The 249,206-nt window shown below is 38.6% G+C and overlaps 2 protein-coding genes across 2 annotated transcripts; one reads left to right on the top strand and one right to left on the bottom strand.

Moving 5' to 3' along the window:
• Positions 1-5,913: 5,913 nt before the first annotated feature.
• On the top strand, positions 5,914-131,024 carry CPE (carboxypeptidase E). The gene is made up of 9 exons (XM_047799024.1): positions 5,914-6,417; positions 96,526-96,722; positions 98,607-98,774; positions 111,225-111,342; positions 112,409-112,591; positions 119,167-119,306; positions 125,002-125,101; positions 128,602-128,720; positions 130,241-131,024. The coding sequence occupies exons 1-9, from the start codon at positions 6,111-6,113 to the stop codon at positions 130,337-130,339; spliced, it is 1,431 nt and encodes a 476-aa protein (XP_047654980.1). The 5' UTR covers positions 5,914-6,110; the 3' UTR covers positions 130,340-131,024.
• Positions 85,430-85,858, bottom strand: LOC125137900 (histone H3.3-like). The gene has a single exon (XM_047799025.1). It carries the CDS (start codon positions 85,856-85,858, stop codon positions 85,430-85,432), a length of 429 nt encoding a protein of 142 aa, XP_047654981.1.
• Positions 131,025-249,206: the final 118,182 nt, after the last annotated feature.

Raw genomic sequence — 249,206 nt, 5'->3', positions numbered from 1 at the left:
CAAAACCCTAGTACAAGTCTCTTGAACCAGCATTCCTCCAACCTTACTGTTTATTAAAATCCTTACTGTGCATCAGAATTGCCCTGAGAAGGTGAGGGGGTGGGAAGAGCCTATTCAAATGCAGATTTCCAAACCCCAGCCCCAGAAAACTGGACTCAACCGGTTTGTTGTGTGACCACTCTCACCTGGTGATTCTGATGCAAAATGTTCATGAACAAAGAAGGATACGACATTGCTTCTACGGGGAACCAAAGAGGAGCGCCAGCCAGAAAGAGGGGCTGCCAAGTGAGGAACGGGACCTGGAGAGGAAAAGTGGTTGGCTGGAGCCAGCTCATACCAGCTTGTGTGGAAGAAAAATCAAATGCAGTTGGGATTGCTGAGAGAGATAAAAATGGAGCCCACTGAGAAAGCGATTCTGGATGGTATCTGACCTTTGACCACTTATTGTCTTAATGAGGGCATCCAGAATGTTTGCCCAATGGCTCAGAAACTCAAATGCTTGTTGGACCCTTGCCCTAAATAACTCTGACAGCCTATTCCTTATGGATAGGAACCTCCTTCTTGCACGAGGGTCACTCATGATTCTTGCCAGCTTGTGGCTTTTGCCTTTATAAGCCCCTGACTCTTTCTCTTCCCTGGAACACTTCCAGTTTTACCTGAATCCGTGTCTCTAGAATTGCAATTTCTAATATCCGCCCCCCACTTCTTATTTGCAGGCTTCTGAATTTCTTGGTTGACACTTGCAAGAGTCACTTGTTAAAGGCAAAAGAATTTTATCTTTATTATTTATTTATTTAGTCTTTTGTCTTTATAAGGCCACACCCGCAGCATGTGGAAGTTCCCAGACTAGGGGTCAAATTGGAGCTGTAGCTGCCAGCCTATGCCACAGCCACAGCAGTGTGGGATCCAAGCCGCATCTGTGACCTCCACCATATTCACAGCAACACTGGATCCTTAACCCACTGAGCGAGGCCAGGGATCGAACCCACAACCTCATGGTTCCTAGTCAGATTCGTTTCCGCTGTGCCACGATGGGAACTTCCCAAAGCAAAAGAATTTTAGAGTTCCCACTGTGGCACAGTGGGTTAAGGGTCATTGCAGAGGTGGGGGGTCGATCTCTGGCCCACCACAGTAGGTTAAAGTACCCGACATTTCTGGAGTTCCCATTGTGGCTCAGTGGTAATGAACCTGACTACTATCCATGAGGATTCAGGTTTGATCCCTGGCCTTGCTCAGTGGATTAAAGATCCCGAGTTGCTGTGAGCTATGGTATAGGTTGCAGACAGGGCTTGAATCCTGAGTGGCTGTGGCTGTGGTGTAGGCCAGCAACTAGGTCTGATTCGATCCCTAGCCTGGAAACCTCCATATGCTGTGGGTGAGGATCCAGGGTTTCGGCTTAGGTTGAAGCTGTGGCTCAGATTCAGTCCCTGGCCCTGGAACTTCCATATGCTGAAGGAGTAGCTATTAAAAAAAAAAAAAAGTGAAAGTGAGTCACTTGTTAAACACAGCCATTATTTATAAAAAAAGATATAAGCTTGCAATTAAATAAATGACATGAAGAACAAAAGCAATAATACTCAAGATCTGTCACTTTTTCTTCTCTTTTTATTTTTTTGTCTTTTTAGGGCTGCACTTGCAGCACAGGGAAGTTCCCAGGCTAGGGGTGGAATTGGAACTTCAGCTGCCCGCCTACACTACAGCCGCAGTAACTCTGGATCTGAGCCACATCTGCCACCTACACTACAGCTCACAGCAATGCTGAATCCTTAACCTACTGAGCAAGGTCAGGGATCAAACTGGTGTCCTCATGGATACTAATTGGGTTCGCTATCATTGAGGCACGACAGGAACTCCTATCCATCACTCTTTCATTATACTGCTACATTTTATTATTCTCTGTGATCTGGAGGTTGTCTGCATCTATTGCATCTGTGTGGGGAAGATGCCATATATATTAGTTATCCCAACCTCTGCAGCTTGACACAACACATTTATTCCCTAACAGTTATTGCAGGTTGGGAACCTGATGCTGCCTGACTTGGTGGTTCTGGCTTAGGGTCTCTAAGGAAGCTGAAGGCAAACCATCAGCAGAGGAGCCCTCCCAGGCCCGCCTGGGACTGAAGACTCTCTTCCCATGGCTGTAGACAGGCCCCAGGAGCTCAGAGAAGGAGGTTGGGGGCATCAGCCCCTCTCAGGCTATTCTGCAAAGACCTCCCTCAGTCCTCGCTGCCTGAGTATCTCCACAACACAGCAGACAACCTGCCCAGGACAAATGATACAGCAAAGTGGGGGAGACCGTCTTGTTATAACGTACTTTGGTAGCTCATCCCATCACTTCCGCCTATTGCCTTCATTAGGAGTGAGTCACTGAGTCCTGCCTATACTCAAATAGCAGGGAATTAAGCTCCCTCTCTGGAAAGGGAGGTGTATAAAGGATTTGAATTAAGGTGTGCTGCTGCATACCTCTTCTTAATGCCCTGATGTCACATTGGCATTTTTTTTTTTTCTTTTTATGCCTGCACCTGTGGAATATGGAAGTTCTCAGGCTAGGGGTTGAATTGAAACTGCAGCTGCTGGTCTATACCGCAGCCACAGCGACGCTAGGTCCAAGCTGCATCTGTGACCTATGCCACAACTTGCAGCAATGCTGGATCCTTAACCAGCTGAACCAGGCCATAGATGTAGATTGCATCTTCATGGACACTGTATCGGGTTCTTAATCCACTAAGCCACAACGGGAGCTCTGACATCTGCAGTTAAAATCAGCTATGGTAGGAATATTTACCCTATGGAAACCAGCAAACATTCTAAATCAGGTTTTATCCCCTACTGAGAGCTGAGTGTCAAACATTTATGAGAATGCGGGTTTGGTCCCCGGCCTTGCTCAGTGGGTTAAGGATCCCACATTGCCATTAGCTGTGGTGTAGGTTTTAGACTGGACTCGAATCGCGAGATGCTGTGGCTGTGGTGTAGGCTGGCAGCTATAGCTCCAATTAGACCCCTAGCCTGGGAACTTCAGAATGCTGTAGGTGCGTGCCCCCCACCCCCCAACAAAAATAAAGGCTTGGGATCTAGGAACTATCTAGGATAGTTTCTGGATCTGAAAATAGTAGAAGTGAAGCAGAAAGTGGAGGTCTGGGTCATTTAAACATGCCCATACAGATGTGCAGAAGTGACATGAAAAACAGATCTCTTTCTCTCTTTCTTGCATGATTTAAAATGTGTGTGCGCACTGAATTTAACTCTGGGGACACAGAGTCAGACACATCAGACACTTAGCATGCAAGACTTTCTATCTAGCGATCAGGATAGGTATATTAACTTTTACATAATTCCCTAGGAAGCAACAACAAGTAAGTACACTCCAGTGAAGCTGACCTATATCTAAACTCAACCAGAAACTGGGCATTCATGCTGTGGTGTGGGATAATGGTCGGGCTTGTCTCTGTGGAGGCACTGGTTCCATCCCTGGCCTGACAGAGTGGGTTAAGGATACAGCAATGCTGTAGATGTGGCATAGGTTGCAGCTCTGGCTTGGAGTTGACCCCTGACCTAGGAATTTCCATATGCCATGGTGGGGGCCAAAAAGTAATAAACAAACAAACAAAATCATCCAGAAATTCAAAGACGAAGTTTTAAGTCCTTTGAACTGACTCCTTGGTGTATGTGGTGTGCCCAGGAGTAAGGGATAGGCTCAACCTATCAGGTGAGTGGAAGCTTTTCTCAAAAAGAAAACTTCCAGATTCATAGCATTGGAGATTTGGCTTTAGGAAACCATGGGACAGTAGTTCTTAAAGTATCTTTGTCCATCCAACATCAAAATCAGAAACACATGGTGTTCTTGTTAAACCCTGGAACCGTTTTAATACCTGAAGCCTATCTCAGGCCTACTGCATTAATGGGGGCTTGGGAATCTGCACATTTTACAAATTCTCTAGATGATGGTGCTGCACTCCGATGAATCCAGATCTTTCATTTTATAAATAAAGAAAACAAACATCCAAGATGCAAAAAGATCCCCCTTAAGAGCTAGCAGCAGATTAAGGATCCACTGTTGTCCAGTGGCTGTAGCATGGTTTTGATCCCTGGTCCAGGAACATCTGCATGTCACAGGCGTGGCCAGAAAGGAAAAAAAAATACTTGATTGAATTCCACCCATTTACAAGAAAATTAAAAACAAAACAATACAAAACCAAAAAAAAAACAACATAAAAATAGAGGTTTGGGAGAAAATAGAAAACACACCCTTTGTTTGAACAGAAGCTTAAGGGCTACACAGGACTTCTCTGAATCATATATTGTCTCTGTGTGTCCTTACCAATAATCCACCTAGCCACAAGTGATTGTGGTTATCTTAAATTGCTAACATGGAAAGCTTAACCTCCCACTTCTGAATTTATTGGTTTTAGCCACTCTGTTTTCTTTTTCTAGGTTTCCAAGTTTGCTCTTTTGGGCATGACTTTAGAAGTCTAATTATAACTCTGGTTTTAAACTTCTGGACCATGTAATCAGAGTCCGACTGGTCATAGAGGAAAACAGACAGTTCTTAGCTCTTCTTACATTCACAAGGAACATGGCTGGGTCCAAATTCAACTGGGAGGCATGACTTTATAATGGAGGCTTCCCCCCTTCCTCATCCCCCCAAAAAAATCCAAAAAAGAAGATCCACACTGCTGTAGAAAAGGTAGACAGCCAGAGGGGTTTAAAATCAGCCTCTCCAGCAGCATTTTTTTAAACCCAATAAAACCACTGAAATATCTGGCTCCTTTTTCAGAAGAAAATTTTTATTCAGTGCACTGACAGGTGGAGAAAGAGTAAGTTAAGAAAAAAAAATGTCTAACATTAAAAATTACCTGCATGATATCCAGTTTTCCTTCTTAGTTGAAATAGTCAATGGATTACTTATTTAGATTTGTGCTATTTTTGAATCCTAATGGCAACCTCTTCAAAATAACATCTGCTCCTGAGATGTTCCAGGACTGTAAATCCTGTGTAAACACTGGGTATTTAAAGCTATAAATGATTTTACATTTTTGCAATAATTACAGGAGGACAATAGAGATACTATCTCTCATGACCAGAGTTTTCCTCTGTAACATGATTTGATCTTCTTTACTTTCTTTCTTGGAAGAAGATTCCCCAGCCCCAGTCAAGCCTTCAGATGTCTGCAGTCCTGACCAACATCTTAGTTACAACCAGGTAAGAGACCATGAGCAAGAACTAACCAGATAAGCTGCTCTGGAAAGATTTAAGCTTAATGCCAAACTAAATCCCTTGTCCAGCACTCCCCAGCTGCACACTGTTTTCCCCACAGGAATTACAGAAGGGCCTTGGTGTTGGCACTGGCAGATGACATTTTCTTACTTTTTTTTTTTTCTTTCCTGGAAAAATCTAGGTAAGTGCGTAAATATCTGCAAGTTGATAGAACGCTTTTCGAGTCTCTTAAACCTCTAAATCACAGTGCACAGTGTTCTGTTTTCCAGCCAGACCTTGCAATCAATAAACATCCAACCCGTGGGTTTGTGTTTGGACTAGCAATACAGTTATTAAAGACACGTCACGGGGGGACAGCAAGTCGCTGTCCTTATTTCTTTTGTGTTCCCCCCCTTTTTTTCCCCCAGAATATTGTCTAGCTTTTTTTGAGCATCAAAAGGAAAACCTGGTCGGCTTGGAATAGATGGTACTTTAAAAGGCTGCACCAATAATCCAGAGTGTTTTTTCCACAGGCGGTATCACCGGTTTCTCAATGACAGCAACGCGCCCATACCCGACCTTAGCTGTCATCCCACCTGGGTCGTCCCGGCGCCATTTGGCTCTGACGTGTCTCCGAGCCCACAAATCGTGCAGCAGCCCCCGGTTATCCGCGAATCCGGCGGGCGGCACCGCCCTCCCCGCCCCGCCCGCCAGCCCCGCCCGCGCCGCGCCGCCTCCCCTGAATCCCGCGCTTGGCGGCCGCGCGTCCAGTGCTCCGCTCCGGCTTTGCATTCCCCGCTCGGGTCTCCGATCCGCTCCCCACTCCAGGCCTCTTCGAGACGAGGAGAGGGGACCCGCGGGCGGTGCGCATCGAGGCGCCTGGCACACAGGAGGCCGCTCAGGAGACACTGGGCGCGATGGCCGGGCGAAGGGGCCGTGTGTTGCTGGCGCTGTGCGGGGCGCTGGCCGCTTGCGCGTGGCTGCTGGGCGCCGAGGCCGGGGGAGTCGGGGGCACCACCGCAGCCGGCGCGAGACGGCGCCGGCGGCCGCAGGAAGACGGCATCCCCTTCGAGTACCACCGCTATCCCGAGCTGCGCGAGGCTCTGGTGTCCGTGTGGCTGCAGTGCGCCGCGGTCAGCAGGATATACACAGTGGGGCGCAGCTTCGAGGGCCGCGAGCTGCTGGTGCTTGAGCTGTCCGACAGCCCCGGCGTCCACGAGCCGGGTAAGGGCGCCGCGCGCGGTGGGCAGACGGGAGGGGAAGGGGGGGAAAGTGCGACGTGGAGGGAGGAGGGATAGGGATGGGGGCGGTGGGGTCCTGGTCCCTGCCGGCCGTCCTCCCCAGCCCTGGTGCCACCCTTGAGTGAGGACAGGCCCGAGAAGCTGCAGCTGGTGGAGGTTGGAGCGCAGCAAGCAAATCTGCGCGCCTGCAAACCGGCTGTCACCCCCACTTGGCTGGACTGAAGACCGCAGAGAATAACGCTAGGCCTGCGGAAGGAGGGCGCCCTTTCTTGCAGATAGGCGTAGAATCATTAAGGCGCAGAAGGCAGGGGTTGAGAGGAAATGAGAAGCCCTCCGTCATTGATCCTAATTTCCAGAGGACGAGTTTATTGGTTCCTGGAGGCTCCGCATACCTCTCTCTATCTCTGTGTTCACATTAGGTACACGCGCTCCTGGGATGATCAGGGAATGTTAAAGATCTTGGCAACATTGGATGGTGGAGGGTGAGAAAGTGGCCTCTCGCAGGCATTCCGATCTTGAAACTGCACACAGTCTTTCTAAGGAAAAAAGAATTTTCCGTTTTCTCTGCTTTAGTTCTTTGAGATGAGTAGTTTGTGACCAGGTTTTTATTCCAACAGATGTTCCTGTATGGCGTCTCCCCCCGAGTGTGTTAGGACACATTTTAATTTGTGTTAAATGTTAACGCATTTGGAATTAATAAAAAGGTATTTTAAAAATGTTTTGGGTGCCTCTTTCCCATTGGTCTTTGGAAATGATGAAACTCTTAAGGCCTCATCTTACGATCTTAAAGGTACTGTTTAAGTAATCTGGACTAATAACATCAACCTGGGATGCATTTTTTTTTTTTTTTAAGCCTTCTTGTTTTCTTTTTTTCTGGCTGCACCTGAGGCATATGGAAGTTCCCGGGCTAGGGAACCAACCTGTACCATGGCAGCAGCCTGGGCCACTGTAATGACACTTAAACTGCTGAACCACAAGAGAGCTCTTTTTTTTTTTTTTTTTTTTTTTAATGACAAAGCAAGAAAACAGTTGCGGATTTTCAATGTAGGGCAAGAATAGATTTCTAATAATATTTAAGAACCAAACTGAGAAGGGATTAAAATAGGTGATCTGTGGTAACACTTGAAGATCATGGTGATCTTCTGATGGAAAGTGTATGCGTTGATCAATAATAAATCTTTAGAGGGAAACATTTCTTACCTTCAAATAATATGAATGACGGTTTGTATAATTTTGTAGTCAATACCCTAAAATCAGATCCTAGAAAACATTTTCTATAATGCACTCTAGCAGATTCAGCATGTAGAACTGGAAATTTTGAAAATTAGTTTCATAGTTGTATCTGAAGATAAAGAAAAATTTTAAATGTGACTACTAATTTTCAGATAACCAAAGTCAAGACAACCTAAGCCAAGACAGAATATCTAAATATTTGTGATTCTCCTGCCTACTTAATTAGAACCTTTGGTTATTCTGTGGTAGACTGCTCCTCAGATTTTGTTAATTGTTTCTTCAAAGAAATTCTATGAAAGTGAATGTTAACTTTTTGTTGTCTTGCTTCAAGTTTAGAAATAAAATTATAAAGTGATTTAGTTAGAATGCAGTATGCTTGAAATGAAAACTGTAATTGTTTTGCTTGAATATCTGGAATGTATGATGTGTCAAGATCTGCAGGTCCCTCTGTAAAACCACAGGCAGAGCTGTGTCTCCAGCAGCCAGGTTGGGTCTGGCACCCAGCAGGCATTCAGTACACATTGGGGAAAAAATTAAAAAGTCATTTGCTGAATAACACAATGCCTTCAATATTTTATTCCTTTTAAACACAAAATACACCGATTTAATTCATTTTAAGAAGGCAAACATGTTTACATAATGTGCTTTATAGATTCTTGTTAATGAAGGAAACTTTAAGTTCACGGTATTACTTAACTAGAATCTAAAATGTCTACCCATTGTACTTTAAAAGGTAGAAATAAACCAGTATGAACTAACATTAAAAAAAAACAAAAAAAAACCACAGGATGATTTCCTGGTCTGCCATCTTTTAGGAGGAGATAAATAGATTGGAAATCTTCAGGGAACTAGTGTTAAAAGCAATTTAACTGAGTAAATTTTAAAGATCTTGTTGACTTTATTCAATGATTCATGAACAGAATGTCATTCAGTATAGCACACAGGAAGGTATTCCTAGGAGCTGTTCAAAATGGAAGATTTTTATAGGCAGAAGGAAGTAGGGACACAGAGGTTATGCTAGGAACAAAACGGGTTGGTTATTGCAAGGTTACTTTCTTTTAGGGGACAACAGGGGCCATGATTACCTCCCTTGTGCTAATCACAGGATTCCTGATTGACTGGTTTAAGATTTCATTTCTGGAAGAGCTGAAACTGTAATTAAGTCTTGGTTTGGTGATGTGGGGCTTAGTATAAGTGACTCCATTTGGAAGTCTCCTGTTGTCTTATTTTTAACACTGGCAAGTGCAGAGATTCTTGTCAGTATCTGAGTTCGATAGTACTTGTATGAATTAACTTTTTAGGACGTTTTGAATAAAAAAGTAGTCACCATTCTTATATGACCTTCAGATTCCTTTTAGATTAAAAATATTTTAAGGAATGAGAAAGGAATATCCATATTTATTTTGAGATAGAAATGGATGCATTTAGTGTCTTTTGAAGACCCACACACTCCAGGTGAGCCAGGTTGTATGGGCTCTACAGGACCAGAGGGTGGTCCTTGCCCTATGGGGGACTGAGAATTGGGAGGTCGGAGTGTGAAGGTGGTCAGGCTGTGAGAAGGGAGTGGGAGGGCAGGAGAAAGGGCGTTGTGGACATTAGGTCAGGACATTTGGTTACTGAAGAGTGGATGATGAAAAGGCAGGAATGTATAGTACAGATAACCGAAACTTACTAATTCCAGGTTAGCTCATATGTTTGTAGATTTTAACAGAGCCCCTGCTTTTGAAAGAGGATGACTATCTTAACTATTTTCACATTATAAGTGTTTTTGGGGAATGAAATAGTGTTTCTTCTGAAGCTATTTGGAAATAATATTTAGCTTAAATTCATTTATTCGACTAAAACTTTGATGAAGTTGCCCATATTCATTTTATTTTCCAGCAAGAGAGAGGTGTCAAGCTGGTTAGTTTTCTTAATCTAAATTCTTTTTCTGAACTTTAAAAACAAGGTAGCTAATGTCTTAAGTATTTAGTTATCATAACAGAAAAACTCTCCTGGAACAAAACAGCATATGTACATCAGGCCTCTCTCTCTGATGGGCATTGACAAGGTTAGATTTGCAGATTGTGGACAGGTGTTCCTTGATCCCACCAGCTCCCTTCCTGAGCAGAAAGAAGTGATCATCATACTTGTTTTTTGGTACCAGGCCATAGGCTGAATTTGAGCGGATCTCTTGAAAGTGATTAATTCTCTGATATTCTATATTTGAATTCATCAAAAGGGAAGGAAAATTCCAGTTGGAATTGGTCAGGGCGGCAAAGCCACACAGACTCGTCAGCTTGATTCCTGACCAGCTGGAGGTTAGGTATCTGTCATTACCAGGATCCCTTTGGAGGCCTGTGACAACCTACTGCAGCAGGGTGGTGGGTCTTAGCCCTTCTCAGAACTGCTGCACGTGGTCTTGGCCTTGGTCTCATCTCACACGTCATGAATCTGGATCCCAGACACAGGGCTGGGATAGAGTCTGGGCTAAGATGGATTCTCTGTGTTCAAATGTGCTCCCATGAGATATGATACCTGCCAAGCCCGGCCATATTTCCCATTTTTCTTTCTATTTGCTTTTGTTTTATACATTTAAAATATTCCTACACATAGGGGCTGATGTGCTCAAACCCAAACATATGCTCGCCCAGGCATGCATATCCATCATTGCATTACAAAGAAACCTTTATTAATTTATATCTGAGCCATGGAATCTGTCCTCCCAGAGTTAAACATGAGTTAAGATTAGTTTGTTTAAAACACTAATTCTTCTACATGTGGTTCAGGATTGCTCTTGGGGAGTAAATCTGATTTATAGCTAAAATGTTATCTTAGAAACATTCTTTGGGGCATAGATTTTTCTCTCTCAAAGGTTGGAATGATTATTTTGGACCTATTCCTCTGCAAATCTGTTCAAATTTAAAGTGTATGAATGCCAGTATGCGTTTGCCAAATATTGTGATGGAACATTAAATGCTGGCAAAATTTCTATACAACTCAAAAAAAAAAAGAAGTGGAAATTTTGGTTATTTTGTATGGCTTCTTTTGGTTATTTTGTATGACTTTTCATATCAGATTAGTGTGTGTTAGTGGGAAATAACTGCAGCTGGGTAACACTTTATAGCTGGTGAGTGTTGGAGTTATATTCTGAAGAAAGATCTATTTGTACCACATGTGGTTAAGAGTTGTTTTTAGACCCAAGTTGCGTCAGTGTAGCTCTTGCCAGAAATAATGTACTTGATTGACTGATGATTGGCTAAAGGAAGAAAGGAAATTGGGCTGGCCCTTAACATTATATCCTATGCCCAGACAAAGTGTCTTTCTGTGGAAACTGACCTGGGGAGGCAGCAAAGGAATCACCTGCCAGCATCTCCCTCTTGCAGAGCGGGTGTGGACTAGTTACCTTTACAGTTCTTTGGGAAAGATTATTATTATTTTTTTACATATGAAAGTTCCCTTGCTAGAAGTTGAATCAGAGCTGCAGGTGCTGGCCTACGCCACAGCCACAGCAACATGGGATCCAAGCTGCGTCTGTGACCTACCCCAACCTCACAGCAATGCCAGATCCTTAACCCACTGAGCAGGGCCAGGGATTGAACCCTCATGGATACTAGTTGGTTTCGTTACCACTGAGCCACAGTGGGAACTCCTCTGAGAAAGATATCTTTGACAAATGAAATAATAGCCCCAGTAAGAAGATGACACATAACACAGTTTTTCTCAAAGTATATTCAGCAGAACATGAGTTCATCTTGGTTTGAGAAGTATTAGGTAACCAAAGATAAACAGCTTTGTGTTTCAAGACTTATCAGAGCCCTTAACATGCTGATATATGTGTCAGATCTCCAACTTAGATGCACACTATACAGTGTTTTTCAATCCTTTTTCACCATGGAACTCCTTTTGTCCCAAGGAGCTTAACTTGTTCCTGGTATTACACTAGTTTGAGAAGCACAGCATTATTATGATCATATTTTAAAGGATTTATTTTGTAATTCTCTAGTAGAGACACTCAAACAGGGAGTTCCTTAGGGATAGGAGCACATGTTCTCTATTTTTTTTTTTTTGCTCATAAACAGTTATCATAGTGATTGATGTATAGTAAACTCTTAACAGTTATCATAGTGATTGATGTATAGTAAACTCTTAAGTTTTGCTTATTGAGTTGAGAACATGATTTTGAGGGCACGAGGCATAGGATATATAACTTCGATTGAAAAAAATTAAAGCAACAAATGCATTCCGGTTCTTTCATTGTTAAGTAGCTTCATGCTTTAACTTCTGTTGACCTCTTGTCAGTAAAACAGGAATTCTTTAAAATCTCATACCTCACAGGGCTGCTGTGAGGCCAAAGGAGTATAGAAATATAGTAATTAGAAGTATAGTAATTAATGAAGTTGCTTTCATCTGGTTATTAAGAACATGGGCTAATTTGTTAAAATGTGCCTTCATTGAGGTTGGTCTGGTGTGTGTTCTACCTCCTCTCCTCACTGGGATGTGGCCTCCTAGGTGGTGTCAAAGCAGGGCACCTAGATGCTCATCTGTTAGGTTGTAAGCCCACCTGTACAAGACCAGAATTCAGCTCTGAGGGGCTTCTTCTCCATGTTTTCTTGATCGCAAATGTTTGTTTTCTAACATTTTTTTTTTTTTTCTTTTGACGGCTGGACCTTCAGCATGTGGAAGTTCTAGCACTAGGCGTCAAATCGGAGATGCAGCTGCTCATCAGAGCCATAGCAATGCCAGATCTATGCTGCGTCTGTGACTTAGGCCACAGCTTGCAGCAACACTGGATCCTTAACCCGCTGAGCGAGGTCAGGGATCAAACCTGCATCCTCTTGGAGACCATGTTGTGTTCTTAACCCCCTGAGCCATAGCGGGAACTCCTGTTTTCTGTCAGTTTTCAAAATATGGGACGTTCCTGCTTTGCTTCAGTTTGACCTCTTATTTTGCTTCTTCAATGGAAACAGTGAAAGTGTTCATCATTATTTGTGAATGTCTTTATGATTATTTCTTCGGATAGCCAAATCAACATAGGGCAATTTCAGTGTTTACTTCAGCAAACTAACTTCCTTTTTAAAATAATTTTTAATGAAACTGTCCAGGTCTTTACCACTTTATTCTTTTACTGACCTAGTGTAAGTGAAGGACCTACGAAGCCTCCTTTCTCATCTCCCCCCAACCGATTTTCTTATGCCCACTTGGGTCTTTGTGTTTCCATAGTTCTTTGAAGCATTGTAGCATAAAGGTTTACAGTATATTCTTCAGTGGCAGGGGACCTGAGTTCAGATTCTGTCTCACTGTTTTTAACTAAATCTTCTCAGGCAAGTCATTTAACTTCTCTCAAATTAATCACCTACAAAATGACAATAATGTGATGATAAAATGAAGTAGTAGATATAAAGCTCTTTTTTTTTTTTCTTTTTGGTCTTTTTTAAGGCTGAACTGGGGACATAATGAGGTTCCCAGGCTAGGGGTCGAATGGGAGCTGTAGCTGCTGGCCTACACTACAGCCACAGCAACTCGGGATCCGAGCCACGTCTGTGACCTACACCACAACTCATGGCAACACGGATCCTTAACCCCATGAGCGAGGCCAGGGATCGAATCTGCATCCTCATGAATGCTAGTCAGGTTCGTTTTTGCCAAGCCACGATGGGAACTCCTAAAGTTCTTACTTCTAAATGTGTCAACAATTGTTGTTATCTCTGTTATGGCATTTTCTGTTTGTTGTTGTCCGTGTTCTCCCAGTAAGCTGTGGGGTCTTTGCGGTCAGGGGTTGTATTTTGTCCATTTCTCTATCCCAAATGTCTAGTTAAATGTTTAGGACATAGTGGCCACTCAGTGACTATAGAAGAAATGAGATTTCTCAGATAGGCAAGAATGGGCATCACAAAACTAAGTTGTGTTAAAGGTCAGTGCTGAGTTGGTACATGTGAGACTGTCAGAAAGCATGATAACAAGAAAGGATAGAAATGGCCTTTTCCTTATGCGAACGCATATTTTGTTGTGATGCACCTCCAGTTTTGTATAATGGAGAAATTCACCTACTGTGTGTCTTTGGAGTGTGTGGTCTGTTGTAGCGGAACTGTGAGGTTCTTTTCCTCTTGGTCTCTTTCCTCTTGAGACATTTTAGAAAGTTAAGCTGCTTTGCAAGTGTGAAATAGAAATTCTAAAGATAATTAGTAAACATTTACTTCGTCAAAGTTTTGAATTTTTAAAATCTGCTGGAGCCCTTATGTTGCTGTTTTACACATAGGAGTCATAGCTTGAAAATGCCACAGAAGAGGAGGTTTATCTGAAAGTGAGCCGAATGGTCAGATGAGTTCAAATTTGAGACGTTTAAATTTGCTCTTTCCTTCCCATCTTGTTAATTACTGGAATTGTTGCCAGTCCACTGCTCTGCCAATGTTCTCTTTCTTTTGAAATTCAGGATATGGTGTTTGTAGGCCTTCTAGCTGTCAGCCCTTTCTTTTTCTTTTCTTTTCCTTTTTTTGGTAAGGTTTTTTGTTTTTTCTATTATAGTTGATTTACAATATTCTGTCAATTTCTGCTGTACAACAGAGTGACCCAGTCATTCACACACACACACACACACACACACACACACACACACGTTCTTTTTCTCTCATTATCCTCCATCGTGTTCCATCACAAGTGATTAAATATAGTTCCCTGTGTTATACAGCAGGATTTCATTGCTTATCCACTCCAAGTACAGTAGTTTGCATCTACTAGCCCCAAACTCCCAGTCTATCCCAATCCCTCCCTGTCTCTAGGCAGCAAGTCTGTTCTCCATGTCCATGAGTTTCTTTTCTGTAGATAGATTCATCTGTACCATTTCTTAGATTCCAGATATAAGTGATATATGGTATTTGTCTTTCTCTTTCTTACAGTGTGGCCTCAGAGAAGAGACCGTGTTGCCAGTACCTCTTATTATGTTCAAATAATTTACCTACAACTTTGTACCCCATTAGTAACTTTTTTTTTGAAATTTTATTTTATTTTTTTTTTTACAGAATAAAATACATACATTTAAACACAATTACATTCACACAGGTTATTATATCATGGATCTTAAGCAACAGAATGACTCCCTCTGGAGAAGTGGGATGGAAAATATGCTGAGACAAATAGGAAATTTATTCTCATTAGTAACTTTTGAAGGTGTCTCATGTAGGGGATTATGTAGCTGATTCTTAAACAAAAAGAAATGAGTTCTGACAATTTCTCCTGTACAGTGAAGTGACTCAGTCATGCAGAACATTGTAAATCAACTATAATAAAAAAATTAAAGCAACTTCCTATGGTATCAAAAAAACAAACAAAAAAAACCCTGAGTTACTTACAGTAATAACCCCTGAAACAACTTTCCAGTACCAGTACATTTTTTTAAATAGAAATCTGTTTACTGTTAAATCACTGCTGAGCATCATGGTTCAATAATAATAATGCCTCTCACTTTAAAGACATTTGATTTCAAGCAGAAATTGTTTATTTAAAAAGTGGATACAGATGACTTGTTTTTTACATGGGACTTTAAACTTAAATCCAGGTTCTAAAAAAATCCCTTGTTGTGGTTATTCATGTCAAGGTAATTGGGAAAAATAACAATTATCTTATGTATTTGTATATGCAGGCAGCTGCTGGGATGTTCAGATCCCAAATGATACCGTCAAAATGCACCTACTCCATTTCCTTTCCTGCATAGCCTCAAGTATTAGAAATCAGAAAACCTTCTTTTTACTATGAGGCTTCTAGTCACTGCCATTGTGTAACTTTTTCCCCCCCAAGAAATATCTTGTTTCTAGAGTGCACTTCAACAACTTGTACAAATCATACATTTTCGTCATGAGTTCAGGGCAGGAAAATGAATATATTGGTTGGACTGTCACCTCCTTGACCAATGCCCTATTTTTCTTTTCCTAGCTAAGAGGAAAATTTTAAACTACCTTTTTCTCATAGCCATTATAAGAATTGTTGTGAACATTCTAAGCTGAAATCAACTTTCTAAGATGAAAAGAAACGGTAGGCTTTTGTCATTGTAGCTAATTCTGTCAATATAATTTAGGGAATAGTTAACAAAAACCCACGGTGTATATGCTATTTTACTTTATATACCAGTTACCATTTTAGGCAGCTCCTTTGCATATTAAAATGTATTTAGGTTCTGGCCTTGGAGTCACTCTTTCATGCATGTTGAGCTTAACTGATAGGTTGTATAACCTGTGGACACATCCCTTGGTTCTGCAAACTGTATACTGTGTATAGATGCAAGGGTTGAACAGTTCCCTATTCTATTCTTAATGTAGTGGACATAAGGACAATTATCTGTAGATGAAACTACTGGAAATGTTAGACATTTGCAAAATAAAATGGTTTTTGCCCTTCTTGTGTTTTAGGTGCAATGTCTGACATCTGATTTTAAAGTACAACAGTTCTATTGAAATAGTTCTGTTTGTCTCAAGTTGTGACAGTGTTCAGTAGAGATTTTCTTTTTAAGTTTATTGGAGGAAACCAGTATTATTCATTGTGGGAACTCAGTAAATGTTAGGCCAGATTTTCCGCATAATCAGCGTCATGGGAACTAAGTTAACATAACTTTTGGAAATGGCAGTAACTTAGCAAAACAGGGGGACGTATATAGTGAGATATGTGGAGAGAAATCTGCTCTTTAAATGCATTTCTCAAGAGTCAAATTCAGTTTTTGGAAGATGCTAAAGCAGTACAAAATATAGATAGATAGTTCTCAGTAAATATTGTAGATGCATAATGAATTTTACTGTATGTATAGACAACTAGACTAAAATACTATAGAGACAAAAAGGTTTTGTATAAGTCTTAATGGCGGCAGACTTATGACTGGAGCAGTCATGTTACCTTATTTTGAATTTCACTTGCGTGTATAAAATAGCCTTCATTTGAATTGTATCTGTTTCCTACTCTTTAGCTTTTATCAGGAATTAAAAAAATTTCTCTTTTATCTAAATGACTTATATTTTAAAAAAATCATTTCTCAAAAGTTTTTTCCTTTTCTTTTTGCCTCTTTTTGGATCGCTGCCGAGGCATATGGAGGTTCCCAGGCTAGGGGTCAAATTGGAGCTGTAGCTGCCGGCCTACACCACAGCCAGAGTAACGCCAGATCTGAGCCGCATCTGCGGTCTACGCCACAGCTTATGGCAACGCCGGATCCTTAACCCACTGAGCAAGGCCAGGGATCGAACCCACAACCTCATGATTCTTAGTCGGATTCGTTAACCACTGAGCCATGACGGGAACTCTGTCAAAAGTTTTTTTCTTTTCAAGGAGTTTTCTTGAGGTATTGTTGCCCTCTTTAAGTATTATAAGATATTCCCCTGGGATTTTATTTTTATTTTTTAAAAATTTTTTATTTATTTATTTTGTCTTTTGTCTTTTTAGGGCTGCACCTGCGGCACGTGGAGGTTCCCAGGCTGGGGGGCCAATCAGAGCTATAGCTGCTGGCCTATGCCAGGCAACGCTGGATCCTTATCCCACTAAGTGAGGCCAGGGATCAAACCCGCAACCTCATAGTTCCTAGTTGGATTCATTTCTGCTGCACCACGATGGGAACTCCAGATATTCCCTTGGGATTTTAAATATTTGGCCACATTTGCCTTTAATTTCAGGAGGATTCTGACAAGGTACCTTCTGAGGTGGGTTTGGAGACCCTAAGGGATGGATATGGCCTTGCATGTTCTTCTTGGCTCCCTTTTGTTCCTGTGGGTATTGGAATAAGAAAGAGTAGTCGTCTGGATAGTAGCTGGGAGGCTTTCATCTGATAAACATGGGTCATAACCCCACTGGGGCAAGTACTTGCTTATTTGTCAGCCATTTACTCCCCATAAGCAACCTCCAGCTTGGCCGTAAATGAACACTTTTCCTTACCTATCATAGGTGAAGAATTAGATAATATTTATATTTATGGGGACTTAAAGATGCAGGAAGAGTCTGCCTGTTGTTGAAAAGAAGTATCTAAAAGAAAAATTAGAAATTTGGAGTTTCTTATTTTTTAAAGATCTTGTCACAATGATCTTATTTCCCATGAAAATTCACATAAATTGCTGTTATCGATGCTGTCATTATGCCATTATTTATGTTTTGGAAAATTTATGACTATATTGAGGAAAAACTATAAAAAAGACAGGTAACTTGAGGTGTTTATTTTTTTAAGGGGGCTACTTTTAACAGGTTTCACGGAGCTGTAGAAGGAAAAATCTGAGTCTTAAAATGTGCACATTTTGGTTAAGTCTGTGCAGTTGTCTCTCAGGATTCATGGGGGATTGGTCCATATGTGTGTTATACACAGTTTTACTACCTCCCCCCCATGTCAGGTCCTAATTTGCACTTCACTGGTAACTGAACTACCCTGGAGAAGCTTCATTGAAAGAGTGTATTGATTTCACTCAGGTGTCTACACAGGGGGTAGGGGGCTGTGTGTTCAGGACAGCTGTAGGCTTGCACTAGTGGTAAAAGCCATTAAATAGGTGATAAGTGTTTTTAATATTTTTTGAGGACTCTTTTCCATTATTTCTAGACCTTTGGGTGTGCTTTTCTTAATTCACATTGCTGGACAGATGGGAGTTGGAGCCACCTTGTATTGTTCAAATAAACATTTCTCCTTTTCTCTGGACTCTATGTCAGTTTGCACAAATTGTATTTTAAAAAAATGACATAACTTTTGGGCATGTCAAGCATTTTTCCTGAATAATTTAAATACTCTTATTGTTGCCATCATTACTCTAATATTGAAGCCGAATCATTGGTTGCAGTTATTCTACAAACTGTGTTTCCAGGGAGATGGAATGAATGAGAATGTGTTTCTGAAATGAATGTACAAAGGGCGAGACTGGCTGGTAATTTCCCCAGAACTTAAAGAAAAAGGGTAATGGAGTTTATAGCCTCTGTAAAGACAGTAGCATAAGCAAAACACTCATACCCTTGCCAACATTTCCAAGAGGCCAAGAAGGCTCTCATTTGTAGATCGTATTACACTTTCCATGATGTTCTCAGTTCCCAGACCAAGTTAGGAATACTTCGTTATTTTTTAGACCCTACTAACAACTTGAAGGTATAAATTACCTTAATTGCAAATTACCAAGAAAACTAAAGACATTCATTCACTGGGTGTTTGGAAGTACCAGGTAGAAAAGCTTTTAAACCAGTTCACATTTGGAAATCAAACTCATGAGAGGTTCGGTGCAGAATGCAGTACATCTTTCATTCCTGCATGTGTTATTATCTTTGTGGCTCTAATGTACTTTACTTCCCAAGAGTAGCCACGTGCCTGCTATATTAGTGACCTTCTGCAAATTGAAAAGATTCTTAACAAAAGGAACAACAATGTTTTACATTAAGTACTTAATATGAGGTTATTAACTTAAATTTTATAGAAAGCCCAGAGAGATCATCAAAGGGGGGCTTTCGGAGGAGGGAGGGTTTGAGCTGGTCTTACAGGATGAGTCCCACCTGGACAGTAGAAGACAGGGCTTCAGCCTAAGCTGGTATAAGATTTTTAATGCTTCTTGTGTTGTTTTCTTCACTGTCCCCAATAGTGGTGACATAGCAGTATTCACTAAATATCATGACAATTAATTACATTCCATTAACATGTGAAATTTCCAACCTTGTTAGAGAGAATATAGTTTTTAGAGTGTTGTCCTTTGGGTTGATTTCCCTCATCATGAGGATAAAACTATTTGGGGTGGAGATTATTATATATATATATGTATATGTGTGTGTATATATATATATAAAATATGGCTAGAAAGCATTTAAAATGATATGGTTATATTATATAACATATAATTATAAGTATAATTATATTAAGCATATAATATATATTATAATAGGTAATAATTGATTACCAATTATTATTCTTTTTCCCCTCTAAGTAGCTATTATTGAACACTCTCTAGTAAAAAGATGTCAAGTAATTTTGATTTTTTTAGGCCAATTTCCAGCAGTTATATACAGCTAAATTAGTGTTCTGTTTTGATTATGTATTTCATAAATGGTGTTGAACAACAAAATAAGAACCACAGCAAGAAAGTGCTGTAGTCTGAAGTATTGAAGGAGAATGTAGCCCTTAACTCTTCTCCACGTACCACAGCCACTCCAGAACATTCATCCAGTGGGTCTTGTGTAACACTTGGATATGATCATGTAGTTTGTTGAATGCTTTTGGGAGAAAAATTCACTATGCAGAAATATTTAGTATTTAATTTTTCCAACTATATGGTTTTTATTTCACTGTCCAATATTGTATTTATAGATTTAAGTATATGTGGCAGCTGGTTTTGATTTAAATCAAGTTCATTTTAACTGCTGGTCAGGAAGAACCAATGCGAACAATTTTCTTCCTCAGAAAAGTACATTTGTGTTGTTTGACATGGCCTTAATACATACCCTTCACAACTCAGCTGGGATGTAAAAGTCATTATTGGATGTTGAGAGTATACATTTAAAAGTGGTGATTTGGAATTCCTGTTGTGGCTCAGCAGTTAGTGAACCCGACTAGCATTCATGAGGACGTGGGTTTGATCCCTCGCCTTGCTCAGTGGGTTAAGGATCTGACATTGCCCTGAGCTGTGGTGTAGGTCGAAGACACAGCTCAGATCCTGCGCTGCTATGGCTGTATGGGCTGGCAGATGTAGCTCCAATTTGACCCCTGGCCTGGATACCTTCATATGCTGTGAGTGCAGCCTTAAAATACAAAAAGACCAAAAAGAAAAAAAAAAAAACCAACAAAAAAACCCCAACAATAAAAGTAGTGATTTGATAGTTTTTTGAAGTATCATCAAAAAAGTTGAATGATTTTAATTTTTTTTACTTATCAGATATTTATTGCCAAGACCATTGGAGGAGATACTTCAAATTCAACTGGTTAATTAATAATATTTGCTAATATTACCAGGAAGCAAAGGCTTTTACTTGTATCGACCAAATAGATGAGGAGGCACATGCAGACTGGCTATCATTCTTAAGTTACAAAAATATGATATAATGATAATATTTTAAAAAATCAACTTATATTTTGATACCATTTTCCTGTAAAATTCATGTATATTAGCATCTGCATTTTATATACAAAAATCTCATAATATGCTGTTTGTAGTATTATATCTATTAATTCTTCCTGCAATGGAAAATGGGAAATTTTAAAAATTGTAATGGCTACTTCAGTGAAAGCAATATAGAATATTGGAATTATTGATTTGTGCTTCTAACTCAGCCTTTTCCTTGTTATTTTGTAGACTGGAAAAGAGGGCAAGGCTTCCTTTGCATTTCTTTCTTTTTTTTTTTTGAAACCTCAATGATGCATTTTTCATTAGGGTAAATTTATTTTGAATTACTCCTCATGGCAAACCCAATCTTCATTAGTGTTCCATAGAACTGTGAAACATTGAGTTATAGTTTTTCCTTCCTAGCTAGAAGGAACATTCTTATTTTATAGATGAGTAAATTTGGCTTCAGAGAGATTTTAAACAATCTGCTTGGGTTTGTGTAGCTGTGAAGGCTAGAATCCATTTCCTGTACAGGATGTTGGGCTTTTTTTTTTTTTTTTAAATATTCCCCATATTCCCCAGAGTAATGTATTCAGATGGGGGATAAACATAACTATTTCTTCTGTGGCTATTGAAGGTCGTGAATTATTTACATGGACTGACATCTGCGAGGGAGTGGACACGAAGGTAATGTTATCAGTGCGTTTTCAGTTCTTCAGAGCAGAGTTTCCTAAATCGTGGGCTGTAAGTGGATGTGGGTGTTCCCAGGTAGAAAGACAGGGTGTGGTGGTAGAAGATTATGTTGAGTGGCCAAAAATTCTGAAAGGATGGAAGTAAATCACTTCAGCATATAGTGAGTACATACAGAAAATATTATTTTTCTTGGCAGTAGAATCCTCTCTCAAGGAAGAAACAAGCTTTCGTCGAAAGATTGTTCTGATGAACTCTTTGGAAGTCTGGGCCTTCAGGGCTCAGGAATGGGCTAAATTGAATAAAAAGAAGAGGACTCTCTTCAGAGGCTGGGTGAAGAGTCAGAAAGGGAGAGAAGGTGGCTGGTGGTTCAAGAGGACTTTGAGGGTAACAGACACATTGAGTGGAAACGTCACAGAATCTTCTGTGCCCTGTGATGCTTGGTGGTCAGTTTGGAAGGTGGAATGGGATACTTCATCTTGCCTAAAGATTGGCAAAACCAGAGGTCATCCAAGGAAGGACAGTTCCATATAAGTCACAGAACAAGAACTTATTGAGAAAGATCAGACACACTCTATACCGTAGTGCTTCTTAGAATACATAAAGGCAATTCTTTTGGAATGTCAGCCAGATATCTCCCAACTCACTGGTCATTTACACTGAAATCCTAAATTCCTGAGTTGTTTTTCCAAGTTGGAATCCTGGTCCTAGGAGGACATAAATACTGGGCGAGGGCCTTTGGATTATGGTTTGTAACACCAATTCGAGGTTTGCATGTGCCAAGCAGAAAGAATCACATGTTGTGTTACTGGAGATTAGGGGCATGGAATACAAATAACTAAAACTGGGTAAAGTTTCCTTTCAGAAAATTATTTTTGTGTTGACCTGTTGATGTGTCTACATTAACTTCTTTTTTTTGGTCTTTTCTAGGGCCACGCCCGAGGCATATGGAGGTTCCCCGGCTAGGGGTCTAATCAGAGCTGTAGCTGCTGGCCTACACCACAGACATGGCAATGCCAGATCCGTGCCGCTTCTGAGACCTACACCACAGATCATGGCAACGCTGGATCCTTAACCCACCGAGCGAGGCCAGGGATTGAACCCTCAACCTCGTGGTTCCTAGTTGGATTCATTAACCACTGAGCCACAATGGGAACTCCTACATTAACTTTTAATGTGAAAAGTTTATTTGTGCTAAAGTGGATTCCATATTTGTTGAGAATTTTTCCAGAGCAACCATGAGCAAATAGCTTTTTTTTTTTTTTTTTTTTGCTTTTTAGGGCCACACCCACGGCATGTGGAGATTCCCAGGCTAGGGGTCTAACTGGAGCTACAGCTGCTGGCCTACACCACAGCCACAACAACACCAGATGCCAGCTGTGTCTATGACCTATACCACAGTACATGGCAACACTGGATCCTTGACCCAGTGAGTGAGGCAGGGATTGAATCAGTAACCTCATGGTTCCTAGTTGGATTTGTTTCCACTGCGCCATCATGGGAACGCCAGTGTATAGTTTCTTAAAGGACTTTATTTCTATATTTGTGAATGTTTTATAAAACATAACAATGGTATAGGAATTATGGAGTTCACACTGTGGTGCAGTGGGTTAAGGATCCAGCATTGCTGCAGCTGTGGTGTACATGAAAGCTGTGGCTAGGATTTGACCCCTGGCCCAGGAACTTCCATATGCTGTGGGTGCAGCCAAAAAGGAAAAAAAGAATCATTAATATTCTGTTGTGTACCTGACAACTATCCCATATTAAAAGAATAAATATGTATGGAAATTATACCTGGAATAAAATTCCTCCTTAAATTATTGTGCAGAAAATAGTGGAATGCATTACTGTAGGAATTTCAGAATATATATAAAATATAAGCGAAATTTTTTGTTTTGTTTTTTCCACTGGGACTCCCCCAAGATGATGATTAGATGATAAATTCCCTTGGTAATTTATAGTCAGGATATGGGCAAGCGAAAAAATTGCCAGATCTTCAGGCGGATGTTTCTGTGAGATGTTCATGGGCAGGAAGTGGGCTAATAACACAGTGAAATCACAGAGTAATTCTGGGTAAGTAACTTGCCTTTTGATGCCCATATTATTTCATGTGAAAGTGTTTGATCTGAATTATTTAATTCCCCATTTTGTCTGTGCACAGTCATAACCTTGGGTATTAAGGAGAGTCCAGAGCCTGATCAGGTACAAGGTTGTGGGGGGCAAGAGGTCTGTGTGCATCAGCGAATAATACTGGGGATCATTTGATTGGGCAGTGTATTAGCAGCCATTTCTTTGCCAAGCTAGTAAAAAGGGACATTTTAGCATCATTTTCCAAGTTTTCTTATATAAATGGATTAGAAGAAAAGAAAGTGAATCAAGTTTCATCTGTTTATTGCTTGCTGTTAAGTATATAGTTAGCTCAGAGGCTAAATAGATAGTTCAGGACAAAACTTGTAATCATCAATGCTATGCATTCTTTGTAGTTCAAATATATTAGCTGTTCTTTCACATGTAAAGAATTGTTCTGTACACGAAGTGTTAATCCTAGAGTGCTAGTCCAGTACGTGCAGGCTCCTGGATGCCTGGAGTACATCAGAAGCAGATGTAAGCCATCCTCACCTGTGTGGGCCAGAGGACCAGGCTAATTCTGAAAAAAATTAGATTGACTTTTATCCAATCAGTTATTCTAGGACCACTTCAACTCTTTTCTCCCCACAAAAAGCAGATACCCCAAAGATGTTCCATTTAGCTTGCCTTCTCTTTTCTCCTCCATCCAAAGGAAAAGTGTGTGTGTGTGCATGTGTGCACATGCATATACTGAAATTCCAAGTGTATCAGAATTTTCATGAAAAAACTCTTCTTAGATCATCAATGGTGTTTTGTGCAGTTGAATTTTTTTTTTTGGTTCAAAACTTTGATTTTTTTCTTTGTTATTATTACTATTAAAGTGTAGTTGATTTACAATGTTTCTTCAAGTTCTGCTGTATAGCCAAGTGATCCAATCACACACATTTCCTTGTGCTGTGTAGTAGCAGTGGGGCCCTACTGTGCAGTTGAGGTTTTTGACATCCCATCCCTGAACAAGTTTGTAAGGGTTAACTGGGCTGAGCTGATGTGGGTGATGCTGGAACTGCTGGTTTCACATGGTCTGTGGTGGATCTGACTGTCATAACACCTACAACCTGGCCTTGAGGTAGCTCTTAGAAAGTGAGCCATGACATATAGGAAATCTCAGATAAGGAGTTAAAATAATAAAGACGGTTTAAAAGACTGACGGATTGAAACATAGCATTTAGAATAAAAGAAGGAAGTGAAGTAAACTTGAAAACAAAAAGTATTAAATGGTACAAGAAAGGTAGAAGATAAGGTTTAAAGATGAAATAGAAAGGCTAAATAAAATTATTTAATTGTGGAACTAATGTGAATATACTCCCTTCCTCGACACTTAATAATGCTTAGTATATGTCAAGTACTCATTAAAGGTTTAATTCATCTAGTCCTTAACCCTTATGAGTTGGTACTAATATTATCCCTATTCTATAAATTAGAAAACTGAGACACAATGATTTGTTCACCTATCTATGAGATCACAGGCTTGTAAGTGGCAAAACCAAGATATGAATATATATATGTATATATAGCTACATTGTTAATTAAATACAAAAAAAAAATTCAGTACGTTAGACACCATTTGCTTCATCACCTTCCCGTCTTCTGAACTAACTCCTTCCTTTTTTATTTCTGGCAGAGCCTGTGGCATGTAGAAGTTCCTAGGCCAGGGATGGAACCCAAGTCACAGCAGTGACCCTTGCCACATCAGTGACAATGCTGGATCTTTAATATGCCACCAGGGAACTCTTGAACTGTCTGATTTCTTCTTGCCTTTCTCTCCTTTTTGGAGAATTCTCCTTCTTATTGTGTGATTTGAGTCAAGCTTGTCATGTTCTAAGATATCCTCTCTCCTTGTTTCCAAAGTTAGCCTTCTCTCCTCCCAACCATTATATCTTGATTCTATGATATATTTCCAACATTATTTCAGAGTCTCTGCCTTTTTATCAGGTAAAACAAAATCATCTTCCTTAGGGAAAAATTATCATTTCAACCTAAAAATGGAACTGTTTGAAAATGAGACATAATTGTAATCTTGAACATTCAAATTAAATACTTTAGTTAACAATAAGGATGTCATTCTGGTCTTTCCACATTTTTTATTTCATTGATTATTCTCTTTAATCAGATATAGTGTTAATAACAGACTAATGAGAATATGTACCAGTGAAAAAATTTTTAAGACAGTAACATTTGTCATTATATTTAGAACTATTAGCCAGCAAATGTATGCACATACATGTATACACACACCTTTAAATGGAATGTTTATCTGGGAAATCAACAAAGTTAGAAACTAAGTGTAAGTAATTTTTTAAATGGAAAGTCTTCGCACAGGTAGACCTGATTTGAGATGAGTGAGAAGATCTAGGCCATTCCTTTAGCTGAAGTATCTGATAATTATAAGCTTGGAGGATGCTGGAGCTTTAAGATGGGTAGCCAGTTTATCTTGAAAATACAATGTTTTTCTGAACGAGGTGTTGCCATGGTGACAGAACGGTTTAGTAGCTGAAGACTAATTTCATTGGTTGAGTGTCTACAGACTTGCTTGTTGAGTAGCATTAATATGTGGCCTCCTGCTGTTTTTTTAATTGAGGAGACCATCTGGCATTAGCTGTATTTAAAGGGACAGCTCTGTTAGACAAAGAATACTGGGTGACCTTCACTGAGATGTTAAAAATAGGTTTTGCTGGCTTTAGTTGTTTTAACTCTGAGAAGTTCTACTTCAAATTGCTGCCTATTATAGCCAATCAGTAAGTCATAATTCTGGGCTATGACACTAGGAATCAAAGGGCTTTTTTTGAACTTGGTTATACAATTTTAATTACTTGAATATACACTTTTATATAATCACATTAATTTTGATGTACCTAAAAATGAACCCCTTCGATAAAATTTTATCTCATGTCACATGTCCATAAACTATATGTGAGAGACATATTTTAATAATAATGATTACTGAGGACGTTTAATATGTTAGAGCATTAAAAGTCAATTTTTCTTTTGCATTTGAGGGTAATAGAGTGGAGAAATAAAATAACAAACAGAAGAAGTGAAAAGATGTCAAATGCATCTATTACACAAATGAAAACTATCCATTCTAAGAAATAAATACCTGTTGTGTATCTATGAAAGGACATACCCTATTTGTAAGGAGCTTCCACTGTAGTAGGGAGAGTAACGTCCATGTTTTATACATGTTATGATGATTAAGATAGAATATGTGTTAAGGACTTGCAGTGCCTTAGAAATACAAAATTGAGTTTGAGATTAAAGAATGGAGGAGGATGCATGCAATAAGCAAGTCCTTGTGGAAGAAATGGTGCCTGATTGGCTGGAATCTTAGCCAGAGTAAGATGAAGAGAGACTTCCAGATGAAGCAGGAGCATTCATTAGAGTTATAACCCTGTGTCTCTAAGAGTGGGTTCCTGCGAATTTTGGCAGCACACCTTATGTCTAGAGCTTACTGCAGTGTAGAGGGAACAAAATCATGTGTGTGTGTGTTTTAGGGCTGCACCCATGGCATATGGAGGTTCCCAGGCTCGGGGTCAAATTGGAGCTAGATCACAGCCACTGCAATGCAGGATCCGAGCTGCATCTGCGACCTGCACCACAGCTCACAGCAATGCCAGATCCTTAACCCACTGAGCAAGGCCAGGGATGGAACCTGCATCCTCATGGATACTAGTGGGATTTGTTACCACTGAGCCACAATGGGAATTCCAAGGAACAAAATCTTAACAGGCAAGCTTTAGCCATATTACAATGTCCTTGAATGCCAGGTTGAGGATTTAGATGTCATCTGTTTGGCAATTTGTAGAAAAGAAAACGTACAGCCCGCTGGTTTATGAAGAAGGTAATATATATTTTTGACAGGTTTGGTGATGTTTCGTAGGCCAGCCACCCAGAGACAGCTGTATGGCCCTTAGCTTGATATAAGGATCTTCATTTTAGGAGACAGTTTTGAGGACAGAGAAAGAGACTTCAGATTCTTTTGCATGACTGGTGAAGGCAAAAGTGGTGGTGGATGAGACTAGAAAATAAATAGAGGAAAGAAGGTTTCTTAGGATATATTGGTGTTTTTCAGATTAGGGGAGATAGTTGAGAGCTGAAAGTAGTCAGAGAAATGGGGACAGTTGATAAAATTCAGTGCCTTGGAGATGCTGGGAAGAGAATGTTTCAAGGGCTGGTGGCATAGGACGATGCAGATGCTGGGAAGAGAATGTTTCAAGGGCTGGTGGCATAGGACGGTGCAGATGCTGGCACAGGACGATGCAGAGGACTCAGAAAAGGTTATTCCATGCCCCGGCTGCTTGGAATCACTGGTGCTGTCTGGGGAAGCAGTTTCAGTAGAGTTGCGAGGAAGGAGCCAGACAAAGAAAGAAGGAGGAGGTACAGGGTGGATTCTGCTCCTGCAATGCTAACCTTTTTTTCCCATCAATCAAGCCAAGATTCTTGAAAGACTAGTCTCTCTTTACCTCTTCACTGCACATTCATTCTGAACGCACATTAATGTGCCCTGCACTGCATCTCTCTATTGAGATTGTTGGGACGAAGGGCATCAGGGACCTCTTGCCAGGGTGTCCCTATGTCCTGGCATGCAGTGTGACAATATTCTATGGTCCTCTTTCACTCTCAAAACTGGTCAGGTTTGGATGATAAGTTCTGAGTTACCCTAGCTCTTAACCAACCATCCCAGTGAGCAGTTTTCAATCTTTATCTTACTTGGCCTTATTTCAGTTTTTTTGCTTTATGCCTTTTCTTTGTGCTGGGTAACTCTCTTAGTTCTCCCCTTATCCTTTCAGTCTTTTTTGAGATCCCCTTTTCTTCTTTCCATCCTTGAAATGGTGGTGTTGCTCAGAGTCCTGTTCTTTTTTTTTTTTCTTTTATTATACACCTTCTCTCTGGACAAGCTCGTTCTTAGAGATAGATATAACTAACCAGAAGCCAATGACTGCAAAATATAGCTCTAGTTTCTACCCTTGAACTTCAGATTTGCATATTCATCTGCCTACTGGATACTTTCACTGTAAGTGAAACTTAACTTGTGGGCAAGTTGAGTAAGACAAATATAGGTTACCAGCTGTGCCATTTAAGAGCTTAGAGACCCAAAAGAAGGGATTTAATCTTGAGGTGGCTCTATGTTCCTTCTATAAAATCAGGAAACCTATCACACAAGTTTGATGTAGGGAGAGAATGAGATAGCACATGTAACATGTTTATGTAGTTCATAGGACACAATAGTCTTATAAATCATGGGGATTGTTGTTATTCATGTTTGGGGAACACAAAATATTTTTGAAAGGTCTGAGTGGTACCCTCAGTGGTTCCATGATGTGAGACCCTGAAAACTGATTAGATATGATGGTGGGTTACAGGAGCTTCTGCAGGCTTTTAAGTGTAAGGGTGACTATGAAAAGTGGTGTTTTAGTACAATTAATTATTTTATTATTAAGCTAGATGTATTAAAAGAGGGGCCAGGGAGCATGGCCAGGAAACTGTTGAAATAATAGTGGAATATTTGATGAGGACTTAGAAGAAGGCAGTGACAATGGGATGAAGAGGAAAAGATAGGGAAAAGATGATAAATATATAGATTATCTCATTTTTTATATCAGTTCTTCTGAAGACTGTAACTTTATTTTTACCAATGAGATATATCAAGGATTTAGTAAATCTTCTTTATAGATCAAGCTGTTACAGTTGTTTTGAGCCATCTAATTGTGAGAGAGAAGGAGAATGTGTAATAATAACGAGGCAAACATTTTCAGCCTGATTCACCTACTGGTACTTAGATGTTAATTTCCATCTTTAAATTTTACATGGCTTTTGAAAATGACTGGTCCTATGTGTGATAACTGTTCTCATAGTTACAGAGGCTTCTCCTGATACATAATTCACTTTTGGCAGATGTTTGTACATCAAGTGATTTTGACTTGTTACATGATACCATGTGAATGAAGGAATAAACTTTGAAATATATCACAGAAAAATTTATGTCCATTGAAGTGGAAAGATTCAATATGGAAACCTAAGAAATTTGGCAAGTTGAAACATGGAAAAGAGAAAACTCCTATGTCTTTTAAAATACTTGTAAACTTTTTCTTTGAAATATTTATTGTTTTAAAATATGGAATGTAAATTACTGGACTTCCTCCTCTTTTCAAGATTGAAAACAATCAAACATTGGGAAATATTTGGTCCTGAATTGAAGTGCAGACACACTAAATGTGAGTTCAGATTTTAAAAGTCTAGCACTGATAAAGAACTAAAAATGAATGGTGGTTATGAAGGGTATTTATATTTCTACTTGATTCTTTTATAGTTCAGTACAACTATCTAGACAAGGTGCTAAAAGGAACAAACTGAAGACTGAATGGTTCATGATTTGTGTGTATCACAAATGAATCCGTCACCACCTACCGTTTACAACAAAGGTTCAAATAAACTAAGCTTGAAAAGAAGACAATGTGAGAAATTTAAGTAAAGAAAATCTGCATACCTGAGGCCAGGAAACCCATATTCCAGAAGACAAGTTACTAGAATTGCAAACTTATGGTGAAGCATTGTGGAATGATATGAAAAATGTTAAAGAAGTTTATTTTTGTAAAACCCAGGAGTTGAAATAGTTAATCACTAGAGCCCCAGCTCCAAAATCTGGCCATTACTGTTATTGTGACAATGATTTAATTTTTGAACAAAATTTATATTAGAATATATGCCATGGAGGGGGGTATGTATTTTCTGGTTTTCTAATAATAAAAAATGAAGTCAATAGCTCCTTATAATTTACATTTTTAATCTCATTTTCATATTTAAATTTTTTTTCTTTTGATACACTCTAAGAATATAATTGAACTGACTTCACAGTTTGTAAAGAAAATTTATTGAAGTATAGTTGACTTACAATGTTGTGTTAATTTCTTCTATATTGCAAAGTGATTGTTATACATACACACATATAGGTTATCACAGAATATTGAGTAGATTTCCTTGTGCTATAAAGGAAATCTCTGTTGACCATCCATTCCATATACCATAGTGTGCATATGCCAGTCCCCAAATCCCAATCCTTCCCTCCCCCAACATTTCCCCTTTGGTAACTATAGGTTTGTTGTTTTTGAAATCTGTGAGTCTGTTTCTGCTTTGTAAGTAAGTTCATTTGCATCATTTAAAAAAAATTCTACATATAAGTGATATCATATGATATTTGTCTTTGTCTGGCTTACTTCACTTAGTATGATATCTCTAGGTCCATCCATGTTGCTGCAAATGACATTATTTCATTCTTCTTTAAGGCTGAGTAATATTTCATTGTGTATATGAACCATATCTTCTTAATCCTTTCATATAATGGACATTTAGGTTGCTTCCATTTCTTGGCTGTTATAAATAGTGCTACCTTGAATACTGGGGTGCGTGCAGTCCTACTCTTGGGCATATATCTGGACAAAACTTTCATTGAAAAAGATACATGCACCCGTATGTTCACTGCAGCACTATTCACAATAGCCAAGCTGTAGAAACAACCTAAATGTCCTTTGACAGATGAACGGATTAAGGTGAGTATATATACACAATGGAATACTATTCAGCTATAAAAAATAACAAAATAATACCATTTGCAGCAACATGGATGGAACTAGAGATTCATACTAAGTGAAGTAAGTTAGAATGAGACAGACAAATACCATATATCACTTATATCTGGAATCTAATATATGGCACAAATGAACCTTTCCACAGAAAAGAAACTCATGGACTTGGAGAATAGACTTGTGGTTGCCAAGGGGGAGAGGGAGAGAATAGGATGGACTGGGAGTCTGGGGTTAATAGATGTCAACTATTGCATTTGAGGTGGATAAGCAATGAGATACTGCTGCATAGCACAGGGAACTATATCCAGTCACTTGCGATGGAATACGATGGAGGATAATGTGAGTCATATATATATATATATGACTGGGTCACTTTGCTCTATAGTAGAAATTGACCAAACACTGTAAATCAACTATAATGGAAAAAAAATCATAAAAAACATTGGGGTGCATGTATCTTTTTGAATTATGATTTTCTCCAGATTTATGCCCAAGAGTGGGCTTGCTGGATCATATGGTAGTTCTCTATTTAGTTTTTTATATATATATATATATAATGATTTTAATTTTTTTCTCATTATAGCTGGTTTGCAGTATGTCAATTTTCTACTGTACGGCATGGTGACTCAGTTACACACATGTATACATTCTTTTTCTCACATTATCATGCTCCATCATAAGTGACTAACATAGTTTGAGGAACCTCCATACTGTTCTCCATAGTGGTTGTACCAGTTTACATTTCCGCTAACAGTGTAGGATGGTTCCCTTTTCTCTGCACCCTCTCCAGCATTTATTGTTTGTAGACTTTTTGATGATGGCCATTCTGACTGGTGTGAGGTAGTTTTGATTTGTGATTTTCTAATAATTAGCAATGTTGAACATCTTTTCATGTGCTTTTTAGCCATGTACATGTCTTCTTTGGAGAAGTGTCTGTTTAGAGCTTCTGCCCATTTTTTGATTTGGTCACTTGTGTTTTTGATATTGAGTTTCATGAGTTGTTTGTGTATTTTGGAGATTAATTCCATGTAAGCAGCTTTTTTTGCAAATATTTTCTCTCATTCTGTGGGGTGTCTTTTCATTTTGTTTATGGTTTTCGTTGTCTTTGTTGTTGTGTAAAAGCTTTTAAGTTTAATTAGTTTCCATTTGTTTATTTTTGTTTCTATTTTCATCACTCTAGAATATGGATCCAAAAAGATACTGCTGCAATTTATGTCAAAGAGTGTTCTGCCCATGTTTTCCTCTAAGAGTTTTATAGAATCTGGTCTTATATTTAGGATTTTAATCCATTTTGAGTTTATTTTTGTGTACGATGTTCAAGAGTATTATAATTTCATTCTTTTATATGTGGCTCTCAAGGATTTCAGTTTTCCCCGAGATTTCAGTCATACTATCCTCAAGCTTTATCCTAAAACTTGCGTCTTTTATTTTAATGGCTGAAACCCCTTGCTGTTTTTAGTATCTTTATTACAGTATATTTATTACAATACATTTTATTTATTGAGCTAGATATCACACACCAAATAATTCACACATTAAAGGATAAACTTCATTCCTTTTTAGTGTTTGTAATGCTGTGCAGCCATCACCACAGTCAAGTTTAGAGCATTTTTATTGCCCCATCGAGGAACCCTGTACCCATTAGCAGTCATTCCCTGTTTCCCTGTTTCCTCCTTCCTGCTGAGTCACATCGCTGAATCACTGATCTACTTTCTGTCTCTATAGATTTGCCTGTTCTAGTTATTTTATATTCGTGGAATCATGTATTATGTGGTCTTTTATTACTGGCCTCTCTCATACAACATGTTTTCAAGATTCATCCATGTTGTAGTAGTATTAGTACTTAATTCATTTTTATTGCCAAATGATATGTCTTTATATGGGTGTTCCACAATTTATTTACCCTTTCACCAGTTGGTAGACATTTGAATTGTTTTCCATGTTTTGATGGTTATGAACTATACTGCTGTGAACAGTCATGTACAAGTTTTTGTGTGGACATATGTTTTCATTTTTTAAAAGTATATTCCTAGCAGTAAAATTGCTGGGTCATATTTGTAGCTCTTTGCTTAATATGTTTAGGAACTGACAGACTGTTTTGCAAAGTGGCTGCCCCATTTTACATTCCTATCATCAGTATATGAAGGTTCCAATTTTTTTCTTTTCTTTCTGCTTTTTAGGGCCACACCTGTGGCACATGGAAGCTCCCAGGCTAGGGGTCGAATTAGAGCTGGAGCTACCAGCCTATGCTACAGCCACAGCAACTTGGGATCCGAGCCATGTCTGCGACCTACACCACAGCCTATGGCAGTGCCAGATCCCTAACCCACTGGATGAATCCAAGGATCAAACCCGCATCCTCATGGGGATGTTTCATTATCACTGATCCATTATGGGAACCCATTATCCATTGGGTTCATTATCACTGATCCATTATGGGAACTCTCGATGGGTCCATTTTTTTCACATCCTCCTAAACTTGTTATTTTCTGTCATCTGATATGGCTATTCTACTGGGTATGAAGTAGTATCTCACGGTTATTTGATTTGCACTTCTCTAATGGCTAATGGTTTGAGCATCTTTTCATATATTTATTGGTCATAGATATGTATATCTTCTTTGGAGAAATGTTTTTCTCAAACCTTTTGCCTATTTTTGATTTGGTTGTTTGTCTTTTTATTGTTGAGTTGTAGGAGTTCTTAATGTATTCTGGTATTAAGTCCATGGCATATGGAAGTTCCCAGGCTAGGGGTTGAATCGGAGTTGTAGCCACCAGCCTACACCACAGCCATAGCAACATGAGATCTGAGCTGCATTGGCAATCTATGCTGCAGCTTGCAGCAGATACTTAACCTACTGTGTATATATACACAATGGAATACTACTCAGCCATAAAAAAGAATGACATAATGCCATTTGCAGCAACATGGATGGAACTAGAGAATCTCATACTGAGTGAAATGAGCCAGAAAGACAAAGACAAATGCCATATGATATCACTTATAACTGGAATCTAATATCCAGCACAAATGAACATCTCCTCAGAAAAGAAAATCATGGACTTGGAGAAGAGACTTGTGGCTGCTGATGGGAGGGGGAGGGAGTGGGAGGGATCGGGAGGTTGGGCTTATCAGACACAACTTAGAATAGATTTACAAGGAGATACTGCTGAATAGCATTGAGAACTTTGTCTAGATACTCATGTTGCAACAGAAGAAAGGGTGGGGGAAAAAATGTAATTGTAATGTATACATGTAAGGATAACCTGACCCCCTTGCTGTACAGTGGGAAAATAAAAAAATTATAAAGAAAAACAAACAAACAAAAAAAAGAAGAACATTTTAGTTTATAAAGGATCAAAACATAATCACCGGGGCCTAGGACTATGAACTAATCCCTTTTTGATGCAACCTGGTTGTTAATGGTCTTATTCATAGTTGTGCCCAAATTAGACTCACGTCTTCACTGGGTGAGTAAACAAAAGAGATCAGTAACTCTCTCAGCTGCCAAAGACACAGCTGTTAATGGAGATTTATTTTTATTATACGTTTGGAATCTTGTCATCCAAGAAGGTGCTGAAATAGAATCTCGGTACTATTTGATTTAAGAGGCAGAGGTTTTATAACTTTGCAGCTACTTAAAAAAAAAAAAAAGATAACTAAGGAGAATGGACCAAATTTGTCTTCACATTTGTTCCTTTCCTAAAGTGGGAGGTGGAATAATTTATTAAAGATTTTTTAAAAGCTCAACTGAAATTCTGAGATAGTTTAGAGAATGAGAAAATCTTGCTGTAAATTTCTTTTCATTTATGGTGCTACCATGCCTCTTAGGTACATGGTGTGTATGTGTGTATGTGTGTGTGTTGGGGTTCTTTTTCTGTGGATTCTACAAGATCTGAGATTAAAGGACAGGAAGGCTGGTTTTGGGGAGTCAAAGGTGATTTCCTTCCTGCACAGGCAGATGAATTCAAGACTAGAAAGAGTGATGAATGGAGGACATTACACAGTTGTTCAAACCTGAAGGAAACAGGGGAGGGATCATTTCCTTTAGGGAATCTTGACCACAATATTACTTAAGATAAAAACCAAACTTGTTGTTTCTGACAGTTGGCCTTTTTTCTCTCTGGAGGGAGTATTTTACCCTCTTTTTTTCTCCTCTGTGAAAAGAAATTGTTAAAACAAAAAGGTGTTGTTAGGAAGGGAGTTTGTTTTAATCACATGAGAGAGGCACTATCAGGTATGAGGAGAGCAGACATGATGGCAGAGTAGAAGCTTACTTCTTTTCAGGAATATACCAAAATTGCAACTATGTGTAGAATAATCATCAACAAAGTGACTGGAACTGATTTTAAAAAAAGATATTATACATCCAAAGACAAAGAAGAAGCCACAATTTGATAGTAGGAGGGCAATTTTCATGATAAAATCAAATCCCATACCTGCCAGGTGGGTGACCCACAAATTGGAAATAATTTTATGGCAGAGGGTCCCCTACAGGAGTGAGTTCTGAGCTGCAAGTCAAGCTTGCCAGCCTGGGGAGCTGGCATTGGAGGGATGAGCCCCCATATCATTTATATTTGAAGGCCAGTGGGGCTTGAGTACAGGAGCTACATTGGACTGGGAGAAAAAGAGACTACTTTTGGAGGGGGCATATAAGGTTTCTCGTGCATTGCGACCCACAGCAAAGCAGTTACTCCATTGGAGCATGGGACAGAACTACCTGTGGGTCTTGGAGGGTCTCCTGGGAAGCATGGGTCAGCTGTGCTTACTGTGAGGAAAGACACTGGTTGTGGAGGTGCCATGGAATAATCATGAGCATGAACTCTCTCAGAGGTCGCCATTTGGGCACCAAGACTTGGACCCACACAACAGCCTGCAGGCTCCTGTGTTGGGAAACCTCAGACCAAAGAACCAACAGGGTGGGAACACAGCTTCACCCAGAAGCAGACTACCTGCCTAAAGTGAGAGACAAGACCCAGCTCCACCTACCAGTGGGCATACACCAGTCTCTCCCATCAAGAGGCTTGAAAAAAACCCTGGACTAACCTTGTGCATCAGGGAGCAGACAGACACAGAAGAAAGAGGATCTATAATTACGCAGCTTGCAGAATGGAGACTACAAACACAGAAAGTTAGACAAAATTAGATGGCAGAGAAACTATGTTCAGAAGAAGGAACAATACAAAATCCTAGAATAATTAAGTGAAGTGGAGATAGGCAAAAAAAAAGAATTCAGAGTAAAGATAGTAGAGAAAATCTTGGAAAAAAATGGAGACATAAACTGAGAAGATACAAAAAATGTTTAACAAAGAGCTAGGACACTCAAGGAACAAATAGAATTAAACCATACAATACAAAGTTCACTGGAAGGGATCAATAGCAGAATAAATGAGGCAGAATGAACAAGTGAGTTGAAAGACAGATTGGTGGAAATCACTGACATGGAACAGAATAAAGAGAAAAGAATGAAAAGAAATGAGGACAGTCTAAGAGACCTCTGGGAAAACATTAAATGTACCAACATTCACATTATAGGGATTCCAGAAGGAGAAGAGAGAGAGAAAGGTCTGGAGAAAATATCTGAAGAGATTATAGCTGAAAACTTCCCTAACATGGGAAAGGAGCCATTCATTCAAATCTGGGAAGCACAGAGTTCCATACAGAATAAACACAAAGAGGAACATGCTAAGACACATATTAATTAAGTTGACCAAAAAGTAACTAGGGAAAAGCAACAACAACAACAACAACAACAACAACAAAACCAAGGGGATCCCCATAAGGTTATCAGCTGATTTTTCAGCAGAAACTCTGCAACCCAGAAGGGAATGGCATAATGTATTTAAAGTGATGAAAGGGAAAAAGCTATAACCAAGACTATACTACCCAGCAAGTCTCAGTTCAGAGTTGATGGAGAGATCAAAAGCTTTCCATATAAGCAAAAGCTAAGAGAATTCAGCCATCACCAAACCAGCTTTGCAGCAAATGATAAAGGAACTTCTCTAGGTGGAAAAGAAAAGGCCACAATTAGAAACAAGAAAATTATGAATGGGAAAGCTCATTGGTAAAAGCAAATGTACAGTAAAGGTAGGGAAGTCTCCAAACATAAATATGCTATCAATCTCAGAATCATGAGGAAAAAATAAATGCAGGATATTGAAAACACATTGGAAATTAAGAGACCAGCAACCTAAAACAATCTTTGTGTGTGTGTGTGCGTGTGTGTGTTTGTATTTGTATTACTATATCAAAACCTTGTGGTAACTGGAAACCAAAATCTACAATAGACACACACACACAAAAGAAAATGCAGTCCAAATACAATACTAAAGATAGTCATCATTCACAAGAGCAGAGAACAAAAGAAGAGGGGATGAAAAACAAGGCTAACAAAGAAGTCCACAACCATTAAAATGACAATAAGAACATATATATCTATAATTACCTTAAATGTAAATAGACATAGACTGGCTGAAAGAATACAAAAACTGGACCTGTATGTAGTTTTCTACAAGTGACCCATTTTATATCTAGGGACACATACACACTGAAAGTGAGAGGGTGGAAAAAAGTATTCCATGAAAATGGAAATAAGAAGAAAGCTGGAGTAGAAATACTCATATCAGAGGAAATAGACTTAAAAATAAAAGTCATTACAAGAGACAAAGAAAAACACAGCAAAATGACCAAGGGATCAATCTAAGAAGAAGATATAACAACTTTAAACATGTATGCACCCAATATAGGAACATTTCAATATATAGGGAAACTGCTAATGGTCTTAAAGAGAGAAATCAACAATAACACAATAATAGCAGGGGACTTTAACACCCCCCTTACATCAATGGACAGATCATCCGGACAGATCATCGAGACAGAAAATCAACAAGGAAACACAGGCCTTCAATGACACATTAGACCAGGTAGATTTAATTCGTATTTATAGAACATTCTATCCCAAAGCAGCAGGATATACATTCTTCCCAAGTGCACATGGAACATTATTTAGGATAGATAACATGCTGGGCCACAACTCATGCCTCAGTAAATTTAGGAAAATTGAAATCACATTTAGCAGCTTTTCTGACCACAAAGCTATGAGAATCAGAAATCAACTAAAGGAAAAAATTAAAAAACACAAACATGTGGAGGCTGAACAGTATGTTCCTAAGAAACCAGTGGAACACTGAAGAAATCAAAGAGTAAATTAAAAAATACCTAGAAAGGAGTTCCCGTCGTGGCTCAGTGGTTAATGAATCTGACTAGGAACCATGAGGTTGGAGGTTTGATCCCTGGCCTTGCTCAGTGGGTAAGGATCCGGCGTCGCAGTGAGCTGTGGTGTAGGTGGCAGATGAGGCTTGGATCTGGTGTTGCTGTGGCTCTGGCATAGGCCGGCGGCTACAGCTCTGATTCGACCCCTAGCCTGGGAACTTCCATATGCTGTGGGAGTGGCCCAAGAAATGGCAAAAAGACAAAACAAAAACAAAAACAAAAGCCTAGAGATAAATGAAAATGAAAACATGACGATCCAAAACCTGTGGGATATGGCAAAAGCATTTCTAAGAGGCAAGTTTATAATAATACAATCTCAGCTCAAGAAGCAAGAAAAATCTCAAACAACCTAACCTTAAACCTAAAGCAAATAGAGAAGGAGCAAACAAAACCCAAAGTTAGAAGAATGAAAGAAATCATAAATAAATAAAATAGAAATAATAATGTTTCTGTAAGTAAGTAAATAAAATAGAAATGAAGCAATCAATAAAATAGAAGTGAATAAATCAATAGAAAATATCAATGAAATTTAAACCTGGTCCTTTGAAAAGATCAAAAAAATTGATAAATCTTTAGCCAGACTCATCAAGGAAAAGGAGAGGGCTCAAATCAATAAAATTAGAAATGAAAAAGGATAAGTTACAACTGATACCACAGAAAAACAAATATCATGAGGCTACAATAAGCACTATATGCCAATACAGTGGACAACCTAGAAGAATGGACAAATTTTTAGAAAGGTGTAATCTTCCAATGCTGTACTAGAAAGAAATAGAAAATATAAATAGACCAATCACAAGTACTAAAATGGAAACTGTGATTTAAAAACTTTGAAAAAACCAAAGTCAACTATCCGATGGCTTCACAGGCACATTCTATCAAACATTTAGAAAAAAAAAATGAATGAAAAAGTAAAAAAAAAGGAGTTTCTGTCGTGGTGCAGCAGAAACAAATCCGACTAGGAATCATGAGGTTGCCGGTTCGATCCCTGGCCTCGCTCAGTGGGTTAAGGATCAGGCGTTGCCATGAGCTGTGGTGTAGGTCACAGACACAGCTCAGATCTGGCATTCCTGTGGCTGTGGCCTAGGCAGGCAGCAACATCTCCAATTCGACCCCTAGCCAGGGAACTTCCATATGCCGCAAATGTGGCCCTAAAAAGAACAACAACAACAAAAATTTAGGGAAGATTTAACAGCTATGCTTTTGAAACTCTACCAAAAAATTACAGAGGAGGATCCCAAACTGATTCGATGAGGCCACCTTCACTCTGATACCAAAACCAGATAAAGATACCACAAAAAAAGAAAATTACAGGCCAATATCACTGACAAATATAGATACAAAAATCCTCAAAAAACAAAACAAAACAACAGGTAGGAAACTGAATCCAATAATAGAACAATACATTAAAAGGATCATACAATGCGATCAAGTGGGATATATCCCACGGATGCAAGGATTTATCAATATTTGCAAGGTAATCAGTGTGATACACCACATTAACAAGTTGAAGAATAAAAATTATATGATCATATCAATAGGTGCAGAAAAAGCTTTTGACAAAATTCAATACCTATTTATGATAAAAACTCTCCAGAATGTGGGCATTGAGGGAACTCAACATAATCAAGGCCATATATGACAAAACTCACAGCTGACATCATACTCAGTGGAGAAAAGCTAAATGAATTTCCTTAAGATCAGGAAAAGTCAAAGATGTCTAATCTTGCCTGTTTTTTTTCAACATATTTTGGAAATACTAGCCATGACAATCAGAGAAGAAGAAGAAAAGTAATCCAATTTGGAAAAGAAGAAGTGAAACTGTCACTGTTTCAGATGACATGATACTATTCATAGAAAACCCCTAAAGACACTACCAGAAAATTACCTGAGCTCGCCAGTAAATTTGGTAAAGTTGCAGGATAAAAATTAATACACAGAAATCAACTGCATTTCTACACACTAACAATAAGAGATCAGAGAGAGAAATTGAGGAAACAGTCCCATTTACTATCACATTAAAAAGAACAAAATACCTACAAATAATCCTGCCTAAGGAGGCAAAAGACCTGTCCTCCAAAAGATGTGTTGAAAGAAATCGAAGATGACACAAACAGAAAAGATATGTTCTTGGATTGGAAGAATCACTATTATAAAAAGTGACTATCCTACCCAAGGCAATCTACAGATTCAATGCAATCCCTATCAAATTACCAATGGCATTTTTCACAGAACTAGAATAAAAACTTTTAAAATCTGTATGGAAACATGAAAGACCCAGAAGAGCCAACACAATCCTGAGGAAGAAAAATGGAGTTGGAAGAAACAGGCTCCCTGACTTCAGACTTCACTACAAAGCTACAGTTTAACAACCCCATTAAAAAATGGGCAGATCTAAATCTTCCAAAGAATATATGCACATTGCCAAAAAGCACATGAAAAGATAATCAACATAATTATTACAGAAATGCAAATCAAAACTACAATGAGGTATCAATTATCTCACACTGGTCAGTCAGAATGGCCACCATCAAAAAAGTCTACAAACAGTAAATGCTGAGAGGGTATGGAAAAAAGGGAACCATCCTACCCTGTTGGTGGGAATGTGACTTGGTACAACCACTATGGAAAATGGTATGGAGTTTCCTTTAAAAACTAAAAATGAAACTACCATATAATGTAGCAATCCCACTTCTGGGCATATATCCAGAAAAAAAAATCATAATTCAAAAAGATATATGCACCCCAGTGTCCACCGCAGCATTATTTACAATAGCCAAGATATGGAAGCAATCTAAATGTCTATCGACAGAGGAATGGGTAAAGAAGATGTGGTACATATAAACAATGGAATATTAGCCACAAAAAAGAATGAAATAATGCCATTTACAGCAACATAGATGAACCTAGAGGTTATCATACTTAGTGAAGTAAGTCAGGCAGAGAAAGCAAATATCATGTGATTATCAGTTAATGTGAAGTCTAAAAATGATACAAATGAATTTTTCTAAAAAACAGAAATAGAATCATAGACTTTGAAAACAGGCTTATGGTTACCAGAGGGGAAAGGTTAAAGGAAGGGATAAATTAGGAGGTTGAGATTAACATATACACATTACTATATATAAAATTAATAACCAACAAGTACCTACTGTATAGCATAATGAACACTACTCAGTATTCTCTAATAACCTGTATGAGAAAAGAATCTGAAAAATAATGGACACATATATATGTATAACTGAATCACTTTGCTGTACACCTGAAAGTAACACAATACTGTAAATCAACTATACTCCAATACAAAATAAAAATTAACAGGGGTTCCCATTGTGGCTCAGAGGAAATGATTCTGACTAGTATCCATGAGGATGTGAGTTTGATCCCTGGCTCTGCTCAGCGGGTTAGGGATCTGACATTCCTGTGACTTATGGTGTAGGTCGAAGATGCAGCTCAGATCTGGCATTGCTGTGGCTGTGGTATAGGCTGGCAGCTATAGCTGCAATTCGATGCCTGGCCTGGGAACTTTCATATGCCACAGGTGTGGCCCTAAAAAAAAAAAAAATTAACAAAGAGGTTTTGTTAGTACTTCATTTATTTTTGTTTGTTTTTTGTTTTGTTTTGGTTTGGTTTTTTAATGAATTTTACATTTACAGGTGTACAACAATGATCACAACCAAATCCTACAGTACGTCCATTCCAAACCCTCAGTACATCCCCCCACCCCCCAACCTGTCTCATTTGGAAACCCTAAGTTTTTCAGTCTGTGAGTCAGTATCTATTCTGCAAAGAAGTTCATTATGTCCATTTTTCAGATTTCACATGTAAGTGATAGTATTTGATATTGGTGTCTCATTGTCTGACTGACTTCACTTAGCATGATAATTTCTAGGTCCATCCATGTTGCTAAAAAATGCCATTATTTCTTTCCTTTTAATGGCTGAATAGTATTACATTGGGTATATGTTACCACATCTTCTTTATCTCCTCCTCTGTCGATGGACATTTAGGGTTTCCATGTCTTGGCTATTGAAAATAATGCTGCAGTGAACATTGGAGTACATGTGTCTTTTCGAGTCATAGTTTCTCTGGCTAGAGGCTCAGGAGTGGGATTGCTGGGTCAAATGGTCATTCTATTTTTAGTTTTCTGAGGAATCTCCATACTGTTTTCCACAGTGATTGCACCAATTTACATTCCCACCAACAGTGTAACAGGGTTCCTTTTTCTCCATACCCTCTCCAGCACAGACTTTTTGATGATGGCCATTCTGGCTGGTATAAGGTGGTACCTCCTAGTGGTTATCATTTGCATTTCTCTAATAATGAGTGATGTTGAACATCTTTTCATGTGTTTTTGGCCATCTGTATGTCTTCTTTGGAGAACTGTCTGTTTAGATCTTCTGCCCATTTTTGGATGGAGTTGTTTGTTTTTTTGGTATGGAGCTGCAGAAGGTGTTTATAAATTTTGAAGATTAATCCCTTGTTAGTCGATTCATTTGCAAAGATTTTCTCCCATTCTGTGGTTGTCTTTTCATTTTGTTTAGGGTTTCCTTTGCTGTGCAGAAATTTTGAAGTTTAATTAGGTCCCATTTGTTTATTTTTGTTTTTACTGTCATTACTTTAATGGGTGGTTCTGAGAAGATGTTGCTGTGGTTTATGTCAGAGAGTGTTTGGCCTATGTTTTCCTCTAAGAGTTTTCTAGTGTCTGGTCTTATATCTAGGTCTTTAATCCATTTGAAGTTTATTTTTGTGTATGGTGTTAGGGAGTGTTCTAATTTCATTCTTTTCCATGTGGCTGTCCAGTTTTCCCAGAACCGCTTATTCAACAGGCTGTCTTTTCTCCATTGTATATTCTTGCCTCCTTTGTCATAGATTAGTTGGCTGTAGGTGTGTGGGTTTAATTCTGGGCTTTCTATCCTGTTCCACTGATCTCTATTTCTGTCTTTGTGCCAGTACCATATGGTTTTGATGACTGTTGCTTTGTAGTAGAGTCTGAAGTCCAGGTGCCTGATTCCTCTAGCTCCATTTTTCTTTTTCAGGATGTCTTTGGCTATTCTGGTTTTTTTGTGCTTCTAAACCAGCTTTAAAATATTTTGTTTGAGTTCTGTGAAAAATGTCCTTGGTAATTTGATAGGGATTGCATTGACTCTGTAGATTGCCTTAGGTAGTGTAGTCATTTTGATAATATTGACTCTTCCAATCCAAGAATATGGTATGTCTTTCCATCTATTTGTATCATCTTTGATTTCTTTCATCAGTGTCTTAGAGTTTTCAGAGTATAGGTCTTTTGTCTCTTTAGGTAGGTTTACTCCTAGGTATTTTATTCTTTTGGATGCAATGGTAAACAGATTGCTTCCCTAATTTCTCTTTCTGATCTTTCATTGTTAGTATATAGAAATGCAGTCGATTGCTGTGTGTTAATTTTGTATCCTGTGACTTTGCCAAATTCATGGATGAGCTTGACCAGTTTTCTGGTGGAGTCTTTAGGATTCTTTAGGTATAGTATCATGTCATCTGCAAAGAGTGATAGTTTTACTTCTTCCTTTCCAATCTGGATTGATTTTATTTCTTTTGTTTCTCTGATTGCTGTGGCTAAGATTTCTAAAACTATGTTGAACAGTAGTGGTGAGAGCAGACATCCTTGTCTTATTCCTGCTCTCGGTGGGAATTCTTTTAGCTTTTCACCATTGAGAATGATGTTCCCTGTGGGTTTGTCATATATGGCCTTTATTATGTTGAGGTAGGTTCCCTCTATGCCCACTTTCTGAAGGATTTTTTTTTAATCAGAAATGGGTGTTGGATTTTGTCAGAGGCTTTTTCTGCGTCTATTGAGAGGATTATATGGTTTTTATTCTTCAATTTGTTAATGTGGTGGATCACAGTGATTGATTTGCAGATTTTGAAGAATCCTTGCACCCCTGGGATAAAAAAAAAATTAACGAAGAGGTTTTGTTAGTACTTCTTTATTTAAAAACGAATTTTTTCATCAACTTTTTTCTTCATCTTTCCTATCTTCCCTTCTTTCTCCTTCCTCGCTCCATTCCTACTTCCCTCAGCTTCCCATGATCCCTTGTTTTATTGAGTTTAATCTCATTCTGGATCTCACATCCCATCATCTGATAGAATCCACTTGACATTCTACACTGTTGGTCAATCAGTGCCATAGAAATTGCTAAATGATTGGCCAGCAACAGCCTCGATCAATGAATGTACCTTCTGATTCTCCATTGAAGGAAGATGGAAACCAGCTTTCCCCTCTTTTTTTAAGGATCGACCAATTGAATTCTAATTCCTTATAGTATGCAGTGGAAACCTTGTGATATGCTTGAAGCCACTTTCTCATGAGTATCTAGAATGGCTGTCAGGGTGTAGGGTACATGGCAGACATTTGGTTTTCGATCAAATGATTAATGCACTAATTTTATTCAGAGTGGAGAGTTTGCTCTTTTTACAGGACATGACCATTTGCCCAGTGGGTTCTGGTTCTGCTGGATAAAGCACTACATCTGTGGTTGATAATTTGAGGAGAAAACCTTTCTTTACTGGACTAGTGGGAGGAAGAGCCATGTGAGGAAGAGTGGACCCCGAGTGTCTCTAAATTTCTCCACAAGAATGAATCCTTCTCTTTAAATATTAAAGCAATTTCTGTCCACAACAGAACCATCTTTTTTGGTAATCATTCATAACTTTTGATACAGCAGCAAGTGGCTGCTTAGGCAGCTGCCATTGGCTGAGCTAGTATGCCTCTTAAAGGTGTTGAACACACACCCAAGGAACAACTTTTCTAATGAAACATTATCTGTTCACGTGCGGAGCAGTTTTAGGTGGATTTAGAGAGCAGCAGCCAGCCTGAAACTTAAGATTTACCAGTGCGTTCAGCAGGAGTTTTGTTTGAAAGAGTAAAGCACATTATGGAAAATTTAAGAAAGGAACAAAGAAAGATGTAAACTTACTTTTAGGTTTAAAAGAAGAGATGTGCTGTTAACAGAGATTGCTGACTTTTTTTTTTAGTATAGTTTGTTGGTGGGGAAAATTGTAGATGTTATATTTTATAGTTATGGAGATTCCTTACAATTACAAAGTCCTCTGTAGTTTCAAATTAACACTGACATTAATATTCACTTACTATGTTCCAGGCATAATTCTAGATGCTGGAGATAAGGCAATAAATAAAACAGGCATTATTCCATTAAATCCTCTCAACAAGCTCTGTGAATCTGGTGCCAGTGTTTATCTCTATTCACATATTAGGAACCTGAAATGCAGAGAGGGGGTGCAGTTTTCCCCCTTTCCTGCAGGAAGCAGGGGAAACAGGATTGGAATGCAGACTACCCTCACCCCCCCACCCCTGCACCACCCCCACCCCCTGCCCCACTTTGTGATCCTAAGCACTGAATGGCCCATTAGGCATCAGCACTGTCATCGTGAGCTTGCTGTCTTAGCCTCAGTGACAGCCCATGAGGCAGGCAGGGTGGGTATTTTTCTTTAAACTTAAAAAATATGAAAAAATTAAGAAATTTAGAAAGTGCCCTGTTAAAAATCATATATCCAGGAGAAGTTCTGGAGTCCTCCATCCATAGACTTGGTTACTGCCTCAGGCTCCTCATTGGCTTCCCACCTTTCAATTGACCCTACCTCTGTCCCTTCTTTTCCCAAACACAAATGTCTACTGCGCCTCTGCTCAAAGCTCTCCAGGGATCTGCTGGTACTCTTAGGTCAAACCCGAACACCTCAGCATGCTCTCTCTCTCTGAACATTGAGATTTAATTGATATACAACATATAATGGAGAATCTGAGGAACTTTGGAATTGGATAGCTCTTAATTGCATTCTGGCTTGATCACTTACAATTTTTGAGACTTTAAGCCAGTGGCTTAACCTTTCTGAGCTTGTTTTCTCTAAAACAGTAAGGATCACTAAAATGGCTAGAAAGCTTTTGTGTGGGAACTGACTTGGAAATAATTACTGTACTTGCAGCATATCATGTGATGGTGGTGTGGGAATGCAGAGGAGGAGCAACTATGTGGTCGAGGGGTCCAGGAAGCTGTACCTGAAGCCTTGGCTTTGTCTTCCTAGAGCTTCTGGCATAGCCATGCCTGGAGATAATGAACATTTGCCAGCTGTTTATCTTTTGGGAAAGTGTAGTTCAAGGTCTCTCAGAGCATAGGGATAGGGCAAGTGATCTTCCATTCATGCATATTTATGATTCTATTCCAAGTTGAATTATTAATAGCACTTGGAGAAATATTGTTTTTAGTATGGACAAGAAGAATGTTCAGTTCTTGAGCTTGCTTATAGCTTACTGGGAAAAAAATGTCTTAGCTTCATTATTTTCTCAAAAGATTTGTTTATTTTTCCTGGAATAGAATAGCAAAATAAAATCCAAGAAGGATTTAGAGTTTTCAAAGCTATATAGTTCACATTTAAAGCTTTTACTCATTCATCAGTTTTCCTAAAATAACTTGAGAGATTATTTCTTAAAAGGACTATATATATCAAATTGGCGAGATGAACATATCGTGAAAATAGGAATAAATAAAATTTATTTTATTCCAAAGAAACTTTTTAAAAAATTTTGTTTAATTTTTTTTTTTTTTTAATTTTAGGGCTGCACCCATGGCATATGGAGGTTCACAGGCCGGGGGTCTAATTGGAGCTACAGCTGCCAGCCTATGCCACAGCCCATAGCCACAGCAATGCTAATTTGAGCTGCGTCTTCGACCTGCACCACAGCTCACGGCAACACCAGATCCTTAACCCACTGAGCAAGGGCAGGGATCCAACCTTCGACCTCATGGTTCCAAGTCGGATTTGTTTCCCCTGTACCACAACAGGAACTCCGAAAGCTTTTTTTTTTTTTTTTTTTAATTGGCAAATGTAAGTTTTAAAGAATCTTGTAATGAATGGGATGACCTGCTTTAAAGAAGGGTGAATTTAAATGAGTGTATTTGTATACAGCTTAAATCCAGATGTTTTTATTTGAAAAAAAAATTTGTTATGCTTCTAAGAATAGTTTTTATGTAAGAAAAGTGAAAACAGTGATGCAATTAGGATGCTAAGAACATTTTTCCTGAATAAATTGTGTGTGTGAACAGGCCGAACAGCCCGAACAGCCCTCGAAGGCGTCCTGGCTCCATCTTTATAGTCATTTGGTGAAAATCAACAGGTTTATATTATTTGTCCAAAGAAACATTCAATAAAAATAACCCAGATCATGTTCATATATATATGAAATAAAGTAATTCAGGAAAATGCATCCAGAAATAAAATTGAGTTGAAAATACCACCTTACGTGACTGCAGGGTCAGCCGGTTATTTGCTTAGGATAATATTTGCATTTTTGAAGTGAACTTTAGTGACTGTACAAAGTGCCAGATTGGGAGGGCAGGAAGCCGACATTTTTTGTGTGTAGAAAAATTAATACTATGACAATTTTCTGGTCATTACCTCATTTTTATAAATTAATTCCAAATGAATATGTCTGAAAGAGACACTGGTCTAGCATCTTTATTTAATCCTTAGCCTTGCTTATCACAAATCATAAACAGGTTGAATAAGTGCAAAAGTTAATAGTGCCAAACCTGAAATTTTCTCTGCATCATCGACCTTCCGATTGGGAAAATCTACACAGGAAGGTTTTTACAGGCTTCTGGGGTATGAGCTAATTTCCTGGTATGAGAGCAGCAGACAGGGGTGCGTTTCTTCTGGTATCACTTGTAGAATCCACTGTTCTCTAGGGACAACAGTGTTAGTGACTTGAGTTCTCTTTTAAAGCTACTGTGACCTGGAAGGTAATTTTAATAAATTATTTTCTCATTTGGATTAAATTCAGCAAAATGAAAGCATCATTATTCAGGGTAGCTGTCACCACAATCTTTAATATTTTCTCAGAATTATTTCCCCTGAAGGTATGTTTTGGGACAATTAATAATGACTATTTGTGTTGGTGGAATAATGGTGAGCATAGCTGCCTTCCAGAATTTATTCAAGTATATTTAGCTGGTGACATGCTACACATTATCTTTGTTACATATTGTCCTTTTTCTGATTTGCAAATAATAAAGGAGAACTGAACTAAACTTCATTATGCTGTTTATAGTCTTCAAAGCTGTTATATATAGTTCTCAAAGTTGTTATATATAGTCCTCAAGCTTTTTGGTTGTTTGTTTAGTTTTGTTCTGTTTTAGATGTAGATCTACCAGAGGTAAACACTAAATGTAAAACAGAGAATTTATACTTGACTTGGGTTCTACAGTTCTAAGCATGGCATTCATGCTATTTCTGAGGTATGGTCATGTTCCTATTTCTACTACCTGCCAGCTTAGCCACCATCCACACTCTTGTGCCAATTTAGCCATGACTTTAATTGCGACCAAACCAAACCAAATCAGTGCCTTCCAGTTCAGTGCAAGGAAACTCTGGCCTCTTTAGTAGAAGTCAGCCTGGTCTTCCATGCTGAGTGGTGGAGAAAGAAGTTGTGACCCCAGAGAGTGGAACCAAGCCCGGCCCTGACCCTGCCCACTCTTCTCCACTCACTTGCCTCTCTCCGGGCTCTCAGCAATTACACTGCTGCACTGGGCTGGTTTGGGGCGGGGGGGTGTGGGGGGGGAGCCTGCTCTCCTAATGTTCTTCCCCAAGTGGGGACGCAAATACCGTGTCAAATTTCCAGTGGCAACAGATCCTGTTGTGGCGTGGCAGAAACGAATCTGACTGGGAACCATGAGATTGTGGGTTCAATCCCTGGCCTTGCTCAGTGGATCTAGCGTTGCCATGAGCTGTGGTGTAGGTCACAGACACGGCTTGGATCTGATGTTGCTGTGGCTGTGGCATAGGCTGGCGGCTGCAGCCCTGATTGGACCTCTAGCCTGGGAACATCCATATGGAGTGGGTGTGGCCCTAGAAAGACAAAAAAAAAAAAAAAAAAGAGAGAGACAAAAAAAGATTATAAGAAAAAAAATTCCAGTAGCAGAGCTCATGCCAGGGTGAAGCACGTACTTACACAAGTGGGAGGGAGGGGGAGGCTTTAGGGTGACAGATGGGGGCCAGCAAAGGAAGGAAATGTAGGAGACAATTTGACCCCTTCTTCGTACCTCACTTGATCTCCACACTCCTAAGTGTTCTTGCATCCCAGGCTTTGCACATGCTGTTGCCTCACTCAGACGACTCTTCACCATCATTGTCTGGCTAGCTTCTTCTCACTCTTCAGATTTCAGAGAAAGTGTGATGCCCCAGATTCCCAAAGCCTGGCTTAGGCTGGCCCCATATGCGCTAGTAAACCCATAGCTGCCTGCTCATCACTTTTTCTGTAGGCATACATCCCATTAGGCCTTATTCTTGGACAGGAGGGAACTTTGTTTTTTTGCAGCACTGTATCCTCAGTGCCCAGGACAGTGCCTGATGCACAGTGATCGCTCAATAAATCTTTCTGAATGAGCGAATGAGTCAGAGTGAAAGGGAGTTCAGAGAAAAAGAGTCAGAACTCTGCCCTCCTGCTGCCCTTCACCATTGGGGTTGGATTTTATTTAGAAACCTGGCAGGTTTCCTTACAAAAGCTGTAGATCAGCCACTGGATTTAAGAGGCAGAGGGAAGGGCATTTGCTCAGACTAGGAGATAATATGGAATGAAGTAACCAGTCCTGGGTCAGTGGGAGGTGTGGTGCTGATGGTTATGGAAAATGGGAAACTATCCTTTCTGTTTCATTTGAACTTTTTATTTTAATGAGTGAATTTCCTGAAAGTCAGATGTAGCCATATGAATATATTTGGACTAAGTTAAATATGATTATCTTGATATTAAAGAATGACATTTGATTTAGAGACAGCTGTTTGTTATTGAGCACTACCAATGGGTTGAGCCATCAGATGGATTTTCTTCTTTAATACAACAATCTATTAAACAGGGAATTTTACTTTTATTTACAGGTAAAGAAACAAGCTCAGAGTGCTTAATTAGTTTTAGGGTTGCAAAAATAACGGCAGAGTTGAGAACTATGCACTTATTCATTAACAAAAAATATTTGTTGGCAATAAAAGTTTTTCATCATTGGCTTTGTCTTTTTTGATGGTAACGATTACATTTCACTTAGAAGCACATAGCTTTATTCTAGAGAAAGCTATGTAGAAAAGAGCACTAAATTAAGTAATTTATGTTTGTATAAGTGTGAAATCTCCCTGTTTTACTCATCTGAAAACGTCTAGGACTGTAAGTTTGGTAACTTTTGTTATAACTTTAATATTGTCTGTCTTTTTTTTTTTAAACCATTGACTCCCCAGCCTCTGGAATAGTGCCTAGAACATGACGGGTGCTTAATACATAATTTATGGTGAATAGGAAAAGTCGGAACCATAAATTATTCTCTGTTTAGTATTAACAAACTCTGACTTTTTCCCATGGTTTTGTGTAAGGGGAATTTGAAAGTAAATTATGAAGGACTTCAAGGATCAAATTCATGTGGTGCTGTTATTCTCACTGTTGGTATCAAATTCTAAGGGGAACTAAGAGTTTTTTGTCACCTATGCCTTTACTCTAAGACAAAAGATACCAATGCAATAGTTGTTTCAAATAATAGATAGAGGAATTTAATAAATATGTTGGCTTCAAACACACATATCATCCACCAGCAGCGAGGCAGACACATTTTGCATGAATGAGAACTTAGCTCATTGATTGACATTCAAGACCCATTGGAAAAACCAGGAATACATGAGTGGGAAGAGCTGAGACTTGATCAGATTCTAGCAGCTGTTCCAAAAATACAGAAGGCCAGGAGGTGGTGAGAAAAATGCCAGACAACAGACTGTGCCGAAAAATAAGCAAGCCAAAAAATGTTCTGTTTGGCCTCAAAAGAGGCAGATGGTGACGGGAAGTATTCAGTGAGGAGTGACTGTGCAAAAAATCACAAACTGTAGAAGTATTCATCTGTAGTTTGAGGTTTTGGGGAAAAAAATTAAAACTCTTGACTAGTATTTATTACAAGAAAAGGTGATGGTAGAGAAACAGAATATTAAGTATGTATTTGTGTCAGGATAATAGGGATGTGAGAGGCATTATTCAACTAGAAGTTTTAGTTAGATATTGTGACCAAAATTATTTTAGAACTTTTATTTTTCATGAAAGGAGTCGAATTGTATTATATCTATCCCTTTCACATTTTTGATCTAAGAAAACAATTCTCCTAAGTATGGTGATAGGTTGCTAAGGTGGCAATAATAATTTCCTAGCTGAAAGAATGTACAAAATTTTTTTAAAAAGTTTTTCCCTTAGAAAGATGTTTGGTATGGGTATAGAAAAGGAAAACTAAAAATGTTGAGGCTTAAGGTACAGAATTTTAAAATTAGAAAGTTGAGGAAAAACGTAGCAGGTAGAAGTGATCATTTGCAATTGTATTGGGAGACTTTGAAAAAAATTCATTGTTAATGTTTTAAGATAGACTCGGTCAAACATTTAAAATTGGAAATTCTTTTAAAGCAAAGGACCTAATTGTCCATGCTTGAATATTTTGAATTGAGAGGTAGTTTATGCACAATATTATGTTAGTTTGGGGTGTACTGTATAATGATTTGACCTTTGAGTATGTTATGAAATGATCACCATGATAAGTTCACTAACCATCTGTCTCCATACGAAGTTATTACAGTATTGTTGACCATATTCCTATGCTGTATATTAAATCCTAGGATTTATTTATTGTATAAGTGGAGGTTTATACTCTTAAACCCCTTTACCAATTTCTCCCACTCCCTCCTACCACCCTCCCTTCTGGCAGTGTTTGTTCTCTGTATCTATGAGTCTGTTCTCCTTTTGTTTTTTAGATTTCACATGTAAGTGAGATAATGCAGTATTTGTCTTTCTCTGTTAGACATTTCACTTAGCATGATATCCTCTATCCATCCATATTTCCACAAATAGCAATATTTCATTATTTATGGCTCTTTAATATTCCAATGTATATATACACCATATATTCTTGATCAGTTCATCTATTGATGGACACTTAGGTTGCTTCCATATCTTGGCTAATGTAAATAATGCTTCAGTGTACATAGGGGTGCACGTATCTTTTCAAATTAATGTTCTTGTTTTCTTCAGATAAATACACAGAAATGCAATTGCTGGATTGTGGGGTAATTCTATTTTTTGAGGAACCGTCAAACAATTTTCCATACTGGCTGCACTAGTTTACATGCCCACCAACAGTGCACACAGGTTCCCTTTTCTTCACATCCTCACCAGAATTTTTTATTTGTTGTCTTTGATGATAGGTGTCAGACAGATGTGAGGTGGTATCTTGTGGTTTTGATTTGCATTTACTTGTTGATTAGTCATGTTGAGCATATTTTCACATGCCTGTTGGCCACCTGTATGCCTTCTTTGTAAAATGTCTATTCGGGTCCTCTACCCACTTTTTAATCAGTTTTTCGTTTTTTTTATGTTGAGTTGTATGAGTCCTTTGTATATTTCAGATATTAACCTCTTACAGGTGTATTGTTTGCAAATTTCTTCTTCTATTCACTAGTCTGCCTTTTCATTTTGTTGGTATGTTCATTTCTTTTGCTATGCAGAAGATTTTTAGTTTGTTATAATCCTATTTGTTTATTTTTGCTTTTATTTCCCTTGCCTGAGGAGAAAAATCCAGAAATTACTGGTAAGATATCAAAGAGTGTACCATCTGTGTTTTCTTCTGGGAGTTTTATGGTTTCAGGTCATATATTTAAGTCTTTAATCCATACCGAGTTTGTTTTTGTATATGTTATGAGGAAGTAGTCCAGTTTGATTTTTTTTTCCCATATAGCTGTCCAGTTTTCCTAATACCATTTATTGAAGAAGGTATTTCTTCCTCACTGTATATTCTTGCTTGCTTTGTTGTAGATTAACTGACCATGCACGTGCAGATTTTTTACATTTTTTATTTATTTATATATTTTTGCTTTATAAGGCTGCACTTGCAGCATATGGAGGTTCACAGGCTAGGAGTCCATCAGAGCTACAGCTGCTGGCCTACCACAGCCACAGCAAGGTGGGATCTGAGCCGCATCTGTGACCTACACCACAGCTCATAGAAACGCAGGGTCCTTAATCCACTGAGTGAGGCCAGGGATCGAACCTGCAACCTCATGGTTCCCAGTTGTATTCGTTTCCGCTGCACCATGACGGGAACTCCCTGCGGCATAATTTTGGGGCTATTCCACTGATATATGGGTCTGTTTTTTTTTTTTTCCTTTTTTCTTTTCTTTCTCTTTTTTTTGAGGGGGGGCAGAATGATACTGGTTTGATTACAGTACCATTGTGGTATAGTTTGAAATCAAGGAATTTGATAACTTCAGCCTATTTTCCTCTCTCAAGGTCGGTTTGGTTATTCAGGGTCTTTGGTATTTCCATACAAATTTTAGAATTATCTGTTCTAGTTCTGTGCAAAATGGCTTTAGTAGGTAGAGATTGCATTGAATCTGAAAATTGTGTTGGTTAGTGTGGTCATTTTAATTGTATTAATTCTTCCAATCCAAGAGCATGGTATGTCATTCCATTTGTTTGTGTTATATTTAGTTTCTTTCATCAATATCTTGAAATAGTTTTCTTTTTTTTGATCTAGTTTTCTGAGTACAGATCTTTTACCTGCTTGGTTAGATTTATCCCTAGATATTTTATTCTTTTTGATGCAACTGTAAATGGAATTGTTTTCTTAATTTTTCTTTCTGATAGTTTGTTGTTAGTGTGTAAAAACACAATAAATTTCTGTAAACTAACTTTGTATCCTGAAACTTTGATGAATTCATTGATGAGATCTAATTGTTTATTTGGTGACATTTTTAGGACTTTCTATATATAGTATCATGCCATATGAAAACAGTGACAGTTTTACTTTTCAACTTGGATTGCTTTTATTTCTTCCTGTTGTTTGATTGCTGTGGCTAGGACTTCCAGTAATACATAAATAGAAGTGGCAAGAGTAGGCATCCAATTCTTGTCCTGATCTTAGAGGAGATGCTTCCAGCTTTTCATCATTTTCACTATGATATTGGCTGTAAGTTTGTCACATATGGCCTTTATTTTGTTGAAATACATTCCCTGTATCCCCTCTTTGTTGAGAGTTTTTAATCATAAATGAATCATGATTTTTATTCCTTAGCTTGTTAATATAGTGCCTCACATTGCTTGATTTGTGGATATTGAACCATCCTTGCCTCCCTGGGATAAATATTGCTTGATCATGGTGTATGATCCTTTTAATGTATGTGTTGAATTACATTTGCTAAGTTTTTTGGAATAGCTTGATAAGGATAAGTATTAACCCTTCTATAAATGTTTGGTAATGGTTTCTCTTCTTTTTACATTTTTATTTTATTTTATTTGTTTGTTTGTTTATTTATTTATTTATTTTGTCTTTTTTGCTATTTCTTGGGCTTCTCCCACGGCATATGGAGGTTCCCAGGCTAGGGGTCTAATCAGAGCTGTAGCTGCCAGCCTATGCCAGAGCCACAGCAACTCGGGATCCGAGCCGCGTCTCCAACCTACACCACAGCTCACGGCAACGGTAACGCCGGATCGTTAACCCATTGAGCAAGCGCAGGGACCAAACCTGCAACCACATGGTTCTTAGTCGGATTCGCCAACCACTGCGCCACGACGGGAACTCCTCTTCTTTTTACATTTTTTTTTTTTTTCACTCTTATGGCTTATGTGAGTGGACATCTTATAATATCTCTCAGGATTAGTGCTCGCCTCATCCTTTCTAGATCTCATCTCTCTCTCTGTCTTTCTTTCTTTTTGGGTACACCTGCAGCATATGGAAGTTCCTGGGCCAGGGATCTCACCTATGCCTCAGCAATGACCCAAACCACTGCAGTGACAGTGCTGGGCCCTTAACCCACTGCACCACACGAGAAGTCCATGATTTTCTTTTTTTCATTATTGCCACAATTTCTGTTCCCTAGAAGACCTTCAGAATCATTTTATCATGTAATACAAATGTCAGGTCCCTCTGTTATTTCTCTCAATTCATGCCCACATGCAACAAAGATTTGGAGGTGCAGGCAGTCTGGCTGGGGTTGTTCCGGCTGGGAAGTGTGGCACTGGCACCGGGATAGAACTAGCAGTCCTGATGCACAGGCAGCAATATGTTCAGGATGGGGCCAGCTCTGGTTCAGAGGGAATTCCCTTTGTCAGAACAGTGCCTCAAGTTGAAAGTTATAGCTTGATAGGGCCATCTTAATGGGCCATTGTGGTGCATCTCCCTTAGCAAAAATGTTCCCACCAGTTGCCTCAGAGATTGCAGTCTTGATTGTAGTCAAGAATTAAGGTCATAGCAGTGTACAGCAAATTTTATTTACACCCTCAGAGGGAGCAGGCCATCCTGGGGTAGGTACTAGCTTTGGCTGCACCTGGGTCCTTCTTTATATCTCAATACAGCAGACATGTTTGGGGATCCCAATTCTCTGGCCCACTAATTTTTCCCCTCCCAGCCCCCCTGTGTCATGCGTTAGAGCTGAGTGTTGTTTGATCTCTGTATTGGGGGACATTTTTGTCCTACAATTGGTTTTGGACAGGATGCCTTATCTGCATGGGGAATAGGTTATAAGGAAGGGTTCAGACAAGCATGCTTCCTTAGTATAGGAAAGTGCTAGAAAGAGCATGCCTCTGGTATATATGTGTGTTCTCATTGTTTGATCACAGCCCTCCTATTTTTGGTAATGATAAATGGCCTGTTTTGAATCACTTAGTCTGAGTACCTATCCTATCCAACCTAACACAAATATCCTCTTTAATACTGACTGAAAATGCATCAAAGAATTAATTTAGGAAAAAGAAAATATTTTATTCTTTGTTTCTCAGAAAATTCTAGAAGTTTATTAATATTGGTAAAATGTTTTTTATTATAGTCATTCCTGTACAAACAATGTTTTTATTACTATAGTGGATGAATCATCTTTCAATTGTATTTTTAAGTTTTTATTGCTGGAGTGTAAAAATTGTTGATTTTTCATATATATATCTTCTTTCTGGCCATTTTGCTGAACTCTCCAGTCTAATAGTAGTGCAGTTGATTCCTTTCAGTTTTTCTGAGTATACTGTATAATTTGTATACAGTGTTTGCATTTTACTTGTCAAAGTTCATATATTTTAATTTATTCACATGCATATATTAAATATTAAGAATTTCTAGTGTACTGTTACTTAATATCATTAGATATCACTTTCCTCTGACTTTCTAGGGAATGGCTCTTTGTCACTTAATGATGACCTGCATGCCTATTTGAGCATATAAATGACTGCACTTCTGTATTTGCAGATTCAGTGTGTTAAGCCTTTATAATAGTTATTTTTATCAAATGTTGTTTTGACTTGAACTTTTATTTATTTATTTATTTTTGCTTTTTTAGGGCTGTACTCACAGCATATGGAGGTTCCCAGGCTAGGGGGTCCAATCAGAGCTGTAGTTGCTGACCTACAGACCAGCCACAGCAATGGAGGATCTGAGCTGCATCTGCAACCTACACCACAGCTCATGGCCATGCCGGATCCTTAACCCACTGAGTAAGGCCAGGGATCAAACCCACGTCCTCATGTGTATTAGTCAGGCTCATTAACTGCTGAGCCATGACAGGAACTCCTGAACATTTATTTGAAGATTACTAAAAATAAACTCCTCTAATGTATTTTGTTTTCTGGTATTTTATTTCAATTTTTATGTCTGTTTTCATTAAGGGGATTGACCAATACTTTTTTATTTATATAATTTTTGTTAGATTTGGAATTAGAGTTTTAATTTATTTTAAGAAAATCATTTTGTGGAGACCTACATATTTATTAATATAGTGGGAAATGTTATTCAGGCCTGCGTCATATAGGAAAATTACAGTTCTTAACACCCTGCCTGATTATCAGCTCTTTTATTTTAATTGCCTAAAACTGGTCAAGTTAAGTATGATCTTTTTTTGGGGTTTTTTTTTTGGGGGGGGGTTGTCTCTTTTGCCTTTTCTAGGGCCACTCCCGTGGCATATGGAGGTTCCCAGGCCAGGGGTTTATAAGCTGTAGCCACCGGCCTACACCAGAGCCACAGAAGCGCCAGATCCAAGCTGTGTCTGCAACCTACACCACAGCTCACAGCAATGCCGGATCCTTAACCCACTGATCAAGGTCAGGGATCGAACCCGCAACCTCATAGTTCCTAGTCGGATTCATTAACTACTGCGCCACAACGGGAACTCCAAATTAAGCATGATCTTAAGGTGGACACTTATTAGATATGCAGTAGTAAAGTAAACAATATTTTAAGTACTAAATCTGTTTTTCCTACTCTCCATGTTCTAAGATTTAGAGACATTTCATTGCTATGCTCTGTAAGCTAATGGTTTCTTCAGGGCAGAAAACAATAGTCGTATTGAAAGGTGTACTTTCAGGACCTGCGTGCCTGGCTCCTTGTCCTCCAGTGGGCAGAGAAGGGACTGAATCTTAATTTTTATGTCCCTTGTGTGGTTGGTCAGCAAATAACCTCTGCCCTATTCCATTTCCTGGACTTGGCAGTTCACAGCTCCTGTCCCGGATTCTCACTGTCAGAGGTAGAGCTCATTCCCAGTGGGTGAATTCCCTTTTCTTCTCCAAATTTGCCCAGAGAACCCCTGATATTTGCCTAACACATCTGCTATTCTTACTGTTTTTACAATAGGAATGCTTGAAATTTCGTCTCCCTTCAAATATCTGTCCCTTCAAAAACCTGTCTTTTCACCCAGAAAAGGACAATTTGAGTTGTAGTTATAGAATGCTCACTTAAAGTTTGATTTAGGCTAAATATTTTTTGTGCTCACATTTTTATCCATTTTATAATCCTGATTAATATCACATCCTGATTTAAAACAAAAGTTATATAAATGAGAAGGCAGTACTTTCTTACATTGTGTTTTCCCATTTTAATTAATGTGAGTGTGCATAGCATTCCGTTTTCCCTACATATTATTTCCATTTTATTGCTTCTAATCTAATTATTTCTGCTTTTTTCATTAATAGTTTTTCTAAAGTTTTGTCTAGTTCAGCATTTTGTAATCTGTTCCCCTTGGCATATAAGCTTGGGAAATTGTAGTAAATACCCCTCTTGAGGATTCAAAGTACATATTAACATAAGAAAGGGTCTGAGAAGTTTTAAAGTAAAAGGGGAAACTTGTGAAGTCTATTTAATGTTTTAAAGAACTTAAAAATAAAGAACTTATTGTGTACAGGAAGACTTTTTCTTGGCACAGTTACTGACTTTTTTCTTAACACCAATTTAGAAAGTGTTAGTCTATTTCATCATCATCATTATTACTTCAAATAAGGAGCTTTGGAATTCAATTCATTATTTTTTCTTCATATTATTTTTAAAATTTTAATTTTAAAGGAATTTGTCTATCTTTTTATAATTTAAAAATGGTTCCATCCATTTATTTATTTATTTATTTATTTATTTATTTATTTATTTTTTGTCTTTTTGCTATTTCTTTGGGCCGCTCCCGTGGCATATGGAGGTTCCCAGACTAGGGGTCTAATCGGAGCTGTAGCCACTGGCCTATGCCAGAGCCACAGCAACGCGGGGCCAGAGCCACAGCAACGCGGGATCCGAGCCGCGTCTGCAACCTACACCACAGCTCACGGCAACGCCAGATCCTTAACCCACTGGGCAAGGGCAGGAACGGAACCCACAACCTCATGGTTCCTAGTCGAATTCGTTAATCACTGCGCCACGACGGGAACTCCCCATCCATTTATTTTAATGTTTAAACATGGAGAAAAAAGTATTGACAATGTCTCTGACACCTTTGACCAACCCTAAAAGTTTTGATAAAGCAAACTCATTATTGCTATTTTATTTTATTTTATTTTATTTTATTTTATTTTATTTTATTCCTTTTTAGGGCTGCATGTGCAGCATATGGAAGTTGCTAGGCTAGGGGTCCAATCAGAGTTGCAGCTGCTGACCTATATCACAGCCACAGCTGAGTTGCGCCTGTGACTTACAATGTAGCTCAGGGCAACTTGGGATCCTCAATCCACTGAGTTGAGGTCAGGGATGGAGCCCATGTTCTCACAGATACTAGTTGGGTTCATTACTGCTGAACCACAATGGGAACTCTGCTATTTTATATTTAATTTTTTCTTTCATCTCATTTTTTAGGAAAAAGTTTGAAAATTTCTAATTGTATTTCTCTTTCAAAATTTTATTAATTTTTAGTTTCATTATATGTTTGTTAGAAAATGTGATCTATAGTCTTTCTTATTTATAAAATTTTGCCTTTAAAAGTTGGAGTTAATACATGCAAACTATTGCTTTTGGAATGGATTAGCAATGAGATCTTGCTGTGTAGCACTGAGAACTATGTCTAGTCACTTATGATAAAGTATGATAATGGGAGAAAAGAATGTATACATGTATGTGTAAGTGGGTCACCATGCTGTACAGTAGAAAAAATTGTATTGGGGAAATAACAACAACAACAACAAAATTTCTAAAAATTTTCTCCATTACCAGCAATATAATTAATCATTATGTTTCTTTTGTATGTTACGTGAATTTCCCATTTCTAGATTATCAAGTTAGATGTATTTTGCCTAATTTTTATCTTTCTTTTAAGAAATCTCCATTAGCCCTCTTTTTGTCCTCTTGACCTACTATAAACTAGTGAAGGCCAATTGGTCTCTTATGTAATTGTGCTTTGACTATTTTTCACTTATATCTCCGAAGGTTTTTGTGTATATACTTTTCCTGATGCATTATTCAGTATTATATACTCAGTAGATATTGTTTTTTTTAATGATTTTTATTTTTTTCCATTATGGCTGGTATACAGTATTTTGTCAATTTTCTACTGTACAGCATGGTGACCCAGTTATACATACATGTATACATTCTTTTTTCTCACAGTAACATGCTCCACCATAAGTGATTAGACATAGTTCCCAGTACTACATAGCAGAAACATTATAACTTCAAAGTATTTCTTACTTCTTCTTAAAAAAAGTTAAAGTCAACTTGGCATAATTAGTGTACTTTTTTATTTTTGTGTTTGCTTTATATGCATATATACCTTTTTTTAAAAAAATCTTTCCATGTCATTTTATTTTAGTTTCATTTATCAGAAAAATTGTAGAATCAGTTATTTTCTCATCATGTCTTAGGCTTTTTTCCTTTTGATAGTAAAGATTTATATTGACTGCCGTATTTATTATGTTTGGTCTTTTTATTCTTATGCTTTTATTTTTTATTACTATTTGCTTTCTATTCTGCCTTTTGCAGCAAAGGCCATCATCTTTATTTTCATTTTCTATAATGTTTTAAAAAGGAGAAACCTCTTTTTAATTCCAATGTTGCTTACCATAGAAGTAATTTAGATTTATAATCTCTTTATTATTATGAAAATATAAATCTTTCAACATTTGTTGGTTCTTTGTATTTAACTTAGGAGCTTCTATATTTTTATCTTGTTAAAAAAAACTATTACAGATCTTTTTTGACTGCATCTTTATGTTCTTGAATTAATCTCTTGAGTCTAAGGAATTTATAGAGCTCTACTCAAGCAATATTTTGGATTAATATTCCTTTTAGAAGGTAGGGTGAGGAGTTCCCATCATGGCTCAGCAGTAACGAACCTGACTAGTATCCATGAGGATGTGGGTTTGATCCCTGGCCTTGCTCATTGGGTTAAGGATCAGGTGTTGCTGTGAGCTGTGGCGTAGGTTGAAGATAGGGCTTGGATTCTGTGTTGCTGTGGCCGTGGTGTAGGCTGGCAGCTGCAGCTCTGATTAGACCCCTAGCCTGGGAACTTCCATATGCTTATGGGTGCGGCCCTAAAAACACATACACCAAAAAGAAGAGTGAAAGCTTTGCTTGATTCTTGTTAGGAAAACAGAAGAGTCAACCTTCCTGTTTCTTAGTTGGATAAAAATGAGCCAGAAATGAGAGATAGCCTATCGGATTTGCTAAGATATTGACAATGTAGTCAAAGTCACGCAAAGCTTGCTTAAGGTTGGATATGTTTAAAATCAAAATAGTCCTCTAAAAGCTACTTAATACCAAAAGTCCCAGTAGATGTTTTAAATTAGTGGTTTTCAAGGGGAGTTTTGCTCCCCAAGGAACATTTGACAATGTCTGGAGACATTTTTGGTGTTACTGGCATCTGTTGGGTAGAGGCCATATGTGCTTCTAAACATCTTGCAGTGCAAAGGACAGCCCCAACAATGAATAATCTGATTCTAGAGGGTGGTAGTACCACAGCTGTACCTCCTTTAATTTAGGCAATGCCTTAGATTAAGTAGTTTATACCATAGTAAATGTAGATTTTTATAATGTTGATTGGCATTGTATAACTTTTCTAAGGTAGAAACAGAAATCTGAACATCAGTGCCTGAGTGAATTGCTTGAAGACTTCAGCAATAAACTTTTCTTATTGTTCTCTGTTTCTTGGATTTCAGGGCTCTTACTAGCTATGATCTAGAGTTTTCAGCCAAGCCAAAATAACTGATAATTTTCCCATGCTGAAAAAGTTCTCCTGGGGAGTGAACACTAGGAATTTAAGCTCTATTTTAGTGGCTCAGCCAAAGCCTATGTAAATCTATAACTACTATTCCTACAAGAAGAATGTAAACAGACTTCTGTATTTTTAAAAAGTAAAATTGAAGGCTAGGTCATTGGAAAAATTCTTTTTACTGAATTACAGTTTCCAAGATTAGCCTTTGTTACATTTGGCGATTCATTCTGTTTGAACAGGATTTATTGCTAAATCCAGCATTTAGTTATAGCAATTAAGTGATCTCAGGTGTTCCAGCCATCTGTTCCCCTGTTTCTTTCCTTGCTACCTGAAGTGCGGTGCCCACTCCGCCCCCTTTACCAGCAGCACTGGCAACACCTGCTTTGGAAGTGCAGGCTCTGGGGGACCCAGACACATGTGTTAACGAGCTCCCAGGTGATTTCTGTGCACAGTAAGCTTTGAGACTCTCCTCTTTATTGGCCTTGGTTTTCAATTTTAGTGGTCTAGTTTATGTGATGTGAAATTGTGTAATCTGCCTTAAATTCTTTTAGAAGTAGGAAGAAGTAAAAATGTCTTGTATCTACCTGAGGTGGACCATTTCTGGTTTATAAAACAAAGACCAGGAATTCTCACTGTGGAACAGTGGGTTAAGGATCTTGCATTGTGGCAGCTGTGGTGTATGTCCCAGTTGTAGCTCGGATTCGATCCTGGGCACTTCCATATGTCATGGGTGTGGTAAACAAAACAAAACAAATCAGAAAGACACACATTTGGGAAAATTAAACGTATAAAGTATTTTTGATACAAATGCTTTGAAAAGGCAAGACAAAAGTATAGTATTGTCCTCTTTGCATGCATATGTGTATGTCAATACCATACTTTTGTCTTGCCTTTTTAAAGCATTGTATCAAAAATATCTCCTTGGCTATTTTTTACAGTGATTATTGGTTGCATAATATTCCATTTTATGGACATAGCATACTTTGCCTACTTGTTTTATGGAGAATGATTTCTAAATTAGAAAGAAAAAATTATTTGAGCATTGGATAAGACCCTACAAAAATTTTCAGTTATTTCTTTATGAATATTAGATCCTCTAAAGGGGACCCTATCTTCTACAATATGGACAGAACTCTCTGTGGATGGTGCTTTATTCCTCTAAGACCCTATCAGAAGTATCCACTGTCCCAGTCACATGAAATACAAGTGGATTTAACTTATGTTCCTATTTTCCATGGAATTTCCTCTAGGAATAGAGAATAGTGATTTAGAATCTCCAGCAATCTCAGAGTGTACTCCTGCGTACCCACACCTTATACATTTGATATTTATTTTAGGAGTAATTTTCTTCCTGAAAAATCATATGAATTTGTATTGCATTCTATAATATAAAAGTAATATTTTTTTACATGCTAGTGAAATGGACACTTTCTTTAAGATTATACACTTTATGCTGCACTTTCCTACTCCTTGCCAGGATTTAAGTATGACAGTGTACACGCACTCAAAATAATGACCTGTTGTTCAAAGAGGAAGTTTTATCTGTAATAGGAGATCAGTTTTCCTTTGACATCACAGCATAAAGACTGCGTGGTCTCCCACACACATTCATTACCCATTGTGGTAGTTTCCTGTGGGTTCTATAACAAATTACTTGGTGGTTTAAAACAGCAGAAATTTATCCTTCACTGTTGGAGGGAATGTAAATTGGTACAACCAATATGGAAAACAGTATGGAGATACCTCAGAAAAATAAATATAGAATTACCGTATGACCCAGCAGTCCCACTCCTGGGCACATATCTGGACAAAACTTTCATTGAAAAGGATACTTGCACCTGTATATTAATCGCAGCGCTCTTCACATTAGCCTAGACATGGAAACAACCCAAATGTCCATTGACAGATGAATGGATTAGGAAGATGTTGTATATATACACAATGGAATACTACTCAGCCATAAATATGGACAAAATGCCATTTGCAACAACATGGATGGAACTAGAGACTCATACTAAGTGAAATAAGTCAGAAAGAGAAAGACAGACACTTATATGCAGAGTCTAGAATATGGCACAAATGACCTATCTACAAAACAAAAGATCATGGACATGGAGGACAGACTTGTGTTTGCTGGGGGTGGCGGCGGGGGGTGGGGGAGTAGGATGGACTGGGAGTCAGGTTAGTAGATGAAAACTATTTTATTTGGAGTGGATGGGTAATGGGATCCTGCTATATAGCACAGGGAACTATATCTAATCACTTGTGATGGAAAATGATGGAGGATGTGAGAAAAAGAGTGTATATATGTGTATGACTGGCTCACTTTGCTGTACAGCAGAAATTGACAAAACATTATAAATCAACTATAATTAAAAAAAAACAACAACAAATTTATTCTTTACAGATTTGGAGGCCAGAGTTTCAAAATTAGTATCACTGGGCTAAAATAAAGGTGGTGGCAGGGATGAGAACCACTTCTTTCCTGTCCCAGCTTGTGATTGTGGTGGGCATTCCTTGGCTTGTGGCCACCTCACTCCAGTCTCCCCTCTGTAGTCACATTGCCTTCTCTTCTTCTGTGTGTGAAATCTCCCCTTTGTAAGTTATGGAGTGGCTTATGCTGGGTCCACATCACCAAAACACCTTAATTACAGTTTAAGTTTTCCCAGAAATGGAATATTACCCAGCCAATCAGGAATGGCCTGATCAGCACTAGCAGGTTGTCTGCCTGGTTGACAGCCTGCCCCACAATTCACTGAAGGAAAGTAACTTTATAATAAGCAACCTGCTTTTTTGCCTAGTATAACTTCCTTGTTCTTGCTTTCTTCTGCCTATAAAAGTTTTCAACTGATGCAGCCTCTTTGAGCTCCTTTCTATATGTTGGATTGGATGCTGCCCTGTTCAAATCTATTTTTGCTCAGAAAAACTCTTTAAAAAAAGGTTTTCATTTGGAGTTCCCTTTGTGGTTCAGTGGAAACAAATCCGACTAATATCCACGAGGATTAGGGTTTGATGCCTGGTCTTGTTCAGTGGGTCCGGGATCCGGTGTTGCTGTGAGCTGTGGTGTAGGTCACAGACACGGCTTGGATCCCATGTTGCTGTGGTTGCAGTGTAGGCTGGTAGCCACAACTCCGATTCAACCTCTAGCCTAGGAACTTCCATGTGCTGTGGGTATGGCCCTAAAAAAATTAAATAAAATAAAAAATAAAGCAAACAAAACAAGAGGTTTTCATTTTATGTTTTAACAACATGTCTTCACTCTTTCTCTTAACGCGTCCTGTCGCTTTTCTTTCCTGTATCAGTTTTCTATTGCTACATAACAAAGTATCCTCCAAACTCAGTGGCTTAAAAGCAGTCATTTGGTTTCTTAATCAATCTGTGGGTTAGCAGTTTGGACAATTTTTCTGATGGTTTGCTTGAGTTCACATAGAAGCTGGTGGGTTCATGGCTGCACTTATATCTGCGTCTGCGTGCTGTGGGTTACCAGCAAGCCACAGCATGTGGGCTCAGGGAATTGTGATTCTTTGATGGACATAAATTCAACAATTTCTAACAATACCCTGCATCTCCCCTTTTTTATACTTTTGGAAATCCAGGTTTGTACAAAAGCATTCACAGAAGAAGTATATTGGGAAGATTCTTTGTTCTTTTACACACACTTTAAAAATTATCACACTTCTGTCATGTTGCTAACACTTTATTTTTTAAATTTAAATTTATTGGAGTTTAGTTGACTTATGATGTTGTATTAGTTTCAGGTGTTCAGCAAAGTGAATCAGTCACACATATAAATATATCCATTTGTTTTTCCCATAAAGATTATTACAGACTATTGAGTAGATTTTCCTGTACTCTGTAGTAGGTTCTCATTAATCATTTATTTTATACAGTAGTGTGAATGTATTATATTATTCCTCCCAATTCTTCCCTCCCCCTAAAGTTTCTACTAACACTTTAAATTTATAAGAAAGATCAAATATATCTACATGTAATGTAAAAGCAATAAACCACCAAGACAAACCATAGGGATTATAGTCCTTGCTTATGCCGTGCTTGTGCTTTTGAATTATTTTTCATGACTAAGCTCTAGGTAAGGAAGATTTTTATGCTTAACTTCAATCCCTAGGAAGTCATAACCTCAGTTGCTATGAGTCCAGTCGTGATTGTGTTGAGTCATTCCTTATTTGAAAGCTGCGTGTAAATACTGAAGGAAAATGGAAATAATGTTGTTATTGCTGCCATGCTCTTTAAAATGGATTGATTTTAGTCGTTTTATTTTTTACCAGTTTTTAATAGCTAAAAAATCACATAGCCTAGAGGTAGTTTTCATTAAAAAAAAAATTACTGCCTGCAAGTAACCATATGTGGCCAAATTGATTGCATGTGTTGACTCAGTTTTTGGAAGAAGAAATCTTAGTCATACTTGCTACAGGACTTCTCGTTCTCTGAAGAAAATGTCACTTTGGGAAGTTTTTTTTAAAGCAGTGCAAAACAGCATGTGACAGAATAACATAAAAAGTATATTTGGGGGCCCTGATTCCAAACCTAAGCGCTTGTGTGGGATTTCAGAATGATGTTTATAGCTGTATTCTGCAGGATCCCATTTCAGTGACATTTTGAAGATAGCAGACTAAGACTTGTCAATTAGTATTTCAGCTTCATCATTTCTTGCGCAAATCCCCAAAGGAAAATGATAAGGGCTCTTTGAAATTCACAATAGCTGAGACCATATGCTAGTAAAACATACAGTTTTCACTCCTTGTTGGAGTTTGAAAAACTATAGATCTGTATGAAAGTGATTTTTATTTGTATCTACTATATGCCTTACAAAAGAAATGTAAAAAGGGAGTTCTCATTATGGCTCAGTAGGTTAAGAACCCAGCTAGTATCCACGAGGATGCTGGTTCCTTCCCTGGCCCCACTCAGTGGATAAAGAAAGGATCCAGCGTTGCCGTGAGCTGTGGTGTCGGTCACAGATGTAGCTCAGATCAGGCTTTATAGAAAAATGTGTAAAGTTGAAGACAGAGCAGCTATCCCCATCAATGTCTTGTGAATTATACATGGTTCCTGAATCATTGTTGACCCACATAGGTACTTGAGTAAAAGATTTTTGGAGTTCCCCTTGTGGCTCAGCAGAAACAACCTGACTAGAATCCATGAGGATGTGGGTTCGATCCCTGGCCCCACTTAGTGGGTTAAGGACCTGCTGTTGCCAGTGAGCTCTGGTGTAGGTAGCAGATGCAGCTGAGATCCTGTGTTGCTGTGGCTGTGGTGCAGGATGACAGCTGTAGCTCTGATTAGAACCCTAGCCTGGGAACTCCCACATGCTACAGGTACAGCCCTGAAAAAAAAAAAAAAGAAAGAAAGAAAAAAGAAATGCACAAAGAAAGTTAAATGTACAAAGAAAGTTATTTATATTTTGCAGGCCTATAAAGGGAGAGTGAAATTTAGGGTGAGGAACTTGTATTTCAAAAAAAGCAGAAAGAACAATCAGAAAATGTTTTTAAGTTAAATATTTGGAGTGAGGTTGGAGAATGCCCCCAGTCCATAGGAAACCAAGGACTAAATGAGATTAGCAGTCAAGGCTGAGATGCTGTTTGGCTATTGTAGATACAGTACCTGCCCTACCCCAGGGAACTCTGCTTGATGGTTGCCCACGACCAGCTTTATGGTCTGGCTTTTTCTAGTTACCTTGCCTCTGAAGACAGCCCTTCAGCACCTGGCCTCAGGTATCTGCTGAGCCTGCTCACTCTGGAATGACTGAGCCTCACCCCATCTCCCAGTGAGTTTCCAACTTGTCCCCTGCTTTCCCCCTGGCTTTTTTGCCGCAGATTTCCTTATACTGATCTATGAGCCGTATTTCTTCTGCACTCAGGAGCTGGGGTGTTGAGTGATCCCCATACCTATCAGTTCTTGTCTGGAGGGGACACCTCTGCTGTCCACTGCCCATGTCTAGGTTATGCCTCCCAGGTGTGGAAAGTAACATAATGTCTTTTCTATCAAAGGAAATCTTGGTTACTCCATTTTGCTCCGGTTTCTCCTTTCTGCGACCCCCACTCCTCCCCTTTCCCTCTTCTCCCAGTAACAATTTGTTTCAAATTAGCCAACCAGGAAGAACGTGCGCCCTGACCTGACCAATGGGAAGGGGACAGGTTAGTCACCTGAGTTAGGGATAAATAGGGGAAGGTCCTTTGTTCGGCGCGCACTTTTTGGAATTACCTGCGCCCTTCTGCAGAAGTAAAGAGCCTTGTCGAGATCTCCCTGTATTCATGTGTCTCATTTTTTGACACTGATGATCTGAGCCATGTCCCCAACACAGGTCAGCATTTGTTTTAGCATCCGCTCCATACTAGTCTGGCTATGGTTTAGGCATGTTTATGCTACAAAATCACCATTGCAGAAAAGGGTAAAGGCCGAGTAGAACTGATTGTTTAAGAGAGGGAAGGGAAGGGGAGAGAAGAATGAAGTTAAGTCGGGGGCACTTTCCATACGTAATCTCTGTATAATTCCTTCTCTTCTTTAGGAGGCAGTTGTTCATGGCCACATGACCTAAAGACATAGTGTTAATAATAGGGGAGATTTTTTCTGAAAAAAATTATGCTTTTTCTACCACAACATGGTACTTCCCTACAAGTTTGAAACATCAGAAATGGAAAGCTGCTTTTTCTGAATACCACACAATGGCAGTAACTGAAATGAAATTCTTGAAGAGCTTGGAATTTGGTGCTGGGATTCATGAAAGCTGATTAGATTTTTATTGGGACATGAAGGCTTAAAATATGGTAAAAATCCTAGAGAGTCATAAGAATGGTTAAATGTATGAGAAGGGACCTGAAGGGGAGGTAGTGTCCTGAGGGCTTCGCAGAATACAGTAGACATTTCCAATCCACTGCAAGGGGCTGATAGAGACCATAGTAAAAAAGGCAAGAGAGAAGAGTGTGGTAGATAGAAAAACAGAACAAAACACATCCTCTTCCTCTCCTGCAACCATCCCCCCACCAAAAAAAAAAAAAAAAAGCAAAACAAAACAAAAAAACAAAACCCAAACAAATGAAACAATCAATGTAAAACAATGAAAGACTGTCAAGGTGATGCCAGAGAGAAAGAAGGTCTGAGTTCTCAAAAAATGAGAAGCTGATTGGTGTAGGAAGAGTAGTCTGCCCTGCCTTCCCTCCTTTGATATTCTGTGAGCACAGCTGTATTCTAGTCAGTGTACTGGGCATGGATGAGAAGCTCAACAGTGACCCTGTGATCCAGATAGATTATTCTTATCTATTTCTAAAGTGCAGGCCAGTTCCTGATCTGCCCACTTACATCCATTTCTTCTTTGCTTTCCTAATTTCTAATTTCCTAAGTGGTGCCACCATACCCCCAGTGGCTCCCTGCCTCACCCTAGCCATCACCAATCCCTGTCAGTCTTCTTAATCCTTCTCAAATCTGTCCACTGCTCACCATGACTCTCAGAGCTATCCTAGTTTGAGCCAGAAATACTTCTTGCTTGGACCATGCCTGTGTCTCTTGACTTTCTTCCAATCACCTTGTTGGTTCCTCCAATTCATTCTCCACACCAGAGGCCAACAAAAATTTTCTGTAAAGGCAGCTTTGCCAGCCATACCATCTCAGCTACTCAATCTGCCACTGAAGGAATAATAATAAAAAAAAATGGTAGTGGTATTGCAATAAAACTTTACTTATCAACAGACAGCATCAAGGTTTGGTATCCGAGCCATGGTTTGTTGAAGCTCCCTTCTCTCCTGCCAAGATGAGCTCAGCAGGTGAGGGCTGAAGAATGGGTGCTGTGAAACTTAAGAAAAGTTAACATAAAACAAGACACAGAGATATTTATCTTAATTAAAGGTGGGAACAGGGGACTCAAGGTCTTAGGGACCAAGAGCGCTGCCTCAAGAAACCACACTGCTTGTATTGCGTTCTTTAATATTACATCCAGTGAGGAGGGAATTATAGGTACAGGATATAGTTCTTTTATTATTTTAAAAATTCTTTTATTATTTTAAAAGTCACATGGCTGGTAGCTGATTAAGCTTTTATTCTGACCTTTAGGCATTTAACAATCATTAGCTTTGAGGAAGCCTGGCATTAGCTGTCTATACATAGCATCTAGAGAACCATCATTGTGCTTCCGCAGATGGCATACCTAGCTGAGGCAACGCCACGTGCCTAGGTTTGCACCTGTTCTTCTCGCTGATGCATATTCTGCTAACAACTGCTCATAAACCCCCCCGGGGCCATAAGGTTCCTCTTTCTCTTATTTTAACAGGACGTATCATGCTGTGCAAATGGCGTGCCAATCTAGACCAACACATTTTGTCCTCATTCAGCTGACCACATGAATAATTTATGCCTTTTGGTCTTTGTTCTTAAACTTATTTACCAGCACTGCAAATGTTTTTCAAGCAGGAATACGGGGTAAAGTAAAGCAGGACAAGATGGAGTTTTCAGCATAGAAAATAGAAGCAAAGAGGCTAAGAAAAGATTGTAGAAACATGTCTTCCAACGCTCTACACTATGGCTAGTTATGCTTCTTAAATGCAGATCAAATGGTGTCAGACCCCTGCCCAGTGCTGTTTGATTGCTCCTCACAGCTCATAGGAGTAAATTGGAAATGGCTGCTTCTTTATTCTTCTTTCCTTGACCCTCTTCCTTCTTGATTTCAAGCCCCCAGTCCTGTCCCAGTCATGTTGGCTGTATTTCATTGAGATCCAAGTTGAAAAGCTCCAAGTTCCTCCCTGACTTGGAATCTTTGCAAGTTGTTTTCCTCTCCCTGGTAAACTTCACTTTCCTCACTCCCACTCCACCTTCTGCCCTCAGCTTAAATGTCACTTTGAGGGAAACCTTCCCTCTCCTTCCCTACTAACTTATGTTCTTTCTGCTATCTCTGTACTTTTGTCATAGTTTTTAATCCCAATTTTAATTAAATAAATAGTTGTGCATTGTTTGTCTAACATTTAGTTCCTTACTAGACTGTAAAATCTGAGGGTCAGGAAGCATATCTGAAGTTTCAACTGTGAATTCTCAACATCAAATCCTGTGCCTTGTATAAGAGGCAATTAGCAAATATTTGATAAACAAGTAAATAAATTTATAATCACCCTTTGTAATGTGAAATTCACTATTATTAATTTGTTCCTAGTTTCTAGAATCAAGGTGAAATGGAGTTGTAGTCTTTGAAGAGCAGCCATGGAGGATGTACAGATTTTTGCAAGGAAAATTTTTCTGCAGAGGCTGAACCATATGAATCTGCCTACACTTGTCTATTCTTGACCTATCAAAAAAGGCAATTTCATGTGCCTCAACTTAATACTAAATATTGTATCGCCTTTTTTTTTTTCTTTTTAACAATTTTTAAATTAAAGTGTAGTAGATTTACAATGTTGAGTCAATTTTTGTTGTACAGCATAGTGACCTAGTCATACATATATGTGCATTATTTTTCTCATATTATCTTCCATCATGTTCTATCCCAAGAGATTGGATATAGTTCCCTGTGCTTGTATATCCTCTTTCTTATAGTTCCTTAATTCCAGCACCTAAAAAACTTATTGGAACCAAACAGACACCAGCATGGGGTCACAGTGCCCACCAAGATTATGTTGTATTGAACACTGGGTTTAATGCGCTCTTGATGAAAAAGTGAAGTCCTGGAATAAAGTGAAGGAACTTGCCAGTAGGATGTGAGCAGGTAAAGTGCTGCAGTAACTCCTGGTGATTGATATGTGATAACAAAATTTCTTTGGAGCTAGTTGGCCAAAACTGTAGGAAAAAAGATGGAAAAGTATAGTTGCAAATAATCTCTTCAGCCTCCATGAGACAAAAATGGACCATGGTTTTGCACCTTATAACTTTTTGAGACAACTGAAATGCTAATGCTTTGGGGGCTATAGGAAAAAAACGCCTTGGAAAATAATTCAGAGACACAAAAGAAGAAAGGATGAAAGCTTGATTTTGTGCTTTTACAAAGAGCAGATGTACAATTAATTCATTAGTGAGATACATTATGGGTTGTTTAATCATAGGAAATTACAAATATGATGTATAGTATTAACAATTCCTGAAATTTTTGGAAATATGAGGACTGTATCTTCTTGTGTGCCCTCTTAGCTTTATGATTCCTAAAAGGTGTAGAAGGGGAACAAAATATAATATGACGCATACATTTCAACATAGTTTATATACAATAATTGATACTATGTGTATTGTCATTTGTTCACTTTATTGTCATGTCCCTTACACATTCTAAATATCAATCTGTGCCATTTTACTGAAAAAGTTTTGTGTTGGAGTCTTCACTTTCCTTCCTGTTAAGAAAATTTCAAATAGGCTTCTGCTCCTCCAACCCCCCTGAAGCTTACCATTTCCATAACTGTCAAGACCATCAGAGCCCACGTTGCTGATATGGTCGTGATTGGATTAGCAGTTGACCTTGCTGGTCATACCTTCCTTCTTAAAGCAAACACTTGACTTGGCTTCCAGGACTTGGCTTATTAGTTCTTTTCTTTCCTCATTGTCTGATTTTTCTCTATCCACTTTATAGTTCCCTCATCTCCCCAAACTCAGATATTTAGAGTATCTGTGTCCTTGTCCTTGAGCCTCTTCTGTCTGTATACATTTTCTAATTCACTGACTTCCAAATTTCAACTCCTGTGTTGTTAAAACAATGTTTTACACCATCTCTGAGTGTACACACAGACACACACAATCAGAATCCTTATAAAACCGTACACTGATTTATTTTTTCTCTTTTCTATTTTATTAAAAAGTCTCTTTGCACTAAATTGATCTCACTGTCCACTTTATGAGTTACAACTTGAATTGAAAAGACATTTTTCGAAGTAGGTCTCACTCAGTCTCATAGCTTTAGAAGCCCCTTTTGTGCTATGATACCTAAATATACAGGCATTTTCATTTTGCCTGGCAGCCGTAGGATCATAAAAATGATGGTGCAAACTGACCATACAGAACAGTCTTCATGATCAATGGGAAAAGTTATGATTTTTAAAGATTTTTGTTAAAACATTAAAAACTCTTACTCCTGATTATAAACACATTTAAATGCAAAAATAGTTAAGACTACTATAATTTAGGACACCATGAAACTTTAGAAATGTTGAGAATTAGTGTTTTTTTTGTTTTGTTTTTTGTAAAAATACAATTAAGTGAAGAGTTCTTGCTTTCTTCTACTCTTTTTGTTTTTTTTCCTTTTTTAGGGCTGTACCCGTGGCATACAGAGGTTCCCAGGCTGGGGGTCCAATTGAAGCTATATAGCTGCTGGCCTAGGCCACAGCCACAGCAATTCCAGATCCGAGCCAAGTCTGTGACCTACATCACAGCCCACGGCAATGGATCCTTAACCCATTGAGCAAGGCCAGGGATCGAACCCGCTTCCTCATGGTCAGATTTGTTTCCACTGAGCCATGATGGGAATTCCTTTTTTTTTTTTTTTTTTCTTTTTACCACCACACCTGCGGCATATGGAAGCTCCCCAGCCAGGGGTCAAATTGGAGCTGCAGCTGAGGCCTATGCTGCAGCTTGTGGCAAAGCTGGCTCCTGAACCCACTGAGTGAGGCCAGGGATCGAACACACACCCTCACAGAGACAATGTCGTGTCCTTAACCCTATGAGCCACAATGGATGCTCCCACTTTCTTCTACTCATAACTTACAATGCAGATTAAGCATCTTTTCTGTGCCTCAGCAAATTGTCATCCTCATTTCTAAGTTTGGATTAGCTTCCCACATTTTAGCCTTTGCACTTTCAATGTCATGAAACATCTATGAAAGCTCCTTTAAGTTTTTTTTTGCAGCATCACTTTTCCTGGCATATCTCTGTCCCTTTGCTCACAACCACCTTCCTCATTTACGTTCGTTAAGTGTCTTCCTTTACTGGCTCCTCTGGCTGCACAGTCTCTCAGATGGTGGCACTGTCCTGTCAACATGCTGACAATTAGCTATTTCTTCCCCAACTCCACTTGAGTTCATTTTGAATTTCACTCGTTTTTTTTTTGGAGGGCTTGCAATCATGGACCCAACCTGACCCACAGCAGTGACAATGCCAAGTCCTTAACTGCTAGGTCACCAGGGAACTCCTGAATTTCACTTTTTGATTTATCACTTTCCATTTCTTTGCTGCAATTTTGTCTTTCTTGGCCAATTACTTCTTTTGATTATTCCTTTTGTAAAAAGTCCTATGTGTTTATCACCATGAGATAACCAGGCAACGCAACTGAGTATTTTGCTGTCTGACAGGAGCTGAATGATCAATGTAGCAGTCACCATAGACTTTAAAAGAAATGACATGATGGTAGTCATTGGTGGACTGGAGAAGTAGCAGTAACATTTGTACTTTATGCAGATCTCACACCTGATATAACATGGGAGTCACGGGCATTTGAACCATGTTGTTGGGAGACTGGTGTTATTTAACTATATTGTGGTAGCTGATACCCATTCTTATTTGATCCCTTTAAGGTGAAGACTTTCTCCAGCAGGCTAACTACAGCCCAGACTCCTCTCTGAACTCCAGCATAATGTATCTTAGCTTGAAGTTCCTATAGGTTAGTTTAAACTCTAAATGTCCAAAACAGAACAGAGGTGGACTAGCCAGCCCTTTACAGAAGTAGCCGGTATTGGTCTTTGCTTCCTCTCACTCATCTAAGGGTCTCATGTACCTTTTTATCTAAAGGCCCAGGGAATAATTACTTTTGGTTTTATGGTAGTATAAAAGCAGCCATAGATAGTACAGAAATGAATAGGCATGACTGTGTTTCAATAAAACTTTATTTGCAAAAAGCAGGTGGCAAAGTTCCCATCCTGGTTAATGAAACCATGAGGATGTGGGTTTGATCCCTGGCCTTGCTCAGTGGGTTAAGGAGCCGGCGTTGCTGTGAGCTGTGGTATAGTTCGCAGACATGGCTTGGATTCTGCGTTGCTGTGGCTGTGGTTTAGGCCGGCAGCTAAAGCTCCAATTCGACCCCTAGCCTGGGAACCTCCATATGCTAAAAAGATAAAAAACAAAACAAAACAAAACAAAACAAAGCAGGTGGCAAGGCCAGGGACTGCATTATTGAACCCTGATCTAGACTATTCCAAAGACTTTTGGACAGAATCATTTCTGAATCATCTTACACATAGGACATCTGCCCTTTTTTCTTTGTTCTTTTTTGTCTCTTTAGGGCAGCCCTGGCAGCATAAGGAGGTTTCCAGGCTAGGGGTCGAATGGGAGCTGGGGTTGCCAGCCCATGCCGCAGCTGCAGCAATGTTGGATCTGAGCCATGTCTGTGACCTACACTGCAGCTCACTGCAACGACGGATACTTAACCCCCTGGTCGAGGCCAGGGATCGAACCCGCAACCTCATGGTTCCTAGTCGGATTTGTTTCCATTGAGTCACAATGGGAACTCCCAGGACATCTGCCTTTAAATAAATCTTTGAACTAAGGAAAGAACTTTCATAATCCTAATTCTGACAGCCCTGTGATTATCTATATTCTCATCCATCCTATGGCAGGAGCCCATTTCCTCCTACCCCTTTCAGTGGGCAAAAAAAAGATTCTTAAACTTTATTTAATATTTTCTCATATTGTCATGAGTATTATTAAATCAGACTCCTATCTTTTGTCCTGAAGAAAAACAATTACATTATTTTATTATAGCTTTCTTTTTATAAACGAATATAAGTGTTATGACTTTTTCTGAATCTAGTTCTAATTCCCAGCGTTCTTTGCTTTTGCAATCTTGGTTATGTAGTCAGATTTAGGATCTGCACATGACGGAGGACAGGGATGCTGTTATTAAGAGCCAGAATAGGAGTTCCCGTCGTGGCGCAGTGGTTAACGAATCCGACTAGGAACCATGAGGTTGCGGGTTCGGTCCCTGCCCTGGCTCAGTGGGTTAACGATCCGGCGTTGCCGTGAGCTGTGGTGTAGGTTGCAGACGCGGTTCGGATCCCGCGTTGCTGTGGCTCTGGCGTAGGCCGGTGGCTACAGCTCTGATTAGACCCCTAGCCTGGGAACCTCCATATGCCGTGGGAGTGGCCCAAGAAATAGCAAAAAAGACAAAAAAAAAAAAAAAGAAAGAAAGAGCCAGAATAGGCCTTCTCCGTTGCGTGGACACAACATTTTTCAGAGTAACAGCCTGGTGCAGTGAGGGTATTTACTTTGGGGACAAAAGGACCCAAATTTGGATTCTCATATTGCAGCTTGCTGACAAAGTGATCTTAAGCAAGACATTTTATTTATTTATTTTTTCTATTTCTTGGGCCGCTCCTGCGGCACATGGAGGTTCCCATGCTAGGGGTCGAATCAGAGCTGTAGCTGCCAGCCTATGCCAGAGCCACAGCAACGCGGGCTCCGAGCCGCGTCTGCAACCTACACCACAGCTCAGGGCACCGCCGGATCGTTAACCCACTGAGCAGGGGCAGGGACCGAACCCACAACCTCATGGTTCCTAGTCGGATTCGTTACCACTGCGCCACGACGGGAACTCCAAGCAGGACATTTTACTTGATTTGTTTTCTTACCTATCAAGTGAGATTAATAAGATATTTTAAATTTTTTCTTTTTTGGCTGCATCTACGGTATATGGAAGTTCCTGGGCCAGGGATCAAATCGGCGACCTCTGCCACAGCTGTGGCAATGCCGGATCCTTAACCCACTGTCCCCTATGCCAGGCTGGGGATCCAACCAGTGCAGCTACAGAGACAATGCTGGATCATTAACCCACTGCACCACAGTGGGAACTCCTCAAGTGAGATTATTAATACAAGCTCTGCACATTCTTGGAGGCTTGTGGTAAGGTAAAGCGATGATCAAATATGATAATATGAAAACACTCCATAAATTGAGCACTGTATGAATATAAGTTCTTTTTTTCTACTTGCTTCTCTTATTCTGTGTGTATCATAAGCCTTATGCACAAAAATCACTATCTCCATTTCTTTGCAGTTAACCATTATCCTAAATGCAAATTAGCAACTTGAAGCCCAAGTACAATCAGTTCAACTGCTTTGTTCAAATTGAACTACATTTTGGGAGGGGGGGGGTGCTCTGTGTTGTTTTTTTTCAGACCCGTGTGCCAGGTTAGATGACGTGGTCCCCACGTGAGTCTGAATTCTGTGCCTGGACTTTCATGTGCCCCCAGGGCTCACCCTCCACCTCTCTCCTCCCTGCTCCCTCAGTGCCTGACTTGCTGTCCTTCCTGTCTGTTCTCAAATCCAGGTTTCTCACCTGGCTGCAGTTGAGAACTTAGGACAGTTCTGTTTCCTAAGCTGAGGGTTAGTGGCCCCCTCTGCTCCCAGTCCAGATCCCCATCCATCTGTGGATGGAGGTCAGAGGTGAAGGACCTTGAACCTGCAGCCTCTGCAGACCCTGCAACCAAAGGTACCTCTAATTCCTGGCATCAGGGAAGACTTCACCGCACATTTGGGAGTTTTGTATCATTATGTAGCTTCACCTTTAAAGCTCTGCAATCCAGCAGTTTCCCTCAGGTTCGTGTATGATATTTCCACTCTGCTTAAAACACTCCTAGGTGTTTCATCTGTTTCCTATCAAAACACAGAGAATAACATTATGTATTATTGGGCCAGTTTTCCAAAGCCTGGCCAATTTCCTGTTAATCTATTTTAGACACAGTCCAACATAAAACAGATTTTGATAATTTATGTAATGGTCTTTTTTTGGTACCTCAACTGAAGTAATATCATAGAGAAATTAAGGAATTTAAAAAAAAACTTAATTTTGACATATAGAGGAATTGTGGCCTTCACTAGTTATTATTCTGTAATATTTTTTTATGTGACAAAATTGGTCTGGTTTTGAAGCTCTGCTATCTCAAATGATCATTTCATTTGGACACTGTATTGAAATTCTTGTAGCAAGTGATAATCCAACTCTAGAGGAAAAGCAAATGTATTGGTTCACGGTAATGACAAGTTCAGGCATGGCTGGATCAGAGTGAAAGTGAAATCCTAAGGACAGCCATGGGAATTGTTGTTTCTGTGCTGTCTCCTTTCTCAGACAGGCACTTCTCTTAGAAGGAAAAGTTCACACAAAAGTCCTTAATTGAGTCTTATTTGTCTGGCTTGGGTCACATGCTGTATTTGAAACAGTTATGGTCAGTAACTTGGACTGGCAGAAGCATCAGATGTCCACTTTAGATGTCATTTCATAATACTTTGAGGCATCTTAATTAGGGCCTGGGTCCTATACAGATCAACTCTATTCTGCCAGCCTCCCTGTACCTGAGGTGATTGTTTTCTAGGGGCCTGCAGAAGAGGGGAAGATTAAACTGAAACCTTTTGGTCAATACTTGTTAAATAATAATTCAGGTAGTCTGCAAAGTTGTGGAGCTACAACTAGAGCAGGCGCTGTTGTGGCTCTTGAGGTCATCATGTACAAGAGACAACATGTAAACATAAATCCAAGACCAAAATATTTACTATGATATCATCATGCATTGAGTATTACAGGAGGAAGGGCTTATAGTTAGTTTGGGAGCAGGGAGTGGGGTATGGAAAAATTTAGGGAGTTCCTGTTGTGGCTTAGCTGTAATGAACTGACTAGTATCCATCAGGATTCAGGTTCCATCCCTGGCCCCGATCAGTGGGTTAAGGATCCAGCATTGCTGTGAGCTGCAGTGTAGGTCACAGATATGGCTTGGATCTGGAGTTGTGGTTGTGATATAGGCTGGCAGCTGCAGCTCTGATTCAACTCCTAGCCTGGGAACTTCCATATGCTTCGGGTGCCGCCCTAAAAAGCAAAAAAAAAAAAAAAAAAAAAAGAATTCAGGTGAGGTTTCTTGGAGGAGCTAACATCTGAGCTGAGTCTTGAAGTATGAGTGAGAGTTTCTGGATGAGGAAGTGGGTGGATGAGGTATCTGGGCAGGTGTGCACATACTTGGAGATGTGGTAGAGCATCCCGTGTACAGTGAGCTGCGAAGATTTAACATTGTGAGGGTCAAGTATGTGTCAGGGAGAGGCTGGAGGGGTGGCTGCTGGCCAGCTGTTGGAAATCAATGTAACCTACCTCCAGTTGACATTAAGTCCAAATACAAAAGAATTTAGACTTCATCCTGTGAAAGTTAAGCAGGTTTTGAGGGTGCTTATCTAGGGGAGGGTAGGCTCACGGGTGACCATGTAGAAGATGAATGAGGCAGGGTCAGTTCTGGAGATAGAAGACCCTCCAGAGGCTATTTTTAATGGACCCAGTGAGAGATGATGAGGGTAGTGAGTGGAAGAGTGTTCAGAAGGAAGTGGATTTGAGAAGATTCCCAGAGCGGAAACAGTTGGGCATCCGTTCTTCTTTTTTGGAGGCACTGTTATGCTGCAGCACATTTCTTTCCCATAGATCCTTACATCTGTGTGTATCTTTTGAGCATCTTTTCTATGAAGGTCACTGTGTTGGGTGGGATCCTACTAATGAACAAAAGAGTCAACATCCCTGCTCCCATGCATCCTACAGGCTGGTGGGGAAAACAAATGGATACTCTGAACAGCTGATTTCCAACATGATTAGTGTTGCAAATCACTGAAATAAAAATGGTTTAAAAAAGATAAAATAGTTCTTATATAGTGGAAGGGTCCATTCTGGCTTCAAGGCTGACGAGCACAAAGGACTGTAAAGATTCATGCCAATCACTGTGATGGGACAACACATGGAATTGTTCGTGGATACCTGGGAATTCACGGATAATATATATATATATATATTTTATAATTTGTATCAGAGTATATTTGACTTAGAAAGTTGTGTTAGTTTCAGGTGTGCAGCACAGTAAATCAGTGATACATATACATGTGATGGATGATAGAGTTTGTAAAAGTGTATGAACGGTGCTTGCTCTAAGATGAGCACCAACAGCTGGAAGCAGAGGTGGGGATCCTTAGACTCACCTCCAATTTGAAGACTGTCCCTTTAGCACTGGGTGATTTGGTGCAAGTCACTCCTAATATGTGTCCTGGTGTTTAAAAGAGTGAGTGTATTTTTTCAGAGGTGTCTGATTTGCAGTCAGGAAGAGGCTTAAACCTTCAGAGAATCTGGCTCTTAGGATTCAGACTTAGAAAAAAGGGAATAATGAGAAACACTTCATTTGCCTGGTTCATTAAAGAAGATTTTGGATAAAGAGTCTAGTTTCATGCTTGAAAAAACCAGCCAAGCAACCAAGCAACAACCACTGCCAAAAAGCCCCACCTCAAGTAAGAAAAACACAAAAACTAGTTGTCTGGTAATTGCCAAAAGGTGACCTGAGTTAAGCCGACTTTAAAATTTGAAAAGGCAGCAAAGAGCATCTGAAAAGGGAAATGGATGAGGAAGAAGAGGGGGAAGATGTAGAATTAACTGAGGAGGGACAGTAGACCCTGTCTTTGTTGTTGATCATTTTGATTTATAAACAGAGGAATTCATTTCCTAGTTAAATTGTTAGAAGTAAATCATTCATGGAAGAACCATCTGTGTTCTTTATGGCTAATTTATCCCCATAGAAAAAACAATATATTGAGGCAAAATCTGCTAAAGTGGTTTTTTTATGTCACTTTGAAGATTTGCTTTTAAACTTATTTCTTATGTGACAGAAAGTTCATGCTGCACTTCCTACTCATTAAAATTCAGAGACTCATAAAAGAATGCTGTTATTAATGAGGAGAATATAAATTTGCAGCTGCTTAAACTTTCTGTATACAAAGAGTTTGGAAAAGTGATTGGAAAAGTGGAGCAGATTTCTTAAATTGAGAAAATGTTCTAGATAAAAGAATATTGAGGTGTTGGGGAACTGATGGTGTTATGAGAGAGCTAAATCATTCCCCAGATCAGCTTATTAACCTGATGAGTGAACAAGATGTAATATGGCTTTTTGAAGATTTACTTCTCTGCTTTGTAGAATTTTTTAGATGTTAATACCTTAACCATCATTCGCATAATATAATTATGCTATTATATAGCTTCACATAAGACTTACACATCAGGGAGGTCCTGTCTCAGCGGTAACAAACCAGAGTAGCATCCATAAGGATGCGGGTTTAATCCCTGGTCTTGCTCAGTGGGTTAAGGATCCAGTGTTGCCATGAGCTGTGGTGTAGATCACAGATGTGCCTTGGATTCTGCGTTGTTGTGGGCTACAGCTCCGATTCACCCCTAGCCTGGAAATTTTCATATGCTGAGGGTGTGGCCCTAAAAAGACCCCCCCCCCCGCCCCCCGCCAAAAAGGACTTCCACATCAGCCTTTCATGCTTTGTTTAGTTTTTCCTGTTAAAAACACTGCATGTTTGTGTGTGGTTTTGCTTTTTTTCTATGTGTGTTTGTGTGTATGTTATCTGCTTTTATTTTCTGTTTTTATTCTGTGTGTGTTTGTCTTCAGTTTTTATTCTCCATGTATCCTCTCCAAATTTTTAACATGCTTCTTATACTGTGGTGTCTTTAACCAGAAAGGCTCCTCAAGTTTTTGCCAGTGTTGAATCAATGCGAGGCAGGGAGACTGATGGTTCTGAATTTAATCTTCATCATCATAGAAAATAATGTTGCCTCTTCCCTTATCCAGAAGTCAGATCAGTTTGTGCCAAATCTCTCATATAACACAGATGTTGGCAAATGGAGGTATTACCAAGGCATTCATTTATAGCAGAAATGAACCAAGCATATGTTTCAGAATTCCCCCAGCTAATGCCATGCCCCCTTCCAAGCTGGGTTTTTGGAACAGTGGTATGAGTTGAAGGGTTTTGAGAAATGTCACTGATTTCATGATTCATATGAACACCATGAACACTATGTACACAAGAGTACATTTCTATAATAATTTATACACTTTAAGCCCTATCCGCTTTACAGGATATCCTCATATGCTCCCAATTGAGCTCCTTTGTATGATGACCCACAGCCCTTAGTAAATATAAACGTCAGTGCTGGGGGAATTCCAAGGAGGGGGCAATAAAATGCAGCTGCCTATGCCTCCATCTCCAGTGGGGAAATATTTGCCTTGAAGAGTTTTCCTCAGGGACCTGTGAACCCTTGATAAGCACTGGCTACTGAGCGTCTGACAGGCCCGTCTGAGGTCTGGGCTTCTTGGTTCCCAGTGAGGCTCCTTATCGCATGGACAGCATCAGCAAACATCAGTATGACATACATCTTAAAAATCCAGCGGCAACAATCTGAACTCATCAGTAAAGGAAGAATGCAAAACACTATTAGCTTAAAGAAACCTCGAGAAGTCACTGGATGGAAAATTTTATCACTACAAAGACACAGTCAAAGTGAGGCAAGGCGAGGGAGGCACAGGTGCTGAAACATCTGACCGTAAGCCGGGGCCTTTGCACCAGGTGCCCAGCCCTGCTATCATGACCACTCCCCTGTTCACTCAAGATGGCCTGGTGTATGACCTCTTTCCCTGGAGTGATTAGTCCTTGAGACCCTTTGCACTCTCAAAAGTCTCTGTTTGGTGGGTAATCTGATGAATGGTGAAATGTTTTTAATGGCTCAAATGCATAAGTATTGTGTACCCAGAGAACTGAAGCAATGTGGGTAAGAGGTGGCTTCTGTAAATAGCGAACCTGCAGGCAAGCCTCATCAGTAGCGCTTGGTGGATTTCAGCCTTCCTGTGACAGAGGGCATCACAGTGACTCAGTTAAAGAATGATGTCATCATTTGAATGTCTTGTCAAGGTCGTTAAATATATGAATAAAGTTAAACTTTTTAAATAAAAGAAATATAGATTAAATGAGTCACTGCAGACTCCATTGCTGGCTATGGTGTGGATAAGCAGACATTTTCACACATTGCTGATGGGTGCGTGAACCTCTGTAAACTTTTTAGAAGAAGCTATTGAAATGTATACATCTAAGAGTTCCCATTGTGGCTCAGTGGGTTAAGAACCCGACTAGTTCCATGAGAATGCCGGTTCAATCCCTGGCCTTTCTCAGTTGGTTAAGGATCCAGTGTTTCTCTGAGCTCTGATGTAAGTTGAAGATGTGGCTTGGATGATCCCCGCTTTGCCGTGGCTGTGACTTAAGCTGGTAGCTGCAGCTCCAATTCGATCCCTAGCCTGGGGAACTTCCATGTGCTACAGGTGTGGCCCTAAGAAAAAAAAGAAAAAGAAAACAAAGAAAAAGAAAAAAAAAAGAAATACATCTACCTATGTAGTTAGAGCTGTATGGCATTTTATTTATTTGGTTTATTTTCATACAAGTGCAGTTTTTCTGTTTGATTTTTGTTATTCAATTACCTTTATGGAAAAGAAATTCTTTTCTCTTACTGGGCATGGGATACAGTTATTTATCTTTTTCTGAGCTTTTAAGCAGGTAGAAAATCTTTTTAAATGGAAACTTTTATTACACATGATGATTTGTATCATTAAACTTGAAAGCTTTTTAATGCTTTTTTTTTTGTCTTTTGTCTTTGTTGTTGTTGTTGTTGTTGTTGCTATTTCTTGGGCCGCTCCCGCGGCAAATGGAGATTCCCAGGCTAGGGGTTGAATTGGAGCTGTAGCCACAGGCCTACGCCAGAGCCACAGCAACGCGGGATCCGAGCCGCGTCTGCAACCTACACCACAGCTCACGGCAACGCCGGATCGTTAACCCACTGAGCAAGGGCAGGGACCGAACCCGCAACCTCATGGTTCCTAGTCGGATTCGTTAACCACTGCGCCATGACGGGAACTCCAACTTGAAAGCTTTTTTGTTGTTGTTGTTCACTGAGAAGCGTTTCAATAATTATGTTTTTGACAAAATATCTCAAACTATACAAATATAGAATCTTTAATAGTTTTAAAAGAATCATGACAATGACACAGTTCAATATAAAAATATTACGTTGACATTTTGGGATTCTAGATGTGATTTACTTGTGAACACATGAAATTAAAGATGACCAGTTAAGGAGTTCCCATTGTGGCCCAGCAGGTTAATGACCCAACATAGTCTCCATGAGGGTGCAGGTTCAATCCCTGGCCTCACGAAGTACGTTAAGAATCCAGCTTTGCTGCAAGCTGCAGTGTAGGTTACAGATGTGGCTTGGATCCGGGGTTGCTGTGGCATGGCCACAGCTGCAGCTCTGATTCAACCCCTGGCCCAGGAACTTCCATGTGCCACAGGTGTAGCCATAAAAAGAAAACAAAAGAAAAGATGACTGGTTAATATTTTGGACATTATTACTTCATTGTCTTTATTTATTCATTGAAGTCAGGTGGCTCATATTTTATTTAGCAAAACATTTTGATATTATTACTACTTTTGCATGCTTGTAGAACATTTATTTAAATTAACATTAGAGAATCTCTAAAGGAAGGGAAAAGTGAAATACCAATAGTAACTAATATAAAGTATTGTAAGATTAGAAATCTCTAGTTTTTTTGGGGGGGATCATGCGTATCTGTTTGGTTGTCTGCTTGACTTCATATGAGATTTTGCCCTCATTTTACTAATCTCTTATCCCCATTACAAAAAAAAAAAAAATTCTCTCTAGGTCTTATTTTAGTCTCTGAAGAAATGAAAAGAAGAGTAGCGGAAAATGGGTGAGATGGAGTGGGAGATAAAATCAGAATAGTTTCAATCAGTAAAAAGCCTGAAAGTACTTTAGTGAACTATAAACAAAATATGATAGTACATATCCTGTAAGAATCTATGATTACTCATAATTTATTCATGACTATGTTAAAAATGTAGCCCTGTGCATAATTACTTAATGTATGTTTAAAATTTAAACATTGAATTTAAAATTGAGAAGAGTAGTATACTTTCTAATGATCTGAATAGTTCTGGAGCCTTATAAGGTTAGTTATTTCAGTAATAGTCTCCCATCTTCCTACATCTAATATTGGGTTCAGTATATATCAGCAGATATTTTTTTGGTCATGCAGTTTAGCGTTTATAGTAAATCTTAGACCCGAGCCCTTGTAGTAGCTTCCAAAATTATGCTGGTTGTGCATATACTATGCCTTTAGTGGGTTGGGCACTCACATTGGTTGGAGCCAACAATTAAAAAAAAAGCACTCAAGGTTTTAAAGAGTCTTTTATTATTTAAAAGTCATTCTCTCTTGTTCTCTCTTTCTCTTACTCTTGATTTTATTTTATTTATTATTTTTATAGTTTAATGTATTTTAATAGCAAACTTACAGGAACAGCACAGAAGACAGAAAACATTAAAAACATGTAGTTGCATGTAGGACAACTCAGAAAAGTATAGTGAATGGATGGAATCTACTGTATGATAAAAATGCTACAAACACCAGTTAGTTGCAGTCAAGAAAAAATTTACTTGTTTTAAAAAAATCCAAATGTTGGCATTGTCCAGAACAATTTAACAGGTTTATTTACAATTGTTGTAAAGTTGAACTGCTGAAGCTTGTTCACTGAAACATTTTGACTTGCATTAATGCTTTTTTCCCCTCATTTATATTAAAAATTAACACACAAATGAAAATGGAAAAACTGCCAATACCTGATTTCTGTCCCCTATTTTTCCACTTGCAGTTGTATACTTAGGTACATTTTGACCTCATGGGAAAAAAAATCTAACATTCAGAATTACCAATAATAGGAAGAAGAGAATTTTTTTTTTTTTTTTTTGTAAAGAATGAAATGCTTCCCATCATGGTGGATTTTTAAGCACGTTTTCCATGTATGAGGCATGTTAGCTGGATGTCTTTTGGCATAATTGTTACACGTTTGGCATGGATAGCACACAGGCTGGTGTCTTCAAAAAGGCCAACCAGATAGGCCTCACTTGCCTCCTGCAAAGCACCAATAGCTGCACTCTGGAAGCACAGATCTGTTTCGAACTCCTGAGCAATTCTCTGCACCAAACGCTGGAAGGGAAGCTTGCAAATCAGAAGTTCAGTGGCTAGGTTCGGCTCCTGGCTGGCTCGCCACCCACCCCCCCAAAAGTTCAGTGGACTAATTTCAGAGTGCCACGGTACCAGGCTTGTGCCTCCAGTAGAGGGCGCACTTTTATGTGTGGCTTTTGTAGTTAGTTGCTTCCCCAGTGTTTTACCACAGGTTGATTTGTGGGTGATCTGCTTTGTATGAGCCATGGTATGGAGACCTCCTTACTTACCCTTCTCTCCTTAGGCTGGAGCTCCGCAGGCGAGCTAGAGGCAGCCCTGGCACTGGAGAGCAATGGCGGCCCTGTAGCAGGTGCAAACACAATTATTACTCTTGATTTTAGAGGCTCCAAATAGTCATTGTTCACTAAAAGTGTGGTCCACAGATCAGCAGCCTAGTACCCCCAAAAAAGTACCTTCCTTTTTTGCTTTTTATGGCCTCACCTGTGTGGCACATGGAGGTTCCCAGGATAGGGGTTGAATCAGAGTTACAGCTGCCAGCCTATACCATGGCCACAGCAACACAGGACCCAAGCTGCATCTTCGACCTACACCACAGCTTGCGGCCACGCTGGATCCTTAACCCACTGAGCGAGGCCAGGGATTGAACCTGTATCCTCATGGATACTAGGCAGGTTTCTTAACTGCTGAGCCATGAAGGGAACTCTGACCCTTTACTCATCTTTAAAGATCCTACCGCTTCTGAGGCTGGTATATGTTAACACTGCAAGTCTTTAGCTATGATGTCAAATAACGTCCTGAAAAAGTTTTGACAAAGAAATTTGACTTTTGAGTTATTTTCTTCATAAGAGAATTAAAAAGAAAGTTCCAAGGAGTTTCTGTGGGGAGATTGTGCAACTAAGTTTTTCCATTGCTGACTTTGTGTTAGGTGGTTTCTCTTGCTACCACTTTGTCTATTTATTAGCAAATTGGTTTTCTTCTTCACTCACCTGTGTCTGCTAGAAATGCTTGACATTTTCCACCCACACAGGTTCTGATGACTTCATTTTTACTTGTCCTCTCAAATACTTACCTTTGAAATAAGATGAGCTCTTTATTCACGGGCATAAAGAGAGGTGATTGGTGGAAATGGACTCATATTTTGCCATTACCTTTTGTTAATCACGTCTTAGGTCATCTGATGAACTGCCATTTTCTCTTTGTTTCAGAGAACTATCAAAGTTGTCAGCTAACCTGTACTGAGGATTATGATCTGTATAGGACAAGTTTAGAAGCTCAGATAGCAAGAGTTTGTCAAAGGCCCTGTTTGGATGGAATAATAGGATGTTTAGGAGAGCATATAGACCAACCTCTAGACCATGTCTCTGAGATGCCTTTGTGCCTTCCAGGAGAATTAATGACTTCACTGCAGCCATTCTGTCTTCCAGTAGCTCTAGCTGAAAGTTCTGCCTTTCAGCTCTCTTAAATGCTCTCTCTCTGAACCTTTTAGTTTCAATTTTAGTTTTGTCCTCTGTAGTTTTGCAGAATCAATCAAATCCTTCCCCACATAACAACCTGAGGAAACTCAGCCTTCAAAAACTTGATGTAGCACCTAAATTTCTCTTCTCAAGCTACAGAATGAGTTCCTCATGGGCACTGTTTTCCAAAATACACGTAGAAATCGCAACCAAATCTGTTAGTGAGAGTAGTTAGCAAAGACCTGAATCACGATCACCTGAAACTGGGTCCTTTCCTGTTTCCTTTCCCCTCTTCTAGCGGCAGTTCATTTAATTCTGTTCTGTTCTTGGCCTCTTAGATAAATTTATCTTTATATTTTATTTTATTTGATAAGAATGCTTGTGAAACAGCAGAATCTTCTGAGACAGTTATCTAAAATAACTATAAATTGGAGTTCCCTTCATGGCGCAGTGGTTGACGAATCTGACTAGGAACCATGAGGTTGCAGGTTCGATCCCTGGCCTTGTTCGGTGGGTTAAGGATCCAGCATTGCCGTGAGCTGTGGTGTATGTCACAGATGTGGCTCAGATCCCGCTTTGCTTGTGACTGTGGCGTAGGCCAGCGGCTACAGCTCTGATTAGACCCCTAGCCTGGGAACCTCCATATGCCATGGGAGCAGCCCTAGAAAAGGCAAAAAGACAAAAATAAATAAATAAAAATAAAATAAAATAACTATAAATTAATGCTTATAAAAGATGCTTTTTTTTAAGATCCAAAAGCCATCTTTGGTAAATGAGTGTACAAAGGCATCTGCCAAGCATTTGAGGAGGTCCATAACTGTTGTGATAGTTTAAGGCAAGTCTGTGATTAATATTACAGAATGACTTAAAATCATGAAACTACATCATTGAACAATCTCTGCCTTATTTCTGTATTAAAAGTTCTCTGTGTTCACTTCACAAAGCTTCTAAACAAGGCAAAGATTTTTCTGAATCTAAAGTCTTTGTAGACAGTCTCTCTAGTAATTATGAAGTATTTCATGTTACTAATTTTAAATAACTAATTTGTATGAATGGGTCCAGCAATTACATTGCCTTTTCCATTATAAAGATTGCCTTTGTATGTCGAGACTGTAGAGAGTAGAATTAAGGATCCAGTGTTATCTCTGAGGTGGCACGGGTTCAATCCCTGGCCTGGTGCAGTGGGTTAAGGATCTGGCATTGCTGCAGCTGGGGTGTAGGTCACAACTGTGGCTAGGATTCAGTCCCTGGCCTGGGAACTTCCTTATGCTGTGGGTTCAGCCAAAAAAGGAAAAAAAAAAAGACTATAGGGAGAATGGAGGAATTTTGAATACATGAAATTACTGATAAATATTTTAGAAAGACTATTTATTAGGTTAAAGTAATTCTTTTTTTCTGTTGATTTATTATGGCTAGTTTTAGAGCAAAGTAAATAACCCAGTGAATCAGCAACTGCTAGAATAATTAGCTCAGCCAAAAAAGTTCCCCACTTCTCTCTACCATTCCTCCCTCCTAGAATGGATGGATAGTGGTACTGTGCTTTGGAAAGCAGCTCTATCTCAACATAAGAAAACACCCAAACAAATCTCTTTTAATTCTTCCCATATAAAAGTAAACATAAAGACAGACATTTGGGTAGAGGCTGGTCTGATTATATTCTTACCATGTGTTTGAAAAGTCTTCAAGTTTCTAAGAACTCAGATTTCCCTTCTGGAGAGCTAATGAGGAAACTGGAAGCCATACATTCTAAATAACTGCTCTCCATATGCAGTGGTGTGCTGGTGTAGACTTGTACTGCCTTTTTCTTTTTTTCTCCTTTTTTGGCTACTACACAGCTTATGGAGTTCCTGGGCCAGGGTTCAGGTACAAGCCGCAGCCTCTACCTAACCTGCAGCTGGTAACACTAGATCCCTAACCCACTGTGCTGGGCTGGGATCAAACTTGCATCCCAGGGCTCCCAGGATGCCACTGATCCTGTTATGCCAAAGTGGGAACTCCTGCACTGGCTTTTGAGACCTATTTTTACAGTAAATTTGTGAGCCAGTTGAGTTCACATAGGTATCTTCAAATTGGCCATAGTGAAAGTATTTATACCATGGAAACTGGCAAATGCAACAGATCAGAGCTGGTTATTAAACACTTACCAGCTTCACGTTGTACCTAGCATGTTTGTGTGAAAACAAATAGTTTAATTTCAAAAAATTGAAGTTGTTTATTTATTTTTATTTCTTTACTTATTTTTGCTTTTTAGGGCCACACTCATGTCATATGGAGGTTCCCAGGCTAGGCATGGAATCGGAGCTACAGCTGCTGGCCCACGCCACAGCCATAGCAACGCCAGATCCAAGCCACATTTGCAACCTACACATAGCTCACGGCTACACCGGATCCTTGACCCACTGAGAAGGCCGGGATCGAACCCATAACCTAATGGTTCCTAGTCAGATTTGTTCCCACTGTGCCACGACGGGAACTCCTGAAGTTGTTTATTAATATTAGAACTCTGACATTGTTTTGTAGACTTGTAAGGTTGGAAATATCTTCTAGTCTTTTGTCTACTCTCTTTCTTCAAGTAGGATATTGCTAGAAACATGCTAGATATCATCTGTAACTAACTTAAAAAATTCTGTACTGCATCTCTGTTGATTAATTCTGCAATGTATTCTATTTTGACTGCCCATTCAACATCAGATGAAGTAAGATATCACTTCCAGGATGTCATGTTAATTTAGAATATTTAAAAATTCGCCTCTGAAGTAGAGAGTAAGAGGAAATAATATAATCTTCTAACCCTATCATTTCCTCTGCAAGTGTTTTTTATTCTTTTGCCTTTCTTTGTTTTCTCTTTCTCCCTTCAATCTTTAGTTGCTCCTCATCTTTTCTGTAGAAGAGGAATCTATTTTTATAGCAATATCCATGCTCTTCCATTGTTTACTTTGGCCTCTGGAGATTGGCACTTCTTTTAGGAATATTTTTAGCTGCTAAGATGTGCTAAGACAGGAGCCAATTAATGATGTATTTGTCTACAAGTTCTTGGAGACCTGCAGGGTTTGTTCATTCTGCAAAATGATTTACAGGCTATAATAGGTTAGAGTATCAACAAGTGGAAACCATCGCTAGCACTAATGTCTTTACCCCACGTTTATCACTGAGGGAGGAAGGTCATTGATTACAAGGCCCATCTGTTCCAAAGGTGTGTCCAGTTTCCTTGTACAGCCTTTTGTGAATCAAGTCACTTCAGTGATTGGTCTCCTTGTACAGCTGTTTATCTGTTTCTCAAAATCATGTGTTATATGCATATTTTACCGTGATGTCTTTGAGAAATGGGGTTTTATTTGGGGATGCTATAGTTATTCAACAATATGTTCAGTATATTACATATACCAGGAATGTGTATTTTGAAATCGTCCCTAACCTTAAGAATTGTGTTACCAGTGATTTAAGTATATACCTTTCAAATGAGTGAGTGGACTTATATTATGGCAATAATTTGATGTTGGAGGAAAAATAGATTCATCTCAGTGTGAGTTTTTTCTCTATTTACAGGATGAAACAAGAAGAGTTCTGTTACTATAATCAAGTTCTTTCTTAAAATACCCTTAATCTACTTATTTTTTCTAAGTATTGATGCTACGCTTCTTAGATAGAACTTCACAATTTACAACCCACTTCCATATTTATCTCATTTTCCGTTAGATATTTTCTCTCTGCACTTTTCTTCCCATGTAAGGTCATTGCATAACTGACTATAAGATTTGACAGGGGACTTAAAGGTTATCTGATCAATTACTCAGCCTCTCTGTAAGCTATTTCTAAGAGGAGAAAATATTAGAGGGACAGACAGGCTGACCACTGGGTCAAATAGGGGGATGAAAGTAAATTTTCCTTCTTGTGGGAAGGGTAGACAGTATTATTTTTTACTTTTGTCCCTTTATTTAATAATTTTTTTTTCCCCAGGCTCAGACTGTTAAATATGGATTCTGCTTCAGGGTCTCTCTGGTCAACTTGAGGCCATGAATTCGTCCCATTTGAGGGCTTTACCAGTCAACTGCAGACTTCCGCCACATGCTGAGCCTAAGGGTTTGGGGTTCTGGGGTGTAAAATGCTTATTGCTTTTAAAGCAATGTAAATTTCTTTTTTTCCTTCCCCTCTTTCTCCTTTCTTCCCCCTCCTCTCTCCCTCCTTCCAGATTTAGTTATTTCAAATCATATCAATACATAGTTGGGGCAAATTAAGATTTCCAACCAGTATGGAATTTAAAATCATTTGCTTGCTCCAGTTTGGGATATTTTATTTCTGACTTCAGTAAAATTTTGGATCTTATGTTAAAAAAAATCTTATGTTCTTATTCTTGTTCTGATGAGAGTGCAGATCGTCAGGTACATTGATTGTTCTGTGACGCTGAAGAGGAAGATGGATTCTAAGCCCAGCCAGGCTGAATGGGGTTTGTGAAGTGATTGTCTTTTAACACTGGCTTGATAGATGAAGTAACTGGAAAACTGATCGTTACAAAAAATTGTGGAAAAATTGGTGCAACAGGGAAACTCCATGTCCTGAGCTGATGCAATGCAGCTTTTCCAAGTGTGATTCCTCAGCTGCAGAATCAGGAGGCAGCATAACTACTGTGTAAACAGGAAGATAAATTTGATAGTGAGGAAAGGCAGATGAAGGCAAAAACAGCCTTTCCCAAGTGTACTGGGAAGAGTGCTTGCTGCCTTTTCCTCCCGTTGCCAGGAGAGAGACGAACCAACACCTGGGTACATGTGCGTCACCAATTTCATCCACAAGGAATGACGTCCCTTTTAAACCTGGGATTTATTCCATGTAGACAGTGTAAACAGGAATGCACATGGCATCCTGTTGTAAAATCCATTTTTATAGCTGCAGAAAGGAAAATTAAGTGCTGATGAAAACGTGTCACTCTTCTGTTCAACAAATTGAAAGTAAATTGACACAGAGAGGCTTAGTCCAAGTGCAAAGTCTTCTATTTTATCTCTGTTTCTGGATGAATGATTGTGAAGGCAAAATCTCTTCAGAACCCTTTTTTGGGACCTTACAATAAAAATAGCCTTAGGGCACTGCCTGCCTAGAGAGTTTTGTGGTTCTGTGACCAAGGAGATTAATCTTCTTTCTAGGAAATCAGCTGTTCACACACTGCTGCTGCCTTCATTCTCAAAGAAGAATTTTCATTTTTGCCTGAGGATGTGGGTTGGAGTTACAAGTGCTGACGCCTGGGGGCACAGACCCCTGGCACTGCCTCAGGCCCCTCTAGCTACTCAATTATTCCCTTTGCTGTTCCAGAAAGGTTTTCAGGGTCCATGACCGCACCTACATCTCCAGGGCAAGTTCTACTGTCAGCCATGCTGCTGGGTGAATGGGATTTAGAAGACAATTCCTTTATTGTTTACTCGTGGATTTATTTAGCTGAGAATTCTGTGCTCTCACTGTGTCTCAGACTTTATGCTGGACTTGGCTGATATGCAAGGGAGCTGACGTGACCCCAACCCACTGTATAGGGTGTGGGGTGGGGATTAAGCAAATATTTGCATTGATTAATGGACATTTTCCAACTAATGTACTGAAAGTAACAATGGAGCTGGACTTAATCGAAGCTACTCTAAGGAAACCATAGTTGTCTGTGATGGGCAGGATGAGAGGGTCTCAGTAAGAGCCCTGTGCAGAAGGGAGCGTGGCCGGAAGACAAGGGGAGATGGTGCCTCAGGAGATCCCAGGGCACCAGGCCAGACCTCCTGGGGCTTAGAGACCTCCGCACAGAGCAATTTGGTTTTGGTTTTGGTGGTGAAGGCCAATAGGGAGTTGGCAGATGAATTTTCAAGCAGAGGGAACCAGACAAGGGTTGAATTTTGAAAAGGTAGTCCTGGCTTTGGGAGGGAAACAGGCTAGAGAGAGGCCCGAGAAGCATGGTGATATTTCCGTTTGGAACCTTCAAGCAGGTTGGTTCCAGATCTGACATTTCTTCATTATTGCCTCCCCTTGAACACTGTTGGTGTGAGTCTGTGCTTTCCTCCATGCTCTGCCTCCCCTGCATTTAGGGATGCTGATTTTCTTCCTTTGGGGGGGGCCCTTTAGTGTCTGACACTGGAGTTTACATATTTGCATACATTCAACAAATGCTGCGACTCTTTTCCATGCGTCAGTAGGCTTAAAAGATTACAGCCCTTTTGTATTCTGGTGACAGTATTATCTAGGGTCTAATTAATTCCTGAAGACAGAGGAGGTGTATAAAAATATGCTCTTTTGCTAAGTCATATATGCCTTGCATTTTATTTCCATATGTGAATATCTTTAATAAAATGACCTTGACAGTTCTATCTTGATGTCAACCTAAAGCAATGCTGTCGTCATTACTATTACAATCTCCTTACAAATATAATAGACATATTCGGAGGAGATTGTTCCTGAGATTTCATTCAGAGTCGAAGAGGCAACAAGAGGCAAAACCATATTGGAAATTTTCTGATTCTGAAAACATAAATAAATAATGCAGCTATAGGGAGTGGTACAGCCTGTGGCAGACTGGAAAGAGCATGCTCTATCCCAGAGCATTCAGATTCAGACACAAGATATGCTATGACAGCCCAACAAAACACTGGGATGCCAAATTTGGCCAAGTGACTATAACTTTGCTATTTTTATTTTTTTGTTTTTAGTTCCGTACCCATGGCACATGGAAGTTCCCAGGCTAGGGATCAAATCAGAGCTACAGCTGCTGGCCTACACCACAGCTCACGGCAACCCCGGATCCTTAACCCATTAAACAAGGCCAGGGATCAAACCATGACCTCACTGGTCCTAGTTGGGTTCGTTACCGCTGAGCCACAAAGGGAACTCCTGCTATTTCTTTTTTTTTTTTTAAAACAATAAATTTTTTTTTTCCTTTTAATCCAGAGGAGTAATAGAAAATTTCAGTGTGATCAACTACTTTCTGCAGGTTGTGGACCAAGCTCTTTTGAGTTTCTCAGTTATGTTGAGGTAGGGAGTCATGACCAGAATGACTGCAATACTACAGTCTTATAAAATAACTTTGGGAGGCAGACTTATGAGACTGCCTCCTGGCTTCTTGGTCCCTGTTTCTTTTGTAGTAGACTGCTGTCGTTTCTCCTGTGTCTCAGTCAGGAGAACACCCATTAAGGGAGTGAGTTTCACAGAAAGGAAGATTCTTATGAAATCAGCAGCAAAAAAAAAATCTCTTTCCACATCATACATACCTTCTGGGCAAATTCCTGAAGGTAGTTTATTAGAGACCTTCCCTCCAAGTGAAAAATGAGGGGCATATAAATAGCACTGACCCTGCTCCCACCTGATTTTAGATTAAGATTAGCTTCAGCTCAGGCTGAGAGGTCACACAGGACATGGCTTCTACAGTTAGCAGTCATTCAAACCACACACCCAGGAATCTCATGCAAAGAATATTTAGATAACAGATTTCTAGGAGAAAGATAAGACTTTCTTCTTCTCCTCCCTCCATCTCCCCCTCCATTTCCCCCCTTTCCCTCTTCCCCTCCTCCTCCCCACCTCCTCTTCCTCCTCCTCCTCACCAGGGGTGAGCAGTCTCAGTGATTTTTACAAAAATGGGAGGAGCTTTTCCACTATAGAAATTGGGTCTGTTGGATGGATGAAGCAGAAAGGAGCTGAACAATAGGTTAATTTAGATTGCTTTGTTGCTTTGCTCTGAAATTTTATTATTTCTCCTAAAATGCAGAGGAACAGGCAGCATGATTTATGTTTGAATTCTGGGCCCTTCAGCAAAAATGATCCTCTTGAGCTGTATCTCTGCAATAGTGATAAAAATATCTGTCTTCGGAGTTCCTGTTGTGGCTTGGTGGAAACAAATCTGACGAGCATCCATGAGGATGCTCGTTCGATCCTGGGCCTCCCTCAGTGGGTTGAGGATCCGGTGTTGCCATGAGCTGTGGTGTAAGTTGCACACACGGCTCGGATCTGGTGTTGTTGTGGCTGTGGTTCATTGTGGTTCATTGTTGTGGCTCTGAATGGATTCGACCCCTAGCCTGGGAACTTTCATATGCCACGGTGCCGCCCCAAAAGACAAACAAACAAACAAAATCTCTTTTCTGTACTTTAGTGGGCTGTTATAGAAAGAAAACTAGATTATACATGATAAAGCACCTCACAATGGTAAGATAATGTGATGCAATAATAATAGTATTTTAAAAAATAGGAAACACATAGGGCTTGTTTTGTTGCCAGGCACTCTTCTAAGCATTTATACTTATTATTTAGTTCTTATAATCACCTTATGAGGTAGAATCTAGCATCTCATTTACAGATGGGGAAACAGGGCCCCAGAGAGCTGAAGTAACTACTCAAGACCAGCCAGTAAGAGTTGCTGCCAGGTTTGGACCCACACAGTCTGGCTCTAGAAATTAATGCTTTTAGTCACTGCAGGTTAAAAAAAAAAGAAAAAAAAATGTAGAGGGTCAGCATTTGAATCCTGGCTTATTTGGCTTTGTAACTGAGGTCAGGCCTCCTACGTAGTCTGAACTTGTTTGCTTACCATAGAATAGAGATGGGTAATAATACCTGTTTTAAGCTGTTTGGTGAGGACTAAATAAGAAAATATGAAAGTTCAGTGTTTAAGGATAGGAGGCACACAATGTGCTATTATTAATTATTGGGCATATCATGGTATATTTGTCTGCTCAGGCGGCCATAAAAAAATACAACAGATGTTTATATTTTCACAGTTCTGGAATTGGGAAGTTCAAGGTTAAGGTACCTGGTTTCTTTTTGTTTGTTTTGATTTTTAGGGCTGCACCCTCAGCATATGGAAGTTCTCAGGCTAGGGGTCTATTCAGAGCTACAGCTGCTGGCCTATGCCACAGCCACAGAATGCAGGATCCCGGACCTATTGAGCAAGGCCAGGGATCAGTCCCACATCCTCATGGATACTAGTCTGATTTGTTTCTGCTGAGCCACAATGGGAATTCCCAAAGCACCTGGTTTCTGATGAGGCCCATCTTCCTGACTTGTAGGCAGCTGCCTGCCTGCTGTGTCCTCGAACAACCTTTTCTTCATGCTTGTGGAGAGAGAGAGAATCTTTGGTGTCTCTTCCTCTTCTTTTAAGGCCAGCAGTCTTTCTAGATTATGACCTCATTTAACCTTAATTGCCTCCTTAAAGGCCTTACCTCCAAAAACCATCCCATTGAGACTTAGGGCTTCAACATATGAATTTAGGGATGGGCACAATTCAGTGCCCAACAGGTGGGAAGCTGGGGAAAGAGAATTAGGATAGAAGGGGCATATGGAGTATTTTATTTTTCAGGTAGATTTCTTAGACATCCGTTGTGGAGGACAAAGAAGTTATCAGCTGAGTGTAATGAATTAGTGACTATACAGTATTTTTTGCACTGCATGTCATTTGCCTTCTCTTTGGTGTGATCGAAAAAGTCTCTGTACTATTTATTTTGGGGCTTTTAGGTGAGCCTGAGTTTAAATACATTGGGAATATGCATGGCAACGAGGCTGTTGGACGGGAACTGCTCATTTTCCTGGCCCAGTACCTGTGCAATGAATACCAAAAGGGGAATGAGACCATTGTCCAGCTGATCCACAATACCCGGATCCACATCATGCCTTCCCTCAACCCCGATGGCTTTGAGAAGGCAGCATCTCAGGTGGGTGTCTGCTTGCTTTATTTCATGGATTGCACATATATGCTCATTTATAAGGAATGTGCTCACATGAAGTGTACAGAGAGCGCTGCGGAGGGTGTAAGTGATAATGGTGTTCAATTTGCTAGTGAGGAAGATCAGAAGGTAAGCGATGGTGGATGAGGGTTTCTTCAACAGAAATGTGAATAAGAAATTTGGTTAGTAAGTCAGTCAGTATTATTTTGTTGTTTAGCAAATCATATTTATTCGTTCACATTTGTGACTAGGCAAGTTTGTGTCTAAAATCTAGACATATGAAAAGTCTCTTCAGCCACATTGAAGAGTGAGGCCGTTGCAGATTCTGAATGAGGCGATGCCATAGCGCCCTCTACTGAAGTCTGTTTATGATGCATGAAGTAATAAATTAAAAAAGCCAAACAAACCCTCCTACCCCTAAATCAAAATTAACTTAATATACTTTAACTGTTAGAGAAGCTAGAAAGTAGTGATGTTTTCAGAGAAGATATGTAGAGTGCTCCCATTTTGTTTGCTCACAGGTGGAGGACGTTTTGTTGTTTTCTACTGTTTCAAATAATTTTCTTATTTTATGAGAACATATTAAAGTATGTATTTAGTATGTTAATCTATGGCTAAGAAATTTTTTTGCATCGTAAAAATAAAAGATCCAGTGACTTGATAGTTTGACCTTGTCTGAAATCTAGTCAGTGGATTTCTGTAAGTATAACATTGATATAATTGTTAAAGTTATAAGAGAAAAATTCTAGTAACATAGAGAATAAAATTATTTACTATTTTAAGGTGATATTCAGAACTTTAAGACAGGATGGATAACAAATTATCACTGCTATTTTATGTCTTATAGATTTTTATTCCTCAGGCTGAACTTACACGAGTTTAGAAATACGGAAATTATCTCTATATTATAGATTTAATATAGTTTAACAGTGAAACAAGAAATCTACTTTATAGAATATAACTGAATAGCTTAGAAATTTTTATTAAATTTCCAGATTATATGATTAGTGAAATGAAGGGTTTAAAATTGAACAGGAAATTTTCAACTTACAGAGTTGAAACAAAAGTTCTAGAGCTCACCATTTTTATGAAGACTATAAAAGAGAGGCTCATTGGTGTTCCCACTGAGGCTCAGTGGGTTATGAACCCAGCTAGTATCCATGAGGATCTAAGTTTGATCCCTGGCCTTGCACAGTGTGTTAAGGATTCTGCCTGGCTATGACCTGTGGTTTAGGCCGGTGGCTCAGATCCTGCATTGCTGTGGCTGTGGTATAGGCTAGTGGCTACAGCTCCAATTCAACCCCTAGCTTGGAAACCTCCATATGCCACAGATGTGGCCCTAAAAAGCAAAATAATAAATAAATAAAAGATAAAAGAGAGGCATATTGCTAATTTGTAAATAATTCATGTTAAGCTCAATTTAAGCATCTAACCTTTAGTAATTTGTTCTTTTGAATATTTCAAAGTAGAGTTCTGTGGTTTTTCAGAGGCAGTGAGTATTTTACTTAAGCCAAGTACAGAGTGGCATGCCGTGAGACATACACTCTATTATTAGTTCATATATATGTGCTTTTTTGCAGTTTAATGTTAAATATATTTTAAGTGTAATTATTATTAATATTTAAAATATTATTCATTGAAAATACTTTCGAAATGTGTGTAACAAATACTTTAAACCTGGTACTGATACCTTCATGAGTATATCAGTAATTTGGTGAAAATGTCATTGTGGGAGGATATTGTTGAAATGAGTGATCTTAAAAAATGATTTTAAAAATCATGAATAAGACCTTAAAGTCTTAACTCATCTTATTTTTAATTTAACAATAATAGTAAATGATCTTCCTCTGTTTTTTGTTTTTTGCTTTTTAGCCTGGTGAGCTCAAGGACTGGTTTGTGGGTCGAAGCAATGCCCAGGGAATAGATCTGAACCGGAACTTTCCTGACCTGGACAGGATAGTTTATGTCAATGAGAAGGAAGGTGGTCCAAATAATCATCTGCTGAAAAATCTGAAGAAAATTGTGGATCAAAACACAAAGGTAGAGAATGTGTGTGGTTTCCTTGGGTTCTGTTCTCCATCCTGAGGACACAGGTCTGTTATCTTCATCATGGTGAAGGCACAGGAATCCTGTGAAAGCTTGAGCGGGATAGTTCACTACACTGTCAAAGTCAAGGCTGGGATGCCTGGGGCCTGGAAATCAGTCCTACCCCAGGACTGGTCAGGGGTTTAGGAAGTAGGAGGCAGGGGTAGATCAGGATGGAGGAACCTGGTTGTGGATATTGTGGAAAGCCTTTTTGGTCTTTTCAGAGGCCCTTCATCAGCACATCTGATCAGCACCTCCGATCAGCACCTCCTCCAGCATCTCATCCTGTTGACCTTTTTCTTCTTTTCCAGAACTTTCTTCCCCTTTGTTTTGCACAACTCTACTTTCTCCTGCCTCCTCTACTGCCTTTCAAATTGCAACTGTTTCCTTCCATGTTTCTTCTGCCTTGGCTTAAACAATGGCCTTCAGGGCCCCATCTGCTACCCTCATCTCTTTCCCTAGGTTTCTGTCCTCTCCTGTACCTTCAGTGCGATGGATTACACAGGTTCTCTCAGATCTCTATGGAGTTCTGTTTCTCTCTTTTACTTGCTCACAAGTCCCTTTATCTGGTGACATTCGGGGCCTCATGGTCAGCATGACTGGAAACAAGTCTTTCCCTAAGAAAACACTTACTTGATCATGCAAAGCCTGAGTTTTCCTGTCTCTGTCATTCACTAGTCATGTTACCAGATCTCAGCATGTTGGCTCTGACACCCTTCAGCCTCGTCTTCCTCTGCAAACTCAGGCCCTGTGGCCTCCTGCCCTGACAAGGAAGGTAGCCCCCATTCTTGCTTTGGGTTCAGCTTCTCCCACCTGCATTCAGTCTTCTCAAATTCCTCCAGAGTGATATTCATACACAAATTATTGCTCTATTGCTTAAAAACCTAACTTCGCCAGCTCCCAACTGCCCAGAAGATAAAGTGAAAACTCAAAATGTCAGAATTGTATCCATTCTTTTTTCTCACATTACCATGCTCCATCATAAGCGACTAGACATAGTTCCCAGTGCTACACAGCAGGATCTCATTGCTAATCCATTCCAAAGGCAATTGTATCTGTTAACCCCAAGCTCCCCAACCACACCACTCCCTCCCCCTCCCCCTTGGCAACCACAAGTCTATTCTCCAAGTCCATGATTTTCTTTTCTGTGGAAAGGTTCATTTGTGCCATATATTTGATAATATGAGAAAAAAGAATGTATACATGTATGTGTAACTGGGTCATCATTTCTGTATAATAGAAAATTGATAGAACACTAAATCAGCTATAATGGAAAAAAATTAAAATCATTATATATAAAAAATGTCAGAATTGGGTGATGGTTTAGGGTGGAGACTCTAAAGCCAGCCTCCTTGGGTCAAACCCTGGTTCTGTTCTTGATGTGTGAGTTTGGGAAAGTTATTTAACCACTCTGTGTTTCTGCTTCTTCATCTGAAATATGGAGATGATTATAGTATCCTCCCCATAGCGTGGTTATGAAGATTGAATGAGTTAGTACCTAGAAGTGCTGGAGGTCAGGACCTAGAATTGTTACTAGCGTGTCAGCCTAGTTTCTCGGTGCTCTGTTATGGGCCACAGGGTCAGATGGACACACTGACATACCAACTAAACATTTGGTGCCTTCAGGCCAATACCATTTGATCACTGTTTCCAGTTACATGGAGGGGAGGCAAGCCCACCGCGGAGGAACAGTGAGGACTGTGGTCAGCAGCCCCCAGCGCCTCTTGTGTCTTTCCAGGCAATTCTGCTCTGGCTTGTCAACTTCTTCTAGTATCTTTCCTAAGTGAGAACTGGGAAAGGACAGTGTCCTCCTTTTATTAATAGTTCCAGGGCTATTCAAGTTTCCCTTGGCCCCTGGCAGCTTGCCAGCTCACCCACTCCTTAACCTGGCTTTGATATTCCATATACTCCCTGAGTGTACCACTTTCTAATAATTTTGTCTTCATATGTGTTGTTGTTCTAGCTGTCCACAGTGCTCTTCTTGTTCCTTCCATGTCACCTCCCCTGCAAAGTCTTCCTCTGTACCTCCAAAAAGATCCTGTTAAGCCTGCCTTTATGTTATTTATATATACTTCCAGTCTGGTGCTTTGAGTTGCATAGAGCTTTATATATGTTATAATTTATTTATATACCTGTTTTTTGATTCTAGATTTCAGTTCCTTTTTTTTTTTTTTTTTTTTAAATTTTATGGCCACACCCACAGCATATGGACCTTCTCGGGCCAGTGATGCACTGAGCCACAGCTGTGACCTAACGCAACAGCTGCAGTGATGCTGGATCCTTTAACCTACTGATGGAACTCTCACTGCAGCAATGACCCAAGCTACTGCAGTTGGATTCTTAACCCACTGAACCATGGCAGGAACTCCTAGATTTCAGTTCCTTGATTACAGGAATTAGAATTCCTGTTTGACTCTGACATATAGTAGGCTGAAAGCCTATTATGAATGAGTGCAATGCAGCCTGGTAAGCAGATCACAACATCTAAAAACCAGACATGCAGTCAGCACGTGGTTGGGACACTGGGTTGTTGATCCAGGAAAGAGGGATTCTCCTGCATATATTTAGGGTTCATCTAATCCTAAATATATGAGTGGGGACTGGTCTGCGAAAAGGGCTGCCAGGGCCTGAGGAGTTTGCAGAAGCTGATAAGTGAGTGACCTAAATGTTCCTGCTTCTGACTCATAGATTTGCAGTTTCTCAGCCCCAAACAATCTTTCCTGGGAGAAAGGAGAGCTGGAAAAGCATAGGGCTGGGATAACCAGAGGAGAGAAGAGGGTAGTCTTGTGGAATGAGCTATGAAGTGGAAGACAGAAGCAAAAACTATTTTGGAAGCCCAGTGTGGATATTAGCCCACAAACTTTCCCCACTGCTTACATTTACTAGCCCATGATGTCTGTTAAATAGGAAGAATGAGAAAAAGAATTCTTAACTATCATAGAAGAATTGGGAGTTCCCGTTGTGGTGCAGCAGAAATGAATCTGACTAGGAACCATGAAGTTGCGGGTTCGATCCCTGGCTTCTCTCAGTGGGTTAAAGATCCGGCGTTGCAGTGAGCTGTGGTGTAGGTGGCAGACGAGGCTTGGATCTGGTGTTGCTGTGGCTCTGGCGCAGGCCGGCAGCTACAGTTCCGATTAGACCCCCAGCCTGGGAACCTCCATATGTAGCGGGTGTGGCCCTAAAAAAAATATCATAGAAGAATCATGAAATAAACTCACGTTGACAGGATATTAGATTAGCTACCTTGGTGCAAGTGCCATAATTTTCCACCAGCACTAACCTTCCTCTTCCCTAACGGAACCTGTGTAATATTTGCATAATATGTGTTTGTATTAGATGTTTTCATACATCTAGCTTAAGAATGCTTTTGAAAAACATGTTTGCTCATGTTATTTTAAAAAAAACTAGAGCTTTTACTGAAAAAAATCTCAGTGCCAGTACCTTTTCTGGATAAAGGTAAAATAAAGAGAAATATATACAAGTTAAATTTTAGTCTCTTTTCTGGAACAGAAGGAAGATTTTTTTCCATTGTACTGAATCTTTAGTAAATCATGGGGCAATATTGCCTGTGTCTGGTTCATCTCCATTTTCTTTCTTTGTCAATTAGATTGAGACAGGGTTTGGACCTAGCCCAGAGCAAGATACATAGTAGGCATTTCATTAATGCTATTTCATATCCCTTCTTTCTCACTTGCCCTTCTTAGCCTTAAAATGGTCTGTATATATGTAGGTCTGTTTGTATATATTTATTTTTATTAAGATATACTTGGCATATAACATTATGATTTGATACTTATAATGTCTTACGAAATGATCACCATAATAAGTCTAGTTAACATCCATCACTACACATAGTTACACATTTTTTTCCTTGTGGTGAGAACTTTTAAGATCTCTCTTAGCAACTTTCAAATATACAACACAGTATTACTAATTATAATCCCTATGCTGTATATACATACCTAGGACCTATTTATTTATAACTGAAAGTTTGTACTTTTGACCCCCTCCACCCATTTCACCTGTGTCCAACCTCCTGCCTCTGGCAACCACCAGTCTGTCCTCTGTATCCTTAGAGAGGTTTTAAAATTTCTAGGGTTGTAGGAATCGAGGTTAAAAAAGGAAGATTCCTTATTTATAATAGTCAAGATAGGAAAGCAACCTAAATGTTCATTAACGGATAAGGAAGATATGGTATGTACACAATATAATACTACTCAGCCATAAAAAAATGAAATTTTGCCATTTGCAACAACTTGGACGGATTTGGAGGGTATTATGCTAAGCAAATTAAGTCAAAGATAGACAAATGCTATATGATACCACGTGTGTGAAATCTAAAAGATAAAAACCAGTGAATATGATAAAAAAGAAGCAGACTCACAGATATAGAGAACAAACAAGTGATTAACAGTGGGGAGAGGGAAGGGGGAAGGGGGAAGATAGGTGTGGGAGATTGAGGTACAAAAATATTATGTATGAAATAAGAAAGCTACAAGGATATATTGTATAGCACAGGGGCATAGCCAGTATTTTGTAATAACTATAAATTAAAACTTTAAAACTTTAAAAGTTGTGGGTCACTGTGTTATACACCTGAAACTTATATAATATTGTACATCAACTATACTCATTAAAAAATGTATATTCCTGGGAGTTCCTGTCCTGGTGCAGTGGAAACAAATCCAACTAGGAACCATGAGGTTGCGGGTTCGACCCCTGGCCTTGCTCAGTGGGTTGCCAGCGTTGCTGTGAGCTGTGGTGTAGGTCGAGGACGTGGCTCGTATTTGACGTTGCTGTGGCTGTGGTGTAGGATGGCGGTGACAGCTCTGATTAGACCCCTAGCCTGGGAACCTCCATATGCTCCGTGTGAGGCCCTCAAAAGACAAAAAGACAAAAAAAAAAAAAAGTAGATTCCCATGAATGCTGAATCAGGAAGTCTTGGGTGTGTATGCTATGGGAAAGAGTGACAGAAAGGAATCTACATTTTTTTTTTCTCTTTTTATGACCACTCTTGTGGCACATGGAAGTTCCTGGGCTAAGGTCAAATTGGAGCTGCAGCTGTTGGCCTATGCCACAGCCATGGCAACACAGCCAGGGCAACACAGCCATGGCAACACAGCCATAGCAACACAGCCATGGCAATATCTGCAACCTATGCCCCAGCTTGTAGCAATACTGGATCCTTAACCCACTAAGTAAGGCCAGGGACCAAACTCACATCCTCATGGACACTATGTTGAATTCTTACCCCTGAGCCAAAACGGGAACTCCAGAACCTACATTTTTATCACGTCCTCCAGAATGCTCTCCCTTCTCTTCTGCACCTTTTTGAATACAAGCTCTCTGCTGCTCCTCGGAGTTCTTCCTGCCAAGTCGTTTCTCCTCTACTCTCTAGCACTTCAGCCTGTTCCCCTCCACCATTATCTAGGCTGAATACATGAATCTTGGCTTGAATTGTGATTAAAATAAGTCAAATAATTTTATTAAATTTATACTTGTCTTTAATGGCTAGAATTGTGAAGAAAATGGAATTAATAAGCTCTAATATATTTTAAGAGCCAAAGCCATCTAGTTATGGAGCATAACATTTGAGCTATATTTACAGTCTTTAAGTGGAAGTTTTAATTAAGAGGTCATAGCTGACTCTGGATTTGATTAAGGGTTCCATATTAAGGGTTTGCCAGAGCTTTCTCTCTGGATTAGTTAATATGTGATTACAGTAATCGGGAGCTTTTAGCATTTAGTCAGCTATTAGTAGTCAAAGAGAAACTGAATTTAACTTATCAAGTTGTGGAGTTTGATTGCTTGGTTTTGAATATCTGGTGATATGAATATTAGCAATAGTGTATGTATAGTAACTAACAATAGGCTAAACTAATAGCCACATATTCAGGACTGTATCTGTAAATTTGTTTCAAAAAACAGTTTAGAAGTTCTTTAAAAACTTTTTTTATTAAAAAGTAATATTTAGGAGTTCCCGTTGTGGTGCAGTGGAAACGGATCCGACTGGGAACAATGAGGTTGTGGGTTCAATCCCTGGCCTTGTTCGGTGGGTTAAGGATCCGCGTTGCTGTGAGCTGTGGTGTAGGTGGCAGACTTAGCTCAGATCTGGCATTGCTGTGTCTGTGGTGTAGGCCAGTGGCTGTAGCTCTGATTCGACCCCTAGCCTGGGAACCTCCACATGCCGTGGATGTGGCCCTAAAAAGCAAAAAAAAAAAAAAAAAAAATTTATATAAGCAAAAAGACAAATCAAATATAGATAAGAAGAAAAATAACCCATTATGCCCCCCCCCCCTTTTTTACTGTTTTTGACCACACCTGTACCATATGCAAGTTCCTAGGCCAGGGATCTAATCCAAGTTGCAGAAACTCTGGATCCTTGACCCACTGCACCAGCCCCGGAATCGAACCAACAACACCACAGAGACAAGCCAGATCATTTACCCATTGTGCTGCAGTGGGAACTCCCCCATAACCCTACATTCTTAAATGACCACCATTCACATTTTGGTATGTATCCTTCAAAATTATGTTTATTCATAAATTAACATGTAAATATATGGAAACATGTCATTTTGAACTCTTTCAGGTCAATAATAAATACTAGAATACAGTCTGCTGCAGGATGGCTTTGCCTCCTGAGCTCACACTCAAACCTACCTTTCACTCCACGGAACATTTGCTTGCTTCTCTATCCAAATTTACCTTATTTTCCCCCCGGAGACATTGTGATGTGCAACCTCCTTCCTGAAGTCCTCAGTGCTTCTCCAAACCATAGAGATCTTTCTTCTGAACTCAGTGAAATATCTGTCAGTACCAATCATTGGGTTTGAATAAATAGGGGGAATGGGTGGATGCACAAGCAAGAGGACTGAAAGAAAATTCAGCAGTAAAAGAAAAACTTTTGAACAGAATGTTATAGAAGAAATGTGTGCCAAACCTGTATCATATGATGTTAATGCTATTTTTTTGGAAATAAGCCTAATAAAACATAAATTCATTGCCAAAAAGCACATACATTAGATTTTTTTTGTTTAAGTTATCCTATATTAGTTTAAGGTTGATTTAAACCAAAATTTAAGTTGGATTTGATTTAATTTAAACTTTAGAAGCAAATATAAATGTGTATAAGAATTTAATACATAACAAAGGGAATGTTTCAGATTATTGTGGGAAGAATAGGTTATTCAACAAATGGGACTGAGACAAATCTATCTCACAAATATCAGCATAGATCAAAAGAAAATCTAGATATGTTTTGATTTCAATATAAAAAGTATAAACCTAGTAAAATTGGTAAATATAGCATTTCCTTTTATCCCTTTGGTAAATAAATCCCCCTTATCTATATAACTGGTGACCATTTAATAGTTATTGAATAAATGGGTGAAATAGAAAAGCAAAAGAAGAAAAGCAGTAGATTTGACAATATAAATATCTTAATGTTTTGTATTTTAATTATTATTGTTCTTAAATTTGAAAGGCAAATAACAAACTTGGGAAAACATAAGATGTAGTAGAGGGTTGAACAACTCTTGCAAATTAATAAACTAATTTCAGTAGAAAAATAGTTAAACCATATATAAATATGTCACCAAAGAATAAACATAAATGGGAATTCCCACTGTGGTGCAGTGGTTTAAGAATCTGACTGCAGTGGCTCCAGTTACTGTGGAGGTGCAGGTTTAATCCCCAGCCTGGCACAATGGATTAAAGTACCGGGTGTTGCCACAGCTGTGGCTGAGATTCAATCCCTGGCCTAGGTACTTCCATATGCTTTGTGTACAGCCATAAAATAAAAAAAAAGAATAAACGTAAATGGTCACTAAACATATAAAAATGGCTCCAGTTTTACTAATCAAAAAAATGAATTTTTTTTTTTGTCTTTTTGCCATTTCTAGGGCTGCTCCCATGGCATATGGAGGTTCCCAGGCTAGGGTTCTAATCGGAGCTGTAGCCATTGGCCTACACCAGAGCCACAGCAACGCGGGATCTGAGCCGCGTCTGCAACATACGCCCATAGCTCAAGACAACACCGGATCCTCAACCCACTGAGCAAGGGCAGGGATCGAACCCACAACCTCATGGTTCCCAGTCGGATTCGTTAACCACTGTACCGTGATGGGAACTCCAAAAAATGAAAATTTAAAAAATTCTATTTATTATTATGTATTATATATTTATTCTATTATGTATTAAAGTGACAGACTTAAAAAACACATATGCTATGTTGATAAGAATGATTAGAAATGACAAGTTTAATATACTGTTGCTCAGTATGTTGCTGTATCTTACAGGAAGGCAATCTGGAATACTTTTTTTTTTTTTTTTGGCTTTTCTAGGGCTGCAACCGCAGCATATGGAGGTTCCCAGGCTAGGGGTCTAATCGGAGCTGTAGCCACCAGCCTATGCTAGAGCCACAGCAATGCAGGATCCAAGCCTTGTCTGCGAGCTACACCACAGCTCATGGCAATGTCAGATCCTTAACCCAGTGAGTGAGGCCAGCGATCGAACCTGCAACCTCGTGGTTCCTAGTCAGATTTGTTAACCGCTGAGCCACAATGGGAACTCCCTGGAATACATTTTTTTAAATTAAGAAATATGCTTAGTTTTTGGTCAGTTCATTTCATTTCTAGGGAAATTTCCCTTTAAAAAATATGGATCTGGGCAAAGAGTAGCTCCAAGTTTGTTCACAGCATTGTTTTTTCATAATAAATCAATATCCAGCAATTGGTGATTCCCCCACTCCACCTTTATTGAGGTATAATTGACAAATAAAAATTATATAGAATTAAGATGTGCAGTGTGGTGATTTGATATACATATATGCTGTTCAGTGGTCACCACAATCAAGCTAATTAACAAACCCATCACCTCACAATTACTTTTTTTTTTTCCTTGTGGTGAGGATACTTGTAATCTATTCTCTCAGCAAATTTAAGTACACATATAATAATAATTTAGTATTATTAAGTCATCTGGGAGTACAGTAGATCCTCAGAGCTAATTCATTATGTAATTGAAAGTTTGTACCCTTTGACCATCATCTTCCCATTTCCCCCTCCCCTCCCACCAACTAGAGATTCCTGATGCTGGTGTGGTGGCTTAAGCCAGACTGCTGGGCTGGAGTCCTGCCCCTCCACTCCCAACTGGGGGCCTCATGTGTTCCCAGACTTCCCTATGTCCCAGTTTACTTATCTGTAAAATGGGGGTACATACAGCTTGTGGGTGGTTGTGAAAATTCAGTGTGTCACACAGAAAGTATTAGCTGTTATTTTGTTTGTGTTTAAAAATAAGTAGTATCCATACATGAGCTACTACTCAGCCATTAAAACAATGATTGATTTATTTATTTAGCTTTTCAGGGCACACCCACGGTATATGGAGGTTCCCAGGCTAGGGGTTAAATCAGAGCTACAGCTGCTGGCCTATGCCACAGCCACAGCAGTGTGGGATCCAAGCCGCGTCTGTGACCTCCACCATATTCACAGCAACGCTGGATTCCTGACCCACTCAGCAAGGCCAGGGATCGAACCCGAATCCTCATGGATACTAGTTGGATTCACTTCTTCTGAGCCACAATGGGAAGTCCTAAAACAAAAATTAGAAGGCTATTCAGTGACTTGAAAAAGTGTTATCTGTTGTCAAGCAAACGAGGTGGTGTACAAAATGGTATGTAAATGATCACATTAAAAAACTTTGTAAGTGCATTGGAAGAAGACTAAGAAAGATTTATGAAAATGTTAGCAGTGCATATCTTTAGATGGTAAAGTTATGGGTAATGTTAATTTCCTTTATGTGTCTCTCTTCTACATTTCTACAATGAACAATTTTTATAGTGAGAATAAGATAAATCAAACAAATAACAAAATAACACCCTATTCTAAATCACTTTTTTATTTTTTAAATTTTTTTGTTTTTATTTTTTCCATTATAGTTGATTTACATTGTTCTGTCAGTTTCTGCTGTACTGCAAAGCGACCCGTTTATACATGTATATACAATCTTTTTCTTACCTTATCCTCCATAATGTTCCATCACAAGTTACTATTGTAGTTCCCTGTGCTATACAGCAGGATCTTATTGCTTATCCACTCCAAATGCGATAGTTTGCATCTATTAACCCCACTTTTTCATAATTAAGAGTAGCCTACATGAAAAAATAGGACAGTTTTTGTTTTTTGTTTTTTGGCTGTGCCAGTGGCATGCCAAAGTTCCAGGGCCAGGGATCAGATCCATGCCATAGCAGTGACAACACCAGATCCTTAACCTGCTAAGGGAATTCCCCCCAAAAAGGATAGTTTTGCTACATTAAAGCTGACATACTGAAAATAACATGGGATTTATAGTTTCATAGACCGGATTTGAATCTTAAAGTTCTGAGTGTTAACATGTCATTAACACTCCCAATATTCAGAGTCTCCTCTGAGAAACGGGGATGGATATCTTTTCTTATGCCAATGGGGATGTTGTGGCGCTCAATAAAATAGTGTATGTGAGAAATATTCATAAACTGAACAGAGACATACAAGATCTGATTATCACCATCAATACCTACTGATGCTCTTAGTATTTCTGTCCCAAAGAACAATATGAATAACATTTTCAGTAAAAGATTTTTTTTTTTTTTTAAATCAAAGAGGTTTAAAACTTGGGAGCTTGTCTTATTTTTGGGGTGGTCGCACTAGTGGCATGTGGAAGTTCCCAGGCTAGGGGTCTAATTGGAGCTACAGCTGCCATCCTACACCACAGCCACAGCAATACGGGATCTGAGCTGCATCTGTGACCTACACTACGGCTCATGGCAATGCCAGATCTTTATCCCACTGAGCAAGACCAGGGATGGAACCTGCAACCTCATGGTTCCTAGTCAGATTTGTTTCCGCTGAGCCACAACGGGAACTCTGGAATTTAATAAGAGTCTTACTAGTTGCTATTAAAAACTTAGCACATACAAGTATCAAGCTATTGGCTCAGATTCATTTTTTGGTATAAATTTCTTTCCTTCTTTCTTTTGCTTCCAAGGTATGGGGGCTATGAATCATTCAAAAGACAACATGAATACCTGAAACTTTCGCCTTTGTTTTAATTTATTTTAAAATTTCTTTTATTATTTTAATTTTAATTAATTTTTTATTACTAAAAAAATTTTTTTAGAGTTTTGGGTTTTATTTATTTATTTTGCTTTTTAGGGCTGCACTGATGGCATATGGAAATTCCCAGGCTAGGGGTCGAATTGGAGCTATAGCTGCTGGCCTACGCCATGGCCACAGCAACACCAGATCCAAGCCACATATTCGACCTACACCACAGCTCACAGCAACACTGGATCTTTAACCCACTGAGTGAGGCCAGGGATCGAATCTGCATCCTCATGGATCCTAGTCAGGATTGTTAACTGCTGAGCCACAAAGGGAACTCCTAAAATTTTTTTAAAGATTTTTATTTTTTCTATTATAATTGATTTACAATGTTCTGTCAATTTCTGCTATATAGCAAAGTGACCCAGTATACATACATATACATATATACATACATTCTTTTTCTCACATTATCGTCCATCATGTTCCATCACAAGTAGATGATCATCCCAAAGAAAACTACTTAACAGTGAAATCTGAAAAGACTCAATTTAATTTAATTTAATTTTTTTTGCTATTTTAGCGCCACATCCGAGGCACATGGAGATTTCCAGGCTAGGGGTCGAATCAGAGCTCTAGCCTCTGGCCTACACCACAGCTACAGCAGGATCCGAGCCTCGTCTGTAACCTACAGCACAGCTCATGGCAACACCAAGATCCTTAACCCGCTGATCGAGGTCAAGGATTGAACCCGCATTCTCATGGATCCTGGTTGGGTTTCTTAACAGATGAGCCACGAAGGGAACTCCCAATTTAATTTTTTAATAGAAAAAAATGTTTGAAATAGTTGAAGGACATTAGAAAAATAGTAAGCAAAAATTGAAAATAAAATCTACCATGTATCTAGAGATGAACCACCATAAAGAAAGAACCCTGTTCTGTGGCTCAACTATTTTTTTCCTCCTTGTTTTTTTCTCTTAGTTATTATTAACAAAAACCAGATGGAGATGTCCCCAAATCTGCAAGTGATTTGTATGCTGATTTTCAAGTTGCAAGGAAAGAAAAGCTGGCAGCTCATAACAGTAGAACTTTTAAGGAAATGTAAACACTACCAACGTGGTTTTTATTATGAGTTTGAGAAAGGGAATGCTACTCCTTTTTTTTTTTTTTTTTCCTTTGACAACCACCACAAAGTGCTTGGCATAAGACTAGCTTTCGGTTGTTGGTGATTTATTTTTTACCTTTTTTATGTCTTTTCTGTCAAATGATCCCACCAATGGCTGCCACATTTATAATCCTTTTAATCTCTTCTTTAATACAGCTTGCTCCTGAGACCAAGGCTGTCATTCATTGGATTATGGATATTCCTTTTGTGCTCTCGGCTAACCTCCATGGAGGAGACCTGGTAGCCAATTACCCTTATGATGAGACTCGGAGTGGTAGGTGTTCTCCCTGCTTCTCTCTCTCTCTCTCTTTTTTTAGAGCTTCACCCGTGGCATGGCATATAGAAGTTCCCAGGCTAGGGGTGTAATCAGAGCTACAGCTGCCGACCTACACCACAGCCATAGCAATGCCAGATCCCAGCCAGGTCTGTGACCTACATCACAACTCATGGCAATGCTGGATCCTTAACCCACTGAGGGAAGCCAGGGATCAAACCCACATCCTCATGGATACTAGTCCGATTTGTTTCTGCTGAGCTACAATGGGAGCTCCCCTTAATGTTCATGGTTTGCAATTACTTTAGGAGGGCTTATTGGATGATTTCTATAATAGACTTTTAAGGGACTGGTCATTAAGTGATTTTTGCCTGTAGAAATATACCTCTTGTACAGGAACATCCCCTATTTTATGTGACATCCCTTATTTCATGTGGCATTGGCATATATATCTGTTAGAAAAAGACTTTTTTTTTTCTTTTTACCACTGCACCTGGAGCATATGAAAATTCCCAGGCCAGGGGCTGAATCACAGCTGCAGCTGCCCACCTAAGCCACAGTCACAACCACACCAGATCTGAGCTGCAAATGCAACCTACACCACAGCTCAAATTAATGCTAGATCCTTAACCCACTGAGCGGGGCCAGGGATCTAACCCACATCCTCATGGATACTAGTTGGATTCACTAGGGTTCATTACCACTGAGTCACAACAGAAACTCCCGGTACAGGTACATTTTTTAAATTAAAAATTTTAACAATGGAAATCTGTTTACTCTTCCCAGGTCCAATTTACCTTGAGGTTGTCACCTTTTCTGGTGAAGTTTTCAATTCATAAGTAGAATGTGCATTCCACCCAATTTCTACTTTGTGGTTTCAGGAGTGGACGCTATATAACCTAAAACCTAAGCGTAACTGTCCAGTACTTAATCCTTCATTCCTTTCTTATAGTGACACAGCTAAAAAAATACATCAGCAAGCGACCAATGCTAGACCACTCTTCAGAAAGCATGCAGTGCCTCTCGGTCTGTGTCAATTTCTTAATCTTGAGGGTTTATTTTCCAGGGAGTGCTCATGAATACAGCTCCTGCCCAGACGACGATATCTTCCAAAGCTTGGCCCGGGCATACTCGTCCTTCAACCCGCCCATGTCAGACCCAGATCGGCCTCCCTGCCGCAAGAACGATGATGACAGCAGCTTCGTGGAGGGAACCACCAACGGCGCTGCGTGGTACAGCGTGCCCGGCGGTGAGTTTCCGGTTGGTTCTTTGCCAGACTAGTGGCTTCATTATAATTGGTCTTTGTATTTAGAGAAACTTCAGTTCTCAGTCATTAAGAAACGGTCTGAACCTATAGCTCATCCATTAAAATGAGCCAGCTTTCTGCATGATTGATTGCTATGTATGATTTTTTTTTTTGTTAATTCTTAAAAATCCTGATGCTAATTGAGATGCAGGAACTGAACTGAAGACATCCATTGGGAAAATACAAATTGAATATTGTCCAGAGTTCCTGTGGTGGTTCAGCGGTGACCAACCCTACTAGTATCCATGAGGGTACATACTGGTTTGATCCCTGGTCTCTCTCAGTTAAGGATCTGGCATTGCCCTGAGCTATGGTGTAGGTGGCAGACTCAGCTGGGATCTGGTCTTGCTGTGGCTGTGATGTAGCCCAGCAGCTACAGCTACAGCTCCAATTAGACCCATAACTTGGGAACTTCCATATGCTGTGGTGGGCCTTTAAAAAAAAAAAAAAGACTAAATAAATAAATAGAATATTATTAATTGTCCTACCTTTCAAATTCTGACCTTAGGGAATAGACAGCATTCTGATTATATGTTAGTCATGCTTTGACTATCAGTGAATGTATATTTTAGCGGGCTGGCTTTGGCCTTTAGCATATTTTGGTCCACCTACTTTTGTTTTTATTTAATAAATTCCACTTGATGTGAAATATTTATTTTGTATTCTCTAATGCAGTAAGTGCTATTATTAGATCTGGAACCTCTTCACCTTTTATGGGGTCTGAAAAGGAAAACGCCTACATCACCACAGCTGGAGGAAGCATCTCTGCACACGGAGCCAGCTCTCCTGGCTCCTGGTTCCAGTAGGGACTTTACAGGGCTCTCATTTTTCTGGTACATGAATCACTCATAGTTGTGTCACATTGCCTCTACCAAGGATGAGGAGTGACCTGTAAAGATACTGCTTTTTTTTCCCACTGCCTAAGTACAATTTTCTGTGGCCCACCTGGAAGTAAAAGGAGAACTAGTTAGGACTAGCAGCAGTGGCTAATTATAATTTTTGGTGTGTTTAATATGCTTTGGTTTGTTGTTGTTGTTTAACTATGCCCTGAGAAAAATATTCTTCCTGATTTTTTTCTTTCTGCTATGTGTTTATTCTGTTTTTTAAAAAATTGAGGTTTAGGTGTGATGTACAATATTATATGCTATAGGTGTACAAAATAGTGATTCACAATTTTTAAAGGTTGTACTCTTGATGGACACTTAAGTTGCTTCCATATCTTGGCAATTATAAATAATGCTGCTATAAACTTCGGGGTGCATGTATCTTTTTTTTTTTTTGCTTTTTAGGGTCACATCCTGAGCATATGGAGGTTCCCAGGCTAGGGGTCGAATCAGAGTTATAGCTGCTAGCCTGTGCCACAGCAACCAGGATCAAAGCTGCATCTGTGACCTATACCACAGCTCACCACAGTACAGGATCTGTAACCCACTGAGCAAGGCCAGGGATCGAACCCAGAACCTCTTGGTTACTAGCTGGATCTGCTGCGCCACAACGGGAACTCTGCATGTATCTTTTTGAATGAATGTTTTGGGGTTTTTTAGATATATACTCAGGAGTAGAATTGCTGAGCTATATGGTGGTTCTCTTTTTAGTTTTTTAGAAACCTTCATACTATTTTCCACAGTAATTTACATTCCCAACAACAGTATTGGAGGGTTCCCTTTTCTCTGCATCCTTGCCAGTGATTTGTTTTTTGTGTTCTTTTTGATGATAGTCACTCTGACAGGTGTTGTCTCATTGTGGTTTTAATTTGCTCTTCTCTGTTGATTAACAGTGTTGAGCATCTTTTCATGTGTCTGTAGGCCATCTGTATGTCTTTTTTGGAAAAATGTCTATTCAGGTTTTCTGCCTGTTTTTACTTATTTATTTTTTTTGGCCGCTCATGAGTCATATGGAAGTTACCAGGCCAGGGATCACCAGTCTACACCACAGCTGCAGCAATACTGAGTCCTTAACCTGTTGCACCACAGTGAGAACTCCCTTCTGCCCATTTTTTAGTTAGGTTGTTTATTTTATTGTTTGATGTTGAGTTGTATGAATTCCTTATGTATTTTGGATATTAACACATTATCCAATATATGATTTGCAGATATTTTCTCCCATTCCTTAAGTTGCCTTTTCATTTTGTTGATTGTTTCCTTTGTTGTTCAGAAACTTTCAGTTTGATGTAATCCCTTTTATTAATTTTTTGCTTTTGTTACTTATATTTTTGGTGTCATATCCCAAAAAATTTTGCCAAGACCAATGGCAGGAGCTTTTTCTTTGTTTTCTTCCAGGAGCTTTACAGTCTCTGGTCTTGCATTTAAGCCTTTAATCTGGTTTGAATTAATTTTTGTGTATGGTATAAGATAAAAATCCAGTTTCATTCTTTTGCATGTGTATATCCAGTTTTCCCAACACTCTCTTTTTTTTTTTTTTTGTCTTTTTGCCTTTTATAGGGCTGCACCCTTGGCATATGGAGGTTCCCAGGCTAGCGGTCTAATTGGAGCTCTAGCTGCTGGCCTACACCAGAGCCACAGCATTGTAGGATCTGAGCCATGTCTGCAACCTACACCACAGCTCACAGCAATGCCAGATCCTTAACCCACTGAGTGAGGCCAGTGTCAAATCTGAAACCTTGTAGTTCCTAGTCAGATTCATTAACCACTGAGCCACAATGGGAACTCCCCAACACTCTTTATTAAAAGAGTTTGTCATTCCTATTGAGTATTCTTGGCTCTAGTTGGCAATAGAGCTTTATTTTACTGTATATACCAGGGTTTATTTCAGGGCTCTGTTACAGTCGTCTGTGGTTCTGTTTTTAATGCTGCTACCATACTGTTTTGATTATTATAATAATTATAGTATAATTTGAATCAGAATATGTGATGCCCCAGCTTTGTTCTTCTTTTTCAATACTGCTTTGGCTATTTAATGTCCTTTGTGGCTCTACGTGAATTTTAGGATTGTTTTTTTCTTATCTCCGTGAAAAATGCTGTTGGAATTTTGAGGGATTCTATTGACTCTGTAGCTTTGAGTGGTATGGACATTTTAACAATATTAAATCTATGAATATGGGATGTCTTTCCACTTTGTATCTTCTTCAATTTCTTTTATCAATGTCTTATAGTTTTCAGTGTACAGATCTTTCATCTCCTTGGTTAAATTTATTCCTATTTATTGTTTTGGATGCTATTGTAAATGAGATTGTTTTCTATATCTGGTTTTTGGATAGTTGTTGTTAGCATATAGAAATGCAACTGACTTTTGTATTGATTTGGTATCCTGCAACTTTAATGGATTCTCTGATTAGTCCCAACAGTTTTTTGTGGGTGTGGAATCTTTAGAGTTTTTCATATGTAAAGCCATATGGACAGAGGTAATTTTTCTTCTTCCTTTCTAATTTAGTTGTCTTTTTTTCATTTTTCAAGTTTTATTGAAGTATAGTTGATTTACAATGCTGTAATAATTTTTGCAATACCAACAAAGTGATTCAATTACGTATGTATACACATCCATTCTTTTTCAGAATCTTTTCCCATATAGATTATCACAGAACATTGGGTAAAGTTCCCTGTGCTCTACACCAGGTCTCTGTTGGCCAGTCATTTGATTAGCATATGGATGTTTTTATTTATTTTTCTTGCCTCATCTCTCTCTGGCCAGGACTTCTAGCACTATGTCAAATAGGAGTGGTAAGACTAGGCACCCTTATCTTGTTCTTGATATTTGAGGAAAAGCTTTAAGTCTTTTACCATTAAGTATGATGTTAGCTTGGGGTTGCCATATATGGACTTTATTATGTTATGTTCCTTTTATACCCAATCTGTTGAGGGTTTTTATCATGAAAAGATACTGAATTTTGTTAAATGCTTTTTCATACCATTTTTTAGCTTTCATTTTATTAATGCAGTATTTTACATTTATTGATTTGTGTGTGTCGAACCATCCTTGCATTCCAGGGATAAATTTCACTTGATCATGGTGTATGCTTTTTTAAAATCTGCTATTGAATTCAGTTTGCTACTGTTTTGTTGAGAATTTTTACATTTGTATTTGTCAGGATAATTGGCCTGTAATTTCTTGTCCTGTAGTGTACTTATCTGGCTTTGGAGTCAACATAATGCTGGACTTGCAAAAAGAGTTGGGAGTGTTCCTTCCTCTTCAATTTTTTGGAAAATTTTGATAAGGATTGGTATTAATTCTTCATTAAATGTTTGACAGAATTCACCAGTGAAACCACCTGGCCCTGGGCTTTTCTTTTTGGGGAGTTTTTGATTACTGTTTCAATCGGTTGCTAGTTTACTCCTTACTAATAACTGGTCTAAATATATTTAATTTTATTCAGATTTTCTAAATATATTTAGATGCTCCAATGTTGAGTGCTTACACATTTTTGATAGTTATATCCCTTGATGCATGTACCCCTTTATCAAAATATAATGACCTTCTTTGTTTCTTTTCATAGTTTTTGGCTCAAACTGTGTTTTGTCTGAGAATGAGTACCATTTTTCATTCTTTTGCCTTTATCCTATGTATGTTCTCTCTCTCTCTCTCTTTTTTTTTTTTTTTTTAGGGCTGCACTCTTGGCATATAAGGTTCCCAGGCAAAGGGTTGAATTGGAGCTGTAGCTACCAGCTGCCAGTCTACACCACAGCAACACTGGATCCGAGCCATGTCTGGACCCACACCGCAGCTCAAGGCAATGCTGGATCCTCAACCCACTGAGCAAGATCAGGAATCAAACCCATGTCCTCTTGGTTACTAGTCAGATTCATTTCCACTGAGCCACGAAGGGAACTCCTTTGTATGTTCTTTTTTTTTTGTCTTTTTGCCTTTTCTAGGGCCACTCCTGTGACATATGGAGGTTCCCAGGCTAGAGGTCCAATCAGAGCTGTAGCTGCCAGCCTGCACCAGAGCCACAGCAACGCAGGATCTGAGCTGTGTCTGCAACCTACACCCCAGCTCATGGCAATGCCAGATCCTCAACCCACTGAGCAAGGCCAGGGATCGAACCCGCAATCTCATGGTTCCTAGTCGGATTCGTTAACCACTAAGCCATGATGGGAACTCCCCTATGTATGTTCTTAAAGCCGAAGTGAGTTGCTTGTAGGCACCATATGTTTGGGTCTTATTCTCTTATTCATTCAGCCACTATATGACTTTTGACTAGAGGATTTAATCTATGTACATTTAAAATAATTATTGATAGTGAGGACTACCATCTTATTGTTTTCTGTTTTGCAGTTCCCTGTTCCTTTCTTCCGCTCTAGCTCTATGCCTTTGCGAATTGATGATGTTCTGCAGTGGTGTGCTTTGATTCCTTTCTCTTTAACTTTTTTGAATCTACCATAGTTTTTACTTTATGGTTACCATAACACTTACATAAAACATCTTGTAGCATAATGGTCCATTCTAAACTGTCAATAACCTAAATATGCTTGCAAACAAAAACCCTACCTTCTATCTCCCTCCTCCCACCTTTTATGTTTTGATATTACAATTTGTATCTTTCCAGAGTTCCCATTGTGGCTTAGTGGTTAATGAACCTGCTAGTATCCACGAGGACTCGGATTCAATCCCTGGCCTCTCTCAGTGGGTTAAGGATCCAGTGTTGCTGTGAGCTGTGGTATAGGTCGCAGACGCGGCTCGGATCCCACATCGCTGTGGCTGTGGTGTAGGCCAGCAGCTACAGCTATGATTCGATTCAGCTCCTAGCCTGGGAACTTCCATATGCCATGGGGGCGGCCCTAAAAAAAAAGACAAAAACCCCAACAATTTGCATCTTTCCATATTGTGTGTCCATAAACAAATTATTGTAGCTATAGTTATTTTTAATATTTTAAATGTTTATGTGAGAGTTAAGTTATTAATACACCACCATATTGCAGTATTAGAATATTCTGAGTCTGACTATATACCTACTTTCTCTATATTAAATACGTTCATATGTTTTCATGCAACTTTTTAGGTCTCTTTTGGCACTGGGCTGTGCCAACTTAGAGAAAGGGTGATTCAGGCAAAGTGAAATTGTTCCTCTTACCATCTTCAATGTGTCCAATCTTGGAATTATTTTTTTGCTCCATGGGTGTGCTGGAGCTTTTCCTTTGGACTCCTGAACATCCACAAAGGCACTTATTCATGGGTAATTGTCAAAATTGGTGTTATTTGGGGAGGGGAGATGGTAGAAAACTGTTGTTTCACCATTTTGATGACCTAACTCTCCTGTTGTCTTTGAAACTGACTCTAGCGTTATGGACTGTAGCTGATATGTACTTTAGCACACCTGCAGCAGCAGGGTGTCACTAAGTACTGATTAGGAACCTGAGCAAGTTTATACTCATGAAGTGAGAACTGTCTCCCAAGTATGTTGTTCCATTCCTTGTGGTAGGTGATTTCCCTTTTAGTTTCCCAGGGTCTCCCAAAGATGCACTGACTGGTACATCTTTTACTTGGCTCTCAATTCATCAGAAGGGTCTGTGTAGCATTTTAGTCACCACAGGCCTATTTTGACTTTTCATTTGGTGTTTTGGCAGGAATGCAAGACTTCAATTACCTCAGCAGCAACTGCTTTGAGATTACTGTGGAGCTTAGTTGTGAAAAGTTTCCACCTGAAGAGACTTTGAAGAGCTACTGGGAGGATAACAAAAACTCCCTCATTAGCTACATCCAGCAGGTAAACACAGTCTCCTGCATAAAATTGGAGATATAAGAGCATTTAAACCAGTTGTACAGTGGTCTCCCAAGAGGATCCCATCTATAGGAATCCATCTGACCCAGAATGAGGATTCTACATTTGGAAAATGTCCGTAGTGGTTCAAAGAGGCTTTCATTTGTCATAGGTTTTGTGGTTTATGAATACTCACTGAGAATTGATTAAACTGGAGAGTTGTGAAATAAGGTAACACCCTGATTTCTCCCATTTTGCACTAAGCAAGGGCAGTCCCAGGATCCTCCTCCACCCTGATCATGTTGGGTCTGTCAGGCATCCCAGGCAGAACCAGAACTAGAATGAGGTAAGTGAGGCACCAGGGATGCAAAATTTAAGGAGTCGTTGACTCTTAGGGTCATGCAGGTATAGGATCAGCACCTGGGAGTGAGTGTCTCCTTAAATTCTGGCCACACTTGCCTTCCTTGTTGCACCCTGGACTCAGTTGGATCTGAGGTAATGATGGTAATGATGTATGTTACATTTATTGGGTATTTACTGTTTCTCAGGCATTGTTCTAAATGTTCCTATGTATAATAATTAATTCATTTAATCCTCACAACAACCCTAGAGGGAAGTTATATCATCATCCTCTTCTCCATCATCATCATCTATCATCCTGGAATTAAAAATGAGGAATCAGAGGCACAGAGAAATTGAACAGCTTGCCTGAAATCATTTAGCCAGAATCCAGGCTGTTTAGTTTCAGAATCATCATGCCATGTTGCCCCTTTTGGTATAAGCTTAGATCTTTACTAGAGAGTCTCTGTTAATGAATTTGGAATCTCGCTATGTGTAGAGAAAATACCTACCACTCAGACTCAGCCCAGGCCAGTGCCCTGCCAGCTCCACCCCTCTGTACCAGGTGGACATGGCATCAGGGGCAGTGCTGGTGGGAGAGACCTAAGGACTCTGTCCCTCACCTGCAGTGCCGTAACAGTTCCACATTCCATTCTATAGGTTCCCCATTTACACTCAAAGTCAAGGAGACCGATGTTAGTTCCACATGCTAGCAGATAGTCTAGACTACTTTCTAAATTAATGTAAACAAATGCTGCTCCATAGGCATGTAGCTATTTGCATTTATGTATATATAAACATATATGTGTGAACCTAGTATGTTAAAAAATGTAAAATCAGCTTAAGAAATCCTTTGCAGGGAGTTCCCGTCATGGCGCGGTGGTTAATGAATCCGACTAGGAACCATGAGGTTGCGGGTTCGGTCCCTGCCCTTGCTCAGTGGGTTAACGATCAGGCGATCAGGCGTTGCCCTGAGCTGTGGTGTAGGTTGCAGACGCGGCTCGGATCCCGCGTTGCTGTGGCTCTGGTGTAGGCTGGAGGCTACAGCTCCGATTCGACCCCTAGCCTGGGAACCTCCATATGCCGCGGTTGTGGCCCAAGAAATAGCAAAAAGACCAAAAAAAAAATAAATAAATAAAATAAAATAAAATAAAATAAAAAAGAAATCCTTTGTACATGTTAAGTATCCATGTAATACCTTACCAAAAGGGATTATCATGGAACGGATCCACTGATGACAGATAGTGATTAAATAAACCCTGTTACACAGGATTGGAATCCTGCTGCATGTTTTTTATAATTAATTAATTAATTTATTTATTTATTTTGTCTTTTTGCTATTTCTTGGGCTGCTCCAGCGGCATATGGAGGTTCCCAGGCTAGGGGTCCAATCGGAGCTGTAGTCACCGGCCTACGCTAGAGCCACAGCAATGCAGGATCTGAGCTGCGTCTGCAACCTACACCACAGCTCATGGCAACGCTGGATCGTTAACCCACTGAGCAAGGGCAGGGACCGAACCCGCAACCTCATGGTTCCTAGTTGGATTCGATAACCACTGTGCCACGACGGGAACTCCCATAATTTAGTTTTTTTAATTATTAAAGTATAGTTGATTTACAGTGTTCTTTCAATTTCTGCTGTACAGCAAAGTGACCCAGTCGTACATACATATATACATTCTTTTTTTCTTGTTATCTTCCATCATATTTGATCACAAGAGACTAGATATAATTCCCTGTGCTGTACAGCAGGACCTCATTGCTTACCCATTCTAAATGTAATATAAAAAGGTGTTTTCCACCATAAACACTAAAGATAATTAGCCATGTTGGCTCTTGGAACAACCTTGGTGGGCACCCGTATAGTATGTCCTTTGAGGAGGGCTCTGTTTGGCTGGATTTTTTTTTTTCTTTTTCCTTTTTAGGGCAACAACTGCAGCATGTGGAAGTTCCCAGGCTTGGGGTCAGATTGGAGCAGAAGCTGCTGGCCTACACCACAGCCACAGCAATGGGGGATCCAAGCCACATCTGCAAACTACACCACAGCTCACAGCAACACTGCAGCTTTAACTCACTGAGTGAGGCCAGGGATGAAACCTACATCCTCATGGATACTAGTCAGGCTCATTACCACTGAGCCACGCCAGGAACTTCCTGGCTGGATCTTTTAAGAGCAAAATTTAAAAAGTACAGTTTTAGGCAGAGAAGTAAGATGGGACTATTTGGTGTGTCTTCTGCTTAGATATCAAAGAATGCCTCCTTAATATAATGCTTTTCACTTTCTTTTCATATTTCTTTCAACAAAAATTTATTGAGGTACTTTCAAGTCCTAGGCACCCTGTGAGGCCCTGGGGTAGTGACTACTCATATTAGTAGGGTTCAGACATCAATACCTAATTATAAGAGAGGATGATAAATACTAAAAAAAAGAGTAAGGGCAGTACACAGAAGGGCCCCTAACCCAGTCCTTCGAGTCAGAAAAGGCTTCTTGGAGCTCAGCTCTAAAATTCACTATGGTTGATATCAATAAAATTATTACTCTGATCAATGATTAAAAAACAAGGTCAGCTGCTGCTTAAGTTCTGTCTTAGTTGTTTAGAAGGAAATGCAAAAAATCAAAATATAACCCAAATGTGTGCTGTCAGAAAGAGGAGAATGCTTGTCATATTTATGGTGGTGGGTACACTAATTCATCTAAAAGCTGTATCCATTTATATAAGAATTAGCTAAAAAGAATAGGGACCAGGTCGTATAGTCCTGAGTTATGCCGCTTGGAATGAGAGTTTTATCTGTCCACAGATCCCTGTGACCATCCTGGTATGATATCATCTGTCTAGAAGCAGTAAGAGTGGATTGCACTCACACAGTTTGCCTCATAGAACGCTCCAGTTTAGGGAGTCAAAGGCTGGTGAAAATCAGTGAAGACTGCCAGAAGTTCTATGTTGAAATTTTCTTGACAATGAAACCAAAGTGTGGTGGTGATTAGTAATTGAACACCTGGGCCTCAAATCTAAGCATGGACTAGTTTTACAGCTCATGGAAAATAGGTGATTAGGAGATCCAATTCGGTAATTGTTTGAGAGGAAGTCTCTTGCCATGTTTTAAAAGGGATGTTTGCAAGAAGTGGAGTTGTAAAGTTAACTAGGGTAAATAGTTTGCTAAGATAAGTTCCCATGCAATAGCTTTGGAACTCTCTAGTTCTCAAAATTTCCAAAGAATTTTTCGAAGAATGGTTCATGGGCACGCACGTCGGAATCATCCAGATTCTTGCTAAAAATGAGTTTTCAGACCCAACATTGAATTACACTTCTTGTAGTGCCGGACCGCAGAGTCTCAATTTAAGCAAGCCTTCTGGGTGACACCTAAGTATTCAAATATTTAAGTGCTATTGACATAAACAATTCTAGCAATAATAAATAATTTTTTTTTGTTTTTAGCTTTGGTTGTTTGAAATGCCCTGGAATCTGGGGAGAGAGAATTATAGGAAGGACAAATGTAGTAAAATAGCTTCTCCAGGTATGAGTGAAATTTGAACTTCTGGTGTATTCCCTTTGCAAAAGCCATAAAGCAACAATGTTTTCCAGTCTGCAGTTCCTGTGGAGTCATGACAGCCCAAAACATTTCAATTGAGATTTATTTCTACAGTGAAATATTTCATATGGAAAAGTTGTGCTCCACAACTGGCATGTCAGAGATAGACGTTTATTTATTTAACTATTTGTTAATTACATACTGTCATGTAAATTGAGTTGCAGAAGCTGAAAAAAGTAAACTTATGAACATTAACTGGGTATATTTGTGACTATTGTAGGTGAATTATGTATTTGATTTGATTGATTTTCCAATGATGAGGAAATTTCAAACTTTCATTTCTCTAAGGTTTATAATATATCAGGATTATAGTGCCTCAAGATGAATAAGTATTCATTCCCACAATTTTTTTCATCCCAGTGACTCTTTTACCATGTGGATTTCATTCAGGAAGGTAACTTTTGTTTCCAATGGCTAAATTTTAATCTCTTTCAATTTTGGTTGGTTAATTGATAGGTAAGTCTTGGGGGAAAGTCTAAAAATGTCTTTTTGTTTTAAAAATGTGTTCATTCTCTTTTCGCTATACTTGTGGCAATTAAAATGATTATTATTACTGACAACAGGCCCAGCTTTTTACCATTATTAAATTGCCTTTAGAAAAAGAGAATTTTGTGTTACTTTTATAGAGTTTTAGAGGTTTTGCTTTTTTCAAAAATAGAAAATCCAAAAAATTTTGCTGATAACCAGGGTATCTCTTTGATAAAACATTGTGCCACTGCCACATTTATTCTCTAGTGACAAAGGGACACAAGAAACTTGTTCTACTTTCTGTTGGGAAATATTTAGATATCGTCAGTAGCAAAATAAAATTCATTTTCTGGGGCCAGACTGGTGATGAGCAACGGGAACATTTGGAGGGTTGGGGCATGTTTTGTTAAAGTGATCAAGCTTAATAGATTATCCGTTTTATATTTCAGAAGTAGTGCATTCTCAAAGACCTTGAGTAACTCTTCGTCACTTCAAATACATATTGACTTAATTGAATTATCGTTTAAAAATGAAGCTGTTTTTAGGCTTACGGACATGGAGAATAGACTTGTGGTTGCCAAAGGGGTTGGGGAGGGAGAGGGATGGACTGGGAATTTGAGGTAAATAGAGGCAAAACCATTACATTTAGAATGGATAGACAATAGGTCCTACTGTACAGCACAGGGAACTGTGTCCAATCTCCTGGGATAGACCATGATGGAAAATAATATATAAAAAAAGAATTCTTATATATGTATGACTGAATCACTTTGCTGTACAGTGGAATTGGCAGAATAGTTTTAATGAACTATACTTTGATTAATAAACAAATAAATAAAGTTCTTCTTGATGTTTGCATTGCAATTGTTAGTTGATGCTGCCAACTTAATTCAGGGGCTTTTTTTAAATAGCAACTCTTCCATTTTATTTTTAAATCCAGTTTTCAGTCAGTAAGTTCATTGACCTTTCATTCACTGATTTTCAACCAAAATTATATTATAAATGAATGTAATGCAAAAGTATTCACAGTATATATCCATTTATCTAGAAAGAGCAGTGCAGGGCTGTAATCTTGGTAACTTACATTGCCGTATAAAGTATACCCAAGTGATCAAATTTAAAATAGAGAGAAAGCAGTGAAGTGTGCTAAGGAGTAATAAAAAAATGTGGTGTTTTTTAAAATCTTGTTTGGATTCTTAAACAATCTGCAGTATTTTGCTAGAAAATAAGGAGATGCCTGGTATGAAGCATGTTTTTAGGTTGTTTTTAATATGAATTTTTTGGTTGTTTTTGACCGTCACAGATACACCGAGGAGTTAAAGGCTTTGTCCGAGACCTTCAAGGTAATCCGATTGCCAATGCAACCATCTCCGTGGAAGGAATAGACCATGATGTCACATCTGGTGGGTGTTCTCTGCCGTGATTGGAGGTTCTAGCCTTGCACACGAGAGTGTGATTACTTGTTATACTTTTTAGACTATTCTAAACAGAGCAATTAAATGCCTCATGTCTCTTAACCCATCTCTCCCCCAGCTTTAATCTAGTTCAGTTTCATCTGGGGAGCAGGTCTGACTCAGGATGGCTACTGCATTTAGAAATTGGAGTGCAGCAGATGGCGCCCTTTCCTTAGCTGTGACCCCAGAGCTGTGAGGTGGGGCCACCTGCAGGAGAGACTTTGCAGTTCTTGAGGCAAGGGAAGTGAACCAGCTGGAGTTAACACAATGTGTCTTTCTGATGTCTTCTCAGAAGAAATGCTGAAGAGGGAGCAGAAGAGAAGGAAGATAACTGCCATTGTGTTGTGTGTCTAGGATTTCCCATAAATTTCTTCATTTAATCTGTATCATAAACCCAGATGTATTCAAGGTTGAACAGGATGTTATAGGATGGACGTTGATGTTAATTATTTCTAGGTTTAAAGCCTCGTTTCCATTTTCCTAGTTTGGGGAAAATGTATTTTCCTGGCAAGCCTACTTATTCCTATTAAAAAACATCTCTCCAGCTCATTTTAGTGTAACTCTCATATGTTGTGATCTTTCCAACAACATCTTTTGAGCTATAAACTCTTCATGTGTTTCTAGACCTTAGCATTAATTTAACCTTTAACTTAGTCCCCAAACATCCTATACCATTTCTTCTTTCTTAACTGCTATATTTATAATTTGTTACTTGTTTTTTTATTCATTCATTCATTCTCTTTTTATGGGCACACTTATGGTATATGGAAGTTCCCAGGCTAGGGGTCAAATTGGATCTGCAGCTGCTGTTCTGTGCCATAACCACAGCAACGCTGGATCCAAGCCACATCTGCAAATTGCACTGAAGCTTGCGGCAATTCTGGATCATCAACCCACTGAGCGAGGCCAGAGATCTTGCCTGCATCCTCACAGAGACAATGTCAGGTCCTTAACCCACTGAGCCACAATGGGAACTCCTATAATTTGTATGTTTTATATCCTTCACATTTGTTCTATAAAACTCCATTTATTTATTCATTCAATAATATTTAACAACACCCCATGAAGTGTCAGCACACCTTTCTGACCAATATGCCAGAACCTGTACCAAGTTATTGCTCCCTCTACCCTCGGACGGGGGCTCCTGAAGGACCCAGACCATGCCCCTTCTGGCCACAAGTAACCACTTCTATCTGTTAACCCCAGTGTGACATACAGACAGTATTATCTCTGCCTTCCAGAGGTGGAAATTTAGGAAAAATCTGACATTGGAAATAAATATAAGTAGGAAGGAATGAAATCTGAGGAGTGGGCTCTGGGACACGGCACCTGTTTTGAGGGCAGGGTCGTGAGGAGGGACGAGCAGTGGAGTCTAAGGTGGAAAGAAAGCCTAGTGCCTTGTCCTGGACACCTGGAGGTGTGTCAGGAGGAAGGGAGTGTGAAAAGTATCAGGAGAGATGAGCCTGTGGATGAGGCAGTGTGGAGAGTCTATTTCAGTGGATTGGTGGGGGCCCAACTGGGGAGAGTCTATTTCAGTGGATTGGTGGGGGCCCGACTAGGGAGAGTCTAAGAGAGAGTAGGAGAGACATTAGAAATGGAGAGTATTGACAGGTCTTTCCAGAATTTTTGCTGTAAAGCAAAGAAGATAAATGAGGCACTAGCTGAAAGATGTAGAGTCCAGAGGTAGATTAGGAGAGAAGGTGATGGGGGTTTATTTTTTTCTGATGGTTTCCATTTTTACAGTGAAATACACTGTGAAGCATCAGCTGAGAGTGAGGATGAAGAGAGTGCATCAGAGGTGTTAGGAAAAGGGAAAAAGTGTGAATGTCACTCGGACCTTGCTGTTGAGAGTATGGCCCTACCAGCAGCTGAATTTAGCATCTGCTGGCACTGGTTGGAAGTGCAGAATCTGAGGCCCCACTCCAGAGCTAATAACTTAGAATTTGCGTTTGACTGTTTCCCCCGTGATTGATGTGCACTAATCTAGGAAATGGGAGTGTGAAAGTGTCGTAGATGGCCAGGAGGACAGCTCAGCATGGGTGTGTGTTTTCCCCAGGCCCTCCAGGCACAGGGGCAGGCACAGAGTAGAGGGTGGGTGTTACCCAGCGCTGGTGGTTCACCAGGCCTGTAGGCAGGTGGGAACAGCACATCCTGAAGGATATGTATGAGTGGTTGCCATCCACCCCACTCCTCCATGAGCCAGGAGAGAAGGGGGCAGGGAGAAGTGAGAACACACTGCCTCTAGAAGGTTCTGCTTTAGGAACCCTCTAGAGGATAGAAGGCACGTTAGACCAACTACTCTGAGTTTTTAGAGATCTAAATTTTTCTTTTTTTATTTTATGGCTGCAGCTGCAGCATATAGAAGTTCCTGGGCCAGGGATTGAATCTGAACTGCAGCTGTGGCAACGCTGGATCCTTTAACCCACTGTGCTGAACCAGGGATTGAACCAGAGCTTCTGCAGTGACTTGAGCTGCTGCAGCTGCATTTTTAATCCACTGAGCCACAGAGGGATCTCCTAGAAATCCATGTGGTTTTTTTGTTTGTTTGTTTGTTTTTGTTTTTGTTTTTTTTTTAGTTTTTAGGGCTGCATTTGTAGCATATGGAAATTCTTAGGTTAGGGGTCGAATCAGAGCTACAGCTACCGGCCTACATCACAGCCATAGCAACATGGGATCTGAGCTGCGTCTGCGACCTACACCATGGCTCATGGCAACACTGGAACATTAACTCACCGAACAAGGCGAGGGATCAAACCCCATCCTTATGGATACTAGCCGGGCTTGTTGCTACTGAGCCACAAGAGGAACTTCCAAGAAATCCAAATTTTTAACTAGCCCCTCAGGTTCCTGATGAGGTATTTTGGGGCCGCACTTATTGAAACACTGACCTAGATTCTTAGACCATCAAGTCTTAACAGCCAGATTCTCAGCAAGAATCAAAACCAGGTGGTGTCACCCCATGGCTTGGGGACTTTATATATCTGTTTACCTTGTTACTCCTGATATGATTATGAAGACTCATTGTCTTGGAAGATCTATTAGACAATTTAACATTAACATCTATAAAGTTGCTACAAGAAACAGTGCCCTTTAGAGACGTCATGCTCTTTTCAGTGGAATTTCATCAAATTCTAGAAACATCTACATTATTTATTTATTTTTGCTTTTAGGGCCACACCCGTGGCACATGGAAGTTTCCAGGCTAGGGGTCCATTTAGAGCTGCAGCTGCTGGCCTACACCACAGCCACTGCAACGGCAGATCCTTAACCAGGGATTAAACCTGCATCCTTGTGGATGCTATTTGGGTTCATAACCTGCTGAGCCACAATGGGAACTCCAAAACATCTACTTTAAAAACAGGAAATCAGAATTGAACTTCAATGGCCTAACTACCCATGCCTACGCTTTTCACATGTGGCCTGTGACTTGCTATTTTGTTTCTCTGCAGCAAAGGATGGTGATTACTGGAGACTGCTTGTACCTGGAAACTATAAACTTACAGCCTCAGCACCTGGCTATCTGGCAAGAACAAAGAAAGTAGCTGTTCCCTATAACCCTGCTGTTAAGGCAAGTGATTGTGATACTCACTTAGATTTATTAAGCACTTACCAGGGGTCAGGCATAATTAAGTGACTTGTATTTACTCTTCATAATAACCTCTAAGGTAGAAACCATCATTATCCCTATTTAACAAATGAGAAAACTGAGGCCTAGCAGAGTTAAGAGACTTGCCCAAGGGCTGATAAAGCTCTGTTATCCTTTCTCAGTGTTTGAAGAGATTCACCAGAAAGTCAAATAAAACTTAAACATTTATTTGCTGACCTTGATTTCAATCTAAATAATATTCTGTTAAATTTATCTTTTTATACCTGGCACCTGGTATAACACCTTACTCAATAAGTATTTAGAAAAGTCAATTAGGCCTGCATGGTGATTTTAGGCATTAACTATACATTTATTAAGTGCATACTATGAGCAAGGCCCTCTCTGCTAAGCACTATCAAAAACAATATCTTATTTAAGTTGGTACCATTTATTTTACTAGCCGATGAGACCAGAACTCACTTAGAGCAGTTATTTTACTATTGTCCTTGTATTATGTTACTGGGACTATGGAATGGCCTACAGGGTTTCTGGTTAAAAGGCTTGCTTGAAAAGAATTTATTGTATTTTTGTGGATGCACTCAAAATTTGGAGTATAAATGCTTGAGTTTTTAACTGGTGCTTTGTTTTCCATTGTATGGTATATGTATTAAAATCAGGAGCTAAATTTGGGCAAGTGAAACCTGGAAAACACTAACTCAGAGCTAGGTTGTAAAAGGTTCAACTGTTTTGACACTTAGCCTTTCTAGCACATATTAGTTCAAGGAGGTAGTGAGTAATTACATTCCTAAATAACCACAGGATCGAGCAGCCAAATCAAAGAACTGAGCCCATCTGGAATGGGGCATGGCTGTGTCACTGGCCCGGAGAGGACTGGGCTTGCGAGCTGCATATTTGGAATAGTCCTTTATGCAGAAATGTATGAATTCTCCACAAACCTGATGAAGATGCCCAGTGCACAGCAGAGCTGGGTTCCTGGGCCACCGGCCTTCGTGGTGGTTTGAAGATGTTTGTGTTTCCTTCACTTTCTTTAACAGATTCCAGATTCTGGAACGCAAAACCTTGTGGTTTGGGACATCAGGACACTGAACTGCATTCTTCCCTATTCCCCTTGCTTTTAGGGGAAAATTCAAGATTGACAGGAGAAGCCCACTGAATAGTCAAAGGCAGAAAGTGAATTATAAATCACATTTTTTTATGGGGAGAAAAACTGCCTTTAAATTATCTGCCTGTCAGTAATCTGCTTTCCAATAATCCTGTGAAGCTATTAGATCAAAGCACGTTTTAAATATAATGGCTTTTGATATTTTTTCCCTAAAGGTATCTTTTTTACTTATCATGAGAGTTTTTTTAGATATACTTTAATTCAGGTGGCTAGATTGAGCTTATTCTAATAAACTCTAAATATGCTCTTCTTTTTATATTTCTGTTTTTAAAAGTACATAATCAGTTTGATAATATTATGTTTTTATTTTCTCCTTTAGGTTGATTTTGAACTAGAGTCATTTTCTGAAAGGAAACAGGAGGAGAAAGAAGAATTGATGGAATGGTGGAAGATGATGTCAGAAACTTTAAATTTTTAAAAAGGCTTCAAATTAGCTGCTTTTAATCTATATAATGTAGTATGGTGTAATGTGGCCATTTTCTTTTAGATTTTGTGCAGTTAATATTTAACATTGATTTATTTTTAACCATTTAAATATTAATAGACATTACTTAAAATAGACTCTTAGGCGAAAATACAAGAACTTGGTCTATAACATTCATTTTCCTCCATATATCACAGGAGGACCGTAAAAGAGATTTAAGTGATTTTGCCATTTTAGGCTTAGATGCAATATTCCACATGTTATTTACAGTATAGAACTTTTTGAGTAACTCTGGCTTTTAAAAATTAGTGAGTTCTTCTAATGTAATTGGTGACAATGTCACATAATGAATGCCATCAGAAGGGTCAACAGCTACAGCTTGAGTTGTGAGCACTATACTGCAAGACTTAATAGTCCTGTGTAAATTGTCATTTGTCTCTTGTGATGACTAGCTATATAAGCATGATCTTGTTAATGCATTATTGATGGGAAGAAAATGTAAATGTTTAGCAAGACGTTTTACGAAAGGAATGGAAGTTGACTTCTTGCTTGCACACATTGGGGCAATGCTGTTTGTTATATTATTCAGTCTGTTAACACTACTTCAAAGTGTAGGGTTTCTCTTAGTTGTAGATTGTCCCAGAATTGCATTCTGAATGAATAAATCTTTAAAAAGGTCCCTATGTACTTAATGCTCTGTGTTTTTTCATCTAGAGTTGTGGTCTCACGATAAAAAATGTATTCCTTTGAGCATGGCCTCTTACTGGTTCATCCTCTTTATTTTTAAATTTATTGACTGCAGTATGCCAAACATGGTGTAATCTCTGTTTGTTATTTTGGTGGACAAAAGGTTCTGATTCCACGGATCTATGGATCAGTTGTGGACCCAAACTTTAAATAAACATACACACAAATGAAGATGTGATTAAGTGCCGTGATGAGTAAAGTAACAGGAAGGACTAGAGTGTGGAGAAAGAGAATGTCAGAGCAACTTAATTTAGACTGGATGAGAGGCTCAGGGATGGCCTTTCAATGCATGTAAGCCCAGACCTAAACTCTGAGTAGGCGTGAGCAATCCAGAATGACTGAGTATAGGGGTGTGCACGGTGTGTGGTGGTGGTTGAGCAGTGCTCCAGGTTTTTGATAGTGCTAGCTATTGTGGTCTTTTTGTTTTTTTGCCTTTTCAGGCTGTACTAGCAGCACATGGAAGTTCCCAGGCCAGGGGTCGAATTGGAGCTGCAGCTGCCAGCCTATACCACAGTCACAGCAATGCCAGATCTGAGCTGCATCTGTGAATTACACTGCAGCTCATGGCAACGCTGGATCCTTAACCCACTGAGTGAGGCCAAGAATCAAACCTGCATCCTCGTGGGTACTAGTTGGGTTCATTTTCCACTGAGCCACAATGGGAACTCCCTGATAGTGCTAACCATTGTAATGTATAATGGCTTAAACACAATACTCAGCTACTTGTACAGGGTAGAAGACAGATGACATGGCTTTTCTGCACCCGGTCATTCTGGGACTCATTCTGACAAACAGTCTGCCATCTTCTACATGTGACCTCCAAAGCTGTCTGTGGTTGTGTCCATTGGCAGCTAATGGGAAAGCGGGAAGAGCATGGAAGAGTGTGTGGGGATGTCTGTGTGGGCCAGGACTGGGAGTGGTAGAGTTGTGTCTGCTCACATCATACTGCCTAGAATCACGTCCTCTGGCCGTAATAACTGTAGTGGAGTCTGGGAAACAGTTCAGCTACACACCTACGTAGGTAAGGAGGATACAGTCTTTGGAGAGTATCTAACAGTCTCTGCTAGCAAGAACAGGGGCAGAGGCATTGGGGTAGGGAAGGGCATGGCTTGCCAAGGACTAGAAAAAGGACGGAATGAGTGCTGCAGAGATTTGGGAGGTGGGAAGTGAAGGCCAGGAAAGTTGATGGGGACAAAATCACACAGGACATTATGGACCAGAACTGAGGTTATAGAATTTTATTTCCAGAATCACTGAATGGTCTTAAGCTAGGAAGGGCCATGATCAAATTTGAGTATTAAAGGTCACTCTTGCTACTGTATCCAGAGTAGAGTAGAGACTAGTCAGGAAGCTACTACAGGGTCCAGAACAGTGGTGACTGGGATCAGGTTGTGGCATTAAAGATGAGAAGGTGTGGGTGGTTTGTGATCTATTTCAGAGGTAGAATTGATAGGTCTTGGTAAGAAACTGGATGTGGGTGATGAGGGGGAGGCAGGTGTCACCGATGACATCACGTTTCTAACTTGGGCAGATGTGTATATGGCATGTGGCATGTTGGAGAAGCAGCAGATTGGAAAAGGTGAGGAGAAAAAATTTCAACATAGGAAATGTTAAGCTTGAGGTGGCTATGCATATGAGATATACAAATGGAGGGGCTGAGTTTATGGTTGCTAGTCTATGTGAGAAGCTCTAAAAGAGGCCTGGGATTAGAAATAGATATTTGGGTGTAACTGACATATAAATAAGGTGCTATGTTATTTAAGTATCCAGAGCAGAACAGTTTTGAGGAGAAAAAAATTCAACATAGGAAATGCTAAGCTTGAGGTGGCTATGCATATGAGATATACAAATGGAGGGGCTGAGTTTATGGTTGCTAGTCTATGTGAGAAGCTCTAAAAGAGGCCTGGGATTGGAAATAGATATTTGGGTGTAACTGACATATAAATAAGGTGCTATGTTATTTAAGTATCCAGAGCAGAACAGTTTTGAGGAGAAAAAATTTCAACATAGGAAATGTTAAGCTTGAGGTGGCTATGCATATGAGATATACAAATGGAGGGGCTGAGTTTATGGTTGCGTAGTCTATGTGAGAAGCTCTAAAAGAGGCCTGGGATTGGAAATAGATATTTGGGTGTAACTGACATATAAATAAGGTGCTATGTTATTTAAGTATCCAAAGCAGAACAGTTTTGAGAGGGAAAGGGGCACAACCAGTTTTGCTGAGACAGCAAGAACAATCCAGAACTGCCTGAGGTAAGCTCGGGAGTATGTTCACCTCCATACGGATGATATTTAAAGTCATGGGAATAGATAAGATCCCCTAAGAGGAGCCCATGGATTTAGAAAGAAAATAAGGTCTGGACTGAGTTCTGAGGAGCTTCAGAATTCTACTCCTTGTGGTTTGTGTCAGACAGAATAAATGAAGCTATGCTGCAGTAAGAAGCAACCCTAAGTCTCAGTGGTTTAACTCTGTAATTTCATGAAATGTCTGTTGGTCCATGTAACTCTCCAGGAAAGTTGTCCTGCATGTGGTGACAGATGTACAGAATGTTTTAAGTCGGTGGTTCTGTGGGTTCCATACAGTTTCCTCAGCCTCTCCTCTTGGTCCCAGGAACAGGTATGTGGAGTCACTTCTGTCCGTGGCTCACTGGCTAGACTTCAGTGTGTAGCCTCGTTGAACCACAGCGTTAGTGGGCAGTGCTGTGACCGCCTTAGTCTTCCCTTCTGGTCACCAACATACCCTTGCTCTCCTTTTTCAAAGTATAGATTTCACTTACCCCACCATAGGAGAAGCAGCTGCAAGCCACATCAAATCAAGCTTCAGGTTTGGGATTTTTGAGGAATCCCATGATAGCCTCTGTGTCAGGCTTGCATCTAGTCACTCTTGCTCCAGAAACTTATGAACTAAGAAGACAGGTTGTGAGTATCCCTCACACCCAACAAACGTGAGGGAACGGAGTCAGGATAATGTCAGTGAACACTCCATGTGGAGTGGTGAGGAGCAAGGAGTACCTGCATTCACTGGTCTGCAGCAGTTCTAGGATCTTGCTGAACAGGAATTTTACAGGCCTCTCCTTCGGGGGATGGAGAATGTTCCTGGCTTTAGAATTACACTCTGGAAAGCACTTCCTTCCTCACTGTTCTCCACAGCCATAGCCTTGCCCTCTTGAACTCCTTTTTTCTCATTCACTCAGGACCAAGATTGACAAAGGCCCTACCCAGCCTAACTCAACATGGAACATGGGCCCTCCTGGGTCACTGCAACAGAGGGGAGAGACTGAAGAACCAGGAACAGACTTGCCTTAGGCTTTAGGTGACACATCATCTATCCTCACAAATCACTGGGCAGGACTAGTCATGTGGTCTCGCCTACCTAAACAGGATGCACTGAGGAAATACTGAGGGGCAAAGAGAATACCTGTCCTTGCCACAGGGTCATGCAGACCAATTTACCACCCATCCAGCTGTTGCTAGGAAGGTGTTAATTTCATATCGTCCTGCCTTCACAACCATTTGTAACTGTGATACAGGGTTTCAAGTGTCCAAACTATTCTGGTCGTGGCCTCAACATGCTCTGATTTTATCTGATGAGAGGTCTAGAATTGAGTGTGGGGAAACTACTTTTGTTGGTCAATGTTTCTATGTTGAAGGACCCCTACTGGAATGAGACTTTTGGCTTCCAGCCCACCCCTCACTCACTCCTTCCTACAGAGAAGCCAGCCACTTAATTGTTAGCTGACAGGTGAGCTAATTGGGTGGAACAAATCTCTAAAAGGACTATAACCTTCCCTTCCTCTCCTTTTCCTGCCCCAGGCAGAGACAGCTCCAGATAGGAGCTGAGCAGCTCCCTGAATGCTTTGGGTGTGCACGCTGGGATGTAGGAAGGACTTGCAGGTGTGAAGTATTAACAGGCTCTTTTGTTCACAGTCTCATGTCACTTTATCCAATTAGTCTGTCAGTAATAAAGCTGCCAGTTTAATCTGTCTGTTGGTCTTCTATGTCTTCTTTTTCAGCTGATTCTGAACTCAGGAGTTGGAGAAATGGATATTACATGTTGAATTCCTAAAAGCTTTAAGAGATATAAATAATATGTTAGGCGTGGCTATTTTTCTTTTTTGCAAAAGTGAAATGGGACCAGCACTTCTTGCATTCTGAATACTGTGCTTCTCTTATACCCAAGATGATATTGACTGGTTTTAGAGGTTGTATCACATTGTTGCTTCACAGAAACTTAGCATAAATGAAAATTTTGAATTAAGATTTTTGATTTCGTTTAAAACCACAAGTTAGAACAGACAAGAGCATGGGAGATATGAGAGCAGAGGGTTAAGCAGATTGGATTATGAACAAAACCAAATTGTTTTAAGTAACAAAAATCAGAAAGGGAAGGGACTGGGCAGCTGATTTTAATGAAATAATGAACATATTTGAACTTTTGTTTCCTCATTGACAATGAAAATCATACATTACTATGGAAGGAATAGCTAATCTCAACTCACATTTTGATTTTCAGTTCTGTGCACAAACAAAGATAAATTTGCACAAAGAGAACTATGAACTTTGATATTCGGATTTTATTTATACAACTTCTGAAATCTTTCCACACTTTGGTATTGTGGGAGACTAAAAACCCATCATTTGTTCCAACATATGACTCAACTTCTCTTTTCAAAATTCTCAAGAGGATTGTCTTCTGTGGTTGGGACTGGATGGCATTTGGAGGGTATGCCTCGGGAAAGTCTGATAGAATACACACTGACTTCAGGTCTTACTCTATGTCTACACTGCTTCCTGCATTTGCTGTTCTTGGGTAAACATCATTCTAGGTACTTAACAAAAGTTCTGATTCTTTATCCTTTATTTCTTTCCAGTAGACAGTCAGTGAATCAATTCCATTATAGCTTGAGTTTGTACTTCAGTTTCATGTGATTAAATTAATTGTAATTTAATTTAAATCATCACAAGTTTCCTGAGAATCAAAGTTTTTAAAAATATTTTTATGGAAATATAGTTGATTTACAATGTTGTGTTAGTTTCAGATACACAGCAAAGTGATTCAGAGTATATATATATATATATATAAATATATATTCTTTTTTACATTCTTGTCCATTACAGGTAGTTATAAGATATTGAGTATAGTTCCCTGTACAATAGGTCCTTTTTGGTTATCTATTTTATATATATATTAGTGTGTATATTTTAGACCCAAACTCCTAATTTATCCCTCTCCCTTTACCCCTTAGTAACCATAAGTTTGTTTTCTATGTCTGTAAATGTATTTCTGTTTTATAAATAAGTTAATTTGTATCACTTTAAAAAGAATCAGAGCTTTTAAAAACAGAACAAAACTTAGATGGGTTAAGGGTCTTTAGTGTAACTCAAGCAGATATTTAAATAATCTGTAATGGTTCAGTGAAGAAAAATCACCTCGATGAAGCTTATGGAAGTATTTATGATGCTAGGGGCCACAAGGCTGGTTTTGTAGGTTGTTTTATTTTCTGCCTCTTCTAGTTCTTAACCCGTTTTAGCTCTTTTTCCCCTTTACCTTTCTTTTCCTTTTTTAATTATTTTCTTCAAAACTCATCCACTATCAAATGTTAATCCTGTGGTGTCTCCCAGAGGGCAAAATAGCACATCGCCATGGTCCATGGTTATTGTCATTGTGGTTTCCATCACTACATCACTAGCATCTTTGCCACTATTGAGCAAGTGCTGTGCCATGTTCTATGCCAGGCACTTGAAATGCCGTGTTTTGAAACCCCACTATAGTAATGTAAGACAGGAAATGTCACAGTATTTCTTCTTCTTCTTTTTTTTTTGGCTGTGCTCATGGCTTGTGGAAGTTCTCAAGCCAGGGATTGAACCCACACCACAGCAATGACGACACTGGATCCTTAATTGCTAGGCCGTCAGGGAACTCTAGTATTTCTACTTCATGGATGAAGAAACAGACACAGAACTTAAGTTAAATTCCTCACCTTATACAGCTGGTAAGTGACAGACAAAATTAACACTCCTGATGCTTGACCCTGAGTCTGTCCTGTTTCTACCCAGCCTCATTTCTTTAGTATGACCCTGAAAGAGTTGTATTCTTGATTAAGCATATTCATTTTAGGAGTTCCCTCATGGTGCAGTGGGTTAAGGATATGGCATTGTTACTGCTGCAGCTCAGGTCGCTGCTGTGGCATGGGTTCAATCCTTGGCTTGGGAATTTCCACATGTCACGGGTATGGCCAAAAAACCCCAAATATTTTTGTTTTATAGCCTTGACTATTTTACAAATGCTATGCTTTGGGTTTCTGGGGAATATTTATTACCTGTTCTGAAAGACAACCTTTAAAGATCATTTTAAAATATTTTGCAAATAAATACAATAAGCTCCTGTTTTGTTATTTGTTGCTTTCCCTCGTTGCTTTTAATATTTTCTCTTCATCTTTAATTTTGGTCAGTTTGATTAACATGAGTCTTGGCATGTTCCTCCTTGGGCTTATCCTGTATGGGACTTGCTGTGCTTCCTGGACTTGAGTGAGTGCGTCCTTTCTCATGTTAGGAAAGTTTTGAACTATTATCTCTTTAAATATTTTCTCTGGCTCTTTCTCTCTCTCTTCTCCTGCTGGGACCCCTGTAATGTGAATGTTAGTATGTTTAATGTTGTCCCAGAGATCTCTTAGACTGTCCTCATTTCTTTTCATTCTTTTTTCTTTATATTTTGGTTGCCTATATCCACTTCAATTAATTCTCTTTATATATGTGGTGGCCTATATCCACTTCAATTAATAGTTCTTCTGGGGTCTTGTCTTTTGCTTCTTCTGTAACATATTTATCTGCTGTGTCATTTTGTCTAGCTTTCTGTGCTTGTGGTCTCCTTTCTGCAGGCTGCACAATTGTAGCTCCTCTTGCTTCTAGTGTCTGCCTCCTGGTGGATGAAATTCATCCAGGGTATTGTCAGGCTTCCTGTTGAGAGTGACTGGTGCCTGCACACTGCTGGGTGGAGCTGGGTCTTGTCCCTCTAATGGGAAGGGCCAAGTTTAGGGGTGTGATTAGAGAGAGCTGTGTGCCCAGGATGACTTTATGCATCCTGTCTGCTGCTGATTGTGGTATTTTTGTGAGAACGTGAGCTTGAGTTTTTCTACTCCACCATCTTATCTCGAATCTAGCTCTGTTTTATAGCTTCTTGCCACATAGAATTACTGTGAATAATTTAGTTCCATCCAGGTCTCTGTGGATGTGTTAATGGTTTGGCACAGATAAACGTTTGACTCTGATATGAATGCTTTAGAGAGACATGTTTCAGGATTTATCAGGGCATGTCAATAACTGATAGCAAAGCAGGGCAGGTGGGGAAAGGAGAGCTTGGCACACAACTACCTCCAAGGGGGCTGGGATATCCTGGGCAGCTGACCAACTGTAGGTTCTGGTTGCAGTTCTTTTTGTCTTGAGGTTGTTTCTGGGAAAAGCTATAGCAGCAGTGGATGGAAGGGTATAAAATGAAGTAGTAGAAGCCCTAGAGTCAGGTAGAAATTGATGTAAGTAAAATTTCAATAAAGAGATGAAGGGTTACAGACCTTTAGTTTCAAGGTGGTTTCCATGCAGATTGAGGACAAAGGTTCCCAGTTGATCTACAATCCTAGGAGGAAGTCTAGCCTGTGATGCACATATTAAATGAATTAATATGTGTAAGTCACGTTGAAAACTGCCTGGCATGTCGTAAGTGCTCAAAAATGTAATTATCATTATTATTATTCAACAATGTAGCATTGTTACTCAAAGATAAGCTATTATTTCTCAAAATGTGTTATTTTTATTATTATTGCTATTATTACAAAATAAGTTATGATATTTGGTACTGAGGAACTGGAACCATAGAAGAAACGCAGGTAAAAGACCCATAGGTGGAACCAGGGCTTGGGAACGAGGTGAAAATCTAGTTATCAGAAGTGTAATGAGGAGTTCCCATTATGGTTCAGTGGGTAAAGAATCTGACATAGTGTTCCTGAGGAGGTGGGTTTGATCCCTGGCCTCGGTCAGTGGGTTAAGGATCCAGTGTTGCTGCAAGCTGTGGCATAGGTCACAGATGCAGCTTGATCCAGCATTGCTGTGGCTGTGACATAGGCCATCAACTGCAGTTTCCATTCGACCCCTGGAACTTTCATATACTGCAGGTGCATATGTAAAACGAAAAAAAAAAAGTGTGATGGTATAATGATGGGATAGAGATAAGACTCTTGGAGATGTTTAAATATCTCTGTATTAGATCTCTATGCATCTGAAGTTGATCTGAGTCCAATAATAGTATTAGTCTACAGCAAAGAAAGGAGGTGTGGACCTCACACTAAAGAGTGTTCTTTAGTAATGATTTCAGTAACAACTATAGTGGCATTTGAATAACTTAAAATTATTTAAAGTAATTATTCATATTTTTTTCTTCCTTTCTTTCATCTTTTTAGAGCTGCACCCATAGCACATGGAAGATCCCAGGCTAAGATCCCAACTGAGGCTTCAGCTGCCATCCTACACCACAGCCACAGCAACAACAGATCCAAGCCACATCTGCAACCTACACCACAGCTTATGGCAATGCCAGATCCTTAACCCACAGAGCAAGGCCAGAGATCGAACCTGAATCCTCATGGATACTAGTCAGGTTTGTTATGTCTGAGCCATGATGGGAACTCCTTATTCATATTTTTTCTACTCGCTGTTATGTCTAATCAGCAACCATTTACTATTAAGGCAAGAATGATAAAATGAAAAATAGAAATGAAACTATAATGGATTTGTACTTCAAGATTTACGAGGTTAGTATCCAACCTACATTGTGAAAACTTGGTGCTTCTGAAATATCATCAGCTAAACATCCATGTGGAGAGGACAGGGGTAGAAGATGGTGGGCCTTGGGATAACTGGGTATGGATGTTTATCCACAGTTAGGCTGGAAGGATGGTGATGTGTGAGGGGAGGAGACACTCAGTGTCAGGTGAGCACCCTGCACTTGAACAAAGATGTCCCAACACCAATCCACAGATGCAGTGAAATCCTGATAAACAGCATGCAGTCCAACCCACTTAGAAAACTTATGGGGAAGAAAGCACTGATGAAACAGACACAAATAACCTTGCCCTCTTTATTTTATAAACACTTAAAAATTTACCTGCTGCTATTGCTGTAAAACTGGAAGAAATGCAGTCTTCTTCTCATATTTTTTTTCTATAGCATTTTTCAGAATCAAACTGTAACTGGCTCTAGGTCTTAAAATTGATCTGGCAGAAAACTTATTCATGGACTTAAAAAAGCTAATGAATATTTAAGGAATTTCTGAGAAATCACTAATTGATTACCATAAATCAAAACATAACACATGTACAAAATATGTAAACCAGAAAATGGTACAATGACTTTTTTGAATAGGGTAATCAGTGGTTGAGTTAGTCAAGTTTCATGATTTTGGATGTCATAGTAATGCATTCTTCTTATTGTCCTGATTAGATGACTCTCAATTTTCCAGTGAACATTCTGGCTAAAACTGCTATTTGTTCTCACCCACATTTAACTAATGTTTATTTTTGAAATTCCTGAAAAAAAAAAATCAACCCTGACACCACCAGGCCCACACCTCCATCCCTGCCCTTGAAATGAAACCATCTAAAGGCATTTGGCCACAATCATTTGCCCACAGCTACCCTTTCCCTGTAGGTTTTCCTCTGTGTTTATTTTAAATCTTGAATTTGAAGAGCAAGATGGCGAGAGGACACATTGAGTCTGACCAGGATCTTCCCTGGCTTGTCTGGCCACGTGAAGCATGGCTGGGGGATTTGGGGCTGGTCTGGGAAGATTAAAGCAGTAGTGGTGTAGCATTCTTCACTTTAAAATATATTTCCTTGTGCATTGAAAACACAGAGGTATTTCAAAGCCACGTATGTGTGTAATTAAAGTAGTAGAGGGAGTTCCCATCGTGGCTCAGTGGTTAATGAACCCGACTAGCATCCATGAGGACACAGGTTCGATCCCTGGCCTCGCTCAGTGGGTTAAGGATCCGGCATTGCCCTGAGCTGTGGTGTAGGTTGCAGATGCAACTTGGATCTGGTGTTGCTGTGGTTGGGGTGTAGGCCAGCTGCTACAGCTCCAATTCGACACCGAGCCTGGGACCTCCATATGCCGAGGGTGCAGGCCTAAAAGACCAAAATAAATAAATAAATAAATAAATAAATAAATAAATAAATAAATAAATAAAAATAAAGTAGTAGAGAGTCAGCTGTGTGTACACCTCATGGTTGCCCACATGTGCTCTTTGTCAGTCTGCAGGAGGGGCCAACAAACATGCAAAGATGACGGGCAGATGTGAAGAAAGAATTAGATGCTGGATTTTTGGTAGAGTCCTTTGCCAAGTGAATGGTCCTGCAGGCTCCTGCTTGCATGAACTTGGTCTTTTTATCTCTTCTTCTTTTTCTTCGCCCACACAGAAGTGAGAATACAGCTCCCCACCCCACAACCGGCAATCACAGCCCAAGACAATAGAAACTCTAGCTTTGTACCTGTGACAGCTGTGGGTGTTCCATCCATAACCTGTATGTAGCCTATGTTAACAGATTCTTTGGGATTGTACCTAAACCAAAAAATGGAAAAGCAGAAAGTCATGTTTTTCCCACTTAGAAGACACTTTCAACCATGGTATCATTTTTGAGTTTTGCAACATATAACACATGCCCATTTCTCTTGTACGTCTATTTTTCTGTTTTCCTCATCACCTGTATCTCAGGCTCATTTTATCTGTTATGAGTCTCCATAACTTCCCTTCACCTGTGTTTTTCTGTCTCTTCTGCCTCCTCTATCCTTACCCGCCCCTGCCTCTCTGGACCTCTCTGAGTCACAACCACATTTAGCCAGGAAAGACGCTCAGGTCAAGCAGGATAGGTTCTCTCCTTCCTCCTTCCCACTGGCCCTCCCTCTGGAAGGGGCCTTCCTCAGCCCCAGCCTTTCTCTGACTGCTTGCAACCTCTAGGGACTCCCTGTACCTTCTCCACAACCTCGAACTCCCTCAACCCCAAATCTGATACCTGGAGCTAAGATCCTAATTCTGGAGTCTGCCTGACTTATCATAAACCAGGTTCTTGGGTGAAAGAGAAATTTAGTAAAGAGTTAGGTTGCTTCCTTTACTATTGACAAATATGAAAAACTGCAACCAAACTAACTTCACATTGGGAAGAATGAACTTGGAAGATCAAGTAGCATGGGGGTGGGAGAGAGAGCCTTGGGGACTTTGCTGATTGACAGGTGAGATGGGCTTGGCAACTTCTGGAAGCTCAGTCTCCTTATATTTAATTAGAAGATAGTATAGTTGCTTTTAAGATATTAATGAAATTCTTTTCCCAATAATCCCATAAGCCTACAAATAAGAAAGTCCCTATAGAATGTAAAGGAAATTCAAAATAGAAGGCACATTAAAATCTTTAAGTTGTGGTGTTGAGTATGTTTTGTTAAAATGTGCCATGGCTCAGATATAGTTTTGTAAAGGCCAGTAAAATCTGGCCCTACAAAAGTTATGGTTCCTAAGAGTCAGTAACATTGACGCCCTGAGCAAGACAAACAAACAAGCCTTTACACACATTCCCTTCACCCTACACGCATCTCAGAGGGAATCTCAGGAAGGTAAAGAAGCCCAGAGTCTGATGTAGCAGCTGAAGTGGGAGAGGAGTCAGTGAGAATTGGTGCTATAATGAAGGGCAAGGGCAAAACAAGTCAGTGAGGACAGGGTGGTGACAGACCTTGTGCTGCAGCTGGTGTCAAACTGGCAGATGGTGCTCTGGGTCCAACTTTGTGCTTCTGACACAAGAATTCTCTCTCTCTCTCCCGTATCAATTTCCATGTCAGCTATGCCCAGGAGCTCTTAGCTCATCATTCAATATCAAGCACATCCCCTGGGGGTTTGGGCTACCAGAGCCCTGTGGGGATCCTGCCCTGGAACCAGAGATGTGAGAGAAAAGGAGAGATAGGCGTCACTTCTACCTTTGTTTACTTCCTGTAATAATAAATAGACCTGTTTGTTTTTCCTTTTTAAGAAACATGTGTTAAGAATGCTCACTTAAAAAAAAATTATTGAGGTATAATTGATCCACAACATTGTAACAACTTCTGCTGTACAACAAAGTGACTCAGCCAAATATATACACACATCCATTCTTTTTTCAGGTGATTTTCCTATATAGATTATCACAGAACATTGGGCAGAATTTCCTGTGCAACACAGCAGCTCCCTGTTGGCTGATCACTCCACATACCTCAGTGTGAATATGCCAGTCTCAGACTCCTAACCCATCCCTCTCTCTTACCAGTCCCATTTAGTAACCGTAAGTTTGCCTTCAAATTAGTGGAAGGAAAGAAATCAGTCTCCTATGAGTCTGCCCCTGCTCTGCAAACAAGTTTGTATCCTTTTTCTAGAATACACATACAAGTGATGTCATATGATGTCCGCCCCGCCCTATCCAACCCACTTCACCTAGCATGACAATCTCTAGGTCCATCCATGTTGATGCAAATCGTACCATTTCATTGTCCTTCATGGCTGAGTAACATGGCTTTGCATATATGCACCACAAAGTCTTTATGCATTCCTCTGTTGATAAACATTCAGGCAGTTTCCATTCCCTGGTCACTGCAAATAGTGCTGCAATGAACATTGGGATGCATGTACTTTTTGAATTATAGCTTTCTTCAGATATATACCCATGAGTAGGAATGTTGAATCATATGGTGGTTCTATTTTTAGCTTTTTTTTTTTTTTGATGGGCCTCAATTCTGATCTTTCATTAGTAGTGCATAGAAATGTGAGAGATTTCTGCATATTAAGTTTGTATCCTGAAACTTTACTGAATTCACTGATGAGTTCTCATAGTTTCCTGGTGACATCTTTAGGGTTTTCTATATGTAATATCATGTCATAAACAAAGAGCAACAGTTTTACTTCTTTTCCAATTTGAATCATTTTCTTTCTTTTTCTTGTCTGATTGCCATGGCTAGGCCTCTCAAAACTATGTTGAATAAAAGTGGTGAAAGTGGACATCTTTGATTCACTCCTGATCTTGGGGGAAATTCTTTCAGCTTTTCTCCACTGAGAATGATATTAGCTGTGGGTTTGTCATATATGGCTTTTATTATGTCAAGATGGGTTCTCTCAATGCCCACTTTCTGGATAATTTTTATCAAAAAAATTAGTGCTGAATTTTGTCAAAAGATCTTTCTGCATTTATTGAGATGATCATGTGGTTTTTATCTTCAATTATTTAATTTGACATATTTAAAATACTGATTTGAGGGTACTGAAAAATCCTTTCATCCCTAAGATAAATCCCACTTAATCATGAAATATCATCCTTTTAATGTATTGTTGTATTTAATATGCTAGTATTTTGTTGAGGATTTTTGCATCTATGTTCATCAGTGATCTTGGCCTATAATTTTCTTTTTTTTTGTGGCATCTTTGTCTAGTTTTGATATCAAGTTGATGGTGGCCTCATAGAATGCATTTGAGAGCATTCCTTCCTCTGCAATTTTCAGGAATAGTTTTGGAAGGATAGTGTTAACTCTTCTCTAAATATCTGATAGTATTTGCCTGTGAAGCCATCTTGTTCTGGACTTTTGTTTGTTGGACTTTTTAAAATCCCAGTTTCAATTTCGGTACTTGTGATTGTTCTGTTCCTTTTTTCTATTTCTTTCTGGTTTATTCTTGGAAGATTGTACCTTTTAAAGAATTTGTCCATTTATTTTAGATTGATCATTTTATTAGCATATAATTGCTCATAGTAGTTTCTTAAGATCCTTCATATTTCTGTGGTGTGAGTTGTAACTTCTCCTTTTTCATTTCCAGTTTTACTGATTTGAGCCCTCTCCCTTTTTTCCCTCATTGAGTCTGGCTAAAGGTTTATCAATTTTGTTTATCTTTTCAAAGAACCAGCTTTTAGTTTCATTTATCTTTTCTGATTTTTTGTCTCTACTACATTTATTTTTTGCTCTGATCTTTATGATTTCTTTCCGCCTACTAATTTTGGGTATTGTTTGTTCTTCTTTCTCTAGTTATTTTAGATGTAGTTTAGGCTGTTTTTTTTGAGATTTTTCTTGTTTCCTAAGGTAGGCTTCTATTGCTATAAACTTCCATTTTGGAACTGCTTTTGTTATATTTCATTCATTCATTCATTCTTTCGTTCATTCATTTTGTTATATTCATTCATTCCTTTTTGGAACTGCTTTTTTTATATCCCATTTATATTCCATCAATATTCTTTGATTTCTTAAGTGATCCATTGTTTGTTTAGTAGCATATTGTTTAGTTCCCAGATGTTTGTGTTTTTTCAAGTTGTTTTTCCTGTAGCTGAAGTTTTTTGCTTTGTTTTGTTTTATTTTTTTGTTCTGGTAGCCTTGTGGTCAGAAAAGATGCTTGATATGATTTCAATTTTCTTAAATTGACCAAGGCTTGATTTGTGGCCTAGAATTTGATCTATCCTGGATAATGTTACATGTGATCTTGAGAAAAATGTGTATTGTGCTGCTTTCAGATGGAATTATCTATAAATATTAATTAAGTTCATCTGCTCTAATGTATCATTTAAAGCCTGTGTTTTCTGATTGGTTTTCTGTCTGGATGACCTGTCCATTTCTGTAAGTGGGGTTTTAAAATTCTCCACTATTATTGTGTTATTGTTGAGATCTCCTTTTATGGCTGTTTGCAGTTGCTTTATGTATTGTGGTGCTCCCATATTGGGTACATATATATTTACAATTGTTGTATTTTCTTCTTGGATTGATCCTTTGATCATTATGTGATGTCCTTCTTTGTCTCTTATGTTATCTTTATTTTAAATTCTGTTTTGTCTAATATGAGTATTGCTACTCCAGCTTTCTTTTGATTTCCATTTGCATGGACTATCTTTGTCCATCCTCTCACTTTTAGTCTGTATGTGTCCCTATACCTGGAGTGGGTCTCTTGAAGACAGTATATATATAGGTCCTGTTTTTGTAGCCAGTCAGTCTATGTCTTGGTTGGAGCATTTAGTTCATTTACATTTATGGTAATTATTGATATGTGTGTTCTCGTTGCCATTTCATTAATTGTTTTCAGTATGTTTTTGTTGATATTTTTCTTTCTTTCCTCTTTTTTTCCTGCCTTTTCTCTTGTGGTTTGATGATTATATTTAGTTTTTTGTTTGGAATGTTTTTTCTTGTTTGTGTGTGTATCTACTTTAGAGTTTTTCTTTATTGTAACCATGAGGTTTTGATGTACAAATCTATATATATGTACAAGATTGTTTTAAGTCAAATGCATTTCCAATATCCTGAGTTTGTACTGTCCTCATGATTTCTGGTTTTTATATAATATTTGCATGTGGGTGATTTCCTACATTTACTAGATGTTTGCCTTTGCCAGTGAGTATTCTCATTTGTAATTTTATTTTTTCTAGTTATGGCCTTTTCTTCTCTGCCTAGAGAAATTCCTTTAGCCTTTGTTATAAAGCTGGTTTGATGGTACTGAATTCTCTCAGCTTTTGTTTGTCTGCAAAGTTTTTGATTTCTCCATCAAATCTGAATTAGATCCTTGCTGAGTAGAGTATTCTTGGTTGTATGTTTTCCCCTTTCATTACTTTAATTATATCATGCCCCTCCTTCTGGCCTGCAGAATTTCTGCTGAAAAAATCAGCTGATTGCCTTATTGGAATTCTTTTGTATATTATGTATTTCTTTTCCCTAGTTGCTTTTAATATTTTCTCTTTGTCTTTAATTTTGGTCAGTTTGATTAATATGTGCCTTGGTGTGTTCCTGGTTTATTCATATCGGACTCATTGTGCTTCCTGGATTTGAGTGGGTGATTGGGGAAATTTTCTGCTATTTTCCCTTCAAATATTTTCTCTGGTCCTTTCTTTTTCTCTTCTCCTTATGGCACTCCTATAATTGAATGTTGGTGCATTTAATATTGTCCCAGAGTTCTCTTAGACACCCACAGAAATGGCTATGTGCCTGTGAGGGCTTTAGGCAGCCTGTTTACTGATGTGTTGGGCTGTGTTCCCATCCTATTTGTTATTTGTTCTGGGGCTTCTCAGCATTGGTGGAGGAACACTGTTGTGTGGGGTCAGATTTTTTTCAAAATGGCAGCCTCCAGGGGAGCTCACACTGATGATTAGTCCCTAGAGCCTCTGTGACCAGTGTTCTGCCACCACAGTGAGAGCTGACCATGAGACCCTCTAAGACCTTCAAGAAGTTCTGGCCTAAGTTCTTATGGAGTCCCTGCTTTTCCCTGAGACCCATTGAATGTGAAAGCTTGTGTGCACTCTCCAAGAGTGGAGTCTATGTTTCCTCCAGTTCGGTGGAATTCCTGCACTCAAGCCCTTCTGACCTTCAACATCACATGCTCTGGGGTGTCCTCTTCCCAATGCCAGACCCCCAGACTGGGGAACATGAGGTGGGATTCAGAACTCTCACTCTTATGGGAGAACCTCTGCAACATAGTTATTTTCAAGTTTGTGGCTGCCCACCTGGCAAGTATGGGTTGTTTGTATCATGAAAGCATCCCTCATATCAGTTTTTTTTGGTCTTTTTGCCATTTCTTGTGCCGCTCCTGCGGCATATGGAGGTACCCCAGCTAGGGATCAAATTAGAGCTGTAGCCACTGGCCTACACCAGAGCCACAGCAACTCAGGATCCAAGCCATGTCTGCAACCTACACCACAGCTCACAGCAATGCCGGATCCTTAACCCACTGAGCAAGGCCAGGGATCAGACCCACAACCTCATGGTTCCTAGTTGAATTTGTTAACCATTGAGCCACAATGGAAACTCCATCTTTTTTTTTTTTTTTTTGGTAAAGCAAAAGAAATTTATTAAGGCATCGGGGGGGGGGGGGGAATGGGCTGAGCTCAAGATGGTGCCAACTCTGACTGTGAGGAGGTGCTAGGCTTATACAGGATATGTGGTGGGAATCTGTGGCTGGATTTCATGGTGGGAACTTGCGGCAAGAATGATAAAGAAGGAGGAGAGGAAGGTCAAGGGAGGGGGGTCGAGTTCGATGAGAGAGGGCAGTTAATCCTTGTAGGTGGTTAATCTATGCAGGCAGTTGTTTTCCACAGGCCATTGTTTATTGCTGCCCAACTTGAGCCTCCACATTCTGGGAGAGGGTGTCCATAGCAGTCTCCAAGGTGAACAGCCACATTTGGGGGTTGGTGGATCTGTCTCCATCCTCCTCGGAAACTATCAACACCCTTGAACATTAGATTAAATTTTCCGAAGGTCAGATCTCCTAGAACTCTATTGAATTCATGGTCTCCTCTTTAGTTTAATCCCCAATTATTCTTATTCACTAACTGTGTCCTCTGGTCATACTTCACAGATTTCAATTTCCTAAAGCCTAGCCTTTGCTCAAGACATGGCTTCTGCCTGGTAACCCTTCCCCTTCTCATTTTCCAAGGACCAGTTCAAATATTGCCTTCTCCATGTACTTTACAAGACAGTGTGATGTAAGTCAGCTCCCTTTCTCTAGAGTTCCTACCTCTCATATATAAAGATCATTACTCTCCCCCTTGTGGTCAAGTTATTTGTTCAGGTCTCACACTTTCCATTAAACTGTAAGTTCCCTGAGAACAAGAACTAAATCTTACTTATCTTTGTACTGCTGGACAACACATCCATCTCCGCTTTCTATTTTCTAACAACTAAAATCAGTGTTGGGGTCCCTGTCATGGCTCAGTGGTTAACAAATCTGACTAGGAACCATGAGGTTGTGGGTTTGATCCTTGGTCTCACTCACTGGGTTAAGGATCTGGCATTGCCATGAGCTGTGGTGTTGGTTGCAGACATGGCTCAGAACCTGCATTGCTGTGGCTCTGGCATAGGTTGGTGGCTACAGCTCCGATTAGACCCCTGGCCCGGAAACCTCTATATGCCAAGGGTGCGGCCCTTGAAAAGACAAAAGAAGACAAAAAAAAACCCAAAAACAAACTGTTGTTAACAAATGAATAAAAGGGTAAATCAAAACAAGGTATGAATTTGATGTCTTTACTGTTGGAACTCAGTTCTTATCAGCCTTTGGCTCAATCTAACCATAGAGTTTGTTTGCAATGATTCTGACTGTTGCTATTGGCAAAGTTCTTGGAGAAATTATGGTGATCTTTAATTTTTGGCTTATCTTATTTCTTCATTTTTTCCCTTTTTTTATTATAGTAAACTATGCATAATAAAAAAACTGCCATGTAACCATTTTGAAGTGTACAGTTCAGTGACATTAAGTACTTTCACATTGCTTTGAAAGTGCCATTGCCATCCATCTCCAGAACTTTTTCATCCTCCTAAACTGAAACTCTGTACCCATTAAACACTAATTTTCCATTCCTATCTCCCCTCAGACTCTGCTAACCTCTCTTCTACTTTCTTTCTATGAATTTGACTCTTCTAGGTACCTAATATAAGTGGAATCTTACAGCATCTGTCCTTTTGTATCTGATTTATTTCAATTAACATGTTTGTAAGGTTCATCCATGTTGTAGCACGAGTCAGAATTTCCTCCTTTTTATGGCTGGGTAACATTCCATTTCTGCTGTCTATCTCCTCATATCATCTTGCTGTGGCTTCTTCTTAGTCTTTAGGTGTAGGATATATTTTTGTTAGCTTCCAGTCTATTTTGTTGATGTTTGTTCATCAGGTAGTTGTAATTTTGTTGTTTTCCTGAGAGGAGTCCTCTGCTTTGCCATCTTGTCTCAAGTCTCCAAGAATGTTCAATTCTTAGAGTTGACATAAGTCACTTTTAACCTTCTCACCATAGCTTAGAGGGCATTTTGAGATAGTTTTCCTGTTACTTGTCAGAATAGTGTTGAAAAACAAGTGAGATTATGAGATTAATGTGATTTATTGATACCTGTGTGATCTTGATGATCTATATTTCCATATAAGCAAATAAGAGGAAAACAATTAACATGCTATGGGTGGAGGCTTTGCATAACAGCTTGGGAAAAAATATTTTTAAATTTTAAAAGGGATGTTAATTTTTCTTACAGTAGATTGTTTTGCTAAAAGATAAAAGCAAGTATGTAACAGCATCCAAGTGAGAAAAAAGACACTCTGGCTCCAACTGCTTGTGGTAATGTTTGGCCACCAGTATTTTTTTATGGTACAAATTCTCTTAGTTCAGATCATGCAAACTTTTAGCTTTAAAACATTGCTATTTATGTGAACCTGTGATAATTTTTGAATGTCAGACTTTGTCATTGTCTTTCAAGTCTTTTTTTTTTCTCCTCTCCTCTAAAGACTATCATTTAGCAGAGAAGAATGTGGTCAGGGGACATGGATCAGCCAGTGACCACTCTTGTAGGAGTCAGTGTAACCCTAACAACAGCATGCCCCATTGCTACTCTGTGGCAGTTGGTGCCTCGTGTATGTTGGAGGTTGAATGTTTGATGAGGTTCTTTTCACTCATTTTTTTCCACTTAATGTACATTCATATTGTTAATGGCTGGTGGAAAGTGCTTGACACAGCGCCTCAGACAATGTAAGTGTTCAGCAAATGATATGTGTTAAGTCTGCCTCTGGTTTAGTCTGCATCATTTTAACAGTGAATTACAGGATGGGGGGAGAGATAGAGAGAGTGAGAGAGCGAGAGAATGAGCATCATTGTGTGTCAGGAAACAAGCCCTGTTAGGTACCTAAGGTCTAGAAGAAATTAGGATAAGTCAGAATGAACTGGGTTTCATGAAGGGATAAAGGAAAAATGACAAACATCTCGATTATCTTGCCCCATCCTGTTGGGTTTCTTCAGAACCCCCTTCAGAGAACCAGCAGGCATTCATGCTCTCTGAGCTCCAAGATGAACAGTGGCTGGGTGCCAAGGTGGGTGGAAGAAACAAATCCCATGTGAAATAATGGGCAGCAGAGTGCTGGATCTGGTACCAGACAAGGACTATCCTAGGATGTTCCAGAAGGGTTTTTGAAGCTGTTGGAAAGGAACTTTGGTGAGAGAACTCAGAGCTTTTCATCAGATTTTGCCGCAGATGCACTAAGTAGAACCTCTCCAGGGCCACAGTAGCCCAGTGGGGACAATCCTTGTGATCACCTCTTCAGGTTCCCTAAAGTGACCTGCAGGGGTCTTCACCCCAGCAAGGGACCAGAGAGTGGTGAGTCTGGGGAAGGGCACAGGCTTTGGGGGAGGACAGCTCTGGTCAGGCTCAGCCACTTAGAAACTGTGTGACATTTGGAAAATTATTTAATCTCTCGGCGACTTTTTTTTTTCTAATCCCAAACCAAATAAAAACACTTCCTTGCCTGTTTTTTATGAGGATTACTTGAGATAAAATATACAAAACTCTGCTTATAGATATTGACTACCATCTTTTTCCTGGACAAATTCATGGTTTAGGGAAAGTAGTGTTCTGTCTGTTTAAAAGGTCTATGATAAGTTAAAACAAACTTAAGTATGGTTTCCAAACCTTGTAACCAAATTAATTTACATAAACCAATAGAAATACTTCTTAGACACATAACTGAGCTGTGAAAAATCCAAGATTCTTCTGGAAAAATTAAGAAAAAAAAAACTATGGTTACCAAAAGGGAAAGGGGTGGGGAGGAGGGATACGTTAGGATTTTGGGATTAACATATACACGCTACCATATATAAAATACATCAACAACAAAGATCCACAGTATAGAACAGGGAAATATATTCAATACCCTGTGATGAACCATAATGGAAAAGAATATGAAAAAAAAGTATTTATGTCTGAATCATTTTGCTGTATAGCAAAAACTAACATATTGTAAATCAACTACTCTTCAATTAAAAAAAGATTAAAAATATTAAGAGGAAGAAAAAGAGAAAAAAACAAATACAGGCTAGGGAGGTTTTTCATTTTATATGCAAAATAAGGAAATGGAAAAGAAAGGCTAAGGCTGCTTTGGTAATGACATTTGATAGTTCAAGGAAAATAAGACTTCCATTTACATTTAGTTGCAGGATGATATTTTTTTGTAAGTAAGGATTTCAGTTTAGTTTTAGAATTTTTTTTGCCTTTTTGCCATTTCTTGGGCCACTCCCGCAGCATATGGAGGTTCCCAGGCTAGGGGTCTAATTGGAGTTGTAGCCAGCAGCCTACACCAGAGCCACAGCAATGTGGGATCTGAGCCGCGTCTGCGATCCACACCACAGCTCATGGAAATGCCAGATCCCTAACCCACTGAGCAAGGCCAGGGATCAAACCTGCAACCTCATGGTTCCTAGTTGGATTTGTTACCCACTGAGCTACGTCGGGAACTCCTAATTTTGGAATTTTTGTCTAAGATGAGCAATTCATTGTTTTTTGTTTGTTTGTTTTCATTTTTGGCCATCCTGTGGCATATGGAGTTCTTGGGCCAGGGATAAGATCCTAGCCATAGCTGTGACCCAAGCCACAGCTCAGGCAATGCTGGATCCTTAACCCACTGTGCCAGGCTGGGAATTGAACCTGCAACCCAGCACTCCCAAGACACCACTGGTCCTATTGTGCAACAGTGGAAACTCCAAGAAATTCATTTTTGAAGAGAGATCATGGAGTCAGGTAATATCAAAACAGAAAACACAGAGATGAGATGAGAGGATTATTCTGGAGTGAAGTAGTGCTGGAATGCACCATCCCCAAGACTCAGGTGGAGCAGCTATAACACTTGTGTTGATAATAGTGGTGATGATAACAGCCTCTGTGCACTAGATATGGGCCACATCCTCAATGGTGATGACCTTAGATCACCCTGGACATTGCTAAATGGCTCTAGGTGTGTGTGTGTCAAGGCATGGGATGGGATGGATAATAGCTGCTGGCTGAAGATCACTACTTTAAAGTCTTTAGAAAATCTGCTAAGATGATCCTAAAAATGTAATACATAAGTTAGTCCTAGGGGCATCTTGCAATGCCCAGGTAATTGTCATCCCGAGTGGTCAGCAGAACAATTTTTTTTTAATTTTATTATTTTTATAATTACTCAGTGAATTTTTATCACATTTATAGTTGCACACTGATCATCACGACCCAAATTTATAGCATTTCCATCCCAAACCCCCAGTGCATCCCGTCACCCCCTAACCTGTCTCATTTGGAAAAAAAGTTTTTCAAAGTCTGTGAGTCGGTATCGGTTCTGCAAAGAAGTTCATTGTATCCTTTTTTAAGATTGCACATGTAAATGATAGCATATGATGTTGGTGTCACACTCTCTGACTGACTTCACTTAGCATGATAATTTCTAGGTCCATCCATGTTGCTGAAATGCTATTATTTATTTCCTTTTAATGGCTGAGTAATATTCCATTGTGTATATGTACCACATTTTCTTGATCCACTCCTCTGTCTATGGACAGTTAGGTTGCTTCCATGTCTTGGCTATTGTATATAGTGCTGCAATGATTATTGATTGGAGTACACATATCTTTTTAGTCATGGTTTTCTCTGGATAGATGTCCAGGAGTGGGACTGCTGGATCAAATGGTCATTCCATTTTTAGTTTTCTGAGGAATCTCCATACTGTTTTCCACAGTGATTGCACCAATTTGCATTCCCACCAGGAGTGAAATATGGTTCCCTTTTCTTCACGCCCTCTCCAGCATTTATTGTTTATAGACTTTTTGATGATGGCCATTCTGGCCCATATAAAGTGGTACCTTATAGTGGTTTTATGCATTTCTCTGATAATTAGGGATGCCGAACATCATTTCCTGTGTCTTCTGGCCATCTATATGTCTTCTTTGGAGAACTGCATGTTTAGATCTTCTGCCCATTTTTTGATGGGATGGTTTGTTTTTTTGGTATTGATCTGTAGAAGGTGTTTATAAATTTTGGAGATTAATCCCTTGTCTGTTGCTTCATTTGCAAATATTTTCTCCTATTTTGTGGGTTGTCTTTTTATTTTGTTTAGGGTTTCCTAGCACCACAAAAGTCATGAATACTAGTGAGTGCATGGCTCTTTCCATTTTAAAACACAACCCATCCTCCTTTGCAGGAGAACTGCTGCTGGAATAGTCTTTCATTGTCACATTTTGTGTGAAGCACTGACACACTGGTGTTGATACAGGATGTATCAACTCTTGTATAGGTGATCTAATAGTTTTCCAGGGCAGTTGTGATAAATTACCTCAAAATTTGATGGCTTAAACACTACACCTTGATTGTCTCTTCTGGGGAGTGAAAATCCAAAATCAAGGGAGAATCGGCCTGGGTCCCTTCAAAGCCTCTAGGGGAAGAACTTGTCTTGCCTGATACACTTTCTGGTGGTGACCGGCAGTCCTTGGCACGTCTTGGTCTATAGGGGCATTACTTCAGTTTCTGTCTCTGCAGACACACAGCAGAATCCCTGGTCTTGTAATTGAGCAGGACCCTAAGGGGCCTTCCCAGAACATGATCCCCCCACCCCAATATGTTCTCTGCCTGCCTTTTATTTGTAGAGAAACTTTAGTCAAAGAAAACAGTTAATTGAATAAATGAGAAGAGTCAGAAAGGAAAACAGCTTAGCAAGACAAAATAATGAATTTAGCCATTTCATAAAGTCAGTGACTTTTAGTTCCTCTATAAGGGGTATATTATATTCTGAGCCACATCCTCTGAGCTGTTTTGCAGATGGTGGAATTGGTTAGCTGTGTGCTGCCCACTATCATGTAGACCCTAAACCTGTTGGAACCAGAAGGTTAATGATACTGCCTCCTGTTTACCTCACCCCCAACCAATCAGAAAAATGTCCAGGAGGTGATCACACACTCCACCACCCCCATTCCTCACCCGTCTTTAAAACATTTTCTTAAAAGCCTTAGGGGAATTTGTGCCTTTTAAGCACTGGCTGCCCTGGTATCCTTGCTTGGTGCCTGCAATAAATGCTGCATTTTCATTCATCACAACCCAATGTCAGTAGATTGGCTTTACTGTGCCTTGGTGAGTGGACCGAAGTTTTGTTCAGTAACAGTCTGGCTCCAATTTATCCTCCTCTTATAAGAATACCAATCACTGGATTAGGGACTGCTCTATCCAATATGACCTCATCATAACTTGATAGCGTCTGAAAAACCCTATTTCCAAATAAGGTCACATTCACGGGTACCAGGGGTTAGAACTTGAATAGATTTTCTGTGGGGGGGACACAATTCTACCCACAGCACTTAATATATTCACACGTAATATACAGCATATAAAGAAAGCTCGTGCTCACTAGTTTCATTTCTCCTTCCAGACTACTCCCTGTTTTTCACACTCTGTTCTGAGCTGCATCCACTGGCTCCTTGGTCTTCAGACTTGTGACTGGATGACACCAATGGAAGGCCTCAGCAAGTGATGGGCACTGAGGAGGCATGTGTTTGCTTCCTGGACTACTTTCTTGCCCTGACATTGTAGACTGGCTGTGTTTCTTGGTCAAAGCCCACATATCCTAACAGATGGCCTTGCCATACATCTGCTGTCTTCAGGGCCACTCCACTCACCCTGGCCCCAGGGTGGTAGTGAGTGGTTCAGCCATTGTTGGCCCTAGTGCAGGACCATATCTGTTTGTTTCCCTCAAGCCTATCTCCCTGGGCCAGCAGAAGTGTGCACTTTGGTCTCTGTCAGACCCTCACATTGCAACAGGGAACACAGCAGTAGTTTGTTTAGAAATAGTATCTGTGCCTGTCTGTTTAAATTATAGTCCCAAACCATGTTCCAGATTCCTATTTCTTCTATCTCTTACATGAACAGATGGAGTTTCTGACAAGTTGGCTGTGGACCACATCATATGAAGATGTGAAGTTTCCTTCTGTTTGATCCTTTGGCCAGATTGTGGTAAAGTGGCACTGCCCTTCTCAGGAAACAGCCTTTTCTTTCAGGAACAATGTGTTGCCTTTTCACTTAGGAAATCTCATTTGCCCTTAGCTGTAGCAGAACACAGGTGAGGAAAATTGGTGTCATAAAGCCAAATTATTCAGGCCTTATGAATAATTCATCAAAATTGGAAGAAATTGCATTTCTGAGTTGGCCTACAGCAGCCAGAACCATTAGGAGCCATTGAGCAGCTCTCCATGTAGGGTAATGAGTGTCAGAACTGGTGTCCTGTGAATGGACAGACCTCTTGGGTACCACATCTGGGTCACATTTGACCCCCATCCCTTGAGCCTTGCAGGAGAAATACTAATGAGCATGAAAGAATGCCTAGCTTGCTGGTGGAAAAGTCAGCTCATCATAGTCACCTTCTTTCTTCCCTCTATCCTCATTCTCCCTAATTTCAAAATAAATGGAGAGATGGGGAGGAGGTCTGGGGCAGGGGTGAGGAAGGGGAACTTTGGAAAAAGGAGAGAAGACATCATAGGTCTTGGAGAATAGAAGATAGAGTGATGGGGTTGTGTAATGTTTGTTTTGATGGCAGTGCCCTTGTGTCTGATTGGCTCTATAGAGATGTGTATGCCCTGGACTGTGCTTGCTGGAAGAGAAGCTAGACCTGCCTATTAAGACTCCAGGGAAATCCTCCCTTTCTAGTTATCCAGCCAGCTGACAAATGCAGGAAAGGAAGAAGACTCGGGGCTCTGCCTATGGGCAGGAGTGGGGTTGCTTCTCCCAGAACTCCAGGGAGTGAGGAAAAGGGACATAGTCCAACATCAGTTTTCATAAACAAGGGTGTCTCAGAGTACCTGGAAGGACAAAAGATTGCATGGGATGGAGTATCAACCTTCTATGTCAAAGTGTTGTATACTCTAAAAAAATTTTTTGAAGCTCTTGTCTTCTAATTAAGTATTTAGGATTGAATAAGTGCTAAGGGGAGACTACAGGAGTAAAATATATACTTTTTTTTGTCTTTTTTAGGGCTGCACCCATGGCATATGGAGGTTCCCAGGCTAGGGGTTGAATCAGAGCTGCAGCTGCTGGCCTACACTACAGCCACAGCAATGCAGGATCTGAGCCACATCACCTTCACCACAGCTCATGGCAACACTGGATCCTTAATCCACTGAGTGAGGCCAGGGATCAAGCTTGCCTCCTCATGGATACTTGTCAGATTCATTTCCACTGAGCCACGATGGGAATTCCCAGGAGCAAAATATCTTAAATGCTACTTAATCAAGACATGGAGAACACATACAAGTACTGTGGGGAGCTGGAGGAGAAAATTCAGTGATCCACTTACAAACTGTTCCATTGGTTTGGATGGGACCTAAAAGAAACTTCCTATTGGCACAACAACCACTTTCTTCAACACTTTTCAGGGGTCCAATCTCCTGAGGGCTTGACCTCACCATTGCCTTTGATAGAATTTGCTTAACAAGAATGTGTGTGTGCATGTGTGTGTGTGTGTGTATAATCAATTTTATTTTACAGCCCTGTGTGATAGACTGGGAAGGAGTGATGGATCCATTTTCAGATGAGGAAGTTAAGGCTTACAGAAATTAAATGGCTTGCCTAAAACATACAGCTAATGAGGGCTGGAACCAGCTCTTCTACCAATGTTTGACCCAGTGGGCCTTGCCCTGTGGTGTACTATTTCCCCAGCAATAGAGAGTGTCTTCTCTTGAGGACATTGTGTGGTGAATTAGCAAAGAACACTTTGGAATGTGGGGTTTGGAGGCAGCAAAATTTGAGAAGACACATAAACTACTCCAGTTGAGCAGAAATCTCAAAGGATTTTCTTAACTGGGAATTTTTGAACCTAGAAAATTATTGCACATTTTATGAATTCAGGCCTAAAGATCATAGGGCTGACATTATTATTCTCACTTTATAAATGAGAAAACTGAGTCTCAGAGATGTTAGGTAATGTGTAAATGTGCAGTAAAGATTTTAGACTTGCCCAAAGAGAGTGCTGGTCTTTTCCCCTCAATATATATTGTTTTTGTTTAAGGTGGGGGCTGACCACACCTGACAGTCTTAAGGTAGGTGTGACTACCATGTGATTTAGGGTGGGGGTGATGCATTACAAAGTATTAGTTGACCTGGATGCTTAATTCAACCATAAGAGCAATCAAAGAATCAAGCAATCCTGTCTCCCTATTGGGGCTTCAGTAAAAACTCAACTTGGAGACTTAGAGGAGTAAATGGAAATACTCCATGTATGTCATCATACATGGGTTCTGAGAGAGTAGCACCTGAGGACAACGGAAAATTTACATTTAGAATTATTCTAGACTCTGCCCTGTACATCAATTCCCTTTCTGACTTTAATGTGCATCCTGCCTTGTAATAAACCATAACCACGAGTAAAACAGTTTTCAGCTCTGTGAGTCCTTCTTATGACTTTCAAATTCGAGGGTGGTTTGGGGAACCCCCAAACTTGCAGTTAGTGTCAAAAGTAAGGGTGGTCTTGTGTGGACTTTCCCCTCTAATTTGCAGGTGATATCAGAGGTCTTGGGCAGAACTGGCAGCCTGCACGACTATGTCATTGAATTTTGCAGTTTGACTAACTTTAGGTAAGTGAAGTGTTCAAAGTCACCAGAGCCAGAGCTGGAAATGGATCTCAAGTGGTTATAACAAAAATACATATAACTACATATGTAACCCCAAATGCTGCTAATCACTAACTACAGGGTATCCTACTGGGAATAGCCCAAATAGTGTAGGAACTGTGAAAGCATCTTGCAATAGGACAATGGCAGTAAGAGAGTCTAGAAAGTGGGAGGAAATAGGGGTAAATCTGTCCACAAGGGAATGAGGCAGCAGCACTGAGAGGGAATAGTTGGGAAATCCTGGAATTGGATCAGTTGGCATGTAGCAGGAGGAACTGTGATGATTCATAGGTTCTACCCTTCATAGACCTTCAGGCAAACTCTTAGCTGCACTCAGGTGGTGTTTCCATCCATTAAAAGCAGAGGTGGCTAAGCCACACTAATACTTTATCCAAGAGCTCTTGGACCCAGATGTGGTTGTCAGAGACTCTGGATTTAGATCTTAAGTCCCATTTCTATAGGTTTCTGAGCTACATTAAGCCAATGGGATGAGTTGCCGTTTCTTCCTGAAATTTCAAAATTCCAGGAATACTGCTGCAATAACAGAGTCCTCACCTTGAAGTTCATGTTGGCTGTTGTACAGTGCAGCAAAGCAGTCCCCTCAAAAAGTCTGCTATTGCAAAGTGCTCACAAGCACTGGGACCATGTATGTCTACCCCATCCTCTCTCTCCAAAAACAACAGAAATGGTCATAGTTCTCCATAAAGTCTGTTATAATGGTGCACTTCATTTTAAGGCTTTTTCCAGAAAACTACCCATTTAATTACTTTGACTAAAATGAAGCTATTTAATCCAATAGTTTGATTCTACTAAAAGCAAACTTTAAAAAATTATTAATTTTATTGAGGTAACATTAATTTATAGCATTATTTAAAAAATTATTAATTTTATTGAGGTAACATTAATTTATAGCATTATATGTTTCATGTGTACATTGTTATATTTCTACTTCTGTATACCTTATACCACCATCAAAAAATTTAGTCTCTGGAGTTCCTGTTGTGGCTCAGTGGATAACGAATCAGACTAGGAACCATGAGGTTTCGGGTTCGATCCCTGGCATTGCTTAGTGGGTTAAGGATCCGGTGTTGTCGTGAGCTGTGGTGTAGGTTGCAGACGTGGCTTGGATCCTGTGTTGCAGTGACTCTGGTGCAGGCCAGCGGCTACAGCTCTGATTAGACCCCTAGCCTGGGAACCTCCATATGCCACAAGAAGTGGCCCTAGAAAAGGCAAAAAGACACACACACACAAAATTTAGTCTCTGTGCTGTCAATCCCCTTCACCTATTTTACCCTGACCCCACCTCTCCCTCTCTGGTAACCACTACCCTGTCCTCTGTACCTACATGTTATTTTTTTATTTTACTCAAGTTTAGTTGATTTCTAATGTGATGTTAATTTCAGGTGTACAACATAGTTATTGAATATTTTTATAGATTACACAACACTTAAACTTATTGAAAAATAATGGCTATATTTCCCTATGCTGTACAATATATCCTTATAGTTTATTTATTTTATACATAGTAGTTTGTTCCTCTTAATCCTGTAACCCATGTCCCCTTCCCCTCTTCCCTCTCCCTTCTGGTTGTTGCTAGTTTGTTCTCTATATCTGTGAGTCTGTTTCTATTTTGTTTTATACATTCATTTCATTTTTTTAGATACCATAAGTAAGTGATAACAGAGTATTTTTCTCCTCTGTATGACTTATTTCATTAGACATAGTAACCTCTAAGTCCATCCATGTTGTTGCACATGACAGAATTTCATCCTTATGGCTGAATAATAGTCCACACCACATCTTCTTTATTCATTCCTTTGTTGATGGAGAGACATTTAGGTTGCTTCTATACCTTGGCAATTGTAAATAATGCTGTTATGAACATTGGGATGCATATATATTTTCAAAGTAATGTTTTATTTTCTTCAAATATATTCCCAGGAGTGGAACTGCTGCATCATATGGTAGTTCTATTTTCAGTTTTTTGAGGAAACTCCATATTGTTTTGATTACTAGATTATAGCATGCTGAGGTAGGATGTGAGAGACTTACAAGGGAATCTTTGCTTAAAAAAAAACTTAAATATCCCTCTGATTGATGGATAGCATGTAAAAGCTTCCTCCTTTCTCCCCATGTGAGATGGACTCTAAGTCATAAGCACTGAATTAGAGAAAAAAAATATTCAAAACTAAGCTGTCACATTGTAAATTCTAAAATTAAAGGCTATTCTCAAGAATGTTTTTTGATTTTCCCCTTTTATTTGTACATTATATGTTTCACGTGGATACCTCTGTGATAAAAACAGTTGCTCAAGTTCACAGAGGCAGCAGTGAGAGAGTAAAACATCAAATCCAACCTAACTTCATTCTAAGACCAGTGTTCTATTCTCTAAATTCTGGCTGCCTTTCTTCATATTTCATATTTCTGCATATTCAATACAGTGATTACTATTGATATAAAACCTTGGAACTAGGTGCTATCTTGTTTTGAAACTTCCAATGGCAAGCAAGGAAGATAAAAAAGATAGATTTCAATGTCACTGTCAGTCTAAAATGGAGACGACCTGATAGAGGTATAAGATTTGTCCTATGGGTCACATTAAGACCTTCTCTATTTGTTAGCTAGATACCAGCAATTTACAAGCCAAAGAGAAAGTCAGCCTGATGCTGCTTTGAATAGAGTTATATTTGGAAACAACTTTTTCTGATTACGATAGCCCTTGGCATGAAAAAAATCTATGCTCCTTTCACTTTTTACTTAATTAGATTCCAGAGGCAGTTTGACATGTGAATTCTGTAATACCAATAATAAATCTTTGCATAGCTATAGAATTTCAAAGACAGAAAGCTAAAGCCTTTGGAAGAATTTAATAAACTACTATCAATTTGCTTTTTATGTATCTGATCTATTCTGATATTATTGAGAAATAAAACAATTTAAAAACTGCTTTTGGCAATTTTAGAAGTAATCAAAGGAGTAGAGCGAGTGGGAATAGGTATCTGCTGCTAAGGTCATATTAGAAGTTCTCCTTATCCGTTTATTGAGCTTGGGTGTTGTTAGCAGACAGTTATCAACTTTATCATAAAATCTACTTCTAAATGTTTTAACTGGAAAACACCCTGTCTCGCCTGAAAAATTACAAATTGGAAAAGAAATTGGGCAACATATTACACTTTTCTCAGGTGGGAATTACCCACACAGGTGTTCAGGTAGGGGGCATTTGGCATGGATATCAGGTGGCCACAGATGAAACAAACCAGAATTTCAAGTGTAGCATGCAAATGGCAGCCCTCATTGCTGTTTTTCCATTGATTGATGTGTGGGTTGACAGCATGTTTTTCTACTTTTTACTAGCATTGTAAGAGAATGGTGTTATTGGACAAATCTGGACTATGAGGTATGAACATACTTGTACAGTTTTATATTCTAGTCATATACAACTCATAATAATAATACTATGCTTATGACATATATTATCACTAAGCTGTGTAATAATTAAGCACAACTAGTAACCAATTTCCATAAATTACATAGTTTGTGTTAATTTACTGAGATAAATTCCATTTCTACTTTTTCTACCCATTTTTTAAAAGATTTACTCTGCCGATAATTAGTATCATATTTCCTAATTGGTCTAAAAAGTGTAAGTTTTAACATCATTATGTTAATTGTAATCATCATCAAAATCATCATCATCAAAGCAGATGAAGAGAAATGTTCTGGGTTTTGCCTGGAAAGGCAGGGGAAGGTGATGTTATATATACAGTACGCACAGTGAGGAAGCTCTGTGGTGCTCAGAGGATCTTCTGGAGTGCCACTGAACCTTTACATATCCATTAATAACATTAGTGGAAAATGACAGCAACCAAAGCCAGAGACTGGAGGATTCAGATCTGCCTGAAGGAGAATTTGTCACTCTGTGTGTTAAGAATCCTGACTAACTGAGGTCCTGACTGAGGGTGTAAAATCTTGGAATTAGGAATAGAAGAAGGAAATTGTAAACATCAACCATAGGGCTCCCAAACCTCTGGGTTTCTAAGTTTTAATGATGTTAGTTCCCTCAGTTTTGCTTCCTGCATTCACTACAACTATGATGCTTCTTTTTTTTTTATCTTTTCATTTACCCAGTTCACAACTTTATATCTAATTAACTATTCTTTATATTAAATTATCTCTATTCAAACACCCAGCATAGTTTCTGCCTTTTTACTGGACCCTAATACAGAAAGTTTTCTTATTCCACACTTCAATTTAATTAATTAATTAATTAGGCCTTACCCATGGATTGAACCCAAGTTGCAGTTGCAACCTACACCACAGCTGTGTCAGTGATGGATCCTTAACCGGCTGCACTACATGGGAACTTCCAACACTTTAATTTTTTTTCTTTGTCTTTTTAGGTCCATACCCATGGCACATTGAAGTTCCCAGGCTAGGGGTCAAATCAGAGCTGTAGCTGCTGGCCTACATCACAGCCACTACAATGTGGAATCTGAGCAGTGTCTGTGACCTACACCACAGCTCATGGCAATGCTGGAGTACTTAACCCACTGATCGAGGCCAGGGATCGAACCTTCTTCCTCATGGATATTAGTCGGGTTCATTACTTTTGAGCCACAATGGGAACTCCCCAATACTTTAATTTTATAATGATATCCTGTTTCTTAAAACTTGAGGGGCTTTGTGAATGACTTCCTATCTTCCTAGTTATCTTAATATTCATGGATCAGCCTATCTTCATTTGTACCATGAATATCAGAAGGGAGGATCTGGGGAGCTACTGGGGATTATTATTATTTTTTAAATAAATATGTCTCTGATAATATTTTTCTCATAATGTTTTTCATTTTTCATTTTAAAATAGCTTTATTGAATAATAATTATCACAGTATAAAAATCATCCATCCAGAGTTACAATTCAATGGATTTTATATATTCACGAAATTATGTAACCATCACTACAATCAATTTTAGAACATTTTTGTCATCCCCCAAAGAAAACTTGTGTCCATAGCTAGTCAACTCTCATTCCCTCAAGGCAACTACTAATCTGTTTTCTGCCTTTGTAGATTTGCCTATTCTGGAAATTTTAAATAAATGTAGTCATAAAATTTGTATTCTCTGGTGACTGACTTTTAATTAGCACAGTATTTTCCAGACTTAGCCATATTGTAGAATATATCAGTACTTGATTTTTATTGATAAATAATTTCCATGTATGAATATATCATATTTTCTTCATTTATCAGTTGATAGATGTTTCAGTTATTTTTATGAATAATGCTCTATGAACACTTGTAAACAAGTTTTTGTGTAGATATGTTTTCATTTATCTGGAGTGTACACCTAGGAGTTGATTGCAGGTCACATGGTAACTTTATGCTTAAGCTTTTGAGGAAAAACCAAACTGTTTCACAAAAAGTCTGGAAATTGAAAGTTCCCAGTAGCAATGCAAGAAGTTCCAATTTTTCCACATTCTCACCAATACTTATTTTTTTGCTATTACATTTTATAATTTTATTATTATACTTATAGTTGTACAACTATCATGACAACCTAATTTTACATTTCCATTCCAAACCCAGAGCCCATCCCTTCCTCCACAACCTGTGTCCTTTGGTAACCATAAGTTTTTCAAAGTCTGTGAGTCAGTTTCTGGTCTGCAAATAGGTTCATTGTATCATTTTGTTAGATTCCACTTATGAGTGATAGCACATGGTGTTCGTATCTCACTGTCTGACTAACTTCACTTAGCATGATAATTTCTAGGTCCATCCATGTTGCTGAAAATGCCATTATTTCATTCCTTTTTATGGCTGAGTAATATTCCATAGTGTATATGTAACATATGTTTATCCACTCCTCTGTCAATGGACTTTTAGGTTGCTATCATGTATATAGTGCTGCAGTAAACACTGGGGTACATGTGGCTTTTTAAGCCATGGTTTTTGCTGATCAATGCCCAAGAGTGGGATTGCTGGATCAAATGGTAATTTTTTAAAAATTAAGTAATTTATTTTTAATTGTTGTTTCCTCAATACAATTTTTTTTCTATTTTTAGTTTTCTGAGGAATCCCCTTACTGTTTTCCATAGTGGTTGCACCAATTTGCATTCCTACCAACAGTGTAATAGGGTTCCCTTTTCTTCACACCCTCTCCAGCACTTATTGATTGTAGACTTTTTGATGATGGCCATTCTGGCTGGTGTAAGGTGGTATCTCATCGTGGTTTTGAATTGCATTTCTCTAATGATTAGTGACGTTGAACATCTTCTCATGTGTTTTTTGGCCATCTGTATGTCTTTTTTGGAGAATTGTCTGTTTAGATTTTCTGCCCATTTTTTATGGTGTTGTTTGTGGTTTTTTTTTTTTGTGTGTGTGTGTATTGAGCTGCAGGAGGTATTTATATGTTTTAGAGATTAATCCCTTGTCAGTAGCTTCATTTGCATATATTTTCTTCCTTATGTGTATTGTCTTTTCATTTTGTTTAGAGTTTCCTTTGCTGTGAAGAAACTTTACATTTAATTAAGTCCCATTTGTTTATTTTTTTTTATTGTCATTACTCTAAGAGGTGGATCTGAGAAGACATTGCTGTGGTTTATATTGGAGAGTGTTTGGCCTATGTTTTTCTCTTAGACTTTTATAGCATCAGGTCTTACATCTAAGTCTTTAATCCATTTTGAGTTTATTTTTGTATAGGGTGTTAGGAAGGGTTCTGATTTCATTCTTTTACATGTAGCCAAACAGTTTTTCCATTGCCACTTATTGAAGGGACTGTCTTTTCTCCATTGTATTTTCTTGCCTCTTTGTCATGTATTAGTTGACTATAGCTGGGTCGGTTTATTTCTGGGCTTTCTATCTCGTTCCACAGATCTATACTTCTGTTTTTGTGTCAGTACCACACTGTTTTGGTGACTGTAGTGCAGTATAGAGTGAAGTCAGGGAACCTGATTCCTTGAGCTCCATTTTTCTTCCTCAGGATGGCTTTGGCTATTCTGGGTCTTTTGTGCTTCCAAACAAACTTTAAAATATGTTGTTCTAGTTCTATTAACCAATCATTGGTAATTTGATAGGGATTGCATTGAATCTATAGATTGTCTTGGGGGTTACAGTCATTTTGACAATATTGACTCTTCCAATCCAAGAGCATGGTATGTCTTTCCATCTATTTGTATCATCTTTGATTTCTTTCATCAGTGTCATAGTTTTCAGAGTACAGGTCGTTTGTCTCTTTAGATTAGGTTTATTCCTAGGTATTTTATTCTTTTGGATGAGATGGTAAATGGAATTGTTTCCCTATTTTCTTTCTTCCTTTCTTCCTTCCTTCCTACCCTCCTTCATTCCTCCCTCCCTCCCTCTTTCTTTCTGTCTGTCTGTCTGTCTTTTTAGGGCTGCACCTGAGGCATATGGAGATTCCCTGGCTAGGAGTTGAATTGGAACTGTAGCTGCTGGCCTACACAACAGCCACAGCAACACAGGATCCAAGCCGTGTCTGTGACCTACACTATAGCTCATAGAAACACTGGATGCTCAAACCACTGAGTGAGGCCAGGGATCAAACCCACATCCTCATAGACTAGTCAGATTCATTACTGCTGAGCCACAATGGGAACTCCCCCTAATTTCTGTTTCTGATCTGTCATAGTTAGTATATAGAAAGGCAGTCAATTTCTGTGTATTAGTTTTGTATCCTGAAACTTTACCAAATTCATTGATGAGCTCAGTTTTGTAGTAGTATCTTCAGGATTTTTTAAAGGTATAGTATCACGTCAACTGCAAACAATGATAGTTTTACTCCTTCTTTTCCAATTTGGATTCCTTTTATTCCTTTTTCTTCTCTGATTGTTGTGGCTAGGACTTCCAAAATTATGTTGACTAGTAGTGGTGAGAGCAGACATCCTTGTCTTTTTCTTAGTGGGAATTCTTTCAGCTTTTTACCATTGATAATGATGTTAGCTGTGGATTTGTCACATATGACTTATATTACGTTGAGATAGATTCCCTCTATGGCCACTTTCTTGAGGTTTTTTTTTTTTTAATAAAAAAATGGGTGTTGGATTTTGTTAAAAGCTTTTTCTGCATTGAGAGAATCATATGGTATTTATTCTTCAGTTTTTTAATGTGGTGGATCACACTGATTTGTGGATGTTGAAAAATCCTTGCACCCCTTGGCTAAATCCCACTTGATCACGGTATATGATCCTTTTAATGTATTGCTGGATTCAGTTTGCTAGTATTTTGTTGAGGATTTATGCATCTACGTTCATGAGTGATATTGGCCTGTATTTTTCTTTTTTTTTGTGGTATTTTTGGTTTTGGTATCAGTGTGATAACGACCTCATAGAATGAGTTTGGGAGTGTTCAGTCATTGTATTTTACATCCCTGCTTACTTGATCTTTAAATCTTCTATTTCTCTGTTCAATATTTCTTGTATTTTTTCAATCTTTGCCTCCAGTTTATTTCCAAGATCTTAAATCATCTTTACTATCATTAATCTAAAATCTTTTTCATGGAGGTTATCTCAGCTGCTTTATCTGGAGTTTTTTTTTTTTGTTGTTACTTTATCTGAGTCTATTTCTCTGCTTGCTCATTTTGTATGGATTTTTAGTGTGGTCTCCTTATTGTAGGCAATAGTGTTGTAGCCTCTCTTGCTTCTGGTGTCTTCCCCACTCCTTGCTATTGAAGTTAGTATGGGGGCCTGCTGCAGGCTTCCTGATGGGAGGGACCAGTGCCTGCCCACTGGTAGATGGAGCTGGTTCTTATATCTCTGGTGGGTGGGGCTTTGTCTCTGGGTGTGTTTTGAGATGGTTGTGTGCCTGGAGGGGGTGTCTTTAGGCAACCTGTTTGGTGATGGGTGGGGCTGTGTTCTCACCCAGTTTGTTATTTTGCCTGGGGCTTCTCAGCCCTGATGGGTGGGTCCAGTTTTTTTCCAAAATGGCCACATCTAGAGGAGTTCACACTGATGATTATTCCCAAGAACTTGGTCTCCAGTGTCCTTCCCCCACAATGAGCCACAGTCACCCCCTGTTTTCCTAGGAAATCCTCCAAGAACTGCAGGCATGTCTGACCCAGATTCCTATGGAGTCTCTGCTTTGCCCTGGGACCCAGTGCACATGAAAACCTGTGTGCACCTTTCAAGAACTGAGTCTCTGTTTCCCCCTTTCCCATGGAGTTCAAGTGCACAAGCCCCACTGGCTGTCAATACCAAATGCTCTGGGCGCTCCTCCTAATGTCAGATGCTCAGGCATGGGAACCTGACGTGGGGCTTGGAACTCTCGCTCCTGTGGGTGAGCCTCGGCGATATAGTTACTTTTCAGTCTGTGGGCCACCCACCCAGTGGTTATGGGATTGCTTATATCATATAATTGCCCTTCCTACCATGTTGATTTGGTCCTTTTCGTCTTTTGGTGTAGGATATCTTTTTTGACAATTTCCAGTCTATTTTGTTGAGGATTGTTCAGCAGTTGGTTGTAATTTTTTTTTTTTTCATGAGAGAGGCCATCTCCAGTTCTTCTGTTCTGCCGTATTAATCCCATTTCTACTACTGAGGGTTCTTGCATACAGGATGGTGTGAAGGAAGCTGAGAAAGGGGAAGAGAAGGGAGATTCCAAAAGCAGTCAGACGCACTGCGAGTCTGTTGTCAGTTTTTTGCACAGTGATGACTTACTGTTGTGGGGTGTTTGCCGTGGGAGTTGAACTGAAGTCCCTGAACCCAGAGTGAAGGAAGCAAGGGAAGGACCTCCACGACAGAGACCTTATGAAAGATATTTCTATGTGTCTTCTTTTATAAAGCTATTGATATGTAGGGGGAAGAAGGCAATCTAGATTGTAGCTGAGCTGGGTGTGGGCTTTATTGGTGCTTTAGTGACTCAAAGTCTTTAAATTCCTTAGCAGGTTACTGTTGCTGCCCTGTGATTAGGACAAGGCATGGAGCACGAGACTTTCTCTAAGAGTGTTTGTCCCACCCTCATATTTCAGCTGCTCTTGCATGACAGTGCCATGGATCAGGTCTATGCCCTCTGCTAATGGTAGATGACTATTCTTTGGTGTTTGCTGTAAGACTTGTCATTGTGAGAAATTTTCCTGGTTTTTCTGCTCCAGCCTCCATCTTAGAGTGGCATATGTGCTTGAATCTCAGGGATAGGACTGTTTGGAAATTCCTGGTCCTCTCCAGTAGCAGATGTCCTCCTACTTGGTCAGGGTCTAGGGGACTGGTGAGTTTTCTGTTTTCTCCACAGTGTGGAAATCTGGATGTGGACTTCTTATCTGTATTCTTTCCCTAACAGCAATAAGTGGTCTCTGCCTGCTGACAGCCAAGGCTCCGGGGCAGATGGCTTCCTGCTCTGCCTTCATTGGCTGACAGCCTATGCCAGTGATAATAAAGATGCTTTGTAATTTCAAATTGTTGCTTTTTCCAGAAATTTGGGCCCACCATCCCAAGAGTTCTATGAAATCAACACAAGATTTGGGAGCTGACTTTGAACTCCTGGAAAAGCCAAGTCTTCCAAATCTTCTCCTGACTGGTAGATTCTCCCTATATATTACTTATATCCTGCTTTGTCTTTAGTTCATACAGTTTGGGTATTTCCTAATTTTTTCCCATGCTGCCTTGTAGATGAGAAAAGGAATCTTAACCAAATTTTCAATTTAAAAGGGTGAAAATTATTCAAGGTTAAGAGTCGACTGCATTATTTTTCATTCATAGATATGAAAGTTAGAGTACATATTATACACATTTAGGTTAATTTAAAATGAAAAATACTTGATTTACTCTTTTTTAGTTTTGAAATCAGATTTCCTAAGTACAGTGCTTAGTCATTTCAAGGTGGTAAGGTGCATGAGGAAGCACATTCTTATGTACTTCTTAGAAGGGCAATGGCAGTTCTTCAGGCATAGGATGACATAAAGAAACTGCTTTACCACATGCTCAACTCATTTGATGTAGGCAAATTCACACCTGTGTATTTCTGAGGTGTCCAAGGTTAAGATTTTTAAGGTCACTTAAAATTTTTGAACTGACCTCTTAAAATTTTGACTTCTGGTCTGTGCTTCATCTCCTGTGGGATATAATTTTCTTTTTTTTGCATTAATTATGTTGAGGTACGTTCTCTGTCTTTCCTTTTAGGCACTTGCTTCTACAGCCTGGATAACACTTCTAGGTCACACACTTGTGAAAGATGAAATCACTTTGTGTATCTTTTCAGGTACATCTCAGTATGTATAACTTTTATAAGAACCATAACATTATTCTTTCTGTGAGAAATAAGGCTGTATCAGTCTGAAGAAATAGTAAATATTGATTCCCTTGTGCCTGTTTATAAAATAGAGATCTCTTCACAACTCATCTTGGCCTCTATAAGTTATTTTATTCAAGGGAGTCCATTAATCTGAACATGGTATAAATTCATAGGCAAAATTTTCAAAGTAATTGTCTTCATCATATTTTAAGTTGTATTCATTTTTTTTTCTTATTTCACTTAACAGAATATGGGCTGCAAATGATAAGGAAAGAGGGACCATACTTTTAAAAAGCAAAATGATTGTGTTGTAAAAACTTTCAGGGTTCCCTTTCAATGCAGCTGTGTTTATTCGATTTTTACTGCTTTGGGCTTCACTGTGGTGCCTACCCTTGGCTTTCAAGTAAGCTGCAGTCCAATTTAGCCTTGCAGTTAATGTCAAGAGGGTTCTCTATGAAAGGCAAACAGAAACACTTACATTTAATGGTTTTTTCCTCTCTCTTAGACTTGTGTATTTAGGCTGTGTGTTGCATGAATGTCCACAGCCATGATATTCTGTGACGCAAGCCCTGCTCTCCTCTTAATTTCCTGAATTACACATTTTTGTAATCTCACAAACTTGTGATTCTCTCATTGAATGTATCACACTTTATTAAATTTTTCTTTAAATTCTTATTTCTCAGTCTAAGCTTGATTGCAGAGACCATGCCCTATTTCTTTTTTGGGGGGGCGGATAAAGGAGAAAGAGAGCTTTATTGCTTTGCCATGCAAATGGGGCCACAGGAGGCTAATGCCTTAAAGACTGTGCCCCTCCATTTATTTCTTTATTGACAAAATCTAGCGTAACAGTTTCTCAAGAAATATTGGATTAACTGAAGTGCATGGAACATATTATCTATTGAAGGCAATAGTGAGGTGGTTAGAAATCACAGTATCATTTCTGGATATTTATTCTGCTTTTACTTTTCTAAACCTGATACATAAAATACAAATTTGCTGCCTGCAGAGACAGAACAGCTGGCATATGATTCATTTCTACTCTTGATTAAAAGGGACACACTCCCAGGGGATTCAAGAAAAGACAGATCACTGAGTCCAATTTCTTTATACACATGGCCTCCAGGCAAATAGATTAGTGATACTTGCTAAAAGGAAGAACCTTTATCTCTGGTATGCTTTGAGGAAAATGTCTCTGCTTTAAGGCTTCTTGTGGGATCTGCAATCTGTATTTATGAGGCATGGCTCTCTGAACAATATCACATAAGCACAAAACTCTGGATTAAAATGGACATGTTTTATAGCTTACATGCGCCTTTCTGTGTGTGAGGTGGCCTGTAAACCTCATTAGAGAGCTCACCTTTGCTCTGGGCCGCAAAGTATGTACCACTATGAAAAGGAAAGACTTGGACATTTGAGACATCCAGATTGCTCCCTCTTTGCTTGTGCCCTTGAGTGCATATGTCTTTGAAATTATTAGTGAAACTTGACATTAGGTAAGTTCTGTGAGTCTATGAAACTTATTCAATGATATCAGCTTACGTTAGCTCACTACCTTCATGGAGTCCTTGTGAGCATTACATGATTGAACACGTGTCAAGTACTTAGCCCAGTACCTGGCACATCATAAGTACTTATAAGGTCTACTATTGTTATTATTGGTGTTAATTAATAATAGTAGTCATAACAGTACAGATAATAGGAGGAGCAGCAATAGTACAGCAATAACAGATATGGCTGAAATGACCAGTGGTTCTTTACACTGTCATGTACCTATACATCTGTTCTATTATCCACAACAATAGCTGCTGGTTGTAACTTTGTTTCCAACAGCTCAGACATGTAATACACCCTCATGCAGTAAGTCAACTATTATTTATTAAATGCTTCTGGTTTAGATATTTTTCTAAGCTTTATTTTTAAATTTTGCTACCAAGATAGGCAAAATAAAATCAATTAATTACTTATTATTTACTAATGAGATATTTCTTTAGGTAGAGAGGGCTCAGTCTCTACTTACGGAGTTTATATAAATACTTTACCTCACTCACTGTCCCTTCTTATAACATATATTGTTCACCTGAGCTACAGACTGAATGTTTGTGTTCCCAAATATTCATATGTTAAATCCCAATGCCCACTGTAATGGTATTTGGAGGTGGGGTCCTTGGTTGGGGGATGAAGTCATGAGGATGGAGCCCTCATGAATGGATTGGTGCCCTTATAAAAGAGACCACAGAGACCTCTCTTGCCCCTTCTTCTATGTGAGGACACAGCTAGAAAACTGCCATCTATGAACAGGAAAGTGGATTCTCACCAGACACTGAACTTGCTGGTGTCTTGATCTTCAACTTCCATTCTCCAGAACCATGAGGAATAAATGTGTGTTGTTTATAAACAGCCACCCCATCTACGGTATTTTGCTGTAGCAGCCTGAGTAGACTAGACAGCATACAGTATCTGTAACTACAATGACATTTCCATGAGAAACAATTTAATTCCCTCAAATAACAATAAGAGAGTCCTTGCTTTTCCAATGGCAGTGGGTTTCTAGATTACAAGACCTGTACTTCCATTTTTGTTTCATCTCATATACCTGCTCCCATCTTTCTGGAAGGGGCTCCTGGAGACTTATTTATTCTCTAGATATATCTACACCATAAGTTACTCAGAGAAGATGATCATACAAGTGCCCACTCCCTTTTTGTTTACATGGAAGCAAATACGTAAATGTATTCCAATTTCTGTAGCATATTTTTCTATGATCTTTTTAGAAATGAATGTGGAAATTGTTGAGAAAAAGATAAAACCAATCAAAGTATTTATTTTTTTACAAATTATTATTACTTGTATTTATTAATCAAAATAAGCGTGGCGAGAAATGAAAAGTAAATAAACTAGCAGTTCGGACTTATTAGGCAGAAAAGTAGCCTTCTATAAATGTTGTGGTCTGGTAGGGTGTGCTATAGTGTACTGTAAGCTTGAAGACTTATTTTTAATCATCCACAAAAACTAGTGATTTTCAGGGACTTAAATGTACTTTGAATGCAAAAATATAAATTTATTAGAAGACAGATTAATTTACATAGCATGAGCATTTATGAGTATAGCTTATGCCAGAAAATATGCAGAAATATTCATGTACATATGGATATGAATGGAAAGAGGCTGCTGTGTAACATTTGCTATATAGGTTTCAACAGTTTCTCTGTTTTAAAGTGGAGAGGAGACTCTCAGATCCTCAACAAAGCATTCTGATTATCATGAAGCCAGAAGAGACATTAATGAGTTATATCCCCTAAGTAGGGTGTTTCCTTCATGTGTACAATTAAAATGATTTATAAAACACATAAAACTTACCTATTTGGTAAAGGGAAAGCAACAAATATAGAAATAATTTTTCATGCTTGGACTTGTCAGGGGCAAGCATCGGTCAGGAAGGGACTCTGACACAGTGGATTGTCTGGAAGGGCTTCCACAGCAAAGGGATTTGACAAGCTGTAGCAGCTACATGGAGATTTTGCCTCTGGCAGGTGTTACTCACCTATTAGTCGTGCTCCAGTTTTACAGTTTGTGGTCACTAGGTGGCAATATAACACCAACCAAAAAAGCTAGGAAACCCTATTTTCCCAACTCCAAAGGAAGTTTAATGTCTGTTAGGACAGTGTAAAAAGAGTATCTCGAGAGGGGTAATTGTGTACTAGGAGTTAAAAAAAAATACACCTAATTGTAAAATAAATTTGCAAAACCAGATTACTCTCAAGAGTGAAAAATTGTCTTAACTTTTTTAAGCCTTCATTCACATTGAAGTTCAGGCTTGTAAATTGGTTTTTCTGTTTGGAATACACTGAAATAATCTTATAATATTCTTATTCCCTGAAGAATATTTGATACGTCCCAGATGCAAGCAAGCCTTTGAAGAAAGATGTCCATATGAAATTTTTGGGGGTTTTGTTTGTTTTGTTTTATTTAGGAACACATTCAACAAGCAAAGTAGCTAGCATATTAGTGTAATATTATATTGGAAGGTAAGTACTATGGAGAAATATAAAGCAGTGAAGGGAGAAAAGCAGCATTGAGGAGGAATTTGTGATTTTCAGTAGTGCAGTCACAGAGTGCCTTGTTGAGAGAGTAGCATATGCCTGAAAACTTGAAAGAAATGAAGGAAAGAGCTGTCTGCAGGGAGGAGCAAGTGCAAAACCATGGGGCAGGAGTTGGTGAGTTCAAGAGTTGCATAGAGGCCAACATGGCTGGAGGAATAGGGACTTAGGGAACTTTCAGAGAGGTAGTGAGAGGCAGACCGTGCAGGGCCTTGTAGGACATTGAAATGTCAGCTTGGACTGAAATATGGAGCCATGAGTGTCTGAGCAGAGACAAGACATTACCTTGCTTATAAGAGGATCATGTTGGATGTTGAGATAAAAATATCATTTTGGGAGTTCCTGTCGTGGTGCAGTGGTTAATGAATCTGACTAGGAACCATGAGGTTTCGGGTTCGATCCCTGGCCTTGCTCAGTGGGTTAAGGATCTGGCATTGCCATGAGCTGTGGTGTAGGTTGCAGACGTGGCTCGGATCCCACGTTGCTGTGGCTCTGGTGTAAGCTGGTGACTACAGCTCCGATTAGACTCCTAGCCTGGGAACCTCCATATGCCGCAGGAAGCGGCCCTAGAAAAGGCAAAAAGACCAAAAGGATATCTATCTATCTATCTATCTATCTATCTATCTATCTATCTATCTATCTATCTATCTATCTATATCTATCTATATATATATCTATATATAGATATATATATATATCATGTTGGATGTTGAGATAAAATATTTCAGGGGGTCAAAGAGGGAAGGTAGAAGACCAACAAATCCAGGAGAAGATTGCAGAAGCTTGGACTTGGATGGTATGGGGAAGTGATAAAATTCAGGCTGGATTTTGAAGACAGAGCCAACAGGATTTCCTGATGGATTGGATGGAATTTTTTTTTAGAGATAAAAGTGAGGAGGCATAGATGACTGAAAGACATTTGGCCAAACCAACTGAAGACCAAATTAATTACAATGAGGAAGACTGAGAGTGGAGCAGATTTTGGGGTGAGTACCAGGAATTCAGTTTAGGACATGTCAAGAATAAAGTGTTTGTTATGTCATCCAGAGATCAATGTCTTGTTTCACTTGGCTATGTTGGAGGTATCAATTTAGGAATTGACATCATTACCATTTGATATTGAAAGCTACAAGCTGGATGAGTGAGTGCCTTAGTCAGGGGTATGTGAGGGAGGGATCTGAAGAATGGAGACGTTAGCTGAATAGAGAGTCGTAGGAAGAATTCTCTCCACTCAATGGGATCACTAATCTACCAGCCCACCGATACAGTGAAAAATGAACAGCAGCCTAGAGATGGAGTTTTTTTTTTTTTTAATTAAATACCAGAAGAGATTCTTGGGGTGAAAAGGCAGCATTCCTTTAATATATGAACTCTTGATGCAATATTAAAGTAGGTGGAATATTTCTTAATGGTTCCCAAAGAATCTCATATAAAAATGAGGTGTGATCTTTATTACTGAAAATGACTTTGTGACAGGTATGTGTGGTAGCAGTAAAGGTCTGAGGGCAGTTGTTACCAAGCAGGGATAGCACAGTTTTCTCTCTCACTGGGGACAAAAGCATTCTGGGATATTCATGTATGCTGCCATAATAGGTAGTCAGGGAAGCAATAATTGCTGAGAGTGTGGGCCCTTGAGTCAGACAGCTTGGAGCTGAGTTCCGGGGCTGGCACTTATGAGCTGCGTAATTTTAGGCATGTTGTTTAAGCGTTTTGTGCTTTAGTTTCTGCCTTAGTCAATCAGGCATAAAGCTGGTTTTGCCATGAAGATAAGATAAGAATATGGTAAATTACTCACAGTGCTTGGATTCAAAATTAGTAGGTAATCACTTTTTAATGCTGTGAATCTCCATGGAATTCATTTTTAAGATAAAGAATACAGAAGCAGTCAGATATGTTTCTGGTTGAGAAAAGTAGACCATATTGGATAAATAAATACCTAATTACCATTTTACGTTGTTTTACCTAGACTCTCAAATAGAAAGACTGAAAAATAATAGCAGACATTTATTGAGTACTTTCTACAAGTAAAGCATATATTATCTAATTTTACCTTTATCATCCTGTGTGGTAGATAGAATTTATTCTATTTGATAGATCAGAAAACTGAGGCTTGGAGTTTTAACTAAAGGTACAAACCTAGTAAGCAGTAGATCCATGATTTGAAAGAAGTTGTCATCTTTCAAGTCATTCAAACCACTATTTCAGCTTTCTCTTACTATACAATCTGTTTCAGCAGATCGCATCTGAGGGCTCAAAATTGAGGGCTTTAACATAGCAATTCACCATTGAGGCATACGAAGGAGAAAATCCCATGAGACCATACCTGTTATTTCAAATAATAATACAAGCAAGTACGCTCCCCCACCCCCCACCGCCTTTTTGGCAGAAAGCACAGTAATTATGTGTTCAAATTTGCTTCTGTAAACAATTTGAAACCTGGACAACTCTTTCATATCTACCTAGATTTCCAAACACAGCCATGTTTCTAAGACATGGTTAGCCCAAAAATGCCTGGGGAAGCTGAGGCAGATCCTTCCTTCTCTGCTTCGCTTAACACAGTCCAGCCTCGGAATACCACAATAGCACTGAACAATGCTAGTAGGACCCCATTCACTGCCTTTAAGATCAGCTTGTCATCCAAATGATATAGGTCCATTGAACTTTTATTTTTTTCTACAAATGCTTTTAGCTCCCTTCTGCGACTAGCTGAAAGCCACATCTCCAAGCCATTCGAGGCCTGGCTTAAAGTGGGCTGTGCTGATGTCACTACCACATGGGAGTAAAATGATGTCTGCACACGATTTAGCTGTTTTTCTTTGTTTCAGAAGCACTCCCAATGCTTAACGCTTACAGAACGTACAGTACTAATTTTGGTAGAGCATCTTGTTTCTAACATAAAATTTCTAAAATAAAATATCAAGTTGCTTGTTGTCTGTGAGATTAGAAATTCTAGGTAGATACTGGTTAACTCGGTGAGTTCTCCAGATATATTTCCAAGAAACAGCTTTAGGGCAAAGGGAAATATTGCTTGGCTCACATTCTTCTTCTAGAATTACATCATTTGGGGTCCAAACAGGCCACCTTTTGGAGTATATCCAAGTCGCTGTGCACATGTTCCTTTTTTGTACAAATTGCTCCAACACAAATCAAACTTAGAAGCGTCCATAGTTCAGATGGTCAGAATCTGAGCATATATGACTACCCTTTCCCACTGGAATTCATGCCAACTAGGGCCTGAACTTATGTCCAAATGACGTCTACTTTCTCCTGATTAAGTTCTGATCCTTGCACCTTGCCTATAGGCAATTATGAAAATGAAATTAATATGTCCAGTTTGTTTACAGAGTTCCTGTCTTCATTTGGTTTGTAGTATCCAAAGGGAGAAGCAGAAAATGTTCTTTTTTAAAAACTGAAATATAATTGATTTACAATATTGTGTTAGTTCCATGTGTACAGAACGGGGATTCAGTTGTGTGTGTATATATGTGTGTGTATATACATATATATATATTTCAGAATATACATATTTCAGATTATTTTCCCCTGTAGGTTGTTATAAGATATTGAATATAGTTCCCTGTGTTATACAGTAAATCCTGTTGCTTATCTAATTTATGTATAATAGTTTGTATCTATTAATCTCATTCTCCTAATTTATCCCTCCTCTCCTCCCTTTCCCCTTTGGTAACCACAAGTTTGTTTTCTATGTCTGTGAGTCTCTTTTTGTTTTGTATATAAATTTCTTGTATATTTTAGACTATGTGTAAATGATATCATGTAATATTTTTCTTCCTTTGAATTTCTTCACTTAGTATGATTTTTCTCTAGGTCTATCCATGTTACAAATAGTAATATTTCATTCTTTTTTACAGTTGAGTGATATTCCATTATATTATACACCGCATCTTAAACCAATTGTCTGTTGATAGGCACTTGGGTTGTTTCCATGTTTTGGCAATTATAAATATTGTGCAGCCGTGAACATTGTGATTCATATAATTTTTTGGATTAGAGTTTTTGTCTTTTCTGGATATCTGCCCAAGAGAGAGATTTCTGGGCCATAGGGTAATTGTATTTATACTTTTTAAGAAAACTCCATACTATTTTTCATTGTGGCTATACCAATTTACATTCCCGCCAATAGTGTAGGAGTGTAGGAGGGACCTTTCTTTCTACACCCTCTTCAGTATTTATTATTTGTAGACTTTTTGGTGATGGCCATTTTGGCCAGTGTGAAGTGACACCTCATTGTAGTTTTGATTTTGATTTACTTTTCTCTAATAATTAGTGATTTTTTGAGTGTCTTTTAATGTGCTTGTTGGCCATCTCTATGTCTTCTTTGGAGAAATATCCGTTTAGGTCTTCTGCCCATTTTTTTTGACTTAGTTGTTTTTTCTTTTTTGATATTGAACTGTATGAGATGTTTGTGTATTTTGGATATTAACCCCTTATTGGTTACTTTGTTTGCAAATATAGTCTCCCATTCTGTAGATCGTCTTTTCGTTTCATTGATGGTTTCCTTTGCTGTATAAAATCTTTTAAGTTTGATTAGTCTCTTTTTTTGGCTTTTTTTCCCTTTGCCTTAGGAGAGTGATCTAAGAAAACATTGCTATAATTTATGCTAGAGAATGTTTTGTGTATGTTCTCTTCTAGGAGTCCCAAGGTGTCATGTCTAACATTTATATCTTTAAACCATTTTGGGTTAGTTTTGTATATGACGTGAGGGAATGTTCTAATTTCATTGATTTACATGTAGCTGTCCAGATTACCCAACCCCACTTAATGAAGAGACTGTCTTTTCTCAATTGTATATTCTTGCCTCCTTTGTTGTAAGGATGGTTCAACATACACAAATCAATAAATATGATATACCATGTTAAAGAAGAAAAGAAAAAAACATACGACTATCTCAATAGATACAGAAAAAGCATTTGACACAATTGAGCATCAATTCATGATAAAGTATCTCACCAAATGTGTATAGAGGGAACATATCTCAACATAATAAAAGTTTTTACGGCAAACCCACAGCCAACTTAATATTCAATGGTGAAAAGTTAAAAGCCTTCTAAATTCAGGAGCAAGACAAGGAGGCCTACTCATTTTAAATTTTATTTTATGATTTTTATTTTTTCCATTAGAGCTGATTTACAGTATTCTGCCAATTTCTATTGTACAGCAAAGTCACCCAGTCATAAATACATATATACATTCTTTTTCTCACATTATCCTCCATTGTGTTCCCTCATCAGTGACTGGATTTAATTCCCTGTGCTATACAGCAGAATCTCATTGCTTATGCACTCTAAATGCATTAGTTTGCTTTTTTTTTAAATAAAGAATGCCTACTCTTAGCACTTATATTTAACATAGTATTGGAAGTCCTAGACACAGCAATCAGACAAGAAAAGGACATAAAATGTATACAGATTGGAAGAGAAGAGGCACACGTCGTTATGTGCAGATGACATGATACTCTATATAGAGAACCCTAAAGACATCACACAAAAACTAATAGAACTAATAAATAAATTCAGCAATGTAGCAGGATACAAGGTTAATATACAGAAATCTGTTGCATCTCTTTAACAATGAAATATCAGAAAGAGAAAGTAAAAATTCCCATTTAAAATTGTGTTAAAATCACCTAGGAATTAAGTTACCCAAGGAGGTGAAAGATCTATATGCTGAAAACCACAAAACATGGATAAAGGAAACTGAAGATGATTCAAAGAAATGGAAATATATCTTGCCATCTTAGAATGGAAGAATTAATATTGTTAAAGATGGCCATACTACACAAAGAGATCTACTTAATGTGATCCCTGTCAAAATACCCATGACAATTTTCACAGAACTAGAACAAACAATCCTAAAATGTATATGGAACTACAAATGATCCAGAATTGCCAAAGAAATTCTGAGGAAACTTTTCAGTCTAATGTAGTCCCATTTATTCATTTTTGTTTTTGTTTCATTTGTCTGAGGAGACAGATAAAAAAAACTGTTGCTAAGACTGATGTCAAAGGCATACTACCTATGTTTTCATTTAGGAGTTTTATGGTTTCAGATCTTAAGTTTAAGTCTTTAATCAATTTTGAGTTTATTTTTGGATATTGTATGAGAAAATAATTAAGTTGGATTCTATTGCATGTACTTGTCCCATTTTCCCAACACCACTTAATGAAGAAGTAGTCTTTTTCCCATTGTACATTCTTGACTCCTTTGTTGTAGATTATATGACTATATAAGTGTAAGTTTCCTTCTGGTCTCTCTATTCTGTTCTATGAACCTATGTACCTGTTTTTGTTCTAGTACCATACTGTTTTGATCACTCTAGATTGGCATATTTCAAACTGTAGTTTGAAATCAGAGTGTGATAATTACACCTTTGTTCTTCTTTCTCAAAATTGTTTTAACATTTAGGGTCTTTGTTTCCTTATGCATTTTAGAATTTGTTGTAGCTCTGTGAAAAATACCACTGGTATTTTGATATGGATTGTATTGAATCTGTAGATTGTCATGGATAGCATGGTCATTTTAATTACTAAAATCAATTAGAATTAAGTATTAATTCTTTCAGTCCATGAGCATGGTATGTCTTTTCATTTGCTTGTGTCCCCTTCAATTTCTTCCATCAATGTATGATAGTTTTCAAAGTATAGGGTTTTTTTGGTTTTTGTTTTTTGTTTTTTTTTGGTCTTCTGTCCTTTTAGGGCCTCAACTGTGGCATATGGAGGTTCCCAGGCTAGGGGGTCCAATCGGAGCTACAGCTGCTCGCCTATGCCACAGCCATAGCAATGCCAGATCCAAGCCATGTCTGTGACCTACACCACAGCTACGGCAATGCTGGATCCTTAATCTACTAAGCAAGGCCAGGGATCAAACCTGCAACCTCCTAGTTCCTCCATGGTTCCTAGTCGGATTCATTTCCACTGCACCATGATGGGAACTCCATTTTTTAAATCCTTATTTAGATTTATTCTTAGGTGTTTAATTCTCTTTGATGCAGTTGTAAATAGGATTATTTTCTTAATTTCTCTATTATTTTGTTGTTAGTGTATAGAAATGCAACAGATTCTGTACATTAATTTTGTATCCCAAAACATCGTTGAATTCACTTATTACTTCTAGCAGTTTTATGGGGGTGTCTTTAGGATTTTTAAAAATATATAGTGTGTTCTGTGCAACCAGTGACAGTTTTACTTCTTTCATTCAAATTTGGATTACTTTTATTCTTCTTTGTGTATGATTACTGTGGCTAGGACTCCCAATACCATGTTGAATAAAAATCAAGAGAGGGATAATACTCATCTAGTTTCTGATCTATAGGAAATACTTTCAGTTTTCACTGCTTATTATAATGTTTACTAAGTATTTTTCATATATGGCTTTTATTATGTTGAGGTATGTTCTTGTTACACCCACTGTCTTGAGTTTTTATCATAAATCGATGTTGGTGCAAAGCAATGAAATTAGAACACACACTCACACCATGCACACAAATAAACTCAAAATGGCTGAAAGACTTAAATATAAGACAGGACACCATCAAACTCCTAGAAGAAAACATAGGCAAAACACTCTCTGACATCAACATCATGAATATTTTCTCAGGTCAGTCTCCCAAAGCAATAGAAATTAGAGCAAAAATAAACCCATGGGACCTCATCAAACTGAAAAGCTTTTGCCCAGCAAAGGAAACCCAAAAGAAAACAAAAAGACAACTTACAGAATGGGAGAAAATAGTTTCAAATGATGCAACCGACAAGGGCTTAATCTCTAGAATATATAAGCAACTTATACAACCCAACAGCGAAAAAGCCAATCACCCAATGGAAAAATGGGCAAAAGACCTGAATAGACTGTTCTCCAAGGAAGATATACAGATGGCCAGCAAACACATGAGAAAATGCTCAACATCACTGATTATAAGAGAAATGCTAATCAAAACTACCATGAGATACCACCTCACACCAGTCAGAATGGCCATCATTAGTAAGTTCACTAATAACTAGTGTTGGAGGGGTTGTGGGGAAAAGGGAACCCTCCTGCACTGCTGGCGGGAATGTAAACTGGTACAGCCACTATGGAGAACAGTTTGGAGATACCTTAGAAATCTATACATAGAACTTCCACATGACCCCGCAATCCCACTCTTGGGCATCTATCTGGACAAAACTCTACTTAAAAGAGACACATGCACCTGCATGTTCATTGCAGCACTATTCACAATAGCCAAGACATGGAAACAACCCAAATGTCCATCAACATATGATTGGATTCGGAAGATGTGGTGTATGTATACACAATGGAATACTAAGCCATAAAAGAGAATGACATAATGCCATTTATAGCAACATGGATGGAACTAGAGAATCTCATCCTGAGTGAAATGAGCCAGAAAGACAAAGACAAACACCATATGATATCACTTATAACTGGAATCTAATATCCAGCACAAATGAACATCTCCTTAGAAAAGAAAATCATGGACTTGGAAAATAGACTTGTGGCTGCCTGATGGGAGAGGGAGGGAGTGGGAGGAATCGGGAGCTTGGGGTTATCAGATACAACTTAGAATAAATTTACAAGGAGATCCTGCTGAGTAGCATTGAGAACTATGTCTAGGTACTCACGTTGCAACAGAACAAAGGGTGGGGAAAAAAATGTATACATGTAAGGATAACTTGATCCCCTTGTTGTACAGTGGGAAAATAAAATAAAAAAAAAAATAAATGGGAGTTCCCGTTGTGGCGCAGTGGTTAATGAATCCGACTAGGAACCATGAGGTTGCGGGTTCGATCCCTGCACTTGCTCAGTGGGTTAACGACCCGGCATTGCCGTGAGCTGTGGTGTAGGTTGCAGACACGGCTCGGATCCTGCGTTGCTGTGGCTCTGGCGCAGGCCAGTGGCCACAGCTCCGATTCGACCCCTAGCCTGGGAACCTCCATATGCCGTGGGAGCGGCCCAAGAAATAGCAAAAAGACAAAAAAAAAATGGATGTTGGGTTTTGTCAACAGCTTTTTCTTTATCTTTTGAGATGATTATGTGATTGCTATTCTTTAAATTATTTACATGGTGTATCACATTGATTGATTTGCAGTTATTGAACCATTCTGGCATCCTTAGGATAAATCCTACTTAATCATGGTTGTAATCCTTTAAATGTATTGTTAAATTCAGTTTACTAATATTTTGTTGAGGATTTTTGCATCTCTATTCATCAGTAAAATTACATATAATTTTCTTTTCTTTTTCTTTCCCTTTCTTTCTTTCTTTCCTTCCTTCCTTCCTTCCTTCCTTCCTTCCTTCCTTCCTTCCTTCCTTCCTTCCTCTTCCTTCCTTCTTCTTCCTTCCTTCTTCTTCTTTCTTTCTTTCTTCTTCTTTCTATCTTATCTTTCTTCTTTCTTTTCTTATTCTTTCTTGGGTTCTTTCTTTCTTTCTTTCTATTTGTAGTGTCTTCAACTGGTCTTGTCATAGAATGCTTTTAGAAGCATTCTTTAACTTTTTGGGAATAATTTTAGAGGCCCAACTCTTTAACTCTTCTTTAAATATTTTGTAGAATTCACCTACGAAGACTTTGGTCCTGGACTTTTGTTTGTTGGGAGTTTTGAACTCAATCTATTTTTTTTTTTTTTTTTGCTGATCATTGTCCTGTTCCTATTTTGTATTTCTTCCTGACTCAATCATAGGAGATTGTACATTTCTGGAAATTTATTCATTTCTTCCAGGTTGTCCATTTTGCTGTTATATAAATAGCTCCTATTATTAATATTAACCTCTATGGTCCTTTGTATTTCTGTGGTGTCAATTGTAACTTTTCTTTTTCCTTTATTTCTGATTTTATTTATTTAGACCCATTCTCTCTCTCTCCCTTTTTGATGAATATGGCTGAAAGTTTACCAATTTTATTTATCTTTTCAAAGAAAAAGTTCTTAGTTGATCTTTTCTATTATTTTATTCAGTCTCTATTGCTTTTGTTTCTGTTCTTATATTTATCCTTTCTTTTCTTATACTAACTTTGCATCTTGCTTGTCCTAATTCTTTTAGGTATAAGATTAGATTGTTTATTTGAGATTTTTATTCTTTCCTGAGGTAAGCTTGTATTACCATAAACTTCCTATTAGAACTACTTTTCCTGCATCCCATAGATTTTGGATTATTGTGCTTCCATTTAAATTTTTCTCCAGACATTTTTTTTGATTTCTTCCTTCATTTTTTTCAGTGACCATTTAGTTGTTCAGTAACATATTTTTTGGCCTTCATATGCTTGTGTTTTTTTTTTTTGTAATTTTTTCTTATGGTTAATTTATGGTCTTATACCTTGTGGTTGGAAAAATGAGAGATGTGATTTCAATCTTCTTAAATTTAGTGAGTCTTACTTTGTGGCCTAGCATGTCATCTACCCTGGAGAATATTCTATGTGCACTTGAAAATTATGTGTATTCTGTTGCTTTTTGAAGGAATGTTCTCTATATATATTATGGCTATCTAGTCTAATGTGTTGTTTAAGCCTGGTGTTTCTTTATTGACTTTTTGTGGAGGATCTGTCAATTGATGTGGGGGGAGAGTGTAAAGTTTCCTACTGTTGTGTTAGTGTCAATTTCTCCCTTTATGTTCATTATAGATTTAGGTACTCCTATTGCCAAGTGAATATATATTTATAATTGTTATTATCTTCTTGTTGGATTGAATACTCTATTACTATGTAATATCCTTTTTTTCTTGTTACAGTCTTTTTTTTGCCATTTCTTGGGCTGCTCCCATGGCATATGGAGTTTCCCAGGCTAGGGGTTGAATTGGAGCTGTAGCCGCCGGCCTACACCAGAGCCACAGCAACACAGGATCCGAGCCATGTCTGCGACCTACACCACAGCTCATGGCAACACCGGATACTTAACCCACTGAGCAAGGCCAGGGATCGAACCTCCAACCTCATGGTTCCTAGTCGGATTTGTTAACCATTGTGCCATGATGGGAACTCCTTGTTATAGTCTTTGCATTAAAGTTTATTTTGTCTGAAAAGATTATAACAACAGATTTTTTTTTTCACTTCCACTTGTATGGGATGCCTCTTTTCTCTCCTTCACTGTCAGTCTAAATGTCTTTAGATTTGAAGAGAGTTTCTCATATGCAACCTATAGAAGTGTCTTTTTTTTTTTTGAAATCCGTTCAGCCATGATATGTCTTTTGAATGGAGAATTAATTAGTTTACATTTAAAGTAATTATTGATGGGTGTATACTTACTGCCATTTTGTTAATTATTTTCTGGATTTTTAAAGTTCTTCTTTTCTTTTCTTTTCTTTCTTTCTTTCTTTCTTTCTTTCTTTCTTTCTTTCTTTCTTTCTTTCTTTCTTTCTTTCTTTCTTTCTTTCTTTCTTTCCTTTCTTCTTCTTTTCTCTTTCTTCTTTCTTTCTTTTCTTTCTTTCTTTCTTTCTTTCCTTCCTTCCTTCCTTCCTTCCTTCCTTCCTTCCTTCCTTCCTTCCTTCCTTCCTTCCTTCCTTCATCTTTTTGCCTTTTCTAGTGCTGCTCCCATGGCATATGGAGGTTCCCAGGCTAGGGGTCTAATCGGAGCTGTAGCCGTTGGCCTACACCAGAGCCACAGATACACAGGATCCGAGTTTCATCTGCAACCTACACCACAGCTCACGACCTCATGGTTCCTAGTCAGATTCATTAACCACTGCGCCATGATGGGAACTCCTTCTTTTCTTTTTTCTTCTTTTGTTCTCTTCTCTTGCGATTCAATGTCCATCTTTAATGTTATGTTACGAATCCTTTCATTTTTTTTTCTATGTGTATATATTATAAATTTTTAGTTTGTTGTTACCACAAAGCATATATAATATATATCATATTATAATATGTTAATTTTAAGTTGATAATTTCTTAAGCTCGAGCACATCTAACTAGCTCACATTCCCCCCCCCTCATTATTGAATGATTTTTACCTCATATTTTATATCTTTTTGTTTTGTATATCCATTAACTGCTTACTGTGGATATGCATGATTTTATTACTTTTGCCTTTTAATCTTCCTATTAGTTTTATAAGTGGTTGGTATACTACCTTTACTGTATGTTTGCCTTTACCAATGAGATTTTTTTCCTTTCATAATTTTCATATTGCTAGTTGTGATCTTTCCTGCTCAAATAAGTCCCTTTAACATTTTTTGCAGAGCTGGTATCATGGGGCTGAACTTTGAGCTTTTGCTTGCCTGTGAAATGTTTATTTATCCTTCAAATCTGAATAATGCTTTGCTGGGTAGAGTGTTCTTAGTTGCAGGTTTTTTTTCTTTTATCATATGGAGTATATTGTGTCATCCCCCCAGCTTGCAATTTTTTTTTAAAGTCAGTTGACACATTTAATGGGAGTTCTTCTGCATGTAGCTAGTTGATTTTCTCTTAATGTCTTTAAGATTTTCTCTTTAATATTACTTTTTGCCATTTTATTATAATGTGTCTTGATGTGCAACTCTGTGGGTTTATTATTTGGGCAACTCTGCATTTCTTGGACCTGTGTGGCTCTTTCCATTTCCAGATTTTTTTTATATCCCCCCTTTTTTCTCTCTCACTTCCTTTTGGGACCCCTGTAATGTAACTATTAGTGTTGTGATGTTGTTCCATAGGTCTCTTGAACTATTCTCATATTTAAGATTTTTTTTCTTATTTCTTTTTAGCTTGGGTAATTTTTCACTTCACTGTATTCTACTTTATTGATTCATTTCTCTATATCATCTAATATAGTTCGATTTCTTCCCATTTTTAAAAAATTTCAGTTAATATATTCTTCAACTCTGATTCTTTGTTTTTCCAATTCTTTGTTGAAATTCCCTCTGTGTTCCTCCATTCTTCTCCTGAGTTTATTGAACATCTTTATGATCATTATCTTGAACTCTTTATTGGGTAGATTGTTTATCTCCATGTTGCTAAGTTTTTCCTGTAAGGTTTTGTTTAGATCCTTCATTTAGAACATATTTCTTTGTCTCCCCATTTTGCTAAATTCTCTGTATTTATTCCTATATATTAGATAGGTTGTGTAAATATCCTGATGTTGTAGAAGTGGTCTTATGTAGAAGATGGCTTATGGGGCCCAGAAGCACTGTCCCCTCTTGCCACCAGAGATATATGCTCAAGGGGTTGTGAGCTTCAGGGGATCTTTTGTTATGGTGGGATTATGGTGAGAGTGATAGTGGTGGAGCTGGCTCTTGGCCTGATTGGCTGCTTGCCCACTAGCACTTGGGGCTGTGATCTGGAGCAGGAGTCAGGGGCCCTGGGGCTGGTGTTGGCCCATTGGTACATCAGTCTGGGTCCCTGAGAGTCTAGCAGGTTGGCTCAGGGTATCCCAGGACTGGTGCTGACTTAGTTGTGCATTGGTAAACCTCTGTTTAAGGACACCAAACTGATGCTTGCTAGCACAAATGACCTCATGGTAGAATAAGCTCCCCCAAATGGCTGCCATAAGTGTCTTTCTCACTGGAGGGGAGTCCTAGTTGCCTCCAGACTTTCCAGGAGGCTCTTCAATGTCAAAAAGTGAGTATGACCCAGGGTATTTTCTAATTAATACCTCTGCACTGGGACTTGGAGTGTGTGAGATTTTGAGTGTGCCCTTTAGAGTCTTTGCTTCCCACAGCCCTTCCTCCATCTCTCCCATATGAAGCCCCACTGGCCTTCAAAGCCAGATGTTCTGGGGGCTTGTCTTTCTGGTGCATATCCCCTGGGCTGTGATCCTGATGTGGAGCTGGGACCCATCCCTCCTTTGGGAGATCCTCTGCAATTGTGACTATCTTCCTGTTTGTAGGTCATGTACCGGGAGTTTGGGGTGTCTCTTGACTAAACGGGGTCTCTGTTCCTCCTACCCTCTCATTATGGTTCCTTCTTTATGTCTTTTCTTGAGGAAAATATTTTCTTCTACTTTTCAGGTCCATCCCAGTGATAGTTGCTCTGTAAATAGTTGCAATTTTGGTGTGCCTGTGGGAGGGGGTGAGGTTAGGTCTTTCTACCCTGCATATTGGCCATATCTTCAAAATAGTTATTGTTTTTGAAGTTACTCTTTCTCCTTTTTTTTCCTATCCTGAATCAAAGGTGTTATCAGCACAAATTTTGTATAGTTGATAACTCCCCACATATTTATGTTGCATAGGCTATATTTATAGAACTCAGATATTATGAGAGATATAAAAATTGACAAGATTCAACTCTACCCTCTAAGAATGCATTATTTTGTATGTAAGTAGTTATGTTCTATTCATAATATATTACCGCTACTTAGTGTCACAAAGAATTAAAAAATGTTTCTAAGGAATAGTTTAAGCTTAGAGGTTAAGATTTTCCTCTGTATTTTGAATGAGCTTTTCTTACATAGTTGAAAAAAATCAATAAATTATTTCAGAAAACTAAAACTAAAAACCCAAGCATATGACAAAATGTCATTTATTTTAATAGCATTTTATAGTATTTTAAATTAAATACTCAGAAGGAGTAAGGATAGAAAGTTAGATTTACCTGGGAGCTTCTGGGTGGTCTTTGTAAAGGCAGCACCACTTGAGCTGGTTTTGATGGGTGGAGATTGGAGAAAAATCTCTGCAGACAGAGGGCAAAGCACTAGTGGGGAAATTAAGGGCACTTTAGGAGGTAGCAGGAATTGAAGTTTGGCTGAATAGCAGAGAAAGTGAAAGCAGGAGACTGAGAGGTTGACAAGTGTGTAGAGCCTTGTCATGGAAGCCCTTCAAAATTAAATGAAGGAATTTAAATATTATGTTCCATTTCAGCAGTTCCCTAAGTCAGATTTGTAAATTACTAGTCACATGATATGCAGTGAGTGTGAGACTTACATATTTGAAGATTTATTATGGATCTTGGAAAATTTAATATTGTAATGAGAATTCCTACACTAAAGATTCTTGCTTTACTTGATTTAACTAGGTACTTTCTAAAGGCTTTTGACCACAGAATCCTTTCAAGAATAATAACATGAAAGGAAGTACCTCGAACCTACCTAAAGCTGCCACTGATACAGCATAACTATGTGCTAGGCAGTGTTTTATGTGTGTTATATGTATTTGCCCATTTAATTCCTGTGACGCTTTGTGAGGTAGGTAATGTTGTTATTATCCTAATTTCATATAAATGGAAGCTGAGACAGGGAGATTAAGAAACATGTTCAGGTTTGCAAGATAAAAAGTAGTAACTCTGGAACTTGAGCTCATGTGGTTGATTAATTCCATGTTTCTCATCAGTGTGATTAATGCACAGTGCCTCCAACGCCATGAGGTTAGTTGGAGAGCCCTTGAAGTTTTTTGAGCAAGAGAGTGACATGCTTATCATTAGGCTTAAAGAAGGCTGGTGGCTTTTCAAAGACTTAGAGGATGAATAGGTTGAATTCATTAGGAAGTTATTTTTTTTCTTATTTTGTTGTAAAAATTTTAAACATGAGAAAAGTTGAGATAACAGTATAATGAAAATCTGTTTACTCACCTTCTAGATTCAATTTTCTTTATGTATTTTTTCCTCTTGAATAATTTGAAAGTAAGTTTCAGGAATTTTGTCTCTTTACTGCCAAATCAACATGTGAATTAAGGACATCCTGAGAGGTTATGTTGAAGTCCAAGTGAGAGGTACTGAGCATCTAAGATGGGGCAATAGCAAGCAAAAAAGAGTAAATTACTCATTTGAAAATTACTTTCAGAGGGTTTTTCATGTATCTTTATAAAGCGCTAGTACACTTTGCCTCATATTTTTAAGTGTAAACTTAAAGGAAGCACGTTAATTTTATAATGACTTTAAGTGAAATACAATTTGGACAATAAAGTTAATATCAAAATATAATCCACATAATATGTGTCAATATCTGGTACAACTTCACTGATTCTTACTAATTTTTTTAAATCAAGGCATAATTACTTGTAACATTATGTTAGTTTCAGGTAGATAACACAAAGATTCAATACCTGTATATATTATGAAATGAGGCACAGTAAATTCAGTCAACCTCTGCCACCATACATAGTTACAGAATTCTTTTTCTCTTGTTGAGCTTTCATTTTATTTAATTTTTAATTTTTTTTTGGTCTTTTGTCCTTTTAGGGCTACACCTGTGGCACATGAATGTTCCCAGGCTAGGGGTCTAATTGAAGCTGTTGCTGCCGGCCTACGCTAGAGCCACATCAACGCCAGATCTGAGCCACATCTATAAACCACACCATAGCTCACGGCAATGCTGGATCCTTAACCCACTGAGTGAGGCCAGGGATCAAACCTGCAACCTCATGGTTCCTAGTCACATTTGTTTCTGCTGTGCCATGACGGGAAATCCGTGATGAGCTTTTAAAATCTTCTTTCTCAGCTGATTAAAATCATTGAGGTTTCTTTTTATTAATAATAATAAGATATAATTTTTAATTTGGGGGCACGTACAATGCCCCAAGCATTTTTGTGGACACACACACATATATATATGTATATATGTAATATATATATATATTAGGAGTGAAAATAAAGGGAATTCATTGTTAATATTATTTCTTTGGAGATTTGAGCCAGAATCATCACCTTATTTTTTTTTTTTGTCTTTTTGCTATTTCTCGGGCCACTCCCGCGGCATATGGAGGTTCCCAGGCTAGGGGTAGAATCGGACCTGTAGCCACTGGCCTACGCCAGAGCCACAGCAATGCGGGATCCGAGCCGCGTCTGCAACCTACGCCACAGCTCACGGCAACGCCGGATCGTTAACCCACTGAGCAAGGGCAGGGACCGAACCCACAACCTCACAGTTCCTTAGTCGGATTCGTTAACCACTGCGCCACAATGGGAACTTCAAAAGGGTTTTTTTTTTGTCTCATCACCTTATTTTGAATCTTGACACTGTTTGATATCCTTGTGAGAGAGTCTATCATATCTTTCAGTTCAAACCAGACACCTCTTCACTGTGAGCACATATAGTGCCTGTTAGCCACTGAAGTGAATTAGGGTTCCTTGGAGAAATGGATGATTCTGCACCTGGGGTAAGAAAAGTCCAGTTTAACCTGAAATATTTTGTTGACCAGAAAACAAGAAAAATGCTAAAATAATGATGGAAACATTAAAGAAAACCTGATGAGCTGACTGGAAAGGGATCTTATTAACCAAATTTGGGACAATTTGAGCTTCAAAAACAAAAATAATGACAATGAAGCATAACAACATAAGCTCCTTATGATAATGGGAGAAAAAAGTATGTATACATGTATGTGTGACTGGGTCCCCATGCTGTACAGTGGAAAAAAAACTGTGTTGGGGAAATAACAATAAATAAATAAATAAATAAAAACAGAAACAAAACCAAAAACTAATATAAACTCCTTGATTCTGTAATGATACTAGGAAGAGAGAGAGAGAGAGAAAATAAAAGCTCTTCTTTAAAATAGTATGCCAGCTGATACATGCAGAAGGAAAGACAGAATTAGTTTTCTGTGTTGCAAAATTTCCAGTGTAATTATTAAATGAGGAATATTTCTGAATGGCAAAACTATTGAATGCTAGTTTACTGAGAGACAGAGTATTGACATGGTTTCACAGTATCACACCACATGTTGCTTGTTTATTCCAGTGGGACAGACAAAATATGCCGTTACAGAGGGGGGGATCTGTCAGTGACTATGTACAAGGTGGTCAAGGTTGGTACTGTAGCAATGGCCCAGCCTTACCTTAGGTGCCCTCAGATGTGATGGAGCAGGGGTATTCAGCACCCAAGTAGGGTTCTTGACCAAAGTGTTTTATGTAAATCTACTGAGGAAAAAGCATCACATTCAGAAAGTGGAACATTTTATAGAAAAATTGGCCTGGATTTACAAAAGATTTAGTGTCATAAAGATCATTGGGAAATGATAAAGGACTAAGGAAGATCTGACTTCCAAAGGTAATGTGAGATTGCTTAGATCCTTAATTTTAAAAAAGGCTATTAATGATGTTTTAGGGACAAATGGGCCAATATGACTATGCTTAGATGTTGTGTATTGTTAATAAATTCATTTTGTAAGGCTGCGTAATAGTGGGAGAATGTTCTTATTTGTGGGATATATGTGCTAAATTAATTAAGGGTGAGGTGTCTTTCTCATGACTTATTTTTGGATGGCCTGGCAGAAGAAAGTATTTTCAGGTGCCTATATAGAGGAATGAAGCAGGGCAACAAGATTATCAATAGTTGATGTATATAGGTAAGGAATATACCAATATTCATTGAGGTGTTCTTTCATTTCTGTGTGGATTTGAGCTTTTCAAAAGAAAAAGATACTATCTATGGGGATCATTGGGAAAAATATTTTTTTCTATCCACTTTTCATGCCTCTTGTGTTCCCACATTTGTTCATCTTTCCAGGAAGTAGAAATCCTGCTTTGATTTGTTAGTTTTTTCCCTTGTGTGGACTTGAGCGCTAAGGACTTAGACTCACTCTATATCTCAGTGGTGACAAGGACATTGCAGACAGTGAATTTGGACTTCTAGGATACACTTTCTTTCAGGACTCTTCTTTGATTAATATGTGAAGTGACAGCAAAAGACTTTGAGAAGACCTTAATTCTTGTTATTCTCTGCAGCTGCAAGAGTAGGTTCCAGAAGGCCAGGGAAGAAATGTGATAAAATACACAGCACATCCCTTATGGTTCAGGGGAAGGCTGGAGAGATACCTGGAATGGGTAGGAGAGAAATACCTTGAGACTTTTTACATGCACATCTGTTGGAGATATCATGTCAGTGCATCTTAGAGCATTTTGTCTGTCTCCTTTCGTTGAGAGATTTTGGCAGTTCTGACAAGGTTGTCATATATTTTGAACAACTTGCAATGGATTTTCCTGGGTGCCTTTTAAATGGCAGAGAGGAATAAAAGAGGGGCTTGTTTTCTCACAAATTTTATTCTCTAAAGAGAAGATAGAACTCAAGCCACAACTCTGTAGTTGTCACAGTTCGTTTAAAAAAATAGCTGACTACTAAGTGACAAGATTTCACTAAATAATTGTTAGATGAAGGAGGAGAAGATGTGGCATGATAAGTTTCTTTGCTAAGGAGTGTTTTTTAATTAAAATGACAAAAATAATGGGTGACCTTAACAGAATACCTCCCTTGTACTCCCTTTCAATATAGTAATTTGGAATTATTTTACTATCTTTTCTTTAGAAACTTATTTAATAACTTTATCTTAACTTTCTTAATGTTTCTATAGAGGGATAATGCCTGATATTTATTTATTTATTTGTTTGTTTGTTTGCTGAGTTTAAGAAGTATTTGGGGAATTGCAATCCTGACAAATCATGGGCTTTGATTTTCCTTATCCCTAAGAACAATGACACAACAGATTGAAGATTAATGATGGTGTGAAGGATGCTGGGATATACATATTTTACTTTATGTCACTGAATTAATATACATTGAATATCCACCATATACCAGGCACTGTGCAGGTAAAACACAATAAATGGCATTTCTTGGAGTCTACATGGTGACTGTCAGTGACACAAGAACACAGGTTTGGAGGAGCTTGGCTGTTTCCTGCTCCAAAGGTCTTCATGGACTGATATTACTACTCTCTTTTTATAATACATTAAAGCCATAAACAAAAGAGCTCTAACCAGTCCCTTCTTGGACTATTCCACTTTTGTCTCTCACAATTTATTAGGGGAAATGAGTTCCATATGTTTAGTAAAGTTGTTCCAGTAAACTATCTCCTTTCTAGCTCATTTTTAGCATTTTGGGATTTGTGTTTATGGTCAACAATTGTGTGCTTTTCATGGTTTTAACATTTTAACACATATAACTTTTTCAACCACTTTGTCTTACAGATGTGAAAAATTTCACCTTCTTAGTTCATCATAATTTTTCCTTTACATGTATGTGAGATAAATTGAATCCTGAATGTCAGTAGATTTCTATTCCAGCCCTGTTTTCTATGGAAAAGAATGTAAAAACTTGTTTTAGGAAGTCAGTGAGAGAGACCTTTATTTCCCTTGAATGAAAATATGTAAGTATTTATAATTACCCTTGCAAAGTTCCAGATTAATCTCCCAGGACTAATGCATCACTTATGGAGACAGGCTAGTAGCATTCTCATGAATGATCATCTGTGATTACAGTGGTGTGGACATCCCAGGATTTTCCTCTCCCTGTGAGATTGAACATCATTGGTCATTTTAGTTTCTTTACATCAGCCGAGATCAGAAAGTCTTGATGGGACTGTATGGAAATTGCATAATCATTGATTTTTCTCTTTCCCTTATCAATAAGCCAAGGTCATTTAAATATTTCATTATTTCATTCCTCAATAGTATGTACTTTATGGTAACATGGTTTTTCATTTATTTTAGGAAAAGGGGCTAGGCTTGATTTTGAGCCATTTAGTCAGTATTGGACGTAGGCACTTGGTGAGGCTTTGCCAAGATTCACAGGTCCAGGAATGGTGGAAATGGGAAGAGGACCATTTACCATTACCTCTAATGACTCACTAGCAAAATTTTTGATTCCTATTCCCATGACCTTATGCTCTGCTGACCTAGAGGAAAAGTATATCTGGAATAAAAGAGATTTTTTGGGGCATCTCTTAGTGTTACCTTGCCCTGTGATAAAGGTCAATAGAAAACTACAAACAACTCAATCCAGGTAGCGCTGCTAATGAAATGAAGATTTGTGTCACCCAAGCAGATAAAGAACCATAACAGGGAGTTCCCATTGTGGCTCAGTGGTTAACGAATCCGACTAGGAACCATGAGGTTGTGGGTTCGATCCCTGGCCTTGCTCAGTGGGTTAAGGATCTGGCATTGCTGTGAGCTGTGGTGTAGGTTTCAGATGTGGCTCAGATCCCACGTTGCTGTGGCTCTGGCATAGGCCGGCAGCTACAGCTCTGACTGGACCCCTAGCCTGGGAACCTCCATATGTCATGGGGAGCGGCTACAGAAAAGGCCAAGAGACCCCCCCCCCCAAAAAAAAACCATAACAAGCTGAGATGCTTGCTGAGGGCCAAGGGACTCTGGGATGGGTAGATGGAAAAAGTATTTATAAACACCAATTATGACCACACTTCCAGTTACAGAAATATGACCTATAATTCTCATGACTATTTATTTTCTTATGAATGTATATCTATTTATCTATCTATCTTCTATCTATCATCATCTTCTCTAATGTATTTATTTTCTTCTTCTCTTATTCCCCTATTATGTAAAATAAGACATGTTGACTCTATATTATTGTGTTTAAGCATTGCTAATTTTACATCATAGTATTTAAGTTATAGGACATCAAGGAAAAAAGTAAACATTGCTCACTTTCCCTTCTCTCCTGGGGGAAGGGTTAGTGCATTTTAGTTAGAGGCAGGATATTTCTATTGTGCTAGATTGAATAATGACCTTGCTATTGTATTTATTTTGAGATTAGGTATAGTTTAAGGAGATGTGTATGAGTGCCAAGTTGACAATGGCCTGTTTCCAGTCAAGTTGATTTATGGATCAACCTGAATGGCAACAGGGTGTCCAGACATTTGGTCAGGAATTATTTTGGGTGTAGCTGTGGATGTTTCTGAATGAGATGAACATTTGTTTTTTTTTTTTGTTGTTGTTGTTGTTTTTGTTGTTTTGGTCTTTTTGCTTCTTCTAGGGCTGCACCCACGGCATGTGGAGGTTCCCAGGCTAGAGGTCAAATTGGAACTGTTAGCCGCCAGCCTACACCAGAGCCACAGCAACTCAGGATTTGAGCCATGTCTGAAACCTACACCACATCTCATGGCAACTCCAGATTCTTAACCCACTGAGCAAGGCCAGGGATTGAACCTGCATCCTCATGGTTCCTAGTTGGATTCGTTTCTGCTGCGCCATGATGGGAACTCCGAGATGAACATTTGAATTAGTAGACTGATTAAAATGAAATGCCCTTCTTCATGTGAGTGGGTCTCATGCAATTAGTTGAAGCTCTAAATAGAATAAAAATTGACTCTCCTGCAGGTAAGAGGGAATGCCTGTCTGATTGCCTTGACTTGGAGAATTGGTTCTTTCTTGCCTACAAATGTGAACTGAAACATTATCTCTTGTAGCTCTTGAGCCTACAGACAAGTAAAACTACAGTGTCAGTCCTCCTGGCTCTTAGTCTCTGGACTCAGACTGAAACTTACATCATCTGCTTTCCTAGGTCTCCAGTTTGCTGACTTCAGATTTTGAAACATGCTGGCTTCTTTAATTAAGTGAGCCAGTTCCTTACAGTGAATCTCTTTCTCTCTCTCCTTCCTTCTCTTTCTCTCTAAATATATATATATATATATATATATATACACACACACACACATTATATTTATATATACACATACATATACATATGTACACATAGATATACATATGTACATTATATATATTTTTTTGTTAATTATTCATCTTTCCTTATTAGAATTTAATATATACAGGGGAGTGGGATCAAGATAGTAGAGGAGTAAGACCTGACATTCAACTTCTCCCACAAACACACCAAAAAAACCCATCTACATGTAGAACGATTTGCACAGAACATCTACTGAATCCTCGCAGACCTTAAACATTTAAAAAGGGAAAGAAACCCTCTACAAACTGTGTAGAACAAAAGGAAAACAAGAGAGAGAAAAAAGGGAATCAGGATGAGACTAGCACTCCTGAGAGGGAGCTGTAAAAGAGGAAAGGAACTCACACCCTGGGAAGCCACCTAAATGATGGGGAGATCAGCTGGATGGAGGGACCTCAAACAGTGCAGCAGCTGGAATGAGGAGGGCAAAGCAGAGAGAGCTGAAAAGACCATTGGTACCACCTCCAAGGATACAACATTCTGGGACTCGTGGAAGGGGGCTGGCCACTGAGGCTCAGGCTCTGGAGGTCAGTTCCAAGAAAAGGACTAGGATTGGCTGTATGGAGACATCCTGAAGGGCTAGGGAGCATGCACCAGGGCTGGGGAGCAGAAAACTACAGTTAAGAGAACGCAGGAGGAATTCTGGGCCCAGGAGAAGCAAGGCACCATTTCAGGGGCAGGCAAGAGGAAGAGGGGTGGATTGCCATAAGAATTTCTTTCTTTGCACAGACATAGACTCTTGGAGGGTGGGGCCATGGGCAGCAAAGTGCCTGTTTAGGCGAGCTGTGAGTGATAAGCTCCTCTTGCACAGGCTAAATCAATGGGGAACTGCTTTTGTGGCTTATAGGTGGTGGGAGAAAACTCAGTCATTTCACACTCCAGAAGTGGCATGGCCTGCCATCATGAGGGGTTCATGAACAGGCATCACCTATAGCCCTAGACATCTCAGAGGATGACACAGAGGAGAGCACTGCAACCAAACACCACATGGTGTTGCTCTCACTCCCCTGGGAATGGACACACCCTGCTGCTGCCACTGCCAAGTGCTCCAGGTGCCACTTACACCCACCTGAATGTTACTGCCACTTTCCAAGGCCCTGAAACAGGAGCAGTCTATGTCACCTTCCCATGGGTCCTTGCCACTATCAAGGGCCCATGCACTGGCTACTACATCTTCCCATTGCCTCCATCTCCCTGGAAGCATATAAAGGGTATTACAGCATGCGCACACTGAGGAAAAAGACCTCAAGCATACAAAAAAGTAGATCTCATGCCAAAAATAAGTAGTAAGCCCTCACAAAATACCCAGGGGCACTCTTGCATATAAATAGCCCTCCAAGACTACAGCAGTTATTTTCCCTAAACTTACAGAATAAGAAAAATATAAACAAAATGAAGACACTCAGGAACCATTCCCAGTTAAAAAAGAGGAGAATTCACCTAGAGCAGCAAACAATGAAACAGACCTCTGCAGTCTAACAGACAGGAAGTTAAAAAAAAAGGTAGTGAAAATACTGAAAGAATTAAGAGTGCATATGAAGGAATTATGAACAGTAATGCAGATTATTTTATGAAGGAACTAGAAAATATAAGGTAAAGATCTATGGGGTAATATGAAGCAGGCCAATCTATGCAGAATAGTGATTCCAGAAGGAGAAGTAAAAGAAAAGGAGAGTGAAAATATACTTGAAGAAATTATATTTGAAGAAAACTTTCCAAATCTAAAGGAAACAGATATCAAGATACAGGAAGCACAGAGGGCCCCAAACATGTTGAACCCAAACAGGCACATACCAAGACATATTATAATAAAAACAGCAAAAGTTAAAGATAAAGAGAGGATTCTAAAGGCACCAAGAAAAAAGAGTGAATGATAAGAGAACCCCCATAAGTTTATAGCTGATTTCTCTACATAAACACTGCAAGCCAGAAGAGAGTGGCAAGATATATTCAAAGTCTAAAAGGGAAAAATTCACAACCTAGAATACTCTACCCAGCAAGAATATCATTTAAAATAGAAGGAGAAATGAATTTCTACAACAAATAAATGCTGAAAAAGTACAGCAATACTAAATCCATTCTGAAAGAAATGCTGAAAGTGATCCTCTAAATAAAAAATAAGTAAGAAGAAATAGGATGGGAGAAATCATGATTGGAAAGTAATCACTGAAGCCAGTATACAGATATAAAAGGAAAAAAAATTGTAAAAGCACTAATTAAGCTAGTACAACCACTATGGAGAACAGTATAGAGGTACCTCAGAAAACTAAATAGTGAACTACCATATTACCCAGCAATCCCACTTTGGGGCATATATCTGGACAAAACTTTCCTTGAAAAAGACACATTCACTCACATGTTAATTGCAGCACTATTCACAATAGCCAAGACATGGAAACAACCTCGATGTCCACTGACAGGTGAATGGATTAGGAAGATGTGATAGATATACGCAACAGAATACTACTACTCAGCCATAAAAAAGAAGAAAATAATGCCATTTGCAGCAACCTGGATGAAACTAGAAACTCTCATACCAAGTAAAGTCAGAAAGAGAAAGACAAATACCATGTGATATCACTTATATCTGGAATCTAACATATGGCACAAATGAACCTTTCCACAGAAAAGAAAATCATGGACATGGAGAACAGACCTGTGGTTGCCAAGGGAAAGGGGAAGGAGTGGGATGGATGGGGTGCTTTGGGTTAATAGATGCAGACTATTGCCTTTAAATGGATTAGCAATGAGTTCCTGCTGTGTAGCACTGGGAACTATGTCTGGTCACTTATGATGGAGCATGATGCTGTGAGAAAAAAGAATGTATACATGTATGGGTAACTGGGTCACCATGCTGTACAGTGGAAAATTGATAGAACACTGTACACCAGCTATAATGGAAAAAAATTATATAAACAAAAAACAAAAACACATGGAATATAAAAAGTATAAATATTAAGAAGTTAAAAAGTGACATCAAAATCGTAAAATGTGGGGAAGGAAAGTAAGAGAATCTAGACTCTTTTTCTTTAGAATGTGTTCAAGCCAATGTGACTATCAGGCTAAAGCAAGCAGGTATAGGAAGGGGTTAACATGCTTGAAAAACAGGGAAACCACAAATCAAAATCAAACAATACATCTACAAAACCTGAAAAGAAGAAGACACAAGCATAAAAATAAAAGGATATCATCAAGCCAAAAAAAGAAAAAGAAAAGAAAGGAACAAAGGAGAAACATAGAGTCAACTGTAAAACAAGGTTTAAAATGGCAATAAAAACATGTCCATTGACATTTAATTACCTTAAATGTCAATGGACTGAATTCTCCAATCAAAAGACATAGAATCACAGACTGGATAAAACAAAACAAAACAAGAGCCTACACTATGCTACCTAAAAGAAACTCACCTTAGGGCAAAGGACAAATATAAATTGAAAGTGAGAGGATGGAAAAAGATATTTAATGGAAAAGACAGGAAAGCAGGAGTTGCAATAGTCATAACAGACAAAATAGACTTTAAAAAAAGGCCATAAGGAAAGACCAAAAGGACACTATTTAGTGATAAAAGCACCAATTTAAGAAGAGGATATTACACCACTCAATATATGTGCCCCAATATAGGAGCACCCAAATACATACAACATACACTAAAAGACGTAAAAGAAGAAACGGATGGGAATACCATCAGAGAAGGAGACTTCAATACCCTGCTTACATCAATGAACAGATCCTCTAGACAGAAAATCAATAAGGCAACAGAGATCCTAAATGACACAATAGAAAATTTAGACTTAATGGACATTTTCAGGATACTACATCCAAAAAAATCAGAATATACATTCTTTTCAAGTGCCACATAGAACATTCTCAAGGATTGACCACATACTGGGGCACAAAGCTAACCTCAACAAATTTAAGAGTATAGAAATTATTTCAAGTACCTTCTCTGATCACAATGGCATGAAACTAGAAATCAACCTCAGGAAAATAAATGAGAAAAACTAACTACATGGAGACTTAACAACATGCTACAAACAACAACAACAACAACAACAACAACAATAAGAATGCCACCAATGGGTCAATGAGGAAATCAAAAGAAAAATTAAAAAATACCGTGAGACAAATGATAATGAAAAACCACCATGCAAAATCTATGGGATACAGGGGAAGGATCAAAATAGTGGAGGAGTAAGACATTGTGTTCACCTCCTCCCACAAACCCATCAAAAAAACTCTTCTACATGTAAAACAATTCACACAGAACAATTCACACAGAATGCTGCAGACGAACTTAAACCTCCAAAAAGAGCAAGAAACTCTTGATGTAACTGGGTAGAACAAAAAGAAAAAAAGAGGAGAGAGAGAAAAGGAATCAGGGTGGGAGTAGCATTCCTGAGAGGAAGCTGTGAAAGAAAAAAAGGAACCCACACCCTGGGAAGCCACCTAACCGATGGGGAGATCAGCTGAAACAGAGGCACCTCAAAGTCATTGAGAATACTGCAGCAGCTGGACTGAGGAGGGCAAAGTGGAGTGAGAGCCGCACAGATCATCTGCACCACCACCCTGGATACCACAGCCTGGGATGTTGGGGCAGGGGCTGGGTGCTGAGACAGACTGCAGAGGTCAGTTCCTGGGAGAGGACTAGGGTTGGCTGTGTGGGGACAGCCTGAGGAGCTAAGGAGAAGTGTGCCATTGGTCTGGGAGTGGTGTGCTATGGGCTGGGAATTGGAACACCACAGCAGAGTGAACCTGGGAGGAGGTCTGGGCCCACAGGAGAAACAAGGGGCCATTGTTGGGGAAGAGGAGAGCAAGAGGGGTGGACCACCATAGGAATCTCCCTGCACAGGTGTGGGATCTCAGGGTGGAACACTCTGGCACAGGCTACAGGTGACAAGAAGCCACTTGCTTTGGCTATGGGAGACAGGGCACTTCTTGTGCAGGCTACAGGTGGCCAGGCACCTCTTGTATGGGCTAAGGGCAGCAGGGGGCTAAGCGTGACATGGTGCCTAATGTATGACCTACAGGTAGCAGGAACAGACTGGGGGGGGTCATCTCAGTGGTGAGAGGGAGGCATGGTCTGCCATCACTGGCAGCCTATGGTTTGGCTCCTCCTGTGGCCCCAGTCACCTCAGGGGTTGGCAAGAAAAAGAGGGTACTGTAAGCGAGCACCACCTGTTGTTTTTCTCACTCTCCTGGGAACATACCTGCCCTGCTGCTGCCACTGCCAAGTGCTCTGGGCAGCACTCAGACACTTGACCACTGTCTATTCCCAAGACCCTGCAACTAGGAACAACTAATGCAGCACCTCCTCCATGAGCTAAGTGGGATGGGGTGCTTCTTGTGTGGTCTGCAGGTGGCTGGGGCAAACCACCACAGTTATCTCTGACTCTAGAGGTGGGTGTGGCCAACTACCACTGGGGATCACTTAAAAAGAACAACTTGCAGCCCCAAACACTTCAAGGGCACCACAGAGGAGGGCATTGTGACTCAGAACCACCTGTTGTTTCTCTCTCTCTCCTGGGTACATACCTGCCCTGCTGCTGCCACAGCCAAATGCTCCAGATGCTTGATTACTGTCCCTTCCGAGGATCCTGTAACTAGGAGCAGCCTGTGCAGTACCTCCTATGTGGGCTAAGTGAGATGGGGTGCTTCTTGCATGGTCTACAGGAGGTGGGGGCAAACCACCACAGTTATCACTGACTCTAGAGGTGGCCATGGCTTGCTACCACTAGGGGTCCCTGAACAGGCATCACTTGCAGCCCCAGTCACCTCAGAGGAGGGCATTGTGACTGAACACTAGCTGTTGTTGCTCTCACTCCCCAGGGAACTCACACACCCTGGCATTGCCACTGCCAAATGCTCTGGGCATGTTGTAAATCTGCCTAAGGATCAATACCACTCCCCAGGGCCCTGCAACTAGGAGTAGCCTGCATTACCTTCCTGCAATTCCTTTCTGCTGTTAAGAGCCCAGCAAACAGGCACTGACCACCAGCCCTACCTATTGCCTCCTTCTCCCTGGAAACACACTCAGCACTTTGGGATAACAGCCTGCTCATAATGAAGAAAGAGACAGCAAATATCCAAACTCCCATGCCATAAATAAATAGTAACCCCCCACAAAATACAAAGGGTTGCTCTTGCATAGAAGTAGTCCTCCAAGACCACAGTTTGGCTTCCCTAAACTCACAGAAAAAGAAAAACATAAGCAAGATGAAGAAGTTCAGTAACAATTCCCAGTTAAAAGAACAGGAGAATTCACAAGAAGCAGCAAACAATGAAATAGACCTCTGCAGTCAGACGTGGAGTTCAAAAGGGAAAGAGTAAAAATACTGAAAGAATTAAGGTTGACTATCAAGGAATTAAGAATGGATATAATGCAGATTACTTTAGAAAGGAAGTAGAAGATATAAGGAGGAACATAGAAAAATTAGAACATTCATTTGCAGAGATGCAAACTGAGCTAAAGTCACTAAACAGCAGAATGAATAATGCAGAGGAATGAATTAGTGACTTGGAAGATAGAATAATGGAAATCACACAATCAGGACAGCAGACAGAAAACCAAATGAAAAAACATCAAAGCGATATAAGAGATTTATGGGATAATATAAAGCAGGCAAATCTATGCCTAATAGGAATTCCAGAAGGAGAAGAAAAAGAAAACAGGATTGAAAATATATTTGAAGAAATTATGTCTGAAAACTTTCCAAATCTAAAGGATACTGATATCAAGATACAGGAAGCACAGAGGGCGGCAAACAAGTTGAACCCAAATAGGCCCACACCAAGACATATTATAATAAAAGTAGCAAAAGTTAAAGATAAAGATAGGATTCTAAAGGCAGCAAGAGAAAATAAAAGCATTAATTATAAGGGAACCCCCAGGCTATCAGCTGATTTATTTACAGAAATACTATAGGCCAGAAGAGAGTAGCAAGATATATACAAAGTTCTGAAAAGAAAAAAATATGCTGCCTACAGTACTCTATCCAACAAGAAAATCATTTAAAATAGAAGGGAAATAAAGAATTTCTCCAACAAACAAAAGCTAAAAGAGTACAGCAATACTAAACCCATTCTAAAAGAAATACTGAAAGACCTTCTATAAATAAAAAAAGAAGTAAGAACAATAGGATGGAGGAAACCACAATTGGAAAGCAATCACTTAAATAAGCCAGCATACAGATCTAAAAGTGGAAGAAAAAAAAAAACTATAGTAAAAGCAATGATAAGCACAAGAAACAGCAAAAGGACAAACATGAAGATGTTAAAAAAGGACTTCAAAATCATAGAATGTGGGGAAGGAAAGTTAGAAAATCTAGACTTTTTTTAAAAATAATGTGTTTGAGACTATATGACTATCAGGCTAAAGCAAGCAGATACAGGAAGGGCTAAACATACTTAAAAAACAGGGAAACCACAAATCAAAACCAAACATCACATGCACAAAAACTAAAAAGAAAATTACACAAGCATAAAATAAATGGAAATCATCTAACCAAAAAAAGAGGAAGAAAGGAGAAACAATGAATCAAGGATTAAAATGGCACATAAATACATATTTATAAATAATTATCAATTTATCAATAATTACCTTAAATGCCAACTGACTCAATGCTCCAATCAAAAGACAGAGATTGGCAGATTGTATAAAAAAGCAAAAACCTTAAATCTGCTCTCTACAAGAGACTCACGTTAGGGCAAAGGACAAATATAGATTGAAAGTGAGGGGACAGGAAAAGATATTTCATGCAATAGACAAGACAGGAAAGCAGGGGTTGCAATAGTCATAACAGACAAAATAGACTTTAAAATGAAGCCATAAAGAAAGACAAAGGACACTATTGAAAGGTTAAAGTTTCCATTCAAGAAGAGGATATTAAAATCATCAATATATATGCCCTTAATATAGGAGCACCCAGATACTTACAACGAATACTAACAGACATAAAAGGAGAAACTGATGAGAATACGCCAACAGTAGGAGACTTTAACACCCCACTCACATCAATGGACAGATCCTCTAGACAGAAAAATCAATAAGGCAAAAGAGATCCTAAGTGACACAATAGAAAAGTTAGACTTAATGGACATTTTCAGGACATTAAATCCAAAAAAATCAGAATATTCATTCTTCTCAAGTGCACATGGAACATTCTCAAGGATTGATCACATATTGGGGCACAAAGCTAACCTCAACAAATTCAAGAGTATAGAAATTATTTCAAGTATCTTCTCTGACCACAATGACATGAAACTAGAAATCAACCTCAGGAAAATAAACGAGAAAAAACTAACTACATGGAGATTAAACAACATGCTACTAAAAAACCAATGGGTAAATGAGGAAATCATGAAGGGAATTAAAAATTACCTTGAGACAAATGATAATGAAAACACAACCATTCAAAATCTACGGAATGCCGCAAAAACAGTGCTTAGAAGGACATTCATAGCAATACAGGTCTTCCTCAAAAAAGAAGAAAAGTCTCAAATCAGCAACTGAACACACCACCTAAATAAATTAGAAAAAGAAGAACAAACAAAACCTAAAGTCAGCAGAAGGAAAGAAATCATAAAGATCAGAGAGGAAATCAATAAAACAGAGATTCAAAAAACAACAGGAAAAATTAATAAAACCAAGAAATCGTTCTTTGAAAAGGTAAACGAAATTGACAAACTTATCACCAGACTCACAAAGAAGAGGAGAGAAAAAAACCCAAATAAACAAAATAAGAAATGAAAAAAGGAGAAATCACAATGGATACTGGAGAAAACAAAAAACAATATGAGAATACTATGAACAATTATTTGTCAACAAATTTGACAACCTAGAAGAAATGGACAACTTTCTAGAGACTTAGAGTCTGCCAAAACTGAATCAAGAAGAAACAGATCAATTGAACGGACTGATCACTAGAAATGAAATTGAATATGTAATAAAAACATTCCCTACATATAAAAATCCAGGACCTGATAGTTTCACAGGTGAATTCTATGAAACATACCTGGGAATAAGCCTGATCAAGGAAGTGAAAGACTTATATGCTAAGAACTGTAAAACATTAATTGAGGAAATTAAAGAGGATTCAAAGAAGTGGAAAGCTAGTCCATGCTCCTGGGTTGGGAAAATTAATGCTGTAAAAATGGCCATACTACCCAAAGCAATCTACATTTTCAATGCAGTCCCTATCAAATTACCCATGACATTTTTCACAGAACGAGAACAAAGAACCCCAAAATTTATACGGAACCACAAAAGACCCAGAACTGCCAAAGCAATCCCGAGGAACAAAAACCAAGCAGGCGACATAACTCTCGCACACCACAGGCAATATTACAAAGCCACAGTCATCAAGACAGTGTGGTATTGGTATCAAAACAGACATACAGACCAGTGGAACAGAATAGGGAACCCAGAAATAAACCCAGACACCTATGGTCAATTAATTTTCCACAAAGGAGGCAAGAATATTCAATGGGGAAAAGACAGTCTTTTCAGCAAGTATTGCTGGGAAAACTGGACAGCTGCATGTAAATAAATGACCTGGAACACACCCTCACACCATGCACAAAAATAAACTCAAAATGGCTGAAAGACTTTAACATAAGACAAGACACCATCAAACGCCTGGAAGAGAACACAGGCAAAGCATTCTCTGACATCAACCTTACAAATATTTTCTCAGGTCAGTCTCCCAAAGCAGCAGAAATCAAAACAAAAATATACCAATGGGACCTAATCAAACTGACAACCTTTTGCACAGCAAAGGAAACCAGAAGAAAACAAAAAGACGACTTACAAAATGGGAGAAAATAATTTCAAACGATGTAACTGACAGGGGCTTAATCTCTAAAATATACAAACAACTTTCACAACTCAACAGCAACAAAGCCAACAACCCAACTGACAAATGGGCAAAAGACCTGAAGAGACATTTCTCCAAAGAAGATATGCAGATGGCCAACAAGCACATGAAAAATTGCTCAACATCACTGATTGTTAGAGAAATGCAAATCAAAACTATTGTGAGGTGCCATGTCACACCAGTCAGAATGGCCACACATAACAAATGCTGAAGGGGGTGGGGAGAAAAGGATACCCTCCTGCACTGTTTCTGGTAATGTAAGTTGGTACAACCGCTATGGAAAACAGTATGGAGGTACCTCAGAAAACTAAACATAGAACTACCATATGACCCAAGATTCCCACTCTTGGTCATATATCAGGACAAAACTTTCCTTAAAAAAGACACATGCGCCCACATGTTCATTGTAGCACTATTCACAATAGCCAAGAATGGAAATAACCTTGATGGCCATCAACAGGTGAATGGATTAAAATGTGGTACATATACACAATGGAATACTACTCAGCCATAAAAAGGAAGAAAATAATGCCATTTGCAGCAACCTGGATGAAACTAGAAACTCTCATACTAAGTAAAGTCAGAAAGAGAAAGACAAATACCATATGATATCACTTATATCTGGAATCTAATATATAGCACAAATGAAACTTTCCACAGAAAAGAAAATCATGGACATGGAGAACAGACTTGTGGTTGCCAAGCGGGAATGGGGAGGCTGTGGGATGGACTGGGAATTTGGGGTTAATAGATGCAAATTATTGCCTTTGGAATGAGTAAGCAATGAGATCCTGCTATATAGCACTGAGAACTATATCTAGTCACTTATGATGGATCATGACATTGTGAGTAAAAAGAATGTATACATGTATGTGTAACTGGCTCACCTTGCTGTACAGTAGAAAAATGACAGAATACTAAACCAGCTATAATGGAAAAAAACAAAAGTCATTAAGAGAAAAAAAACTTTATGGCTCCCAAAAAGCATTGCTTAGAGGGAAGTTCCTAGCAATCCAGGTCTTCCTCAAAAGGAAGAAATATCTCAAGTCAGCAATTTTACCTACTTCCTAAAAGAAAAAGAACAAACAAAACCTAAGTCAGTAGAAGGAAGTAAAGCATAAAGATCAGAGAAGAAATTAATAAAATAGAGTTTCAAAAAAAAATAGAAAAAAATTAATAAAACAAAGAGCTGGTTCTTTGAAAGGGTAAAAAAAACTGACAAACCTCTGGCCAGACTCACCAAGAAGAGGACAGAAAGGACTCAAACAAAATAAAAATGAAAAAAGCAAAATCTCACAGATACTGCAGAAATACAAAAAAAAAAAAAAAGAATACTATGAGCAATTGGATGCCAATAGATTTCACAACCTAGAAGAAATGAACAACTTTCTAGAGACATGCAGCCCACCAAAACTGAATCAAGAAGAAACAGATCAATTGAACGGACTGACTACTAGAAATGAAATTGAATATGTATTAAAAACACTCCCTACAAAAAAGTCCACATCCAGATGGCTCACAGGCAAATTCTACCAAACATACAAAGAGGAACTTATACCCATCCTAGTTAAACGTTTCCAAAAATTTCAAGGAGAAGGAACACTCTCAAAGATATTCTATGGTCTCCATCACCCTAATACCAAAACCAGACAACGATACTACCAAAAAAGAAAACTATAGGCCAATATCTTTGATGAATATAGACGCAAAAATTCTCAACACGATTTTAGCCAACTGAATCCAATAACATATAAAAAAGATCTTACACCACGACCAAGTGGGATTAATCCCAAGTTCATAAGGATGTTTCAACATACACAAATCAATCAACGTCATATGCCATATTAACAGACGTCAAAACCACATGATCATCTCAATAGATGCAGAAAAAACATTTGACAATGTCCAACATCCATTCATGATAAAAACTCTTACCAAAGTGGGTATAGAGGGAACATACTTCAACATAATAAAAGACCTTTATGATAAACCAGAAGCCAATATAATACTCAATGGAGAAAAACTGAAAGCCTTCTGGCTAAAATCTAAAACAAGACAAGGATGCCCACTCTCACCACTGCTATTCAACATAGTACTGGAAGTCCTAGCCACAGCAATCAGACAAACAAATGAGATAAAATGTATCCAAAGTGGAAGAGAAGAGGTAAATTTGTTACTCTATGCAGATAACATGATACTATACATAGAAAACCCTAAGGATGCCACACAAAATCTACTCAAACTCATCAATGAATTCAGCAAATTAGCAGGATACAAGGTTAGCATTCGGAAATTGATTGCATTTCTGTATACTAAAAATGAAATATTAGAAAATGAATATAAAAATAAAATACCTTTTAAAATCACACCCCCAAAATTTAAATACCTAGGAATAAACTTGACTAAGGACATGAAAGACTTACATGCTGAGAACTATGAAACACTAATCAAGGAAATTAAAGAGGATTCAAAGAAATGGAAAGATATTCCATGCTTCTGGATTTGAAGAATTAATGTCATTGAAATGTCCACACTACCCAAAGCAATCACAGATTTAATGCAATCCCTATCAAATTAGCAATGACATTTTTCACAGAACTATAACAAACAATCCAAAAATTTATATGGAACCATATAATAATGTATAGGTATATACAATTATTATCATATATAGTATATGTAATATAATGCATAATGATAAAATATAATATTGGGTCTTTATAAAAGATCCAGTATTGCCAAAGTATTCCTGAGGAAAAAAACTAAGCAGGAGGCATAGCTCTCCCAGAATTCACAAAATATTACAAGCTAAATTAATCAAGGCAGTGTAGTACTGGTACAAATTCAGACATACAGACCAATGGAACAGAATTGAGTATCCAGAAATAAACCCAGACACCTATGGTCAATTAATCTTCAACAAAGGAGGCAAGAATATAAAATGTGAAAAAGATAGTCTCTTTAGCAAGTGATGCTGGGAAAACTGGATAGCTGTATGTAAATCAGTGAAATGGGAACACACTCTCACACCATGCACAAAAATAAACTCAAAATGGCTGAAAGACTTTAACATAAGACAAGACACCATCAAAATCCTAGAAGAGAACATAGGCAAAACATTCTCTGACAACAACCTTACAAATGTTTTCTTAGGTCAGTCTCCTAAAGCAATGTAAATAAAAACAAAAATAAACCAGTGGGACTTAATCAAACTGACAAGCTTTGCACAGCAAAGAAAACCAAAAGAAAACAAAAAGACAACTTAAAGAATGGGAAAAAATAGTTTCTAATGATGTGACTGATAAGGGCTTAGTCTCCAAAATATACAAACAACTTATACAACTCAACAGCAAAAAAATAAACAAGCCAACTGAAAAATGGGCAAAAGACCTGAATAGACATTTCTCCAAAGAAGACATACGGATGACCAACAGACACATGAAAAAATGTTCAACATCACTGATTGTTAGAGAAATGGAAATCAAAACTACAATGACGTACCACTTCACACCAGTCAGAATGGCCATCAATAGGTCTACAAGTAACAAATGCTGGAGAGTGTGTGGAGAAAATGGAAGCCTCCTGCACTGTTGGAGGGAATGTAAATTGTTACAACCACTATGGAAAACAGTATGGAGGTACCTCAGAAAACTAAATATAGAACTACCATATGAACAAGGAATCCCAACTCTTGGGCATATATCAGGACAAATTTTTCCTTAAAAAAGACACATGCGCCCACATGTTCATTGCAGCACTATTCACAATAGCCAAGACATGGAAACAACCTCGATGTCCACTGACAGGTGAATGGATTAAGAAGATGTGGTACATATACACAATGGAATACTACTCAGCCATAAAAAGGAACAAAATAAAGCCATTTGCCACAACAGGGATGGAACTAGAGACTCTCACACTAAGTGCAGTAAGTCAGAAAGAGAAAATTAATACTATATGATACTGTTTATATCTGGAATCAAATATATGGCACAAATGAACCTATCTACAGAAAAGAAACTCAAGGATGTGGAGAAAGGCCTTGTGGTTGCTGAGGGGAAGGGGGAGGGATTGGGACGGACTGGGAGTTTGGGCTTAGTAGAAGCAAACTATTGCATTTTTTAGTGGATAAGCAATGAGATCCTGCTGTGTAGCACAGGGAACTATATCTAGTCACTTGCAATGGAACATGATGGAGGATAATGTGAGAAAAAGAATGTATATATGTATGTATAATTGGGTCACTAGGCTCTTAGCAGAATTTGACAGAACATTGTAAATCAACTATAATAAAAATTTTAAAAATGTGAAAAAATAATTCAATATATGCATATAAATGTATGTTGATTTTTCTATTGTTTTTATAATGTTTATTTGATTTACTTCTGTCTTAGTCTTTATTATTTCCTTTTTAATGCTAAATTCAGGTTTAGCTTATCACTCACTTGATGGTGATAATTCCAATATCCAGGGTGAGGAATGATTGCAGAGACTGGGTGGTGGTGGTGCTGGGGCCAGGTGGGCCAAGGGTGTGACAGCTCCAGTCCTGGGGATGGTGCAGTGTCAGATCATTTTTAGTGGAGCAGTAGCCACAGTGCTGTGGACTCTGAGTAGCTCTGTCAGCTGGGGTCAGCATTTGTGAAGACAGTAGTGGTGCTCAGTTATGAGGGGCTGCTGTGGTCATTATTCTCTCCTTTTCCTCCATGGAGGGTGGTTGCAGCTGAAGGGATCTCTCTTGTCGTTGGGCTGTGATAGACTAGTGGATGGGATGATGCAGGAAAAATGTTCCTATGCCCTTCTACACAGCTATCCTTGGTTTTTTTTGTTCCACTGCTTTATTGGCAGTTTCTCATGTGCCAAAGAGAGCTGTGGCAGACTTATTTTTCTTAGGTGGGTAGTTGCTTAATCTTTTTTTTGGGGGGGGGTGAAATGATGAGTGTTGGGACTTTCAAATATGCATCTTGATGACATGACTCTGTAACAGCTCTATTTTTAATCTCCGAACAGTTCTTTTTATTTCTCAGAGAATAATAATGGTAGGTTTTATTTTTGAAGTTTTATTATGCTTGCATAGTCTATGTTTACTCTTGTCTTTTTCTCTCTTTTTTTTGTTTTGTTTTGTATTTTTGGCTTCTGTTGTTCATATTAAAATACAAAGTAGGGGGTTCCTGTTGTAGGTCAGTGGTTACAAACTTGACTAGTATCCATGAGGATGCAGGTTCAATCCTTGTCCTCAGATCAGTGGGTTATGGATCTGGCATTGCTGTGAGCTGTGGTGTAGTTCGCAGACATAGCTCAGATCTTCTGTTGCTTGGCTGTGGTGTGGGCTGGCAGCTGCAGCTCTGATTTGACCCCTTGCCTGGGATCCTCCATATTTTTCATGCACAGCCCCAAAAAGCAAAAAAAAAAGGGAAAAATTGTATCTTCTTGTGCCACTCCTGACCCCCTAAACTCTGAGCCCATTAGTTTTTCTCTCTACCTTCTTCTTAAATGTGCCCTATAATTTCTTCTTAAATGTGCCCTTTTCAGATGACCTTTTGTAAAATTATCACTTCTCTTCCCCCAATTGCCTTGGCCAGCATTCTGTATTCCTCCTCTATGTTTGTTTTTCATATATTTATTTACCCCTTTACATATACTATATATTTTTATTATTTATTTTTTAATTATTCATCTTTTTCATTAGAATTTAATCTCAGTGAAGGCAGATATTTTATTGAGTTTATGTTCTCATAGTCTAATAAAGCTCAATAAATATTTGTTTGAACTCTGTCAGACACTGTGCTAAAGATTTGACATATATTCTAATCATTAAATTAATATTATTTTTATATCCATCTCTCCAAAAAATTGAGGTTTTAAAAAGTTAAATAATTTATCTAAAATTAAGCCAACAAGCAACAAAACTATACTTAAATGTATTACATCAAAGCATTATTACTAAATATATGACTTTATTTTCATCTCATGGAAGTAGCCAAGGATTAATTTATAAGACTATAAGACTATAAGATTTGTCAGAATGAACTAATTGGTAAAGGTTATGTGTAATCTGTCTTTGGAAGCTATCAAATTGTTTGTAAAAAATGCAGCTTATCAGAGCAGGGCCTGGAGTATGACTAGAGAACTATGACGCATAACTTCTTGAGGATTGTCTAATGGATCTTCTAGTCTAACTACCCCTGGTCAATTCCAAATTTGTCCTGACATAGGAAGGGGTTACTTGTACAGAGTAAACTCTGCCATATGTATTTATATCTGTAGAAAGTATAGAATGGAGTAATGAAAGTGAAGATTAAGCCCTTGGGGAACAATAATAGACTACAGTAATAATAAAAAAGAAACAGACATGTTTCTATAATTAATGGTGGACTAGTATCAGAGAGTGGTAAATGGTGAATGCAAATAAAATATTATTGAGGCTGTGAGAAGCATAAAATCAATTCTGTTTGGAATGACTAGGAAAGGCATAATGACTGTTACTTCACAAATAAAGAGTGAACATGCCAAATATGCATATGGAAATATTTAGACTATTGATAATGAGTTAAAATGAGATGCAATTTTCCATCTATCAAATGTCAATAATTCTATCAAATAAATAAAGTAAGATGTTGGTAAGAGCGTAGAAGAGGAGCTGTTATCATTTATGGCTTGGAGAGTTTAAATTGTTATAACTGTTCACAAGAAGAATTTGGTATCAAAAGCTTTAAAAATGCTTCTATCCTTTAACCTCACAGCCTTAGTTTTAAGCGTTCATACTAAAGAACAAGCTGACATTAGGCAAACATTCATATATATGGGCATTTATCATAAGATTATATATAAAAGCAGAGTATTTGAAATAGCCTAAGGTGGAAGACTGGATAAATTATTGTACGTTCTTATGATAGAAGAAAATTTAGTCATTAAAAATATAGAAGATTACAGTTTTACTACAACCCAATATAGGCATTTCTGAAAAAACCTGTGTTTTATAATATCTCTCACTAAAATAAGAGGGCTTAGAAAAAGTATTCAAAATCTATTGTATCATATGGAGTCAAATTAGGAACTACAGAAATCATATTAGATATTTTATAGAGACTTTCCTATGAGAAATTGGTTAAACAAGCATTGGAGAACTGAAAAAGTAAAAAAAGGGGCATTGAGTTAATACAAATAAATTAAGAGAAGGACATTGTTCCCACCCTAGGTTTAGGGAGAAAAGGAAAGAAAATAGGTCCATCAGAAGCCTCTAGCTGGTAGTAAAACCTTTGACTTTTTTGCTACCTCACTGTGATTTCATCTCAAGAACTCAGAAGGGGTGTCTTGTGGAACACGGTCTAGACCTCTAAGGGGCATGGTGAGGTTGTTTTTGCTGAAAAACTGAAGACTGAAACCAACCTCTGCTGCCAGGGTGGAAGGCTGTTTCTGAGACAGTGCTGAGGGGAATGGTGAGCAAAGAGGGACGAAAACAACCCTTCCTGAGTCCCACATTTCCATCTACTTTCATGCCCATCATTGGTAGAATCTAACAGAGCCAGATGGAAAGGAAGAAATATGGTTGATAGAATTCAGCTCCAACATCACAAAGTGGAGTACAGAAAGGCAGTGTTATGGGCAGAGTCATAAGATAGGCTCTTAGATTTTCACTCTCATACAAGTCAATGACATATTCAGCTCCTACCCTGGAACAGGCAGAACCTGTGACTATAATGGGATCTTGGCTCCCTTGGTTATGTTACACTAAATGGCTGCTAGTGTTGGGGTAGACACTTTTGTGAGTATGTTACAACTGTATAAAACTCAGACATAACTGACCGGAGAGGGACTAAAAGTCAGAGGCACTGCTCAGCTGGCCTGGAAGAAAGTAAGCATTAGTGTATGAATTGCCTGAAGGGGTCAAAAAGCAAGCAACTGTGGGCAGCCTGCAGAAGCTTAAAGTGTTTCCTGCCATCAACTAGAAGGACTCAGGGACCTTTATTCTATAACCACAACCTCCCAACCCCAAGTGTGCTTGGACAAGGACTCTGAGCTCCCAAGGGGAACCACAGTGCTATGATGCCTTGATGCAGCTTTGAGAGTCCCTACGCAGAACATTCATGTAGTTCTTTCCAGATACCTGACCCATGAAAAAAGTGGAATGACAAATGGGTGGTATTTTAAGGTTCTGAGTTTGTGATCATTTGTTACACAGCATTAGGAAACTAATCAGAGGATTAGGAGATGAAAGACAATAATGTAATAACTGGCACATCTATTCAGTTTGTAAACACAGAACTAACAAAAAACAATTGGTATCTCAGACAGTAACCTGAATGGAACAGACCAGTTCAGTGTAGTTGGAGGCTGATGTAGAGGCAATCAAAATATAAAAACCAGCGGAATGTAACTGCTGGCTGCAGTGCCAAGATGTTAGAAATGGAAGTGGGTTCCAAAGGAATAGAGGTGCTGTTAAGGGGACCCAGGAAGAAGGGTAAATCTGCCTCAGATAAGGGGGCAAATATGGGGTGAGCCTCTCTGGGGAGGGAGCCCTGTGTGTAATTACTCATTTATAATTTTCTTAAAGTAGAGCTAGAATGGACTTTGGGAACTAACAGAGCTGAGGGCTCTTTCTTTTCCAATTAAAGTTTATCCAATCTACTAAGAAAAATTGCATATAAATCACCACAATGGCCAAATTGCACTAATACCACTGCCCAATTTTCCAACTGCTCATGAGCTAACAGGTATTACAGGATAATGGGGAGAGGAAGCAGGAGGTGGAAAAGAGGAATCCTTCAGACCACAATCCTGATGTGACACCTCTGACAGGAGAGAAGGAAGGAAAGTCATTTGGGTAGGTGGAGTTTCAGACCACAGTGTGGCTCTGAGAAAGTCTCGGTTGGGCTGATGAGGAGCCCCATAGCAAAGACTGTTCATGGCTGAGTCCTGAGTTGAGTAGTAAAGACATGAATCTATGGAATCATTGGTTGGTAACAGTCTGAGGAGAGAATGGCCTCAGGTGAAACTTCAGCCAACTGGAAGACATGGCAGCTGAAGACTGTCTGCCCAACCTCCAAGCCAGCAGCCTCCCTTGAAAAGAGATCAGAGCAGAGGACCTGTGCTAACACAAATACCATTGTATCTTGGTGAAAATAATTTAGCACCCAGCTTCCCAAGGGAGAAGTAAGATAGTGTCACAGTTCCCAACGGAACTAAAGCCCATGGCTTTGGGAGAAGAAATCATGTAGAAAAGAAACACAACACTGTTTTTGATTGGTGAAATTTCCTGGAAAGAAGTGTCTGTTAGGTTGCATATTGATGGTTCAAACCATATAATGGGGAGGAACAGCAAAAATCTTAATCCCTGGGGTAAAAAGTAAATTAAAAGTTATAGGAGTTCTCTTCATGGCTCAGCAGTTAACAAATCCTACTAGGATCCATGAGGATGTGGTTCGATCCCTGGCCTTGCTCAGTGGGTTAAGGATCCAGTGTTGCCTTGAGCTGTGGTGTAGGTTGCAGACACAGCTCGGATCCATCATTGTAGTGTAGGCCGGCAGCTGTAGCACCAATTCAATTCCTAGCCGGGAACTTCCATGTGCCATGGGTGCAGCCCTAAAAATCAAATAAACAAACAAAAAGTTACAGCCAAGAGTAAATATTTACTTTTAGTTAGGTCAAATCAACAGAACTTGCTTTTGATATTACTTGGGTCTTTAACAAGCTGAAGTAGAATATCCTGGTAATGCAGTAGGTTTTCAACACCAAACTAAAATGCAGCAGCCCTGGATCCACAGTGATCACAGTCTTTTCAGATCTTAAGAAAAAAAGTCAGACATGGTATTGTTCTTAAACTGGTGAACTAAATCCAGAGGAAAATTAAGCAATGATTGAAAACAGTTCTGGCTTAGACTGAGACATTGAAAGTCTCTGAAAAATCAAAATACCATTTCTCCTATTCAACCTTTACCAAAAAACTATTTCCCATGGACTCTATAATTATGCAGTGCCTGAAAATATATATTCCAATTCTTTAAAATAGATGTTTTTCCTTAGTTGTTCTGTGTTGCATTGTTTACTCTAGAAACTACTTTAATTTTTGTTTGTGTGTGTTTCTGTGTGTGTGGATGAGTGTGTGTAGGTGAAACTTGTCAAATAAAGCACAATAGTATTGGAAGTTTTCTTTACTATGTTAACCTCATACAATATAGATATATACAGCCAAAATGTTAAAGTCTTCTTTCTACTCCCAAATGCTAGTACTTCTCAGGATACGTGGAGTTTAAAAAATAAAAACAGAAATTCCCACTGTGGCTCAGCCAGTTAAGGACCTGATATTGACTCTGCTAGGATGCAGGTTTGACCCCTGGCCTTGCTTAATGTGTTAAGGATCTGGCATTGTCACAAGCTATGGCATAGTTTGCAGATGTGGCTTGGATTTGGTGTTGCTGTGGCTGTGGTGTAAGCCTGTAGCCACAGCTCCAATGTGACCCCTAGCTAGGGAACTTCCACATGCCTTAGGTGTGGTGATAAAAAACCAAAATGAAACAAAAGAAAAACTGTTAAAGAAAGTCTATGCCTGTATACATTTTTAAGTTTGGCTATATGTCAATATTTAGTTTGTGAAACAAAGTTAAATTAAAAAATCATAATTTACATAATTTTAAAATAAAGTATTATGTTTTCATAAATCAATGGTTATCTGTTTACATCTGTTTATCTTGTGTTAATGTTATCCCCTAGTTCCTGTACATTAGTCTTGGTACCAACTATAAACTGGGGGACCACAATTTATATGATAAAAGCTATAGAACGAGCTTATATTTTATATTGAAGAAATAGTGAGGAGGACAATATGGTTGAATGGAATAATAAGAAGAGTGGTAGGAGGCAAATCAGAGAGGATGAAGAGTTAAATTCCATAAGAATTTACAGGTTATAATAATGTTTTGGCTTTTACTCTAAGATGGAAGGGGAGGTAATGAAGGGTTTTGAGTGATATGACCTGATTCACTTTTATCAGGATCGTAATGGGTTTCCTGTTAAGAATATACTTCAGGGGATCAATGGCAGAAGCAAGGAGATGAGTTAGATATTGCAGTAATCTAGGTAAGAAGTGATGAGGGCTTTGATCATGATGTAGCAAATAAGGTGGTGAGAAGTGGTTGGATCTTGGTTTCTTCAATTTCTTTTCCTTCACCTCTTCAAAATGACCTTTTTCTTAATATGAGCATCACACTGGGCTGGGCATTTAAGCTACTAAATCTACATTCCTGCCTTCATTCTTTTCTCTGAATTGTCTTGCAATCTGAACAAATGACACATGAAATATGTATGATTCTAATCTGAATCTAACATAGTAATAGCTTTGGAGCCTTAAAATCAATATTTGCAATTCCGACAGATCTTTTAAAACAAAATTCTTTTGTCTTATTCATTTTTTTTGGTCCATCTATTGCTCTGGGATGAGAATTATCAGAATAGCACAGAAAAAAGAATTATCATTGTTTTACTTTCCCAATAATATATTTTAGTTATTTCCCATTCTTAGACACCTAGTTTCTCAGTGTTTAAAACTTTTCTTGCACCAAACAATTTCTCTTTTTACAAATTGTGGTATGGATTTCCTGCTGTGGTACAGTGGGTTAATGATCCAGCTTGTTTCTGTGGCAATGCTGGTTTGATCCCTGGTCTGGCAAAGTGGTTAAGAATCTAGCATTGCCACACCTGTGGGGTAGGTGGCAGCTGCAACTTGGATTTGATACCTGCCTGGGAACTTCCATGTGCTGCAGGTGCAGTCAAAAAGGGAAAGAAATGTGGTAAAATACACAACATAAAACCTATCACATAGCTAATTTAAGTGTACAGTTCAATAGCGTTAAGTATTTTTGCATTATTGTGCAACCAATCTCTAGAATCTTTCATCTTGTAAAATTAAAATTACGTAGCCACTAAACAACTCCCTATTTCCCCTTCCCTTAGATATTGGTAACCATAATTTTACTTTATGTTTCTATGAGTTAGGCCATTCTAGATAGCTCTTGTAAGTGGAATCATACAATATTTGTGTTTTTGTGACTGGCCTATTTCACTTAGCATAATGTCCTCAAAGTTATCTGTGTTATAGCATGAGTCAGATTTTGCTTTCTTTTTAAGGGTGAGTAATAAATAATATCTTTTTTTTTTTTTTGTATTTTTAGGGCTGCGCCCATGGCATATGGAGTTTCCCAGGTTAGGAGCTGAATCAGAGCTGTAGCCCCTGGCCTACACCACAGCCACAGCAATGTCAGATCCAAGCCATGTTTGTAACCTACACAACAGCTCTAGATCCTTAACTCACTGAGCGAGGCCAGGGATCGAAACCACGTCCTCATGGATGCTGGTCAGATTCATTTCTGCTGAGCCACAATGTGAACTCCTGATTATATCTTTTAAAATAAAACTTTCTTTAAAAAATTAAACACTGTAACCAGCTATAGTGGAAAAAATAAAAATCATTATTAAAAATAAAAATAAAAAGAGTATATCAAAGAAAAAAATTATTGGAGTACAGTTGACTTACAATGTTGTGTTAGTTTCAGGTGTATAGCAAAGTGAATCAGTCATACATATACCTATATCCATTCCTTTTCAGATTCTTTTCTCATATAGGTTATTACAGAATATTGAGTAGATTTCCCTGTGCTATACAGTAGGTCCTTGTTGCTTATCTGTTTTACATATAGTAATGTGTTTTTGTTAATTGCAACCTCCTAATTTATCCCTCCCCCAACATTTCCCCTTTGGTTTTGAAATCTTTGAGTCTGTTTCTCTTTTGTGAATAAATTTCTTAGTATCATTTTCGTTAGAGTCCACATATCAGTGATCTTATGTGATATTTGCATTTCTATGCCTGATTTACTTCACTTAGTATGATAATCTCTAGGTCCACCCATGTGCTGCAAACAGCATTATTTGATCCTTTTTTATGGCTGGATAATATTCCATTGTATATTTATTTACACCACATCTTCTTTATCCATTCCTCTCTTGATGGACATTTAGGGGGTTTCCATGTCTTGGCTATTGTAAATTGTGCTGCAATGAACATTGGGATACATATATCTTTTCAAATTATGGTTTGTGGTTTTCTCCCGATATACGCAGGAGTGGGATTGATGGCACATATGGTAGTTCTATATTTAGATTTTTAAAGAAATTCCATTCTGTTTTCCACAGTGGTTGCACCAATTTACATTCCCACTAACAATTTAAGAGGGTTGCCTATTCTCAACACCCTATTTAGGATTTACTGTTTGTAGACTTTTTTCATCTTTTAAAGTTTTATTAAAGTATAGTTGAATTACAATGTGATAATTTCTGCTATACAATAAACTCAGTTACACACATACAGAGCCATTCTTTTCAGATTCTTTTCCCATAGGGTTTATCACAGAATATTGGGTAAAGTTCATTGTGCTATACAGCAGGTCCATATAAAATAGTGTGCATATACCAATCGCATTTGTAGAATTTTCAGTCATGGCCATTGTGACTGGCATGATGTGATACCTCACTGTGGTTTTGGTTTGCATTTCTCTAATAAGTAGTGATGTTCAGCTTTTTATCATGTCTTTTTGGTTGCCTATCTATCTTAAAATGGAACTTTTATTTTTTCATTAAAAAATTTTTTTTTGTCTTTTCTAGGGCTGTACCTGCGGCCTATGGAGGTTCCGAGGCTAGGAGCCTAATCAGAGCTATAGCCGCCGGCATACACCACAGCCATAGCAATGCAGGATCAGAGCCACGTTTGCGTCCTACACCACAGCTCATGGCAATGCCAGATCCTTAACCTGCTGAGTGAGGTCATGGATCGAACCTGCAACCTTATGGTTCCTAGTCGGATTTGTTAACCACTGAACCACAACAGGAACTCAAAATGAAACTCTTATTGTAATAGACTCCTAAACTGGGAGAACCAATGTAACTGACATGGAAAGATACTCAGAATTGAGGCAATTATTTAATGAAGACTTTACCACTGACATCTTAGCAATATATGAAAGAAGTTGATTAACGACGTTTGGAAGGATGAGCAAGAAAAGAAATTTATGTGTAAAGAAGTGTGTGTTCAAATGTATCTTTTCCTTTTGAATTAAGGAGTCATACTTAATATGCACATCCTCATTTTAAAATGGTTCTATAAAATTGGCACTCAATACTCAAAGAACATTTTCAATTAGCTATATGAGATCATAATTCACATTGCCCCTGGTTTAAAGGATTCCATGAACATTCAGGTTTACAGATGATAATATTAAAGGAATACCCTGAGAAGCAACAAATGTCTATTGAAATCTGAGTTTAAATAATAGGCTTTTAAAAGATGCATTTGTTGCTTTTCTAGCCCTTCAGAATTCCTCCTCAAAATAGTATTTTGAATTCCTTAGGGAGAACTGCCTTCCCCCATTCTGAAGATATGTAAGAAGATGTTTTATGAAAAGATCAATATTCTCTTGATATTTTGGTTTCAGAATATGAGTTATGGTGCGGGAAGCCATTATGCTGGTCTTGGTGTGGATGCAGAAAATAAGACTTGCATGAAAACTAGGATGACACCAAATTAGCAGGAAAAGAGAATAGGGATGGAGACAACTTGCATCCTGACCAATGATTTGAACCCACCAAATCAGGACTCACATAAAGGCAGAACTACTTCTGGAGCATTTACTTACTTGAGCTAATACATTGTCCTTATTATTTGAACATGGTGGTTCTAAACTAAGGTTTGTCCTCTGTTTCACAGAAAAGGCAACTGTGAGACAAAGGAGAGTCATAAACTTGATGTTAAAGGAGAAATTTTTTGTTAATTATAAAAGAGAAGCTACAAAACTGCTATTAAAACACTCAAGGAGTTCTCTTCCTGGCTCAGTGTTTAATGAACCCAACTAGGATCCATGAGGTTGCAGGTTGGACCTCTGGTGTCACTCAGTGGGTTAAGGATTTGGCATCACTGTGGCTGTGATGTAGGCTGGAAGCTGTAGCTCTGATGATTTTACCCCTGGTCTGGGAATTCCATATGCCATGGGTATGGCCCTAAAAAGCAAAACAAACAAACAAACAAAAACCCTAAAATTTTGGAGTTCCCATCATGTTCAGCAGTTAATGACTCTGACTCTGACTAGCATACATGAAGACACAGGTTTGATCCCTGGCCTTGCTCAGTGGGTTAAGGATCCTGGTGGTGTCACTGCTGTGGCACAGGTGGCTGTTGTGGTGCAGATTCAGTTCCTGGCCTGGGAACTTCTGCATGCCATGAATGCAGTGAAAAAAGCTATTTTCTTTTCCCTATAAATTATCTTACTTTCCTAAAATGAATAAAGACTCTCACGTGAATCTTCCAGTTAAATATGGTGGACCATATGAACTCATTTATTTCTGCTCCCTTCTAAAATCTCATTGAAATTATAGTACAGCAATAGAAGTAAAGCAGAAATTCACCAAAAGGGGTAAACCCACAACATATGGGAAATGTCAACCAAATTTAGAAGTAGCAAAGGAGATGGAACCAATATCAAAAATTGAAGAGGATGGGGATCATTGGGAAGTGACATATATGTTGATCTAAAACATATATTGTAAATTGACACAACCACTATGGAAAACAATTGGGAATTGCCCTGTAAAGCTGAAGGCACACATCCACACAACCCAGTAATTCTATCTCTATGTCTAATTTCTTGGCAATACTTTACATGTGTACACCAGAGGACATGCTGAATATGTTCATAGTAACTAACGCCGAATCAACTCAATTGTTCATCAACACTAGAAAGAATAAATAAAATTGTGAAATATTTATATAAGGCAGTTTTGTAGCAGTAAAAAATGAATAGCCTAATATAAAAGTATCAACATAGGTAATTTGCAAAAATACTATTAAGTGAAGAAAGCATATTCAAGAAGAACACACAAAGTATAGTTCCATTTATGTGGTGCTAAAAATCAAGCACAATAATATTATTCAGGGATACACACATATATATAGTATATGTTGTAAATCTTATGGAAAAGCAAGGTAATGACTAACACACAAAAATCAAGATGTTGCTTGTTCTCAAAGGACAAGGGGGGATATATATGGAGAAAAACTTTCCAAGGGAAGTTCAAAAAACATGAGTAATGCTGAGTTGGTGGTACATAGATTTTTTAAAAATATATTAATTATCGTGCGTATACATTTCTGTATTAGGGCTAAATTTCTTTCTCTCTCTCCCTCCTTGCCTCTGTCCCCCCCACCACAGACACATGCACTCTGGCATAGTTGCACACATACAAACACATACACATAGAAAAAAACCCCAGAAAGACCTGTGGAAAGTTATATGGGAAAGCCAAGAGAAAGAAGGATGATTTATGTATTAGAGTCTGAGCAAAAGCCCCGTAATTTGAGGCACCAGATTTCTCTGAAACATGGGTTTGATGGTTAGGAATAAAAACAAGACAGATTAATTGTCATTATAAAGGGGGTTCCCATTGTGGCTCAGCAGGTTAAAAATTTGACTAGTATTCATGAGGATGTGGGTTTGACCCTTGGCCTTGCTCAGAGGGTTAAGGATCTGGTATTGCTGCAAGCTGTGGCATAGATAACAGACATAGCGTGGATCTGGTGTTGCTGTGGCTGTGGCATAGGGGGGCAGCTGCAGCTCCGTTTTGACCCCAAGCCAAGGAACTCCCATATGCCCAAGGAACTCCCATGTGGCCCTAAAAAAGAAGAATAAAAGAGTCATTATAAGGAATAATTCAACCCTTAGATTATTTCCCATATCTGGTACAGCTAAGAATCACCACTTCCAACACATCTATTCGTGTCTCTACAACTTCTTCACATATATATTTCTCCTGGAGGGAGAGAAAAGATTTATTCTTCAGAAAAAATGTAAGTCAGGGTCCAGAATTAGGGGATAATATCACTGAAGACAAGGGTATGGAAATAACTTGCACAAAGAAGAAGGAAGAGGGGTAATAGAGAAAAGGAATCAGAGAAACAGTACATAGAGACAATAGGTGCCCCCTACTTCCTCCCACCCATCTCAAGCAAGAAATTGGATTACTTCTCTTGGAGAGAGAGAATGGCCTAAGGGTGGTGATTCTGATATTTGGGAGCCATATACTAAGAAAAGGATTTTTAGCTTGATAACACTTTGGTGAAATCTACGTATTGATAAATTGAAGACCTTTTAAGTTTTAGCATCTCACTTGTCTAATTTGAATGTAAATTGTGAATAGACTGTCTATAAATCCGGGAATCTGAGTAAATGCCTTTATAAAATGTAGGAATCAGATCTATCAGTAAAACATGTTCCAAAGAATAGAGAGAATGGAATTGAAAAAAAAAACAAAACCAAAAAACTATTTTAAGAGAGAGAAAGTATTGTATGCATGAGAGACAACAGAACAATAAATAAAAAGTTTGGAAGCAAAACCAGAGAAACTTGAGAAAAATGACCTATGATATTAGGGTTCATGCGTTCTTGCTGCTATGAACATTGGGGTGCATATATTTTTTGGAATTAGTGTTTTTATTTTCTTCATATATATATCCAGTAGTGGAATTACTGCATCATATAGTAGTTCTATTTTAAATTTTTGAGGAATTTTATACTGTTTTAAACAGTGGCTGCATTGATTTTCATTCCCATCAACAGTGTACCAGGTTGCCTTTTCTTTGCATCCTCACCAACATTTTTATTTTGTGGTCTTTTTGATGATAACCATTCTGACATTGTTATTTTGATGTGCTTTTCTTTAATAGTGTTAAGCATCTTTTCATGTGCTTTCTGGCCATCTGTATATCTTCTCAGGAAAAAAATGTCTCTTCAGGCCCTTTGCCCATTTTTTCATCCTTTTTTTTTTTTTTTTTTTGCTATTTCTTGGGCCGCTCCCCTGGCATATGGAGGTTCCCAGGCTAAGGGTCAAATCAGAGCTGTAGCTGCCAGCCTATGCCAGAGCCACAGTAACGCAGGATCCGAGCCGCGTCTGCAACCTACACCACAGCTCATGGCAACGCCGGATCATTACCCCACTGAGCAAGGGCAGGGACCAAACCCGCAACCTCATGGTTTCTAGTCGGATTTGTTAACCACTGCGCCAGGACGGGAACATTTTTTTTAATAGAGCTATATTTTGGATGTTAACCCCTATTGGCCATAACATTCACAAATAGTTATTTATTTATCTCCTCGTGAGCAGGATGTCTTTTGTTTTTCTGATGGGTTTTGTTTTTTGTGTTTTTTTTTTTGCTGTGAAAAAGCTTTTATGTTTAACTATGTGTTATTTCTCTATTTTTGCTTTTGCTTTCTTTGCCTGAGGAGATGGATCCTAAAAATATCACTACAACTTATGTCAAAGTTTGTTCTGCCTATGTTTTCTTCCAGGAATTTTATGGTTTCTGGTCTTACATTTAGTTCTTTAATCCACTTTGAATTTATTTTTGTATATGGTGTTAGAATGTTTTAATTTCATTCTTTAACATGTAGCTCTCCAGTATTCCCGGCACCTTTATGGAAGAGACTGTCTTTTCCCATTGAATATTTTAATTCCTTTTAAGATATGTGAGTGCATTTTTTTCTGGGATCTCTATTTGGATACATTGATTAATATGTCTATTTTTGTGCCAGTATCCTACTGTTTTGATTTTTGTAGTATTGTAGTAAATTCTGAAGTCAGGGAGCCTGATACCTCTAGCTATGTTCTTTTTTCTCAAGATTCCTTTGGCATTCCGGGGTCCTTTGTGGTTCCATGTAAGTATTAGAATTATTTGTTTCAGATCTGCGAAAAATGTCATGTGTATTTAGATATGGATTGCATTAAATCTGCAGATTGCTTTTGGTTGTATAAACGTTTTAATAATATAAATTCTTCTAATCCAAGAAGATTGGATATATTTCCATTCTTGGTATTATCTTAAATTTTCTTCATCAATGTTTTATTGTTTACAGAGTGTAGGTCTTTTACCTCCTTGATTAAGTTTATTCCTAGATATACTAAGCTTTTTGATTTTATTTTAATGGAGATAGTTTTATTACTTTCTCTTTCTGATAATTCACTATTAGTGTTTGGAAAGGCAACAGATTCTGTATGCTAATCTTGTATTCTGAAATTTTGTTGAATTTGTTTATTAGGTCTAATAGTTTTTGAGTGGGGACTTTAGGGTGTTCATCTGTAGATAGTGACAGTTTTACTTCTTCTCTTCCTATTTTGGATGATATTATTTCTTTACTTTTCTAATTGCTGTGGCTCAGACCTCCAATATGATGTTAAATGGAAATTGTGAGAGTGGTATCCTTGTTTCGTTCCTGATTTTACGGGAAAATCTTTCAGCTTTTTACCATTGAGTATGATGTTGGCTGTGGGTTTGTCATAAATGGTCTTTATTATCATGAGAGTTCTTACCATGAATTGTATTTTATTTTGTTAAATGCTTTTTCTCATATCTATTGAGATAATCATGTGATTTTTGTTGTTGTTGTTTTTTTGCCTTTTCTAGGGCCGCTCCCGTAGCATATGGAGGTTCCCAGGCTAGGGGTCTAAACGCAGCTGTAGCCGCCAGCCTGTGCCACAGCCACAGCAGCATTGGATCTGAGCCTCTTCTGTGACCTACACCACAGCTCATGCAGTGCTGGATCCTTAACCTACTGAGCAAGGCCAGGAATCGAACCCTCAGCCTCATGGTTCCTAGTTGGATTCGTTAACCACTGAGCCATGACGAAACTCCACCAGGTGATTTTTTTTATCCTTCCTTTTGTTAATGTGATGTATCACATTGATTGAATTGCAGATATTGAGCCATCCTTGCATCCTTTGAATAGCTCTGACTTGATTATGTTTTAAGTTTATCTTAATGTATTGTTGAGTACAGTTTACTAATATTGTATTGGGATTTTTGTGTTTATATTCATCAAGGATACTTTCCTGTAATTTTTTTATTTTGTAGTGTATTTGTCTGGTTTTGGTATCAGGGTAATGGTGGCCTCATAGAGTGAATTTGGGAGTATTTCTTGTTCTTTATTTTTATGTAATAGCTTGAAAGTTATAGGTATTAGTTCTTTATATATTTGTTAAAATTTCCCTGTGAAAACATACAATCTTGGACTTTGCAGGGAATTTTTTGATTACTGATTCTATTTCAATGCTAGTTATTGGTCTGCTCCTATTATCTATTTCTACCTGATTTGGTCTCAAAGATTATGTTTCTAGAAATGTATCCATTTCTTCTAATTTGTCCAATTTATTGTCATATAACTGTTTGTAGTATTATGTTATGATTTCATTGTATCTCTGTGATATTGGCTGTAATTTCTCCTCTTTCATTTCTTATTTTGTTTAAATACATCCTCTCTTTTTTCTTAATGAGCCTTGCTAAAGGCTTATCAATTTTGTTGATCTTTTCAAAAAACCAGCTCTTATTTATCTTTTGTTCTTTTTTTTTTTTTGCCTTTTTGCCTTTTCTAGGGCCATTCTTGTGGCACATGGAGATTCCCAGGCTAGGGGTCTAATCGGAGCCGAAGCCACCGGCCTACGCCAGAGCCACAGTAATGCGGAATCTGAGCCGCGTCTGCAACCTACACCAGAGCTCATGGCAGCGCCAGATCCTCCACCCACTGAGCAAGGCCAGGGATGGAACCCACAACCTCATCGTTCCTAATCAGATTTGTTAACCACTGCACCACGATGGGAACTCCCCTCTTTTGTTCATCTTTATTTATCTTTTCAAAAAATCAGCTGTGTTTCTGTTTTAAAAAAAGCAATCTTTTCTTATTTTTTCCCTCTATTTTATTTATTTCCTCTCTGATCTTTATTATTTGGACTTTGGGCTTTGCTTCTGCTGACTTGGACTGTTCTTTTTTTCTAACTCTATTAGTTGGTAGGTTAGGTTGTATATTTGACATTTTTCTTGTTTCCTAAAGTAGGTCTGTATCACTATAAACTTCCCTCTTAGGACTGCCTTTGCCTTGTCCCACCGATTTTGGAAAGTTGTGTTTTTATTTCCTTTGCCTCAAGGTATCTCTCTTCTGATTTGATCTTTAATATTTTCATTGACACATTGGTTTTTTTTTTTAGTAGCATGTTTTTAAGTCTCTATCAGTAAAACTGATTTTTTCCATTTTTCTTCCTGTAATTGATTTCTGTGTTCATACTGTTGTGGTTGGAAAAATGTTTGGTATGATTCCTATCCTCTTAAATTTGTTGAGATTTGTTTTGTGGCCTAGCATGTAATCTCTTCTAGAGAATATTCCATGTACAATTGAAAAGATTTATGGTGTGTATTCCACTGTTTTTGGAAGTAATGTCCTGTAGATATCTATTAAATTTAACTGGTCTAATATGTCCTTTAAGGCCACTGTTTGCTTACTGACTTTCTGTCTGGATGATCAGTCCATTGAGTAAGTAAAGTGTTAAAATCCATTACTATTATTATATATTTAGGTGCTCCTAATTAGGTGTCTATATGGACTGTTACATCCTCTTTTTGTCTGATGCCTATATAATGCCCTTTTTGGACTTTTTAAAAATAGATTTTGCTTTAAATTCTATATTGTCTGATGTGAGTATTGCTATTTCAGCTTCCTTTTCATTTTCATTTGCATGATATATCTTTTTCAATCCCCTTACTTTAAGTCTGAAGGGAGTCTCTTCTTGGCAGCATATAGATGTGTCTTTAAAAAAAAAATTTTTATTGTTATTTCCTCAATACAATTTTTTTTCTACTGTGCAGCATGGTGACCCAGTTACACATATATGTATACATTCTTTTTTCTCACATTATCATGCTCCATCATAAGTGACTAGACATAGTTCCCAGCACTACACAGCAGGAAGCCAAGACATGGAAACAACCCAGATGTCCATTGACAGATGATTGGATTAGGAAAATGTGATATATATACACAATGGAATACTACTCAGCCATAAAAAATAGATGTGTCCTGTTTATTTTTTTAATTTTAAATTTTATTTTTTATTGAAGTATAATCGATTTACAATATTGTATTAGTTTCAGATGTATGGCAAAGTGGTTCATTGCTGTCTATCTATCTATCTATCTATCTATCTATCCATCCATCATCTTTTTCAGATTCTTTTGCACTAAAAGTTGTCACAAATATATGCCTTTTTTAAAAAATGCAATCGGCCAACTTATGTCATTTGATTGGAGCATTTAGTCCATTATCATTTGCAGTGATTATTGATAAGTATGTACTTATTGCTTTTTTCTTTCTGTTTTTTGGTTGTTTTGTATTTCTTCTATGTTTTTTTCTTCTTCCTTTAGACCCTTTCCTTGTGGTTTGATGATTTTCTTTAGTGATATGCATGTGTTTCTTTCTAATTTTTGTGTATCTATTCTAAGTTTTTCATTTGTGGTTATCATAGTGTTCATATATCTTACTGATAACTATACCTACTTCTTTTTAATTTACAGTCATTTAAGTTGATACATGTGTTAAAAGATCTACACTCCTCTGCCATGTGTTTTTGATGTCATGTGTCATGTTTTATATCTTCATGTCTATCCTTTGTTTATTGTAGTTATGGTTGATTTTGCAATTTTTGTCTTCTAGGGTTTTTCCTTTCCTATAAATTCTTACTTCTTGTGTAGCCTTTTCTTTTTCCACTTGAAGAAGACCCTTTATCGCTTCTTGCAAGATCATTTTAATGTTGACAAACTTTTTCAGTTTTTGCTTGTCTGAGTTCTTTATGCAGGTTGGGGTGTGCTTTGGGATGATACTGACAACCCAGTCAAAGTCTCATGTAGTTTTCAATCTGCTTCCTCTGCATTGTTTCTGGATGTAAGCAAACATGTGTACATGCTCTTATGAGCAGAGTCTTGGTTTCTTATAGACCTCAGTTTAATTCCACTGGTTTTCAAACCAGCCAGGGGGACTCATCTTCCTTGTGTCATACCCCAGGGCTGGGGTGTCCAATATATGGCTGAAACCCCTCACTCCCCAGGGAAGATATTTTCCTGTACAATCCCCCTCCTCTTCCAGGTCCCCTCTCAGGGTCCCCTCCCAGGTTCTGACCTGATTGTTTTTCCTCCCTTTTTACCTAATTCTGTGTAGATCTTTCTTTTCAGTCTTGGTTGTAGAGGAGCCTTTCTACAAGTCTCCAGGTTGTTTTCAGCAAGAGTTGCTCTACATGTAGATGAATTTTTAGTATGTTCATGGGGAGAGGTGAGCTCAGTGTCCTCTTACTCAGCCATCTTGATTTCCCTCCTGGTCATGTCTGTCATCTTTTTTTTTTTTTTAAAGAATACTTTAGTCTACTGGTTAAGTGGAAAACTGAAGTCAGACTGGTGAGGTTTTCTTTCCACCCTACCACATATTATCTGCATGACTTGGGCAAGAGACCCATCTCCTCTATTTGGAATTCTTCATCTTAAAGATTGAAGATTTGAATGAAACTTAACTTATGGGGCTATTGTATATTTAGTTAATATGTGTAAAGGTATAAAGTATTACCTGGCATATGGTGTCCTCTCTATAAATATTAATTTTGATTACTACTAAACCCCCACTTGTGACCTTTGGTAACTGTAAGTTTTTCAAGGTCTGTAATTCTCTTTCTGTTCTGCAAATAAGTTAATTTGTATTTTTATTTTTAGATTCCACATGTAGGTGATACCTATGATGTTCATCTTTCACTGTCTGACTAACTTCATTTAGTACAACAGTTTCCAGGTCCATCCATGTTGCTGCAAAAGACATTTTTTCATTCTTTTTTTTATGGCTGAGAAGTATTCCATTGTATATATACACTACACCTTCTTTATCCCTTCCTCTGTTAATGGACATTTAGGTTGCTTCCATGTCTTAAATACTGTAAACAGTGCTGCAATGAATATTGGAGTGCATATAAGTCTTTAAATTATCTTTTTCTCTGAATGGATGCCCAGGAGTGGGATTGCTGGACCCTATGGTAGTTCTATTTTTAGTTTTTTGAGGAATCTCCATACTCCTTTCCATAGTGGTTGCACCAATGTACATTCCCACCTACAGTGTAAGATGGTTCCATTTTCTCCATACCCTCTTAAGCATTTATTATTTGTAGACTTTTTGATGATGGCCATTTTGACTGGTGTAAGGTGGTACCTCATGGTAGTTTTGATTTGCATTTTTCTAGTAATTAGTGATGTTGTGCATCTTTTCACATGTTTTTTAGCCATCAATATGGCTTCTTTGGGGAAATAGCTATTTAGATCTTCTGCCAATTTTTTGATTTGATTTATTAACCTAGAACCAAATAAAGTTAAGCAAAATACTAGACTCTAAAAAAAATCCTCTAGAGTTCCCATCATGGCTCAGTGGTTAACAAATCTGACTAGGAACCATGAGGTTGCAGGTTTGATCCCTGGCCTTGCTCAGTGGGTTAAGGATCCGGCATTGCCGTGAGCTATGATGTAGGTTGCAGATGAGGCTCAGATCCTGTGTTGCTGTGGCTCTGGCATAGGCTGGCAGCTACAGCTCCAATTGGACCCCTAGCCTGGGAACCTCCATATGCCGCAGGTGTGGCCCTAGAAAAGTCAAAAAGATAAAAAAAAATCCTCCATCTTAAGGAATGATCTTTTATATTGAGTGCTTTTTACTTTGACATAAATTGACTTTACAAAATGAAAAGACTATCTATTGATTTGGTTGTTTTTTTTTAGACATTGAGCTGGAGGATAATCCCTTGTCAGTTGCTTAATTTGCAAATATTTTCTCCCATTCTTTAGGTTGTCTTTTTCTTTTGTTTATGGTTTCCTCTGCTGTGCAAAAGCTTTTACGTTTAATTTTGTCCCATTTGTTTATTTTTGTTATTATTTTCATTACTCTAGGAGGTGGATCTGAAGAGATATTGCTGCAGTTTATGTTAGAGTGTTTGCCTATGTTTTCCTCTAAGAACTTTATAGTATCTGGTCTTAGATTTAGGCCTTTAATCCATTTTGCGTTTATTTTTGTGTATGGTGTTAGGGAGTGTTCTAATTCCATTCTTTTACATGCAGCTGTCTAGTTTTCTCAGAACCACTTATTGAAGATACTATCCTTTCTCCATTCTATATTCTGGCCTCCTTTGTCATAGATTAATTGACCATAGGTAGGTGGGTTTATTTTTGGGCTTTCTGTTCTGTTCCATTTATCTATATTTCTGTTTTGTGTCAGTACCATATTGTTTCAATGACTGTAGCTTTGTAGTATAGTCTGAAGACATGGAACCTGATTCCTTCAGCTCCACTTTTTTTTTTCTCTAGGGTTTCTTTGGATATTCAGGGACTTTTGTGTTTCCATAGACATTTTAAAATTTGTTCTAGTTCTATAAAAAAGGCTATTACTAATTTGATAGGGATTACATTGAATTTGTAGATTGCTTTATATAGTATAGTCATTTTGACAGTATTGATTCTTCCAATTCAAGAGTATGGTATATATTTCCATCTATTTGTGTATCTTTGATTTCTTTCATCAATGTCTTCCTACCAGGATACTTTTAAATTTAAGTCTAATAATTATTTATGAAAGCACTATGAATTATAGCCATTCATTTGAAGCAGGAATACTAATCACACACACACACACACACACACACACACACACACACAACCCTAGGATCCATCTATTAGGAACAGAATATAGTTTTCTTGGCATAAGCAAATCTCCTCTTGGGTATTGTGGATGTTCAAACTTTTCATTTTCACAATCTGATTTTTAATAGTGTTGTAACACAGGCATGATTCTTTATGCTCCATTTCAAATCTTGTTAGTTTTGCTTTGTGATCTAATATTAAAATATATGAAATAGTTCTGTGTATCATTTTGGTTTAAAAACTACTTCATTTTTCTCCTGAGATAAAAAATGAAGGTGTAAAGCTATTTGTTATTCTCAAAATCTCCCTATTCTTTATGGCTGGAAAGCTTATTTACAACTTTGGGCTATGAATAAAACTTATTTTTGTTGTAACATATGGCTTTTTATTCAACAACATTCATTCGTTACTTATTTTTTTTAAGAAATTTTATTATACACATGAGGAAAACAAAGAAGTTTAAGAAACATTCTTAACTCTTATTGAGTTGATGGTCAAAGAGAAGGAAGACAAGTATATCAAATTTTAAGAAATTTTAGATACTCCACTAAAAAGAATATGCTTGTTTTCCAGTTGTGATGTAGACAGTAATTTGATAGTCTTTTCATTTTGTAAAGTCAATTTATCTCAAAGTGAAAAGCACTCAGTATAAAAGTTCATATCTTAAGATGGAGGATTTTTTTTAAGTCTAGTATTTTGCTTAACTTTATTTGGTTCTAGGTTAACAATTTTCTAAAAATCTGGGAATCTTATGTGTGTGAGTGGGAACAGGGGGAGGTTTGGACAAGGGAAGGAATGTACTGAAGCCTGCTGCTAAAGCATTGCTTTAGAGATTGTATTTGAATTTAACCAAGGTCTCCTTCTTTGCTCTTCAATGGGTTACAACAAATCAAAGAATCAAAAAGTCACATTTCTACTACAAATTTTCTGTGGGTGGGCATCACTATATTGTCAAAACAAGGCTCCAGCGAGTGTGTGTGATAGCAGTTGATTTTGGAATAAATATTCAAACTACAAAATGTAATGATTATACCCTCCATCAACCCCTGGTCAATAGGGGACTTTTTTGGACTCTGTTTGAGAAACTTGGAACTCAGTAGGCTCAAAACACAGTCTTTTGGGCTTCTCGGCATTGTATAGGCTATCTCCTTTCCTTGAATTTTTTACCTCGGTTCTCTTAACCTCTAGTCTTGCGTTAGATGTCTCTTGCTCTAAAGAGCCTTTACTAACCTTTTCCATCCTCAGTCACAACTCTCACAGCAACTGTTATGTGGCTCGATTTGGACACCTAGTCTCTTTTTACCTAGCCTGTATATTACCTTCAGACTCATGGGTCAGGGAGCAGGTCTGTTTGACACATTTTGATACATTTGAGAAACTTTGTTATCTAAATAACAAAGGATCAGCTTTCACGCAATGGTTCATCTAACAGGTTCTATAGTAATCTTAAATTATTTTCATAAGCTTTATATAGGCATTTAAAATTTATAGATTGTTTTAGTGTGATAAATATTCAGAACCTTCCTATTTGTGCTTTGTTTACCATCTCTTTTATGTGGAGACCTTGTTTTGCAGCACATTGCTTGTGTCTGTGTAAACAATATATTACTTTGATTCAAACCTCTGAAAAGACAGAAAATCAACTGGCAATATCACAAGTTGGAAACATGCCTCGTAAGAAAAAATACTTGTCAACATTTAGATATTGTTTGGACTTTTATTCTCTGAGTTGGTTGGTTAGGCACTCTTTAAACCTAAACACTTATGTTGAACATACTGCATTAACTTGATAAACTTGTGTGAGTGCAGCTACAAACCTCAAGGGGTCATACGTCCTGTAGTATATGGCTGGTCTTCTCTTAAGCGGCTCACAACCAGCACAATGCAATCTTGCTGTGGTCAGGTAAACTGGCCTTATAACTGGTTTTCTCCAATCTCCACAGCTTGTTTAGAGATATAGATTAAAAGCAATCTCACTAGTCTTTGATAAGTTGTCTGTGAATGTGTCAGCAGGACATTTTCAGCCTCTGAGTCATGTCTAAGGACCCAGAAATGTCTGACAGCAGTGTCCACAAGGGAAGAAGCTAACTCAGTGATTTACCCGGGAGCTTTATTAGCTGGCTGACTGTTTTACCTAGAACTTTCTAGCATGAATGTTATAACAAGGTCCTGAATAAAAATATGATTAATTAAATTTTAATTGAAAATGCTCACAATGTTCAATTTAAAAAGTGAAATGACTCAAAGCTGATTTTTTAGTGTGGATAAAATCAGTGAGATTGCCCTAATAATGTATCACTAGTTGTGGACTTACAGCCGCTTCAAGATGTGAAGAATTGAAACCTGGAATCAGTGCCAGTAGCTTTAAGATGACTTGTTTCACAGGTTCATGTGCCAAGACAGAGTGACGTTATTTATGGTTATTTGTAATAGTGAAATTTTAAGAGCACAGGAAAAATTATCAACTGTTATTGTTCAAGTTCTTGAAATGTAAACTCATTTCATATAAAACTAGCATTGGCAAGCATGTACTGCTCACAGGTAATAAAGGCAGTGACAGCTATAGTTGTTGAAGGGGAAACTCTACTCGTCTTGAGTAGGAGTTACTAAAGGCAATATATGGTACTAAATATACCATCAAAACACAATGAGGGACTTTGCTTTTCATTCAAAGTTATTAATTAATGTGATTCTTCAGATATTTTTCTGCATCAAAATGCATCTGAAAAATTATAATTGATCGTTATTATTTGATGAATAAGGGAAAGCCGTTGAAAGAACTGGTCTGTACCACTTAATTTGGTTCTCCAAACTGACTGTAAGCTTCTTAAAGGCAATATAGTACAATATAGTACTGTTTACTTTGTTTCATGTCCCTCTACTGTACCTCACTCTTCTATACTTTGTATTTACCATAATGTGTGGTATAAAGGAAGCACTTTCACCATTAATTTATTTAACAAACAATTATTGAAACATTTATTATGTGCAAACATGATGATACATGCTGGTGATTCACTAATCAACAGGGTGCCTGACTTCAAGGCTTTTGGAGGGGCATTCAGGCAAAATACCAAGGAAACCACAGTGGTATACACTGAGGGTTCAGGAGCAGGCATTATGGAATTAAGGAATGGAAGAGATTAGGAAATGCTCTTTGAAGAAAGTCAAAGAGCTTGAGGTTACAGGTTCAGAGGACAACCAAAGTGAAGACGATTTCAGGGAAAGAAGACAGCTATGTGGTGCCTGGACACCTGAGAGACTGTCTTTTGAGCCTGATGAGCTCTGTGTTGAAGATATGGGCCCTGAGAGCTTATTTGTTAAGAGTTCTTTTCATTGACAACAGACAAGTTAACACTGATGTGACATAAAGGAAATTATTGTTCAACATGCTCTTTTGATTTGATCACTTACCTTTAAAATATCATAGTTTGAATGCATATTTTGATTACTCAAAGATCTTGTGACTAAATCTCAGTATTCTCAAAAGGGTACAGTATGGCCAAGATATAAGACATATCAATAGAGGAGATTAATTCTGGGCAATCAGGCTTGGGAGTTTGACCTGTGCTGAATAATGGAAGCCATTACCCTCAGAGTTCGGACTTTATCCAGGGAGACTGTTATACTGATTTTTGCTGTTGCTGATGTTGTTTAATAAAGATTACCCTGGTAGTAGTTGGAAAATGGAGAGGAGGGGAAAAGACTGGTTGTGAGAAAAGCATAGTATATTATTATGTAAGAGACATGAGGAAGGTCCAAACCAATGGCATGGGGATGGTAAATGAAGAGAAGAGGAAGAACATGAGATCATAAGGGAGATAGACTTGAACATGGGAGGTGGGCAAAAGCGAGGAGTCAGTGAAAACTGGGATTTTGATTTGGGAGACAAGGGGAATGCCAGATATTAAAGTTGGGAATAAGGAGGATCATGGCCAGGGTATAGCAATGAATTCCTTTTTGGACAGTGTTTAAAGTGCTAGAACAGATTTATTCCAGAAGTGGATCTTTGGTTGTGTCATTAAAAGGGAGATGAAATTTGAAGGCACGGATTGAGCATGGAGGAGAAAGAATAGAATTTGGGTACATGCTAACTGTGTGAACTTAGCTGACCAAGGTCCATTCTACAGGTTTCCCTTGCAATTTGAAACAAACACAAAGCTATACACAGGAGCCAGGCAGTTAGCAATGGACAGTGCCTCAATTACTGATAAAGTTGATTAGAGAATATTCCTGAGGTCAAAAGGCATTGCTAGGATTTCACCTAGTAGTCAAACATCTTTAATTGCCCTTGGCTTAGGAAAAGAAACCTAATCAGAATACAGGTGGCTGCATGCAGGCAGATTAGGGAAAAAATGAGCATCCATCTCTGAAACTCAGCAGTCAGGTAAACAAACTACTCGTTCTTCATTGCAGAGGGCAGGAAAGAAACTGTAAAGGTTATTGCAGGTGAAGTTCCCTCACATGGAAACTTGAGGTCAGAATAAATGGTCTCTCAATAACCTTCATTTGAGAGGAGGGCAGAGGAGCAGAATATAAAACAGAAATATGATGATGATTAATGGCTAACATATACCAAGTGTTTACCATGTGTTGGCACCCTTCCAAGTTCCTTTTAGTCATTGACCTCTCTTTTTAAAATGGGTTTTTCTCAATTTATGATCCTCCCAAGTGGTTTTTAATTCAGTGGGTGGTAATTTTTTAATTCTATATTTATTAAGATTTAATTGACATGTAGCACTGTAATAAGTTTAAGGTGTACAGCATAATGATTTAACTTACATACATGATGAAATAATTACCACAAGCTTAGTAAACATACAGCATCTCATATACACAAAATATTAAAAAAAGAAAATAGTACTAATTTTATCTCCTTGTGATGAGTACTGTTAGGTTCTCATGTATTGTGTCTGACTGTGGATTTGTTATAGATGGCCTTTAGATAAAGGATATTCCTTCTATACCAACTTTGTTGAGACTTTCTATGAGAAATACATATTGAATTTTGTCAAATGTTTTTTCAGCATCTGTTGAGATGATCCTGTGATTTTTAAATCTTTAACTTGTTAATGTGGTATATCACATTGATTGATTTGCAGATATTGAGCCCTTCTTGTATCCCTGGGATAAATTCCACTTGATCCTGGTGTATTATCTTTTAAATGTATTGGTGAATTTGGCTTGCTATATATATTTTTTGGCTGCACCTGTTGCATGCGGAACTTCCCAGGTCAGGGATCAAACCCATGCCACAGCAGTGACCCAAGCCACTGCAATGACAAAGCTGGATCCTTAACCTACTATGCCACGAGGAACTCCTGGCCTGCTATTTTTTATTGAAGATTTTTGCTTGTATGTTCATCAGTAATGTTGGCCTAAACTTTGCCTTTGTTATGGTGTCTTTTTCTGGTTTTGATATCAGAGTGATGCTGGCCCTACAGAATAAATTCAGAAGTGTTCCTTACTCTTCAGTTTTTTATAGCAGTGTAAGAAGAATGGGTGTTAATTCTTCTTTAAATGGTAAAATTCACCTGTGAGACTGGTCATGGACTTTTGTTTCTAGGAAGGTTTTTTTTTTTTTTTAATTACTGATTTAATTCTACTGCTGGTAATTGGTCTGTTTATATTTTGTATTTATTCCTGATTCAGTCTTGGGAGAATGTATGCTTTTAGTATTTATTCCCTCTTCTATATTATCCATTTTATTGGCATATAATACTTTCTTATGATCCTTTCTATTTGTTTTGTTTGTTGTAACTTCTCCTCTTTCATTTCTGATTTTATTTATTGATCCCTTCCTCTTTTTTTTCCTCTTTGTGAATCTGGCTGAAGATTTAACAGGTTTGTTTATCTTCTTAAAGAACCAGTTTTTAGCTTCATTGATCTTTTCTTTTATTTCATTTATTTCTGCTTTAACCTTTATTATTTCTTTCATTCTATTAACTTTGGATTATATTTGCTCTTTTTCTAGTTCCTGTAAGTATAAGATCAGATTGTTTATTTGAGATTTTTATCGTTTCCTGAGGTAGGCTTATATGACTATAAACTTCCCTCTTAGAAGTTTTGCCTTGTTCCATAGCTTTTTGAATCACTGGTTTTCATCATCACTTGTCTCCAGGTTTTTAAAAAATTTTCTCTTTGATCTCAGTGAGCTATTTGTTGTTTAGTAACAAATTATTTAACCTTCACTTATTTGTGGGTTTTTTTTTTTTGCACCTTTTTCCTTGTAGTTGTTTTCTAGTCTCACAGCATGTGGTTAAAAAAGATACTTGATATGATTTCAATCTTCTTAAATTTGTTGAGACTTATTTTTTGGCCTACATGTGATCTATCCTGGAGAAAGTTCCATGTGCACTTAAAAAGAATGTATATTCAGCTGATTTTGAATGGGTATTGTATATGTATCTGTAAGTCCATCTGTTCCAAAGTTACTGTTTCCTTATTGATTTTTCTGTTTGAATGGTCTTTCCATTGGTGTAAGAGGGGGTGTTAAAATACCTATTATTATTACATTACTGTCAGTTTCTCCCTTTATGTTTGTTAAAATTTGCCTTATGTATTTAGGTGTTCCTATGTTGGGTGCATATATATTTATAATATTTATACTCCTTGTTGGAATGATTCCTTTATTATTATATAATGTCTTTCATTGTCTCTTGTTAGTTTTCTTTAGTCTACATTGTCTGATATATGTATTGCTACTCCACCTTTCTTTTCATTTCCGCCTTCATGGAATACACTTAACAACTTCTCAATCTCAGTCTATAAGTGTCTTTACATCTGAAGTGAGTTTCTTGTAGGCAGCATGCATACACACACACACACATATTTGTATATGTATATGTACATATATATGTATATATTTTAAATTCATTATGCCATTATGGTTTTTATTGGAGTTTTTAGTTTATTTAAAGTTAAAGTAATTATTTATAGGTGTGTATTTATTGCCATTTTTCATGATTTTCTTCTGGTTGTTTGGTAGTTCTATTTTGTCTCTTCCTCTTTTGCTCTCTTACCTTGTTGTTCAATGACTACTTTTAGTGTTTTGTTTGAGTTCCTTTCTCACTTTTGTTGTGTGTGTATCTATTATAGGTTTCTCCCCCACTATACTTCTGAGGGAGAACCTCTATAATTTTTACTATCCTCTCATTTGTGGGTGCCTACCAGGGGGTGTGGGTTTTGACTATCATGTCTTGATCCCTCTTTCCTTTATGTTTCCTTTATGTTTTTAGTAGTGGAAAATCTTTTCAGCTAGTCTTCAGAGCATTCTTATTGATAGTTGCTCTGTAAATAGCTGTAATTTATGTGTGCCTATGTGAGGGGGTGGGTTCAGGGTCTTCCTATTCTGTTATCTTGGCCTCTTTGGGGCTATAATCTTTGACTTCTTTAATCCTTACAACAAATATGAGGTGTAGGTAAGGAGATGGAGATACATGTAAGTTGCCAATCCAGGCAGCATGGTTCAGAAATTAGTCTCTTGAGGAATAATATTCAGAGATAGTGGAGAAGGAGAATAACAAATAGAAGGGCATGACGGCATGAGGTCAAGACAGGAGAGGGTTCATGTTCACCATAAATTGCAGCAAGGGTTTAGCTACATATCTTCAGCTCCATGCAGTGAGTTGTATATTATATAAGCTTCAAATTATAAAGAAAAAAACTAAAGAGTTGTTCATTCCAAGATTTTAGCATGCAGAACAAATTGCAACATTAAGGTAAACACCCCGAGATCTTGAATCAATTTCTTATGTTTTAGGCTGTTTTTATTATTAAAGTCTAAGTGCAGTGATTTCTTCTGTGTACACATAAACCTTAACACTCAATTTGACCTCGATGGTGTTAAAAAGATGTTTATGTAAAACAAAAATTTAATGTGGTTTCCCACAAAAGTCAAATTAATTGTGTAATCCTGAATTTCCATTGTACTTTTTTCTTTTCTTTTTATTATGATTGATTTACAATGGTCTGCTAATTTTTGCTGTATAGCAAAGTGACCCAGTCATATATATATACATTCTTTTTCTCACATTATCCTCTGTCATGTTCCATCATAAGTGATTAGATTTATAGTTCCCTGTGCTATACAGCAGGATCTCATTGCCCGTCCACTCCAAATGCAAGAGTTTTCATCTAATAACCCCAATCCATCCCACTCCCTCCACCTTCCCCTGGCAAACAAGAGACTCTTCTCCATGTCCATGATCTTTTCTGTTTTGTTCATAGATCATTTGTGCTATATTTTAGACTCCACATATAACTGATATCATATGGTGTCTGTCTTTCTCTTCCTGTCTTACGTCACTCAGTATGAGAGTCTCTAGTTCCATCTACATTGCTGCAAATGGCATTATTTTGTCCATATTTATGGCTCAATAGTATTCCATTGTGTATATGTACCACATCTTCCAAATCCATTCATCCATTGATGGGCATTTAGGTTGTTTCCATGTCTCAGCTATTTAAATAATGTTGTGAAAAAGATATGGGTACACGTATATTTTTCAATGAAATTTTTGTCTGGATAAAATTGGATTGTTAGTTTTTTTGTTGTTGAGTTCTATGAGTTGTTTGTATATTTTGGAGATTAAACCTTTGTTGGTGGAGTCATTTGCAAAAATTTTTCCCCTTCTGTGGGTTGTCTTTTTGTTTTTTTAATGGTTTCCTTTTCTGTGCAGAAGCTTTTGAGTTTAATTGGGTCCCATTGATTTACTTGTGTCTTTATTGTTTTTATTCTGGGAGGTGGTTCAAACAAGATGTTGCTGTGATTTATGTCAAATAGTGTTCTGCTTATGTTTTACTCTAGGAATTTTATAGCATCTGGCCTTATGTTTAGGTCTTTAATCCACTTTGAGTTTATTTTTGTGTATGGTGTTAGACAATGTTCTAATTTCATTCTCTTACAGGCAGTTGCCCAGTTTTCCCAGCACCATTTATTGAAGAGACTATTTTTCCTCCACTGTATGTTCTTGCATCTTTTGTCATAGATTAATTGACCATATGAGTTTGTTTTTTTTCTGGGCTTACTATCCTGCTCCTTGATCTGTATTTCTGTTTTTGTTTCAAGTACCATACCATTTTGATGACTGTGGCTTTTTAGTAGAGTCTCAAGTCGGGGAGCCTGATTCCTTCAGTTCTATTTTTTCTTTTCAATATTGCTTTGGCTATTCAAGGTCTTTTGTGTTTCCATACAAACTTTAAAATGTTTTGTTCTAGTTCTATGAAGAATGTCATTGATAATTTGATAAGGATTGCATTGAATCTATAGATTGCCTAGGTAGTATTATCATTTTGACTATACTGATTTTTCTAATCTAAGAGCATGGTATATCTTTCCATCTATTTGTGTCTTCTTTGATTTCTTTCATCAGTGTCTTATAGTTTTCAGATTACAGATCTTTTGTCTCTTTAGATAGCTTTATTCCTAAGTATTTTATTCTTTTTGATGCAATAGTAAATGGGATTGTTTCCCTATTTCCTCTTCTGATATTTCTTTTTTTAAAATAATTTATTTATTTTTTCTGCTGTACAGCATAGGGACCAAGTTACACGTACATGTATACATTTTTTCCCCACCCTTTGTTCTGTTGCAGTATAAGTATGTAGACATTGTTCTCAATGCTACTCAACAGGATCTCCTTGTAAATCCATTCCAAGTTGTATCCAATAACCCCAAGCTCCTGATCCCTCCCACTCCCTTCCTCTCCCCCAAGGCAGCCACAAGTCTATTCTCCAACTCCATGATTTTCTTTTCTATGGAAATGTTCATTTGTGGCATATATTAGATTCCAGTTATAAGTGATATCATATGGTGTTTGTCTTTCTCTTTCTGATTTATTTCACTCAGTATGAGAGTCTCTAGTTCCATCCATGTTGCTGCAAATGGCATTATGTCATTCTTTTTTATGGCTGAGTAGAATTCCATTATGAATATATACCACATCTTCCTAATCCAATCATCTGTCAATGGACATTTAGGTTGTTTCCATGTCTTGGCTATTGTGAATAGTGCTGCAATGAACATGCAGGTGCATGTGTCTTTTTCAAGGAAACTTTTGTCCGGATAAATGCCCAAGAGTGGGATTGCAGGGTCATATGGAAGTTCTATGTATAGATTTCTAAGGTATCTCCAAACTGTTCTCCATAGTGGCTGTACCAGTTTACATTCCCGCCAGCAGTGCAGGAGGGTCCCCTTTTCTCCACAACCCCTCCAACACTAGTTATTAGTGAACTTACTAATGATGGCCATTCTGACTGGTGTCAGGTGGTGTCTCATGGTAGTTTTGATTAGCATTTCTCTTATAATCAGTGATATTGAGCATTTTCTCATATGCTTATTGGCCATCTGTATATCTTCCTTGGAGAACAGTCTGTTCAGGTCTTTTGCCCATTTTTCTATTGGGTGATTGGCTTTTTTGCTGTTGAGTTGTACAAGTTGCTTATATATTCTAGAGATTAAGCCCTTGTTGGTTGCATCATTTGAAACTATTTTCTCCCATTCTGTAAGTTGTCTTTTTGTTTTCTTTTGGGTTTCCTTTGCTGGGCAAAAGCTTTTCAGTTTGATGAGGTCCCATGGGTTTATTTTTGCTCTAATTTCTATTGCTTTGGGAGACTGACCTGAGAAAATATTCATGATGTTGATGTCAGAGAGTGTTTTGCCTATGTTTTCTTCTAGGAGTTTGATGGTGTCCTGTCTTATATTTAAGTCTTTCAGCCATTTTGAGTTTATTTGTGTGCATGGTGTGAGGGTGTGTTCTAATTTCATTGCTTTGCATGCAGCTGTCCAGGTTTCCCAGCAATGCTTGCTGAATAGACTTTCTTTTTCCCATTTTATGTTCTTGCCTCCCTTGTCAAAGATTAATTGACCATAGGTATCGGGGTTTATTTCTGGGTTCTCTATTCTGTTCCATTGGTCTGTCTGTCTGTTTTGATACCAGTACCACACTGTTTTGATGACTGTGGATTTGTAATATTTTTTGAAGTCTGGGAAAGTTATGCCCCCTGCTTGGTTTTTGTTTCTCAGGATTGCTTTGGCAATTCTGGGTCTTTTGGACATATAAATGTTTGGATTGTTTGTTGTAGTTCTGTGAAAAATGTCATGGGTAATTTGATAGGGATTGCACTGAATCTGTAGATTGCTTTGGGTAGTATGGCCATTTTTACAATATTGATTTTTCAAATCCAGGAACATGGACTATCTTTCCATTTCTTTACATCTTCTTTAATTTCTTTGATTAAAGTTTTATAGTTCTCAGCATATAAATCCTTTACCTCCTTGGTCAGGGGTATGATGAGGTATTTGATTTTTTGAGGTGCAGTTTTAAAAGGTATTGTATTTTTGTATTCCTTTTCTTATTTTCATTACTGGTATACAGAAATGCAACTGACTTCTGAATGTTAATCTTATAGCCTGCTACTTTGCTGAATTTATTAATCAGTTCAAGTAGTTTTTGGGGTTGAGTCCTTAGGGTTTTTTATGTATAGTATCATGTCGTCTGCATACAGTGGCAGTTTTATCTCTTCTCTTCCTATTTGGATGCCTTTTATTTCTTTTGTTTTTCTAATTGCTGTGGCTAGGACTTCCAAAACTATGTTGAATAGCAGTGGTGAGAGTGGGCATCCCTGTCTTGTTCCAGATTTGAATGAGAAGGCTTTCAGTTTTTCCCCATTGAGTATTATATTTGCTGTGGGTTTGTCATAAATGGCTTTGATTATGTTCAGGAATGTTCCCTCTATACCCAGTTTGGCAAGAGTTTTGATCATGAATGGATGTTGGACTTTGTCAAATACTTTTTCTGCATCTATTGAGATGATCATATGTTCTATTCTTTATGATTTCTTTCCTTCTACTAATTTTAGGCTTTGTCTCTTCTTCCTTATCTAGATGTTTATGGCATAAGATTAGGTTGTCTATTTTTGTTTTTCTTCTTTCCTGAGATAAGATTTTATTACTATAATTTCCCTCTCAGAACTGCTTTTGCTGTGTCCCATAGGTTTTGGATTGTTGTATCTTCATTGTCATTTGTCTTTATGCATCTTTTAATTTCCTCTTTGATTTCTTCAATGATCCATTGGTTATTTAGTAGCATATTGTTCAGAGTTTATGGGGTTTTTTTTGCTGTTTTTTTCTTGTAGTTTATTTCTAGTCTGATAGCATTGTGATCAGAGAAAATGCTTGTGATAATTTCAATTTTAAAGAAATTTATCAAAGCTTATCTGTGGCCCAAGATTTGATCTTTCCTGGAGAATGTTCTGTGTGCCCTTGAAAAGTAACTATATTCTGTTTCTTTGGGGTAAAAAGTTCTATAGTTATCAATTAGGTCTCTTTAGTCTAGTGTATTATTTAAGACTTTTTCCTTGCTGATTTTCCATTTGGGTGATCTGTCCATTGCTGTAAATGAAGAGTTAAGGTCTCCCACAATTATTGTGTTACTGTCAATTTCCCCTTTTATGGCTGTTAGCAGTTGCCTTATATATTGTTCTTCTTCTATGTTGGGTGCATATATATTTAAAATTATTTCTTTTTCTCGTATTGATCCTTTGATCATTATGTAATGACTTTCCTGCCTCTTGTGACCTTCTTTATTTTAAAATCTATTTTGTCTGATATGAGTGCTGCTACTCCCGCTTTTCTATAATTTCCATTTGCATGTAATATTTTATTCCATCTCCAAGTCTTATGTGTCCTTAGATCAACAGTGAGTCTTCTGTAGACAGCATATATATGGTCTTGCTTTTGAATCCATCCAATTAGTCCTTTTCTTTTTCTTTTTTTAAATTGTTATTTCCCCAACACAATTTTTTTCTCCCACTGTGCAGCATGGGGACCCAGTTACACATACATATATACATACTTTTTTCTCCCATTGTCGTGCTCTATTGCAGGTAACTAGACATAGTTCTCAGTGCTACACAGCAGGATCTCATTGTTAATCCATTCCAAAAGCAATAGTTTGCATCCGTTAACCCCAAGCTCCCAATCCATCCCACTCCCTCCCCCTTCCTCCCCCAACCACAAGTCTATTCTTTTAGCTGGAACATTTAATCCTTTTATGTTCAATATAATAATGGATAAGTGTGTACTTATTGTCATTTTCTCAAAATTTTTTTTGGATTGCTATTCTGGGTCTTTTTTCTTCCTTTCCTCTTTTTTTTCTCTTTTATTGCAATTTGCTGACCCTGTTTAGTGTTATGTTTGATTTGCTTTTTCTTTTTTATATATGTGTCTGTTGTAGTTATTTGACTAGTGGGTCCCCTTATATTTTGATATATCCATCTCTATGTGTGCAGAATTTTTTCTTCTTGCTGGTCTCCTTAATTTCACATACATCTTTAATGTTCTGCATTTGTCCTCTCCTCTTCTCATGCTTGCTAGTTTTGATATCATTTGTCAACGGGTGATTTCCTACTTTTAAGTTATCTTTGCCTTTACCAGTGAGCTTCTTCATTTTTAATATTCTTGTTTCTAATTGTGGCTTTTCTTTTTCTGCTTAGAGAATTTCCTTTAGTAGTTGATGTAGAGCTGGTTTGGAGGTACTGAATTCTTAGCTTTTGCTTGTCTGTGAAGCTTTTGATCTCTCCATCAAATCTGAATGAGAGCTTTGCTGGGTAGAGTATTCTTGGTTCTAGGTTCCTCCTCTTCATATCCTCAAATATATTTTGCCACTATCTTCTGGCTTGTACAGTTTCTGCTGAGAGAGTGGCTGTTATCTTTATGAGAATTTTCTTATATATGATTTATTTCTTCTCCCTGTGGCTCTTAATATTTTTTCTTTGAATTTAATTTTTGTCAGTTTGATTAGTATGTGTCATGCTGTATTTCTTCTGGGGTTTATTTCGTATGGAATTCTCTGTGCTTCTTCTACTTGAGTGAGTGTTTCTTTTCCCATATTTGGGAAATTTTCAGTTATAATCTCTTATACTTTCTCTGGCTCCTTTTCCCTCTCTTCTCCTTCTGGAAGCCCTATGATGCAAATGTTGGTATGTTTAATGTTGTCCCAGATATCCCTTAGATTCTCCTCAGCTTTTTTCATTCTTTTTTTAAATTCTTTTCTGCAGCAGTGATTTCCACCACTCTGTCTTCCACCTCACTTATTCATTCTTCTGCCTCCATTAGCCTGCTATTGGTTCCTTCTAGATTATTTTTCATTTCGGCTATTACATTATTCATTTTGCTCTTCAAATCCTCTAGCTCTTTGTTAAACATTTAAGTTCTTGATGTGTCTTCATTCTTTTCCTAAGATCTTGGATCATCTTTACTATCATCACTGAATTCTTTTTCAGGTAAATTGCCTATCTCCTTTTGTGTATTTTTGTCTTGTTCCTTTGTCTGAAAGCTGCTTCCTTGTCATCTCATAGTGTCTATCTTTCTGTTTATCATCTCTTTGACAGTTGGTATCGAGATGTTGAAGCAGATACCCTGTCCTGGAGTTCTCAGTGTTGGTAGTGGTTCATGAGTACCTCTTTGCTGGGTAGGCTCTAGGGACTGCTCTTTATAGATTTAGGAGCAGGAGCTGCTGTTCTTCCATGACTCTTCTTGCTTGGCCACTCTGGGGATCTCTCTCTAAAGCCTCAGGGGGCAGGGGGCTTCTCCTAATTGTTGTTCCCAGGCTCTCTCTGCACTGTAGGATGTGTATTTCTGGTGTCCCTCCCACTGCTTTGTTGCTGGTAGGAGAGCTCTCTGTAGCCCTGCAGATTGGAATGTGGGCTAATGAGCTTCCCCTGGCTCCCTTGGTGTGGAAAGAGTGGCACTGATGTGAGCCTTCACAGGGCCACTGGCAGGGCTCCTGTATCTTATGCTTTTCACTGATTGGGCAGCCCACAGCTCTGTCAGAGAGCAAGCACTGGCAGCCCTCTCATGGGAATGGGCTGGTTCCAGCACCTTTTCTGGTGCTGCTTTGCTGGTGAGAGCTTCTGCAGATTCTCTTGGTGGAGCCAAGGCACCCATGTTTTCCTTGATAGACAGGGAGTGGGCACCAGCAGCCCTCTCACAGGAATGGGTGATAATGTGCTGGCACGAGCCCCTGCAGATTCTCTGGGTGGAGCTTAGACACCTGTGTTTGCCTGTATTTTCCCTGCTCAAGCAAGTCACTGCTTTTGCAGGAAGTGGGTGCTGCTGCCAGGAGTTTTTCTGGTGCTGCTTTGCTGGTGGGATTCTCTGTACATTCTCTGGGCTGAGCCAAGGCACCTGTGTTTTCTCTGATCAACAGAGAGTAGGCACTGGTGGCCTTCTCTCAGGAATGGGCATTGCCTCTCTGGGTGGAGCTGAGACTCCTGTGTTTTCCCTGCTCAAGCAGGTCATTGCTTTTGCAGAAAGTGGGTGCTGCCACCAGCAGCTTTTCTAGCGTTTCCCTGCTGGTCAGGGCCTCTGCAGATTCTCTTGGTAGAGTCAAAATACCTGTTCTTTTCTTGATCTCTTGGGGGCTGAGCGCCACCACTGCCAGCAGCTCTTCTGGTTGGGCTCCACTAGCGTAGGGCCCTTGCCCATGGGAACTGAGAACTTGTGTATTCCCCCAGATGGTTACTCCATTTGATCTAAGAAGTCTGTAGCCCTAAGTGTAGGGCTGCTTCCCAGCCATTGCTAGACAGCATCTAGGGTCAAGTGGTTCCTGAGCTGAGGCAGGCAGCTTGAGAAAATGGGTGTAGGGAACAAGCTTGTAGTGGTGGATCCCTCCATTGCACTTTGCAGTATCAATGTGAGCATGAGAGTTGAGACTTAAATTTTAAGAGAATGGGATTTGTGTTCTGACTTTGTCTTAAAGAATTAAATAACCCTGTTTCTTCTATAATGAGTAAATAATACATACTTTTCACCTGATGTCTTCAGTTCTATGAAAAGGATGCTGTGAATCATAAAACTTTGAACCACATTTGGAAGATCTCTGGTCCTTATCTTTACTCTCATTGTCAGATGGGGATGCTAGTAAAAATGTCATCTCATGAACTAGATTTCTTGGATTTTTCTGCTGTGAAAAATTGGGAAGTCAATCTAATGTCTCTATTACTTTTGTGAAATATCATGTTTGAAGAATCTTGCTGCTTAAATCATGAGCTTCAGTGCCAGATCCAGCCATATTCACACTGAACTGTGTGCTAGGGCAAGCATGCTGAAATCTTTTGACTTATTGAAAACAGAGTTCCAAATTATCCTTAATGAGGTAATAATCTCCTTCATTGAGATGTGCTATGTGCTGCTCTTCAGGGTGCTGTATCTGGGCAGTTTTTTCTTCTAGTCTCACCTGGAAATTTCAAAACGGTATGTATCTCTTCAATTTTCCTTTTTTTAAAGTATTTTATTTTATTTTGTCTTTTGTCTTTATAGGCTGCACTTGTGGCATATGGAGGTTCCCAGGCTAGGGGTCTAACTGGAGCGGTAGCCACCAGTCTATGCCACAGCCACAGCAATGCCAGATCTGAGCTGCATCTGTGACTTACACCACAGCTCACAGCAACGCCAGATCCTTAACCCACCAAGCGAGGCCAGGGATCAAACCTGAAACCCCATGGTTCCTAGTCAGATTCGTTTCCACTGAGCCACGATGGGAACTCCCTCCTCAGTTTTTCTTGACCAACAAATTAAGAGTGCCACAGAAGGTGCTTGTCTCCCAGAACAAGCAAAAATAGTCTTATAAGCATTTGTAATTTATAGCATCTTATGTCTCTGAAGATCTTTGATATAAATTCCTGTACATTTTGAAATTTCTCTATTTTCTTGCCTTCCAGCTTTTTTTTTTTTTTTGCTTTTTAGGACCACACCAATGGCATGTGGAGGTTCCCAGGCTAGGGGTCCCATCAGAGCTACAGTTGCTGGCCACAGCCACAGCCACAGCAACGCAGGATCTGAGTCATGTCTGTGACCTACACCACAGCTCATGGCAATGCCAGATCCTTAACCCACTAAGTGAGGCCAGGGATCATATCCGCAACCTCATAGTTCCTAGTTGGATTTGTTTCTGCTGCAGCACGATGGGAACTCCCCTTCCAGATTTTAATTCATAGACAGTAGATGTTCTTGCTGTATCAAAAACTATCAGCAGTACACAATCTAGGTTTTTAAGATATTGCTAGAAAAAGTGGGGATGACTATGGTAAGAAAATCAGAGTGAAAAACTGCTTATTAGATTGCCTTATGTGGTCTCTACTAGTCCTTGCTCCTAAGTAAATACAACAGAGCAGTCAGTTTTCTCTTTATACTGCTTGGTTTGTCATTGAATATATTATATCATTAAGAATTTATTCATTAGACAATATAGTCCAAATGCAACAGCTGTCATGCACAAGCAATAGTGCTCAATAATGTATATATTCTAAAAAATAGGTTATTTCTGAATATGAAGACTCCTCAAGAAAGAACAATGTCAAACTTTAAATGACCTGATATAAGAAAAGTGCTAATTATCATTATGATAATTCTGAGCCTGCTTCTGGCTCCCAGACCTGGAGGATATTTATAGATACATATAGATCCTTCGCCTCAACCCCACACAATGGCCTAAGTTGGCCCAGAGGCAAACTCTCTGGATAGAAAAGCCAGACGTCACACAGATTTGTCCCTTTCTCAAGCTCAGG

This window comes from Phacochoerus africanus, chromosome 10 (genome assembly GCF_016906955.1).
Source record: "Phacochoerus africanus isolate WHEZ1 chromosome 10, ROS_Pafr_v1, whole genome shotgun sequence".
In the NCBI taxonomy this organism is placed as follows: domain Eukaryota; kingdom Metazoa; phylum Chordata; class Mammalia; order Artiodactyla; family Suidae; genus Phacochoerus; species Phacochoerus africanus.
This window is presented reverse-complemented; position numbering and strand designations above follow the sequence as displayed.

Excerpts from the sequence above, each read along its gene's own strand:
- LOC125137900 (XM_047799025.1), bottom strand. The coding sequence starts at position 85,858 with ATGGCTCATACAAAGCAGATCACCCACAAATCAACCTGTGGTAAAACA.
- CPE (XM_047799024.1), top strand. The coding sequence starts at position 6,111 with ATGGCCGGGCGAAGGGGCCGTGTGTTGCTGGCGCTGTGCGGGGCGCTG. Across the intron at positions 6,418-96,525 it reads CCCCGGCGTCCACGAGCCGG|GTGAGCCTGAGTTTAAATAC; the intron begins GTAAGGGCGCCG and ends TGGGGCTTTTAG. Across the intron at positions 111,343-112,408 it reads TTATGATGAGACTCGGAGTG|GGAGTGCTCATGAATACAGC; the intron begins GTAGGTGTTCTC and ends TTTATTTTCCAG.